The 288,358-nt window shown below is 36.3% G+C and overlaps 2 protein-coding genes across 2 annotated transcripts; both read left to right on the forward strand.

Moving 5' to 3' along the window:
- The first annotated feature begins 219,612 nt into the window (after positions 1 to 219,612).
- LOC129903882 (uncharacterized) lies at positions 219,613 to 220,607 on the forward strand. Its single transcript, XM_055979393.1, has one exon. The coding sequence runs from the start codon at positions 219,702 to 219,704 to the stop codon at positions 220,473 to 220,475; it is 774 nt and encodes a 257-aa protein (XP_055835368.1). The 5' UTR covers positions 219,613 to 219,701; the 3' UTR covers positions 220,476 to 220,607.
- Positions 220,608 to 258,676: 38,069 nt separating this feature from the next.
- LOC129903708 (uncharacterized) lies at positions 258,677 to 259,315 on the forward strand. Its single transcript, XM_055979253.1, has one exon. The coding sequence runs from the start codon at positions 258,677 to 258,679 to the stop codon at positions 259,313 to 259,315; it is 639 nt and encodes a 212-aa protein (XP_055835228.1).
- Positions 259,316 to 288,358: the final 29,043 nt, after the last annotated feature.

Here is a 288,358-nt window from a genome sequence, read left to right on the forward strand (position 1 = left end):
ACTAAATTTGGTGAAGTATCTCTATAATAGATAGAAACTTCACAATCTCTATAGACTCTCTTGGATAGAACAGACTCACCAATAGGAGTAAAAACTCTAAAGGTCTATAAAAGTCATTCTTGACGGATCCCAAAGTTTACAGTCATATAAGAAGCCAGAAAAGAAAAGTTACCCTCGAATAAAGTAATGTATGGATGTCATAGGAAATGAATTGAAGCAAACCAATGACATCATCTGGCAAGTTCTCTTGGTCTTGGTGACTAGCCAAAACATACAAATGGTTTCAACCTTCTCCTGCTACTGAATTAATACCTCTTTGGTTACCTCTACATTGTGGTGTTGTTGAAGGAGATTAGGCCTTGTTTACCCCTACTACCTTGCCTATTTGATGAGAAATCTCTCATAAAGTGAATAATCTAGCCATATTTGTAGCAACTACTAGTGTCATCAAGAGACTCTCCCAAGTGCTGCCTACTTGACTTCCCACAAGGAGGCTTGCATGAAGAACCTTGAGCCACACTACCTTGAGACTGAGAGCCTTGAGTTCTGAAGTTCTGATTACCCTAAAATCTATGGTCATCCTAGTTGTTCGATGCTGGTACACTAGCATATGATAGTGCATAGCAAAAACGCCTACTTTGAAAGAAATAAAGTGTCATGACCTGACCTAGGGCATAGTCATAACACAGTGATTAGTATCTCAAAAGAACCCCACCAAGCCTCTTAGCATAATATTAATGAGCATAAATAATGTAAATGAATTAAGTAAAGCTAAATAAAGAGACGAAAGAAAAATCTCAAATAGAACTGTCAGGACCTGACCCAGAGCCTAGTCATAACACAATAATCGAAATCCCGAAAGGCTCCAACCAAGACTTATGACATGTCATAAACATGCCTAAGGTAAATTAAAGAGGAAATAACATATGAAAGAGTCTAAATAATAAATCATAAAAGGGTAGTTTAACAAGACTACATAGACTCTACATCATTTGTCAAACAATGCCTCTACTAAATCAACAAGGGTGGGGAATAATACATGTCCTTATCTCACCCTCAACATGAATATAACAACGTATTTGAAAGAAAGAACCAATTCATCACTAGTCCCCGATAAATGAGGACTCACTAGAACTCTATGGGATGGAACATCAACTAGCAACATGTAGGATATGATCCTCAACCCCTACATTATGAGATAATATAGGCAACAATATGCTTTAGTACATTTGAATATATTAAGTATGTGGGCGTGACATGAAATATAAGTCATATGATGCAATGATCAATTAACATTCATGATAAAAAGAGATACGTAAAGTCACGAGAAAACCATAATAATCAAAGCATTAAATGATATAGTTGAGATCATAAAAGAACATAAAAAGAGTATACATATATGGTATAGAATCATAACCGACAATAAGATTATGTGAGTTATACCATAGAATCCCAAGTTTTCCCCATACAATGGAAGAAAGGGGAATCTTCTTGCCAAGGTAGAATTTGCCCCACCAGGCAGGTCATGTACATACTCTATATGTGGATCCACTAGATATGACAAAGGGAAATCCTACAGTGGAACGTAGTTATGAGAAAAGAGACTTTATAAAAGGACCCCGTAGGATGAGCCCCCACCTCAAGTCATCAATCAATGCTAAGTGAAATCCCACAAAATACATAACACAGTGATCATACTTAACATATATCATAAACTTCATAATTCATAGATTAGCTTATTTTCATGTCATACTTACAATATGAGTATAAGAATTTCAACATCACAATATTATACTTGCATAATTCATGACATTAGGTTCCTAGGTCACCAATAAAGCATCCTAAGTCACCTTTCTTCATAATTTGCATAAAATCCATATATTGAACATAATTGTAATCCATGATTATAATTCATACTTGAAATTAGAGTAAAACTATATCCATAGTAAATTTGAGTGAAAATCATGAGAATACTTTGAAATTATTGAACTTTATAATCATACTTCATGTAAATCATCATTGAAAATAGCTTCATGCATAGGAATTCATAATTGAACTTCAAATCATGCATTTAATGTAAAATTATACTTATAATGATCATTGATGACTATTAAAAATATAATTGAAATAGCCCAACACAATTCATTAAACTAGGGTTTAAAAATTATGGAAATTGAAGAGAATTTTGGGGAAAATCTTGGGACTCCATGAGTGAAAGGAACCGATGGATGAATCCCCACATACCTTGGTAAATTGACCTTGAAATTGAGAGGAGAATACTTGTTCTTGAATAAACCTTAACCAAAAACCTTGATGAAGAAGTTGATCTCTTGAGGGAACCTTGAGAGAGAACTCTTAAAGTTGTTTGAGGGTTAATGAAGGAAAATAATAGACTTAGGAGTATTCAGGATAATTACATAATAAATCTATTCTCAAAAATGTCCACATACGTTAATGAAAATGAAGGGAATAAATAAAATACCATTCATTAAACTGGAAACTAGATTGCACGGAGGACTCGCTAAGGTCCATGTAAGTCACCATAGTCTGTGGTGGTGATTGTGGTCAGTTCCTTTGAACCTTTGGGTAAAAAGGTCTTTAAATAGGGGTGGCACCACGGGACGCACCATGGTCTGTTAAGTGCACCATAGTGTGTGGTGGTATTCCATAGTAATTGACTTAGAGGAGAAATCTTGGAGTTGTAGGGTTGGGTTTTAGGACTTCCTCCACGGTGATCTTCACGGTTCGTGGAGTTTGTTACGATTCTTGAACTGTGGGCATGGTATAGGATCTGTAAGAGAGTCTGCTGGAGTGACTAACACAAAACTTACCACTGTCCGCGAAGAGCAACATAACTCGTGGTGGTGGGGAATGGTCCCTACCTTGGGAAAATCTTTTGAGGGACTTAGGAGAGAGGTCACCACGGAGGGCACTATATCTCGTGCTACTCACCATAGCCCGTGGTCCCTTTTCATGGTTCCTTCCCTATAGGAATAAGTTTCTGAACCACCACCACGGTGGCTCACCATGATCCATTTTTCATCTTTTCAAATTTATGGGGTCTTACAAGAACATAAGTCTCAAAATGATAAAGAAACAACATAGACTCTTTACTATCTAACATGCCTCTAATAATAGATGGGGGTGTGAGACAATATCCCCGCTTACTCAATAGAAAACAAAAGAGTAATGAATTACGAATGTCGATTGTGAAATAAATGTCATGTTCCCAAACAGTGAGGACTCACTTAAAACTATAGCCATTAGAGGTAAGAGGATGAATGTTATCAACGGTCCCTACATTATTATACAATGTAGGAAAAAATATGTGTTAGTACATGGAATGCACTAAGTATGTGAGAAGATGCATGAACGATAAACATAGGACATAATTAATATGAATCACGGGATGCAAGACCAATATCATTTAAAATATGAATAAGCCATCAAAACATTAAAACATTTATCTCGTTGGTCGATGCATCAAAATTTCATAATCATCATAAGAACTCATAACTCAACTAAAATTGCGTGGGATAGGAACATTAACCGACATATAAGTCCATGCGAGTGAATACGTGAAATCCGACGACTTCTGCATCTAGACAAGGGAGGCTACCTTGCCAAGACATACTCCATTAATAAGCCTTTCAACTTTGCAATGTGGATCCACTAGCTTTGACATGTTGGTAGATGTAAGCCTACACGGGCAATGTAGTTTGAGACTAAATGTTGCTACTAGGATTCCCTTGGGTAACTAACTACGTTACTGGACCAAATCCCACCTAAAAGTCTCTTGATGTTTAGTCATTATCCCAACTGAACTCATAAAATTGATCATATATATCATAGGGAAAGATAATAATAAGTATTAATCAATCTTTATAAGAAAACATAATAATAACTCATCTAACATCATCATAGTAACATTATTGGATTAGATCATCTATCATTTAACCCATTAAGTGTGAGTGTCGGCCTTTCATCATAACATATCTTTGATCATAAACATCTTTAGGGACTTAACTTGCCCTATCATTAAGTTTGCTTGAAAAATCATAGAATCATCATTTATAAACTTCTTTGCATAAAGCAACTTTAAACTCACTCATAAAGCTTTCATAGAATGTTACTTGTAAATCATGTTTCATATCGCATAAATCATACTTGAATTAAGCATATAACGTGGGTCATTGAAATTCAACTTGAAATCATGCAATATGATGTGAATTATGCATAATTAGGCTAATAACATTAAGGAAAACGGCATAAAGTCTCCCTTGAATTTATACCAAAAAGTCAGTTAGACACTTCAGCTACTTGGACGACCTATTACACACCTATACTATTCAAAAGTGTATTTATTTATCCCTTCCTACACCCAATTTCAAGCGCGTTTCAGTCACAATTTTCTAGTGCGTCAGTACCTTTATAAACTTGATTTATATTTTTTTGATTAAAATGGTCCTTTTTTACATCTAAACCCAATCTCTAAATTTCCAAATCTAATAACCCAATAAAAATTAATTGGGCTCAATGATGATCCATACATAGCAAAAGGAAAAATTGGCTCGATAAATATAAAATTGATCCAGCTAAACAACGATAACTAAACTAGAAGATTCAAGACAACCCATTAACAATGAAAGTCAAATCAACTGATATTTTATAAAGAGGTTGTTTAGACGGGGCTAAGAAGCTGAGAAAGAGAGTGCTTGGGTTCATAATTCATGCCAATGATGATGACAAGTGGGATGAAATCATAATGGGTAATAACTTTGGCTTTCTTTGCTTTCCATGTCTCCCACTCCTTCACAAACTTTCCCACAACCACCACTACTCTGTCGTCGCCATTCGCTGTAGCAGCTTTTTTGGTATTCTTCCATTTAGGTTTCAGCAAAATCTTAGAAGATATGTTTGCCTAGTTTCTTGCATTTTTTTGCAGAGATGAAGTGTTTATTAAAATTTTCCTACAATGGTAATTTCTTGGAAATTAATGTTATAGCCTACCCACCTTATCCAAATTTTCACCAAGAAAAAACTAAAGAACCTGATTATTCTTCAAAGAATAAATTTGAAGTCCCAAATTGAAATTCAAGCTCATTTCTTTTTAAGGGGAATCAAAGGTAACTTTTTATTCCTTTCTCTCTTATGTATGCAAGAGGAAGTGGAAAGATTTGAAATTTGGGATTAGAGCAAGAAGAAGCAATGTGAGTGAATTTGGGAAACATGAGGAAGTTGGTGCTATTATTATTGATAACACATGACATTGGGGGTTCATTTAATACGTGGCATTATTGAGGGCCGAGTGGCTCTCACTCTCTACATAATATTTGGGGTTGGGTGTAGAAAGGGGTAAATAAATACACTTTTGAGTTGTATAGGTGTGTAATAGATCGTTAAAGTGTGTAACTGACTTTTCAATACAACTTTAGGAGAGGGAGGAGGGAATTTATGCCTTTTCCCTAATATTAAATTATATCATAATTGAGAAGACCCATTGAAATTCATGCAATAGGGCTTTTAATTAAGGAAATAATAAAATAATTGAGAAGAAATATTTAGAAGTCCAAGGGTGAAAGGAACCCATGGAAGAAGTCCCACATACCTTGACCTTGATTAGCCCTAAATTGAAGAGAAGAAATCTTGACCTTGAAGAAAATCCCTTGAATTGCTTGAGGGAGAAGAAGACCTTGAGAGAAAACTTGGGAGAGAAGGTTTTATGATTTTGAGAATTATGGAGAGAATGACAGGGTTAGGGGAATTTAGGTTAGTTAATCTATATGAATCTAGTCCCAAAAACCATCCACATTTATTAATGAAATATGGGAAAAAGACTAGAATAACCCTCATTAAAACTAAAAACAAGGGATGCACGGAAGACCCACCACGGTTCATGAACTTCACCACGGCCCGTGGTGGTGACCACTGTCAATGCCTTGTCTTTGGGATAAAGAAAAATCTTTAAGACCTTCTTCACGGAGACCATGTGGTGGTTCGAACGTGGTCCCTTCCTTGGAATATTTTTCTTAGGGTCTGAAGGGAGGGGCCACCATAGAGGGAACCACGGCTCGTGGTGCTCACCATGGCCCATGGTCCCAGTCATGGACACTTCCTAGCAGGGTTTGAGGTTCTAAAACATCAGCAAGGTGGCATACCAAGGACCATGGTGATGAATATGGATCGTGATGGCATTCGTTCTCATCACCTAGTGCCAAAAACTGCATGTTTCTGGAAATTCATCTTTAGATCTTCATTTTCCAACTTTCTAACTATCGGGATCTTACAATATCTCCCACTTGGGAACATTCATCCTCAAATTAGAATCAATCTAGCATGAATGGAATAGAAAAGGAACATAACATCCAACCATGAATGTAAAACATCTCAATAATGCATAATACAAGAAATCTTTAATCTAAAGCTAAAACATGACTTTAAAACTCATTTCATGAACATGAATGCATATAAATCCATGATAACAATTGAAGCACATGATTTGGGCTGATTGAATCATCAAGGAACTAAATACCTCAACTACGAACTTAAGGGAAAGAGATGAGGATATCGGGACATCATATTGGCTTCAGCTTCCCATATAGCACTCTCAACTTCTTGGTTCCTCCATAATACTTTAACTAAAGATATTTCTTTGTTTCTCAACCTCTTAACTTGCCGGCCCAAGATCTCAACCGGAACGTCCATATATGAAATATTATCTTTAACTTCAATGCGTTCCAATGGCACAATGGATCTAGGATCACAAATAAACTTTCTCAACAAAGACACATGGAATATCGGATACACCAATGCCAACTCAGAAGTCAAACCTAACACATAAGACACCTTACCAGTCCACCTCAAGATCTGATATGGACCAATATAATAGGGACGTAGCTTTACTTTCTTATCAAAATGCATCACATCCTTCATGGGTGAACTTTTCAAGTAAACCCAATCATTAAACTCAAATTCTGGTTCTCTTTTTCTCACATTCGAATAGGACTTTTGTCGGCTCTGGGCCATTTTCAATCTTTCTCTAATATGTCTAATCTTCTACATAGCCTCAAATACCAACTCGGGTCCTATCAAAGCAACTTCTCCTACCTCAAACCAACCAATAGGGGATCTACACTACCTACCATACAAAGCCTCAAATAGAGCCATTTGAATGCTAGAGTGAAAGCTATTATTATAGGCAAATTCTATCAATGGAAAATGATCATCCCAATTTCCTTTATAATCAATAACACATGCTCTCAACATATCCTATAATGTCTGAATGGAAATCAGTTTTACCATCCTTCTATGGGTGAAAAGATTTACCAAGCTTCACTTGAGTACCAAGACGTATTTGGAATGATCTCCAAAACATAGATGTAAACTGAGTACTGTGATACGAGATGGTAGACAAGGGAACACGATGAATCGTAACTAACACTTGAGTATATAGTCTAGCATAATCCTCGGATGTATAAAAAGCCTTAATACGCATAAAATAAGCTAACTTAGTCATTTGGTCAATAATCAAATAAATATAGTCATGTTTTACGAGCACGAGGCAAACCAGTAATGAAGTCCATATTAAAGGCTTCCCACTTCCAAGTAGAAATCTCAATTTCTTAAGCCAAACCTCCCAGTTTTTGATGCTCAGCATTCACTTGTTATGAATTAGGATATTTAGCCATGAATTTTGCAATATCTCTTTTCATACCATTTCACCAGTACACTTCCCTCAAATCACAATACATCTTTATACAACTGGGATGTATAGAATACCATGAACTATGAGATCCGAAAAATATCATATCTTTTAAGCCATCAATATTCAAAACACACAATCGACCTTGATATCTCAAAACACCATCTCCTACTTGGGAGAATGACTTAATGTCTTTTTCGGCAACCGTTTTCTTCAATTCAACCAAAATAGGATCACTATCTTGTTTTGCCTTAAAATATGTCGTAAGAGATTATTCAGAACCATTTTTTACAATAACACCACAACTATCGAAATCAACCAATCAAACACCCAAATGGGCTAATCTATGCCCATCCCAAACTGTCTCTTTCTTCTCATCCTCCATATAAGCAATACTATTCATGTACAATCTACGAAGAATGTCTGCAACCATATATGCCTTACCTAGATGGTATAGCACACTCAGGTCATCATCCTTCAATAACTTAAGCCATCTACTTTGTCGAAGGTTCAAGTCATTTTTGAGTGAACACATATTGCAAACCTGTGTGATCGGAGAAACATCCATAAGGACACCATTGAGATAGTTCCTCCATAACTTTAATCCAAATACCACTGCCGCCAACTCCAAGTCATGAGTTGGGTATTTCTTCTCATATGCCTTGAGTTTTCTTAAAGCATAACATATCACTTTACAATTATGCGTTAAAATACAACCAAGGCCAACTCGTGAAGCATCATAATACACAATGAACCCATCGAAACCTTTTGGTAAAGTCAACATCATAGTGGAGGTAAGCCTATCCTTTAACTCTTTGAAGCTTTTCTCACATGCCTCAGATCAATGAAACTTCACCTTCTTTTGAGTCAAGTTAGTCAAGGGTGACGCAATGAAAGGCAAACCTATCATGACCTAACCTCATATGCCGTAATAGGTGCCCGAAATGGACACACGCGTGTACCCTTGACAACTATAAGTAAACACATTTCCTGTTCGACTCATTGTGTACCAATAGATAAGAAAACATACAAGCCAACAAGGCTGTTATAATATATAGGGTCATTCTATAATACACATACATGCGAGCCGACAAGGCTGTTACGATACAGAGAACGCCCAAATCATAAGTCATATATGCACAATGGTACATACACACATACACATCCCATATACAACCCACGTACCTATCCACAAAACTCTAAGAGTAAGAAAAGTAACATAAGGTGGGACAGGGCCCCCACCGTACCCATAAAAAAAAATATACATCAGGGTTTAGTACCAAATCTAGGCTCCATCACAAAGGAGCACCCCTGGACTGCTGGGTGGGACTCCCATGCTGACGGATCCCCAAACTGTGTATCTGTACCTGTGGGCATGAATGCAGCCCCCCCCCCCCCCCCCCCGAAGAAAGGTGGGTCAGTATGACATATGTACTGAGTGTGTAAAACATAATATAGCATAACTGGTAGAATATCTGAAATAGAGAAGCAGGGGATAAAATATCATATAAGAAACCTGTACCTGTACCCTGTGAATCATAAAACATGCATGCTCAGATTATATAATATAGCCAGCCCTTTTAGTGATCCGGTAAATTATACCTGTAGGACCATCATAGGCCCGATGCCATCATTACTTTATTACATCACATTATTATATATATATTTACATACCCAGACCTTTAGTGAGGGACTCGGTGAGTTTTTTAGGTCATTGCATTATCATGTCCTTGTATAATGTACCCGGCCCTTTAGTGAGGGACTAGATAGATAATGCAATAAACTGTGCATGTTTATATATCCAACCTAGGAATCAGTGATAGAAGGGTTACAGTATGCATGAGGAGAGTAGTAAGTAACCATATGTAATTTAAAACATTATCAGAGACCCGATAGTATAAGAGGATTAAGCTATCGTCTGAGGACCCGAGTAGTAGAGTCGTTATCTTGGCTGCCCTCTAAATGCCATTAGGGGCTATATTAATTAGCATCTCGGGGACCCTTGACACGTACCAAAGTAATGCTAACCTCTTAAGGACTCCAAAGTACTTCTTTTTATATAGGCCTTACAACTAGGAGCCCGTATATTCGTTAGTTCCTTAGCATATAGAAGGTTTAAGGATAGTACTTCAACTATTATCAAAGTTTGACATCCAGAGGTGAATAATAAACACTTAGGAATGGAATCACCTCAGCATTCATATCATCTTTTACTTATATCTAGGACATGCCAAATAAGAGAAGGGATAGGCTTTACATACCTCTTATGGATTGCTTTTAACCAGGTTTGCCTTGTCATCCTCCGAACCTATTGAACATGAAAGTAAATACAAATATAAACACTCAAATTTCCATAATCTTAAGTTACCTTCGAGTATCTATAAAACTCACTCCCTCGCTCGCCTTTCTCGACTAGTCCCTTAATTAATTACATAATTAATAGAATTTGGCAGTACCTCCCCTATAACTTGCCCTATCCGAACTTCAAATTACACCTTCAATTATTACATACAACCAACAACAACAAGAAGCAGCTACGCAACATAGAAGCACCATAATATGATGCAATATAAGTTCCAAACAATTCGCCCAAAACTACAATACCAAAAAAGGGTTTTTAATCTTTATTTCATAAAATTGTTAACTATACGAAGCGGAGGGTCGTGTGGATTCAAACAGAAGCAAACACACCCAATTTATACCATGTTCCATCCCTGAAACACACAACCACACACCTGCAGCCTCATACCACAAGCACAATACCTTGATTCGACTACAATTTAACTATAGCGACTCCAATTTAGTTTGTTTCGAACATCAAGCATACCTATGAAATCTTTATACTTCCAGCCACATAAAAGGAACATAATACCATCCATAAAAATCCCATAAATTACAAATTGAAAGGATAAACCTTACCTTACCCAAAATTGGCCAAAACTTGCCAAATTGCGCCTCGGAACTTCTCTAGCACTGAAATTGAGTGGGCTGTTTGTAGCTCTTCCTTGCTTCCACAAAATGGAATTTTATGTTATCAACCGCCTCTATATTCCCATAGGATAGATTAAATAATTAATTCACAGAACGAAATTGGAAACCTACCTTTTTCTCCCTCTTGGCCGACACTACTCTCTCTGAGCTTTAGGGTTTCTTTTTCTTTGCTTTGGCTGAAGTTTTTGGATGGAAAATGAATTATGAGTCACAAAACATGTATATATAACATGCCTAGGGAGGTGAAATGTTCATCCCATTAGGGTGACACATGTCCAGCCCTTATTGAGCCACCGTATCTATGCAACCAATTAGGGGCTGCCATATGGCTGTGGGGTCCACCCCCCAAGCAGGCAGGTGAGTCAGCTACTTACTTCATCTGCTTCCATGTGTCACTCCTTCCTTGTTTCCATGTGTAAATTTCTCCTCCTCCTCATGGGTTCGTAATCTCATCTTATTTTAAAAATCTATGTAATCCATGCTACGTAAGCTTGGTATGTACTCAAGTAGCTTAAGTATGCAAAACTTCTAAGTTAGTAGATTATGTAGGTAAGTCGAGTCCTACGACTCACTACTTGGCCTCCAACTCCTTCCGACTTCCCATGACCCTATTTCTAATCTTCCCTACTATGGGGTATCACATTCTCCCTTCCTTAGAGTTGTTTGATAGTGTCGTAGATTATGCGGCTCACATGATAACTTCTAAGAAACTTAAGGGATATTTCGAGATCAAGAGTGGGGGGTGTAACAAAACCTTTCACAAACCATCTATAATAACCGGCTAAGCCTCAGAAACTCCTAATATAAGAAGGAGTCAACGGTCTAAGCCAGTTCTTAACTTTTTTGGTCTTCTTTGGATCAACCATAATGCTTTCACCAGAGACGATGTGACCAAGGAAAGCAACTTACCTTAAAAAAATTCAAACTTACTAAACTTTGCATATAACTGACAGTCCTTGAGAACTTGCAACAAAATCCTCAAATATTCGACATACTTTTCCTCACTCTAAGAGTAGATCAAACTATCACCAGTGAATACAATAACGAACATATCCAAGTATTTCTTGAATATCCTGTTCCTCAAATCCATAAAAGATGCAGAGGCATTCGTTAGTCCAAAAGACATAACCAAAAATTCAAAGTGACCATACCGAGTTTTAAAAGTTATCTTCGGGATATCACATTCCGTTACTCAAAGTTGATGATAACCCGATCGAAGATCAATTTTTAAAAAGTAACTCACTCCTTGAAGTTGATCGAACAATTCATCAATCCTTAGAATGGAATACTTATTCTTAAATGTAACCTTATTTTGTTTGCCATTAATCAATACACATACGAAAAGAACCCTCCTTCTTTTAGATAAAGTGAAATAAATCACCCTATGGAGATATACTCGATCTAATGAAATACTTTTCTAGAAAATCCTTCAATTGATCCTTTAACTCTTTCAATTCTTTCGGGGTCATTTGATAAGTAGGAATAGAGATAGGCTGAGTATCAGGTAAAAGATTGATATTGAAGTCTATTTCCCTTGAGGGAGGAATACCTGGGAGATCATCAGGAAAAACTTTTGGAAACTCATTTACAACTGAAAATTACTTAAGAGTAGGAGTTTTGAACTTAGTATCTCTAACTCGAGCAAAATAATAGATACAACCTTTTCAAATCATTTTTAGAGCTTTAAGGCATGAGATGAATTGACCCTTAAACACAGAATTACTACCTTTCCATTCTAGGAATGGCTCAATAGGAAACTGAAACTTAACCACATGGGTTATACAACATATAGAGGCCTAACATGCATGAAGCCAATCCATACCGAGAATAACATCAAATAGGTCATATCAAGATCTACAAGATCTACATAGGTGACTTTATGAAAATTTAAAACTGGAAAATTTCTGTAAACACTTTTAGCCATAACTAAGTCACCAATTGGAGTATATATCGAAAAAGGCTCTGGAGAGATCTCGGGACTAATAATAAATCTTATAGAAAAATAAGGAGTAAGAAATGACAGAGTAGCACACAGATCTAGTAATTCATTAACATCAAAGTAGAATACTTTCAATATACCGATCACAACATCAGGGGAATTGTCTAACTCCTGACGACTTTCAACAAACTCTTTTGCATGATGACCCGAATTTCCACACTTGAAACAAACATCCAATACCACTAAGAACTCTCCCCTATGGTTTTTCCTATACTTCTTACATAGAGGAATGACTTGACCACCTGGATCTCCACCTTGTTCCTTAGGTTTGACACATTTTCCTTCTCAAATTTTGGAGCCGGTGTGTTTGAAGAACATTGGACTTGCCAAAAACGACCATTTCCACCACTAATTTGTTGTGAGAAAATCCACCTTCGTACCGATCCTTCTTGTACTCTCTTGCATTCCTCTTCTTCAATTTTCTCAATATAAGTCATGAGCCTAAAGATATCCATCTCCTTGATAAGTATAGTGGTTTGGCATTCCTTCATAACCAAGTCCGACACTCCTAAAATAAACTTACTCATTTGGACATGAGAGTCGGCTACCAAGGATGTAGCATAATTGGACAAATTTGTGAACATAAGGGCATACTCCCTCACACTCAAGATTTCTTTCTTGAGGTTGATGAATTCAACACCTTTGCCTTCCTCAACTCAAGTGGGAAGAAGTGATCAAGAAATACCGCTTTGAACTTTTCCCAACCTATAGGACCCTCTTCAACCCTTTTAGCTTTTTATTAGTTGTACCAAACTTGAGAGACACCTTTGAGTTGGTAGGCTTCCAATTCCTCCTTCTCCTTTGAAGCCACTCCCATAATATCAGCAATCTTATACAACTCATCAACAAAGTATTGGGGATCCTTATTAACCTTAGATCCATGAAACTCAGGACGGTTCATCCTAGTGAAGTCTCTAACCCTTGAAGGTGGAGTAGTCACAATTTATGGATCATCTACCCCTTAATTCATTGAGTAGTAAAAGCTTGGGCTAGAATTTCAAAAGTGGTTCAAAACTCTACATTAGTCACTTAATTATTCAAAGGATCATTCGGAGCTTGTTGCTCCTCGCCCTCAACATTCCTTCAGATGGGGTATATTTATGGAGGCATGATTTTAAAATCACAAAGAGATAGAGTTAAAGGAGGAAACCTTAGACTTAAAATCTATAGTATGATGAGATCATGAAAGAGTGAAGTATTTCCTAGAATATCTTATAGCCTCCTATTCATAAATGTGGAGAACTTTACACCGATGAACAAGACACCACTTGCCATGGCATGTTAGAATCCATTTGACACTTGAACCTTACGCTCTGATACCAAGTTTATCACAACCTGACCTAGGGCATAGTTTTAACATGGAGATAGAATCTTTACTATCTAACATGCCTCTAATACTAGATGGAGGCATGAGAAAATCTCCTCACCCAATAGACAGCATAAGAGTAATAAAGTATGACTGTCCAATGTGAAATAAGTGTGATGTTCTCGAATTGTGAGGACTCACCAATAAGAAGATAATAGCAAACTCTTGTAACGAGCATGAGGAGGATGAATGTGACCGTTGGAAAAGTATGTGTTAGTAAGTGGAATGCACTTAGTATGTGAGATGATGCATCAACAATAAACATAGGACATAATCAATATTAATCACGGGATACTAGACCAATATCTTTTAAAACATGAATAAACCATGAAAATATTAAAATATTTATCTTATTGGTCAATGCATCAAAATATCATAATCATCATAAGAACTTATAACTTAACTAAAATTGTGTGGGATAGGACCTTTAACCAATATATAAGATCATATAAACTAATACATGGAATCCAATGACTCCTTTATGAAGACGGGGGAGGCTACCTTGCCAGGGCATACTGTATTAATAAATCTTTCAACTTTGCTATGTGGATCCACTAGCTTCGCCATATTGGAATATGTAATCCTATATGGTAAATGTAGATTGGGACTAAAGGTTGCTACTTGGATTTTCTTGGGTAACTAACTGCATTACCAGATCGAACCCCACCTAAACGTCCTCGCAGTGCTTCATCATTATCCCAATGAAACTCATAAAGTTGATCATAAACATCACAGGGAATGATAATCATAATTATCAATCCATCTTTATAAGATAACATAACAATAAATCCTCTAACATCATCATAATAACATCGTAGGATTAACTTATCTATCATTTAACTCATGCAATATGGGTGTAGGCCTTCCATCATTACATATCTTTGACCATAAACATCTTTAGGGACTTAAATTGACCTATATTTAACTTTTCTTGGAAAATCATAGAATCATCATTCTTAAACTTCTTGGCATAAAGAAACTTTAAACTCATTTATAAATCTTTCGTAGAATGTAACTTCAAAATCATCATCATATCTCATAAATCATACTTGACACTAGCATATAGCATGGGTCATTGAATTCAACTTGAAATCATACAATATCATGTGAATTAGGTATAATTAGGCTAATAACATTTAATTATATCATAATGAAGAAAACCCAATAAAAATCATGCAATAGGGCGTTTAATTGAACAAATCATAAAATTTTTTTGAAGAAATCATTCGGATTCCATGGGTGAAAGAAATCCATTGATGAATTTCCACATACCTTGACCTTGATGATTCATAAATTGAAGAGAAAGAAAGCTTGACCTTGAAGAAAATTCCTTGAATTGCTTAAGGGAGAAGAAGACCTTGAGAAAAAACTTGGGAGAGAAAATTTTATGATTTTGGGAATTATGGAGAGAATGAGAGGGTTAAGGGAATTTAGGTAAGTTAATGTGTAAGAATCTAGTTTCAAAAACCATCCACATTCATTAATGAAATATAGGGAAAAGACTAGAATAACCCTCATTAAAACTAAAAATTAGGGTTGTACGGAGGACGCAACAAGGTCCATAAACTTCACCACGACCTATGGTGGTGCCTATGCTCAATTTCTTAGTCTTTGGCATAAAGGGAAATCTTCAGGACCTCCTTCACAGAGACCTTGATGGTTCATAAAGGTCACCACGACCCGTGGTGAGGGTCATAGTGAGGAACTTGATAGGAGGGTCTACAAGGGTGACCACCACAGTCCATGAAAGGCTATAAGGCCTGTGGTGGTTTTGACATGGTCTCTGCCTTGGAATGTTTTTTAGGGTCTCAGGGGAGGGGTCAACACAGAGGGCATGACGACTTTCCAACTACTAGAATCTTACAGAAAGGTTTCCATTACCTACTAGAATCTTACAAAAAAGTTGCCATCTATAGTCTAAATACCAGCATACCTTATTTTCTTATGGTGGTGGTCCTCCCTATCTTAATTCTTTTTCTCGTTAACCTATTAAGCATACAACTTAAGTCTGGAGGTGTCCATCTGAAATCAACAATGAAGCATAACTCTCTTTCTTCACATATTTTACCAAGCTAAAGACAACTTCCTCATCTTTGTTCTTACATCAGGGATCAATTCTGTAGTATACTTGTACAACTGGATGAATTTGAGGTTGTACTTTATCATAGTCAACCCCTCATTTTTCAAATTCATGAACTTCTCAACTTTTGCTTCTCTGAACTCACGGGAAAAGAAGTGGCCTAGGAATGTGCTTTCGAACTCATCCCAAATAGCTGGCTCAAAATCCCTGCCATAATTTTTCTCCCACTGATTGTACCAGATGTTTGCAACATCCTTCAGCTGATAGGGAAAAATCTGAACTCCCTCGATCTTAGTCGCATGAATAGCCTTAAAAATTTTCCACATCTCATCTATGAAGTTTTAGGGATCTATCTCAACCTTGAATCTAATGAAGACTGATGGGTTCATCCTCAGAAAGTCTCTAATCCTTGTAGTAATAGATGACTCTCGAAAACTAGAGCTAGAGACTGGAGTGCTTTGACTATAGGACTGGTCATCCTTACACTATGTGAGCATTATCATCGCTCCTCTATATTCAGCTTCAAAAGTGAGGGTAGGCTGAGCAGTATGTGGAACATCTTGTGCTCTATCATTATTCTCAGGCTCAGCTATTTCAACTTGATTTTTGGTTTGTATTCCGCATGGTGGTGGAATCTTATTATCAGTGATGTTTCTGTAGCTGAGAGTGTGTTTTGAAGGCTTTCTTTAAAAATGTGAAACACACGAATTAAAAGGAGAATTTATAAAGTTAAAACTCTATTGCACGATCTTGGAGTATGTGAGAAGTGTAATAATTCCTAAAGTCCTGTAGCCTTCCTATTATAGATGTGGCATGATTCACTCTATTAAATAGGAATCTACTAGACTCAGCTTCATATACATACTAGAACTCTTGAACTCTATGCTTTTATGGCAGGTTTTTCACGCCCGAGCTACAACTTAGACGACTAGAGGCAACTTTTAATAAGGGGTAAAATTTTCTTTTTCAACCTTTTCCAAACCAAAACCCTGGCATTTTGGGACAAAAATAAGTCCCTTATTAGTACCAACAACATTTTTCTCTCATTAACACTTAAATTATTTTGAGATCAAAGATTGGAGAAATGAAAAAGCTTTGCTACAAGCATTTCAACCAAGTTCTTCTAGTTACGCTTAGATAATTGAGTTTCTAGGCATCTAAGGCTAATCACAATGTAGGACTGAATTCTTCCTTCTGCCCTTCATCTTTGTTCAGTCAGTATAAGTTTGAGTTTGAATTTCAATAACGTTAGATTAAGTTTTTGAGTTAGTAAGGTAAGTTTTTTTGTGTTCCCTACATATATATTGATAATGAGATTATTCCCATGTGGTCAAGTTCTTAAAATTGTTTTTTATTTTTATATTCATATGAACTCTATTGAGTATTTGCATTATATATGTAAGACCCCAGAAGTTAGAAAGTCAGAAAACAAGCTTTGGTGGCCTCCGTGGTGTCCCCTTCCTTGAGATCCTCAAAAATATTTCCCAAATCATGGACCAAGCCTCCCCACCATGGGACATTTTTTCCTTCATGGACTATGGTGGGTTTCATGGTGGTCACTCCTGCGGACCCTCTTATAGGTCCTTCACCATGCTTGTGATTCATGAAATGTGATGACCTCCACAGACTGTGAAGGTCTTTGTGGAGGATGTTATGAAACTTTTCCCTGCAATCCCAAGATGTCAAGATCAAGTAAAGCACCATGGACACCACCACGGGCTGTGGTGAGCACCACGTACCATGATGGGCCCTGCGTGCAGTCCTACTTTTTAGTTAAATGAAGGGTTATTCGGTTATTCCCTATTCTTTTATTAATGTATGTGGAGGTTTTTTGGGATAGATTCATTATGTAATTATCCTAAATAATCTTAAGTCTAATATTTTCCCTCATAAACTCTAATATCACTTTTAAGACTTCACTCCCAAGGTTCCTCAAGAGATTTTCATCTTCCTCAAGCTTTGGCTATGGTTTCTTCAAGAACAAGCTACCTTTCTCAATTTCAAGCCCAAATTTATTCAAGGTATATGGGGATTGATCCATGGATTAATTTCACCCATGGAGTCCCAAGGTTTCTACTCAAAATCTCATTAATTTCAATAGGATTTGTAGCCTAGTTTGATGAATTGCATTAGGCTATTTCAATTATGTTTTATTTTGTTATCAACAATCATTATAAGTATGTTTCTACATAAATTTCATGATTTTAAGTTGAATTATTAATGTCCATGCATGAAGCTATTTGAATATTGAGTTACATGAAGTATGACTATGAATTTTAGTGATTTCAAAGTATTCCCATGGTTTTTTATTCAAATTGACTATGTATACGAGTTCTACTCTAAGTTCAAGTATGAATTATGATCATCATTTCAATTATGTTCAAGTTATGAATTTCATGTAGGTTATGAAGAAATATGACTTAGGATCCTTAATTTGTGACCTAGAAACCTAATGGCATAAATTATGCAAGTATGATATTATAATGTTGAAAGGCTTATACACACATTGTAAGTATGACATGAAAATAAGATAATCTATCAATTATAAAATTTATGAACAAGTTTATTATATATGTTAAGTATGATTATTATGTTATATATTATGTGGGATTTGACTTACCATCAAATGATGACTTGATATGGGGGCTCGAACTACGAGGTTTTTATATGAAGTCTCTTGTCTCATAACTACGTGCCACCGTAGGATTTCCCCTTGTCCTAGCTTGTCGATCAACATTGTAACATCCCTCAAAAAGGCCCACAAAATATCTTAAGAATGCCTAGGAAATAGGCCGCTAATGTAATGCATTATCCTTACACTTTTTGGAAAATCTGAGTTCGGAATATCGATCAGGGGTTCAAAACTTGTGGAAAAATGGTCTCGATGAATTTTTAGGACTCGTAGAGTGGAAGAAAGACTTTTGAAAAATCCACAAAATAGTGTGGTCTGCGATAGGACCGCGTCGCAAACCTGGGAAGGTCTTCTGGCCGAATTTAGTTTTTTTAAGAGGTGTTTTATACTTTTCCCAAATTATTAATTAATGAACCTAGACATTTTTAGGACCTAATTCAACTCTATAAATTTACCTAAACCTCTAATTCTATTCATTCTTCTACAATTTACCTATCAAATATTTCTCTTTCTATAAAAAGGCTCTCAAGGGTTTCCATTGAAGACTTCAAGAAAACTCACTCAATTTCTCCATCAAAACTCTCAAGTTCTTCCAAATTAAATTGTGTTCTCACTCAAGGTATGTGGGTATTGATTCATGGATGTTTTCATCCATGAAGCCCAATCAATTCTCAAGGTTTTTTATCAAATTAAAGTAGGTATTTTATGGGTATTGTGATCTCTATTCCAATTGCATGAATTTTGATTTAAAGTATGATCATGAGTCTATTTTGATATAAATAAATGGTTATTGATTTAAATTGAAGAGTTTTTCCATGAATTCTCCTATTTGATTTCTAGGGTTCATGGTGCAAATTATTAGTATTTTAATTATACTTCTAAATAATTTTATCTATATGAATTATGTATGGGCTGATATAAAGCTTATGGTCATGCATGTTTTCAAGTTAATTTCATTGTTTTTAAGTCAATTGATCATGCATTTATGTCATACCCTAATTTCAAGTTCAAGCTATGCTCATGAATTTTCAAAGTATGAATTATGACTATGTATTTCCATTATGATCATGAATTATAAGCATGTTTCAAGGTATGAATTGCATGCATGCTATGAAGTAAAATGACTTAGGGCCCTATGTGGTCACCTAAGGCCTAACGATATCGATTATGCAAATATAATTGTACTGATTGAAGGACAATTCTCACATTACAAGTATGTTATGATTATGAGCTACTCTATGATTTCAAGCCTATGATCATCAATATGATATATGATATTATGATTTTATGTTATGTATATATTCCGTGGGATTTGACTTAGCATGAATGTGGACTTGAGGTGGGGGCTCAAAGCAAGGGGTCCTTATATAAGGTCTCTTATCTCATAACTACTTGCCACCGTACGATTTCCTTTATGGCATGGCTAGTGGATCCACAAATAGTACATCTTCATGACTAGGAGTCTACCTTGGCAAAGTAGCCTCCCCCTTCTCAATGTGGGGATCATCGGATTCCATGTTATAGCTTGCATGGTCTTATTGTCGGTTATGGTTTCTATCCCACATATGTATGATTTCTTAAGTATGTTATGATTTTGAACTCATGCTTTTAAATACTTTGGTCAATATGATTTTCTCATGACTTTATGTATTCCATCTTATAATGTGATTTACTTGACCTTTGCATTCCATGATTTACGTTGTATGTTACGCCCTCATACTTAGTACATTCCAATGTACTAAAGCATTCTTTTTTCCTACATTGTCTTATAGTGTAGGGGTTGAGGTTAAAAATCCTTATTGTCCATGTAACTAGTAGTCGTTCCTATCCGAAGGTATTGTGGTGAGTCCTCATTGACCGGGGACTAGTTTCAAGATAGTTAGTGTTTTCTTTTTAAAAGACTTTTGTTTACATCGTAAATTGAGGGTGAGCTAGGAACATGTCTTAGCCTCTACCTATACTCATGTTTAGAGGCATCTAGTTGGATATATGTTTGGGTCTATGTTGTCATAAAATATTTTAAGATTTCTATTCATGGTTTAGACTCTCTTATGATGTTTCTGCTTTTATATTTAACTTATATATGCTTATGATATATACAAGAGGCTTGGTTGGAGCCCTTTGGGGTTTTGATCGTCATGTTACGACTAGGTCCTAGGTCGGGTCATGACACATATATAGCATATGTACATGACCCACCTAGCGGGGTAGAGTCTATCTTGATAAGTATATTCCCCTTTCTTTTATTGTATGGGGAGACATTAGGATTACATTTTATAGCTCGCATGGTCTTATTATCGGTTATGGCTCTATCCCACATATGTATACTTTCTTTATGTTATTTTATGATTCAACTTTCTCTCTTAAATGCTTTGATCATTATTGTTTCCCTATGAATTTACTTATCCTCTTTAACATGCACATTAATTGATCATTGTATCCTATGATTTATATTGCACGATATGCCCACATACTTAGTATACCGAAACATACTAACGCATATTGTTGCCCATATTATCTCATAATGTAGGGGTCGAGGATCATATTCTACCCATGCATGGCTAGTAGAGTTTCCATCTTGTGAAGATTTGTGAGACCTCATCTATCGAGGGCCATTCATGCATGTATTTCATTTCAAAGACTTTTGTTATAGTTTGTTGAGGGTGATCTAGGGACATGTCTTAGCCCCTGCCCTTCTTGAGTAGTAGAGGCAGATGTTGGACAAATGTTATGAAGTCTATGTAGCCAAGTTTACATCACTTTTATGGTTCATGATTTATACTCCTTCCTATATTATTTCCATTTTACTTTTTCTAATGCATGCTTATGATATATCAAGAGGCTTGGTTGGAGCCCTTCAAGGTTTTGATCGACGTGTTACGACTAGACTCTAGGTCCAATCGTGACAGTTTATTTATATGCATTATTTTGAGATAAAAGAATGATATATTTTATGTTTTAAATTGAGTAACAAGTTTGAGCATGAGTCAATTTTGAGATGTCTTTTATGCACTAATTTTGATCGTGATATTTATCAAGTTTACTGAGTTAGATTTTCTGCATCTATGTTGAGATTGGATTGAGAAATCAAAGCTATGTTTTCAAATGCATTCACTGAATTGAGAGTAACTATGTTTAAAGAGAAGTTATGAGTTGAGATTATTTGAGTTAAAGAGTAAAGCCCAATGAGACTAATTAGATAATATTTGATTACTTACACTCACTTGAGTTTATGAGCATAATAATATATTTTAGGAGTAGTATTGAGCATCGATTTGGGTGAAAATTTCAATAATTCAAACCCCATAAACTACATAGCTAGCATAAGATAAGAACATACTGTTGGTTAGTGCAACTCCTCACTTCAGTTCCTGATACATACTTTTATTGGATCTATGCGATGAGTTACGCCTGTTATCCTTGCAAGGTATTGGACGATTATGGCAATGATAGTTGTTCATTGTATCATCACGAGGCTCATAGTGATGGTTGTCGGTTAGAGAAATTTCACAAAGAAAAAAATACTATTTTTATGTTGACTTGCATTTTCTTACTTATATTTTGCAAAGCATTGTCCTATTCAAATACTTCATGCTTTACTGTGTTAAGATATTTGAGTATTCATTCTATTGAGTTATTTGAGTATTCTTGAGTAAGTTTCTCTTCAGCTATTTACATACCGTACATTTCATGTTTTGATGCAATTTGAAACTGCATAATTTTATAATGCAGATACAAGTCATAAATATCCTCAAAAGGTGCATCATTAAAGATCAGATTTCTTCTAGCTTTTGGTGAGACCTTATTGTATTTAAAGCAACTCTTGAGTCATTTATTTCATTCATTTATTATTAGTCTTTTGAGGTAGTCGTGGGCCTATCCCGGTACCTATTCAAAGTTAATTTAGAGTCTTCATAGACAAGACATAGATAGAGTTTTTAGTTCATTAGTTCTATTTTGGAGTTTATGTTTTCACCAATCTTTATTTATATATTTCAAAATTGAGACTTATTTACGAAGTTAAATTTTTATTATAGTATATGCCTATATGAGTTAGCTTTTTTACAAGTTAAGTCTTTCACTGAGTAGTTAGCTAGGCTTAGGGTTTTCTAGGGAACCATCAATGGTTTCCAAATGTCGATCATGCCTAGGGTATAGACTTATGGTGTGACAAACTTAATATCAAAGCAAGGTTTTCAGGATTACTAGGATGTCAATTCGCGTTCTCTGGGAAATATTTTTCTTTTGCATGAATAGGACAAGATCTCACCAAGGTGAGACACTCTGCCAAATAAATCCACTATCTAACAGATCTTGCAACTGCTCTTTTAACTCTTGCAACTTGGATTTGGGAGGAATATCTATTCTGAAATCCATCTCTCAGTCATGAGGGACTCAAGTAAATCATCAAGAAAGACTTCATAAAACTTACTCACGATTGGGACTGACCAAAGGGATGGAATCTCCGTAATATCATCTCTAACTCGAAAAATGTAGTAGATACACCACTTTTATACTAACTTTCTGGCCTTAAGGTATGAAATGAATCAATCCGTGGGCACTACTGGACTACCATTCCACTCTATGGCCGACTTATTTAGAAATTAAAACTTGACAACTTTAGTTCTACAATCTATTGAGGCATTAGAAGCATAAAGTTAGTCTATGCCTAGAATGACATCAAAGTCTACCATGTCTAACTCAACTAAGTTTGCTGATGTTTCTTTATGATAAATAGAAATCGTACAATCTCTATAGACTCTCTTGGATAGAATAGACTCACCAATAGGATTAAAAACACTGAAGAGCTATAAAACTCATTCGCGACGGATCCCAAACTTTACGATCACATAAGGAGCCATAAAATATAAGTTACCTATGACAACATCTTTCAAGTTCTCTTGGTCTTGGTGACTAGCGATTGAATACAAATAGTTTAAACCTTTTCCTCTACTACCTTGTTTATCTGATTAGAAATCTCTCCTAAAGTGACCTATATTGCCACACTTTTAGCAACCACTAATGGCATCATGAAGCTCTCCCAAGTGCAGCCTACCTCACTTGCAATAAGGAAGCTTGCGTGAAGAATCTTGAGCCACACTACCTTCAGACTAAGATTTTTGAGCGCTGAAGTTTTGATTACCCTAAGATCTCTGGTCATTCTAGTTGTTCGATGGTAATGCACTAGCATATGATGGTGCATAGACAGAAGACCTACCCTGAAAGAAAAAAAGGTTTCCATTACCACTCTTATGGTGGTTAATCTCATTACCAGCAGACCTTGCTTTCTTATGTTATTTCTCCTTCCTATATTTATTCTTTTTCTCCTTAACTTATTGAGCATACACCATAAGTCTAGAGGTGTCCATCTAAAATCAATAATGTAGCATGAAACTCCTTCATCACATAATTTACGAGTCTAGAGACAAACTTCCTCATATTTGTTCACACATCAGGGAACATCTATGGAGTATACATGGACAACTAGATCAACTTGATGTTGCACTTCATCATAGTCAACTCATTCCACTTTAAATTCATGAAGTCCTCAACTTTTGCTTCTATCAACTTGCGGGGAAAGAAGTGGTCTAGGAATGCACTATCGAACTTACCCCAAATAGCAGGGTCAACACACTTACCACAATTCTTCTCCTATTGATTGTACTTGATGTTATTAACATTGTTTAGTTGATAGGGAAATAGATCAACTCCCTCGATCTCTGTCGCTTGCATATCTTTAAGAATTTTTCATATCTCATCTATGAAGTTTTGGGGATCTTTCTCAACCTTGAATTAGATGAATATTGATAGGTTCATCTTTAGAAAGTCCCTAATACTTGTGGCAATAGATGGCTCTTAAGAACTAGAGCTAGGGACTGGAGTGCTTTGACGCTCGGACTTGGCAGCCGTCTACTGTGTGAGCATTGTCATCGCTCCACTAAATTCCTTCTCAAAAGTGATGGTAGGCAGAGCAGTTTGTGGAACCTCTTGTGTTCCATCATTATTCTCAAGATTAGCTACTTCGGCGCAATTTTTTGTTTGAATCTCATTGTCTCCGATGCTCCTCTGGTTGAGAGTACATTTTGAAGGCATGATTTAAAAATATAAAACACACAAATTAGAAGGAGATTTTATAAAGTTAAGCTCTATCACAGGAACTTGAAGTATGCGAGAAGTGTAATAATTCCTCAACTCATGTAGCCTTCCCAATATAGATGTGGTATGCTTCACTCTGATAAGGAGGACTCTACTAGACTTGGATTCATATAAATCTTAGAATTATTGAACTTTATGCTCTGATGCAAAATTTATCACACCCCGTGCTACACACTAGGCATGGTCAGCACTCAGAAACTATTATTGGTTCCTTAGCGAACCTTTGGACTGGCCAACAAAAGACTCAACTCAATAGAAATAATATTGTAATGGCTGTCTAAAATATAATCTCTAGAAATAGAAATAAACTCCAAACTCTATCTATTTCTAATCAATGAAGCCTCTAAATTGACTTTGAACAGGTACAGTGATAGGCCCACTACAACCTCAGAATACTAATAATAATGATTGAAATAAATGAAAAAAGATATACTTTGAATGCAATGAGGTCTCACCAAAAACTAGAAGGAAATGGATCATCAACGATGTGCCTGTTGAATATCTCTATCACCTGTATGATGCAACATCAAATTGCATCAGTACAAGGAATATACAACACATAAAATAGCAGAAAAAAACTTATTCAAGAATACTCTAATAACAAAAAAGGGAAGAATACTCAAAGAACTCAACTCAATAAATCATGAAATATATGAACAACACAATGCTTAAGGCAAATATAAATAATTAAATGAAAATAAAAAAATATTTACTCTTTATGAAATTTCTCTAACCAACAACCATCACTATGACCATCGTGGTGATACAACGAACTGTTGTCATTGCCACAACCATCCAATAACATTTTAGGATAAGAGACAAAACTCCTCTTATGGATCCAATAAAAGTCCATATAAGGGACTGAAGTAACTAATCGTCCGAACAACTGGCACAATCCTATCATATGCTGGCTCCATCTTTATAGAGTTTGAGTTGTTATCAACTTTTACCCAAATTGGTGTTCAATACTACTCCTAAAATATAGTTATGCTTATGAAATCGGGTGAGTGCAGTACTCAAAATATTATCATGTTAGTCTCAATGGACTTTACTCAATTAACTCAACTCTTAATAACTCATAAATTCTCTTTAAAATATATTTACTCCTCAACTTAGTGAATGCATAAAATATAACTCTAATTTCTCAACTCAATCTCAAAATAAATATTTAAATGCATTATTACTCAAACTCCTTTAAACCCGATAATGATCATGCTCAAAATCAGTGAATGAAATACTTCTCAAAACTCAAACTCATGCTCAACTCTTTATCAAACTAAGACATGAAATACATCATTCTGTTATCATAAAATAAGGTATAAATGTAAGCAATTTAGATACTCGAATAGGGTTCATGTAAAATCTAACATGAACAATAATTCAAAAACTTGAATTCATGGAGATGATCTCAATATTAATATATATGTAGGGAACTCAACAAAAAATCATATAAGTAACTCAAAAACTCAATATAATGGGATGTAAACTCAAACTCGAACTCATACTGAATGAACAAAGATGTACGGCATGAGGATGAACTCACTCAAATATTGTTATTAGCTTTACATACTTGGAAAATCGATGATCTAACCTAACTCGAAGTCTTAGTTGAAATACTTGATTTATAGCTTTTCTCATCACCAATCCTTTATCTCAAAATATCCTAAGTTCTAATGACATAAAAAGCACATTAGGTACTGATAAGGGACTTACTTTAGTCCCAAAATAATAAGATTTTGATTTAGGAAAGATGGGAAAAGACCATAATAAACCTTAATAAAACTACTAGTAGCCATCTACGGGTCCTTCCTGCGGAATTTAGAACATTCTATAGGCTATAGAGGCTATATTGTAGGAATTAGGGTTTGATGAATTGGGTATTTGGACTTATTTATAGCTTAAAACGCAAGAAATTAGTTTCCTCTTTGCCTTTGTTATGTCCAAAACTGACTTTAATGTGATTATTTATAGATGTAAGGAGTTGAGGATCATTCATGAGCTAAACACCGAAGAAAAGAGCTAAAAAGAACAAAATTAAGCAAAATGGAAGATGAAGCTTAGAAAGAGCTATCTACGAGTCGCCAAAGGTGTCAATAGCTTGCCAATCAAAGAAGAACTCAAGGCTAAAAGATTGAGCAGTTTGGTAAAGAAAATAGAATTCAGCAATTCGCTGAGTTGATATGTGCAAGTTGCATCGTGCTCTCTTAAAGCTAGGCAACTTGTAGATCAGTAAGGCGAGCTTGTCTGAGCTCACCGAAAAAATCAGAACTTCAGGGAAAGAAAGCGACTAAAGAAATATACAAGAGGTGAAAAGGGCGACTCACCGAACTGATCGGTGATAGAGATTGAGCTCGCCAAATTAGGGATCATGAACTCAAGGAGAAATGCTCTAGAAATCAAGGAAAAGAACTGAAAGGAAACTCACCGACCACTTTGGTGAGAGAGAGTAATATTACTGAAGTGGTCCTAAGAGACAAGAGTTTTTCACACATATAAATAGAGTTTTCAAAGGCAAATGGGGTACGTTTTTCACTGCAAAGACTCAAAGACAAGAACCTTGAAGTTATCTTGGGGTTTTGATTTTGTTTTTGAGATTATGGCTTTGGGATTTGGAATTCGTAATTCAAACTTTGCTGAATCAAATGGAGGATAATTAGTTTGGTAAAATTACTTTAATTTTTGTACTGTGTGGCTAAACCCTCTAACTTCTATGGGGAAGCTATTGAGTTAAATTGTTGCTCTAGTTTTGGGTTTTTGTTACATCTCATAAATTGTTAATTTGAAATGGGTTTGGCTAATTTGGTGTGGAAGAATTTATGAATTATGGTTGTAAGCATATTTTCTATTTTAGATCTTCATTATTATCTTGAAATTGTAATGTGAAATGACCAGATTATCAAATAGCCATTTATTCTTGTTTATCAATTGTAACCTCTCTCTTGAGAGGAGGTTTTATAAAAAATTGGGTTAGTTTCATTTGATCACATATTTATATTTGAAAGTACTAGCATGTATAGACGAATAGTGATTGATAGATTCTATCTCGTACTATTGATTAACCTTTGCCTATCCATTGAGGATTAATAATTCTGAGCTACACACTTACCCTTATTAGAACATCAGTTTTAACTTTGCACCTCCCCTAAAAGCCTTTGTTACCTTGTTACAACACAAATTGGTGTAATGGTGCTCTTAATAAATCTTGTTAATTCTTTAAAACTTTAACGAGGAATCTTATAAATTTAATTAATGTCAAAATTAACTTGTTTTTACTCTAAAAAAATCTATAACACGCTCTTACTTCTTGATCAAAGTCTATTCCTAACCATTCCTTATGTGATTCAACCCCTAACTTATAAGTTAGGTTTATATTGCTAATAATCGCCTACACTCTGAATCACAAAAAATATAGTTTGAGTTTTATCAGGTTCTACTAGGGGTTGGATTTTATAGGCTCCTCTCAAGTTTATCAAAGTTTTTACGGGTCATAAACCCTAGTTGTATGAACTTCTGCACATTCTAGTAGTTATTAGAATGTCACAATGGGTTCTATATGTGACTTTATGAGTTATAGGATTTTAGACCGTTTATAGGAGTGGATCATCAAATTGGGGTCTGAGGAATGTGTAACACCCTATACAACTCTAACTTAGATCATTCCTGAAGAACCATGCGAAAATAAGAACATAATCTTTCCAAGTGAGCCACGAGTAGTACCTACGATCTGTAGAAAGTATTTTCAGTCATAGATGTGACTCGTACACCCCCTCTATATTTACAATAAATTAGTTGTTGAGCACCATCCTATGATCCATTACTATGATCCGTCAAGTGACTTATGACTCGTAGGATTAACTGTGGACCCAAGTGTCATACTCCAATACCTACTGAAATGTGCACAGAGTCTCACAAGAGGGTCCTATGGCCCATAATATGTTCTACGGACCGTAGGATGGTTCATAGCATCAAGCCTAATTCCCTTAGTGAAACGCTCCGATAACTTTATACAATTCGTCAATGGTCTATGACCTATAGGTAGAGCTTGTAGACCCAACAACCTAAGCTCCAGTAGGTCTAATTTTAGACCACTAGTTTGTACGATCAGTCTTCTATGGCTCGTAGAAGTTTCTATAGTTCATAGGTTCACTCGTAGGAGACCCAAGGTAACTTTTAATGAGGGGTAAAATTTTATTTTTCCACCTTTCCAAACCAAAGCCCTGACATTTTGGGACAAAAATAAGTCTCTTATTAATACCCCATAATTCATTTCTCTCTTTAACACTTAAACTATTTTGAGAGCAAGGATTGGATAGAAGGAAAAGCTAGGATTCAAGTGTTTCAACCAATTTCTTCTAGTTACGCTTAGATAATTGAGTTTGTAGGTATGTAAGGTGAATCACAATGTTGTATTGAATTCTTGCTTGTGACCTACATATTCCTTCAATAAGTATGAGTTTGAGTTTGAGTTTCAATACCATTAGGTTAACTTTTTTAGTTAATTATGTCATCTTTTGTTGTGTTCCCTACATATCTATGGATAATGAGATTATTCCCATGATTTTGAGTTCTTAAAATTATTGTTCGTATTTGTATTCACATGAACTCTATTGAGTATTTTTATTATTTATTTATATGCATTATTTTTAGATAAAAGAATGATATATTTGTTGTTTTAAATTGAGTAAGGAGTTTGAGCATGAGTCGTGTTTGAGATGTCTGTACGCACTTATTTTGACCTTGATATTTATCATGTTTAATGAGTAGATTTTATACATTTGTGTTGAGATTGATTTGAGTAATCAAAGCTATATTTTCAAATGCATTTACTGAGTTAGAGTAACTATTTTAAAGAGAAATTATGAGTTTATATGAGTTGAGTTAAATTGAGTAATGTCCAATTAGACTAGTGAGATAACATTTGAGTACTTATACTCACTAGAGTTCATAAGCATAATAATATATTTTAGGAGTAGTTTTGAGCACCGATTTTGGGTGAAATTTAAATAACTCAAAACCCATACACTATATAGCCAGCATAGGATAAGAACATACCATTGGTTTGGGAAACTCCTCACTTCTGTTCCTGATACATATTTTTATTGGATCCATGAGATGTGTACGCCCCTTACCCTTGCAAGGTATTGGACGTCTGTGGCAATGACAACAGTTCGTTGTATCATCACGAGGCTTATAGAGATGGTTGTCGATTAGAGAACTCCCTAAAGAGAAAAGTACTATTTTTTTGCTGACTTGCATTTTCTTACTTATATTTTGCAAAGCATTGTCTTATTCATGTATTTCATTCTTTATTAAGTTGTGATATTTAAGTATTCATTCCATTAAGTTATTTGAGTATTCTTGAGTAAGTTTCTTTTCAGCTATTTGACATACCTTATATTTCATGTACTGATGCCTTTTGGCACTGGATCATTTTATAATGCAAATGTAGGAGATAAAGATTATCAAAAGACGTATCATTAAAGATCTGCTTGTTTCTCGCTTTTGGTGAGACATTTTTGCATTTGAAGGAACTCTTGAATCATTTATTATTAGTATTTTGAGGTAGTAGTGAACCTGTCCCATTACCTTTTCAAAGTCAATTTTTAGAGGCTTCATAGACTAAATACAAATAGAGTTTTTAGTTCATCAATTCTATTTTAGATTTTATGTTTTAACCAATCTTGATTTATATATTTTAGAGTTGAGAGTTATTTTAAGAAGTTAAATTGTTATTCTTGTATATGCCTATCTGAGATAGATTTTATTGCAAGTTAGGTCTTTCGCTGAGTAGTTAGTTAGGCTAAGGGTTTGATTGAGAACCATCAGTGGATTGTGAATTTCATTCACGCGACTTCTTAAACGTTCGCGAATGGAAAAGAGTTGCTTTAGGCACGGACCACAAACCCATTACACTCTCAGGCCATGATAAACTCAGTATCAAAGCAAGGTTTTCAAAATTCCAGTATGTCTATGAAGCCGATTTTAGTAGAATGTTCCTTACTGGTATGAAGCACACCACATCTATCACGGGAGTCTATGAGATTTTAGAAATTTTTCTCACTTCTTTCATACTCCATGTCATTCGATAGAGTTTAACTCTATAAAATATTCTTCTAATTCATACATTTCGCGTTTTCAGATCATGCCTTCAAAATACACTCCTAGTTAAATGAAATTGCCAATAACGAGATTTCACCACAATCTAGAATGCAGAATATAAATCAAACTAACGAAACTAAGCCTGAGAATGAGAATGGAACCCAAAAGCTTCCAAAAACTACTCATCATACCATGACTTCTGAGTTCGAGTTTAGAGGAACAATTTCCATGCTCACTTAATTAATAGCTGCTCAGTCAAGTCGACATAGTATTCCAATCCCTAGCTCTAGTTATCAAGGGCAGTCAGCTGCTACTAGGATTAGGGACTTTCTGAGGATGAACTTACCAATCTTCACTAGATCCATATTTGAGGAGGATACCCAGAATATCATCGATGAGATGTGGAAAATCCTCAAAGTTATGCAATTGACTAAAGTTAAGGGTGTTGACCTTTTTCCTTGCATAAAGATGTTTCAAATTTCTGGTACAATCAATGGTTGGATAGTCAAGGTGAGGATGATAAATGTTGTTTGAGATGAGTTCAAAAGAGTATTCCAAGACCATTTCTTTCCCCAAGAGACAAGGTAAGATAGGGTTGAGTAGTTTGTTAATTTTAAGCATAAGGGGTTGATTGTGAAAAAGTACAACCTCAAGTTAATCCAACTGTATAGGTATGCTCCGAAGATGATTCCTGATATGAGAACACATATGAGGAAGTTTTTCTATGGTTTGGGCAAGCATGTGAAGAAGGAGTGTCAGACTGTACTATAGATTTTAGACATGGATGCCTCTTAAATTATGGTGTATACTAAAAAAGTTGAGGAGAAAAAGAAGAAAGATATGGAGGAGCACCAACATCAGAAAGTGAGGCCAGTAGGTAACAAGACTAACCATCAGAAGAGTGGTAATGTAAATTTTTCTTTCTTTCAGAAGAGATCATCTAGTTATGTACCATCATCAATGAAAAACTAGTAGCAAAAAGTAGGAATGGATAGAGATCTCAGAGTAACCATAGCCTTAGAGCTCAAGGCTCTTAGTATCAAGGTAGTATGGCTCAAGGTTCTTCTTGTAAGGTGCCTTTTGGTAAGTGTGGTGAATTGCATTTAGGAGAGTGTCATGGTAGTACTAGTGGCTGCTTATAAGTTTGGTATGATGGGTCACATCATGAGAGACTGGCCATCAGAAAGGCAAGGTAAAGGGGGAAACAAGGCCCAATATTCTTGTAAGGCCCCGAAAGTTAAAAATTCGAAAGTTTGAAGTTCAAAGAGGAAACTAAGGAAAAATATGACTTAAGTGTCGCTGAGTATTATCGGGGACTCACCAAAGAGATTTCGAGACACGCCAAAGTAAGAAGGTGCTCACCTAAGTTCCCTGTGAACTTGACTAAGGAATAAAGGACTTATTGGAGAGAAGCGAGAAGGATTGGCGATGTATGTTCCCTTGCGAAGAAGTTTTGAGAAGTTAGCAGGGAAAGAAAAGATTGAGCATGGGAAAGGAAGCAAGATAGTGACTCATCGATAAGGTTGGCGAGCTAAGTCGATCTCGCTAAAAAATTCAGTAAAATTATCACTCATAAATAAGGCGAGTTTGTAAGGAGAGAAAGGAATGGAATCTCAATGTATGGTTCAGCGAGCCAAGTGTAACTAGCTAAATTATTCATAGTATTTTGATCAGACCGAGGGGAAGGTTGGAGATCTGGGTTTGAAAATCGGTGAATCACCAACTTGGAAGGTGAGTTTGACTTATATCATAAAAGGGTATCCATCTGTCATTTAATATGGGTAATTACATCCTTTTTGACTAGTTTAGTCCCTAAAACATGTTATTTCAGACTTATTTCTAAATCTATAACTACCCAAACTATTGAAATTCCCATTATTCTCCCCCAAGTCATTGAAACTAAAAATCCTCTCTGTAGAATTTAAGTATTTTTCTCCAAGGGATTCCTCTCAAGGTGAATTAGGGATATTCAAGCTTCAAGTCTCCTCTAAAAAATTTCAAGTCTATATTTTATGAAGGTATATTGGAAATTCATCCGGGGATCCTTTCTATCCATGGATTCCCAAAGGTTTTCTCCATTTTCAATCAATTTCAATTCAATAATTTTAGGGTTTCATGAGATTGCATTGGGTCAATTTAATTATGATTAAGTTTAATTTTAATGATTCAATTATGCATGTTTCAAGTTAAATTACTTGTTTTCAATTGAGTTTTAATGGACCCATGCATTATGTTAATTTCAAGGTGTGAACTTATGAAATTTTCATCATGGATTTATGAAGGATTTATGAATGATTGATGATGAGGAAGAATTATGATTTCAACTATTTTTTCAAGAAAGTATAAATAGTTGTGAAATATTTTCTCACACATTCATGTATGAAGTGAAAGGTTTTTCACCGACTTACGGATTCATAATGATGAAATGTTTTCTCATACTTTTATGATCACTGTTAATGAGCTACTCTTATGAAAATTTTGTGATGATTATTGATATTGATTATTTTCTTTCCTAATATTATTAATGAGTGTGATTTATGAATTTGTTTGGGATATTTACTAAGCATTGAGGGGACTTTGAGGTGGGGCTCGGTATGGAAGCTCAATAAGTAACCCAAGGGAGCATTAGTAACAACCTCTATTCCAAAACTATATTGCCCCTATAGGTTTGACTTTACGACCTAGCTAGTGGATCCACATAAAGATCATGATGTTAAACGATGTTCTTATAGAGTCTACCTTTGCAATTATCGTCTTTTTTTTTGGTGTGGAGTAACACAAATTCTATGTTATAGCTGGCATGGTTTTAAATGTAGGTTATTTCCTACAAACGAATTATGTTTTCTTCTTATGAGATCTTATGATGATTTCAAATGATGGATTCACCACAAGTTTTAAATTATTATTTCTAATCTTTTTCTTTTAAATGACTCTTTGACTTGCATCACATGTCTTATGCTCATAATGCTACCATGTTTACATTATGCATATTTCTCACATACATAGTATATTCCATACACTAACACAGATTTTTTGCCTACATTATATAATAAAGTAGGGATTGATGATCATCATGCTCATCCTCCTGCTCATCCCTATCTATTGAGTACTATTTTATTGTTGGTGAGTCCACATATTTTAAGAATGCAATACTTATTCTTCTCTCTCTATATTTCCATGAATTTTATTCTTCAGTTTTGGTGAGCTAGAAACTTATCCTACTCCCTATTTTATAGGAGTAGAGGCATGTTTAGATGATTTTGAGTATGTAGCTTCAACTATTTAGACATATTGTTTTGAGTTTTCTCCTTATTTGAGATTATATTTTTAGACTTATCTTCCATACAATGATCTTGTTGATGTCTTTCCTTAAATTATGTATGCTATGTATGCTAAGAGGCTTGGTTGGAGTCTCAATGGATTCAAGTCACCGTGTCACGTCTAGGTCTTAGTTTTGGTCTTGACAAACTTTGTATCAAAGCATAAGGTTTAAAGTGTCCTAGGGAGTCTAACATGCTGCGTCGAGTAGAGTCTTCTTAATAGGTGTGAAATGAGCCACATTTATGAATAAGAAGCTATGAGGTGTTTTAGGAAAACTTCACTTCTTTCATAACTCTTACATTGCGCAAAAGAGTTAAACTCTTAAGCTTTTCTGTCTAATGCATTCCCTTTGTGATTATAGAACTATGCCTCAACAAAGAGCTCCTATGAGAAGGAATGTTAAGGATGAGAAACAATCTCCAAATGACCCATTGAATAAATAAGTCTCTAATATGGAGTTTCGAGCCTCTTTTCGAGTACTTCCTCAAGATGTGGTGACCTAAGCCATCGGAGAGGTAGTTGCTCCCATGAACCCAAAGGTGGGAAAGATGACAACAAAGGTTTATGATTTCATTAGGATGAGTCCATCAGAGAATCATGGGCCAAACATGGATGAGGATCCATAAGAATTTATTGAAAGCATTCACAAGATTGTGGAGTTTATAGGTTAAGCCTAGTGAAGATGTAGGGGTTGGCCATATACAAATTAAAAAAGTTGCTAGAATTTGGTTTGATAAATGGAAATGGGAGCGATTTGGGAGAAGTAAGTCTTATTGCTTGGGAAGAGTTCAAAGAGTTGTTTCTTGACTATTTGTTTCCCCTTCAATTAAGGGAGGCTAAAATTTCAAGATTTCAATAACTTGAAGCAAGAGAATATGAGTGTGAGGAAGTATTCCCTCAAGTTCACACAATTGTAAAAGTATGCTCTATTTATGATTGTCAATCCTAGAGCTTGAATGTGCAAGTTTGTGTCGAGTTTATCGAACTTGGTGGTAAAAGAGTGTAAAACCACCATGATAATCAAGGAAATGGATATCTCAAAACTCATGACACTTTCCGAGAAAATTGAGGAGGAAAAGTTTAAAGATAGGTCTAGAAGGAAGTCTATGAGGACTCAAACCCATGGTAAAGAGTTTTCTCATAAAAAGTCTGAAAATGGTAGTCTCCCTCAATTTTGTAAAAAGTACTGTGGTTAAAAAATTTCAAACACTCTGGCTCTACAGTTCGACAAGGATTGGGTGCCTTACCCTAAATTTTAAGGAAGAGCTCCAAGTGGTTAAGTCAATCCAATGCAAAAAGTGTGGAAGGAATAATAGGGGAGAATGCTTGGCAATATAGGGTGTGTATTATAGGTTTACTATATCAAGTATTCATGTAAGAGAATGTAGAGTTTGTGGTTGAACTCAAACCTAGAGTCAGGATACAAGCCGACCAGTTCAGCTGTGTGCTACAATGGGTTTCAATGGCGACTAGCACAAAAACCAAGTCTATGCTTTTCAGACTAGGCAGGATTTTGAGGAGTCTCTAGATGTGGTTACCATTATGTTAAAAGTATGAGTTTGATGTTTATGCAGTATTAGATATGGGTGCTACTTTATCATTTAGTACAGCTTAACTTGCTATTAAATTTATTATTAGTCCCGAGATATACCTAAAGCTTTTTTCGTTCTATACTACTGTTGGTGATTTAGTTATGGCTAAAAGAGTGTATAGAGATTGTACATTTTTGGGTTTTTATAAAATCTCCTTAGTTGATCCTGTAGAACTTGATATGATTGATTTCAATGTTATCCTTATTATGGATTTGTCGCGACCCAAACTAGGGCCAAGCTGTGACATGATGATTAAAATCCCGAGGGACCCCAACCATGTCTCTTAGCATATCATTCATGAGTATACATAGGGTAAATTATGTAAATAAGCAAGATCAAAGATATGGAAGCGACATCTCAATAAAAACATGAGTCTCAAAACGGGAAAGCGAAATCATAGACTCTTACTGTCTAATGTTCCTTTACTACTAGATGGGAGCATAAGAAAATCTTCTAGCACACCCAATATAAAGGATCTAAATAATTCATAAGCTCATAAGAAGTAAATTGTCTTATCCTCAAAACATAAAGACTCACCAGCAACACAATAGTAAGAACTAGCCATGAGCAAGAGAAGGATGAATGTGATCATCAGATCCTATATTATGATACAATGTAGGCAAATAGTATGCATTAGTATATGGAATACACTAAGTATCCGAGAAGATACATGAAAACTCACATAGGCCATATAAATATGAATCATGGAATGCAAGACCAACATCTTTAAAACATGAAAAAAGTCATAAAAAAGTTAATACATTTATCTTGTTGGTCAATGCATCAAAAGTCTCATAATCATCATAAGAACTCATAGAATTACTTTAACTGTGTGGGATAGGACTTTTGACCTACATATAAGACCATGCGAGCTAAAACATGGAATATGATGACTCCCACATCGAGATGAGGGAGGCTACCTTGCCAGGGCATACTTTATTAATGAACTCTTTTAACTTTACTATGTAGATCCACTAGGTTTGCCATATTGGATTCTTTGAACCTACATACGCTACATAGTTTCGCACTAAAGGTGGCTACTAGTATTTACTTGGGTAGCCAAAATGGCATATCGGACTGAACCCTACCTTAAAGCCCTAATGGCATATCGGACTAAACCCTACCTTAAATTTCTCTTAGTGCATAGTCATTATCCCAACAAAAATTTCATGAAAATATAGTCATGAATATCGTTTGGAAAGATAATAAGTAATATCAATCCATCTTTATAAAGATAACATAAGAGTAGCTCATCTATCATCATCATAGTAAATTCATAAGAATAGCTCATTAACTTCGTTAATTCATGTAATGTGGATGTAGTCATTCCATCATTATGAATTTTTGCTAGTAAAATATCTTTAGGATCTTAATTTATCCTATCATTGGATTTCTATAAACATCATAGAATCATCACTCAAACCCCTTCATAGATCATTCATAAACCTTAAAGATCATTCATAAAGATTTCATTGAATATAATTAATTTTAAAAAATCACGATCATAACTAATAAATCATAATTGAAACTAGCATATAACATGGACAATTGAAATTCATCTTAAAATCATGGAATATGATGTGAACTATGCATAATTAGGGTAATAGCATTGAAATACATTATCATTAAAAAGACCCAATGAATATAATGAAATTAGGGGTTTTAGAACAAGAAATCATAAGAGTATTTGAGAAGAAATCTTTGGGATTCCATGGGTGAAAGGGCCCAAGGATGAATTTCCCACATATATTGAATCTTAGAAGCCCTAGATTGAAGAGAACTAAAGCTTAATATTAATGGAAACCCTTGAACTTGCTTGGGAAGAAGAAGGCTCTTGAGAGGGAATTTATGAGAGATGATATTTGTTTGGGAGTTACAGTGAGAATGAGAGAGTTGAGGGTACTTAGGTTAGGTAATAGGTAAGAATCTAGTCCTAAAAAATCATCAACATTCATTAATGAAATATAGGGAAAAACCAAAATACCCTTAATTTTTTTTTATTTTTATGGGAACAGACCCTACACGAGGCTCCCACCTCTCGTGCACAGTCAGGGGTTGAGCAACACCCCCAAGCCTTAACATAAATAATCAAAATAAAATACAAGGAGGGGGACATAAACCTTACCTCCGATCCTATGGTGGTTCATAAGTCGGCTAACCTATTAAGGTCGGCTAACTCATCCCCGATACAAAAAAGAGACTAACTATAACTAGAAAGCATTAAACCTGTGAGAGGACTCCTCTCGGTACAAATCAACTAAGAAAGCATAAATGAGGGAGACTCTACCCTTCCATGAGAATACAAGAAAGTAGCCTACACTAGTCCTATTCAATTATGCTACGACTCAGGCATAGCTACATTGAGAAAGAACAAGTATACGAACCTTCTATCTCGCATGGGTTGGGGAAATTCTTTTCATCTTTGCTCTTTTTAGACATGTCGTACCAAGTAGGTCCAAGAAAAGTTGCAGCAACAACAATCGTAGCTAAGGGGGATGAAATGATAGGAAGTAAATGTAGCCATAGCAGCCAGCTTGCTTGGGATTGTAGTTAAGGAAGCTGAGGGACAGAATAGGTGTAATATGCATTTTGTATGTGGTGCAGCCCTGACTTGAACAGCTGGTTGGATGGTTCCAGTGTTGTCTACTGATCCGGAGGGTACGTGCATATCCACAAATAAGCCAAGCAAGAGTTCTAATGCAGCCTTGGCTTAGATGTTTGACTGAAGGTGCCTTGGACTTTGGAAGGGGCCATTGTTGCTGTTCAATGTGCCTGCATAGCAGCAAGTAAACAAACAGAGAGTTGTGTTTGTTCGAGCTCCATCTTCTTGTCTTCTCATTAATGAGAGCAGTCAAGGAGTCCCAAAGGACTTGGATGAAAGGGGGCTGCTGCAGGTGTTGGATGAATACAGCAGGTATGCATGGATAGTTGGTGGGATTAGGAAAGGCAATACCCTTCATTTAAAACTGGGATTAGGCACTTAGACAGGACCTCAACATAGACCGTGATGGGCAATACAGTCTGTGGTCACCATCATGGTAAGGGAATTAAACTCTGGAAGAAAGAGTTGGCAAAGGGTTCCCCTCCACAAGACAACTGAGTTTGTGAAGGGCACTATGTTTCAAGGTGGGTGAAGCGTGGTGAGGACCTCATAAGGGCCTGCAGGAGGGTCCACCACTGAAGGCACCATTAATTTTGGGGCTCACTATTGCCCGTGGTAATCTATCATGGTCTCTACCCTACAAACCTGACTGTTAGGATCTCCACCACGACAGCTCACTATTGGCGATGGTCAATAATATGTCCTGTGATGGCCTTCATGGTCATCACCTGGTGCTAAAAGGATGAGTTATCTGGGAAATCATATTTTGATCCTCGTTTTGAGACATTATAACTTCTGGGGTCGTTTAAGATAAGCTTCATACATGCTATGCTATTATGTGTTGTTAAACACATTTGGTCAAGTTTCAGTTCCCAATAAGTCAATCATAGAATGGAAGGGTAGTAATTCTGTGTTTATAGGTTAATTCATCTCGTACCTTAAATCTTCGAAATGATTTCTAAGGGCTGCAGTTAATGTTTAGTACGGTTTAGGGATATAAATTCTGAAGCTCCTAATCTTGAGTCACTTTGGATTTTTAATAAGTTTCCGTAAGTTTTTCCCAATGATGTCTTAGGTATCCCTTCTAAAAAAAGATAGACTTCAGTATGTTTCTTCTTCCTGATATCCAACCTATCTCTATTTCTCCTTACCATATGGCACCAGTAAAACTCAAAGATTTTAAAGCACAGTTGAAAGATTTGTTGGACAAGGGTCTTGTAAGTTTGAGTATCTATCCATGGGGTGCTCCAGTTCTCTTTGTTATGAAGAATGATGGTTCTCTCCATATGTGTATTGATTACCAGAAAATAGACAAATAACTCTTAAGAATAAGTATATCATTCAAAGAATCGATGACTTGTTCGATCAACTTCAAGGTGCAAGCGATATTCCGAGGATGACCTTTATAACTTGATATGGCCACTCTAAATTCTTGGTTATATCTTTTGGACTAACGAATACTCCTATAACTTTTATGAATTTGATGAAAAAGGTGTTCAAAAAATATTTGGATATGTTTGTTATTATATTCATTGATGATATTTTGATCTATTTTCATAATGATAATGAGCATGCCAATCATTTGAAGATTGTCTTGCAAATTCAAAAAGATCATCAATTATTTGCTAAGTTCATCAAGTGTGAGTTGTTGTTGTGGTTCGGTTTCATTCCTTGGTCAAATTATTTCTAATGAAGGTATTATGATTGATCCTAAGAAAACCAAAGCGATAAAGAATTAGCCTAGAACTATGTCTTCTTCCGATATTCAAAGTTTTTTGGGATTAGCCAGTTATTGTAGATGGTTTGTTGAAGGATTGTCTTGCATTGTATCACCCTTAACTACTTTGATTAAGAAGAATATAAAATTCCAATGGTTTGAGGCATGTGAGAAAAACTTCTAAGAGTTGAAAGATAGACTTACTTCTACTCAAGTGTTCACTTTTCTGGAAGGGTTTGATAGTTTTATTATGTATTTTAATGCTTCAAAGGTTGTTCTTCATTGTGTTTTGATGCAATATAGTAAGCTAATAGATAATTCTTTTGTTTAAATTAAGGTGTATGAGAAGAACTATCAAACTATGATTTGAGTTGGCGGTGGTTGTATTTGCTCGGATGATTTGGAGATGCTCTCTCTGTGGTGTCCTTGTTGATGTATTCACCGACTATAAGAGTTTGAAATATTTGTTCAACTGAAAGGATTTAAACCTTTGACAAAGGAGATGGCTTGAGTTATTGAAGTATTATAACATGGGTGTGTTGTACCATGAGGGTAAAGAAAATGTGAATGCTAATGGTCTTAGTAGATTGTCCATGAATTTTATGGCCCATATTGACGACTAAAAGAAGGAATTAGTTTGTGATATTCATAGACTATTTTGTTTGGATATTTTATTGGTTGGTATCGAAGATGGGGATGTTGTTGTGCAAAATCATTCTGAATAATCTCTTATGGAGGAAGTTAAGGCAAAGAAAGAAAATGATCCCACTTTGGTTGAGTTGAAGAAGGTGGTTGCTGAAAAATCCATTGAGGCATTCTCCAAAGAGGAAAATAGTATGTGTTAGAGTGGGCAAAAAGTCTGAAATTAGTTAGGGTATGAACAAGTGGTCTCCTTATATGGACTTTTGCAATTCTCCCCTCTTGATATATGTTTTGGGGTTGAGTTAGGCCCATGTACCATATCTTTACATAGTATCAGAGCTAAGTCCATCCATGTTTGGGCTCCCAGTCCATGCTCCAATTGGTCCTGGGCATGAAGGGGGTGTTAGAGTGGGTAAAAACTCCATATTGGTTAGGGTATGGATTGGTAGTCTCCTTATATGGACTTTTGCAATCTTCTCCTCACGAGCTAACTTTTAGGGTTGAGTTAGGTCCAGGTGCCAAATTTTTACATTGTGCTTAGATATCAATTTCGATTATGTGTTTCCAATGTTTACATCTTGAGGAAAATGATATATTTTGAAACTCATAGTTCTCTGTATTCGTCAATGTTCCACAAAGATGTATAGAGATATGAGGGAAGCGTATTTGTGGAATGGCATGAAAAGGGATATTTCAAAATTTGTGGCTAAATATCCTATTTGTCAAAAAGTGAAGTTTTAGTATAGAATAACTAGGAGGTTGAACTCAAAACATTGACATTCCTACTTGGAAATGGGAAGGTTTGAATATAGACTTCATTACGGGTTTGCCTTGTGCTCATAGGAAACAAGATTCAATTTGGATTGTTGTTGACCAAATGACTAAGTCGATACATTTTCTTCCTATTAACATGTCGTATTTGATCAAGTATTATGCTAGACTTTATGTTCGTTAGTTAAAAAGACTTCATAGGCTTCCACTATCTATCATTTTGGACCAAGGTACTACATCTCAGTTTTAGAGGTTTTTCCAAAAGGGTCTTGGTACTCAAGTCAAGCTTAGTGCGACTTTTCACTCACAAATTAATGGTCAAGTCAAGCTTACTATTCAAATATTAGAAGACATGTTGAAAGCTTGTGTAATTAATTTCAAAGGTAATTAGGATGATCATTTTCCATTGATCGAGTTTTCATAAAATAATAGCTAACACTCGAGTATTCAAATGTCTCCATTTGAGGCTTTGTATGGTAGGAAATGTATATCTCCCATTGGTTGGTTTGATACTAATGAAACTTCCTTAATAGGACTCAAGATGGGGCATGAGGCTATGGAAAAGGTTAGATTCATTAGAGATAGATTGAAAACCACACAAAGATGACAAAAGTCTTATTCAGATATAAAAAGAAGGGAACTTGAGTTTGAGCTCAATAATAGGATGTACTTGAAAATCTCACCCATGAAGGGTGTGTTGATTTTTTTGTAAGAAATGGAAGCTTAGTCCCCGATAGTAGGCCCATATCAAATTTTGAGGTCAATTAGCAAGGTGGCATATGAGTAGGACTTACCTTCGTAGTTGGCATCATTGTATCAGGTGTTTAATAATTACTTATTGAAAAGTGTGTTGGTGATCCTAGCTCAATTGTGCCTTTGGATAGTGTGGGTGTGAAGGAGAGTTTATCCAATGAGGAGGATTCAATTGAGATTCTAGACCGGCAAGTTCGAAAATTGAGGACCAAAGAAGTTGCTTTTGTTATAGTGTTATTGAGGAACAAAGAGGTTTAAGGTTCTACATAGTAAATTAAAGCCAATATGATGTCGCATTATCCTCATCTCTTTCCTTCCATTCCTAGTTGAGGTATTGAGTTCCTTCATGATTCGATCTCATGAATTCCTAAGTTTTAGCTTTTCCATGCTTTTTCATATGCATGCATGTTCATGAAATGAGTTTTAAGAATCATGTTTTACCTTGGGATTGAATATTCCATATTTTGTGCATTTTACTATGTTATTGCATTCAAGTAAGGCTACTATGTCTCTTTTCCTACTATTTTCTTTCTAGTCAAGTCCCATTCGAGGATGAATGTTCCCAAGGGAGAGATATTGTAAGGCCTCAAAGTTGAAAAGTCAAAAGTTTAAAGTTGAAAGAGGAAACTAAGAGAAAATGGGAGTCATGGCTTGCCTATTTGCTTCGGTCACTCACCAAAGAGATTCGGTGAGATGCCAAAGTGACCTAGAGCTCACCTAAGTTCCCTGTGACCTGGAACCAGGAAGAAAGGACTTTCTAGTGAGAAGAAAGAAGGATTGGCTTGCTATATTTCCTCGCCAAAAAGTTTAGAGAAGTTTGCAGGGAAAGGATAAATTAGGTGAGGGAAAGGAAGCAAGTGTGTGACTTGCCCATAAAGTTTGTAAGCTAAGTCGAGTTCACTAAAAGGTTCAGAAAAATTATCACTCAGAAATAAGGTGAGTTTGTGAGGAGAGAAAGGAAAGGAGGCAAGCCGAATGGGCTGGCGAGCCAATTGTAATTCGCCAAATTGTTCAGAGGATTCAATAAGACTGAGGGAAAGGTTGGCGAGCTAGGCCAAGAGATCAACGACAACAAAGGGGTCTCTGTCAGTCATTTAATAATGGTAACTTCATCTTTTCCAACCCATTTAGTCCCTAAGCTATATAGTGTTTGACCTATTTCTAAATCTATAGCTACTTAATCCCTATGAATTCCCCCATTCTCTCCCAAGTCATTGAAACTAAAAATCCTCTCTCTTGAATTCATGTCTTCTTCTCCGTGGGATTCCTCTCAAGGTGAATTAGGGATATTCAAACTTTAGGTGTCCTCTTTCAAATTTCAAGGCTAGGTTTCATCAATGTATGTTGGGAATTTATCTATAGATCATTTCCATCCATGGAGTCCCAAAGTTTTTTTCCCTTTTAAATAAATTTCAATTCAATGATTTTAGGGTTTTCATGTGATTAGATTGGTTAATTCATATGATTACATTAGTTAATTCAATTATGGTTTATTTCAATACTAATGATTCAATTGTGCATGTTTCAAGTTAAATTGCATGTCTTTAATTAAGTTTTCAAGGGCCCCTACATTATGTTATTTTCAAGGTATGAATTAATTATATTATGATCATGGATTGATGATGGATTAATGAATGGCATATGGTGAGGCTTAATTATGATTTTAAGTACTTTTTCAAGAAAGTATAAATGATTGTGAAAGGTTTTCTTACACATTAATGTAAAAGGAGACACACTTTCTCACAAACTCATGGATTCATAAAGATGGAAGGTATTCTCATACTTTTATGAATCACTATATTAATGAGCTACTCTTATGATGATTTTATGATGATGATTGGTATTGATTATTTCCTTTCCTAATGTTACTATGGTTTTGGAATTTTATGGCGATATTGACTAAGCAGCCTGAGTACTTTGATGTGGGGCTTGGTCTAGAAGCTCACCAAGCAACCCAAGGGAGCCCTAGCAGCAACCTCTACTCCTAAACTGCGTTGCCTTTGTAGGTTTGTGTTTATGTCATAGCTAGTAGATTCATATGAAGCTTATGCTGTGAAATGATGTTCTCACATAGTCTACCTTGGCAAGTAGCCTCTTTCTTTTTGGTGTGGGAGTGACATCAAATTCCATGTTATAGCTAGCATATTCTTAAATGTTTGTTAAAGGTTATATCCCACCAATGAACTATATTTTCTTCGTATAAGCTCTTATGATCATTTCAAATGATGTATTGACCACATGTTTTGAATTACTATTTCTAATATAATTCTTTTAAATAATTGTTGGCCTTTCATCACATGTATTATGCCAATCATGCTACCATGTCTACATTATGCATATTTCTTATATACTTAGTACATTCTATGTACTAACGCATACTTTCTGCCTACATTGTATCATAATGAGGGCTCGATGATCATCACTCTTATCCTCCCGGTCGTGGCTAGCTATTGATTACTATTTCATTATTGGTGAGTCCTTATGTTTCAAGAATGCAACAATTATACTTTTCTCTATATTTCCATGACTTTTATTATCATGTTTGGTGCGCTAGAAACTTATCCTAAGCCACATCTAATAGAAGTAGAGGCATGTTTAGACGAGCTTGAGTATGTAGCTCCGACTATTCGAATATATCATTTTGAGTTTTCTCCCCATTTGAGATTCTATTTTGAGACTTATCTTCCACATTATGATCTTATTGATGTCTTTACTTATCTTATGTATGTGATGTAGGGTAAAAGTCTTTATTGGAGTCCTTCGAGATTCTAATATTTGTGTCACATCTAGGGCCTAGCTTGGATCATGACACTTCTTCAGTAGCCCCATCAGGTAAAGGTAATCAGAGAGGTACTAATTCGGGAGAAGGCGGACGTTCAAAACATCTGTATGCTATGGCTTGTAACACCTTGAATATTTTAAAACTAAGATTTGAACCATTGTTTCTAAGCGTATAGGGTCATACAGGGTGATTCTTAATTTACAAAGGATTTAAGGTAATTTCTTTAGTGTTAGTAATAGATTTGGAGATGAATTAAGTTCAGAAGAATCCTCTAGCACAAAGTTAAGTCAAAATCTTCCTTACACATTGAGTTTAGGTATATGATTTTACTTGGGTCAACTTCACTCAATAATATCTCCTAGAATATAAAGAGCTAGGTGACACATAACTGTAAATGTAAAGGACTATTAATCCTCTTTCCAACGCCACCAAGTTTGCCTCATTTGGAGTTTGGAGTAAAAGGTTATACCAGCTTCATTAAAGCTTTGTTAGACACGAAAACCTTCATGGACTCCTATACAACCAGTGAAAGTCTTCACGGACCATATAGCCTTCCATTAAGGACTTGCTGCCTAATTTTTTAGACACATTTTACAGGTCTTTCTGGGTTATTTTGGTCCTTTACAAAGATTTTTAACCCTATTCTAAGTCATTTTTGGGTATTTTAAAGGACTATATAATTCAACTAACTAGTTTTCCTATCATAATAATTAATCTAAATGCCCTTCCCTGGACCCTGTGCATAGCGGGAGCTTAAGTGCATCGGGCTGCCCTTTTTTTTAATAATTAATCTAAATATTTCAGTCTCAAGAAACTCTCTCAAAACACACCTAGGGTTTCTGTTCTCCAACAAGGATCCAAAAGCTTTCAAGTCAAAAAAATTCAAGAATCAAAAGAAACTTTCTATCCAAGGTTTTCCCAAGGTCTTCTACTCAAATCAAACTAGGATTCAAAGAAATCAAGTCATCTTTCAATTTCAAGTCAATAATTCATTAAGTTATGTGGGAATTTCATCCACCGATCCTTTCCATCCATGGAGTCCTAAGGATTGTTTCCCTTTTTCTATCAATTTCAATTCAATTTTTCTAGAGTTTTGATTATTTAGCATTGGTTTCATTTAGTTATGCTTTTACTCATCTTCAATGATCTCATTATGCATGAATTGATGTTAATATCATGTTTTGAAGACTTCTTTTTACACGAACCCCTGCATTATATCTATTTTTTAAGTACGAGCTATGATTTGAGATTGTGCATGGATTATAAATTTATGAACTATGATTTAAGGATGCTTCTAGATAAAGTATAACTATGAATTTTACGCAAAGTTTATCATATTCTTCATGCTTTGGGTAAGTATCTTTATGAATATGCTATGATTTCATGCTATGTTGAAGGAGCTTCTCTTTTAATTTTTAATTATTTATGAACTTGGTATTACTAGACTTTTACCGTCTTCAAAGGTTATATAAAATATGTATGATATTCCGTTTAGATTTGACCTAGCATCAAGTGGAACTTAGGATAAAGGCACACTGGTTAGTAGAGGTGGAGTTCTTTAGAAGTAATCCCATTGTCTCATAACTATTTGTCACCATAGGAGAAAGAATCACCCATAAGTATAGGCTTGATTACTTAGAAAGGTATACGCTTGATTCCTTAATAGCTTAGTTGATCCACTTAGGCGATACAAAGTTTGTCATGACCCATGTCTGTTCATCAAAGAGATAGATATTTCAAGGTTGATGGCACATGCCAAACAAATAGAGAAACATAAGCTTAAGTAGAGTGCTAGGGAGACTAGGACTAGGGAGACGCCTTGGTCTACTTCTTCGGGTTTCCCGAATCAACAAGGTACTTTGTCTTATCTTAGTGGCGGTCAATGTTACAACATGTTTTATGCTCTTCATCATCGAAAGATAGGGAGGGATCCCTTAATATGGGCACTGGTATGCTATTGATCTTTCAGGTTTGATGTTATTTGTAGTATGGTTAAGTTCCATTTAAGATGAAATATTAGTTGCTCATGTATATTCTTCCAAATTCATGTGTCTTATATATTCTCATACTTTCATATGCATACATGTTCATTAAATGAGTTTAAAGTGATATTTTAGCTTTGGGTTAATTAATCCATGGCTTTATGCATTTTTGATATGTGTTGCCTTCATGATTCGGTTGATAGAACTCCTCCCTTTTCTATTCATGCTAGTATGTGTGTCATTTCAGGACGAATGTTCCCAATGGGGAGATATTATAACACCATGAGAATTTCTAAGTTAAGAGCCAAACCATTCTTCATACCCATATAGGGTTGTATCAGGTGATTTTTAATTGTGAACAAGATTTAAGGTAAATTTGTTAGTGTGGAATAGATTTGGAGATGAATTAAGGTTACAAGAATCCTCTAGGACAAAGTTAAGTTGAAAGCTTCCTTACCAATTGAGTTTCGATGTAATATTTTACTTTGGTCAACTTCAAAGAATCATATATCCTTGAATATAAGGAATTGTGTGATCTAGAAGATCTCAAATTAAAGGTCTATGAATCATCTTTCCAACTCTACCAAGTTTTTCTCATTGGATTTCTCAGTAAAAGATTATGCTCATTTTAGTGAAGCTCTGTCAGGCAGGAAAACCTTCACGGACACCTATATGCCCAGTGCAAGTCTTCACGGACCGTATAGCCTTCCATGAAGGGCTTACTGCCAAATTTTTAATACACACCTTCCAGGGTTATTTTGGTCTTCCAAAGATTTTTAACCCTATTCTAAGTCTATATTAGGTTTTTTAAATGAGTAAATTATTCAACTAACTAGTTTTGCGCTCATAATTATCAATCTAAACATCCTAGTATGAAGAAACTCTCTAAAAAATCACCTATGGTTCCTCCATCAATAACCCTAAATCTTTCAAGTAAAAAAAATTGAAGAATCAGAAGAAACTTTCTATGCAAGGTTTTCCCAAGGTCTTCTTCTCAATCAAGCTAGGGTTTGAAGAAATCAAGTCACTTTTTCAATTTCATGGTTGTAATTCATTGAGGTATGTGGGAATTTCATTCACGGATCCTTTCCATTCATGAAGTCCCAAGGATTTCTCCCTTTTCTATCAATTTCCATTCAATTATTCTAGGGTTTTGATTTTTTAGCATTGGGTTCATTCAATTATCCTTTTACTCATCTTCAATGTTCTTACTATGGATGTATTGAGGATAATTTCATGTTTTCAAGATATTCTTTTACATGAACCCATGTATTATAACTATTTTATGATTATGAGATATGATTTGAGTTTATGCATACATCATAAACTTATGAACTATAATTTACGGATGCTTCTAAATGAAGTATAACTATGAATTTTATGCAAAGCTTAGCATGATCTTGATGATGTAGATAAGTATCTTTATGAATATTTTATGATGCCATGCTATAATGAAGGAGTTATTATTATTATATTTAGTTATTTATGATGAACTTTGGTATTACTAAATTTTTACCATCTTCAACGCTTTTAATATATTACATATGATATTTCATAGAGAGCTTACCAAGAATCACGTAGACCTTGGAAAAAGGCTCACCCATTAGTAGGGTTGGAGTTCCTTAGAAGCAATGTCATTTTCCCATAACTACGTGCCACCATAGGAGAAAGGATCACCTGTTAGCAGAGTCTTGATTCCTTAGAAATGGTTAACCGATAGTTGAAGCTTGATTCCTTAATAGCTTAGTGGATCCACTTAGGTGATATTGTAGTTTTTTCCTTCGAGTGTATGGACCCTCTTTTTTCGGTGAGCGAGGAAAACACTAGACTCCTGACTTATGTCGATTAATGGTATCTCTTACAAAGACTTATGACTTTCACTATGACTTACGATTCTCTCATTATGTTACATTTTCACTTATGATGATTGACCATGTATTATGTTTCCCATGATGTTTTAAGGTTTCTAACTATGTTTAGTGTCACGCCCCGGGAGGGTACCATAGATGTAACCAACACTCAGAAACCATTTCTGGCTCCCAAACGAACCACATAGCCTGATCACACATTCGTTCACTCATTCATTCAGCGGAAATGTTTAAAAATAAAGAATAATTTAGCGGACAACTCAAATCACCCATCCAACTCAAAGAATAAAGGTCATGGGCCGACAGATCAACTAAAATATTTGTCATTTAAAAATCGTTTGACAAGAATAACTCAAGGATAGAAATACTCGATCGACTCATCACTATCTATTCTATGAAGCATCTATCGCTACTATCTAATTGGTGCCAATGACATGTTCATGGCTACCTCAAATCAAAATGAAAAGGGCTAACTCGATGCAAGAATACACAGACGGTGTCCTCCGAATATAGGGGAGGACTCACCAATACGCTGAGTACGAATAGATCCCCAATGATGCTCCTATTAACAATCTCTTAAACCTGTCTCTGCATCATGAAATGATGCAGGTCCAAATAGATGTCAGTACGTGGAATGAAACATACCTCGAGGAAGAATAACATCGGTCCACATATCTCAAATCAGAAAGATAAGAGAGACTCAAATAAGGCATCATAAATCTAAAGTAAGGATACAGTTTAGACAGAGACCAATCATATACCATACAATCCAATCCAATTATGTATAATACAGTTCAATCAAATCATTTACAATTCGATCCCTTTCAATCATGTATAATCCGATTATATACACTCAACTCAACAATCAACTCAATAATCAAATCCAATCTAGTCACATACCATTCTATTCAATCCAATCACAATTTATCTAATCCAATCTTACCATATACAATCAACTCAGCATTCAACTCAACAATCAGCTCAAAGGACTCAACTCAGTAAATATGCAAATTAAATTATACAATGTTTTACAATTCAACTCAAAGGACTCAACTCAATAAATATGTAACAACTCACTCAAGTGTCCTAAGTCTAACAAGAAATAGTTTAGACAGGACTAACTCATAAGCATATAGCAACTCACTCAAATGCCCTAAGTCTAACAGAAAATAGTTTAGACAGTACCAACTCGTAAACCACTCAACTCAATTGACTCGGAGCACTATCAAGACCTAAATGGGAGTTTCTCTTATCTAACAACCATCACCTATGAGCCAGTGATAGTACAACAATCAGACGTTTTTTCCACGTCCGTCCACAGCATGCAAGGGAATGAACGCCTCCCTAATCATGGATACCATCGATTAGTCAAGACCTATCATTTTAGGACAATAAAAATGGGAAACATCTGACTTTAACCGTTCAATCCCACGGGAAGCATCCGACTTTAACGGTTCCATCCCTACCTACGTTGGCGGCGTAGTTTCTGGGGTTCGAGTATGGACTATAATCTCCAAAGCTTCGGTGCTCGATACTCCTCCCATGACTCCATGCTCATAAGACTTCCTCCAATCATCTCAAACAAGCCCTTACGACTAGTTTCATGTGGAACATTATCACCTCATCAACTCTGTTCTCATTTCAACTCAAATAAGTCATAATAGCAAGTCTCATTGGACTCTTTTCAAAACTCAACTCAAATCATCAAACTCTTCTCTTTAAAACTTGTACAATCTCAACTCGATGAATGCAGAAAATATTATGTACATTAAAACATAATTTCAACCCCTCAACTCAAACTCAAAATAGATACTTTAATGTAAAAATACTCAACTTATTTAAAGGCTCCTCATACTCAACTCATGCTTAAACTCTTTTTAAATCATAGATGAAAAAAATCATTTCTTAAACTCAAAAATAGTGTATAAATAGTTTATACAAAAATGCTCACAAATCATTTATTTAAAACTCCTTCTTAAACAATCATTTATTTCCAAAATACTCATAAGAATCCCACTAACTCTGATTATGCAAATCACACATCACATAATCACATTAGACTCTAATACGCTCCATCACATAACATCCTCATCAATATACCTCTTCATCAATCATTCTACACATATTAAATAAGCATCATTCACGTCATCACTCACATCGTCATCAAAACATCATCATCATCATATATTATCATTTACATCATTATCAAACATTATCATCACATCATTATCAAGTATCATCATCATATCAATCATTAAACATCTACTCCAAAATCCTTATTTTTGTTCTATGTTCATTTTATAGAAGCAAACAGACATTCTTGACTAACCAATTCATTCTTTTCATTCCAATCAATACATATATACACACAACTATCCATCTCAACCTCAAGACATTTATGACAAGAAATCTCATCTCGGGTTCATGTGAATGAAACATGAACCCATACTCTCAACAAAACTCAACTCAAGAATATCGTCAATACCTATAAATCTATATACAAAGATACATATGTAGTTAATAATATGAAAAATAACTATTTAGTAACTCAAGTCATTTAAAATCATCAATCAACCATTTGTAACTAAAAACATTCCATAGTTTAGGGAAAACTTTCAAGAAAACCTTTCTAGGAGGTGCAACTCTTTCACAACTCCTAACCAACACATCTATGGGCATATAGAAAAACTCAATCCATATTTTAGGTTAGACTTACATACCTTGTGAAGACTTTGAAGAGACCTAGTTGTTTGGTCTTCAATGGGAGGCTTGAATCCTTGAAACTCTTGAAGGCACCTTTTGTTGGAGATGGATTTAAGAAAGAAGAAGAAGAAGAGAGGGAAAATCTCTAGGGCTTTTTAGAGAGAGAGAAAAGCTGAAAATAATGGTCCAAAATGCTCAAGGATGGTGTATATATAATTTGGAAAAAGTCCAAGTTACCCCTCTTCAGAAATCTGAAAAATTGGGCAAAAACCTTGCTGGCACTATAGTGGCGCGTCGCGCCTCTACAGCGCCAAGCAAAAATAGGCTTAAAACCCTGCACATGTAATAGTGGCGCGTCGCGCCAAGCCCCAAACTACTAAGGCTATTTTCTGGCGCTATAGTGCATGGGGCGCCACTGGAGCGCCAAGCCTAAATTTCGCCCAGGCCTGACATTCCTGCAGTACCAGTCTATAGTAAAATGACCATAACTTTTGACTCCAAACTCCAAAATTGCAATACCAGTGGCGTAGGAAAGAAGAATCGAAGAAATTTAATTTGGTAGGTCGTGGACCACCCAATTCATTATATCCTAGGAGATATGATCATGTGAAGTTGACCCTTATACTAACTCATCCGAAAACTTAATCGATTGGTGTTCTTTGGACTCGACTTGGTGTTAGAGATCTCTTATATCCCCTAAACACATCTAACATACTTCAAATACTTAGGAATTAATCCTAACTCATGTGTAGAATTACAAGTCCTCTCGTCCGAGTCTACCCACACGTGAAGAAATGTTCGAGTCTTTGTGAAAAAAATTTCGGGGTGTCACATTATCTCCCCCTTGGGATCATTCATCCTCGAATGATGAGTAAACCAATGGTGGACTCGAGGCACGAATAAAAATCAAAACTCAATCGAATCAACCAATCGAGAAATTTAGACAATTGGCTATTCAAACTCAAGAATAGACAAATCATTTCAACTCAGGAATAGGGACATCACCTTCATCATTCTCATCATTTGGCACGAATAGAACATCAAAACTCCATCAACCAAATCATTCAAACATCTACATCCTCAACCGTCGAATTCCAATTCACGAGCGACATTCCCAATCCTCTTGACCATTTCATGAGGTCAATATATCGGTGTCCAAACTTCCCCTCCTTTCCAAGCCTCATAACACCCTTCACGTACCTCCAATCTTTCCCCAGATGCAATCATTAGCCTACTACCATCACTCTCACAGTGACAATCATTCACTCAAGCTTATCACTCTAACTACCTCACTCATATCTAAGAGTTCTTGAGATTAGTTTAACACTTATACCCTCATCATTGTATGAGCTCTTTCCCAAAGATACACTAACATCTCTTACCTATCTATTGGTCATCACAAGGTCTCATCTCACTCCTCCTCTACACATTTATCCTCAACTAGACAAGTACAACACAACTATCATACTCGGGAAGCACTCACCCTCTCTCATCTACTCTCACTCAACTCCGTCTACTATCATCTTGGCCAACTCATCACTATCGGAAGCTCAAGACTTACTTTGGCTCATTACCCCATCATCTCCCCCTTAGCTTAAAAGCATCAACTAAAGGACACTAACTAGTCACTCAAAGCGACTCACAAATTTAGAACCTCATTCAAATCTATATTGTTTCATATACACCTCTTAAGCCTCGTCTTACTATGTGACTTAGACTCAATTCACTATTTACATCTGAGGGTCACATAGCCCCTTCATTCATAACACACTCTCCTCGCAAGTTAATATCTTAATCTGTCGCATACGTCATGTCAAGCCTACTAAATAAAATCTTAAAACTAGAACTATCACAATCATTTATTACACCTCATTACTCACCCTATAGATACTCCACTCTAGTTGTAGGCCTCAATCAACCACCATTCTTACTACTTCAGTTCTACTCTTCTAACTCCCTCTTCCTACCTCTACATTCATTCTACCAACCATAGCTCACTATACCTCAAACCACATTCCCTTGAATGGTAAGACTTGTCACTCAAATACGTAACTTCCCCCTCGAAGGTGACATTCGAATCAAGATGTAGGGATAAGATTCTAAGGTACATCTCACTCTGACTCAACGCATGATCCATACGAATGAGAGTACATCCTTCCAGATCAATATAGTTAAGCATAGTAATCGGCTCCTCTCAAGCCTTGTGCCGTCTCTTCCCTTCCTCAAGACTTTATCTTAACTCATCAACAAGAATCTCATATCTACCGTTTCAACTACCTTGAGTATGAGGGGTAGTCAAATGGATTTGAGCAACGCACGTATTAGAAGGGAACATTCATAGAGTTAAACTCTATCGCACGAACTCAAAATATGAAAGAAGGGAAATATATTCTTAATGTCTTATAGCCTCCTGATTATAAGTGAGGTGCATAACACACCCATAAGCAAGACTCTATTAGACACGGCTTCATAGACTCCCTAGGAAACTTGAACTCTGTGCTCTGATACCATATTTGTCATGTCCCGAGAGGGTACCCTAGACATAACCGGCACTCAGAAACCATTTCTGGCTCCCAAGCGAACCACATATCCTGATCACACATCCGTTCACTCATTTATTCAGCGGAAAGTTTAAAAATAAAGAATAATTTAGCGGGCAACTCTAATCACCCATCCAACTCAAAGAATAAAGGTCATGGGCCGATAGATCAACTAAAATATTTCTCATTTAAAAATAGTTTGACAAGAATAACTCAAGGATAGAAATACTGGATCGACTCATCACTATCTAGTCTATGAAGCCTCTATCGCTACTATTTAATTTGTGCCAATGATATGTTCATGGCTATCTCAAATCAAAATGAAAAGGGCTAACTCAATGCAAGAATACACAGATGGTGTCCTCCGAATATAGGAGAGGACTCACCAATACGCTGAGTGCGAATAGATCCTATATAATGCTCCTATTGACGATCTCTTAAACCTGTCTCTGTATCGTGAAATGATGCCGGTCCAAATGGACGTCAGTACGTGAAATGTACGAGTATGTAATATGGTAGAATGAAACATACCTCGAGGAAGAATAACATCGGTGTACATATCTCAAATCAGAAAGATAAGAGAGACTCAAATAAGGCATCGTAAATCTAAAGTAAGGATACAGTTTAGACAGAAACCAATCATACACCATATAATCCAATCCAATTATGTATAATACAGTTCAATCAAATCATTTACAATTCGATCCCTTTCAATAATGTACAATCCGATTATATACACTCAACTAAACAATTAACTCAATAATCAAATCCAATCTAGTTACATACAATTCTATTCAATCCAATCACAATTCATCTAATCCAATCCGACCATATATAATCAACTCGACATTCAACTCAACAATCAGCTCAAAGGACTTAACTCAGTAAATATGCAAAATAAATTATGCAATGTTTTACAATTCAACTCAAAGGACTCAACTCAATAAATATGTAACAACTCACTCAAGTGTCCTAAGTCTAACAAGAAATAGTTTAGACAGAACTAACTCATAAGCATATAGCAACTAACTCAAATGCCCTAAGTGTAACAAACAATAGTTTAGACAGGACCAACTCATAAAACACTCAACTCAATTGACTCGGAGCACTATCAAGACCTAAATGGGAGTTTCTCTTATCTGACAACCATCACCTATGAGCCGGTGATAGTACAACAATCAGACATTATTTCTACGTCCGTCCATACCATGCAAGGGCATGAACACCTCTCTAATCATGGATACCATCGATTAGTCAAGTTCTATCATTTTAGGACAATAAAAATGGGAAACATCTGACTTTAACAGTTCGATCCCTCGGGAAGCATCCAACTTTAACTGTTCCATCCCTACCTACGTTGGAGGCGTAGTTTCTGGGGTTCGAGTATGGACTATACTCTCACCCGCTTCGGTGCTCGATACTCCTCCCATGACTCCATGCTCATAAGACTCCCTCCAATCATCTCAAACAAGCCCTCACGGCTAGTTTCATGTGGAACATTACCACCTCATCAACTCTGTTCTCATTTCAACTCAAATAAGTCATAATGGCAAGTCTCATTGGACTCTTTTCAAAACTCAACTCAAATCATCAAACTCTTCTCTTTAAAACTTGTACAATCTCAACTCGATGAATGTAGAAAATATTATGTACATTAAAACATAATTTCAACCCCTCAACTCAAACTCAAAATAGATACTTTAATGTAAAAATACTCAACTCATTTAATGGCTCCTTATACTCAACTCATGATTAAACTCTTTTTAAATCATAGATGAAAATAATCATTTCTTAAACTCAAAAATAGTGTATAAATAGTTTATACAAAAATGCTCACAAATCATTTATTGATAACTCCTTCTCAAAAGATCCTTTATTTCCAAAATACTCATAAGACTCCAACCAACTCAAATTATGCAAATCACATATCACATAATCACATTAGACTCCAATCCGCTCCAGCATATAACATCCTCATTAATATACCTCTTTATCAATCATTCTACACATATTAAATAAGCACTATTTACGTTATCACTCATATCGTCATCAAAACATCATCATCACATCATCATCATATATTATTATATACATCATCATCAAACATTATCATCACATCATTGTCAAGTATCATCATCACATCAATCATTAAACATCTACTCCAAAATCCTTATTTTTGTCCTATGTTCATTTTATAGAAGCAAACAGATATTCTTTACTAACCAATTCATTATTTTCATTCCAATCAATACATATATACACACAACTATCCATCTCAACCTCAAGACATTTATGACAAGAAATCTCATCTTGGGATCATGTGAATGAAACATGAACCCATACTCTCAACAAAACTCAACTCAAGAATATCGTCAATACCTATAAATCTATATACAAATATCATTTGTAGTTAATAATATAAAAAATAACTATTTAGTAACTCAAGTCATTTAAAATCATCAATCAACCATTTGTATCTAAAAACATTCAATAGTTTAGGGAAAACTTTCAAGAAAACCTTTCTAGGAGGTGCAACTCTTTCACAACTCCTAACCAACACATCTATAGGCATATGGAAGAATTCAATGGAAGGCTTGAATACCTGAAACTCTTGAAGGCACCTTTTGTTGGAGATGGATTTGAAGAAGAAGAAGCAGAAGAAGAACAAGAATATAGGGAAAATCTCTAGGGATTTTTAGAGAGAGAGAAAAGCTAAAAATAATGATCCAAAATGCTCAAGGATGGTGTATATATAATTTGGAAAAAGGCCAAGTTGCCCCTCTTCAAAAATCTGAAAAATTGGGCAAAAACCTTGCTGGCGCTATAGTGGCGAGTCGCGCAACTACAGCGCCAAGCCAAAATAGGCTTAAAACCCTGCACATCTAATAGTGGCGCATTGCGCCAAGCCGTAAACTATTGAGGCTATTTTCTGGCGCTATAGTGGCGTGGGGCACCACTGGAGCGCCAAGCCTAAATTTCGCCTAGTCCTAAAATTCCTGCAGTACCAGTCTGTAGTAAAATGGCCATAACTTTTGACCCCGAACTCCAAAAATTGCAATCTTGGTGGAGTTGGAAAGAAGACTCGAACACCTTTAATTTGGAGATATGCTCGTTTGAAATTGACCCTTATACTAACTCGTCCAAAAACTTAATCGATTAGAGTTCTTTGGAATCGACTTGGTGTTAGAGATCCCTTATAACCCCTAAACACATCTAACACACTTCAAATACTTAGGAATTAATCTTAACTCATGTGTAGAATTACAAGTCCTCCGGTCCGAGTCTACCCACACATGAAGAAATGTTCGAGTCTTTGTGAAAAAATTTCCGGGGTGTCACATTTAGCTTGGTCATTGCATTATCATTATATACGACATGTATTTCATATTCTCCATACATAGTACATTCTCTCTACCAATGAATACTTTTGCCAACATTGTCTCACAATGTAAGATTCAACTTTCATCCTCCTGCACGTGGCTGGTTGATAATCTGATCAAAGATAGCTTTTGGTGAGTCCTTATTATTCGAGGGAGAACTCATCATATTATTTCCCTATTTTCAGACTTATTCTCTTTCATTATGTTTGGTGTTCTAGGAGCTTGTCATATGCCCCATCTAAATTTAATAGAGGAATGTATAGACTATATGAGTATGTTTATGTCATTTGGTCTTTATATTTGTGTTACTCTATTATCGATATTTATTATTTTGAGACTTTTCTGCATTTTAAGTTATATTCAATTTCATGCTTCAAATTTCCATGCTTTGTATTCTAAGAGCCTTGGTTGAAGTCATTCGGGATTCAAATCATCTTGTCACACCTAAGGCCTTGAGTGGGTCGTGACATGACTAGTCGCAAAGACCAATAGAAATCATCAGATGTTGTTAGTTGTATGCTTCAAGTCCTTTCTTATGTTATTTATGCTTTACTCTATCTAGATGAAACTTTATCTTTTGTTACCCTTTATGCGGTTGTTAAGTTTGGGATCCATCCTGAATACCTTTTAGATACTTTTTGGTATTTCTACTCCTATTAGTGAGTCTATTCTAGTCAAGAGTGTCTATCAAGATTATACATTTTCTATCTACCATCAAGATACTTCAGTAGACTTTATTGAGTTAGACATGGTAGACTTCGATGTCGTTCTTGGAATGGACTAGCTTTATGTTTTTTTATGCCTCAAATTATTTTTGTACTAAAGTTGTCAAATTTCAGTTCTCGAATGAACTAGTCATTGAGTGGAGGGGGAGTCCAGTAGTGACTAAAGGACGATTTATTCATAGCCTAAGTCTAGAAATTTAATTTCTAAGGGGTGTATCTACCTCATTATTCGACTGAGAGATGATAATGTGGAGGCACCATCCCTTTGGTCAGTTTCCGTCATAAATGAGTTTCATGAAGTCTTTCCTGAGAATTTTCCTAGAGTCCATCCCAATAGGGAGATAGACATTGAAATAGATGTTATTCCCTATACACAACACATTTCTATTCCGCCATAAAGAATGGCTCCATCTGAGAAAAAAGAGTTAAAAGAGAAATTAAACGATCTTCTAGATAAGGGATTCATTAGGTCGAGTGTCTCACCTTGGGGTGCTCCTGTCCTATTCATGCGGAAGAAAGATAGCTCCCTTAGAAATGTGTATTGACTACCGTCAGTTGAAGAAGATCACTATAAAGAATAAGTCATCTCTTTTGAGAATCGATAGATTATTTGACCAACTTCTTGGTGCCACTTGTTTCGCTATGATATACCTTAGATTATGCTATCATCACTTGAAAATGAGAGAAAGTTATATTCCGAACACAACCTTCAAAACCAGTTATAGTCACTATGAGTTTCTTGTCATGTCTTTTGGTTTGACTAACACTCTTATAACATTCTTGGATATAAGGAATATAGTATTCAAGCAATATCTAGACATATTAGTAATGATGTTTCTTGATAACATCCTAATATATTCTAGAAATGAGGAGGACCATGCAAAGCATCTCAAAATTCTTCACCAAACACTTAAGGACTAGGATTTGTATGCTAAATTTTCTATGTGTGAGTTCTGGTTTACATCTGTGGCATTGTTAGGCCTTATTATTGCTAGTGATGGTATTTGAGTAGATTCACAAAAAATTAAGGCAGTAAAGAATTTCCCAGACCCATATCCCCAACTAACATAAGAAGTTTGTTGGGTTTGAATGGCTACTACATAAGGTTTATTGATGGATTCTCATCCATATAGTGTCCATTGACTAATTTTACTCCAAAGAAGACTAACTTCAATGGTCAAATGCTTGTAAAAAATGTTTTCAAGAGTTGAAAACTAGATTGAGTACTGCTCCCGTTTTGTTCCTACCCGAGGGAACAAATGGTTTTATAGTCTAATATGATGCATCTAAAGTTGGAATAGATTTTGTATTGATGTAGAGGTAGAGTCAGAACTTATTCTTCCAGGCAACTTAAGACTCATGAGATGAATTAACTGATGTATGAACTAGAGTTGGCAGCAGTAGTAATTGCTCTCAAGATATGGTATCACTATACTTATAGCATGCATGTGGATGTGTTCACCGATCACAAGAGCTTACAATATGTGTTTAACCAAAAAGAGTTAAACCTAAGGCAGAGGAGATTGCTTGATTGGTCAAGGATTATGACATGAGCATTCTCTACCACCTCTATAAAGCTAATTTTTATATTGATGCTCTTAGCAGGTTATTCCTTGGAGTACTGGTCTTATTGGGGAGGATAAGGAGTTGGCTAAGGAAGTGGATATACTAGCATGCTTTAGAGTTATCATTATAGACTTATATAAGGGGGGTATCATTATCTAGAATAGGGCTATGTCTTCACTAGTTGCGGTAGTAAAGGAAAAGTAAGACCAAGTCTGTATTCTACATCAGTTGAAGGAAGATGTTCACAAATAGAAAGTGATGGATTTTGCCAAAGGGGGTGATGGATTGTTAAGGTATCAAAGTAGACTAGATGGAGTGTTGTGGTATAAAAGTAGACTATGTGGTTTGCATGTTGATGGTATCCAAGATAGAATCATGGAAGCCGCCCATAGCTCCAGATATTTGATTGATCCTGGCTCAACCAATATATACCATGACTTGAGAGAATTCTATTAGTGGATTGAAATGAATTCAGATGTAATATATTTTGTTTGTAAGTCCTCGAATTTCTAATAGGTCAAATTTGAAAATCAAAGGCCTTGAGGTATAGCTCAGAATATAGAGTTGCAAGAGTGGAAATGGAAGATGATCAATATGTATTTCATTACATATTTATAGTGATCCTGCATACAACATAACTTGATTTGGGTAATTGTAGATAGGATGACCAAATTAGCCCACTTCTTGCTTGTTAAGACTACATATTAGACTGAGGATTATGCTAGGTTTTACAATTAAGGGATAGCCTGATGTCGTTGAGTTCTATTTTCTATCATATAAAATAAAGGTGCTTAATTTACTAGCCAATTTTGGAAATCATTTCAGAGATGATTGGGTTCAAAGGTAAATTTTATCACCGCTTTCCATCCGCAAACATATGGTCATGATGAACATACAATTCAAACTCTTATGACATAATAAGATCTTGTGTTATTGATTTCAAATGTAATTGGGATGATTACTTGCCTTTTATTGAGTTTGAATATAATAATAGCTATCACTCAGATATCTAAATGACTCCTTATGAGGCTTTTATAGGAGCGATGTAGATCACAAATTTTTTAGTTCGAAGTTGGTGAAGTTGAGTAGGTAGGGACAAACTTGGTTTATCAAGCTATTGAGAAAGTTAAAATTATCCAACAGAGGTAGAAAACTCTGCAAAGTCTTCAAAACTCCTACACTGATGTTAGGAAGAGAGACCTAGAGTTCATGGTGAATGATTTATTTTTTCTGAAAGTTTCACCTATGAACGGTGTTGTGAGCCTTGGGAAGAAAGGGAAGCTTAGTCCCTGCTATATTATTAAGAGAGTTGGGCATGTCACTTATTAGTTAGATATACAATCATAGTTATCATCCATTCATCTAGTGATTCTTATTTCCATACTTAAGAAGTGGTTGGGAGATCCTTCACTAATTTTTTCTAGAGAAAACATTGGTGTGAAAGATAGCTTGTCCTATGAGGAGATTCCTGGACAAATTCTTGATCATCAAGTTTGCGAATTGAGGACCAAAGAGGTCACTTCAGTCAAAGTTTTGTGAATAAATCAGTTTCGAGTGGTTATTCTTACCCCTGAGTTTAGTGCATTCTTGAGTATTCGAGTGGTTATTCTTGAATTTGAGTTTTGAGTTCTTGCATTACATTCATGCATTGAGTAAATTCTTGACATGGTCATAATTTAAGGGCAAATGATCTCAAGTTTGAAATATTGTAACACCCCGTACCACTCTAACTCAGATCAATCACAAGGAACCATTAGAAAATGAGAACATAAACTACCCTGATAAGCCATGAGTAGCACCTATGATCTGTATAAATTACTATGAGTCATAGGAGTTACTTGTAGACCCCCTACATATCAAAAATGGAGTTGTTGAGCACCATCATGCGATTAATTTGTACGGCTTATCAAATGAATTACGGCCCCTAGGGGTCTACCATATATCCAAGTGTCAAATTTTAAGAGATACTACAATATGCACTAAGTCCTACAAAATGGTCCTACGACCCATAATAAGTTCTACGAATTGTAGGGATGGTCTATAGTCCCCAAGACTAATTTTCTCCTTGAAACCCTATGACCACCTTGTACGATCCATTGAAAGGTATACGACCCATAGTTAGGGCTCGTAGACCCAACAACCCATGTTCTAATAGTTTCTATTTCTGACCACTAGTTCCTAAGACTGATCTTCAATGGTCCATAGAAGTTTTTACAGTACATAGGTTTACCCGTAGGTGTAATACCCCAAAAGGCAAAAATTAAAAATGAAGGAAAAACTTTTGAGAGTGCGCTGGAGTCGAGTTCTATGACTTAATCTACGTGTCATAGAAACTCCTACAATTTATAGTAGTGACTCGTAGGACGTATGTAGTGGTTGAAAAATTATAAAGTAAAGGGACTAATCCATGAGTCAACACGACTTGTAGAAGATAAAATGACTCATAGAAATGACTTGTCAAGAAACTTCAGAGACCCAAATTTGCAAGTGGTTCAAACCCTACATAACCACTCGAGTCTACTACTTGTAAGAAGGAGTCGTAGAGAAAGTTCAGAGACTCAGTATTTAGGGTTTCTTAAACCCTATAGAATAAGTCCCAACTATGAATCATACAAGAGTCTACTACTCATAGAGACGAGTCATAGTAAAAGTCCTGAGGGCCAGTTCTTAGGATTTTCTCAAACCCTACAGAATGAGGCGCTTCTATGAATAATAGAAGAGTCTACAACTCGTAGAGACAAGTTGTAGTAAAAGTCATGAGGGCCAAGTTTCAGGGTTTTCTAAAACCTTGTAGGATGAGACATTTCTAGGACTTGTCGACCCTTTAACGAATTGTATGAACCATTCATAGAACCTGTCTAATAAGATTTTAAGAAGGGCATTTTAGTCCTTTCTCATATTTTATTATCAAAGTATGATCATTTTAGACTGAATTTACCCTATCTAATGATCGTAAACCTCCCCAAATCTCTCATTCTTACCTTCGCTTCAATATTCTAAAACCCTCCTCTCCCAAAAGCTCTTCTCAAAGGTCTTCTTTATCACAAGTAAATTTCTAGGTCTTGCTCAAGAAAGATAAAGTCTCCTGTTCCAATTTTAAGTTCAAGTTCATCAATGTATGTGGGTCTTTATTCATGGATTTTTCCACTGATGAAGCCCAAGTATTTTCTAACCTAGTAGCTAAATTCCAATTGTGAATTTTATGGGTTATCATATCATGATTCCAAATACATATATTTTTGATTATTTGAAGTTTATTTACCTATCTTAACCTATATTGGCTCTTAATTTCACCGAATTATTGATTTATCAAGGATCTTTATATGAAGAAATGAAAGGGTTTTAAAGTGAATTGGTGGGTTGTTTCAAGTATGTTTTAAATTGGTATATTCCATTACCTGTATGCATGCAAGTATAGATTTTAGGGATTTGAACGATAAACAAAATATAACCCATCTAGTTTTACTAGGTTTTTAATGAAGTTTGACTTGAATGCTTTTGATCCCAAATGAATATTTATGAAAGTAATATCTATGATCAAAAGGGAGTCTTATGAAATAAAATATTGATGAAATGATATAAATAATGGATTCTTATGCAATAAGGACAATTCTTGCATATTTGAATGAATAAACATTTTAAGGAGTTATTTTACCAAATGATGATTTAATGTCTTAAACTATATATATGCTTATGTTACCATGATATATTATTTTGTGGGATTTCACTAAGCACCAAATGGGGCATTGAGGTGGGATTTGGTAAGGGAATTCTAGTAGTAACCCCTTGTCTTATTAAATATGTGACAACATAGAAGCCCTTGTAGCTTTTAGGCCAGTGGATCCACGTATAGGCAGCTAAAGTTAATATTAAAGAACTGAATGAAGTTTTATGGAGTTCTACCCATCAAGTAGTCTCCCCGTGCCAACGTAGGGGGATTATGTTGGATTATGTAGTCATCATCCCAGAAATGAAGGTTTCCAATGCTATATACCTGTTATTTCATGCATACATCAACTCATGTACTTTAACTTATAATTCTTTAATATGTTTCAATGTGTATTGTAACTTATAATTTTTTAGTGTGTTTCAATGTGTATTTCATGCCCACATACTTAATACATTCAAAGTACTAACACATACTCTTTTGCCTACATGATATCACAATGTAGGGACCGATGTTCCTCCTCATTCTCCTATGCATGGCTAGTAGAGATCGTTGAAGGCTACTATTGGGTGAGTTCCCTTATTTCCAGAATGATAATCCATTATGTTTTTAGCTTATGATATGTCTGAACCTTTAGACATGTATTTGATATTTAATTTTAGTTTGTTGAGGGTGAGCTAGGGACATGTATTAATCTCCGCCAAATCTATTAGTAGAGGTATGTTTTGACACAAATGTATTATGATATAAGGTTGATAATGACACTTTTTCTATGATGTTCCCTTTGGTCCCATTTTCCCCTTGTTATTTCTGCTTATTTTTCATCGTCATTACTTATGAAGGATAAATGAATGCTAAGAGGCTTGGTTGAGGTACCTCTAAGTTTATCATTCACCGTGTCACGTCTAGGCCCTAGACTTGTGTCATGACAAACTTGGTATCACAGCCTCCATTTTTGAATTTTCCTCTGAGTCCAACATACTGCGTCAAATAGGATCTTATTTATGGTTGTGAAGTGTACCACAATTATAAATAGGAGATTATGAGATGTTTAGGAAAGGTTTCTCTTCTTTAATGATTCATTTCATGCCATATAGTTATCCTAAGACTTCCTCTAACTAACAAATCATTTTATGCCCTCTAGATTATGCCTCCAAAAAGGGTACCTTCACCTAGAGTAAGGTTTGACGATGAGGACCAAGCTCTCCCGATCCTCGATGCTCCACATCCTGAGGAAGGAGTTACACATGTGGAGTTCCACAACACCATCACCTTATTGGCCCAAGCTATAGCGAACCTAGCTAATCAGTGCATGGATCCTCCTCCTCCTCTAGTGCCTAGTCTGAATTCTATGATTTGGGTCTTTAAGAGAATGAACCCACTCAAATTTAATGGTTCCAAGGTAGATAAGTATCTTATGGAGTTTATTAAGGAAGTTTATTGATTCGTGGTTATCATGGAAGTTCTTTCAAATGAAAAGGTCGAGCAGGTGGCCTATCAACTTTAGGTCATAGCAAGGGTTTTTTATGAGCAATGGGTTGTTGAGAGGGGTGAGGATATGACTCATAAAATATACAGAACAAATTGAGGAAGAGAAGTTGAGTGAAAGGCTAAGAGGGTTCAAGAAGGCTAGGGTTGATAGTGGAGGGTTTAATCACCAAAGGTCCGGTTATAGTGGTGGTGGAAAGGGCCAAAGTGGGCAATAATTTTTGGGGAAAGGTTCCACTAATACTCCTAATCGAAGGGTGTTAATCGATGCATCCATAAGAGAATGTGGGTTCTCAAGCTCTCCCTATTGGCAAGAAGTGTGGGAAGACTCAGAAAGTAGAATGCTTAGCCAACTACATTGCATTCTTTAAGTGTGGTAAATCATGTCACCAAGATAGAGATTATAGAGGTGCTGGTGGTAGGCTACAGGGTGAAGTAACTCATGGTCAACAATCTTAAGGGAGTGTCCAATGCACCAACCTATTTTATGCCTTGTATGGGAGACAAGAAGTTGAGGAAGCAACTGATGTTGTTATCAATATCTTAAAGGTCTTTTATTTTGATGTATGTGCCTTATTATATGCGGGTGCCATTTTTTTGTTTCTTACTCCATTTTTTGATAATAGGTTTGATGTGTTACTCCAAACATAATTAGAACCCTACTTGGTGTCTACCCTTGTTAGTGAGTCAATGGTTACTAGAAAGGTCTATAAGAGTTGTCTCGTGTCTACCTTGCACAAAGTTATTCCTTGTGACCTCATTGATCTTGACATGGTAGATTTTGATGTTATTCTTAGGATGGATTGGTTGCGTGTGTCGTATGCTTTTATAGATTGTAGAACTCATAGAGTCAAGTTTCAATTCCCAAGTAAGCCTATTCTTGAATGGGAGGATAATTATTCGGTAGTTAAGGGTAGGTTCATTTCTTGTCTTAAATCTCAAATGTTGATTGCTAAGGGTTGCATTTACCACATTGTAAGGGTTAGGAATGTTGATTCCGAAGGTCAATTTCTTGAGTAGGTTTCCATGGTTAATGAGTTTCTCGATGTCTTTCCCTATGGTTCCCCAGTGTCCTTCCCGAAAGGAAAGTTGATTTCAGTATCGATCTTCTCACCGATACCAAACCTATCTCTATTTCTCCATACGGAATGGCCCCAGTAGAATTAATGAAGTTAAAGGAACAATTAAAGGACTTGTGGAAAATGGATTCTTATGGCCAAACAATTCACCATTGGGTGCTCCCATGTTATTTGTGAGAAAAAAGTATGGGCCACTTCATATGTGTATAGACTACCATCAATTGAATAAGGTGACTTTTAAAAACAAATATCTAATCCCTAGGATAGATGACTTATTTGATCAATTGTAAGGGGCAAGTCATTTCTCAAAAATTAATCTCCGGTCCAGCTATCACCAATAAAGAGTAAGAGAGTGTAACATTCCCAAAACATTATTTCAAAAAAGGTATGGTCACTTTGAGTTCATGGTGAAGTTGTTTGGGTAGAAGAATACATCGATGATGTTTATGGATTTAATAAATAGTGTGTTCAAACCCTAACTTGATACATTTGTAGTGGTCTTGATTGATGATACTTTGATTTACTCTCTAGGTGAAGAATAACATAAGAATCACTTGACATCGGTGCTTCAAACATTGAGGGATAGGCAATTGTTTGCCAAGTTTAGAAAATGTTAATTTTTGTTAAAGGAGGTTGCGTTCCTTGGTCACATAGTTTCCGATAATGGGATCAAGGTTGATCCTATGTAAATAAAGGCGGTGAAAAATTGGCCTAGACCATTATTTCTTTCAGACATTGGGAGCTTTTTAGGTGTAGCTGGGTATTATAGATGGTTCATCGAAGGGTTCTCTTCTATCTCATCTCCTACGATGAAATTGACCCAAAAAAGGCAAAGTTCCTATGGACAGACGAGTGTGAGAGGTGTTTCCAAACCTTGATGGATTGACTTCCCTCCGCTCCTTTTTTGACTCTACAAGAAGGATTAAAAGGGTTTGTGGTGTATTGTAATTCTTCAAGGGTTGGTTTAGGTTATTAATTGATTAAAACAATAAGGTTATAGCTTATGCTTTTACACAATTAAAGGTCCGCCAGCATAACTACCCTACCCATGACCTTGAGCTAGCACCTGTTGTCTTTGTTTTAAAGATTTTACAGCATTACTTATATAGAGTACATATGGATTTGTTTATCGATCAAAAAAGTCTCCAATATGTGTTAACTCAAAGGGAACTTAATCTAAGGAAAATGAGGTGGCTTGAACTCCTAAAGGACTATGACATGAGTGTGCATTATTATTTGGGTAAAGCCAATGTTGTTATTGATGCACTTAATTAAATTTCTATTGGTACTGTGGCTCATGTTGATGTAGGAAAGAGAGAGTTGGTAAGGGATGTTTAGCACTTCGCTAGATTGGTGGTAATGTTGAGTGATTCCGAGGATGGTGGTGTGTAAGCACAAAATGGTCTAAATTATCTTTGATAGTAGATGTTAAGTCAAAGTAAGATCTTGACCCAAAATTGGTGGTGTTAAAGAAGTTGGTGAAACAAAAGAAAGTAGAAGTCTTTTCACAAGGGGGAGATGAGTTACTTCACTACCAAGGTTGGCTATGTGTTCTGGATGTGACTGACCTAAGGGGTTTAATATTGAAGGAGACTCATAATTCTTCATACTCTATTCATCCTGTTTCAACTAAAATATACCAAGAATTAAAGGGAGATCTATTGGTGGGGTGGAATAAAAAAGGACATAGCAAGGTTTCTAGCCGAATGCCCAAATTGTCAATAAGTCAAGGACGAACACCAAAGGTTGGGTGGACTAGTGCAAGACATTTAAATCCCCACTTAGAAGTGGGAAGATATGAAAATGGACTTGATAGTGGGTTTGCCTCATACTCAAAAACATCACAACTCAATTTGGGTGATTGTTGATAGAATAGTTAAGTCAACCCACTTACTACCATTGAAGAATTCTTATGGCCCTGAGGATTATGCTATGTTGTATATTTGGGAATTGGTAAGGTTGCATGTTGTGCCTTTGTCAATCATTTTAGAGCATGGTACCAAATTTAGTTCTCATTTTTGGAAATCATTCCAAATGTTACTTGGTACCAAAGTGAAAGTACGTACCCCATTCCATCCTTAAAATTATGGGCAAGCGATACAGACAATTCAAACACTAGAGGGTATGTTAAGAGCTTATGTGTTGTAGTTCAAAAGGAATTAGGATAACCACCTACCACTTATTGAGTTTGCTTACAATAATAACTATCACTCAAGTTTGGAGATTGCATTGTTTGAGGCATTCTATAGGAGGCAGTGTAGGTCTCCAACTAGTTGGTTAAAGGTTGATGAGATGACCGTGTTGGGTCCAAATTTAGTTCTTGATTCTTTTGAGGAGGTGAAAGTCATATGAGGGAGGTTCAAGATGGATCAAAGTTTCCAAAATCCTATTCCGACATTAGGAGACGAGATCTTGAGTTTAGTGTAGGTGATTTGGTATACTTAAAGATTTCACCCATGATGATTGTAGTTCGATTTGGTAAAATGGGAAATTTGAACCTTAGTTATGTGGGGTCTTATAGGATCTTGAGCTGGATTGGCAAGGTTGAATATGAGTTGGAATTTCCATTGGAAAGGGCTATAGTTCATCCGATATTCCATGTATCTATTTTGAGAAAGTGTATGGGTGATCCAAGATCCATTGTTCCTTTGGAAGTACTGAATGTCAAAACAATGTGACCTATGAAGAGGTCCCAATTGAAATTTTGGACTAGCAAGTCAAGAGATTGAGGAAAAAGGAAATTACATCCATCAAAGTCCTTTGGTGGAATCAACAAGTCGAAAGTGCTACATGGGAAGAAGAAGCGGAAATAAACAACCGATACGCTCATATTTTTAATTGTACACAAGCCTAAGGTACTAAGTTATTCAAGCTCAAATTGTTCAAGAATCCTACATTTTAGTTTTCCTATGTTTCTTATGAATGCATATTCATAAGTTGATTTTTAAAGTCACGTTTTATGAAAAGTATGAGAATCTCTTGGTTTATGCATTTTATGTGTCATTACATTTATGTTGGTTGGCTAGTCCTCATTCCATGTCTTTTATATACTAGCTGAATCTCATTCGGGGACGAATGTTCCCAAGGGGGAGATATTGTAAGGCCATGGAAGTCGAAAAGTTGAAAAAAAGAAAAACCTTTTGAGAGTGGGTTGGATTTGAGTTCTACGACTCAACATATGAGTCGTAAAAACTCCTACAGGTTGTAGAAGTGACTCTTCAAACTTATGTAGGGGCTGGAAATTTATTAACTGCAGGGACGCATCCAGAGTCATGATTATGACTTGTTAAAGATAAAACGAGTTATAGAAATAAATCGTCAAGAAACTTTAGAGACTAAGATTTACAGGTTGTTCAAACCCTACAGAACGACCTGAGTCTATTACTCATAATAAAGTCAACGACCTGTAACAATGTGTTGAAGAGAATGTTCGAGACTCAAACATCAGGGTTTCTCAAACATAAGACCCCAAAAAATTGGAAAGTCCTAAACTAAGGAACAAAGGAGGAAATCTCAGAAAGTTACAGAAATACGCACCAGGAGTTGACCACAGAATCCTATACGAGCTGTGGTAAGTACCACGAACCATAGCGAGCAACCTTGGTAAAGATTTAGAGAGTCATACTTGTATGAAAGGAACAACAATGGAGGATCATAGACTGTGGTGAATATCACAGGCCGTAAATCCTTCTGTGGTTACCCCTCCCCTATGTCCTAGGAAAACTTCCCAAGGCAAGGATCACGGACGACCACCATAGATCATGGAGCCCTACACAGACCAGGGTGTATTTCCATGATGGTCACTCTGTAGGTCTTTTGCAGGACCTCTACAACGTCCGTGTTTCACGAACCATGATGCTCTAAACAAACCGTTAAGGTCTTCCCTGAAGAGTGCTTTACCCATGCTGCAATCTGCCGCAGAATTGCCTTTTCCTGCCTGTATCTCGACTTATGGGAAACTTCAAAGACCTACCCAGTAGACTCCCAAAAATATATTTCCAAGTCAAATACCATGGGATCCCACCATAGGCCATGGTGAGCACCATGTACCATGAAGGGTCCCTGTAAAGCCAGTTCCGGTCATATTTTCAAAAGGGACATTTTGGTCTATTCCTAACTTTTAGTTCAAAGTGGAGTCATTTTGAGGGCATAATTCACCCCTCTAAAGACCCTAAACCCTCCAAAATCCTCATTCTTCACACTTATATTAAAGATACACAAATCCTCTCTTCTGTAATTCTCCCAAGAGTTTCAAACCAAGCTAGGGTTTCATCTCAAGGCATCTTCAAGTCTCTTTTCCCCAAAGTATATGTGTTTCATCCATGGGGTCTTACACCCATGGAGCCCAAATGTTTTCTCACTTTAGTATTTGAAATTCAAAATGATGAAATCTTATGGGCTTTTGCATGATGATCCCAAATAAATAGTTTATTGGTTATTTGAAGTTTAGTTACCTAAATCGATATGTATTGACTCTCAATTTCATCAAATGAGTAATTTATCAAGGCTCTTATATGATTAATTGAGAGTAGCTTTAAAGTGTAAATGGTCAGTTGTTTTAAGATGCTTTAATTAATGTATTTCCATCTCTCTCATGCATGCAAGTACCGTTTAAAAAATTATTTGAAGGATATGTCAAATGAACCCACCTAGTTTTCTCAATTTGAAATAAAGTTGAATTGAAAGCTATAACTCTAAATGAAAGTTTATGAAGCAAAATATTATGTTTAAGGGAGTCATATGAAATGATGGAATGATGATGAAATGGCTTCTTAGACAAAGAAATTATTCAATGTGGAAGGAAATTCTCACATAGTTGAATCAAATGAAATATTTTAATGAGCTATTCCACCAAATGATAATTTGATGTTTAAATTTATATAAATGATTATGTTATTATGATATCTAAATTTATTCTGTGGGATTGACCTAGCACCGAATATAGCATGTAGATGGGGACTCGACCTAAGGGGTCCTTAAGTGAAGTCTCATATTGCATTAACTATACACCAACATAGGAGCCCTTGTATGCTATTTAGGATAGTGGGTCCACGATTAGCCATTAAAAATAAGGTTAAAAAATGATTAAAGTTGACGGAGTCTTACCAGGCAAGTAGTCTCCCCGTACCGACGTAGGTGGTTATGTTGAATTCTATGTAATAGCTCGCATGATCATAAATATCGGTTATGATCATCTTCCCATAAAATGAATGTTTTAAAGTTTCATATGATGAGTTCTTATGCATACATTCACCTATGCATATTTCTTATAAAAATGTCTTAATGTTCTTTGCTATATGACATGCTCACATATTTAGTACATTCAAAGTATTACACATACTTTTGCCTACATGATATCACCATGTAGGGACTGGTGTTGCTCTACACTCTCCTCCCCATGGCTAAGTTCGACCATTGAAGAGCACTACAATTTGGTGAGTTCCCATATTGTGGGAACAATAATCCTATCTTTCTAGCTTATGCTATGTATAGACAATTGAGTTACTTTTGATACTTTTAAATTATATCTTGAGGGTGAGACAACGACATATCTTAGCCCTCGCCAAGTCTTTAAAGTAGTAGGCATGGTTAGACAAAATGTATGATGGTCAAATTACTTGACTCTTATTCTATGTTCAATCTCTTAGTCCCATTATCACTTACATTTCCACTCTTTTTTTACTATTATTATCGATGAAAAGCTTAGTGAATGCTAAGAGGCTTGGATAAGGTATCTCCTGCTGCTTTATTCATTGTATCACGTCTAGGTGCTAGGTTTGGGTCATGAAAAACTTGGTATCAAAGCCTGAGGTTTTGAAATAATCCTCAGAGTCTAACATATCATATCAAATAGGGTCTTGTTCATGGTTGTGATGTGAGCCACAACTATGAATAGGATACTATGGGACATTTAGGAAAGTTTTCACTTTTTTCAAATTCATGTCGTGCCCTGAAGCTTACTAAGTCTTCAACTAACTAACCAACCATTTTATGTTCTCCATATAATGCCTCAAGGAAGAACACTACCTAGAGCAATATTTGATGATGAGGACAAAGCTCCTCCGATTCGTGATGTCCCACATCATGAGGAAGGGGTAACCCTTGAGGAATTCTAGAATATCATCACGTTATTTTCTTAAGCCGTTGCCAACCAAATGATGAACCTACCCTAGTTTGATAGTTCTAAATTAAATGAAGACTATATAGAGTTCATCGATAAGGTGTACCAGATTATGGCTATCATAGGTGTGCCTACAAATGAGAAGGCCGAGCTAGTGGCCTATCAACTCAAAGGTGTGGCACGATTTTGGTACGAACAATGGGTTGTTGAGAGGGATGAATAAATGGGGCTGATAGGATAGGAAGATTTCAAAAGAGCCTTTCTAGACAGCTTCTTTCCATTACAACTATAGGAGGATAAAGTACAAATCAACCTTCATCAAGATAGTATGAGTGTGAGAAAGTATGCCCTTAAATTTACTAAGTTGTTTAAGCATGCTCCCTTCATTATCTCCGACCCCCAGGCAAGGATGAGCATGTTCATTTCTCATGTCTCTAACTTGGTGTACAAAGAATGCAAAATGGCCATGTTGGTCAAAGAGATGGACATCTCCCAATTAATGACATATTCACTACAAATATAAGAAGAGAAGTTGAGGGAGAGGTCAATAAGGTTTAATAAGGCTAAAGTCGATAGTGAAGGGTTTAACCCTCAAAGGTCCGGTTATTGTAACAATGGCAAGGACCAAGGAAGGAAACCGTTTGTGGGACAAGGTTCCATTGATACTCCTCCTCTAAGGTTCAACAAGAAAAGGGGTGCTAACCCAATGGTCCCAAGATAAAATGTGGGTGCTTAAGCTTTCTCCACTTGCAAAAGGTGTGGGAGAACTCACAAAGGGTAATGCTTGGTCAGCTCCAATGCATTCTTCAAATATGAAAGCCGGGCTATCATGCTCGGGATTGTAGAGGTTGTAGAGGTGGTAAGACTCAAGGCCAAATTTCTCATAGTCCACAAACTCAAGGAGGTGGACAACACACCAACCGTTTCTACGCTTTGCATGAGATGCAAGAGGTTGAGGAAGCCCAAAATGTTGTTACCTATCTGTTAAAGGTCTTTACTTTTGATGTGTATGCATTGTTATATCCGGGTGCAAATTTGTTGTTTGTTACTCCATTCTTAGCTAATAGGTTTGAGTATTGCCCAAAATGTTAGTAAATCCTTATTTAGTGTCTACCCGCATTGGTGAGTCAGTTGTTGCTAGAAAGGTCTATAAGGGTTGTTCCATGTCTATCTTGTATAAATTTGCTCTTTGTGATCTCATAGAGTTTGATATGATGGATTTTGACGTTACACTTAGGATGGATTGGTTATATGCATCTTATTCCTCCATATATTATAGGATCGTCGAGTCAAGTTTTAATTCCCAAATGATTCTATCCTTGAATGAGAGGGTCATGATTGGGTAGTGAAGGGTAGGTTCATCTCTTGTCTTAAGGCCCGAAAGTTTATTTCTAAGTGTTGCCTCAACCAAATTGTAAGGGTTAGAATGTCGACTCCAAAAGTACTCCTTCTTTGTCGGTCCTCATAGTTAATGAGTTTCCCAATGTCTTTCTCGATAACCTTTCATAGTACCCTTCCAAAAGGAAAGTTGATTTTGGTATTGATATCCCCCGCGATACCTAACCTATCTCTATTCCTCCTTACCAAATGGCCCCAGTGGAATTCAAAAAGTTGAAGGAACAATTAAAGGACTTGTTAGAAAAGGAGTTCATAAGGCCAAGTATTTTAGCATAGGGTGCTCCCGTGCATAGGGTGCTCCTGTGCTATTTGTAAGAAAGACGGATGGGTCACTTCGAATGTACATATACTACCTTCAATTGAACAAATTGACCATTAATAACAAGTACCTAATCCCTAGAATAGATTATTTGTTTGATTAATTGTAATGGGCAAGTCACTTCTTCAAGATCGATCATTGGTCCGGCTATCACCAACTTAGGGTGAGGGAGTGTGACATTCCCAAGACTGTATTTCAAATAAGGTATGGCCACTTTGAGTTTGTAGTGATGATTTTTTGTTTGACAAATGCACTGGCATTATTTATAGACCTAATGAATAGGTTGTCCAAACCCTATCTTTCTACTTTTGTTGTGGTCTTCATTAATGACATTGTGATTTACTCTTGGGGTTACGAAGAACATAAGAATCACTTGAAGGTTGTACTTCAAATGTTGAGGGATAAGCAATTGTTTGCATAATTTATTAAGTGCAAATTTTGGTTGAAACAGGTGGCTATTCTTTGTCACATAGTGTCTGGTGATGGGATCAAGGTTGATCCTAAGAAAATAGAGGCAGTCAAGAATTGGTATTATAGATGGTTCATTGAATGTTTCTCTTTAATCTCATCTCCTATGAAGAAATTGACCCAAAAGAAGGCAAAATTCATATGGGCAAATGAATGTGAAAAGAGTTTCCAAACATTGAAAGATCGACTTAACTCCTCTCCTATTTTGACTTTACCGGAAGGATTAGAAGGGTTTGTAGTTTATTTTGATGCTTCAAATATTGGTTTGGGTTATTTCTTTATGCAAAATGGCAAGGTTATAGCCTATGATTCTAGGTAATTGAAAGTTTATGAATGTAACTATCCTACCCATGATCTTGAGTTAGCGGACATTATTTTTTTTCTAAAGATTTGGCGGCATTACCTCTATGGGGTACATGTGGATGTATATAGCAATCATAAAAGTCTCCAATATGTGTTCACCTAAAAGCACCTTAATTTAAGGAAAGAGAGGTGGCTAGAGCTCCTCAAAGACTATGACATAAATGTGCATTATGATTCGGGTAAATACAATGTGGTTCCTGATGCATTTAGTAGAGTTTATATAGGGAGTGTGGCTCATGCGAATGAAGGGAAGAGAGAGATGGTTAAAGATGTTCACCAGTTGGCTAGATTGGGGGTGAAGTTGAGTGGTACCGATGATGGTGGTATGGTTGTTCATAACGGGTCAAAATCCTCTTTGGTGGTCAATGTTAAGTCAAAAAAAGACCTTGACCTAACATTTGTGGAGTTAAAGAAGTCGGTGAAGGAAAACAAAGTGTAGGTCTTTTCACAAGGGGGAGATGGGGTACTATATTACCAAGGTCGGTTATGTGTATTGGATGTGGATGGCCTAAGGAGTTTAATTTCATAAGAGGCTAATATTCTTCATACTCCATTCATCCCAGTTCGATGAAAAACTATCGAGACTTAAAAGAGTTGTATTGGTCTGGTGGCTTGAAAAGGGACATAGCAAGGTTCATGTCTGAATGTCCAAATTACTAACAAGTGAAGAGCGAACATCAAAGGCCGGGTGGCCTAGCACAAAATATTAAATACCTCTTGGAAGTGGGAAGATGTGAATATGGATTTTATAGTGGGTTTGCCTCATAATCGGAAATGTCAAGATTCTATTTGGATAATTATCGATAGAATGACTAAGTCAGCTCACTTCCTACAGTTCAAGACCTCTTATAGTCCCGAAGATTATGTTAAGTAGTATATTCGGGAATTGGTGAGGTGGCATGGGGTGCCATTGTCAATTATTTCTAATCATGGTACCTAATTAACTTCTTACTTTTGGAAATCATTTCAAAGGGGCCTCAGTATTAAAGTAAATTTAAGTACCTCATTTCATCCTCAAACTGATGGGCAAGCCAAAAAGACAATTCTAACACTAGAGGATATGTTAAGAGCTTGTGTGTTAGAGTTCAAAAGGAGTTGGGATGATCATCTACCGCTCATTCAGTTTGCCTATAATAATAGCTTCCACTCAAGTATTAAGATGGTGCCGTTTGAGGCTTTGTATGTGAGATGATGTAGGTCACTGGTTGGTTTGTTCGAAGTAGGTGAGATAAAATTGTTGGGCCCTAATCTGGTTCTTAATGTTTTAGAGAAGGTGATAGTCATTAGAGAAAGGTTGAAGATGACTTAAAGTCATCAAAAGTCCTATTCCGATACTAGAAGAAGGGACCTTGAGTATAATGTGAATGATTGGGTGTAGTTGAAGGTTTCACCCATGAAGGGTGTGGTTCGGTTTGGTAAGAAAGGGAAATTCAAAACTAGGTATGTAGGGCTTTATAGAATATTGAGACGTGTTGGCAAAGTTGCCTATGAGTTGAAATTTCCTATGGAAATGGCCATGGTTCATCCGGTGTTCTACGTGTCTATGTTGATAAAATATGTTGGTGATCCTAGTTTCATTGTTCCTTTGGAAATAGTGAATGTTGAAGAAAACTTGACCTATAAAGAGGTTCTGGTTGAAATTTTGTATCGGCAGGTCAACAGATTGAGGGAAAAAGAAGTTGCATTCAGTTAAAATCCTTTAGAGGAATCAACAAGTCGAAAGTCCTACATGGGAAGTGAAAATGGATATAATGAAATGATACCCTGATCTCTTTCATTCTATTCAAGCCTAAGGTATTAAGTTATTATTGCTTAAGTTTTTAAGATTCCTATGATTCAGTTTTCTAAAGTTTTCATATGCGTGCATAATCATGAAGTTGAGTTTTAAAGTTATATTTTATGCTAAAGTTTAAAGATCTCATGTTTGAGGCATTTCAAGTGACAATGCATTCATGTTAGACTGTTAGTCCTCGTGCCTTGTAATTTTTTATGCTAATGATTCTCATTCACGGACGAATATTCCCAATGGGAAGATATTTTAAGACCCCAAAATTTCAAAAAGTCCTAAACTAAGGAACAAAGGAGGAAATGTGAGATAGTTGCAGAAACTAGAACTAGGAGTTGACCACTGAAGCCATCACGGGATGTGGTAAGCACCACAAATCGTGATAAAGATTCAGAGAGTCAGACTTGCAGTGAAGGAACTATAATGGAGGACCATAGACTTTAGTGAATTCCATGACTTCTGGCGAATTCCACAGTCCCCTAAGCCCCAGGAAAACTTTGCAAGGAAAGGGCCGCGGATGACAACCGTAGATCGTAGAGCCCTCCACGGACCATGGTGAGTTTCGTTGGTTGTCACACTGCAGGTCTTATGCAGGACCTGCACCATATCTGTGTTTCATGGGCCATGTTGCTCTAAAAGAACCGTTAATGTTTTCCATGAAAAAACTTCAGAGATCTACCCTACAGACTCCCAAAACATTTTTCCAAGTCAAAAGCCATAGGACCCCACCACGATCCATGGTGAGCACCACAGATCATGAAGGGTCCCTATGAAGCTAGTTCTGGTTAGATTTTAAAAGGTGGAATTTTGGCCTTTTCTTGCTTCAAATTCAAAGTTGAGTCATTTTGAGGGAAGAATTATCCCCTCTAAAGACCCTAAACTCTCCAAGACTCTTATTATTCAAATTTATACTCAAGACACACAAATCCTCTCTTCTCAAATTCTCCCAAGAGTTTCAAACAAAGCTATGGTTCGTCTCAAGGAATCTTCAACTCTCCTTTCCTTCTCAATCTTTTCATTAGGGATTTTGTTTCCCCAAGGTATGTGGGTTTCATCCATAGGGTCTTCCACCCATGGAGCCCAAATATTTTCTCAAATTAGTATTTTAAATTTAAAATGATAAAATCTTGTAGGCTTTAACATGATTATCCCAAATACATAGTTTATTTGGGATTTAAATTTTATTTACGTAAATAGATATGTATTGACTCTCAATTTCATCAAATGAATGATTTATCAAGGATCTTATATGAATACTTGAGAGTAGATTTAAAGTTAAATGGTGGATTGTTTTAATATGCTTTAATATATGCATTTCCATCTCCCTCATGCATGCAAGTACTTTTTAAAAAGCTATTTGAAGGTTATGTCAAATGAACCCACCTAGTTTTCTTATGTTGTAATGAAGTTGAATTGAAGGCTTTGACTCCAAATAAAAGTTTATGAAGCAAATGTTTATGTTTAAGGGAGTCTTATTAATTAATGTAATGATGATGAAAGGACTTCTTAGCCAAGAAATGATTCAATGTGGAAGGACAATTATTACATTTTCGAATCAAATGAAATATTCTAATTAACTATTCCACCGAATTATGATTTGATGTTTAAACTTATATAAAATCTTGTGTTATTATGATATCTAAATTTATTCCGTGGGATTTACCTAGCACCGAATGTAGCAGGTAGATGGAGATTCAACCTAAAATGTTTTTAATTAAAGTCTCCTGTTGCATTAACTATACGCCAATATATGAGCCCTTGTAGGCTATTTAGACTAGTGGATCCACGATTAGCCATTAAAAAGAAGGTTAGAGAAATGATTAAAGTTGACGGAGTCCTACCCAGCAAGTAGTCAACACGTGTCGACGTAGAGGGTTATGCTGGATTTCAAATAATAGCTAGCATGGTCTTAAATGTCGGTAACAGTCATCTTCCCATAAAATGAATGTTTTAAGGTTTTATATGATGATTTCTCATGCATGCATTCACTTATACATATTGCTTATAAATGTATTAATGTTCTGTTCTGTTTGGCATCCTTACATATTAAATAAATTTAAAGTACTAACACATATTATTGCCTACCTAATATCACCATGTAGGGACCAACATTGGTCCACACTTTCCTCTCCATGGGTAAATTCGATCGTTAAAGCCCACTACTATTTGGTGAGTTACCATATTTTGGGAACAACACTCCTATATTTCTAAATTATGTTATGGATAGACTAAGTTTCAAGTTAGGCCTTACTTCAGTCTGGTCTCCTCTCCCAGGTCTCAGCATTGTGTTACTTTGGGTAGTTTTTACTTATATCTTGAGGTTGAGACAGGGACATGTCTTAGCCCCCGCCAAGTCTTTAAAGTAGAAGGCATTGTTGGAAAAATGTATGATGCTCAAATGACTTGACTCTTATTCTATGTCGAATCTCTTAGTTCCATTATCCCTTATATTTTCAGTCATTGTTTATTATCATTATCGATGAAAAGCTTATTGAATGCTAAGAGGCTTGGATGAGGTACCTCTGGGTGCTTTATTCACTGTGCCACGTTTAGTCCCTAGGCTTGGGTCATGACATAAACCCTGTAGGACGATTCTTTTCTATGAATCATAAAAGAGTGTACTACTCATAGAGACAAGTCGTAGTAAAAGTCCTGGGAGCTAGTTCCACGGATTTCTCAAATCCTGCAACACAAGTCCCTTTTATGAATCATAGAGTTTATGCATTTATCTTGAGATTGAGTTAAGAAATCGAAGCTATATTTTCAATCGCATTCACTAAGTTGAGAGTATAACTATTTTAAACAAAAGTTATGAGTTGAGATTAGTTTAGTTAAATTGAGTTAATTCCAATTAGAATAATGAGATAATATTTGAGTACTTACACTCACTTGAGTACCTGAGCATAATAATATATTTTGAGAGTAGTATTCAGCACCAATTTGGAAAAGAGTTTAAATAACTCAAATCTCATAAACTACATAGTTAGCGTAGGATAGAATTGTACCGATAGTTCTTCTCACTTCAGATTATGATACAGACTTTTATTGGATCCATGATATGTGTTCCATTTCTTAACCTGGCAAGGTATTAGATATCTGTCGCTATGACAACAGTTCATTGTATCATCACAAGGCTTTTTGTTATGTTTGTTGGTTTGAGAAACTCCTCCAAGAGAAAAATATTATTTTTATACAGAGTCATATTTTCTTACTTATATTTTGCAGATATTGTCCTATTCATATATTGCATGTTTTATTGTGTTAAGATATTTGAGTACTCATTCCATTGAGTTATTTGATTATTCTTGAGTAAGTTTCTTTTTTAGCTATTTTACATACCGTACATTTCATATACTGATGTCATTCGATGATGCATAGTTTTATGATGTAGCTACAGGTGATAGAGATCCTCAACAATTGCATCACTGAAGATCAAATTTCTTCCAACTTTTGGTGAGACCTTCTTCCATTCAGAGGAACTCTTGAGTCATTTCTTTCAGTCATGTAATATTATTCTTTTGAGGCAGCCATAGGCCTATCCCGATACCTATTCCGAGTTAGTTTAGAGGCTTCATAGACAAGATACTGATAGTGTTAGGAGTTCATTCAGTTCTATTTCAGATTTTATATTTTAAACCAATCTTTATCTATATATTTGAGAATTGAGACTTATTTTGGGAAGTTAAATTATTATTCTAGTATATGCCCTTTTTTTTAAGGGAATAGACCCTACATGAGGCTCCCACCTCTCGTGCACAGTCAGGGGTTGAGCATCACCCCCAAGCCTTATCATAAATAACAAAAAGAAAAATATAAGGTTGGGGACATTAACCTTACCTCCGCTCTTAGGCTGGTTCATAAGTCGGCTAACCTACTAAGGTCAACTGATTCATCCCCAAATACCAAAAAGGACTATCTAGAAACTGGAAAGCAATAAACCTATGGGAGGACTCCTCCCGGTACTAGTCGAATAAGAAAGCATAAATGAGGGAGACTCTCCCCTTCCATGAGAAAAAAGAGAGCAACCTACACTAGTCTTATTCAACTACGCTACGTATCATACATAGCTAAATTGAAGAAGAACAAGTATACGAAATTTCTATGTCGCATGGGGTGAGAAAATTCTTTTCATCTTTGCCCTTTTTAGTCTTGTCGTACCAAGTAAGTACAAATGGAAGGATGTATCAACATCAAGATCATGATTATAAGGGCTAAGGAGGATGAAAAAAAGGGGAAAATATAGTATTGTAGTAGGCCGCAACTGGAGTTGTTGTTGAGGATGATGTTGGGTTGAATTGTTGTAAGTTGCAGCTTGTATGTGATGCAGCTGTGGCTTGAACTGCTGCTTGAAGGTTCAACTGATGATGCTTTGCACCTTGGAGGGTGCTTATGTGCCTGCACACAAACAAATAAGCAAGTAAATAGCTCCAAGTAGCTTGGATGCAAGAGGGCTGCTTCTGCCCATCCAAGTGCAACAATGCACTTTGTAATCCCTGCGCAAGAGGCTCAGTAGTGTGCATAATCTTGAGAGCTTCCAGGTTGGTGTACTCTAATGTTGCAGTGATTGAAGTAGCCAGCTGGAAATGTAATGAAGCTCTAGATGGTTTCTTTGATACTTGTTTGCATTGTAGGAAGTCTAAAGGAGGCTTCAACTTCAAAGAGATGTTGCCTTTCTTTAGTGTGCCTGCACATAACAACTTAACAAGAAACAAATAAACAATAAAGATGCTCCAAGAGTGCTTAAAAGTGTTACAGCTATCTAGTATATCATGCTTGTGCAAGCTGTAGTATCCTGCAATAGACAGGCATGTTGATTTATGCTGCAGTTCTGCAAGCTCTTGGGAAAAAGAAGATGATGAGAGACTAGTGGTAGGTTTTTGTAGGTCTCTGATGTTCCTATACAAGATGCAACAACCAATAGAGAGGAGGGGCTGCAGCTGTGTGATTATACCTGCAGGGCAGAAAACAAAAGGAGGGGGGAGCTTATTCTAATTCTAGATGCAAGATTAGAGTTTATGAGACTAGAGGAGCAAGAACTAAGGGAGACTCTCCCTTTTACAGTGGCCCTAACTATGAATTCTTCAAAGACAATATAACTATGAAGTAGATATATTTAGGTTAAAGAATAAGTTAGTGCACTAGAAAGTACTGCAGGGGAGAAGTCAGGGTGGCTCTTGATCCTCTTGGTTCTTCTTCTCCTGAAGTTAGCCATGCCCAGTTTTTCCATTCCCATATGAGCTTTGGCTTCTTTAGGGAGGTCTTGCTTGGTCAAGAAGAGTTCAGGAGAAGTGCATTTGTGGCTATGTTTATACAAGGAATTAGCTGTGTAGTTGGCTTCTCTGAAGATGTGGTTGCAGCTAAAATCTTAGAATTGGATGATGATGTTCTTTAAGCTGTTCAGCTGATCCTTGATGGGCCAAAGGGGTTTTTCTTCTTGTTGCAGCCACTTGCTAAGAAGCTGAGAATGTACCTCCAAGTTTACCTGTGAGTATACCAAGTTGAAGGCACCAAGAGAGACCAAAGATGGCAGCCTTAATCTCTGCTTGATTGTTAGTTCCCACACCCAGGAAGGTTTTATAGGAAAAAGTGAGATCACCATGAGCATTTCTAAGGAGGCCCCTTCTACCAATGTTGCTAGGGTTGCCAAAGGCACTGCCATCAGTGTTAAGCTTTACCTTGGGAGCAGCTGGTTTAAGACAACATGTAAGGGTTACTTTGGTATCATGAAAGCACTGCTCAACCAAAAGGACCATGTCCTTCCAGTTATTAGGCCAGACCATATAAGGAAAAGCTGTGGTGAGAAGGTTGTAGGTGTGTTTGAAGATGGAGAACTTGACTCTAGTGAGATTAGACTGTTTCCCACCATATTTGGAAGCACATCTATTCTTCCATAGATTCCAATAAATGAAGATAGAAGTTGCATGGAGAATGAGTTTGTGGGCCTCATTCTTATGCTTTGAAGTCCACCATCTCATTAGCAGGTTTCTAAGGGGAGTGTAATCAGTATTAATGCCCAAAGAGTCGGAAAATAATCTCCATACATTATGAGCAAAGGCTCTTGCAACAAAGGTATGATCAATGGTGTCCTGGCTAGGTTTATAACAACAATAACATTGAGAGGGAGCTCTTCCAAAGCTGATAAGCTTTTCATTGGTAGGTAATTTCCCTCTAATGGTTCTCGAGACCAAGAAGGAGCATTTGAAAGGAATACACTTGTGCCAAGAACATGAGTTCAACATAGTCTTTGTCCTCTTATCTCTGATGATCTCCCATGCAGAGGAGCAACTGAACTCCTCATTGGCATTAGGGATCCTGTAAGACATGTCCTGATGGAGGGGGTGGTAGCTGAACTGAGTTGCTAAAATATTAGGGACAAATTGAGGAGGGGCTTCTTGGATGATGAGATCCACATTCTATTGGCCATTGGTTAGGAAAGCTAAAACTTGGGTGTTGTTAAGCCTACAGTTATTAGCAGAAAAATATGCTAAGGGCCCAACACCTAGCAAATTGTCCCACCAGAAAAGGCAAGAGCCAGACTTGATTTGCCACTGAATGAGAGGCTCAATGTTGTGCTTGTTGTTCGTCAGATACTTCCAAGTTAGGGACTGACCAGTGTGCCATTTTTTGGAGATGATGTTGTCCCTTTGACAGTATTTGGATTATGAGTGGCATAGTCCATATTGAGATGGTTTCTGAAGTACTACAGCTGAGTGTTATCAGAGAAAGGTAGTATATGCCCATTTAAGTTAACTTTTATTGCAAGTTAAGTCTTCCACTAACTAGTTAGCCAAACAAAGGGTTCTCTTTGACACCAGCAATGGTTTTAGAGTGCTGGCCATGCCTAGGATGTATAGTTAGGGAGTTACACTACTTTAGGGTCACTTCTATGCACCCTTTCCACGGTCCTAAGAAACCTTACGTAGAAAGAGCTACTAGACAGTGAACTTTCACAAGTTTCTCTGCCTCTCAAAATTAATCTAAGTTAGAATAGTATAGGGTGTTAGACCCACATACCTTGATCATTCCTAGTTTGAAATTGGAAGAGGATACTTGGAACATGAAGAACCCTAATTCACCTTAAGGGAATCCTCGAAGAAGAAGACTTGAGATATTTGGGGTTTTTGAGTGAATGAGTGAAAATAAGAGAAACTTTATGTATAAAATAAATTATAAAGCTTAGAATAGGTTAGAAAAACATAGTTTAGGAATTAAAAGATTAGGAAAAGACTAAAATATACCTAGAAAAAATAAAAGGCAGGGGTGACCTTCAAAAGCATCTACCGTGGGTATATGATACAATGGACCATCCTGGTTATCCTCAGATCACATCCCTGAGACCCAATTTCTTTTCACTTTCCACAAACCACTTCCTACAGTCCATCTGTGTTTCCATGAGCCGTAGGCCATCTTTTCCTATCAAAGCCTTAAACATAACTCTTTGAACCTCATCTATGATTTCACCCTGTGACCTATATCTCCTACCACAACCTGTCTTGTAGGCTCATACAACATCTTCTAAGACTTGACATTTTCACAATTTTTAGGGCTCTCCCATGACTCCTACATATAGGCCGTAGGACTTTGTACGGTCCACAAGTGGCTTTGTGGAACATTCACTAACAAATTTTCTGCAACTTTCCTTTGAAATCAAACTTTCCAACTTTTAATATGTTAAAATATATATTTTAACATAATTCACACCCTATGTGATGTCATTTAACATGAAACATGAGTACATGTATTGACACTCTAGGACACTTCCTTTTTATTGAGTTATTTTTGGTGTTTAGAGCTTTCCTATAGAAACTCCAAGTCATTTATGACTTGTTGGAACTAATAGTTTGATCATGTCGTTGTTTGTTTAGTTTTTATGTGAGTTTTCCTATTTTAGTTCTTTGAAACTTGAACGGTTGACTTTGGCTAAAGAATCATGAAGACAAACTATGAATTCAATTCTAATGGTTATGTTAGCTCAAGAAAGTCCAGTTTGTTCTAGTTGGACCTTTAGCTCGGGACCCAAGGCTCTCATACACATTTAGAGAAACCATGTGGCTTATGGTTAAAATAGTGCCTTGGATATGGGCCCACTTTTTATAAAGATGACCTCTATTGGAAGTTTCAACATATCTGTTGAGCTTTGAATGTCGAATTTAGTAGGGTATTATAGTTTATTTTTATGCATGGCATTTTAAACGGACCCCGAGCACCATATTGGAGAATTTTCTAACTTGATAATCTAGTTGATGCAATAGCATCTAGTGTACCCCAATTACTTCTTCACATTTTCAGGCTTGAAGTCGCATTTGCAGAGACCAATAAGTTTGGTCATTATGTTTGTGGGCCCTGAGTCGTATTTGCGGAGGTTAAGGTAACTGACCCTCCGAATTTGTAAGCTTGGAGATGCATTCACAAAGCTATGGGAGCCAAACTCTTCGTGTTTAGGGATTGGGTCCCGCATTTGCAAAGTTCATTTGACTGGACTTTTTATTAAAGACCACTTTCGAAAATTAGTTCATTCTCCCAACTTCAAACTTTGATATTTTGAGTTTTAGAGCTCTGATTGAGCTAGGTTTTGACTCTATTTTCTAGGAATTATTGGGACTTTGTATTGGGAGCTTTGGGATACCATTATGGCTCATATTGAAGGTGCTTTCTAGTTCTCAAGACCTCTTCTTTTCCTTCAATGATGAATTCTTAAATTTTGAATAGATGATCTTTTTGTGTTGTTGGAAGCTCAGAATTGTTCCTATTTTAGGGGCACAAGTTCCTTGAGCTAATTGGGACCTTTTGACTAAGTCAATTTCAAGATTTCTAGCATGGTTCCACAATGCCATTTTTGACTCATTTTTGTGACCATCTTTAATTATGGAGATTTAGGAGTCAAAACATCCATATTAATGTTGTAATCAATTATTTGATAGAGTGATAATAATTAGAGGTAGCTAGGAAGGGGAAAGCTACAGTAAAGTGGTTTTGGAGGGCGCATGATAAACTTTGAGGTAGCCTATGACTAACCAGTCTTTAGATTGACCTTGTGTAAGAAATTCATGTTGAATAGCTAGCTATCGGTTGGGTTTCTAGCTAATATCATGTTTAGATGATAGAATGCATGCCTTTGCCATATTTTTTGATAATTTTTGGAGATTGAGCATGCCTACTTTGGTTGTATGGCTTGTATCATGTCTTATTTATCTTTATTTTTGTTTTTGTTGACATGTAGCTTATGCTTGGACATTAGGCATAGGCTAGATATTACCTTAGACTTGAGAATTGGAGTAGTTTTGCAATAAAATTCTCCAATATCGCTCTGGACAGCTTAGTTCCTTATAGACCATTTGGCGGACATAGGTCTGATAGTATGAATCCTTAGCTACGCAACAACTCAGCTCTTCTGATCTTTCATTCATAACTTCCCTTATGCTTCGGACCTAGAGTGTTTTCTTTGCTATTTTGGGTATTTCATATCAGGTCTTGGGTTTTTGAACTGTAGTGGATCCCTAGTGACTCTAAAGGTGGTTTCTCTATATGTTACATTTCTACTTGAAGAAGAGCGTGATATTTTGAGACACTCAGAGTAGTTTAGCCATAGTTCGAGGCCATGAAATACTACCATTAGCCACAATTTTAGTTGGGCACACTTCTATTAGTAATGTTAGAGTCCTAATATGTTGATTCTATTGGGTTCTTTGGGGTGCGTTCACCATGTTCGAGACTGGGCTCGACTCAGTTTGTTTTGTTATTTATTAATCTTGCCTAGTAATATCTTTAGCTCTTTAAGTTACTCATCAAGCTTATGAAGGTCCATTCGGGTTATTTACTTTCAAATTTCACAAGAGTGTATCTTCTAGACTTATCGGGGTCCATTTTTGTTGTAGATAGTTCCTTTATTTTGTTACTCCATTCTTTCTAGATTGATGATCTATACAGTTAGACTTCTGTTATCGCTTTGTTCTTATGACCTCTTGTTGTTGTTGTTTACTTTCTCTCTTTTCATATTGTTCATACTTCTCAAGCTTAGTTGGCCAATGATGCCTACTTGATACATGTTGTTTTGGTACTCATACTATATTCTTCATCTATTTTATTGATGCTAATCCGAGCGCCAGTAAACATCAGTGATAAATCCTTATGAGACTTAGGGAATTTGAGGTGAATGGGGTAAGTTTGAACGATTTGGGTAGTTATAGGTCTTAGGATTTACTATAAAATGACCTTTTACTCATTGAAAGAGTAGAAAATATTCAAAATGACCCTGAGAATTAAATTGATAGCAGTTTTTATGGATGCCCTTTATGATCCATTGAACTCTATATAGACTATTCTCATGGAAGTCAATGAGAAAAAACTACTTTCTGAAGTTCCTCTCTATGGTTACCTCTACGGGCCATAGAAACTTCTAAGGTAAGTAGACTGCACTTACACTATATAAATTTCAAACACAACCCTATGAACTTCTATCTACAGGCACTCTTACTGATCGTAGGATCTTATACGGTCCATAGGTAGGCTCATACAATGACTCTCGAAACTCTATTTTTTTCCAATGCTCAAGACCCTTTCTATGAGGCCATTCTATATATCGTAGGACCTTATACGGCCCATAGTTTGTCTCTTCTAAAGAATTAGTGCCCAAACTCTTTCCTACGTTTCAAATCCTTATTTCCACGATTGGTTCCTATGATTTGTTCAACCTTCTATGGTTCGTACAAAGGCTAATGGAGCCAGTGCACTAGCACTTTTTTGAGTTATTTCTTTTTATTTTGACTTTCCAACTTTTGGGGTATTACAATATCTCCCCCTTGAGAATATTCGTCCTCGAATGAGACTCAAGATAGCATGAATAGAGTATGATAAGAGATCTAACAACCCAACACGAGTGCAAGACACATCAAAATGCATTAAACTAGGAGTAATCAACCACAAGCTAAAATATGACTTTAAAAATTAATTTTATGAACATGCATGCATTTGGAAACATGAGAATAAGTGAAGCGCATGAATTCGAATGTGTAAGCATGAGAAACTAATAGCTCAAGTTGAAATAGAAGCAGAGGTAAAGAAATGATGATAACGGGATATCATATCTGCTTTGGCCTCCCATATAGCACCCTCAACTTGTTAAGTCTCCAAACAACTTTAACAGAAGAAACTTCTTTATTTCTCAACTTTTAGACTTGATGATCAAGTATCTCAAATGGAACTTTTTCATAAGATAGACTTTCTTTCACACCAATATTCTACAATGGAACAATTGATGTAGGATCACCAATATACTTTTTCAACAAAGAAACATGAAACACTGGATGCACCAATGCCAATTTCAAAGGAAAATCCAACTCAGAAGCCACCTTACCAAAATGCCTCAAGATATGATATGGGTAACAGGGATTAAGCTTCCCTTTATTACTAAAATGTATCACACCCTTCATAGGTAGGATTTTAAGTAAACCCAATCCTTAACTTCAAACTCAAGCTCTATTCATCTCATATCCGAATAGGAATTTTAGCGGCTTTGGGTAGTCCTTAACCTCTGTCTAATGGGTCTAACTTTCTCTTTATGTTCATGAACAGATTCGGTCTCTATCAAAGCAATCCCTCTAATATCAAACCATCCAATAAGGGATCTACACCTCCTATTATAGATATCCTCAAACGGATCCATTTGAATGCTCGAATGGTAGCTATTATTATAGAAAAGTTTAATCAATGGCAAAGCCAATCACACAAGCTCTCAACATATCCTCTAAAGGCTTAATAGTTTTCTCGGCTTGACCATCTATCTATTGGTGAAAAGTTGTATCAAACTTAACTTGTGTACCAAGACCCTTTTGAAACAACCTCGGTCCGAAATGATAGACAATGGTACAGCATGCAACTTAACCAACTCTCAAATGTAAAGCCTAACATAATCCTCGATTGAATATGAAGTATTTACAGGAAGAAAATGCACCGACTTAGTCATTCAATCTATACAACCCAAATCAAATCATGTAGATGACGTGTACAAGGTAAATTCATAATGTCGTCCTTATTCAAGTATTCCCACTTCTAAGTAGGAATTTCAATGTCATGAGCCAAAAATCAATTTTTTTATACTCAACTTTCACTTATTGGAAATTCGGACATTTAACAACAAATTTGTTAATATTCTTCTTCATTCTATTCCACCGATAAACTTCTATCAAATCATGATACATCTTGGTGGATATCGAGAACTGAGCTTTTGATAAAATTTGTTGCCTCAAACCATCAACATATAGAACACATAGACAACCTTGATAATGAAGCACACCATCTCCCCTTGGGAGAAATCCTCAATGGTTTCTTCTAAAAATGCTCTCTTCAATTCAACCAACTTCGGATCTCTATCTTGATTTGCCTTCACTTCCAACACAAGATATGATTCTGAGCCATTTTGCACAATAACACTACTATCCACAGAATCAACCGAACAAACACCCAAACAAGGTAGTATTTGCACATCACGAACCAACTCTCTTTTCTCATCCTCAACATGGGTTTATCTGCAATCTACTAAGTGCGTCGGCAACAATATTCACCTTATCTGGTTGGAAAAGAAACACATATCATAATCCTTCAATAGTTCAAGCCACCTCCATTATTGAAGATTCAAATCCTTTTTCTTAAACTTATATTGCAAACTCTTATGATCGGTGAACACATCCATATGAAAAAAAATAGACATAGTGTCTCCATATCTTCAAAGAAATCACCATCACTGCTATTTCAAAATCACTAGTCAGATAATTTTCTTCAAGAATATTAAGTTTCCTAGAAGCATAAGATATCACTTTAACATTTTGCATCAACACATAAAAAAGGAATGATCCCCAAGGCATCACAATACCCCCAATAAAACCATTAGATCCTTTCAATAAAGTCAAAACTTGGATGGAAGTAAGTCAATCATTCAATTCTTTGAAACTTTTCCCATGCTTTAGACCATTGAAATTTCACTTTCTTCAGTGTCAAAGTATTCAAGGGAGAAGCAATAGAGAAAAATCCTTCCACAGACCGTCTAATAGTAACCGGCTAAGTCCAAGAAACTCTAAGTATCTAATGGAGAAAAAGGTCCAGGACAATTCTTAACCACTTCAGTCTTCTTAAGATCAATTCTAATATGATCACCAGAAATAATATGGCCAAGGAGCGCGACCAACCTCAACTAAAACACACACTTGCAAAACTTAGAAAACAATTGACGATCCTTGAGAACTTGCAAAACAATCCTTAAATGATCCATGTGGTCATTCTCACTACGAGAATATAACAAAATATCATAAATAAACACAATAATGAACATATCTAAATATTGCTTGAAAACCCTATTCATCAAATCCATAGAAGTTGCAAGAGCATTCATTAGTCCAAATGACATATCAAAAAATTCATAGTGACCATGCCAAATTTTGAAGACCGTCTTCAAAATGTCACATTGTCCAACTCTAAACTGATGATAATCTGATCGAAGATCAATCTTTCAAAAGTAGATAGCACCTTGAAACTGTATCAATATCTAGGATATTGATACATAATCCGATAGTTAATGCATTTTTGGAGAGAAACATCCTTCATTCGAATAAAGAAAATTGTAGTATCCCATAGAGAGGAGCTCGGTCCGATTAAACCCTCATCCAAGATATCCTTCAATTGATCTTTCGAATCGTTAAGTTTTGATAGAGCCATTCTATAATGAGGAATAGAGATAGGTTGTGTATCACGAAGAAGGTCAATACCAAAGTCGATTTCCCTTTCAAAAGGAATACCAGGAAGATCATCAGGAAACACTTCTAGAAACTCATTCAGAATAGGAACTTACCAAGAGAAGGGGTTTTAAAATTCATATCTCTAATCCACACTAGATGATAGATACAATCTTTAGAAATTTTATTTCAATATTAAAGGCGAAAGATAAACTAACCTTTAAATTATAAATTACTACCCTTCAGTTCTAGGACTGGTTTATTCAGAAACTTAAACATAACTACCAGTGTTCTATAGTCAATAGAGTCATAACAAGAATGAAGCCAATCCATACAAAAAACAACATCAAAGCGGGTCATATTTAACTCTAATAAATCAATTGAGGTGATTTTATGAAAAATTGAAATCGTGCAATTTATGTAAACCTATTTACCTAAGTCTGAATCACTGATGATTTTGACATAGATATCAAACTTCATAGAAATATAAGAATTCATGAAAGAAATATTTTTTCGAGGATTTGGAAAAGCATAAAAATCAAACTAAAAGACTTGTAACATACATGTGACCACATTCGGTCAATCCTCATAATTTTGTTAATTCTGAAGAGCATAAAACTTTTTCTAATACAGATAACCACTAGAACGAGATAAAGTTCCCTGTAGAGTCGGGTGACCTAAAAAAGTAGTTAGAGTCTGATGACGACCATCTCTACCCTTACTAGCCACCGTAAGGAAATCTCTCACCTTATCACCTGTCTAACCACAACCATAACATGTATTGAAACCAGTTAAGAAACCTCTTTAATGATTTCTCCCACACTTATTACATGGACGGATAATATAATGACATGGAGTACCTTCTTGAGGCTTAGGGTTAGACACTTATTCCTTGGTGAGTTTCTGACCTGAAGCAATAGATGAATTCTAAACAAAGAACTTTTGTCGAAATTATGAGCGACGACAATTATTTTAAGACTCCATAAGTTGGAAAACTAAAAAAAGGAGAAACTTTTTAGAAACAACACTAGTGTAGACCCTACTAGCCTACCTACGGTTTATAAGAGGTCTTACGAGCCATAGGAGGCCACTCGTAGGTGGCCCAGATCATGTTGGAAACTTGGTTATGTATAGGCTTGACCTACATAGAGGTCCTACAGACCGTATGAAGTCCTACAACCTATAAAAACGGGTCGTATAAGGTTCATGAAAGTTGGGGAAATTATGAGTTTTGGAGCTTTTTCTACGAACATGCAGGAGGATTCGTAGGTTGATGAACAACCCGTATGATCGACTCATAGGTTGAGGTTAAAAAACTCAGGTTATCAGGATTTTGGGATATTTCCAAGATGACCCGTGGTTGGTCTCATAGGTGGGGTCCTATGTACATGGATTTTCTCTAAGTTTTGAGTTTTTTATATGTTCTGAACATTTCCCTAAGGGTGTATAGATACATTGAACAAAAATCCAGGAAATACTACAATACCTCTCATTAAATACCATAGGCAGACCCTAGGAATGGATTTCTATGAGTTATAACAAGTTCTATGACTTGTAGACTTGACTCATGCTGTTGAGTTTGAAAAACCCTAAGAACAGAGTCTTTCATCCTCACATATGACTCATTTCTATGAATCGTAAAAAGGATTACAAGTTGTAGACTTAATTCATCCTAAAGGGTCTGAAAAATCTTCAAACCTAAGATTTTTCTAAATTTTTAACATTTCTTTACGAGGCTTGTCTACGACTCATCACACCCTCTATGAGTCATAAATTGACTCATAGACTTAACTCTTCACTTATTCCATTTTCCAACCTCAGCGTCAGTTCAATGAGCCAGTCCTACAACTCGTAGAAGTACCTACGACTCTTCGGCCAGCTCATAGACCTTAAGTTTGTCCATACTTCCTGATGTTTTCTTTTATTTCGACTTTCCAACTTCTGGGTCTTGCAATATCTCCCCTTTATGGATATTTTGTCACGACACAACTCTATAGGCTATGAATGGTTCCTGAGTTGGGCACCCATATGTACCCTTAGCCCCACTGAGCGTGTTACTAGAATAGACAAAAGTAGGAGTCAAAAAGGGGTCGCTAGAGAGCGCATAAGAACATATATAGCATAAGAGGGCTGTTAAGGCCATCATAGAATACAAAGCCCAAAACATATATACTTAAAGCACATCACAAGTGTACAGACCTCTACAGAATGATAGCCTTGTCCTATGATAGGACAGGGCCCCTTCATACCCTTAACCAACATGTACAAATGTACAATAGAAATATTAGTACCAAAATAGGGCTCCAGACAAAGAAGCACTGCCAACGAATGGGGTGGATATCCTAGGCGAGCAGACCATCAAATAGAGTGTCTATACCTGTAGGCATATAATGCATCCCCCGAAGAAATGAGGTCAGTATGGATAATGTACCGAGTATGTAATGCATGGACTGTAATAAGTAAAGCCATTACCAGAACAAAAGGTGCAAAAATGAGCAAAATATCTAGAATACCAACATGCTTTTCATAACCACAGATAATGTATGCAGAAAATAGATGCCATATTTGGCCCCATTATGGGACTCGGTGAACAAATCGTGGTCGCCGCCCCGTCACTAGTGCCACAGCACATCATAACTTTAGAGTAGGGAATATCTTCATAACAGATTAGATCATATCAGATGGTCATATCAGATCATATCATATCATATGTGTACATGGAACATCATAACTCTATAAATCCCTTGTATAAGTCATACCTTCCCCCTCACGTCGGGGCACAACGAACAATGCAAAGAAGTACGCATGATAAAAAATCATGGCCCAAGCTCAGTGAAAGAAACATTGAGGCATCCACGAGTAGAGTAGTAAGAAAATAAATGTAATATAAAATATAAAACATTTCCATAGACTCGATAGCGTAACTCCAATGCCAAGTCATATAAGAGAAATTGAGTGATAATCATAGTGCATGTCTTTCAGATGTCACGATGGTCTATATCAAAATAGTCTTTCTGAAATTATTTCCATATTTCAAAATATATTATGGGGCTCAATGGAATAATTAAAATAAGTTATCATTCAAACTCAAGACAAGATTCATATCAAGTACATTTTGAAAGTCACTATGGATTACATAAAAATGGAACTTCTAGAATTTTATACTCGTATCAAAGCGTAATAAAATGTCCTTTGGAAATCAAGAAATTGGCCATCCTAGTGGCTCTAGGAATAGGAACTTCCTTGGAACCATAAAAAAATTCATATATTTGTTTCATAAATACCACGCCAAAAGAAAGATTAGCTTTTCACACTTATGTCAAAACATGCCAATAGAAAGAGTAAGCTTTAAATACTTATGCCAAAAATATGCCAAAAGGAGGAAACGTTGGCTTTACATACCTCTTACGGATTACTCTTAAGAAGCTCGCCTCATCGTCTCTTGAACCTATTTAACATGAAAGTAATTCTAATGTTAGTGACCTTCAACTTTCCAGCTTGAAATTCTACCACCAATTACCCATAGGAACCAATTTCTTATCCATTCCCTTAGACTAGTTCATTACTAGTTCTGAAGTTAGCAAAAATCGGGCAGCATCTCCCCTATAACTTGTCCTATCCAAACTTCCATTTTAACCTCCAAACCTTAGAAGCCAACAAAAAACTATCAGCAGCATATATACAAGTAAACCACTTCAACATTACACAACACAAACTCCGAACAACTCACTTAAAACTACAATACCAAAATAGGGTTTTTAATCTCTATTTTGTAAAACCTTTAACCACACGAACTGAGGTGTCATGTGTCTGAAACTAGCAGAATATATAGTAATTTTTAGTCATGTTCCATCCCTACAATACTACAAAACAACGCCCAACACAACACCACAATAACAACGACTCGAGCCAAACTTTAACCCAATAAAATCACGTCAAACCAGCCCCAACATGACCTTCAATGTTCTTTAGTTGTAACTTGTATATTTTCATGTTTCCAATCCTTATTTATACCTTCATAACATGTACAAACCCTTACCAAAATGTGGAAGAAGAGAGACAATCCATACCTTGCTAGAACTTGCTAAAACTTGTCTCGGAAGTTCTCTTAACATGCTAAAATTTGATGGGATGTTCGCGTCCCTTTGTCGCTGCCCCAAATAGTAATTTTATGTTGTTAAACACCTTCATGTAGCCATGGGATAACTTAAATAATTAATTCACGGAACAAAAGTCGGCGGCTTACCTCAAATTGGCCGAATCCGTGGTTGCCTTCTTTCTCTCTCACGTTTTTCTCTCTTTTTTTTGGCTAAGGAAGCTGAAAATGAGATATTCTTCAGCATAACATACATATATACACCTTCTTAGGAGGTGACATGTGGAAGCTCCCTAGAAGTGACACGTGGCACCCCCTAGGGTTCTACCTCATCTATGCGACCACTCATATGTTGCAATATGGCGGTGTGGGGTCCACCCCAATCAGATGAGTCACCTAATTGGTCCATGTATGTGCATCACCTACTTATTCCAAGTAGGTGCATCACTAACTTGCTTCCAAGTAGGTGCTACGCCTTCTTCCTCATCTTTCGTGCGTTTGTGATCTCTTCCTACTTTAAAAACCTATATAATACTTGCTACGTAAGCTTGACACGCCCTCTAATAGCTTAAGTTTGTAAGACATCCAAGTTGGTAGCTTACACAAGCAAGTGAGTCCCATGACTTGTTATTTTGGCCCCCAACTCATTTCAAATCCTTATAGCCCTATTTCCAACCTTCACTCTTATGGGGCATCACGTCCTCCTTTCCTTAGAGTTATTTGATAACATTATAAATAATCTTGGTCATGTGGAAACTTTTAAGAAGTTTAAGAAAGCTTTTTGACGTATAAAAGTACGGGGCATAACATATTCGTCCTTGAATGAGATTCAACTATCATGTAGATGACACGGAAAGAGGACTAGAAACCTATCATGCATATAATGACACATTAAAGAGCTTAGAACATGACATTTTCAAACTTTAACATAAAACGTGACTTTAAAATCAATCTTCATAAATATGCATGCATATGAAAGACATAGAAAGAACTGAATCGTAGGAATTTAGATGACTTGTGTAGGAGTGACTTAGTACCTTAATCTTTAATGGAAGGAAAGAGGTAAGCATATCTCTTTATCATGTCTGCTTCTGCTTCCTATGTAGCACTCTCTACTAGTTTATTTCTCCATAATATATTGATTGATCCAACCTCTTTATTTCTTAACCTATTCACTTGTCGGTAGAGGATTTCCACCGAAAACTCTTTATCAGTCAAGTTCTTTTCAAAAATCACATCTTCCAATGGGAAAATATAATTTGGATCACCAACAAACTTCCCCAACATTGACACATGAAACACCAGATGAACCATAGCCAACGTAAATAAGAAATCTAACTTATATTCCACCTTACCAATACTCTTCAATATCTTATAGGGTCCAATATACCTAGGACTCAACTTCCCTTTCTTATCATAATGCATAACACCTTTCATGGGTTAAACCTTCAAATAGACCTAATAATCGACACCAAACTCAAGCTCTCTTCTCCTAATGTATGAGTAGGACTTTTGATGACTTTGAGCTATTTTCAACCTCTCTCTTATGAGTATCACCTTTTCCATAGCATACAATACCAAGTTGTGACCAATCAATGCCATTTTACCTTCTTCAAACCATCCCACCAGGGACCTACACCTTCTCCTATACAAAGATTCAAAAGGGGCCATATGGATGCTAGAGTGATAACTATTGTTGTACGCAAACTCAATTAATGGTAGATGCTCGTCCCAACTTCCTTTAAATCAATGACACATGCCCTCAACTTATCCTATAAATTTTAAATCTTTTTTCAGCTTGGCCATCCGTTTGAGGATGAAAATGGGTACTTAACTTGACTTTTGTATGAGGACCCCTTTGAAATGACTTTTAAAAATGTGAAGTGAATTGAGTACATCGATTCGATATAAGAGGCAAGGAAACACCATAAAGCTTTACCAACTCACCAATATAAAACTTATCATAGGCTTCGACACTATAAGAAATCTTAACCGCTAGAAAATATGCCGACTTAGTCATATGATCCACTACAATATAAATAGAGTCATGTTTCCTTATAGTACGAGCCATTCCTGTCACAAAATCTATATTCACATCTTCCCACTTCAGAGTTGGAATCTCAATATCTTGATCTAAACCTCTCAATTCTTGATGCTAAACTTTCACTTTTTGAAAATTTGGGAACTTAGCCATGAACTCCGGTATGCCCTTCTTCATGTCATTCCACCAATACACTTCCCTCAAATCCTGATACATCTTAGTGGATTCCAAATAAATTGAATACCACAAACTTTGGGCATCATCCAATATCAATTCCCTTAAACCATCATCATTGGATACATACAACCGACCTTGATAACGAAGCACACCATATCCCCCTTGGGAGAAAGCCTTAATTTATTTTTCAACAATCGATTTTTTCAATTCAACCAATATCGAATCCTTATCTTGTTTAGCCTTTGCATCCGCCACAAGAGTCGATTTTGAACTTTTTTGAACAAGGATACCCCCATCATTGGAAGAAACCAAACGAACACCTAAATGGGCCAAGCTTAACTAACTCTTTCTTCCCCTATTCAACATGGGCAGTCTACTAAGTGCATCGACAACCACATTGACTTTACCCGGATGGTATAGTACACTCATATCGTAGTCCTTCAACAATTCAAGATATCTTCTTTGTCAAAGGTTCAAGTTCTTTTTCTTAAAAACATATTGCAAACACTTATGATTAGTGAACACATCCACATGAACACCATACAGATAATGTCTTCAAATTTTCAAAGCAAAAACAACCGTCGTTAATTCCAAGTCATGAGTCAGATAGTTCCTTTCATGTACCTGAAGTGACTTAGAAGCATAGGATATCACCTTAGCATGTTGCATTAACAAACAACCAAATCCTATACTAGAGGCATAACAATACACAATAAAACTGTTGAACCCTTCTAATAGAGTGAAAGTAGGAACGGTAGTAAGATGTTCTTTTAATTCTTGGAAACTCTTCTATCAAGCTTTCAACCATTCTAACTTCACTTTCTTTTGAGTGAATTTGGTCAAAGGCAAAGAAATTGATGAAAAATATTCCACGATCATTCTGTAATAACCGACTAAACCCAAGAAACTCCTAATATCCGAAAGAGACAAAGTTTTAGGCCAATTCTTAACTGCCTCGTTTTTCTTAGGATTAACCGTAGTCCCTTCATCGGAAACAATGTTACCAAGAAAAGCAGCCGATCTCAAAAACAATTTACACTTTCTAAACTTGGAAAACAATTGAAGATCTGTAAGTACATGCAACACTATCCTCAGTTGATCGACATGCTCCTCCTCACTCTAAGAGTAAACTAAATACTATCAATAAAAACAATCATGAATATGTATAAGTATTGCTTGAACTCCTTATTCATCAAGTCCATAAAGGATGCAGGGGCATTGGTTAGTCTAAAGGACATAACTAGAAATTAAAAATTCTCATACCTTGTTTGAAATGTTGTCTTGGGAATATCACATCCCCTCACAATTAGTATGTGATAATTGAAATGGAGATCAATCTTAGAGAAGTAAATTGCATCTTAAAATAGGTTGGGTGTTGGGAAGAAGGTCTATGCCAAAGTAAATTTCCCTTTTTAGAGGAACACCGGGTAGATCATTGGAAAACACATCTAGAAACTCATTAAGAATAGGGACCGACTTTATTGGGGGGCTTCATAATTTGTATCCCTAACCCATACAAGATGATAGATATAACCTTTGGAAATTATTTTCCGAGCTTTAAGTCACGAGATGAATTGACCCTTAAACATGAAATTACTACCCTTCAATTCTAGGATCAGCTCATTAGGAAATTGAAACCTAACCATATGGATTCTACAATCAATAGAAGAATATCATGTATATAGTCAATCCATGCAAAGTGAACTTGAGTGTTTCAAATGTGACTTCTTCAATATCTCGGCTTTTTCTTTGTTTCCTTTTGAAAGGAAACCCAATAAAATAATCATGTTCATAGTAGAGTTTGAGAGTGAATTAATTTAATATAGATCACTTCTTAGAATATTTGTGCATGATAATAGCTAATCAACATGATTAGACACTTTCAGGTCTTGAAAGTAGAGCTTGAAGATGAAGTTGAGAATAAAAGTGAAGAAAATACACTGTATGGAAGTGTGTCGACATCACAGACTTAATTGTGGGACTTAGAATTTATTTTGCTCAATAGGAGAGAATGTGCTAGGTACACGTCGCAGACTTGGTTGAGGATAGAAGAAACTTTGCTGCTCCAGGTCAACATCGTAGACATGGTTGAGGATAGAAGAATTTTTGCCTGATGAAAAAAAATGTAAAATTACACTAGGAAAAAATGTTTTTGCGTAGCGGACTTCAATACAGTGATGGAAACTTCACATTTTTTGAGGATATAAATAGCATACTTATATTTTTTATTAAATATTCAATTTTATTTCAAATTTTGATGAAGGAAGACGAAAGGAGAACTTTCCTAGGATTTTATTTCTTCTTCTTTTCTTTTGAAAGTAAGTTTTTATGCCATTAATTATTCTCGAATTATGTTCAACATTATGTGTGTCTAAAATTCCTTGTACTAGGGTTGTAGCCACAAGATGAAGGTTTTAATATAATTTACTTTGGTTAAAAATGGTGTCTTTCATATAATTACTCTTATATTCTCACTCATACTATTTTAATGCTTGATCAACATTAGAATAAATTAGTTGTCTACCCGGAACTAGAGAGATGGAAAGGAGATAGAATACTAGAATATAAGGAGCATATTTTTTTAATAATTGGCTAGGATAATTCGTATATAGGATGTCCATTAGACATACCTATACACCATGCTTGGTTACTAGACATGATGATAGTATTAATGCATCTGTGTTTGTTCATGCCTATCCCTGCTCAATAATGTAGTGAGATTGTCAACATAGGTAGGCAATCAGAGGTCTAGACACCATGATTGGAAAATCAACCCTATAAATCAGTAATTGAAAGACCCCTCAGATGCCAAAGTAAAGTATATTACAACTTAAATCGACAAATGCTTCAACCTTAGAATTATTTATTTATTTGAATACAATTTACTAAAATTTATGAGTTGTTTCTTAATAGTGTTTTTAATAATTTAGTCATAGACGTAATTGAAATGAACTATTTGCAGCACATACGGATGATTTAGTTCATTGAAAATTTTACACAAGCCTAATTACAGTCCTTTCAATTCGACAATCTAATCCTAAAAAGAGCCATTATATTACTTGTGAGACCGCATACACTTGTGTGTCTTTGGTGGCAACAAGTTTTTGGCGCCATTGCCGGGGACTTTAAATTTGGTAGTTGCTTATTTTCAAAGTTTCTTAGCTGTTTATGTTAGTGTTAACAACTTGATCTTAGCTATGATTTCTTACATGTATCTTCAAAAAGGCACACTCGATAGATGAGGGAATATTATAGAGATTCTAACTAAGCCTGAGAGATTCTTACATCAATATGGGAGCACAGCAGAAGCTCTATATCCAGTACCACGGGTCAATCTGGAGAATAATAACAAAGTGTTGATAAAAGTTCTTGCAAATATGGCAGCTAGAATAGTACGTGATGTGGTAGTCCCACTTATAGCAAATGTCACTTTTATCATTCAGAAACCACTAGCTAGAGGTAGATTTGAATTGAAGCAGAACATGGTTGTCACGACCCAACTCCGTAGGCCGTGATGGATGCCTAAACTGAACACATGCGTGTACACTTGCCAATTATAAGTAAACCCATTTCCTGTTTGACTCTTAGTGTACCAATAGATAAGAAAACATACTAGATGACAAGGCTATCGTAGTGTAATAATATTACAACACGCCATATAGGTATAACTGGAATAACTTACAAATGACCCACATACATATATCTACAGACCTCTAAGAATAGCAACCATATCATATGGCGAAATAGGCCCCTGTCGTACCCCTGAATAAGAAAATATATACATCCAATACTAAGTACCAAAAACTCAGCTCTGGTACAATGGAGCTTCTTCCAAATTAGCTGAGCGGAATCCTAAGCTGACGGACTCCCAAAACCTGTGTCTGTACCTACAGGGCATGAACACAGCCCCTCAAATAAAGGGGGGTCAGTACGACATATGTACTGAGTATGTAAAGTATAAATATCATAAGGAAATTACAGTTACCATACGGGTACAAGGGACAAGTATAAAATTTAAAAGAGTATTCTACTTGCACCTTATAAAATAAGGTCATATATACCATTATCACATACCGTATCTGGCTAGCTTGTGGACTCGGTGTAACAAATGCATCATTTTATCATCGTAGGCATATGCATACTATTAGCGCTGTGTAACATACAACCCAATCCATATATATATATATATATCAGGTTAGTGCCAAGAAGCGTTCAGCCTGATCCATACATATAATACGTTAGTGCAAAGGACCGTACAACCCGATCTCTATACATATAATACGTTAGTGCCGAGGAACATATGATCCAATCCCTATACATATAATACGTTAGTGCCTTGGAATGTATGGCCTTATCCCTATATAATATATTAATATATATAGTTGCACGTAAACCTTGGTAATATATGAGGCATCTCCCGAATATCATTATAAGATATGTCAAAGAGCCTCTAGGTATAGGATCTTACACATCCAATCATCACTCAGTATGCGGAAGGATCGAGGGTCATAGTTTAACTACTTCAAGGTATTTATCATTTAAAAGAGAGTAAAATTCATGAGTCACACACGGAACTTATAAATGGAACTATCTCTAGCTCATATCATACATCGTTTCACTTACATTAAGCCATTTTAAGAAAAGAAAGGGATAGGCTTCACGTATATACTTTTCATCACATAAGAGGCTTACAAGACAATAACTTAGCTATCGCAGGAGTTCTAATATCAATAAGTGAATAATATTGATGAACCATACTCGGGTTTCTATGAATGGAATTACCCCTACATTTTACATACACATAACTTATGGCTAAGACATGCCAAAAGAAAAGACAGATAGTTTTACATACCTCTTACGGGTTACTCCTTGTCACGTTCGTCTCATTGTCCTTTGAACTTATTTAATATGAAATCAATATGACTATAAACAACCCTTGACCTTTTAGCATCTTAAGTTGCATACGACAAGCGTAACACCTTACTCAACTATAATTTAACTATAACGACTTCAATTTAGATTATTTCCAATATCAAGCATCTTTATGAGATTTTCATATTTCCAACCACAAAAAATACATGTAATACACTTCATAATAACACCATAACCTCCAATTTGAAAGGGAAACCCTTACCTTACCTGAAATTGGCTAAAATTTGTCAAAACATGCCTTAGAAGTTCTTTGACGTGCTGAAACTTTAGCGGACTGTTAGTATCCTTTGGGTGCTTCTCCAACCATAAATTTATAATATAAATACCCTCATATAATCATGGTATACCCTAGATAATTAATACATGGAATGAAATCAGAAGACTCACCTTCCAAGGATAAACCCGTAGCCCTCTCTCTTTGGCTCTCTAGGTTTTTCTTTTCATGTTTCTAAGTGTAGGGATGAAGAAATAACTCCTTAGTTATCATAATATACATATATACATCTTCACTTGATCGAGGAACACCTTAGATAAATAATTCACGCAGAAAAATTGGAAACTTACCCTTTCTTTTCCTTTGCTGTCGTAGCTACTCTCTCTCAGGCTTTAGGTTTCCTTTCCATTCTTTGTTCAAGTTTTTGCTGAAAAATGACTTAATAGTCATCCAAAACCACATATATACACCTCCTTAAGAGGTGACACATGTCATCCCCATAGGGTGACACATATCCAGTCCCTATTGGGCCGCGTATCCATGTCATGCCTCTTAAGAGGCCATATGTCCTTGGTGGGGCCCACCCCCAAGAATGTGGTTCACCTACTTGACCCCAAGAAGGTGGGTCACCTATTTCCATATGTCACTTTCCCAAGCTTCCACGTGGCACCTCTTCTTGCTGCCACGTGTCATTCTCCCCTCTTCCGTATGGGTTCGTAATCTTGTCTTATTTTAAAACCCGATGTAACCCTTACTACGTAAGCTTGGTATGTACTCAAGTAGCTCAAGTGTGTAAAACTTCCTAGTTGGTAGCTTACGTAGATAAGTCGAGTCCTACAACTCATTACTTAGCCTACAACTCTTTTCGACTTCTCATGACCCTATTTCCAACCTTCCCTACTATGGGGTATCACCTTCTCCCTTCCTTAGAGTTGTTTGATAGTTTAGTAGATTATCTGACTCACATGATAACTTCTAAGAAGCTTAAGAGACATTCTGAGCTTAAGAGTGTAGGTGTAACAATGGTGCAACTTTTGCACACATTCAGAACTTGCTAGAGATTAGTGACACGTACATGCCAACTGGGGTATCTCTTGATTATGTGAGACTGGCATAATTTGCCTTTTCTCTATTAAGGGAAGCTAGGAGGTGGTTGAAGTTGGAACCACCTAATTCTATTACTTTGTAGAATGATTTTCCTCGAAAGTTTCTAATAAAATTTTTTCCTTCGGGGAAGACAACAAAGCTAAAAGAATTAAACTTAAGCTTTAAATAGAAATTTGCCAAAACTGTGTACCAAGTCTGGGACAGGTTCAAATCTCTACCAATTACTTGTCCTCACCATAATCAAACTAACAAGGTATTGTTACATTTCTATATTGAAGGGTTGGAACCCAACACCAAAATTATTTTTGATTCTATTACAGGTGGATAACCATTAGAGAAAACATATAATTAACTCCATACATTGCTCAACCACATAACTCGTGAAAATCTTGAGTGGAATGGAGGAAAATCTAGGATTGTTGTCCAAAAATAGGCAGGTATGCTTGAAGTTGATATTGTGACAGCCTTAACAACACAGATTGCACAAATACATAATATGATGTCTGCGCACTTTAACAACTTGGCATTGAGATATCAAATGGCTCCAGTAAATGTGGTTCAACAACATTAAATGTAGTGTGAAATGTGTGGCAGCAGTGAACATATGTAAAATATTTTGGTGCAAATCCCGAATTTGTAAATTTAGTAGGGAACGCATAAAGGGGTAGAGGCCAGAAAAACTATGAAAACACTTAAAACCCAGTTGGAGGAACTATCAAAACTTCTCTTGGGGTGAAAACCAACAAAATCAGCACCAGGGACAAGTATCATATAGATAACAAAGAGTTGGACAACACTAAAATCAACAAGGCTAAAGTAGCCAACAAACAAGTAGTATAGGAAATATGAGTGTGGAGGACATGCTTTAGAAGCTCATGGTTGAAAAAGCTAAGTTGGCAGCTGATATGCCTCAATATTATATCATAATTCAACATTTTGAGAAGCAGGTGGGACAGTTAGTCGGTGCTCAAAATTCTTGCCTGCAGGGTGGTTTACTAGGTTACACTAATCTGAGCCCCAAGAAGGTAAATGATGTTAGAAGCTAAAGTGGACGCCCACTAGGTTAGTTAGTGCTATAAAGAAAAGGTAGTGAAGGTAAAGGTAAAGAAGCAGATGTTGAATTTGCTGAGCCTAGCTTACCAAGAAAGGAACTGGAACCAAAGATAAAACAACCTCTCCCATTCCCACAAAAATTTAAAAAGAACAATGAGGAAGAGTGTTTTGAAAAATTCATAGATATGCTTAAACAGGTATAAATTAAATTGTCTTTTATTGATGTGTTGTAGGGTATCCCATAAAATGTAATGTATGTCAAAGACATTGTGGCCAACAAGAGCAAGTTAGCTAAATTTGAGATGGTAGAACTCACTGAAGAGTGTAGTTCAAGAATTTTGAATAAAGTAAAGCTCCCAGCTAAGTAGAAGGATCCAGGTAGTTTCACAATAAAGGTAACCATTGGTAAGGGCAACAATTTAAGAGGTCTCTGTGATGTAGGTGCAAGTATAAACTTGATGTCTAGATCTATGCTTAAGAAATTAGGCTTGGGAAAACCTAAACCAACTACCATTTTCTCACAATTAGTTGATCGTTCTGTAGCTAGACCTGATGGTATTATTAAGGATATGTTAGTTTTTGTGATATACCTTATCTTTCCTGTTGATTTTGTTGTATTAGATTTTGATCCTGATATAGATGTTCTTTTCATCTTGGGACGTCTGTTCCTGGCAATAGGGGATGCACTTATTCATGTACCTATATGTATACTAACGATGAAGGAACACAATAAAATAGAAGTGTTTGATGTGTATCAAGAACTAAAGTTACATGTGGTTTATGAAGAGTTGTCTGCGATAACTGTCATTGATGAGGAAGTAGAGACCTAATGTATATTAGCAAAAGATCCTTTAGAGAGAGTTTATGTGGGACAAGAATTTGAGGGTGATATTAAAGCCAAAGAGCTATCTAGTGTACTAGATATTCCAAATGTCCATATATTGAAAAAAAATACAACTTCTTAAACAAAGAATTGGGCCCATCACCTAAGTTATCTCTAGAAGAAGCTCCTAACTTGAAGTTGAAGAAGCTTCCATCCCACCTTGGGTATACTTTTCTTGGTGTCAATAATATTTACCTATAATTCTTTTTTCATCTTTGTCTAATATGTAGGTCACAGAAGAACATATAGTTTTAAAAAGGTACAAGAAGGCAATCAGATAGCAGATGGCTGATCTCCATGGTATATCCCAGCTTTGTACATGCATAGGATCTTCATGGAAGGAAATAAGGCGAGCACAGACACAATGCGAGTTGAACCTTGTCATAAAAGAGGTAGTGAAAGAAGAGATAATCAAGTGGCTAAATGCATATACCCAATCTCATATAGTAAGTGGGTTAGCCGTGTCTAGTGTGTGCCTAACAATGGGGGATAACTTTAGTAAATAATGTGAAAAATGAGTTATTCCCCCTAGAACAATGACTAAATGACGTATATGCATAAACTACAGGAATTGAATGATGCCACAAGGAAAGATCACTACTCAGTGCCATTTATTGATCAAATCCTAGATATATTGGTATGACAGTACTATCGCTTCCTGGATGGGTACTCAACCTATAACCAGATTACCATTATACTGGAGGATCAGGAAAAGACAATTTTTACATGTCATTTGGTCTATACAATGCTCCCGCCACTTTTTAGAGATGCGTCATGTCTATGTTCCATGATATGGTGGAAGATTTTTTAGAACTATTTATGGAGGACTTCTCTATCTTTAAAGAGTCTTTTGATCTGTGTTTGAATAATCTAAAGAAGGTACCAAAGTGGGAAAATGTCATTTCTTGGTAAAGGAGGGGATTTTGGTAGGTCACAAAGTGCCTATAGATGGTTTAGAGGTAGAAAGAGCTAAAATTGAAATGATAGAAAAGCTACCACCCCTAATCTCAGTGTAAGGTATTCGCAATTTGCTAAGGCATGTTGGGTTCTATCAGCGGTTCATCAAAGATTTTTTGAAGATTGCCAATCTATGTGCAGCTTGCTGGAAAAGGAGGTAAAATTTGTTTTCAATGATAAGTGCTTGTAGGCTTTTGAACTGTTGAAGAAGAGGCTGACTAAAGCTCCAATCCAGATACTCCAGAAAGGGGGTTTCCCTTTGAGATAATATGTGATGCAAGCAATCTAGTAGTGGGAGGTTTTCTAGGATAATAGAGGGAGAAGATCTTTAACTCTATCTATTATGCCACCAAGACTCTTGACTCAACTCAAGCAAATTACACTGTTATAAAGAAGGAGTTGTTTGCATTGTTCTACCTATTCGATAAATATTTCTCTTACCTGGTAGGTACAAAAGTGATTGTTTATACTGACCATGCAGCTCTTAGGTACTTTTTCAACAAAAAGAATGCAAAACCCAGACTAATTAGTTAAATCCTACTACTTCAAAAAAATTAATATAGAGATCAACGATAGGAAAGGATGCAAAAATCAAATAGCAGATCACCTATCTAGATTAATGGATTCATCACATGTGAGTGTATAAAGTTTGATAATGGAAGAATTCCTAGATGAGCAGATGTTGGCAACGGAAGTCACTGAACTTCCATGTTATGCTGATATTGTGAATTACATAGTGAGTCGAATATTTTCTTTAAATATAAACTCCAAGAAAAAGAAGAGGTTGATGTACGAGGCAAAATTCTGTGTGGGATAAACCTTACCTGTTCAAATAGGGCATTGATAGAATTATGAGAAGATGTGTGCCTGAATCTAAGGTGAACCAAGTTCTACAAAGTTGCCATTCATCTATTTACAGAGGACACCATGAAGGAGAACACACAGCTCACAAGGTATTGCAATCTGGTTTTGTTTGGCCTAATTTATTTAAAGATGTTGCAGGTTTTGTCAAAAGTTGTGACCAATGCCAATGGATGGGCACCATAACTAGAAGGCATGAGATGCCATTAAATAATATCTTGTAGGTGGGAATCTTTGATGTGTGGGGAATAGACTTCATGCGTCCCTTACCACCATCATATAGGAATCAATACATATTGGTGGCAGTGGATTATAGTTCTAAATGGGTTGAGGCCATTCCCTTGCCAACAAATGACTCGAAAGTGGTAAGTCGCTTTCTCAAGAAGCTCATGTTCACAAGGTTTGGCACTCAAAGAGGCATCATTAGTCATAGAGGTAAGCATTTTATAAATAAAATGATAACGAATCTTTTGGCTAAGTTTGGTGTCAGGCACAATGTGGCTATAACATATCATCCCCTAGACTAGTGAGCAAGTTGAAGTATGTAATCACAAGATAAAGTAAATCCTTCAGAAGACCATGAATGGTGACGGAATGAAAAAGACATATATGGTACAATAGTAACACAAGGAAAGAATGGGCAATCAATCTAGATGAAGTGCTCTAGGCCTACTATACTACATACAAAACAACAATCGATACTTCACCGTACCATTTGGTGTTCGAAAAAGCATGTCACCTTTCAATAGAGCTAGAACACAAAGCATATTAGGCCATTGAAAAGCTAAACTTAGACTTAGAGCTAGCAGGCAGGAAGCGCATGGATCAACTTCATGAATTGGAAGAATTAAGTTCTACGCCTATGAGATGCTAAATTGTACCAGGAGAAGACGAAGATATGGCATGACAAGCACATTGCCGCTCACACATTCAATCCAAGACAGAAGGTATACTCTTTAATTCTCATTTTCCTCTCTTTCTAGATAAGCTCAGATCTAAATGGAGTGGGCCCTTTGAGGTGGTACGAATGTCGACACATGGAGCCATGGAACTATGGGATCGCACCAAATCGACTATGTTTATGGTGGATGGCCAATGATTTAAGCACTATTTTGGATAAGATCTAGATTGTGAAGAGAAAAGATTGAGCTCGGGAATAAGTAGAGCCAGAGCTAAGTCATGCCGCAATAATGAATTAGGCACTACGCGGGAGGCAACCCATGAGGTAGTGTAAGAATTGTCAATTGTAGGTTATATGTTGATTTTTCAAGGTTGTGAACTTTCATTTTGTTTTATTATATAATTAGAATAGTATGTTTTGTACACGAAAAACAAAATTAAAAAATAAGGAATGGGGACAATCAATAAATAGGAGAGTCCACAATGTCTCTATGTTGCAGACCTAGTCCCTCCACGTACAATTTTTTCCCATGTATGTTTTCGCAAACTTTTGATGGAATTCTGCTCCAAGGAAAGTGTGCGCCATAGCTTACTTAGATAATTCTTGTGTTATTTTATTTTTATGAATTTTTGGCAGGTTAACAGGAGAGTCTGCAACGTCCTTGAGTAACTTTTTGGGCATGTGTAATTAAAAGATGGGGTTTTACCCTTTTTAAACCTTTTAACCCGACCCCATTCCCTTTTAACCCTAAAAATTCCCCAGAAACTTTATTTTCCATCCCCTTACTCAATCTAAACTCTCCCCACTCTAAAAAAAAACTTCAGCAAAATTTACGACGCCTTTCAAACGCAAGCAAGTTTCATAGTAACTTTTCTTCTTCAACACCACAAGGCATGCATTCTTGCATTATTTTTACGATATGGGTTAAATTTTACATGGGTAAGTTCATGGGTTTCAAATTTTGTCATTCATAATATTGATTCTTGCTTTATTTTTGGATTCCACTTGTTGTGGGTATGAAAATTGTGATGTGAACTTGATTATTGTGGGTAAATTTTTATGGGTTAAAGTTCTTGAAATAAAATTCTAGTTTTTGATATTGTGGGGAGTTGATAATGTTGTTTGTTAATGATCATGTTGTTACACCCCATACTTTTAAACTCGGAATGTCTCTTAAGTTCCTTAGACATTATCATGTAAGCCGGATAAGCTACGACACTATCGAATGACACTAAGGAGGGGAGAATGTGATACCCCATAGTACAGAAGGTTGGAAATAGAGTCATAAGAATCCGGAAGGAATCAGAGGCCAAGTAATGAGTCGTAGGACTTGATTTACCTACATAAGAAAATAATTTAGAAGTATTACATACTTGAGATACTTAAGAACACACCAAGCTTATGTATCAAGGATTACATAGGATCTTAAAATAGGACCAGATTACGAACCCATGAGGAAAGGGAAAAGATAACACGTGGCAGCCAATAAAGGAGTAACACATGGCAGCACCTCAAGCAAGTAGGTTACCCACCTTCTTGGGGTCAAGTAGGTGACCCACCTGCTTGGGGTCTAGTAGGTGACCCACCTTCTTAGGGGGAGGTGGGCCCCACTGCCATATGGAAGTCCCGCTTTGACTGCATGGATACGGTGGACCAATAGGGGTTGGACACATGTCCCCCTTAGGGGCTGACACGTTTCACCTCCTAGGACCATCTATGTATGTATAATATGTGAATAATCTTCAGTTCTTGATCCAAAAAACTTCAGCCAACAAAGAAAACAAAAACCCTAACGTGGAGAGAAAGTAGCGATGGCTTGGACAAAAGAATAAGGTAAGTCCCGATTTTGTTTCTTAAATTCTTTATATAGCGCATACCACGATGATATGTAGGTATTAGTAGTATAAAATCATGTCTTGGTGCAGCACAAATCGTACAGCAAGCAGTCACGGCGTTTAAATTGCGTTAGAGAAGTTCCGAGGCGCAATTTTAGCGAGTTTTGGCCAATTTCAGGAAAGGTAAGGTCTGTCCTTACAATTTGAATCTTATGGTATTGTTATGGGGTGTATTAAAAATCTTTTATGTGTCTGTAAGTGTACGAACTTCATAGAAATGCTCGACGTTAGAAACAATTTAAATTGAAGTCGTCGTAGCTACATTAAAGTCGAATAGTGCGTTGTGTTGTGGTGCTGCATCTTATGGTTGTGTGGTGGTGTGTTTCAGGGCCTAAAAGTATTCTAAAAGAGGTGTGGAGGCTTCTGTTGCATCCACATGACCTCTCATTTCATATAGTTAAAGGTTTTGCAAAACAAAAACCAGAAACCTTATTTTGATATCATAGTTTCGAGCGAGTCGTTTGGAGTTTATGTTGTATATTATTGATGTGAATTGCTTAAAAAAATGAAGCAGGTGATTGTTGTTGTTTTTATTTAGGTTTTAGGAGTGTAATTTGAAATTTAGATACGGAATATCATAGGGGAGATGCTGCCCGATTTTCGTTAACTCTTTAACTAGTTAAGGAACTAGTCGAGAAGGTGAGCGAGCGAATGAGTTCTATAAATACTCATGTGTAACCTAAGGTGATGTAAATACAAGGGTTGTTAATATTCGTATTACTTCCATATTAAATAGGTTTGGAGGACGACGACGTGAACGTGATTAAGAGAAGTCCGTAAAAGTTATGTAAAGCCTGTCTCTCTTTTCTTTTGGGCATGTCTTAGATTTAAGTGACAAATGATATGTGTATAAAGCCTGGGTTAATTCTATTCATGAGCTCTGAACATGATTCATGATTCATAATTTGTGTTCTCCTCTGAATGTTAAGACTCTTAAAGTAGTTAGGCTCTCATTCCTCAAGTCTTCTATATGCTGAAAAGTAGTGTATATAAAGCTAACGTTTTCCTTCTTTTGGCATGTCTTCAAGTTAAATAGTGAATGATATGAGCTTGAGGATAAATCTACTCATAAATACCAAGTGTAATTCACAGTTCTTATGTACTCCTTGATGAAAGCACTCTTATAGTAATCAAACTAGGGCTTCTCAAGCCTTCCGTACGTTAGAAAGGTATGAGTATGTGAAGCTACCCTTTCTTCTCTTTTGGCATGACTTACATGTAATTATTAGGTATAGGAAATTGGGAGTTATTCCACTCTTAATACTCTGAGTGTGAGTTAAGGCTCTCGTTCACTTCCTACTGATTAGAACTCCCGTAATAAGTTGAGTCATTACTTTTCAAGTCTTCTGGGTGATATAAAGTGGTATATGTAAAGCTTGTCTTTTCCTACATCTAGACAGACTGAACTATAGGTACTACAGAACATGGATTTGGAGATAGCTCGATTTATAGATTCTGGATGTAACACATGACCTGTACCCACTTTTGAATGATAAGGGCCTTGAAGTAGTTGAACTACGACCGTTGAACCTCTTACAGGTTGAATAGTGTTGGGATGTGTAAACTCCTATATCTAGGGGCTCTTGAACGTACTTTATGGTGATATCTAAGTGATATTTGATACGTAATAGAGTTTTACGTGCACGTATATACATTATGATATATATGGATCGGTCCAAATGTACCTCGGCATATTTTGCTATGTAAGGATCAGGCCATACATTCCACAGCATGTTGTGCTATTTACGGATCGAGCCATCGTACCTCGACATTGTTACACGATATATGGATCGGGCCATCATACCTCGGCATTGTTACACGATATATAGATTAGGACATCATTCCTCAGCATTATTATACCATATACAAATCGGGCCGTCATTTCTCGGCATTATTATAAGATATGTGGATTGGGCCATCGTTCCTCGGTATGTACTTTGTATATACATGGGTAGGGCTATACGTTCCATAGCGCTAATGGTATGTATGTTCTTATGATAAAAAAAATGATCTAGTTATTACACAAGTCCTCAAATGGGCGGGATATAGTACGTGATGATAGCATCAATGCCTTTATTTCATAAGATATAGGTACGGTAGATGGCTAAATGTTATACTTGCCCCCTATATCCTTATTTCAGTTATTGTCTCAGTTATGACGTTTTATGCACCATATCTGTCGATAGGAGGCTACAAGACATTTGGGATGTTACTTTCCTTCATACCTAAGATCGTGCGATAGAGCTGAGTCATAGGGAATGAAATTCCTCTTACTAACATGTGATTTCAACAGAAGGACAACATCGATAAAAGAAGTGACTGACGATATTGGAAGTTACAAGGCACGCAGGTAAGCAAAGGCATGAAGGACCTATGCCAGTTAAGGTTTTGCAATACAATTGACATATAAAGTTGAAAAATAAAAGGAAAAGTATACAGGAAAGTGCAACAGGTGCAGTTCAAGTAGACATACGTGGTAAGTCCATTTTCATACTGCTAATTATGGGCGACCTGTGTAGCTGCAATATGAGATGATATGACTATATATATGTGTGTGCCCTGTGAGGCACTGTTGGCATTTTTTGCGTGCAGGTGTTGAGATAGTAAAAAATACAGAAGAAACTCTGCCAAAATTTTCCTAGAAATAAGAAGAGAATAAGGTATAGGGTTGTAGTATGTCTTGGCAAGTCGTGCCCACAATAATGATGCAATTTGATTAATCCACGCATATGGATGACCTCGAGAAATAAGTTAATTGCTGAATTGATGGCAATAGAAACTAGGAGGTCGATACTGCTTTAGTGGAACAAAGTTGGAAAAGACGTATAAGACAAATAAGATGATTTATGGAAGATTGATAGATCTGGATAAAATGATATGTTAAGGCATCGCTTGAATTGATACATAGGATAAACTATGATGAGTTATAGTTGAAAGAAGTAACAGTATGATTAAGACAAGAGTGCTAGGGAAAAGGAATTGTGATGGAAGTGAAGTGTTAATAAGATAGCTTGTGAGATATTAAGGATAAGACTAGCTCAGAAGGGTAATTAACCCATAGTAAGAATTGTGAAGAAGGTCAAGTAGTGTTATACTATGGGACTGAATGAAAATAAGATACCATGTGAATATAACGAAGGTCGATATGAGAATAAGTAAAGCTTAGTAAGTAAGTTCTAACATAGGCACCCAAGATAGACATACGTAACTGAATATGAGGATGGAACGAAAGGAGAATGTATAGTCATAGATTTAAAGGGGTAGTACAACAACACGGTGTCGAGGTAAACCTAGTATTGGGGAAAGCTCGATATGTTGTAGAGAAAGTAAGCATCGGGTGCATAACAAGGATGAAGGTTCATGAGGCATAAAGAAGTATTGTGTATACATGACTCGAGTACTAACACTAAGACTGGATCGGCACCTCATGATTATGTTAAGATGTCATACATGGGAACCAAAGGTATGAGTGATATAAAAGAAAGCATAGATATGGTGCAGTATACCAATGGTGTAGGAAAAGAATCATACGCATTGGAAAATTGGAAATAAGGGAGTAAGGTAGAACACAAACAGATAGGGACATGGGTACACCCTAAAGGGGAGAAGTAGCTTCAAGTGAGATCCCATACTGGCATGTGTTAACAGGATTTAAAAGTCAACAATGAACGGATAAATGCCATGGCACCAAAGATAGTGTTGAGAATTACTAGTAAGGACCTTGAATAGTATAATATCAAAGGCTGCATATAAAGGGGATGAATACAACAAGGGAATCACATTGAGAACTTAAAGATATTGTAAAGGATAGCCAAGCTACACTTGACTAAAGGTCAGGATATTGGTAAAAGAGTTACTGGGCACTGACATTGAAAGATACAAGTAGCCAAAGAGAAGGGATACAAAAGCCTCTCCGATATTGGAATATGAGAAGACTTAAGAGTGAGTGAAGAAAGCGAAATAGGTATGAAAAAATGGGCTAGTATAGCGACGCTAAGGAATTTTTTGGACTGCTCTAAGCAACTACACATGTTTGTACAAAGATTATGATATGATATGTGATAAAAGAACTAAAGGGAAGATCTAAGTAAAAGTGCAGTATAATATGCCTAAAGTGTTACAAGCTAGATTAAGAGGGATTGTACAATAGACTTAAATAGAACTGAGCGTCAGAGGCTCAACAACCTATTACGGAGGATGGAAACCACGACTCGGAAATGGAAAGCGGTTAATATGGATTATAGTATAGGTTGACCTTCCATTCTAAGGAATTATGAATTCATATGGGTTATGGTAAATAGGCTGATAGAATCAACCCAATCCCTTCCAGTTAAGAAGGCATATTCAGCTGAGGGTTATGCGAGATGACATAGAAAGGAAATAATAAGATATTATAGAGTTCCCACACGTATTATCTCAGACAGGGAAATTCAAGTTACAGCTAACCACTGGAGATCATTTCAGAAAGGATTGGGAACATAGGTGTCACGACCTAACCTCGTACGCTATGACGAATGCCCTAATTGGACACATACGTGTACCCCTGCCTTCCACACAAAACCCGTCTCCTATTTATACTTAAAATGCACTAACAGGTAAGAAAATATACAAGCCGACAAAGCTATTATAACGTATAGGGTCATTATATAGTACACATATACACGAGCCGACAAGGCTACCACGATATAGGGAATGTGCCAATTCATAAGTCATATCAGCACAGCTATATATACACGTATCTACAACTCATATATTACTAATATACAACTCATATACAGCTTATATACACACAAACCACATACATACAACCCACATTCGTATCCAAACACCTCTAAGAGTAAGAAGAATAGTAACATAAGGCGGGATAGGGCCCCCGCCATACCCGTGAACAAAACAAATATATACATTAAGGTTTAGTACCCAAAATCGGGCTCTAGCACAATGGAGCACCTCTGGACTGCTGAGTGGGACTCCTATGCTGGTGGATCCCCAAACTGTGAACCTGTACATGTGAGCATGAATGCACCCCCCGAAGAAAGAAGGTCAGTATGACATAGGTACTGAGTATGTAAAACATAATATAGCATAGCATAACTAGGAGCATATCTGAAACAGAGAAGCAGGGAATAAAATATCAAATCAAAAACTTGTACCTAGGGAAGTAAAATCATGCATGCTCAATTTTTACAATATAGCCGGCCCTATCAAGGATCCAGTGAATCATATCTATAGAACCGTCACCTACTTATTACAACACATTATTACATCATCACATATATACATACGTACCCGGCCCTCCAGTGAGGGTACAATGAACAATGTAGTGGATTATGCACGATTACTATTTTCGGCCCCGGGGTCGATGAAAGAAGTGTTACAGTATGCACGAGTAGAGTAGTGAGAAACAAAACATAATTTAAATCATTATCTGAGACTCAATGAAGTCATCAAGTAAATCGTCACTTAGAAGTAATTGAAGTACCTACTTGGTGTCACAGAGGACTGTATGGAGCATCAGGAAACATATACATATGTCAAAATGTTACCAAACAGCTTATAGGATCCAGACGTCTGTCCTCGTGGAGCCCTTAAGGATAGAGGCCTATACCTCCAGTTACTATTTAACATATCGAAGACTCGAAGATAGTAGCTTAGTAATTTAAAGTTTAACATTCAAAAGTTAGTGAGGGTCCTGAAGTCATATTCAAAATCTGGGAATAGAATTACCCCCAAGTCTCATATCATATCCTGCTTACATCTAAGACATGTCAAAAGAAAGAGAAAATATAGGCTTTACATACCTCTTACAGGTTACCTTTTGTCCCGGTCATCTTGTTGTCCTTTGAACCTATGTAACATGAAATAAATATGAGTATCAATATCCTTATACTTTCCATCATCTTATACTACCTACGAGTATTCATAGAATTCATTTCCTCGCTCATCTTCTCGACTAGTTCTTTAACTAGTTAAAGAGTTAACGGTAATCAGGCAGCATCTCCCCTATAATGTGCCCTATCCGAATCCCCAATTATTTCCTTAATACCTATAGAAAACCAACAACAAAACCATAAGCACATATATATGTATAACATGGTAACATTACACAATATAAACTCCAAACGACTCGCTCGAAACTACGACGCCAAAATAAGGTTTCTAGTTTCCAATTTGCAAAACCTTTAACCGTACAAAGAGGGGGTCGTGTGGATTCCAAAATAAGATCTCCCAAATATTTTAGGACACATTTAGACCCTGCAACACACACCACACCACCAGCAGCAGCCTCCACACACACAACACCTTATTGCGATTATAATTTAACTATGACGACTTCAATTTTCATTATTTCTTTCCATGAGCATCTCCATGACTTTTTTTATACTTCCAGCAGTATAAAAGGTAAATAATACACTCCATAAAAACCCCATAAAGTCCATATTTAAAGGAAAAACCTTACCTTACCCGAAATTGGCCAAAACTAGCAAATATTGCGCCTCGGAAACCTTTTTAGCATGCTGGATGTTGTGGACTATTTGTAGCTCGTTATATAACAGTAGGATACCTTAAATAATTAATTTACGGAGCAAAATTGGAACGTACCTATTTTTCTCTCCTAGCCATCCTCTTTTTCTCTCTAGACTTAGGGTTAGTTCTTTTTTTTGTTTGCTGCAGATTTAATGAATAAAAGCTGAAGTATATGCTACATATACATACATATATGTGGTCTTAGGGGGTGACACATGTCATCCCCTAAGGGGTTCACATGTCCAGCCGATATTGGGTAACCACATCCATGCATTGAAGGAGGGGCTGCCATGTGGCAGTGGGTCACCTACTTGACCCCAAGCAGGTGGGTCACCTACTTGCTTGAGGTGATGCCACGTGTCACTCCCTCATTGGCTGCCATGAGTCTTTTGTTTTCTCTTCCTCATGGGATCGTAATCTCGTCTTATTTTAAGAGCCTATGTAATCCATGCTATGCAAGCTTGGTATGTACTCAAATAGCTTAGGTATGTAAGACTTCTAAGTTAGGAGCTTAAGTAGGTATGTAATCCATGCTATGAAAGCTTGGTATGTACTCATTATTTGGCCTCCAATTCCTTCTGGATCCTTATGACTCTATTTCCAACCTTCTCTACTACGGGGTATCATATTCTCCCTTCCTTAGAGTCGTTTGATGGTGTCGTAGCTTATCCGGCTATCATGATAATATCTAAGGAACTTAAGAGAAATTCTAAGTTTAAAAGTGTGAGGTGTAACATCCTCCCCCCTTTTAGAACATTCGTCCCCGAATGTTACATAAAACCTCCCTTAAAAGTTCATATAGATTGTAAGGAGGTTTCTTTCTATTGCGTTAACACATATTTTCATCCAAATAATTAATATACAAGTTCCAGGAGTTGGGATTACATGTAGATACCGAAAACAAGTACTGATACTTGTGTCTCATGTCCTCTTGAGCTTTCCAGGTTATTTCTTCACGATTCCTATTTCGCTACAACACCTTGACCGAAGCTATGTCCTTAGTTCGCAGTCTTCTAATTCGTCGATCCAGGATGGCGATAGGTTGCTCTTCATAGGCTAATTCCTTTGTGACCTAGATATCATAAACAAGATGTACCTGGGATGGATCACCCATACACTTACGAAGCATTGACATGTGGAAAACTAGATGTATGGCTTCTAGGTCCGTTGGTAAGTTTAGTTCGTAAGTCACTTTTCCTATTCGACGAAAGATAAGGTAAGGGCCAATATATCTCGGGCACAACTCTCCTTTCTTATCGAACCTCATTACCCCTTTTATGGGCGACACTTTTAAGAACACCCAATCACCTACTTGAAATTCCAAAGCTCAACGTTGATTGTCTGCATATGACTTTTGTCGACTCGGGGCAGCTAATAACCTCTCTTGAATAAGCTTCACCTTTTATACCACCTATATCGGGGCCTATTAGTTGCGCTTTACTAACACCAAACCAACCAATTGGTTACCCACACTATCTGCCATACCAAATCTCATATAGGGCCATCTGGATACTAGAATGATAGTTAATATTATAAGTACTCCTGACAGGTGGTACCCAACTTTCCAAGTTACCTTTGGGGCAAACTGCATAGGCCCGCAACATATCGTCTACCATTTAGCTAGTTGACCTAGTCTGTCCATCAGTCTAAGGGTAACATAGTGTACGAAGGCTTATCTGTCCTCTCCATTTCATCATGGACTGACCTTCGGTCATTAACTATAACTTGGGATCCTTCATCTAAGATGGTAGATATGGGGACTTCATAAGGTCCTACCCCCTTTACCCTATAATTACACACCTTCTCGGCTGAGTAGGTAGCATTTGATTATAGGATCCTTCATCTAAGATGGTAGCCCAGACTCACTGTTTTGGGTTAAAAGTGGTGAATGAAGCAGACAAGAATTGGTATAAGAGGCATACAAAGTGTCGGTATATCTCAGATATGCCACTAGATGATGATAGCTTGACCAAGGAGTTCCCACAGATTATGCAAAGACTGATGGAGCTCAACATAAGCTTGTTATTTGCCGACCCAAAGCCATGAAACTTGCATATGCTAAGGGGGTTCTACGCGAACTTCCTACTGGATACTCGTACTCATTATGTCACGATATGGGAGTGGAAGTTCTGTTATCTCCTATGGTCATTAATGAAATATTGGGAACTCCAGAATTGTCTCTTGCTACATTGACAAATTTAAATATTCGATCGTCATACCAGGATATTCGTCATAGTTCATATAGGCCTTGTTCAATCGTTAAGTGGGTCCTGAATGGGAACAGGGGCTACGATCTATCATATCTTTATGCCTATTTAAGTAGAGAAGCTCGAGAGTGGGTAAAGATTTTTATGTATAACCTTATCCCTAGGCTACACTACACAGAACTTACTAGGGACAGAGTTTATTTAGTGTATGCCCTTATGAAAGGTGTGGAGATTAATGTGGGAGCAGTCATCATGTTTACTATTAGAAAGCTCAGAGTCCATCGAGGCAGGGGCTATGCCTTTGGAGGCTTTATCACGCAGATATGTCATAGGGACAAGGTCCCTAAGGACCCTTTTGATTATATGGCCCCTCTAACTTCAGAGGCTTTTGATGTGACCAAGTTAAAAGGATCAGACACCACTTTTGGACCCCCTTCACATCCTTCGAGCGAGCGAAGCAAAATGAGATTATCATGGCCCGCATGTTTGGCCTAGAGAATCTACAACACCTGATAGGCTACCGCCCATAGACAATAGAGGAATTGCATGAAATGGAGAACCAATACCCACTCAATGTGCATGCTCAAGTTATACTAGGCCTCGATCCCTATTTTTATGAGCCTACTTATAATGATTTCCCCACTTATGAGGATAACAAGAAGGTCGGTTCAGATGTTAAGTCAAATTTCGAGGCTGAGGAGTTTCCACCATTGGCTATTGAAGATTTGGCTATTGTAGGAGAGATGAATGAGTAGAAAGGGTAGTCTCCTACCTCACTTATTTTGGATATTTATAGTTTATGACACTGGGGGCAGTGTCAATTCTTTAATTGAGTGGTGGGGGATTGAGTGTTTACTTCTGTATATATATTTGCTATTTTGTTGGAACTATTTTAGTTGTTTATCTAGGTTGAACTGTTTGAGATGTTTTATCATGTGTTTCACTACATTTGTTTTTAGTTCTTTGTCCGTGGATAGTCCCCTTGAATCATACAAAAAAATTATTTTATTTATATATAATATTTTCTTTCTTTTTCTTCATTATGGTAATGTGTATGTAAGGTGTTTTGCTAGACTGCTGATTGCATAAATAGCTAATGCATGGTTTGAAAATCACGTAATCAAAGAGCACTAATTGAATTGAGACACTTACAACTCTTTTGTTAGACTTTGTATATATAAACTTAATTATTGAATTCTTGTGAATGTTGGGTTGAAATTTTATAAGAGTTGTCATTCTTCAATTGAGAATTGGTAGGTGTGTGTGAGGTTGATTATGTAGTCCTTGTTACTCTTGATTGCTAGAACTTGTCTAGTGCATTTGTGTAGTGAAAATAGAGGAAGTTCAGAGTTAGAAAAGGATCTAGGAATTTAATAGGTAGTCTCAATTCAAAACTACTATTTGTAAAAACCACCATGATGTAAAGTCATAGTTACCCCATTTGAGCCTTTGAATTGATTCTTTGGTAGCCTTATTTGAAGCCTATTCTCATTTTTTTCTTAGACCATAATTTTAATCCAAAAAGTCCAAGAACTTTAGGAAACAATAATTAAAGAAATGGGGAGGTCACAACCTTGCGTTACCAAATAATAAGCCATTGGTGCATGAAAAATAAACTCTTGTGTTGGAGAAATAAAGAAGAAAAGTATTTTAGGTGTAAAAATAAATCCAACTATAATGTGGTTGAGCAAGAAAAAACAACTAGAATAAAAATAAAGGAGTGAGGTTTAGAAAGAATGATGTGATAAGAATGAGGTTGTGAAGAACTCACATGGAACGTATAAATGTAGTGTATTAAAAGGGCTTGGGAACTTAGGCATTATGCATGTACAAAATAGTACCTACTCGTCCTCTAGCCTATATTGAAACCTGAAAAATTCCTAAGTGATTCTTACATGTTAGCTACCTAATATGAGTTGCATATTACACTAAGGGCTAGCCTATGGTTTATCTCGAGTAACTTATGATTTCGATTGAGAGAGTGAATGAATTTGTCTCAATACCCATTGTTATTGGAATTAAATGTAACTGTGAGAGTATATGAGTAATTCTTTCTTGGTAAGAGCACATGTTTAGTACAAGAATGGCAATCCTATAAGAGTTTTGATTTAACATTTTATGTGAGTTTTCTTTAGAGTCAATTCTTGATGTTAGTTTGTTTTGGGTCAGTCGGTTTCTTAAATAAGGTAAACATGCTATGAAAGGAAGCTATTTGTGAAACCACTATGGTTTGGTAGGACTGCTTTACATATATGGTGTTTGTTATTGCGTGCTTGGAATTAGGAGCTTGATCAAGGACGAATAAATCTATAAGTGTGGGGCTGTGATCTTCAGTGCATTTATGTATCCAATAGCGAAAATAACCCTTGTTCATAGTAGAGTTTGAGAGTAAATTCCTATAATTTAGATCACTTCTTAGAACATTTGCATTTGATTATAGTTAACCAACATGATTAGACACTTTCAAGGCTTAATGAGGAAGAATGGACCTGTAAAAGATGTTTGGATTGAAAGTGGAGCTCAAAGATGAAGTTAGAAAAAAAATTAAAGAAAATGCATTGTGTGGGAGTGTGTTCTCCTCGCGCATTTGTCTTCAGGAATATAATTGTGGGACGTGGAATTTATTTTGCTCAATAGGAGAGTAAGAGCCATGTCCATATCGTGGACTTGGTTGATGATAAAAGAAATTTTACCTCATGAAAGAAATGTAAAATTACACTAGGGAGAAACACCTTTGTGTCGCAGACTTCAATACAGTGATGGAAGCTTTGCATTTTTTGAGGTATTAAAAAGCATACTTATGTTTTTAATTAAACATTTAGTTTTTATTTCAAGTATTGAAGAAGGAAGATGAAAGGAAAAGATTACTAGGGTTTTATTTCCTTATTTGTTTCATTGGAAAGTAATTTTTTGTGCCATTAATTATGTCTTGGTTATGTTCAGCATAGTGAGTGGCTGAAATCCATTGCTCTAGGGTTGTAGCCACAAGATAAAGGTTTTAATATAATTTTCTTTGGTTAAAATGGTGTATTTCATACAATTACTCTTATATTATTATTTATACTATTTTAATGCCTAATCACCCTTAGAATAAATTAGTTGTCTACCCGAAACTCGAGAGACAGAAAGGAGAGAGAATACTAAAATATAAGGAGCATGTTTGTTCTATAATTTCCAAGGATAATTCGTGTATAGGATGACCATGACATAAACCTATACACCATGCTTGGTTATTAGATAGGATGATAGGATTAATGCATTTGTGTTGGTTCATTCCTATCCCCACTCAACGATATAGTTAGGCTGTCCAAATAGGTAGGAAATTAGTTGTCGAGAGACCATGATTGTAAAATCAACCCTGTAATTTAGTAATTAAGATACCCATTTGATGCCAAAGTAAAGTGTATTAGACCTGAAATCTAAAAATGCTACAACCCTAGAATTCTTTATTAATTTGATTACAACTTACTATAATTTCTGAGTCATTTTTTATTGATGTTTTTAATAATTTATTCGTAGATATAATTGAAATCAACTCTTTGCAACACACATGAATAATTTAGTTGATTGAAAATCTTACACAAGCCTAATTAATGTCCTTTGGGTTCGACAATCCGATTCAGATAAGAGACACTATATTGCTTGTGTGATCGTGAACACTTGCTTGTGATTTGGTGGAAACACCAAGGATAACATCAAAATCGGTTATATCAAGTTCAACTAGATCACATGTAACATTCCTCAACATGCTTGCAAGTGCCTTAAGAATGCCTTGGGAATAGGCCTCTCATGTAATGCATTATCCTTTATATTTTTTGATAAATTCGAGTCCAAAATATTAATCAAGGGGTCAAAACCTGCGAAAAACTGATCTCGGTGGATTTTTAGGACCTATATATAGAAAGTTAGATTTTTCAAGAAACAGGGCAAAACTGTGAAGTGAGCGGCATTTCTGTGTCGCGGACTTGCTCCCATTCAGTAAAGTTTTTCCATGAGTCAAAATATTGCCAAAATCTCATTCACTCAAAATTGGCCTATCAGGAAACACCTTCACATCGCGGACCTGGACCAATGTTTATGTCCGAATTAAGTTTTTAAGTAAGGGCACTTTAGACTTTTCCCTAATTGTTCGATAATGAACCTGGACCTTTTTAGGACCTAATTCTACTCTATAACTACCATAAACCTCAAATTCTATTCATTTTTCTACAATTCACCTACTCAAATATTTTTCTCTCTACAAAAGACTCTCAAGGACTCCATTGAAGACTTCAAATAAATTCACTCAAGCTCTCCATCAAAACTCTCAAGTTCTTCCAAATTATTTGGTCTTCTCATTTAAGGTATGTGAGTATTGATTTATGGATTATTTCATCCATGAAGCCCAATCAAACTCTCAAGTTTTCTATTAAATTAAAGTATGGTATTTTATGTATTTTATGATCCATATTCCAGTTGCATTAATTATGATTCAAATTATGATACAAACCTATTTTAATGAAAATGATGGTTATTTTATTGAATTGAAGAGTTTTTTCAGGAATTCTCCTACATTAATCTCTAGGGTTCATGATATTAATCATGGGTATTTTTTATTATACTTTTGACTGGTATTATCTTTATGAATTATGTATGGAATGATAGAAAGTATATGATCATGCATGTTTTAAAGTAAATTTCATTATTTTCAAGTCAATTGATCATGCATTCATGTTTTTCCCAAATTTCCAAGTATGAATTATAATTATATATTTCAATTATGATCATAGACTATAGGCATGTTTTAAATTATGATTTTTATGCAAATTATGGAAAAGGTGACTTACGGCCCAATGTGGTGCCTTAAGGCCTAATGATATGAACTAGGTATATATGATTTGTAATGTGGAACAATACCTTCATTGCTCTTATATTATGAAAATGAGCTACTCTATGATTTCAAAACTATGATCATGACTATGATGTATGTCATTGTGATTTATATGCTATGTATGCATTCCGTGGGATTTGACTTAGCACCGAGTGGATTTGAGTTGGGTTCCCTACCAAAAGCCATTGTATCAACCTCATGTCTCTTAAACTACATGCCACCGTAGTTTGCCTTCATGGCCTAGCTATTGGATCCACATATAGTGTATGTATGACTCGCCCAGTAGGGTAAAGTCTACCTTCTCAAGTAGATTCCCCTTTTCTTTGTTGTGTGGGGAGACAACAGAATTCTATGTTATAGCTCGCATAGTCTTATTATTGGTTATGGTTCCTATCCCACATATGCATAATCTCTTATGTATGTCTTAATTTAAATTATGCTTTTTAAATGCTTTGGCCATTATGATTTTCTCATGACATTACTTATATCATCTTCTCATGTGTTTTACTTGACCATTGCATCCCATGATTTATGTTGCATATCATGCCTTCATACTTAGTATATTTCAATGTACTAAAGCATACTTTTTGCTTATATTGTCTCATAATGTAGGAGTTGAGGTTGAAGATCATATTCAACCACGTGGCTAGTTAACCTTTCCTATGCATCGGTATTTATGGTGAGTCCTTATTTATTAGGAACTAGTCATCAAGTTGGTTATTATTTCCAAAGGACTTTTTATGTTTCATATTGAGGGTGATATAGGGACATGTCTTAGCCCCTCCCATGTTCATGAGTAGAGGCATCTAGTTGGACAAATATTTTGAGTCTCTGTTGTCTGGTGACATTCTTCATTCACTATTCATAGTTTAGACTCTCTTATGATATTTCCACATTTATTTTACCTTATGTATGCTTATGATATGTACAAGAGGCTTGGTTGGAGCCCTATGGGATTTCGACCATCGTGTTATGACTAGGACCTAGGTCGGATCGTGACAAACTTGGTATCAAAATACAAGGTTTTCAAGTGCCTACGGAGTCCAATATGCCGCGTCAACAAATTTTAGGAATTCTCAGTTATTTCATTATCTATATCGTGCTATAGAGTTTACCATAAGACTTCTTTTCCCTGACGTTCTTTCTTTGTAATTTTCAGAAGAATAGCTCCAAGAAGACCACCATTTCAAAGGGGAAATAATAATAATGAAGCCTGAGTTCCCCCGGCTCCTCAAGACAATGGTCCTCTATCAGACCAAGTGACTAATGTGGAGTTCTGAATGACAATTACTATGCTAGCCCAAGTGGTGACCAACCAAGGGATTTCGGCTCCTATTAATATTCCTACTCTGACCTCAAGACTGAGGGACTTTGCACGAATGAATGATCTGGAGTTTCATGTCTCAAAAGTTGATGAGAATCCTCAAGAGTTCAATGATGAGGTCTACAAGATAGTGAGAATTATGGGGATTATTTTGGTAGAAAAACCAGAGGTTGCATCTTACCAACTTAAAGGTGTTGCTCAAGTTTGATATACTTAATGGAAGATAGAGAGGGTGGATGAATGTCCTATTGAATGGGAAGCTTTCAAACTTGCTTTCCTTGATCACTTTTTCCTTCTTGAGTTAAGGGAGGCTAAAGTATTGGAGTTCATAAATCTTTGACAAGGAAATATGGGGATGAGGGACTATTCCTTTATATTTACTAAGCTATCCAAGTATGCTCCTTCATTTTTTGTCGATCCACATTCCTAAATAAGTCAATTTATATCGAGGGTGTTCAACTTGGTTTCTAAGGAATGTCGTACCACTATGCTTTTTAAGGAGATGGACATATCTCAGGTCATGACTTTTGCTGAACAAATTAAAGGAGAAAAGCTCAAGGAGATAAGGATGAGGGATTCTAAGAGGGCCCGTTATGAAGTGGGTTCTCCAATGCTAGGACCGGTGAGTAGAGAAGGCTATCAACAAGGCCAAATCTTGGGAAAGAAGTTTGCTAAGGATAGATTTCCATTCCTTAATGCTCAAGGAGGAGGAGGTGTGAATGCTAGTATCCCTTTTTTTCCTAAGTGTGCAAAGTGTGGAAATAATTGTAGAGGGAAATATTTAATGGGAATGGGTGCTTGTTATGGATATGGCAAGATGGTCCATAAGCAATCTGAGTGCCCTTATGTTGCCAATAAGGGTGGAGAAGGTCGTCCTCTAGTAAGCCAAGTGAAACAAGACACCTAAGCTCAACCTAAGTGTGGCCAACGCAAGGACCTTTTCTATGCTTTTTATGGTAGGCAAGAGGTTGATGAGACTCCCGATGTAGTCACGAGTATGTTACGAGTCTTTAACTTTGATGTTTAGAAATTACTTGATCCGGGTGCCAACTTGTCTTTTGTTACTCCTTACATTTGTATGAGATTTAAAATATGCCCTAAAATGTTATTAGAACCTTTTTTTGATTTATACTCACATTGGTGACTCGGTATTAGCCAAGAGAGATTATAGAAATTGTCTCATATGGGTCTTACACAGAGTTATTCTACGTGATCTTGTTAAACGTGACATCATTCTTGGTATGGATTGGTTACATACCGCTTATGCATCTATATATTATTGGACTCGTATGGTTAAGTTTCACTTTCCTAATGAGCTTATTCTTTAATGGAAGGGTAATGATTTGGTGGTTAAGGGCTGATTCATTTCATCTATTAAGGCCCGAAAAATAATTTTCAAAGGGTGCATTTATCATATTGTGTGAGTTAGGGACATCGAATCCAAAACTCCTACTCTTTAATCGGTCCTTATAGTTAATTACTTTTTCGATGTGTTTCTCAATGGTTTTCCTGGTATTCCTCGCAAAAGGAAAATTGACTTTGGCTTTGATCTCCTTCTCGATGTCCAACCTATTTCTATTCCTCCTTACCTATAGCTCTGACAAAACTTAAAGAGTTGAAAGAACAATTGAAGGATTTGTTGGATAAGGGTTTTACAAGATCGAGTATTTCACCATAGGGGGCTCCTATGTTATTTGTTAGGAAGAAAGATGGGTCACTCCGAATGTGTATAGACTACCAAAAATTAAATAAGGTCACCATAAAGAATAAGTAGCCAATTCCAAGGATATATGACTTGTTTGATCAATTACAAGGAGCAAGCTACTTTTCTAAGATTGACCTCCATTCCTGTTATCATCAAGTGAGGTTAAGGGAGTGTGATATTCCTAAAATAGCTTTTCAAAAAAGGTATGGTCATTTTGAATTTGTAGTAATGTCATTTTGTTTGACTAATGCTCCCGCTATATTCATGGATTTGATGAATCATATATTCAATCCATACTTGGACATATTTTTAGTGGTGTTCATTGATGACATCTTGATTTATTCTTGAAATGAGGAAGATCATAGGGTTCACTTGAGGATAGTGTTGCAAAATTTAAGAGAGAAGCAGTTATTTGCTAAATTTAGTAAGTGCGAGTTTTGGCTAAGGAATTTGCATTTCTTGTCCATGTGGTGTTCGGTGATGGGATTAAAGTAGATCAAAAGAAAATGGAGGCGGTTAATAATTGGCCTAGACCATTATCTCCTCAGACATTAGAAGCTTTTTTAGGCTTAGCCGGATACTACAGAAGGTTTGTTGAAGGATTTTCATCTATTGATTCGCCTTTAACTAAGTTGACACAAAAGAAGGTAAAATTTCAATGATCGAATGAATGTGAGAAAAGTTTCCAAATATTGATGGATCATCTCACATCGGCTCTTATTTTGACCTTACTTGAAGGTTTGGATGGGCTTGTTATTTATTTTTATTTTTCACGTGATGGTTTCAGTTGTGTCTTGATGCAACAGGGTAAGGTTATAGCCTATGCCTCTAGGCAACTTAATGTGCATGAAAGGAACTATCCAACCCATAATCTTGAACTTGCGGCGGTTGTGTTTGCTTTAAAATTTTGATGCCACTATATTTATGGGGTGCTTGTTGATGTTTTTACCGACCACAAAAGCTTTCAATATGTGTTTATCAAAGGGGCATGAGCTTCAGGCAAATGAGGTAGATTGATGTCCTAAAAGACTATGACATAAGCGTATTGTACCATCAAAGTAAGGCAAATATTTTAGTTGATGCTCTTAGTCGGTTGTATATGGATAGTGTTGCACATGTTGAGAAAGGTAAGAGGGAATTGTTTAAAGAGGTCCATATATTGGTATGTTTAGATGTGTGTTTGGTTGATTCCAATGATGGAGGCATTCTTATACATAATAGTTTGGAATCGTCTCTTGCAGTAGACGTTAAGGACAAACAAGACAATGATTCGATTTTGATTAAATTGAAGAAGTTGGTTGCCAAAAAGGCCGTGGACACTTTCTCCCTAGGCATATATGGGGTATTACGTTACCAAGGTCATTCGTATGTTCCAAATGTTGATGGATTAAGAGAGTTCATATTGAATGAGGCCCATAGTTCTCAGTATTCAATTCATCCGGGATCCACCAAGATGCATTGTGATTTGAGGGAAGTGTATTGGTGGAATGGCATGAACAAGGACATAACAGAGTTTGTGGCTAAGTTTCCTAATTGTCCATAAGTTAAAGTGGAACATCAAAGGCCAGGAGGTCTAGCTAAAGAAATTGAAATCCCTACTTGGAAGTGGGAAGATGTGAATATGGACTGTTTCACAGGTTTGCCTCTTACTAAAAGACAATGTGATTCTACTTGGGTCATTAAGGACTAAATTCCTAAATCGACACATTTCCTACCGGTCAAGACTTCTTATGGTGTCGAAAACTATTTTAAGTTTTACATTCGTGAACTTGTGAAACTTTATGGTGTTCCTTTATTGATTATATTTGATAGAGGTGCTCAATTCAATTTACATTTTTGGAAGTCATTTCAGAAAGGTCTTGGTACTAGATTCAAGTAAGTAACACTTTCCATCCTCAAACCGATGGACAAGCCAAAAGAACGATTCAAACTTTGGAGGATATGTTAAGAGCATGTGTGATTGATCTTAAAGGGAGTTGGGATCATCATTTGCCATTGATTCAGTTTGCCTAAAATAATAGTTATCACTCTAGCATCAAAATGGCTCCTTTTGAAGATTTGCATGGGAGAAGATGTAGGTCTCCGGTGGGGTGGTTTGAAGTAGGTAAGATGGCTTTGATTGGTCCAGATTTGGTAGTTGATGCAATGGAGAAAGTAAGGCTCATAAGAGAAGGGATTAAAGACGGCTAAAAGTCATCAAAAGTCCTATTCGGATACGAGGAGGAGAGATCTTGAATTTGATTTGGATGATATGGTGTATTTGAAGATTTCACCTATGAAAGGAGTAATGCGGTTTGGTAAGAAAGTAAAGTTGAGTCCTAGATATATAAGATTCTATAAAATGTTAAAGTGTATTTGGTTAGACTTTCCACTTGAGTTGGCTTTGGTTCATCCAATATTTTTAATGTGTCAATGTTGAGAAAGTTTGTGGGTGATTCAAATTCTAATGTGCAAATTTATAATGTGATTATTAAAGAGAATTTGAATTATGAGGAGATCCCAATTGAGATTTTAGATCGACAAGTGAAGAGGTTAAGAAATAAAGATATTGTGTCCGTCAAGGTGTTATGGAGGAATCAAGACGTAGGAAGCGGAATCAGACATGATGAGGTATTATTCGTATCTCTTTCCTTCCACCCAAGCCTAAAGGTACTACATTGTTCATGATCAAATAGATTAAACTTCTTCATTTCAGTTCCATATGTCATCCGTATGCATGAATGATTCATGAAAATGATTTTTTCTCAAAGTCTATGTCTTATGTTAGGTATGAAGTTTACATGTTCTATGCATTTTTCAATATGTCCACATGTTAATGTTGGGTTGCTAGTCTTTTTTTCATGTCCTTCCTATATTAGTTGAATCTTATTCAAGGACAAATGTTCCCAACGGGGAGATATTGTTACATTCCTCAAAATGCTCACAAGTGCCTTAAGAATATTTTGGGAATATGCCTCTCACGTAATACATTATCCTTAATAGTTTTGGCAAATCCGAGTCTGAAATATTGATCAGGGGGTCAAAACCTATAGGGAAATGATCTCGGTGGATTTTTAGGACCCGTATATCGAAAGATAGATTTTTATAGAAACTATGCAAAATAGTGAAGTGCGCAGCATCTTCACATCGCAAACTTGCTACCATTCAATGAAGTTTTTCTTTGAGTCAAATACTGGCCAAAATCTCATTCCCTCAAAATTGGCCTATCAGGGAACTCTGCCTCATCGCGGACCAGGGCCATGGTTTTTGTCCGAATTAAGTTTTTAAGTAAGGGCTCTTTAGACTTTTTCTTAATTGTTAGAGAATGAACCTGAATGTTTTGAGGACCTAATTCTACTCTATAAACTACCATAAACCTCAAGTTCTATTCATTCTTCTACAATTCACCTACTTAAATATTTTTCTCTACAAAAGACTTTCAAGGACTCTATTGAAGACTTAAAAGAAATTCACTCAACCTGTCCATCAAAACTCTCAAGTTCTTCCAAATTATTCGGTCTTCTCACTTAAGGTATGTGGGTATTGATTCATGGATTCTTTCATCCATGAAGCCCAATCTAATTCTCAAGTTTTCTATCAAATTAAAATATGGTATTTTATGATTTTTATGATCTATATTTCAATTGCATGAATTATTATAATTATGAGCCTATTTTAATGAAAATAGATGGTTATTGCATTGCGTTGAAGAGTTTTCCATAAATTCTCTTATATTAATCTCTACGGTTCATAATATTAATGAGGGGTATTTTCAATTACACTTCTGAATAATATTATCTTTATGATTATGCATAGGGTGATAGAAAGTATATGATCATGCATGTTTTCAAGTCAATTTCATAATTTTCAAGTCAATTGATCATGCATTCATGTTTTACCCAAATTTCTAAGTATGAATTATGATTATGTATTTCTATTATAATCATAGACTATAAGATTGTTTCAAAATATGCTTTTAATGCAAATTATGGAAAAGGTGAATTAGGGCTCAATGTGGTGCCTTAAGGCCTAATAATATGAACTATGTATGTATGATTTGTAATGTGGAAGGACAATACCCACATTGTACTTATGTTATGAAAATGAGCTACTCTACGATTTTAAACCTATGATCATGACTATGATGTATGTCATTATGATTTTTTTCCTATGTATGTATTCCGTGGGATGACTTAGCACCGAGTCGATTTGAGGTAGGGTCCCTACAAAAAACCCTAGTAGCAATCTGATGTCTCTTAAATTGTGTGCCATCGTAGGTTGCCTTCATGGCGTAACTATTGGATCCACATATAGCGTATGTATGACCCACCTAGCGGGGTAGAGTCTACCTTGGCAAGTAGATTCCCCTTTTCTTAATTGTATAGGGACACAACAGGATTCCATGTTATAGCTCACATTTTATTGTCGATTATGGTTCCTATCCCACATATGTATGACCTCTTATGTATGTCATGATTTAAATTATGCTTTTTGATGCTTTGATCATTATGATATTCTCATGACTTTACTTATCTTATCTTATCATTTATTTTACTTGACAATTGCATCCCATGATTTACGTTGTATTTCATGCCTCATACTTAGAATATTCCAATGTACTAATGCATACATTTTACCTACATTGTCTCATAATGTTGGTGTGAGGTTGAAGATCATATTCATCAATTTGGCTAGTTAAACTTTCTTATCCGGCGGTGTTTGTCGTGAGTCCTCATTTATCGGAACCTAGGCATTGAGTTGGTTACTATTTTCAAAGACATTTGTTATGTTTCATATTGAGGGTGAGGTTGGGCCATGTCTTAGCCCTCACCCATGTTCATGAGTAGAGGCATCTAGTTGGACAAATATTTTGACTCTATGTTGTCAGGTGACATTCTTCATTCGCTGTTCATGGTTCAGACTCTCTTATGATGTTTTCTCTTTTACTTTACCTTATGTATGCTTATTATATGTACAAGAGTCTTGGTTGGAGCCCTTCGGGATTTCAACCGCTGTGTTATGACTAGGCCCTAGGTTGGAATGTGACATCACATGAAGTAACTTTGTGAAATAACAAAATTGGACAACTTCTATAGTCTCTTTTATCCATAACTAACTCACCTACGGGAATATAAACAGAAAACGGTTCCAACAATATTTCAGGGCTTACATCAAATTCATAGGACTACCAAATGATAAATTTTCACACGGATCAATTAAGGTATAAACATCATAGTGAAATACCCGCAACATACCGGTAATAATATCAAGAGTCTCCTCCTCCTCTTGCCTAGCATGTAGAGCATAAAACTAATTATTGTTTTGACCACCCTTTGGTTGAGCTTGGGAACCTTATTTCACTTGGTCTCTAAGAGCAACTTATCCTCGAGGACGACCTTATTTAACTCTACACTCCTTAGCATGGTGACCTATCTTGCCACACCTATAGCACATATTTAATCCCGACAGACACTCTCCTTTATGATTATTTCCAGACTTCTTGCATGAGGGGATAACTTGGCCAATTGGTACTCCTCCTTTAGGCTTAGGGTTATCCACCATTTCCTTGTCAAACCTTGGAGTAGGAGCATGGGTAGAACCTTGACCGGAATACCTTTGGTGAAATGGATGACACCCACCACTTCTAGACCTAGCATGAGATATATCACCACCAACGGTCCTTGCCCTTTTGGACTCTCTAGTTCTCTCCCTTAGCTTCTCATCCTGTATTTTCTCCACATGGATCAGGAGTCTAGAGATATCCATTTCCCAAATAAACATGGTCGTCTTAAATTGCTTAGACACTAAATTTGATACACCTAAAACAAACTTGATCAAATGAGCTATCGGGTCAGCAACCATAAATGGGGCATACTTTGACAATTGGGTGAACTTGAGGGAATACTAGCTCACACTCATACTCCCTTGCCTGAAGTTAACAAACTCTTGTATTGGTATCCCTCAAATCCAATGAGAAAAGCATTAAATAAATACTCCTTTGAATTCTTCCTAAGTAATAGGATCTGCCTCTCTAAGCGTCTCACTCTTCAATTGATCAAACCAAATCCTAGCAATACCTTTCAATTGAAAAGTAGACAATTCCTCCATCTCAACCAGGCTAACCCCCATTATTTCAACGATCTTGTGAATATTTTCAACAAACTCTTGTGGGTCTTCATCCACCTTAGAACCCCAAAACTTTGGAGGATTCATCCTTATAAAGTCACAAATCCTTGTTGCCACCGTACCCACATTTGGGTTCATGGGAGCCACCACCTCACGATTGGCTTGTGCCTTCATGGCTTGATCAAACACTTAGAAAGCCATTCAAAACTCGGCATGTGAGACTTTCTGCTCCTCCTTAACAATCCTTTGTATAGGAACTCCTCCTGGAGGAATTTTTTGAAAATCGCAAAGAACAATCATTAGAAGGAAAAAACTTAGAGTACCAATCTATAGCATGATATAGATCATGAAAGAAGTGTGATTTTCCTAACAAGTTTCATATCCTCAAATCCATAGATTTGGTGCGCTTCACACCAATGAAAAAGACTCTACTTGGCATGGCTTGTTAGACTCCCTAGGTTACTCATAAATCTTGTGCTCCGATACCAAATTTGTCACACCCCAAGCTAGACCCTCGGAGTGACACGGTGATCGAAAACCCCTAAGGATCCCAACCAAGCCTCTTATCATGCATTGCATTCATTAAAAAAATAAACATAATGAATCAAGAGGAATACCAACTCATAACTATGAAAGTCTAAGAATAGAAAGGAACTCAAAACATATGTCGAAAGCAGACTACGTCAACTTCTATGTGTAAACAGGCCTCTTTAATTAGATGAGGGCTTAGGACAAGTTTCTATCTCACCCTAACATAAGAAAGTCACAAATACAATGTGAAAGAACATCTCGTCCTCGGTAAATAAGGACTCACTAAACAACTCTAGAAGTAGAAAACTCTAGCCACGAATAGGATGATTAGAGTGGTCATCCATCCCTACATTATGAGATAATGTAGCCAAAAGTATCCGTTAGTACAAAAAAGGTACTATGTGAGATATGCATGACAAATGAAATAAGGCATGAGCAATATATACATAGGATGCATAACCAATGAGGTGAACATAGATAATACTTAAAAGCATTTGAAATCACATGCAAACTTGTGGTTAATGCATCATAATACTTCATAATAAAACTTTCATTATTCTTATAACTTGTGTGGGATAAGACCTTTAACCAACATCTAAGACTATGCGAGCAAATACATGGAATCCGATATAACTCCCACATCGAGAAGATAGAGGCTACTTGCCAAATTAGTATCCATGAGAACATCTTTAATATCATAAGATATATGTGGATCCACTAGCTAGGCCTATGGGGGCAATGTAATTTGGGACTTTAGGTTGCAACTAGGATTCCCTTGGGTAACAAACCTTTGGTTACTAGACTGAATTCCACCTAAAAGTCCTCTCGGTGCTTAGCCAATATTAAAATAGAATTCATTAAAACATAATCAATAACATCATCATGAAACTAGTAATAAGAGTAGCTTATTAACTTAGTAATTCATAAAAATCGATAAACTTTTGTGAGAATTGTCCTTATAATCCTTTAATCATGATTGTCTGAGAATTGTACTTATCATACCATAATAACTTCTTCAATCATCATTGAGACATAATTATAACTTTCATCAATCATTCATAAGTCTCAAACTTCTTTCATAAAAGTTTTCTTTTAAAAATCATTGAACTTCGTGATCATAATTCATTGAAATCATCATTGAAACTAGATTTATACATTGTAATTTGTAAAATAACTTGAATTCATTCAATTACTATAGAATTATGCTTGTAATAATCATTGAAGATTATTGAAACTAAAAGGATCTTTTGAGAAAAATTAAAAAAAAATTGAAATAGCTCAATGTAATAACATCAATCTAGGGTTAGAATGCAATTGAAACTAAAAGGATCTTTTGAGAAAAACCTTAGGACTCTATTGGTAAGAAGAACCAATGGATCAAACCCCACATACCTTGATGAATCTTTCTTTGAATTTTGAGGAAGAGACTTGTGTTCTTGAAATCTTAACTTGAATTGTAAGAGAGCGCCTTGAGAGAATTTCTTTGATTGCCTTAGGGAACTTTATAGAATGAATTAGAATAGGAGGGGATATTGAGGGGATGAGGGATTTATAGGTTCTAACCATTGACCTAAAGGCATCTAGATACATTAAACCAAAAGCAGGAAAAGACTATAATACCCCTCATTAAATCCGATAGGCAAACCCTACTTATAGGTTTCAATGAGTGTAGCAAGTTCTACGACTCATAGACTTGACTCATCCTATTAGTTCTAAGAACTGAATCTCTGATCTTCACCTACGACTCGTTTCTATGAGTCGTAAAAAGAATTATGGGTCGTACACCCAATTTGTCTTTTAGGGTCTAAGAAATCCGCAAACCTAAGATTTTACTTAGTATCTGGTCTTTTCTTACGAGTCTTCTCTATGACTCTTCATGCCCTCTATAAGTCGTACCTTGAACCATAGACTTACCTCCTTACTTAGTCTATTTCTCAACCTCATTGTTAGTTCTATGAGCCACTCCTACATCTCGTAGAAGTACCTAATTCGTAGGTCAACTGTAGACCTTGAGTCAGTCCACACTTCCTGAAGTTTTCTTTCATTTTAACTTTCTAACTTTTGGGGTCTTCAATATCTCCCCCTTGGGGATATTCATCCTCGAATGAGATTCAACTATCATGGAGAGGAAATGGAAGTGAATTATTTATCCAAAATAAATATAATAACACATTAAAAAGAATAGAACATGAGATTTTCAAACATTAACATAAAACATGACTTTAAAATCAATCTTCATGAACATGCATGCATATGAAAGACATAGGAAGAATTGAATCGTAGGAATTTAGAAGACTTGAGTAGGAGATACCTAATACCTTAAACTTTAGTGGAAAGATAGAGGTACGTATATCACTTTATCACGTCCACTTCAGCTTCCAATGTAGCACTCTCTACTTGTTGGTTTCTAGACAATACCTTGACGAACTCAACCTTTTTGTTTCTTAACCTTTTCACTTATCGGTCTAGAATTTCCACCAGAACATGCTCATAGTTCAAGTACTCTTCAACACTCACATCTTCCAATGGCACAATAGAATTTGGATCACCCACAAACTTCCTCAACATCGACAGATGAAACACCAGATGAGCCATAGCCAACTCAAATGGCAAATCTAACTCAAGAACCACCTTACCAATATGCTTCAATATCTTATAGGGTACAAAATACCTAGGACTAAACTTCCCCTTATTACCAAAATGCATAACACCCTTCATGGGAGAAACCTTCATATAGACCTAATCATCCACATCAAACTCAAGCTCTCTTATCCTAATGTTCGAGTAGGACTTTTTATGACTTTGAGCTATTTTCAACCTCTGTCTTATGAGTCTCACCTTTTCCATAGCATACAATACCATGTTGGTACCAATCAATTCAATTTCACCTACTTCAAACCATCCCACTTGGGACCTATACCTTCTACTACACAAAGCTTCAAAAAGGGCCATATGGCATCTAGAGTGATAACTATTGTTGTAGGAAAACTCAATTAATGGTAGATGCTCATCCCAAATTCCTTTGAAATCAATGACGCATGCCCTCAACATATCCTCTAAAGTTTGAATCATTGTTTCATCTTGGCCATTGATAAGAGGATAAAAAGCACTACTTAACTTGACTTCCAAGGCCATTTGGAAAGACTTCCAAAAATATGAAGTAAATTAAGTACTTTGATTCGATATAATAGACATGGGAACACCATGAAGCTTTACAAACTCACGAATATATACTTTAGCATTTTCTTCGGCACTATAAGAAGTCTTAACTGCTAGAAAATATGCTGACATAGTGATTCGGTCAACTGCAACCCAAATAGAGTCATCTTGTTTTCTAGTTTGAGGCAAACCCATCACGAAGTCCATATTCACATCTTCCCACTTAAAAGTAGGAATCTCAATGTCTTGAGCTAAATCTCCTAGTTTTTTATGCTTAAATAACACTTATTGACAATTTGGGCACTTAGCCATGAACTCTGCTATGTCCTTCTACATTCCATTCCACCAATACATTTCCCATAAATAACAACACATCTTGGTGGAACCCGAATGAATCCAATACCATGAAAATGGGCCTTATCCAATATCAATTCTCTTAGACCATCAACATTGGGTACACACAACCGACCTTGATAACAAAGCACACCATCTCCCCCTTGAGAGAAAACCTTAATGTCTTTTTCGACAACCAAATTATTCAATTCAACTAATACCAAATCGTTATCTTGTTTAGTCTAAGAATCCACCACAAGAGGAGATTTTGAACTATTTTGAACAAGGATATCCCCATCATTGGAATCAACCAAACGAACACCTAAACGGGTAAATCTATGTACATACTTAACAAACTCTTTCTTTCCCTCTTCAACATGGACAATCTACTCAGTGCATTGGCAGACACATTAGCTTTACTTGGATGGTACAATACACTCATATCGTAGTCTTTCAATAATTCAAGCCATCTTCTTTGTTGAAAGTTTCAAACTCTTTTGCTAAAACACATATTGCAAACTCTTATGATTCGTTAACATATCCACATGAATACCATAAAGATAGTGTCTCCAAATCATCAAAGCCAACATAACTACCACTACTTCCATGTCATGATCCAGATAGTTCCTTTCATTAACCTTAAGTTGCCCACAAGCATAGTCTATCACCTTACCAAGAGGCATCAATAAACAACCAAGTCCTATCATTGAGGCATCATAATACATAATAAAACTTTTGGACCCTTTCGATAGAGTAAAAATATGAGAGGTAGTAAGACAATCTTTCAACTCTTGGAAACTATTCTCACAAGCTTCCGACCATTGGAACTTTACTTTCTTTTGAGTGAACTTTGTCAAAGGCGAAGAAATTGATGAAAAACCTTCCACTAACCTTCTATAGTAACAAGCTAAATCAAAGAAACTCCTAATATCTGAAGGAGATAAAGGTCTAGGCCAATTCTTAACCGCCTTAATTTTCTTAGGATCAACCAAAACCCCTTCACCCAACACAATGTGACCAAGAAAAGCAACTGATCTCAATAGAAATTCACACTTTCTAAACATGGCAAATAATTGATGATCTCTAAGTTCTTGCAACCATTATCCTCAATTGATCGGCATGCTTCTCCTCACTCCATGAGTAAGAAAAAATATCATCAATAAACACAATCACGAACATGCCTAAGTATTGCTTGAACACCCTATTCATCTAGTCCCTACAGGCCACGAGGGCATTGGTTAATCCAAAAGACATAACTAGAAATTCAAAATGCCCATACCTTGTTCGAAATGCCATCTTTACAATATAACATTCCCTCACCCTTAGTTTTTTATAACCAAAATGAAGCTCAATCTTAGAGAAGTAACTTTTCCCTTGTAATTGGTCAAACAAATCATCTATCCTTAGAATTGGATACTTATTATTTATGGTCACTTATTCAATGGTCAGTTGTCAATACACATACAAAGTGAACTATCCTTCTTTCTAACAAACAAAATAGGAGCACCCCATGGGGATATGCTTCAGCTAATAAATCCTTGTCCAACAAATCCTTCAGTTGATCCTTAAACTCTTTTAATTCCACTGGATCCATTCAATAAGGAGGGATAGAAATAGGTTGGATGTCAGGAAGAAGGTTTATGCCAAAGTCAATTTCCTTTTTGGAAGGAACAGCAGGTAGATCCTTGGGAAACACATCTGAAAACTCATTAACAACAGGTATCAGCTCTACAATGTGGCCTTCAGAATTCATATCCCTAACTCATACAATATGGTAGATACAACCTTTGGAAAAATGTTTTTAATCTTTAAGGAATGATATGAATTGACTCTTAATCATAGAATTACTAGTCTTCCATTCTAAGATCGTCTCATTAAGAAATTGAAACCTAACCACACGAGATCTAAAATTAATAGAAGCATAATATTAGTCAATCCATGCCAAGGATAACATCAAAATCGGTCATATCAAGTTCAAATATTTCACTTGAAGTAACTTTATGAAAAACCTAAACTAGATAACTTATATATACGCTTTTAGCCACAACCAACTCTTCTAAGGTAGTATAAACTGAAAAAGGCTCCAACAACATTATTGGATAATATCAAATCACATAGCCATAGAAGGAGTAACAAAGGAAAAATTTACACCCGAATCAAGTAATACATAATCATCATAGTGAAAGACCAGCAACATACTGATAACAACATCAGGAGTCTCCTCCACCTCTGGCCAAGCAAAAAGTGCATAAAAGCGATTATTGTGTTGACCACCTTATGGTTGAGCTTGGGTACCTTGTTACACTTGCCCTCAAAGAGAAACTTGGCCTTAAGGATGAACTACTTCAACTCTACACTTTGTACCACGGTAACCTATCTTTCCACACCTATATCACAAATTCAATCCCGCTAGACATTCTCCTTTGTGATTATTCCCACACTTCTTGCATGCGAGGATAACTTGGTCATTTGGGACTCTTCCTTGAGGCTTAGGGTTAGCTAAATTAAGGACGCCCACCACTTTCGAACCTAGAATGGGAAGAATCACCACTGTCGATCCTTTCCTTTTTGGAATCTCTAGCTCTCTCCCTTAGCTTTTCATCTTTTATTTTCTTTGCATGGGTCATAATTCTAGAGATATCAATTTCTCAAATTAACATGGCCATCTTTCACTCCTTAGATACCAAATTTGACACACCCAAAATGAACATTCTCATACGAGCTCTCGGGTCAACAACAATAAATGGGACATACTTTGATAATTGGATGAACTTGAAGGAATACTCCCTCACACTCATACTCCCTTACTTGAGGTTAATGAACTCTTGTATCTTGGTCTCCGTCAACTCTAATGGGAAAAGTTTACAAAAAACACTTTTTTTTATTCTTCCCAAGTCACGGGATCTGCCTCTCTAGGCCTCTCACTCTTCTATTGATCAAACTAAATCCAAGCAACACCTTTCAATTTATAAATAGCTAATTTCTCCCTCTGAAGTAGGATAACCCTATTATTTTAATGAGAACACTATGAACAAACTCTTGTGGGTCCTCATCCTCTTTACAACCCCAATACTCTGAAAGATTTATCCTCATAAAGTCATGAACCCTTATTTCCATTGTACCCATATTTGGGTTCACAAAAGCCACCACATCATAATTTCCCTTTGCCATCACGGCTTGAGAAAGCACTTGGAAAGCTGCTCGAAACTTAGCATGCAAGACTTGTTTATTCAAGGGATCATATGGAGTTTGTTTCTCTACATCAACATTCCTTTGTATGGGAGCTCTTCGTAGAGGCTCTTTTCAAAAATCACAAAAAACAATCGTTAGAAGGAAAATACTTAGATTACCACTCTATCGCATGACATAGTTCATGAAAGAAATAAGATTTTCCTAAGATATCTCATAGCCTCCAATCCATAAATGTGGTGCGCTTCACACAGATAAACAAGACTCTACTGATGCAGCATTTTAGACTCCCTAGGACAATCCTAAACCTTGTGCTCTGATACCAAGTTTGTCATACTCCAAGCTAGACCCTAGGAGTGAGACGGCGATATAAAACCCAAAGGATCCCAATAGAGCCTCTTAGCATATCTTGCATTCATAAAGATAAATAAATATAATAAATCAAGCAGAACACAGACTCATAGCCATGAAAGTCTTAGAATAGAAAAGAATTAAATACATATGTCAAAAGTAGACTAGGTTAACTTCTAAGTCTAAACATATCTCCATAACTAGATGTGGGCTTAGGACAAGCTCATTGCTCACTCTAACATAAGAGTGTCACAAATACAATGTGAAAGAAAGTCTTATCCTCAGTAAATGAGGACTTACCAAACAACTTTAGAAGTATCAATATCTAGCCACGAATAGGTTGAGTAGCATGATCGTTCATCCCTACATTATGAGACAATATAGGTAAACATATGTATTAGTACATAGAAGGTGCTAAGTATATGAGATATGAATGAGAAACGAAATAAGGCATAAGCAATATGTACATAGGATTCAAGACCAATGAGATGGACATATATCAGATTTAAGAGCATTTGGAATCACATGAAAACTTATGGTCAATGGATCATAGTACTACATAATAAAACTTTTATCATTCTTTTAACTTGTGTGATATAATACCTTTAACTAACATATAAGACCATGCGAGCTACTACATAGAATATAATGTAACTCCCACATTGAGAAGAGAGAGGCTACTTGATAAGGTAGACTCCGTGAGAACATCTTTAACATCAAGAGTTATATGTAGATCTACTAGTTTGGACATAAAGGCAACCTACAAGGGCAACGTAGTTTGGGAGTTTAGGTTGCTACTAGGATTCCCTTAGGTAACAAACTTATGGTTACCGGACCAAACCCCAACTAAAAGTCCTCTCAGTGCATATTCAATATCCCAACAGAATTTGTTAAAACATAATCAATAATATCATCATGAAACTAGTAATAAGAGTATCTCATTAACTTAGTGATTTACAAGAATACATAAACTTTGGTGAGAATTGTCCTTATCACCCTTTAATCATGATTATATGTGAATTGCACTTATCACACCATAATAACTTCTTGAATCATCATTGAAACATTATTATAAGTTTATAAATCATTCATACATCTCAAATAACTTTCATAAAATATTTCTTTTGAAAATTATTGAACTTCATGATCATAATCTATTGAAATCATCATGGAAACTAGCTTTATGCATGGACATTTGTAAAAAAACTTGAATTTATCAAATTAATATAGAATCATACTTGTAATAATCATTGAAGATAAGTAAAAACATAATTGAAATACCCCAATGAAATAACATCAATCTAGGGTTAGAATGCAATTGATATCGGAAGGATCTTTTAGAAAAAAACTTTGGGACTCTATGGGTGAGAGGTGCACATGGATAAAATCCCACTTACCTTGATGAATCTATCTTTGAATTTGTAATAAGAGACTAGTGTTCTTGAAACCTAACTTTAATTGTAAAAGATAACCTAGAGAGAATTGTTGTGATTGCCTTAGGGAATTTTAGAGAATGAATTAGAATAGCAGGGGATTCTGAAGGGTTAAGGGATTTATTGATTGTGAACATTGCCCTAAAGGTGTCTAGATACATTGAACCAAAATCAGGAGAAAAACACAATACCCCTCATTAAATCCCATAGGCAGACTCTACGAATGGGTCTCTATGAGTCTTAACAAGTTCTACGACTCGTAGACTTGACTCATCCTGTTGGTTCTGAAAAACCCTAAGAACTAAGTCTCTAATCGTCAACTATGACTCATTTCTATGAGACTTAAAAAGAATTATGGATCATAGACCCAATTCGTCCTACATGGTTGGAGAAACCTACAAACCTGTGACATTCTTGAGTTTCTGAAGTTTCTTTATGAGTGTTGACTAAGAATCATCACGCTCTCTATGAGTCGTAACTTGACATGTAGTCTTACCTCCTCACATATTCCAATTCCAAACCTCAGTGTCCATTCTATGATCCAGTCCTACGAATCTTCAAATTACCTATGATTTGTAGGTCAACTCGTAAACCTTGAGTCAATTCGTACTTCCTGAATTTTTTTTTCATTTTGACTTTCCAACTTTCGGGTTCTTAAATAATTCCAGGGTTTTGACCAAATTGTATATGGATCAACTCAATTATAATTTATTTTAATTATAATAGTTTATTCTTACATTATTTAAGTTAAATTGTATATTTTCAATAAGCTTTTCAATGACCCATGTGTTATACCATGAATTTTATGTTTCAAGCTATGAATTTATGATCAAAGAATTATGAATGATTTATTAATGATTATGAAAGTTATATATTAAGATTTCAAGTACAAAACCATTAATTGTGAAAGTCTTTCTCACAATATGTAAACTGTGAATATTTGGATGCTTAGAAAGGTAATTATCCACAAGATTTAGTTATGATCATGGTTTTCAAGGAGCTATTCTTACGTTATACTTTCATGATATTGGATTAGTTTATTTATCTTTCCTAATGACTATGTTTTATGTATTTCATTAGGATTAAATTAGCACCAAGCGAAGTTTATGGTGGGATCCACGAGGGAACCCTAGTAGGAACCATTAGTTCCTAAACTACATACCACTATAGGATTTTCCTTTATTACATAGCTAGTGGATCTATTTATAGCTCATGTTATGTTATATTTATGATATGGAGTCAATCTTTCCAAATATCCTTTCTCTTCTCAGTGTGGGGTTTACATCGGATTCTATTATATAGCTCACATGGTCTTACATATCGGCTAAGGTTAATATCCCACATATGTATATGCTATGTTTATAAGCTTATGTTGATAATTCTATGATGCACTGACCACATGATTATGATCTTAATTGCTTTCAAGTTTTACTCATGTTTTTAAGATACTGGTCATGCATCACATGTTCATATTAATTATGCCATATTATCATTGTTCATTCATGCTTCTCATATACATAGTGCATTTCATGTACTAACGCATACTTTTTCCTGCATTATATTATAATATAGGTTCAGATGATTATCGGACACACTCCATTCATGGATAGATGTTGAGCTTAATTTCCATTCATGGTGAGTCCTTATGTTTTGAGGACAAAACATTTATATTTTTTCATTGTTACTTATGACATTATTTATTAACTTGGTGAGCTAGGAACATGTCATAGGCCCTATTTATAGTACTAGTAGAGGCATGCTAGATGTTATAAAGTCTATGTTGTTTTCTTTCTATAAGAGTTTTGATGTATTGTATATTTACGATACTTTTGATGCTCAAAATGGTGAATTAGCATGCATTGCGAGCATGTTTTTATAGATATGATGTGTGGTTTGTTTTTTTGCAGGAAAAGTAAGTCGCGCACGAGTTTAGAAAATTTTGTAGTTGAGAGATGTTATTTTTCTTAAGACTGAGGACTACTAACTCCACATGGACTGTAGTATTTTGCATGGACTATGATGGCTATCGTAATGTTGACCATGTAGAGAGGTTGGTTCTGAAATTTTGTCTAACTATAACTCAATGGAACCCTTCACGGGCCGTGAAGACCACTAAAGACCGTGATATTGGATCGTGAAGGTAGGCCAAGAAAGATTTGGGAATATTACAGATTGCAGTACAGGCTGCAGTCAGTACCACGAGGCATGATTCTTTCCCATGAAGATAGGTGGTGCAGCCAAGTTTAATACCACGGAAGTAGGACCATGGTTTGTTAAGTCCAGTATGGACCATAGTACTAGCTGTGAATTGTGTTAACTGAAGTTTTCCTAGTTGGTTCGGGAATAGGTTTTATACTTTTATAAATACCTAAATTTATTATAGTTTTAGGGTTATCCAGTATTATTATATTTTTGGTCCATATTGTGAACAACATTGGAAAACATATTCTACTACTTCTTGAGATTGATTCTTGAAATATAATTTTGGTTTTCATTATCTATTTGTGGTTTGTATGTATGATTCAAGGTTTACTTCTTCATTCGCGTAATTGATGAATTCTAAACAAATTCCTATTCCTTTACTTACACTTATGTGTATAAACCCATAACTGGGGTGGTGAGAACTATGACAGCATAACGAAGTAGGCAAACATGTAAAGTGATTATCGTGATTTATCTTGCATGTATAGTGATTTCCTTCATATAAAAGTCTTTCTTAATGAGTATACACATTGGTAACCTTCTCATATTCATTTCTTTCCCAAGAGGGAGGTAGTAATTCAAAAAAGATTATTATAGTAGTAATTCAAAAGAACAAAACCCAGTCTAAGTTACTTGAGTCTGGGAGGGGATAGTACTCTGAGATCTAGATTGAGGTTAAGTAAAGAACACATTCTGAGAGTAAGAAGGACTGGGAGGAGAATTACATGCTACATAACTCGCTATATTTTTTATGCAACTCATTGAAATGTTATCACTAACACGATTAATCTGCTGAGTTAAACATCATAGGGAACACAATCCTAGCTAAATTCTGGTATTTTTCACAACCTATTCATTAGTTACATTGCTATTGCATGATTAAGTGTTACTAAATTAATCAACAAAACCCCCATTTAACTTTATGCACTTTTGTTTTTGGGAAGTAGACACTACAATTGAAAAGTGCTTGCTAATAGACTTATTTCAGCCTATTCCCTATGGGATCGACCTCGACTCTTAGTTGGGTAAATATATTGTGAAGTCTCATCTATATTTCATTCGAGAGGTATATTTGAATGTTATCATGTTTGAGTTTGATTCCTCTTTTATCAAGACACTTATGTTTAGACCTTTATTCTGCATTTATGATGTTTCTTACTATGTCGTGATTACCTTATGTATGCTCATGAGTGATATGATGAGAGGCTTGGTTAGAGTCTCTCGGGCTTCTAATTATCATGTCACTCCTAGGGCCTAGCTTTGGTTGTGATTAACTTGGTATTAGAGCCAGGTTTAAAGTCTCCTAGGGAGTCTAACATGCCTCATTAAGTAGTGTCTTATTCATTGGTGTGAAGCGCACAACATCTATGAATAGGAGGCTATGAGGCATTTAGAAAACTTCACTTCTTTGATCACTCTTATGTCATACTATAGAATTGAACTTTAAGGCTTTTTCTTCTAATGTTTCTCTTTATAATTACGGAATCATCCATCCAAGAAGAATTCCCACAAGAAGGAATGTCAACAAGGAAGAAAAAGCTCCACAAGTTCCAAATGACCCCTTCAATAAGCAAGTCTCTCATGTGGAGTTTTGGGCCGTATTTCAAGTGCTCTCCCAAGTCATAGCCGCTCAAGCTAAGAGAAATGTGGTAGCCCTCGAGAATCTACATATGTGTACGATGGCAAGCCAAGTTCGTTATTTCACTCATATGAACCTCCCGAATTTCATCATTCTAAGGAGGAGGATGATCCATAAGAATTCGTTGAGGGCACTGCTAAGACCATGGATATCATGGGAATTAGTCCGGTTGAAAAAGCAGACTTAGCAGCATACCAACTCAAGGTTGTTGCACAAATTTGGTATGATCAACGGAAGGATGAGATAGGTAGATATGATTGTCCTATTTATTGGGAGGAATTTAAGAGTGCTTTCTTTGACTGGTTCTTTCCCTTAGATTTAAGGGAGGCTAAGGTGTAAGAATTCATAAATTTGCAACAAGGTAATAAAATTGTGAGGGAATATGCCCTCTAGTTCACTAAGTTGTCGAAGTATGCTCCATTTATGGTTGCCAATCCAAGAGCTCATATGACCAAGTTTGTTTTGGGTTGTCTCATTTGGTTGTCAAGAAATGTAGAACCAATATGCTTATCAAGGAGATGGACATGTCTAGGATTATGAAACATTCTGGAAAAAAGTAGAGGAGGATAAGTTTAAGGAATGGTATAGAAGGGATTCCAAGAGGGCCTGAACAAATAGTTGTGGATTTTCACATGGTAAGTCCAAAAATGGTGATTGTCCTCAATTTTGCCAAAAGTACTCCAGCTAAAATTCTTTTAACACTCCAGCTCCAAAGTTCAACAATGATAGGGTTTCTAACCCTAAGCCTCAAGAAGGATATCTAAGTGGTCAACATATTCCCCCATTCAAGAGGTGTGGAAAGAATGTCACAACCGAAGATAGGCTCTAGGTGTGACATAGTGATCTAAATCCCAAAAGACTCTAATGTTACACCCTGTGTTATTCTAGCCTAGATGGAGTGTGAGAACCACATGGAATGTTGAGAAAAATAAACTGATCAGTGGACTACAAGTATCCTATATGACACATAGAGAGTTCTACGAGTCATAGAGATGACTCATAGACCCTTCAAGAACTTAGTGAAACTTTGGGTTATGAGAATCCTTCCTACGATTGCTATTACAATTCGTAAAGGTTCCTAGGAGTCATAGAAATGACTCATAAAATACTTGAAACTTAGGTAAATTTCATAAATTGAATGTCACTTTTATGAGTGGAGTCGACAACTTGTCAAAGAATTTATGATTTATAAGAACAACTCGTAAGAAAGGTTTAGAGATTCAGTTTTTCAGATTTTCAAAGACCTGTAGGATGAGTCATTTCTATGAATCATTGAGTTTTTTATAACTCGAAGACACTGATTTGTAGACCCCTTACCTTTTCAAGACTAGGTTTATGACTAGTCTTCTATGGCTTGTAGAAGTTTCTACGAGTCGTAGGACTAACTTGTAGATGACCAGCGTTGATTTTTATGAATGGTATTCGTCTCTTTTTCCACCCTTTTCAAGTAAAAACCTCGACCATTTGGGACTATTTCGAGTCCCTTAATAGTACCATATATGCCAAAAACACTCATTAATAATTAAACTATTTTGAGAGGAAAGATTAGAGGAGAGAAGGAAGGCTAGGGTTCAAGGTCTTCAAGAGACTATTCTTGGAATTCCATGTTTGTAAGGTTAAACTAAAATATGGACTTTGTTCCTCCATGTTCCCAAGATTGGGATAGGGTGATTGTGAATGGATTGAGTCCCCACTAATGGTTTACTTCAGAATTTCTTTTCAAACATTTACACGTTTTACTGATTATTGATGAACTCATGCTTTACTACGAATGAGTTCTCTAAAAAAATTACTTGAACTAGTTGTTTCATAAACCCTAATAGCATATTGATAGATATTTGAATGTACATGTTTAAGGATTGAGTCTAGAGCCTTTAATTTGTGCATACATATTTATGGTTGAGATGTGAGCATAATGATAGTGTTGATGAACTTGATAGTCCTATATATTTTCATATTTGAACCCAAGTGAATGTTCTCAACTGAATTTTATCAAAAATGATAGTCCAAACTTCTCTTAAAATGGTTGGAAATAATTGGGAAATTGATTGGTTGAAAGGATTGATTTGATAGAACTGATAAACCGATAAGAGTCCATTTGAGACATTTTTGATTTGGACTGATTGTATTATGAGTGCTGAGTCTTGGAAGGAGTATCGAGCATTGAATTAGGAAAGAGTAAGTAAAAACTTTAACCCAATAATCATGTTGCCAAACATCAGAGAAGACTAAACCATTGAATCAGATGTTTCCTAAATTACTATCCTGACATGATAGGACTTAATTGGTTTTGAATCCATCATTGGTTGATTCTTTATTTCCCTAGAAAGGTATCAAACGATTGTGGCAACAACGTCGGCTTGTTGTACTATCACTAGCCCATAAGTGATGGTTGTCGGAAACTTCCATATAGGTCTTGATATGATTGTATATGTAAGCAAGCAAAGATAAGTGGTAGCTAAGCGAGAGTGCTTGCGGTGATGAAGAATCTTTTTATTAGACCAAACAAACAGAGGAACCGCTATTCCTCACTGCGGTATTTTCTTTTTTGGTCTTTATTGATTTATATACTCATCATCATCCCGCCGCTCCTACCAATGCTTACTTACAACTAAGCAAAAAAAAGGGTTCTAAATAAGAAGCCCTTTGAATTGATTGGATTGGACTGGATATGATTGTATATGACTGGTCTCTGTCTAAATCTTATTCTTGTTTAGACTAAGGACATCTTGATTCAGTAGTTTACCTTCCCGATTTAATATCTCTGAGTTAATTTGATTCTACCTTGATGAATGTTTCATTCTGCTATATTAAATACTACATTCCATGTATTGAGGTCCATTTAGACCTGCATCATGAAATGCACTATTGAAGATTTTTTCACTTTCCAGCTAATTGGTGAGTCCTCCCCTACATCTGGAGGATCCATATATTTTAATATTACTTAAAGACTCCTTCTATTTTTATTTAATGTAGCCATGAACCTGTAATTGGCACAACTTAGATAGTGATAGAGGCTTCATAGATTTTATTATTGATGATGTAATTTGTATTATCTTTGACTAGATTTATTCATACTAATTTTGTTGATCGGATTTGATAGATGGTTGGCCTTTGGTCTTACCTTATGAGTCATTTCCTTGATTATCTATGTCTTTTGCTGATAGAATATGATTGAATGAATATGTGAACTGTACAACTGGTTTGCTTGGGGATTAGCAATAGAATCTGAGTGTTGGTCATGCCTTGGGTATCCTCTCGAGGCATGAAAAATTTGGTATCAAAGCATAGAGTTCAAGAGTCCTAGGGATTCTATGAAGTCATGTCTAGTAGAGTCTTGCTTATGGGTGTGTCTTGCACCGTATTTATAATCACTAGGCTATAGGACATTACGAAATTGTTTCACTTCTTCATTCTCGTATTTGATGCTAAACAGTTTAACTCTAAAATTTCCTTCCTAATTCATGCGTTACACGTTTGAAGATAATGCCTCCTAAACATACCATCACTTAGAGAAATACTGCTAACATGAAGGTCCCATAGACTCAGATACCCCCACAATCTGGAGGTAGGAGTATGGGTCCACGTACAAGGTCTACTAAGAGCCCACTACTACTCCAGCCCCTACTCGAAAGCTAAATTCAGAGATATGGGACCAGAGGGGTAACCAGAGTTCATTGGCTCCTAGCTCTAGCTCTCAAAAGTCATCATCTTCGGTGAGGATCCAATACTTCTTGAGGATGAACCCACTAGTTTTCATGGGTTCTAAGGCTGAGGAGGATCCCCAAAATATCATCGATGAAATGTGAAAAATACAAAAGGAAATGTTTACCACTGAGATTGAGGGGGTTGTGTTAGTTTCCTATCAGCACAAGGATGTCTCTAATATATAGTATAACTAGTGGGAAGAAGGTAGAGGTAAGGATGCTAAGCCCGCTATTTGGGATGAGTTCGAGGGAGCATTCCTTGATAACTTCTTTCCTAGAGAATTGAGGGATGTGAAGGTTGAAGAGTTTCTGAATTTAATACAAGAAGGATTGATAGTGAAGGAGTATGGCCTTAAATTTATCTAGATTTCTAGATATGCTCCATAGATAGTCCCAGATATGCAGTCTAAGATGAGATAGTTTGTCTCCAGATTGAGCAAGAAGGCAAAATTAGTTAGGCATGAAAATGAGCGGCAAGTGCGCCAAGATCCATTAGCGGCATTAGCGGCAAGTGCACCTACACCGCATAATAGGAATGATCAGCAGGGAAAGAGATAATATAGTTCAAGAGCCCAAGGTTTTCAATTACAGGCTGGTGTGGCTCAAGGTTCAAAGGGAAAGCCACCTTATGGCAAGTGCGCCAAGCTCTATCTGGGAGAGTGCAGAGAAGAAAGGAATGAATGTTATAAATTTTACCAAGTGGTCCATTTTTAGAATGTGTAACATCCCTAAAAAATGCCCACAAAATACCTTAAGAATGCCTTGGAAATAGGATGTTAATGTAACGCATTATCCTTAGACTTTTTAGAAAATACGAGTTTGAAATATCGATCAGGGGGTCAAAACCTGTGGGAAAATGGTCTCATTAGATATTTAGGACTAGTAGATCAAAAGAAAGATAGTGTGGTCCGCGACAGGACCGCGTCGCAGACCTGGAAAACAATTCTGGCCGAACTGAGTTTTTTTAAGGGGCATTTGAGACTTTTCCCAAATTATTAGTTAATGAACCTAGACGTTTTTAGGACCTATTTTAACTCTATAAATTAACCTAAACCTCTAATTTTATTCATTCTTCTACAATTCATCTATCAAATATTTCTCTCTCTACAAAAAGGCTCTCAACGGTTTCCATTGAAGACTTCAACCAAATTCACTCAATTTCTCCATCAAAACTCTCAATTTCTTCCAAATTATTTATGTTCTCACTCAAGGTATGTGGTTATTGATTCATGGATTCCTTCATCCATGAAGCCCAATCAATTTCTCAAGGTTTTCTATCAAATTAAATTATAGTATTTTATGGGTTTTGTGATATCTATTCCAATTGCATGAATTTTGATTTAAAATAGGATCATGAGTCTATTTTGATATAATTTTATGGTTATTGAATTAAATTGAAGAGTTTTTCCATGAATTCTCCAATTTAATTTCTAGGGTTCATGGTGCAAATTATGAGTATTTTCAATTATACTTCCCAATGATATTATCTATATGAATTATGTATGGGATGATATAAAGCTTATGATAATGCATGTTTTCAAGTAAATTTCATGATTTTTAAGTCAATTGATCATGCATTCATGTCATACCATAATTTCAAGTTCAAACTATGGTCATGAATTTTCAAAGTATGAATTATGAATATGTATTCCCATTATGATCATTAATTTTAAGTATGTTTCAAGGTATGAATTGCATGCAAGATATGAAGTAAGGTGACTTAGGGCCCTATGTGGTGATCTATGGCCTAACAATATGAATTATGCAAATATGATTATAATGAAAAAAGGACAATTCTCACATTACAAGTATGTTATGAAAATAAGCTACTCTATGATTTCAAGCCTATGATCATGACTATGATATTATGATTTTTATGCTATGTATGTATTCAATGGGATTTGACTTAGCAACGAATGTGCACTTGAGGTGGGGGCTCAAAGCAAGAGGTCCTTATATAAAGTCTCTTGTCTCATAACTACATGCCACCGTAGGATTGCCTTTATGGCCTAGCTAGTGGATCTACAAAGAGCATATGGTCATGATTAGGAGTCTACCTTGGCAAAGTAGCCTCCCCCTTCTCGATGTAGGGATCATCGGATTCCATGTTATAGATCGCATGTTCTTATTGTCGGTTATGGTTCCTATCCCATACATGTATGATTTCTTAAGTATGTTATGATTTTGAACTTATGCTTTTAAATGCTTTGGTCGATATGATTTTCTTTTGACTTTACGTATTCCATCTTATCATGTGATTTACTTGACCTTTGCATTCCATGATTTATGTTGCATCTCACGCCCTCATACTTAGTACATTCCAACGCACTAGTACATATTTTTTATCTACATTGTCACATAATGTAGGGGTTGAGGTTGAAGATCCTTATCGTCCAGGTAACTAGTAGGCGTTCCTATCCGAAGGTGTTGTGGTGAGTCCTCATTGACTGGGGACTAGTTTCAAGTTTGTTATTATTTTCTTTTTAAAAGACTTTTGTTTACATTGTAAATTGAGGGTGAGCTAGGGACATGTCTTAGCCCCCTCTCATGCTCATGGTTAGAGGCATCTAGTTGGACATATGTTTGAGTCTATGTTGTCATAAAACCTTTTTAGATTTCTATTCATGGTTTAGACTCTCTTATGATATTTTCTCTTTTATATTTTACCTTATGTATGCTTATGATATTTACAAGAGGCTTGGTTGGAGCTCTTCAGGGTTTCGATCACCGTATTACGACTAGGCCTTAGGTCGGGTTGTGACAAAACTTAGTATCAGAGCACAAGGTTTTTTTTTGTCAAGTGTCCTAGGTTGTCTAACATGACATATCAAGCAAAGTCTTATTCATGAGTGTGAAGCGTGCCACACTTATGAGTAGGAGGCTATGAAGCATTTAGGAATTCTCACTTCTTTCATGATCCATGTCATGGTATAGAGTTTACGTTAAGACTTTTTCTCCCTAATACTCTTTCTTTGTGACTTTCAGAAAAATAGCTCCAAAAAGACCACCATTTCCAAGGGCAGAGAATGTTAATAAAGCCCAAGCTCCCCTGGCTCCTCAAGATAATGGTCCTATACCGGATCAAGCGACTAATGCAGAGTTTCGAACTGCTATCACTTTGCTAGCCAGAGTAGTGACCAACTAAGGTATCATGGATCCTCCGAATATTCGTACTCTATCCTCAAGAGTAAGGGACTTTGCACGAATGAATCCTTCAGAATTTTATGTCTCAAAAGTCTATGAGAATCCTCAAGAGTTTATTGATAAGGTCTACAAGATAGTGAGTATTATGGGGGTGACTTCGGAAGAAAAAGCGGAGTTGGCGGCTTACTAACTCAAAGGTGTTGCTCAACTATGGTACACTCAATGGAAGTTGGAGAGGGTGGATGAAGGTCCTATCGAATAGGATACTTTCAAACTTGCTTTCCTTGATCACGTTTTCCCTGTTGAGTTAAGGGAGGCAAAAGTGTTGGAGTTCATAAATCTTCGACAAGGCAATATGGGGATTAGGGACTATGCCCTCAAGTTTACTAAGCTATCCAAGTATGCTCCTTCAATAGTTGCCAATCCATGTACCCAAATGAGTAAACTTATATCGGGGGTGTCCGACTTTGTTTCTAAGGAATGTCGCACCGTTATGCTTGTTAAGAAGATGGACATATCTCTGCTCATGACTTTTGCCAAACAAATTGAAAGGTAAAATCTCAAAAAAATGAGGAAGAGAGATTCTAATAGGGCCCAATATGAAGGTGGGTTCTCTAATGCTAGGACCATTTGTAGAAGTGGATGCTCTCATCAAGGCCAAAGCTCGGGGAAGAAGTTTCCTAAGGATAGGGTGTGATACCCTAAAGCTCAAGGTGAAGGATGTGCAAATGCTAGTAACCCTTCTATTCCAAAGTGTGTAAAGTGTGGAAAGCATCACAGAGGAAGGTGCTTAATGGGAACAGATGCTTGCTATATATGTGGTAAGATGGGCCATAAGCAATACAAGTGCCCTCTTGTAGCCAAAAAGTGTAGAGATGGCCATCCTATAGGAGGCCAAGTGAAATAAGGCGCCCAAGCTCAACCTAAGGGTGGCCAACACAACAACCGATTCTATGCTCTTTATGCGAAGAAAGAGGTTGATAAGGCTCCCAATATGGTTGTCAAAAAATCCGTTGAGGCTTTCTCCCTAGGAGAAGATGGGGTACTACATTTCCAAGGTCGGTTGTGTGTTCCAAATATTGATGGAATAAGAGAATTGATATTGAATGAGGCCCATAGTTATCGATATTCAATTCATTCGGGATCTACCAAGATGTATCGTGACTTAAGGGAAGTGTATTGGTGGAATGGAATGAAGAAGGACATAGTGAAGTTCGTGGCTAAGTGTCCTAATTGCCAACAAGTGAAAGTTGAACATCAAAGGCCGAGAGGTTTAGCTCAAGAAATTAAAATTCCTACATGGAAGTGGAAAGATGTGAACATGGACTTTATCATGGGTTTTCCTCATACTAAAAGACAACACGACTCTATTTGGGTCATTGTGGACCGAATGACCAAATCAGAGCATTTTCTATCGGTCAAAACTTCTTATGGTGTCGAGGACTATGCTAAGTTGTACATTCGTGAACTTGTGAAACTTCATGGTGTTCCTTTGTCGATTATATCGGATAGAGGTACTGAATTTAGTTCACATTTTTGGAAGTCATTTCAAAAGGGTCTTGGCACTAAAGTCAAGCTAAGAACTGCTTTTCATCCTCAAACCGATAAGCAAGCCGAGAGAACAATTCAAACATTGGAGGATATGTTCAGGTCATATGTGATTGACTTTAAAGGAAGTTGGATGACCATTTACCATTGATTGAGCTCGCTTACAATAATAGTTATCACTCTAGCATCCAAATAGTTCCTTTTGAATCCTTGTACGAGAGAAGATATAGGTCTCCAGTGGGGGGTTTGATGTTGGTGAGATGGCATTGATTGGTCCAGATTTGGTAATTATTGCAATGGAGAAAGTAATTCTCATAAGAGAAAGATTGAAAATGGCTCAAAGTTATCAAAAGTCCTATTCGGACACTAGGAGGAGAGAGCTTGAATTTGATGTGCATGATATGATATATTTGAAGAATTTACCTATAAAGGGGGTAATGTGGTTTGGTAAGAAAGGGAAGTTGAGCCCTAGATATATAAGACCGTATAGAATATTAAAGTGCATTGGCAAGGTAGCATATGAGTTAGAATTGCCACTTGAGTTGTCTTTGATTCATCCGGTATTTCATATGTCGATGTTGAGGAAGTTTGTGGGTGATCCAAATTCAATTGTACCAAGGGAGAACGTGAGTATTGAAGAGAATTTGACTTATAAGGAGGTCCCAATTGAGATTTTAGACCGTCAAGTGAAGAGGCTGAGAATTAAAGATGCTGTGTCTGTCAAAGTGTTGTGGAGAAATCACAAGTAGAGAGTGCTATGTCGTAAGCGTAATCGTACATGATGAAGAGATATCCTTATATCTTTTCTTTCACTCAAGCCTAAAGGTATTAAGTTTCTCATAATCAAATCAATTAAACTTCTACGCTTCAATTCCATATGTCATTCATATGCATGCAAGATTCATGAAAATGATATCTTTCAAGGACTCTGTTTTAATTTAAGTACGAAGTTTATACGTTCTATGTATTTTTAAAAGTGTCCTCTTGTCCATGCTGGGTTTCTAAATTATTTTTTTTCATGTATTTCCTGTATAAGTTGAATCTCATTTGATGAAGAATGTTCCCAAGGGGGAGATATTATAACATTCCTCAAAAATGCCTACAAAATACCTTAAGAATGCCTTGGAAATAGGCCGATCATGTAACGCATTATCCTTAGATGTTTTAGAAAATCCGAGTTCAGAATATCGATCAGGGGGTCAAAACCTATAGAAAAATGATCTCAGTGGATATTTAGAACCCATAGATCGAAAGAAAGATTTTTGAAAAATCTACAAAATAGTGTGATCCGTGATAGGACCGCGTCGCAGACCTGGGAAGCAATTCTGGCCGAACTGAGTTTTTTTAAGGGGCATTTGAGACTTTTCCCAAATTATTAGTTAATGAACCTAGACGTTTTTAGGACCTATTTTAACTCTATAAATTAACCTAAACCTCTAATTTTATTCATTCTTCTACAATTCATCTATCAAATATTTCTCTCTCTACAAAAAGGCTCTCAAGGGTTTCCATTGAAGACTTCAACCAAATTCACTCAATTTCTCCATCAAAACTCTCAATTTCTTCCAAATTATTTGTGTTATTACTCAAGGTATGTGGTTATTGATTCATGGATTCCTTCATCCATGAAGCTCAATCAGTTTCTCAAGGATTTCTATCAAATTAAATTATAGTATTTTATGGGTTTTGTGATCTCTATTCCAATTGCATGAATTTTGATTTAAAATAGGATCATGAGTCTATTTTGATATAATTTTATGGTTATTGAATTAAATTGAAGAGTTTTTCCATGAATTCTCCTATTTAATTTCTAGGGTTCATGGTGCAAATTATGAGTATTTTCAATTATACTTCCCAATGATATTATCTATATGAATTATGTATGGGATGATATAAAGCTTATGATCCTGCATGTTTTCAAGTAAATTTCATGATTTTTAAGTCAATTGATCATGCATTCATGTCATACCATAATTTCAAGTTCAAACTATGGTCATGAATTTTCAAAGTATGAATTATTACTATGTATTCCCATTATGATCATGAATTATAAGTATGTTTCAAGGTATGAATTGCATGCAAGCTATGTAGTAAGGTGACTTAGGGCCCTATGTGGTGACCTAAGGCCTAACGATATGAATTATGCAAATATGATTGTAATGATGAAAGGACAAATTCTCACATTACAAGTATGTTATGAAAATGAGCTACTCTACGATTTCAAGCCTATGATCATTACTATGATATTATAATTTTTATGTTATGTATGTATTCCATAGGATTTGACTTAGCACCGAAAGTGGACTTGAGGTGGGGGCTCAAAGCAAGGGGTCCTTATATAAAATCTTTAGTCTCATAACTATGTCCCACCATAGGATTGCCTTTATGGCCTAGCTAGTGGATCCACAAATAGCACATGTTCATGATTAGTAGTGTACCTTGGCAAAGTAGCCTCCCCCTTCTCGATGTGGGGATCATCGGATTCTATGTTATAGCTAACATGATCTTATTGTTTGTTATGGTTCCTATCTCAGATATGTATGATTTCTTAAGTATGTTATGATTTTGAACTTATACTTTTAAATGTTTTGGTCAATATGATTTTCTTATGACTTTACGTATTCCATCTTATCATGTGATTTACTTGACCTTTACATTCCATTATTTATGTTGCATGTCACACCCTCATATTTATTACATTCCAATGTACTAATGCATACTTTTTGTCTACATTATCTCATAATGTAGGGGTTGAAGTTGAATATCCTTATTGTCTACGTAACTATAGGCGTTCCTATCCGAAGGTGTTGTGGTTAGTCCTCATTAACCGGGGACTAGTTTTAAGTTGGTTACTGTTTTCTTTTTAAAAGAGTTATATTTACATCGTAAATTGAGGATGAGTTAGGGACATGTCTTAGCCCCCGCCTATACTCATGTTTAGAGGCATCTAGTTGGACATATGTTTGAGTCTATATTATCATAAAACATTTTCAGATTTCTATTCATGGTTTAGACTCTCTTATGATGTTTCTGCTTTTATATTTTACCTTATGTATTCTTATGATTTGAACAAGAGGCTTGGTTAGAGCCCTTCAGGATTGCGATTGTCGTGTTACGACTAGGCCCTAGTTTGGGTCATGATAGAATGACTGTCCGACATAGGGAAACAAAGCCCAATCTTCTACCATGGCACCCATGGCTAGAGGTAATCAGAGACATAGTACCTCAGGTACACGCAGAGGTACAAACCATCTATATGCCATAGGTAGTCGCCAAGATCAAGAGAACTCCCAGACTTTGTTATGGGTATGATCCGAGTGTTTACTCTTGATTGTTATATTTTTATGGATCTAGGTGCCATGTTACATTTGGATCTCCTTATGTGGCTAGTAGATTTGATAGAATTTCTGAGTGTTGTCTTGAGTGTTTTAGTGTATCTAATCTTGTTGGTTCATCTATCTTAGCTGAGAGGGTCTATAAAGATTGTGATATGTCTATCTATTACAAGAATACCATGGTTGACTTAGTTTAGTTTGACATGGTTGATTTTGATGTGATTATTGGAATGGAATGGCTATATGCTTGTTATGCCTTTGTTGATAGTAGGACTCAGATTGTTAAGTTCATTTTCTCGAATGAACCTATCTTAGATTGGACGGATAGTGTTGTTGTGACTAAGGATAAATTTATTTTCTATCTTTGGGCTAGAAAGTTAATCTCTAAAGGTTTTATCTATCACATTGTCAGAGTGAAAGATGATATGTTGAGCCCCCTACTCGTGATTCAGTCCCGATTGTAAGTTAATTTCTTGAAGTATTTCTTGAGGATCTACGTAGAGTCCCTCTTGATAGAGTGATTGACTTTGGAATTAATGCCTTCCTGATATGCATCCTATCTATATTCCGCAATATAGAATAGCTCACCTGAGTTGAAAGAATTGAAAGAATAGCCAAAAGATCTCCTAGATAAGGGATTCATTAGAGCGAGTGTCTCACCTTGGGTCACTTTTGTGTATTCTTGTGAAAGAAAGATGGGTCATTGGGATTGTGCATTAACTATTGTCAACTAAATAAGGTCACTATAAATAAAAAGTATCTCCTACCCAGAATAGATGATCTGTTTGACTAGTTTCACCGTGCTACTTATTTTTCAAAGATAGACCTCAGATCAGGCTACCACCACTTGTAAGTGAGAGAATATGACATCCCAAAAAATGCTTTCTAGACCTAGTATGGTCACTTTGAGTTTCTTGTGATGTCCTTTGGTTTGACCAATATTCCTGCAATATTTATGAATTTGATTAATAGAGTGTTCAAATAGTATTTGGATATGTTTTTGATTGTATTTATAGATGATATATTGATCTATTCGAGGAGTGAGGAGGAGAATGCTTATCATCTTAGAATTATTCTATAGATTCTCAAGGATAGGGAGTTATATGCTAAGTTTTCAAAGTGTGCATTCTTGCTTGCTTTTGTGGCAATCCTAAGCCATGTTGTATCCGACGAGGGTATACGAGTTGATTCGCAAAAGATGTAGCAGTTAAGAACTGGCCAAGGCCTACATTCCCAACTAACATAAGAAGTTTCTAGGGTTTGGCCGACTACTAACATAAATTTGTTGGAGGTTTCTCATTCATATCTTCACTATTGACTAAGCTAAATCAAACAAAGCTAAATTTCAATGGTCAGATGCTAGTGTTATCCCTACCCGAGGGAAAGGATGATTTTGTTATCAATTATGATGCATCCAGAGTCGGATTGGTTTGTATGTTAATATAGAAGGGCAAGGTTATTTTTCATAATATTCTAGGAAGCTTAAGTTTCATGAGAGAAACTATCTGACTCATATAATTGAGATGGCAGTCGTAGTATTCTCTTTCAAGATTTCATATCACTATCATTGCGGCATGCATATTTATATGTTCACTGACCATAAGAGCCTTCAATATGTGTTTACTAAGAAGGAGAAGAACTTAAGTTAGAGTAGATGGCTAGAGTTGCTCAAAGATTATGATATGAGCATTCTCTACTACCCAGGTAAAGCTAATGTTGTTGCTGATGCTCTTACCAGGTTATCTACGAGTAGCACTGCCCATGTAGAAGAAGGGAAGAAAGAATTGGCTAAAGAGGTGCATAGGATTGCATATTTGGGAGTTCAACTTATGGACTCTAGTGAGGGTGGTACTATCATTCGTAGTGAGGCTGAATCATCTCTAGTTGATGTGAAAGAAAAGCAAGATCCAAATCCCATTCTCCACCAACTGAAAGACAATGTTCTCAAGCAGAAGGTAATGGATTTTTCCAAAGAGGGAGGTATTAGAGGAGATTGTGCGTACCAAGCTATGATGGTATTCAAGAGAGGATAATGGTAGATGCATATAACTCCAAATACTTCATCTATCCAGGTTCTACAAAGATGTACCATAGAGTAGAATGAAGAGTAATATAGTAGAATATGTATCCATGTGCCAGAATTGCCAACAAGTAAAAGTTGAGCACGAAACTCCTTGTGGAGTGGCTAAGAATATAGAAATTCCATAAAGGAAGTAGGAGATGATCAACATGAACTTCATAATAGACTTACCGTGATCCCGCACACAGTATGATTCTATTTTAGTGATTGTGGATAGGATGATCAAATAAGCCCATTTCTTGTCGGTTAAGACTAAGACACCAAAGAGGATTATGCCAAACAGTACCTTCAAGAGATTGTTAGACTACATGGAGTTTCTTTGTCTATCATCGCAGATAGGGGAGCTCACTTTACTGTATAGTTTAGGAAGTTCTTCTAGAAAGGTTTGGGTTCAAAAGTGAACCTTAGCACTGCTTTTCATCCGCAAACAAATGACTAAGAAGGGTGTATGATGTAGAATTTAGAGGATATGTTGAGAAAGGTAATTGAGATGGTCATCTACCACTTATTGAGTTTTTGTACAACAATAGCTTCCATTCAAGCATTCAAATGGCTCCTTATGAAGCTCTGTATGGGAGAAGATGTAGAGCACGAATTAGGTGATTTGAAGTTGGTGAATATGAGTTTATTGGACCAGACATGGTTTACCAAGCTATGGAAAAATATCAAGATTATCCAAGAAAGATAAAGAGTTTCTCAGAGTCGCCAGAAATCATACACTAATATTAGGAGGAGAGATTTGTAGTTCGAAGTACATCAATTAGTATACTTGAAGGTTTCACCTATGAAGAGTGTAATGAGATTTTTACATAAAGGGAATCTCAACCCCAACTTTATTGTTCCTTATCAAATTGTGAAGAGGATTTGAAATGTGGCTTATGAATTGGAGTTGGCATCAGAATTAATAATTATTCATCCCGTGTTTTACATCTCTATTCTTAAGAAGTGTTTAAGAGAACCTTCATTTGTTGTACTGACTAAGAGCATCTAGGTAAAAGAGAGTTTAAGTTATGAAGAGATTCCTGTTCAGATTCTTGATCAGCAAGTTCGTAAATTGAGAACCAAGGAGGTAGCATCCGTCAAAGTTTTATGAAGTAATCAATTTGTTAAAGGGGCTACATGAGAAGCTGAAGATTATATGAAAGCTAGATACCCCCATCTATTTGTTCCTCCAAATGTTGATATTGAGGGGAATGTTCCTTCCTCTTATCCTTTAATTGATGTTTATTCTGAGTTTAAGTATTTGATTCGTATTCTTAAATCCGAGTAGTGATTGTTTGATTTATTGAGTATTTGAGTTTTAATCGTATTTGTGCCCTGAGTAAACCCTTAGATTGGTCTTCATTTGAGGACGAATGATCTCAAGGGGGGAGATATTGCATCACCCTGTGTTATTCTAGCCTAGACGGAGTGTGAGAACCATGAGGAAAGTTGAGAAAAATAAATTGATCAATGTACCATAAGTGTCCTCTATGTCCCGTTGAAAGTTTTACGAGTCGTAGGGATGACTCGAATAACCTTACAGTACTTGGTGAAATTTTGGGTTATGAAAAGCCTTTCTACGAATGACATTATGATTCTTAAAGGTTTCTACGAGTCGTAGAGACGACTCGTAGTACACTTGACACTTAGACAAATTACAAAACATGAATGTCACTACTAAAAGTGGAGTCGACGACTCGCCAAAGAGTCTAGGAGTCAGAAGAACGACTGTAGGAATAGCTCAGAGACTCGATTTTCTTAGATTTTCAAAGAAATGCAGGACGAGTCTTGTCTATGACTCATCGAGTTTTTTATGACTCGTAGAAACTGAGTCGTAGACCCCTTACCTTTTCCAGCCCAGGTTTACGACTAGTCCTCTACCACCCATAGAAGTTTCTACGAGTTATAGAACTAACCCGTAAACGGCCAAAATCAATTTTTTTGAAGGGTATTCGTGTCTTTTCCCACCTTTGTCAAGTCAAAACCTTGATATCTTGGGACTATTTTGAGTCCCTTAATAGTACCATATACACCAAAATCTCTTATTAACACTTAAACTATTTTGAGAACAAGGATTGGAGGAGAGAAGGAAGGTTAGAGTTCAAGGTCTTCAAGTGAGGTATTCTATATTCGATTGTTCTTCAAATTCCAGGAAATTAAGGCTGAACTAAAACATGAAATTTGTTCCTCCATGTGACCAATTTTGATAGGTTGATTGTGATTGGACTAGGTCCCTATTAATGTGTTTCTTGAAAATTTGTTTTCTAATATTTACATATTTTACTGATTATTGATAAATTCATGTTTTTCTATGAATGAGTTCTTTGAAAAAATGATTTTAAATACTTGTTTCATTAACCCTAATAGCATATTAATGAATATTGAATGTACATGTTTAAGGATTGAGTCGCCCTGAATTTTTGAATGCATGATTGTGATTGAGATGTTAGCATCATGATAGTGTTGATGAACTTGATAGTCCTTTACATTTTCATAATTGAACCCAAGAGAATGGTCTCAACCGAATGTTGTCATAAATGATTGTCCAAACTTCCCTTAAATAAATTATTAGGAAATTGATTGGTTGAAAAGATTGATTTAATAGAATATATGAACCAATAAGAGTCCATTTAAGGAATTATTGGTTTGATTTGATTGTCTTTTGATCTTTGAGTCTTGAGAGGAGTATCGAGCACCAAATTGGGTAAGAGTAAGTAATAACTCAATCTCAATAACTACGTCACCAAATATAGGAGAGGATTGAACCGTTTAGTTGGATGTTTCTTAAATTATTATCCTAATATGATAGGAATTGATTGGTTTTGGATCCATGATTAGTTGATTCATTCTTACCCTGGAAATGTATCGAACGAATGTGGTGACAATGCCAGCTTGTTTTACTATCACTGGCTAATAAGTGATGGTTGTCGGATATGAAAAACATACATATTGGACTTGATAGTCCTCTAATTAGATTGGATAAGATTGTATATGATTGGTCTCTATCTAAATATTATTCTTGTTTAGACTTAGGACATCTTGATTGAATTGTCTACCTTCCCGATTTGAGATCTCAGAATTGATTTGATTCTACATTGATGTATGTTTCATTCTTGTATATTACATACTCGTACATTCAATATATTGACATCTATTTAGATCTGAATTGTTTCATGATGCAGACATAGGTTCTAGATATCATCAACAAGCGAACCGTTGAAGATCTATTCGCTTTCTAGCTTATTGGTGAGTCCCCCCTTATATTTAGTGGATCCATATGTTTTATTCTTACTTAAAGACTAGTCTTTCTAAATTTTTTTTAGGTAGCCATGAACCTATCATTGGAACCACTTAGAGAGTGACCTTGGGTTCATAGACTAGATTGTTGATGATGTGATTTGTATTGTCTTTGACTAGTTTCATTTATACTAGTTTGGTTGATTGGATTTGACAGAGGGTTGGCCTTTGGTCTACACTTGTGAGTAATTTTCTTGATGAGTTAAGTGTTCTGCTGATAGAATTTTATTGAATGAATGTGTGAATAGGCCAAGTGGTTTGCTTGGGGATTAGCAATAGTCTTTGAGTGTCGGCCATGCCTAGGATACCCTCTTAGGGAGTAACATCCAACCAAGCCTCTTAGAATATCATTCATGAGCATAAATAAGGTAAATAAAAGAATAAGACTTAAACATAGAAATAGAAATAAATTCCCAACATGAATTGTCTCAATAATGGAGAATAAGTTTCAAACTCTAAAAAAAAGACAACATAGACTCCCTGACGTCCAGTATGCCTCTACAAGTCTATATTAGGGTATAAGACAAGCTTCTAGCTAATCCAATATAAAATACGAAAAGTCATGAGAAGCAATGAAAACATAATGTTTTGTCCTCCAATCATGAGTACTCACCAACAATAGGAGTAAGTAATCTCAACTCTAGCCACGGGTAGGATGTGCGTGATCGTCGGACCCTATAATATGATACAATGTAGGCAAAAAGTATGCATTAGTACATGATATGCACTAAATATGTGAGATGATATATACATGAACAATGAAAATATGACATAATAAATATGAGCATGGGATGCGTGATCAATATCTTAGAATATGAGTAAAACCTAGAAAAAATTTAAACATCATAATCATATGGTCAATGCATTAAAACATCATTATGAGAACTTCTACCTTTACATATACCTTTTTATGGGATAGGATCATACGAAGAAAGGGGAGGCTATTTTCCAAGGTAGACTCCGTGATGGGACCTTTTCGTAACATTGAGTTATTTATGAATCCACTAGCTAGGTTAGCACAATAAACCTACACAGGCTACACAGTTAGGGACTAAAGGTCGCTACTAGGATTCCCTAGGGTCGCTACATGGCTACCATGATGAACCTCACCTTAAATTCCTCTTGGTACTTAGTGATTATCCCAATGAAAGTCATAAATCATAGTCATTAACATTATTAGGAAACGGTATAATAGATACCATTCAAACATTATAAAATAATCATAGTAGTAGCTCATTCATCATCTTTATCATGATTTTGTGAGAAAAAACCTTTACAAACTTTATAATTTTCCTAAAACATCATTAGAACATCATATTTCATCATCATTCATTAATTTCATGAGTTATTCATAAGCCTTGATAAACATTTATAAATCATTTATAGAAATTCCTTTATAAATGATGATGATAAATCCTTGAAAACATACTTGAAAATAGCATATAGCATGGGTCAATGAAAATCAACTTGAAATCATGTAAGATAAGGTGAATTCTACATAATTCAATCAATAACAATAAATTATAGATAATTAAGAAGGCCCAATGCAATTCCATGAAAACCTAGGGCTTACAAGAAGAATTCATAAAGAGAATTTGAGAAAAAACTTGGGTCGCCATGGATGGAAGGATCCATGGATGAATTCCCACATACCTTAGACTTTAGACTCCCTAAATTGCACTTTAATTAGAGAGTTGAGCTTGAAACCCATGGAATTTGCTTTGAGGAAGAAGAGGAACCTCGGGAAAGAACTTTATATAGAGGATTTTGTGATTTGGATGAAAGGGTGAGAATGAGAGAGTTAGGAGGGTTTAGGGTAGTTAATAGAATAGGATTTAACCCAAAATTTATCCAAACACATTAAAGAAATAATAGAAAAAAGGCCAAAACACCCCTTGAAATTAACCGAATCAGGCAACTTAGTAAAAGGGAACCAAGGCCCATGAAGCTCACCACGGGTCGTGATCCTGAGAGTGAGTTTGACTTGGGGGAGGGTGCCACCACAGGGGACACCACAGTCCATCAAGGGCTCCATAGACCATGGACCTGGTTGTGGTCCTTGCTTAATCTCAAGGATCTTTATGGTTTAACTCCACAGAAGGGTCTACGGTCTGTGGTGCTCACCACAAGCCAAAGTCCCTCTCATCGCCCTCCCTCTTTTTCCAAATTTTTCCAAGGCTCTACCACGATCCCCTTGACGGGCCATGGTAAGGTTCCCGCCTTGTGAACATGGCCTGTGGTGGGCATCTTGTGCAACATTTCTGAGATTTTCATTTTAAACTCTATTTTTTGACTTTTCAACTTCTTAGGTATTATAATATCTCCTTCTTGGAAATATTCGTCCTCGAACGGGACTCGAACAAGCTTGAATTGGAAAGATATCAATAATGTACAAAACCATGGAGTACTCAATACCAAGCTAAAACATAAATTAAAAACTCAATTCATGAACATGAATGTGTATGAAAACACGAGAATAACTGAAACACATGGATTCGACTTAATAGGTCATGAAAGATATCAATACCTCAACTAGGAATGGGCAGAAATAAGGATATCGCGACATCATATCAGCTTCTGCTTCCCATGTAGTACATTCAACCTCTTGGTTCCTCCATACCACCTTAACGGAAGCAATTACCTTGTTTATCAACCTTCTAACTTGCTGATCTAGAATCTTAACCGGAAGCTCCTCATATGATAGACTCACTTTAACACCAATGTTGTTCAAAGGCACAATAGAGCTAGGATCAACAACAAACTTCCCCAACAAAGACACATGGAACACCGAATGCATTGATGCCAACTCAGAAGGCAAATCCTACTCATATGCCACCGTGCCAAAACCACCTCAAAATTTTATATGGATCCACCTATTGGGGACTAAACTTCTCCTTTTTTTGAAAATGCATCAAACCCTTCATGGGTGAAATTTTCAAGTAAAAACAATCATTTACTTCAAACTCAAGTTCATTTCTTCTCATATCTCAATAGGACTTTTGTAGACTCTAGGCAGTATTCAATATTTCTCTAATCAATCTAACATTTTCCATAGCCTCATGCACCATTGTGGGACCTATCAAGGAAACTTCACCAACATCAAACCAACAAATAGGAGACCTACATCTCCTACCATATAAGGCCTCAAATGGAGCCATCTAACTGTTGGAATGGTCATTATTATTATAAGTAAACTCTATCAATGGCAAGAGATCATCCCAATTACCTTTGAAATCAATAATACATGATCTCAACATGTCCTCCGAGGTCTAAATTGTATGCTTGGATTGTCCATTTGTTTGAGGGTGAAATATTGTGCTAAGATTAATTTGAGTACCAAGACCCTTTTGGAAAGATCTCTAAAACTGAAATGTAAACTGAGCACTGTCATGACCTGAACTAGAGCCTAGTCATGACACAGCAATCGGGAATCCAAAGAAACTCAATCAAGACTCTTAGTATACATGCATTCATAAGGTAAGGTAAAACAAATTAAAAAAAAGTGGAAGAAGAATCTAAAACATGGAAGTCTAAAAATGTAAATGAAATCTCAAGTCATATGTCCAAACAGACTATATCAACTCTATGTCTAAACATGACTCTATCATACTGACATAGGTAGGGGCAAAGACCTAGGCACTAGCTCCCCAAACAAGAAAAAAAGAACGTCTCAAAATAACAATAGAGTCTAGAAGGCCACAAAAATATAAAAGCTTGATAGGTAGTCCCCGAAGCATGAGGACTTACCGAATCAACTGAATAATTCTTCTATCTAGCCACGAGAGTGTGTAGGGTGATCATCGAGCCATAAATTATAACATAATTTAGGCAAATAAAAGTATGTGTTAGTACTTTGAATGTGCTAAGTCTATGAGAAATGTAATACATGACATAAAAGCAATGAAATATTATTAAGGCTAGAACATATGACAACTAGACCATTTACACGTATAAGTGAAGCATGAGTAAGTCTAATGTCATTTGAAACCATAATGCAACCTTATGAAGAGAACTTGTACAATGCATGGATAGTCATGAGTTATAACGAGGAATCATAAAAGAGCTTGCAAGTGGATAAGTAGTAGTAACAACCTTAAATCATATTGAAATTCATAAAACCATGGGTGGGAAAACATATTTTACTTTGTGAGAGACATATTAGCTATAGCAAGAAATATCTTAAACATTAAAAGAGATACTTTGTACCTTTGTGAGAGAAACGGTTAACCGACATAAACTATGTGAGCTATAACATAGTCCCAATATTTACCCATACATCGGAGAAAAGAGGGAGACTACTTGTCAAGGTAGACTCATATATCCCTACGTGGATCCACTAAGCTACATGAAGGATCGAGCCTCAACTACGGGTGACCCTTAAGAAATCGCGCCTCTACTACGGGCGATCCGTTATCCTATGATGGCATGTAGTTATGGCAAAATGGGATCTTACTACAGGTCTTTTACCTCAACTACGGAGAGAATGCCTATCCCAAGATCCACTTGGTGCTAGGTAATCTCTTAACAGAAGAGACAAATCATAAGACATAAAGTCAATTATTATGAAGGAGGGGCCATATCTACTACTCGTCCACCATTCATAAAGCATAATCATAGAATAACTCCTTAATCTTATCTCATGTAATGCGAGTATAGACCTTTCATCATTATATATCTTTATTCATAAGATATCTTTAGGGCCTTAACTCACTCTATTATTAATTGCTTAAAACATCATTCATAACAGCATAAAGCATCTTTAAACTCATTCATAGACCTTATCAAACATTCGTAAACCCTTCGTTGGACATAACATGAAATTTGAGCTCATAGCTTATACTTGTAAATTTGGGTAAAACATGCATACAGGATCAAATAACTTGAAAATCATGAAATTTTAGTAAAAATGTGCATGACAATATAGTTTGTATCAACCCACACATAGTTCATGAAGATGACATTAATTTAAAGAAATGTTGAATTTACCTATAATCTATATCATAACCCTAACAATCAATGTAGGATATTTATAGAAAATTATTAAAATCATCATTTATAATATTCACCAATCTTCCATAAGTCTCAAACATTATTTATAAAAGCCTTCATTGAAAAATCCTTTGAAACTAATCATAGCTCATGAAAATCAACAATTAAAATAGGATTATGCATGGAAACTTATAAAATAAGTTGAAATTACTCAATTAAGGTAGAATCATGCTTATAATAATTATTGAAGTCAAGTAAAAATGTAATTGAAACTGTACATTGCAAAATCATCAATCTAGGGTTAAAGAATAATTAAAATTGAAAATATCTTTTGAGGAAAACCTTGGGACTCCATGGATGAAAGGAACCCATGGATCAATTGCCACATACCTTGGGTGGATTTCTTGATTGAAGATTGAAAATTAATGGAAGAATTGTAAACCCTAGGTGATCCTTCAATGAATTCTTGTAGGAGAAGAAGAGAGCCTTGAGAAGATTTTATGAGACAATACTAGTTAGAGGAATGATATATTCCTTCAAAACACCCAAACATGACATAGGATAGGGTTAAAAGGCTTGGGAAAGGACCAAAATAGATTTATAAATCATGCATCAATTTTCTGAGAAAATGACTTCTACGACTTGTAGAAAACTCTATGAGTCGTAGAGTCGAATCGTAATCTTTATGTGATTTGGCAGTCTTTAGTAAACCTATCATAACGATTTACTCCCAACTCCAAATGAATTAAACTTGGTGTTGTTAGAAAGTAGACTCAAAGACCTTTAATTTTATAAGTTATTGGATACCTAATTATTTATATTGTAGGAGATATGATTATTTGAAGTTGACCTAAGTAAAATCTTTTACCGAAACTCAATCGGTAAGGAAGCTTTCAACTCGTCTTTGTGCTAGAGGATTCTTGTGACCTTAAAACATCTCTAAATCTATTCCCACACTTAAGAATCGACTTAAACAACTATACACAATTAGTAATCACCCTTTATGACCCTACGGATGGCTTCTACGACTCGTCATTTTATTCTACGATTTGTCTGTATGAGTCGTCAAAGTAGTGCACCAAAATCGTAGGCTATTGGAATGAAACTTGGTCCTTATGAATCATGTCTACAAGTCATCAACACTTACACGAGTCATACAAATTACTCATCGAACCTTCCCATACATACCCAAAGTATAGAATTTAAGACCCCCTTCAATGAGTACATTTTACGACTCGTAACTCATCCTACGACTCTTCCTATTGAGTCATTTCAAAAGTACTGAGGCTTGTCAATATCATAAAATCAAAGATCAACTCTATGACTCACTCTATGAGTCATGACCATTCCTACAAGTCGTCAACTTGACTCATATATAAAGTTACAAACTTGGTCAATTTTCCAACCTCAATATCATTCCTACGAGCCATTCCTACGACCCGTAGGGGTCCCTATGACTAGTAGGCCAAGTCATAAACTCTGGAACAGTCCCTTTTATTGGAATTTTCTTTAATTTTGACTTTTCAACTCTCAAGGACTTACAAGTAACTAGGTCTTAAATGATAGATAGTGGAACACCATAAAACTTGACCATCTCTACTGAATAGGAAGTCTTAGCAGGAAGAAAATAAGCCGACTTATTCATTCAATCAACAACCTCCCAAATAGAATCATGCTACCTACGGGTACGAGGCAAATTTGTAATGAAGTTCATATTCAAAGCTTCTCACTTCCAAGTATGAATCTAAATATCTTGAGCTAAACCTCCTTATTTTTTATGCTCAACCTTCACTTATTGATAATTTGGATATTTAGCCACAAACTCTGCAATATCCCTTTTCATGACTTTCCATCAATACACTTAGCTTAAAGCTTGATACATCTTCGTGGAACTAGGGGAAATAGAATACCTTGAGCTATGGGCTCTAGGAAATACCATTTCTCTCAGCCATCAATATTGGGAATACACAATCGGCATTGATACCTCAATACATCATATCCTCTTTACAAGAAAGCATTAATAGCTTTATCATCAACCGCTTTCTTCAACTCATGCAAAGTAGGATTATTATCTTGCATGGCCTTATCATCTGCCACAAAAGATGATTAAGCACTATTTGGAATATTGACACCACCATCCTCGGAATTAGCCAATCAAATACCCAAATAGGCTAGTCTATGAACATCAAAAACTAAATCCTTCTTTGCATCATCAACATAGGCAATACTATTCATGGACAATCTACTAAAAGCATCGGTAATCATATTCGGTTTACCCAGATGGTATAACACACTTATATTGTAGTCCTTCAAAAACTCAAGCCATTCCCTTATCGAAGGATCAAGTCTTTTTGGATAAAGACATATTGCAAAAACTTATGCTCATTGAACACATCAATAGAGACACCATAGAGGTAGTTTCTCCAAATCTTCAAAGAAAATAACACCGTCGTTGACTACTACTCAAGAGTCAGATAATTCTTTTCATGTACCGTGAGTTTTCAAGAAGCATCATCTATCACCTTACCATTTTGCATTAAAACACAACCAAGACCAACCTTTGAAGAATTACAATAAATGATAAACCAATTGGACCCTTTCGGTAAAGTCAAAATCGAAGCAGAAGTAACCCTATATTTTGACTATTGGAAACCTTTCTCACATGCTTCCAGCCCATGGGACTTCACTCTCCTTTAGGTTAATGTAGTAAAAGAAATAGAAATAAATAAAACTCCTTGCCTAACCAATGTGTTCGCTGATCCTTAATGTCTTTAAGTACCGCTGGGGTCATTCGATATGGAGGAATAGAGATAGATTGGGTATTGGGGAGTTTCCTTTAGAGAGGGATACTTGGAAGATCATCAGGGAAACCTCCGAAAACTCAGTAACAAACAAAACTAACTCAAGAGTATGAGCTTCAGAATTTGTATCCCTAATCTGGACTAAATGATAGATGCAATCCTTAGAAATTATTTTTTGAGCTTTAAGGCATGAGATGAATTTACTCTTAAACACGAACTTACTACCTTTCCATTCTAAGACTAGCTTATTAGAAAACTGAAACTTGACTACACGTGTTGTATAATGTATAGCAGCATAAGATGAACGCAACCAATCCATACTGAGAATAACATCAAAATCAATCATATCAAGCTTTACAAGTTCATCTAAGGTGACTTTATAAAATTGAGATGCGAAAATCTCGATAGGCTCTTTTAAGGCTCTTTTAGCCATAACTGACTCACCAACTGAAGTATAAACTAACATCAAATTTCATAGAAAGATAGGGATTAACAAATGATAGAGTATCACCTGGATTTAACAATGTATAAACATCAAACTCAAAGACTATTAACATATCAGATGAAGTACCCTACTAGGTCGGGCAATCTGATGGAGCACTAGGCTGAACCTATTGGCGAATCTCCCTTCCTTTCCTAGAAGCCACTGGACAGCCCCTCCTCTTTGTCCACTCTTACCAGAACCATAATAACTTTTTGTACAATCCAAGCACTTGCCTAAATGATTTTTACTGCACTAGTAGCACAAGTGGTAGGATCTTTCCATTCCATCACTCTTCCTCGATTATGAATCAGATGATTCCCCCTTTGATATCTTCTAACGGTTAAAGTCATTACCTTTCCTAACACCCTTTTTTCACCCATTTCCTTTTCTTAACACTCGTATTCATAGGAATCACCCTTTGCTGATTTAATTGAGCATTCATAGCTTGAGCCAATAACAAGATGGCACAACACAACTCTCACTATATATGTCAACAATTGAAGGTGGATTCAATGGAGCAGAAAGGTTACCATATTGATGAATCTTCTAACTGCTCTTTTCTTGAAGAGACATATTTTGAAATGCATAGGACATTTAGAAGGAATCCCTGTATAGTTCATCTCTATCACATGATAAGATTATGAAAGAAGTGATATTTTTCTTAAGATGCCTCATAGCCTCCTATTCATAAATGTGATAGGCTTCGCATCAATAAATAAGATTCTACTTGATGTGGCATGTAAGAATTCCTAGGACACTTAAAACTTTGAGCTCTAATACTATATTTGTCACATCTCAAGCTAAGACCTAGGTGTGATATAGTAATCCAAATATCAAAGGACTCTAACCAAGCCTTTTAGTATATCATTCATGAGCATACATAAGGTAAAAAAAGCTATAAGACTTAAATATAGAAGCAGAAATAAAGTATCAATAAGAATAGTCTCAATAAAGAAGAATAAGTCTCAAACTTGAAAATAAAAGACAACATAAATTCGGTAACATCCAACATGCCTCTACTAGTCTTGATGGGGGAATAAGAAAATGTACTAGCTCACCTAATATAAAAGATGAAAAGTCATGGGAAGTAATGAAAAGATAATGTCTTTTCCTCGAATCATGATGACTCACCAACAATAGGAGTAAGTAAGCTCAACTCTAGCCATGAGTAGGATGTGCATGATCGTGAAACCCTACATTATGATACATATAGGCAAAAAGTATGCATTATTACATGGAATACACTAATTATGTGAGAAGTATGTATGAATAATGAAAATATGATGCAATCAATATGAGTATGGGATGTGTGACCAATATCTTAAAATATGAGTAAAATTTTGAAAATATTTAAACATCATGATCATGTGGTCAATGCATCAAAATATCATTATGAGAATTTATACCTTTACATATACCTTTGTATGTGATAGGAAATTTAACAAACATATAAGACCATGCGAGCTATAACATAGAATTTGATGTACTCTCACACCAAGAAGGTGGAGGCTACTTGTCAAAGTAGACTCCATGATGGGACATTTTCTTAACATTGAGCTATTTGTGGATCAATTAGCTAGGCCATATTGGAATAATAAACTTATGTGACCAACGTTGTTAGGGAGTAAACCTTGAGTTTTCTAGAAGCATAGTCTATCACCCTACAATTTTGCATCAAAACACAACCAAGACCAGCCTTTCAAGCATCACAATAAATAATAAATTATTGGACCATTCAGGTAAAGTTAACACAAAAGCGGAAGTAAGCATATTTTTCAACTATTGGAAACCCTTCTCTCATGCTTCCAGCCCTTGGGACTTCACTCTCCTTTAGGTCAATGCTGTAAAAGTCAGAGCAATAAATAAAAATCCTTGTCCAACCATTTCGTTCACTTATCCTTAAATTCTTTAAGTCCCACTGGGTCTATTCGATAAGGAGGAATAGAGATAGGTAGGGTAATAGGGAGTTCCCTTTCAAGAGGAATACCTAGGAAATCACCAAGGAAAACTTCTGGAAGCTCATTAACAAAAGAAATTGACTCAAGAGTAAGTGCTTCAGAAATTGTATCTCTAAGCCATACTAGATGATAGATGCACACCTTAGAAGTCATTTTCCATTCTTTAAGGCATGAGATGAATTAAACTTTAAAAATGGAATTGCTACATTTCAATTCTAGGATTGGCTCATTAGGAAAATCAAACTTAACAACATGGGTTCCATAGTATATAGAGGCGTAACATTCATGAAGCCAATGAATACCGAGAATAATATCAAAATTGATCATATCAAACTCTACAAGATTGAGTAAGGCGATTTTATGAAAAATTGAAACCAAAAACTTTCTATAGACTCTTTAGCCACAACTAAATCACCAACAGAAGTATAGACCAAAAGAGGTTCTAACAAGATCTCAAGACTAACAATGAATTTCATAGAAATATAAGGAGTAACAAATGATAGAGTAGCACCCAAATCTAACATTGCATAAACATCAAATTGGAAGAATTTCCATATATCATTCACCACATCGGGCGAATCCTCTAACTATTGACGAGTATAAAGGGCATAAAACCTATTTCGGTATTGGACACCACCCAAAGTAGTACCACACTAATCGAGACATTCTGTGGCCCATGTTAAACATGGGGTCTAGCATCACTTCTACAATCCTTTGCTTCTTGATGATCCTGATTTCCACACCTATAGTATGCATCTGATCCCGCTAAGAATTCTCCCTTGTGGTTCCTTCAACACTTTTTGATGGAGGAATGACTTGGCCATTCGTAGCTCCTCCTTGAACCTTAGGTTTTTGCACCCTATCTTTATCAAACATAGGTATCGGAGTTTTTGAAAAATTTTGGCCAAAATACTTTTTGCAAAATTGAGGACGGCCACCATTTTCAAACTTACCATATGAGAAATTACAACTATCGGTTTAAGCCCTCTTGGACTCCCTTCTAGACCCTTCCTTTATCTTTTCCTCCTCTATTTGTTTGTCATGTGGCATAAGACTAAAAATCTCCATCTCCTTTATAAGCATTGCGGTTATACATTCTTTGACCATCAAATTAGACACACCCAAAACAAACTTTCTCATACTATCCCTTGTATCTGTAATAAAAAATAGAGCATACTTTGACAACTTAGTGGAACTTGAGGGAATACTCTCTCACGCTCTTATTACCTTGCTCAAATTGATGAACTCTTTGATGTTTGCCTCCCTTATCTTAAGAGGAAAGAAACGGTAAATGAACACTTCCTTGAACTCTCCCCAAATAATAGGATCCACTTCTCTAGCCTGTTCAATTTTCCATTGGTCAAACCAAATCCTAGAAACTCCCTTCAACTTGTTAGTGGCCAATTCTACCATCTCTACCATACTCACCCACATAATCTCTATGATCTTGAGAATGGTTTCAATAAACTCCTATGGATCCTCATCCCCACCATTAACCCATGAAATTTTGGGGGACTCATCCTCATGAAATCATGAACACTTGTTGCCGCTATACCCATATTTAGATTCACGGGAGCCACTATCTCTCAATTGGCTTAAACTACTACAACTTTAGCAATGACTTGAAATGCGGCCTGCAACTCTAAATTAGGGACTTGCTCATACAAAGGGTCATTTAGATCTTGTTTCTCCTCATTATTATTCCTTTAGATGGGGATTCTTCGTGGAGGAATATTTATGTAATTGTAAAAAGAAAGCGTTATAGAAGAAACCTCAGAGTTTGATCATGAAAGAAGTGATTCTTTTCCTAAGATGCCTCATAGCCTCTTGTTCAAAGATGTGGTGCGCTTTAAACCTTGTGCTCTGATACCAAGTTTGTCACAACCTCAGATAGGCCCTAGGTGACACGACAATCAGATTCTTGGAGGACTCCAACCAAGCTTCTTAGCATACATCAATGAGCATACATAAGGTAACTGAAGTAACTAAATAAGATCAAAGATACAGAAGCATAGTATCAAATAGAGAATAAGTCTCAAAATGAGAAACAACAACATAGAATCTTTACTATTTAATATACCTCTAAAAACTCGATGAAGGCATAAGACAAGCTCCTATCGCACCCATATGGACAAATAAGAGAAATGAACTAAGATTGTCTGATATGAAACAAATGTCATGTCCCCAAACTATGAGGACTCACTAATAAAAGTTAATAGCAAACTCTAGCCACAAGCAAAAGGAGGATGAACGTGATCATCAGTCACTACAATATGATACAATATAGGCAAAAAGTATGCGTTAGTACATGAAATGCACTAAATATGTGGGAATATGTATGAAAAATAAATATAGGACATAATCAATATCTTTAAAATGTGAGTAACGTCGTGAAAACTTTAAAACATGTATCTCATTGGTCAATGCATCAAAAGAATCTCATAACTCAACTGGAATTGTTTGGGATTGGGCCTTTAACCGACATATAAGACTATACGAGCTAATATACGAAATCCGATAACTCCTGAATTAAGACAAGGGAGGCTACCTTTCTCAGGCATACACCATTAATTAACTCTTTTAAATTTTCTATTTGGATTCACTAGCTTTGCCATATTGGTATCTTTGTACCTAAGCGGGCAATGTAGTTTGGGACTAAAGGTTGCTACTAGGATTTTCTTGGATAGCTAAATGTGTTACCAGACCAAAACCTACCTAAAATTTCTATTGGTGCTTAGTCATTATTCCAATGGAACTTATAAAACTTGATCATAAACATCATAGGGAAAGATAATAATAAATATTCATCCAACTTTATAAAACTTCATAAGAATAGATCATCTAGCATCATCATAAAAAATCATAGGATTATCTCATCTATTATATAACTCATACAATGTGGTTGTAGGACTTCCATCATTATATATCTTTGATCATAAACATCTTTTGGGACTTAAATTTCCCTATTTTTAACTTTGTTTGAAGCATCATATCATATCTCATAAATCATACTTGAAATTAGCATATGTCATGGATCATTAAAATTCAACTTGAAATCATGTAATATGATGTGAATTATTCATAATTAGGCTAATAGAATTGGAGAATATCATAATTGAGAAGACGCAATGAAAATCATGCAATTAGGGCTTTTAATTAAAGAAATCATAAGAGAATTGAGAAGAGATCTTTGGGGTTCTATGAGTGAAAGTAACCCAAAGATAAAGTCACACATACCTTGAACTTGGTGAGCCCTAAATCCTATGAGAATGAAAGTTTGACCTTGAAGAAAATCCCTTGAATTTCATCTGGAAGAAGAAGACCTTAGAAAAAGAACTAGGTAGACAAGGTTTTGTGATTTGGGAATTATGTTGATAATAGGAGGGTTAGAAAACTTTAGGGTAGTTAATAGGTAGGAATCTTGTCCCAAAAACTATCCATATTCACTAATAAAAGTATAGAGAATGACCAAAATATTCTTTATGAAAATTGAATCTAGAACCCTAAATGGGAAATCACTGCGGACTATGGTGGACAATACAGTCCGTGGTCCCTTACGTGATGAGGGACTTAGGATTTTCTGAAAGGGGGTGTTTGGAGGTTTCCTACCACGGTCCATGATGGTCTTCCGTGGTCGTAGACTTTAACTTGAAATTTTGGGGGTTTGCAGGAAAGTTTTAGGACTTCCTCCACAGAGACCATCAAGGTCTGTGGATGTCACTATAGTGCATGACCCAAGGTCATGGTGTAGTGCCTTCATGAGGGGTTTTCTACGGAGGCCATTATGGTCTATGGACCACACCATGAATCGAGGTGTCCTGTTGTGGTCCTCACCTCAAGAAACATTTTGGCTTAGCAGGGACCACAGTAGCCTTTCACGGCCCGTGGTCCTCTTCATAGTTTATATAGGGTCTAATGAAGGCCACCTGGGCCCCAAAAGCTGAGTTTTCTAGAATTTCATCTTTTGTTCCTAATATGCTGACATTCCAATTTTTGGGATCTTACATGAATAAAATAATAAGACTTAAATATTATGGCCGAATTAAAATCTCATCAAGAGTACTCTTAAGAACAGGGGATTAGTCTCAAACTCGAAAGAAAAGACAATATATACTCCATGATATCCAGCATGCCTCTACTAGTCTAGATGGGGGCCTAAGACAAGCTCCTAGCTCACCCAATATAGAAGATGAAAATTCATGACCACATAAGGAAAAGTAAACATTCACATCCTCAAAACATGAGTATTCACCACAAATAAGAATAGTAATAAGATCTAGCCACCAACAGGAGGATGAGCGTGATCGTCAGACCCTACATTATGATACAATGCCGACAAAAGTATGTGTGTAGTACATAAAATACACCAAGTATGTGGGAAGTATGCCTGAACATAGAACATAATCAATATAAACAAGGGATGCATGGCCAACATCTTAAAACATAAGTAAAACCTTAAAAACATTTAAAGATCATAATCATGTGGTCAATGCATCAAAAAACCATCATGAGAACTTATACTTTGGTGTGGGAAAGGACCTTATCCGACATATAAGACCATGCGATATATAACATGGAATCTGATGTACTCCCACACCGTGAAGGGGGAGGCTACTTACCAAGGTAGACTCCATGATGGGACATTTATTTAACATTGAGGTATTTTGTGGATCCACTAGCTACGCCATAGTGGAATAACAAACCTACTCAGGAAACGTAGTCAGGGACTAAAGGTTAATTCTAGGATTACCTTGGGTAGCTACTTGGCTACCAGACCGAACCACACCTTAAAGTTCTCTCAGTGCTTAGTTATTATCCCAACAAAAATCAAACATTATAGCCATTACCACCATTAGAGAAGGCTATAAATCATAGGTGTAGCTCATTTATCATCTTTATTATGAGTTGGTGGGAAAAAAAACATCACAACCCTTATACTTTACTTGAAACATCATAGTTCATCATCATTCATTACTCTTCATAAATCATTCATAAGACTTGATAATCATTCATAGTTCATTCATAGAAATTCTTTATAAATTATGATCATATAGCCTTGAAAACATACTTGAAAATAATATATAGAATGGGTCAATGAAAATCAAGTTGAAATCATGCAATGTAATGTTAATTATGCATAATTATAACAATAATAATGAAATAAACCATAATTGAGAAGAGTCAATGCATTATCATGGAAAATTAGTGCTTAGAAGAAGAATTCAAAAATGGGATTTGGATAAAGCCTTGGGACTCTATAGATTAAAGGATCCATGGATGAATTCCCACATACCTTAATCACCTTGAAGCCCTAATGCAATGAATTGGAGACTTGACCTTGATTTCTCTTGGAATATGCTTAAGGAAGAAGAAGACCCCTGAGAGACAAGATTTTAGGATTTGGGTGTTAGGGTGAGAATGAGAGAGTTAGGAGGGTTTAGTATGGTTAATAGAATAGTATTTAACACAAAAACTCTCCAAATATGATAATGAATCAATAGGTAATAGACCAAAACACCCCCTAAACTTGATTGAAATGGGCACCTATATGGAAGACCACCATGGCCTATGAATCTCACCATGATTCATGGTGAGGGTCGTAGTAATGAGGGTGATTTTGATTTGGGAGAGGGTTCCACGACATAGGGAACAATAGTCTGTCAAGGGCTCCATGGACCGTGGACCCTATCGTGGTCCTGACTTAGCTTTATAGGTCTTGGGTTAACTCCATGCAAAGGACTACAGTCTGTGTTTCTTACCATGAGTCGTGGTCCTTCTCATGAACTCACCCCCTTCTCTTTCTACTTATATAGTCCCTCCCTATGGTTCGTGAAGATGAGTATGGCCCATGATAGGTCTTGTGGTCCTTATCTAGTTTAGATTTTCTGTGATTTCCATCTTAAACTGCATTTTTCGACTTTCCAACTTTTGGGAACTTATAGTGACACAATCATTGGACTTAGATCCTGGTGCCCTAAACTTGATTTACAGTCTGAACTTTCATATTGGGGCACTAGCATATAATGGGGCTAAAGATGAAAACTTTTGATGAAATTGAGAGTGATTGCCACTACCCAATTTCTGTTGACAGCAGTCTTCATTGCCTATCTTAGCCCTCTTACTCTCTCTCTCTCTCTCTCCTTCTTTAACTTTATCTTCCTCGATCTACTGGTTGTGATTCATCACTTAGGAGATGTCCATCTCCTTAATTGACATACAAGTCTTGCACTTTTTCTACAATGGTCTTAGAAACACTAGAAATAAACTTACTCATATTCTCTCTTGAGTCAACCACCATTGATGGAGCATACTCAAAGAGATGAGTAAGCTTAAGATAATACTCCTTCATATTCATATCACCCATCTTGAAATTGATAAATATGTGGACTTTAACTTCCCTTAGCTCAGGCAGAAATAACCTATCCAAATATGTTGTCACAAACTCATCCAAGTCTACGGAACATGCATCAACAGCCCTATCATCCTTCCACTGTTTGAACCAAGTATGAGTCACTCCTTTCAACTAATAAGTGTCTAATTCTGCACTCTCGACTTGGGTGACACCCTTAACCTTCTAAATATCATATATGAACTCGTACGGATCCTTTCTACCCTAGAACTATTGAATTCAGGAGGGTTTATTCGAGTGAATTTTGGACCCTTATTGCTATCATATTCCTATTCAGGATGATTAGAGAAATAACTTATTGAATTACCTGAGTGGTCATGTCTTGAGCTAGCACTTGGAAAGAATCCCTGAACTAGATATGAGAGACTTATATGTAAGAGGTTCTGCTAGAACTCTGTTTCTTGTTTGTTCCTAATTAAGTTTTTGTTACTCCTTTTGGAATCTCTTTTAAGAGGCATGATTTCTAATGGGTAAAGCACGAGTTAGAAGGAGGCTAAATAGTGTTCACACTCTATCATATAATAAGCACATGAAATAAGGGAAACATTTCCTAAAATATTTTATAGCCCCTTATTCATAAATATGGAATGCTTCACACCCATGAATAAGAGTCTACTTAACCCAACTTTCAGTACCCTAGGACACTTTAAACATGATTCTCTGATACTATTGTCATGACCCGAGACTACTCCCAGTCATAACACAGTGCTTAGAGCCACAACTCACCCCAAGCTAACATATGGTCTATTATTACACTAAAAAGTATATAAATAATAACTAAAAAATAATTGATGCGGAAGATGAATCTGAAAGGTGTAGTCATTCCAAAATACTAAACAGATAAGTGGAAAATATCTGAATGAAATATAAAGTGGTAACTACCATATTATTGTTGAAAACCTCTACTAAGATGAGTTTCTATAACAAGCCCCCAGCTAACTCTAATTGTTTGAAAATTAAGAAACTAAATAACTAAAATAGACATAAGGGTTGTCGTCAAAATATGGGAAATCTTAATAGTGCTACTAAGCCGATTAGAAATCCTACTAAATATGAGCTTGATGTTGAGAATTTGAACCTATATTATCAAATAATATAGTACATGACGGTATATGATCAGTCTGTGAATTTAGTAATTATGCAAGATATGCACTAAAATTCTAATAAACTTAACATGAAAATCTAAGATGTTGAACTAAATATGAAACTGAAGTATATTAACTGATGCAATGACCAATGAAATCAATATGTAATTGATAAATACTAAACTAAAATAACTAAATATAAGGTCAAAGCAATAATTTAAGACTGAACTGTGGGAGATACTAATAACTGACATACTCTATTTGAGTTAAACAGACTTCAACTTGTACCCTGCTGGAAGGGAAGTTCGTACCTTGCCAAGGATACAAAACTAGCTGATGTGGATCTACTAAATTGAGGTCCAAAAAGACTAGGGTGTCAAGCATGGTCTGACGAGTGACCTCTTTAAACCTATGGAGTCATGTAATTTTGTGACTTAGATTGCTACTAAATCTCTTAGCCTAACTGACAGGTGATTCTCTATCCCTGCATTTGCTTGGTGCTAAGTAATACTCCCAAGTGAATTTATACTGATAAACTGAATAATACTTATCTAAGATAGATTGATAGACACCTTATCTAAAAGCATCTTTAAAAATGTGGAACTAAAAGAATGAATTTACAACTAATTTTGACAATTTCTATATTCTGATTGGATTGTTCAATTCAATCAATATAAGTTCAAAATCTTGAGTTTTTCCTAGTCCGAGCGATAATAAAAATACCAATATAGATATACTGAATATACAAAAAAACATGTATTAATAGATTATCCATAGGGATGGAGTGTAATTGTAAGACCCCGTAAGTCAGAAAGTAGGAACCAAGGATAAAATTCTCAAATCTTGAACTGAACCCAAATTTATAACTATATCTATGAGTCGTAGAAGTCGTGGAGGGATTCATTATTGTTAGTCATGACAAACATTAAGGGGAGGTCTTACGACTCACAGTTATGACCCCGTTCTCACCCAGACGACCCATAGACACAGATCGTAGGAAGACTTCCGAGCTAAGTTTTAAGGGTCCCTCGAGGTCAAGTCTACGACATGATAGGATGACCCATAAGAACTATTATAAGTCATAGAAATGACTCATAACTAAATTCCTGAGACTCTCAAATTTGTAGGTTTTTAGGAGCTATAGGACGAGCCAACAGGAGAAACCGTAGACAAGATGACGGGCCATAAACCTTACCGGTTCCAAAACTATAGAGACTCAAATTTCAGACCTTTTGTTAGACCTGGAGGATGAGTTGTTTAAAATGACTCATCGTTACTAAGACGACCCATAGAAAGGGATCAGTAGGGTCAACTTTCATATTTTAATGAAGGGCAGTTGTGGTATTTCCCATGTTCTGTTTAATAAACCTAGACACTTTTATAGCCAGGTTAAAAGTCTATAAATATTCAATTCTTCAAATTCTCATCCTATTCAATTCATTCTCCTGAAATTTTCTAGGGAAAGAACAAAGTCTCTCAAGGTTTCCTCTCCAAGATAAAGCTAGGGTTTCCAGATTTCTACAAGGTTTCTTCTTCAATTCTTAGTGAATTTTAGCAAGGTATATGGGGATTGATTCATAGGGTCTTTTTACCCATGAAGTCCCAAAGATTTCTCAAGTTTTCCTTCAATTTTCAATTGATTATGAACCCTAGTTTTGATAAATTTCATATGGCTGGTCTGATTTTGTTTTTATGTTATCAATGATCTTTATATGCATGTTCTTATATGAATTGCATGATTTCAAGTAGAATTATAGATGCCCATGCATAAAGCTATATTTTCAAGCTATGATTATGAAGTTAAGATGATGTTATGAGTTGATATTGAGTTAAATGATTTTCAATGAAATTTTTATATGAGTTAAAGTTGAGATTTATGATTCTAAAGTTAAAGTTATGATGATGATCAAAGTTAAGACCAAAAGATGTTTTAAAGATGGTGACAAGGACAATTCTCATCAAATTAATAGATTCTTATAAATCACCATGTAGATGAGCTACTCCTAATATGTTTTAAAGATAGATTGATAGGTAGTGACTATCTTTCCCTATGTGATCATGTTTATGAGTTTTCATTGGGATATTGCCTTGATAAAGCAGTTAGTTACCCAAAGGAATCTTAGTAGAAACCTAAAGTCCCAAACTAGGTTGCTCACGTAGGTTGCCTTCATGGCCTAGCTAGTGGATCCACATAGCCTAGTTGAATAGTTACTTTTGAAGTATGCCCTGGCAAGGTAGCCTACCCTATTTGGATGCAAGAGTCATCAGCCTGTCTCGATGCAGGAGTCATCAGATTCTATGTTATAGCTCTTATTGTCTTAGTTGCCGGTTAAAGGTTAAAGGTCCAATCCCATAAAAGTTAGAGTTAAGTATGAGATGTCAAGTTATGATTTTATGATAAAGTTGTTGTGATATGCATTGACCATTAGTTTCTTATGTTTTAAATTGATTTTAAGCTATACTCAAATTCATTATGACTGGTCGTGCATCTTATGTCATATTTATTAAGTTTTTTTACTTATTCATGCATACCTCACATACTTAGTACATTCAAACGTACTAACGCATATTTTGGCTACATTGTATCATAATATAGGGAGGATGACACTCACGATCATCCTACTCGTGGTTAGATATTTCTTTAGATTTCAAAGACATTGGTGAATCCTTATTCTATCAAAGACAAGACTTTTATTCATGTTAGTATTGTTTTTCAACTTCTTCTATACTTGGAGTGAGTTAGGATCTTATCCTAAAACCCGTCAAAGAATTGACTAGAGGTATGTTTAGACGATACTCATTGGTGTAGTCCGGATTGGACGTTTATAGTGTTGATTTCCCATAGTCCTATTCCCCACTTAATAATTTCTTCCACTTATCTTTATATTTTTCTTTACCTTATGTATGCGCTGTATGCTGAGATGACTTATGGTTGGGGTCCCTCACATCCCGATTGCTATGTTACGACTATGCCCTAGGTCGGTTCATGACAAATTTGGTATCAGAGAACTAGGTTTAGAAGATTCTTAGGGAGTCTAACATGTCGCGTTAAGTAGAGTCTTATTCATTGGTGTGAAGCATGCCACATACATGAATAGAAGGCTACAAAACGTCTTAGGAGAAGTCTTACTTCTTTCATGATCTATGTCATACGGTAGAGTGGTTAAGTCTTTTCCCTCTAATGCTTGTTCTTTGAAATTTTAAGAATATGCCTCCATGAATATACCACACTAGAAGGACGTTGTTGAAGAGGAGCAACAAGATCCGAATGATCTTTTGAATGATTAAATTTTAAATGCCAAGTTCTGAGCAGTTTTTCAAGTACTTGATCAAGTTGTTATGACTTAAGTAAATCGTGAGGTGGTTGGTCTCATGAATTTTAATGCTAGTATGATCTCAAGAAGAGTTTACGATTTCATGAGGATGAATCCTCTAGAGTTTTAGGGTTCTAAAGTTGATAATGATCCCCAAGAGTTTGTCGATAGAATCCATAAGATTGTTGAGATCATGGGAATTAGCCTAGTTAAAAGGGTGGAGTTGGCTACGTACCAATTGATGGGAGGTTCTCAAATTTGTTTTGATCAATAAAAAGGTGAGAAGCCTATAGAGGAGGCTCCTGTGACTTGGGAGGAGTTCAAAGGGGTGTTTCTTGATCTCTTTTTCCTACTAGAGTTGAGGGGGGCCAAGGTGCAAGAGTTTATCAACCTTAAGAAAGGAGGTATAAGTATGAGGGAGTATGCCCTCAAGTTTTGTCAATTGTCAAAATATGCTCTATTTATGGTTGCCAACTCAAGAGTATGTATGAGCAAGTTCATATCGGGTGTGTCGGACATGGTTGCAATGGAATGCAAAATGGCGATATTGATTCAGAGATAGATATTTCTACATTCATGACCTATGTGAAGCAATTAGAAAGTGAGAAGCTAAAGGTGATGAATAAGGAGTCTAAGAGGCTAAGGACCGATGATAGTGAATTCTCTCATGTTAAGTCCGAAAGTGGTGGATGTTCTCATTTTTGCAAAAAGTCCATCGGCCAAGGGTCTTCTAATGCAACTACTCTAAGGTTTGACAAAGATAGGGTTCCCAACCCTGAACCTCAAGGAGGTGCTCCTATAGGCCAAGTTACTCCCACATGCAAGAATTGTGGTAGGAACCATAACGTTGTATTGGTGGAATAACATGAAGAAGGAAATATCGGAGTTTGTAGCTACGTGTCCAAATTGCCAACAAGTTAAAGTTGAGCATCAGAGATCGAGAGGTCTAGCCCAACAAATTGAGATTCCTACTTGGAAGTGGGAAGATGTGAATATGGACTTTATAGCGGGTTTGCCTCATACTAAGAAGAAACATGATTCCATTTGGGTTGTTCTAGATCGAATGACCAAGTTAGCTCATTTTCTACTAGATAAGACGTCCTATGGTGCCAAAAATTAAGATAAGTTTTATGTTTGTGAGTTAGTACGAGTACATGGTATTTCCTTGTCCATTTTATCGAATCGAGGTACACAATTCACTTCACATTTTTGGAAGTAGTTTCAAAAGGGTCTCGATACAAAGGTTAAGTTAAGTATCGCTTTTCATCCTCAGATCGATGGTAAAGATGAAAGAACGATCCAAACTTAAGAGGATATGTTAAGGGCGTGTTTTATTGATTTTAAAGGAACTTTGGATGAACATTTTCCATTGATTGAGTTTTCCTATTATAATAGTTATCACTCTAGCATCTAAATAGCTCATTTCGAAGCATTGTATGGGAGAAGATGTAGATCTCTGGTAGGATGGTTTAAAGTTGGTGAGATGGCCTTGATTGGTCCTTATTTGGTTATCGAAGGTATGGAAAAGGAAAGACTCATAAGGGAGAGGTTGAATACGGCTCAAAGTCATCAAAAGTCCTATTATGATGTTAGGAAAAGAGAGCTTGAATTTGAAGTGGATAATTAGGTCTATTTTAAGGTTTCACCCATGAAGGGTGTAATGCATTTTGGAAAGAAAGGGAAATTGAGTCCTAGATACGTTAGACCTTACAGGATATTGAGATGTGTTGGCAAAGCGGCTTATGAGTTAGATTTGCCATTTGAGTTAGCTATGGTTCACTCGGTGTTTCATGTGTCTATTTTGAAGAAGTTCCTGGGTGATCCAAACTCCATTGTCCCTTGAAAGATGTAAGTGTTGAAGAAAATTTGACTTATGAGGAAGTTTTGGTGGAAATATTAGATCGGCAAGTTAAGAAATTAAGAAACAAAGAAGTTGTGTCCGTCAAAGTGTTATGAAAGAATCAACAAGTAGAAAGTGCTATTTGGGAGGCTGAGGGGGATATGATTAGACGATACCCATACCTTTTTCCCTCTACTCAAGCCTAAAGTAGTAAGTTGATCCTATGCAAGATAATTGAACTCTTACTTATTCAGTTTCTCTGATGCTATTCATATGCATGCATGTTCATGAAAAAGTTTATTTTTAAGTCGTGATTTTATGTTAAGTTAAAGTTTTCATGTTCCACGCATTATAAGATGTCAGCATGTTTATGTTGGTTTGCTAGTCCTCATTTTATGTCCTTCCTATGATAAGTTAATCTCATTCGACGACAAATATTTCTAGGGGGGATATATAGTAAGACCCTTCAAGCTGGAAAGTTGGAACCAAGGAGAAAATTCTAAAATATTGAATTGAACCCAAATTTATGAGTGTCTCTACGAGCTGTCGAAGTTTACACGAGCCATAGAAATAAGTCATAGAGGGATTCTTTATTGTTAGTCATGACCAATCTTAAAAGGAGGCCCTACAACTCATTATTACGACCTTTTCTCACCCTGACAACCCGTAGACACATCTTATAGAAAGACTTTTTTTTTAAGGGAACAGACCCTACACGAGGCTCCCACCTCTCGTGCACAGTCAGGGGTTGAGCATCACCCCCAAGCCTTAACATAAATAAACAAAGTAAAATATACAAGGAGGGGGACATAAACCTTACCTCCGATCCTATGGTGGTTCATAAGTCGGCTAACCTATTAAGGTCAGCTAACTCATCCTCGATACAAAAAAGAGACTAACTATAACTAGAAAGCAGTAAACCTATGAGAGGACTCCTCCCAGTACAAATCGACTAAGAAAGCATAAATGAGGGATACTCTCCCTGTTCATGAGAAAAAAGGAAAGTAACCTACACTAGTCCTATTCAACTTGCTACGTACCAGACATAGCTCCATTGAAACAGAAAAAGTATATGAAACTTCTATCTCGCATGAGATGGGAAACTTCTTTTCATCTTTGCTCTTTTTAGTCTTGTCGTACCAAGTAAATCCAGGTGAAGTGTGCCATTGTATCAGTATCATGATTATCAGCTAAGGAGGCTGCATGGGGGTCCAAGTATATGGTTGTTGCAGGTATTGAAGAATGTTGGAGTGTGCTGGAGAGGCCCTAGTAAGCCATGCTCTAGTGTCCATTCGTTTACAACTATGTGGACCTGCACCAACAAGTAGCCAAGGAAGCAAACAAACATGGTTGTTGCAGTCCTGTATCCAGCTCCTTGCTGCCTCTCTAGCTGCAGTGATAATATGCTTGTTGTTGCAGGTTAGGTTCAGTAGTAGATCCCTCTTTTGGATGATGGTCAAGTCCTTGGGATACCTGCACAGGCAAACAAAACTAGAAAAATATACAAACAAACAAATCTGGAGGCTGCTGTACCAGGTACTAGTGAATTATAGTTACTCATTGTGGGCTGCATATAGGTGGTACAGAGGGTGGGTGATGATGGCTGCAGATGCCCTGAGAAACCAAGCATTCTCAACATTGAAGTTGTAGCTGGTGTGCAAGAAGGTTGTTGCAAGTGTTGAGACAGGGGACTTGGTATGGATTAAGAGTTGATGTGATGATCCAATTAAGCCAAGCAGCTGTCTCCCTTCGTGTGAGTTTGTGTGCAGCTCCTTGTTGCTTCCATTGTGCTTAGGCTACTTTTTTGTGTCAGTTACACAAGAAGGGAGGTCCTTTATTGTGATCAGTTTCAACTTCTTGGAGTACCTGCACAGACAAACAAAACCAACAAACCACACAACCAAAGAAATTTGCAAGCTACTGTAACCAGTACTATTAACTTATATTTGTTCCTTGTGTGCTATAGGTTGGTGGAGTTGTTGCTGGGGTGTGTTGATATTAGAGAATGTGGATGGAAAGCTGAGTGTGCTTCTCCATAGAAGCCCCAGGTTACTGCAGCCCTTATAGCAGTTCCAAAGAGGGTCTGCATAAAGGGAAAAAGGCAATGTCCAAAAGGATGAAGAAGAACAAAGCCAAAAGCTGGATTGGATGTTATGGGATTGCTTCTATGGAGTCCTGGTGAGCAGCTCCAACTTTTTCTAATGGAATATCTCCCCAGTTGTTGATGTACCTAAACAAAAACAATCAAACAAAGACAAGCAACTAAACAAACACAAAAACCAGGAGGTAATTGCAATTCTGCACAGTCCTTGTGTAGGCCTCTTAGTGAAGGTATTTGTTTTGGTGGTTGTATCTATGATGTCCTCTATGTAGGTGTTGATAAAACATGTTGATGAATCCATCCTAACATCTTCAGCTACACAACAAATAAGAACCAGCAAAAAAGGATTTGCACAAGGAGCTGCTGCAGGTGTTGAGCTATTAGAGAAGGCATAGATGGAATAGTGATTAGGAGAGGAGGTCCAGTTATGCCCAGCTACTGTCTCCCTTCTTTTGGGAATCTTTGAAACTGCATAAAGACGCACCAAAGAAACAAACAAATGGGGAGAATGGATAAGTTGCTGAAGGTTTGTGTGCAGCTACAAGTTTCTTTCATAGTAGGAGAGGTTAAGGAACTTGTTGGAGCATGCTTCACAGAAAAGAAGGCCCTTTCTTGTGATCTAGTTCAGGTTGTTTATGTGTGGCTCCCCAGTAGTTATTGCATCTAAACAAAAACAATCAAAGGAATACAGACAACTAAACAAGCACCAAAAACAAGAGGGGTCTCCATTTCTGCACAATCCTTTTATTTCAGTCATGGAGAGTCTTGTATTAGTGGTGTCCTCTATGTATTTGTTGTTAAAGCATGTTGGTGTATATCTCCAAAAACCTGCAACTACACAGCAAATAACCAAAGATAAGCAAAGACCTGTACAGGCTAACAGAAAAGAAAGGATCTCAAAGTGAATTTTGGAGCCTGTTAGCATTTTCAAGGTCACTCGACTAACGTCTCCACTTATCCGTTTGAGCTGAAACTTCATGAGGTATGCACATATAACCTTTTCTTTAGCCTTGCAAGATTTGAAGGCTTTTTGCCCAAGTTGGAGCTTCCAAATAGCAAATTTCTCTCTCTTTAGGCTTAAGACAGCTGATTGTGTCCCATGTGTGACCAGCCTGGGCTTCTAATCAAGATTCCTATACCTGTTAAGCCAAGAAGGAAGAGAAGACAAAATATAAACTACTCTACTCCTTACCTCTAAAGTTAGACTGGTTATTCTAAGAAAATAATAAAGATAGTAATAAGGAAAGGAGATTTTCCTTTTGCCAGGAGTTCTAACTGTGAGATCTTCAAGGTATCTATAGCTATGCATAGACAAAACCATGTTGAAGTTTGAGTTAGAACCAAAAATGGAATGAGTTAGGGAGGTTTCTTGATTCTTCTGAGTTTCTTTCTTCTGAAAAAAGGCATTTCCAGCTTGTCCATCTCAAGGTATGCCTTAGCTTGTTTGGGGAGATCATGCATAGTGAAATAGAGTTTAGGAGATTTGCATTTGTGGCTGTGTTTGGATAAGACATCAGCTGTGTAGTTTGCTTCTCTAAGGATGTGTTTACAGCTGAAAGTTTGGAATTGGTTGATGAAGTTGTTTAAATTGTCCAGCAGCTCCTTTATTGACCAAGGGGGTTTTGCTTCTTATTGTAACCACCTTATTAGGAGTTGAGAATCTACCTCTAACTCTACCTGTAAATAACTAAGATGAATACACCAAGATAGACTAAAGATAGCAGCCCTGATTTCTGCTTGGTTGTTAGTTCCTTCCCCCAATGGAACTGCATAGGCAAAGATAAGGTCACTATGAGTATTTCTAAGTATTCCTCCTCTACCAATGTTGCCTGGGTTGTTAAGGGCACTACCATCTGTATTTAGCTTTACCATGTGATCACCTGGTTTGATCCAGCATACAGGGGTAATTTTGGTATCATGGTAGCATTGTTCCACTAAAATGACTAGGTCCTTCCAGTTATTTGGCTATTCAATATAAGGAAAAGTTGTGATGAGCAGGTTAGAGATGCCTTTGTAGACAGAAAATTTGACTCTTGAAAGGATAGATTTCTTCCCACCATATTTGGAAGCACATCTATTCTTCCATAAGTTCCAACAAATGAAGATAGGGATTGCTTGTAACAGGAGTTTATGTGCTTCATTCTTGTATTTAGATGTCCACCATCTCATAAGCATATTTCTAAGAGGTGTGTAATCCTTTTTTATGCCCAAAGAATCAGCAAACACCCTCCAAGTATTCTTGGCAAAGGTTCCTGCAACAAAGGTGTGATCAATGGTGTCTTGGCCAGGTCTATCACAACAATAGCACTGAGAGGGGGCTTTGCCAAAGCTGGTTATTTTCTCATTGGTAGGTAATTTCCTTCTAAGATCTCTCTAAACAAGAAAGGAGCATTTGAAAGGTATTAGTTGGTGCCAAGTACATGCATTCAGCATAGTATTTGTCCTCTTGTCTCTAATGAGCTCCTAGGCAAAAGAACAACTGAACTCCCCATTGGTATTAGGAATCCAGCATGGATGGTCCTGTTTGAGGGGATGGTAGCTGAATTGAGTTGCTAAAATATTAGGAACAAATTGAGGAGGGGCTTTTTGGATAATGAGATCAACATTCCATTGGCCATTAGTTAGAAAAGCTGAACCTTGGGTGTGGTTAAACCTACAGCTGTTAGCAGAAAAGTGAGCTAAAGGGCCAACACCTAGCCAGTTGTCCCACCAAAAAAGGCAAGAGCCAAACTTAATTTGCCACTGAATGTGAGGCTCAATGTTGTGTTTGTTGTTCATGAGGTGCTTCCAAATTAAGGACTGACCAGTGTCCCACTTTGTTGTAATAATATTGGCCCTCTAACAGTATTTGGATTTAAGGAATTCTCCCCATAAGGTGTTCTTGGTTCTAAGGGTCCACCACTGCTTGTATTGAAAAGATTTAACCACATCAGTGATTTGTCTAAACCCTATGCCCCCTTCATCATAAGGATATCTAAGGTTCTTCCATGAGGACCAGTGGTACTTCCTCTTGTCATTTTTCCATCCCCAGAAGAAGTTAGCAGTGATGCTCTGAATCTGCTTGATGATGGTTGAGGGAGGGATGCTGGCTGAAAGTAAATGTATTGGCATGGCTTGAATAACATGCTTCACAAGAATAGCTCTACCCCCATAACTCAGGATTTTAGCATGCCAACCAGTGATCCTGCTTACAACTTTTGCAATAAGATCAGAGTAGTAAATAACTCTTTGCCTACCAATATAAATATGACATCCCAAGTATGTTATAGGACTACTCTTTTGGTTGAAACCAGTGATACTCTTGATTCTCAGTACAGTAGACTTGAAAGCATTGGAGGGAACCATGAAATGACTTTTTTGCTTGTTAATCAATTGTCCAGAAACTCTTTCATAGGTAGTTAATATTTCCATAATGAGAGCTAAGGTGTGCCTTCTTCCAGAAGTAAAGATGATGATATCATCTGCAAAACTCAGATGATTGATCTGAGGTCCCTTTTTGCCATAAAGAAACCATGGAATTGGGGATGCTGATGAAGATTATTCAGTAGTCTGGACAGCACTTCAGCACCTAGGACAAATAAAGCAGGGGAAAGAGGATCACCTTGTTTGAGACCCCTTGTGGAGTAAAAAAAACCATGTCTTGAACCATTGACTATAACAGAGTACCAGTTATCAGCCATGATTCTCCAAACCATGTCAATGAAAGTTTCTTTAAACCCCATTTTTCTCATCACAAGACAAGTGTAATTCTAAGAGACCCTATCATAAGCCTTGGTCATTCCAAGTTTTATCACAACATTGCCTCCAACATTTGGTTTTTTGATCTAGTGGATTATTTCCTGGGCAAGCATTATATTTTGAGAGATGTTTCTATTCTTGACAAAGCCAGATTGGTTCAAGGAAATGAGGTTGGGGAGAATAGGAGCAAGTCTTAGGTAGAGGAGTTTGGAAATGATTTTGTTAGTGAAGTTGCTAAGGCTTATGGGTCTGAACTCAGAGATTTTTGTAGGATGATTTACTTTTGGGAGTAGACCCAAACAAGTATGGGTGAAATATTTAGGCATAGTTTGTCCACAAAAGAAGGATGTGATTACTTTTAGAAGGTCTTCTTTGATGATGTCCCAGCACACCCAAAAGAAAGTTTCATTCATCCCATCAGGGCCAGCAGCAGAGTGAGGATTCATAGTAAAAACAGCAGTTTTCACTTCTTCCATAGTAGGCATGGCTTGTAAATCATCATTGTCTTTGTCAGTCACCATTGTAGGGATGTAATGGAGTGTCTGCTGTTGGATGTGCTCCTCCTTTCCAGTAAAAATTTGTTGGAAATATTCACAAGAAGCATCAGCTATCTCTTTATCACCTTGCACCCAAGAGCCTTCTTCATTTTGGATCCTGTGGATGTAAAGCTTTCTTCTCCTGCCTTTGATGAGAGCATGAAAGTAGCTAGAATTCCTGTCACCTTTTTGAACCAGTGAAGTTGAGACTTTTGTCTGAGGATAGAAACCTCCATCTTCATGTATCTAATGTACTCAGCATTGATAGCATGTAGTTGAGACCTATTTTTATTAGTGTTTATACTGATCAAATTCTCTTCAGCTTGTCTAGCCTTCTCCTCATATTCTTTGACTTTAGCATAGATGTCTCCAAATTAATTTCTTGACCAGCAACTAAGAGTAGCAGTAAGTCTTTTTATTTTCTGATGAAAACTCCATATTGGATTTCCATTAGAAGGTCTGCTCCAGCAATTCTTGACAGTATCCATGAAAGAAGGTTGCTCAGGCCAGCAGTTCAGGAATTTGAAATACTTGATGGGGTTGTGTTGTTGGTCAATCATTTCTAATAGCAAGGGGCAGTGATCAGAACCCACAGAAGGAAGATGAGTAATGCTGGTATGGGGCATGGTCTCTAGCCAGTTATCATTAACCATCCCTCTATCAAGTCTCTTCCAAATTCTAAAGTTGATACCCCTCAGGTTGGACCAGGTGTATTTCTGACCTAAGAAACCAAGGTCTTGAAGACCTGAGGCCTCAATAATGCTAATGAACTCAAAACTCTTTCTCATATTATAGGGGACACCCCCTAATTTTTCTTCAGGGTCTACAATAACATTAAAGTCTCCTATAGTGCACCATGGATTGGATGTAGTAGACTGCTGTAGAAGGCTATCCCATAAAGGTCTTCTGAGATGATCTTTACATTTAGCATAGACAAAGGTAGTGATGAATTGATTTGGGATCAAGGCATGATTGAACTCACAAGTGATTAGTTGCTCATCATTCTCCAAAATCTTGCAATTCACATCTTTGGTCCAGAAAATCCAACTCTTACCATTGGGATTATGGATGGCATGGTCCATATTGAGCTGGTTTCTGAAGTATTGTGACTGAGAGTTATCAGAAAAAGGTTCCATTAGAGCTATAAGAGAAATTTGATAGATATTTTTGAGAAGTTTTATTCTATCCATGGCTCCTTGGGTATTAATACCCCTTACATTCCAGCTAAGGGTACTAATCATTGAGAAATTCTTGAAGTATGGGACCTGGTACTTGGTCTGCCTGTGGGGGAAGTTTTGGTCCTATGTATCCCTCAAGGAGATAGACCCTGTGAACTAGCCACCTATTGGATGTCTTCCTCATATATATTCTCAGACTTATAGAAAGACTTCAGAGCCAAGTTTTAAGGGTCTCTCGAGGTCAAGTCTATGACTTGACAAAATGACCCATAAGAACTGTTACGAGTTATAGAAATAACTCGTAACCAAAGTCCTAAGACTCTCAAATTTGTAGGTTTTCGGGACTCCAGTATGAGCCTAAAAGAAGAAACGTAGACAAGATGATGGGTCGTAAACCTTACCCATTCCAAAACTGCAAAAACTCGAATTTCAGACCTTTTCTCATTCCTGCAGGAAGAGACATTTAAAATGACTCATCGTTACTAAGACGACCCATAGAAAGGGATCCATAGGGTGAACTTTTATATTTTAATGCAGGAAAATTGTGTCTTATTTTAAAGTTCGGTTCAATGAATCTAGACACTTTTATGGCCAAGTTCAAAGTCTATAAATATTCAATTCTTCAAATTCCCCTCCTATTCAATTCTTTCTTCTAAAATTTTATAAGGAAGAACAAATTCTCTTAAGGTTTCCTCTTCAAGCTAAAGCTAGGGTTTCCATATTTCTACAATGTTTCTTATTCAATTTTTAATGAATTCTAGAAAGGTATGTGGGGATTGATTCATGGGATCTTTTCACCCATGAAGTCCCAAAGATTCCTCAAGTTTTCATTCAATGTTCAATTAATTATGAACCCTAGTTTTGATGAATTGCATTGGGCTGGTTTGATTTCATTTTTAAAATGTTATCAATGATCTTTATATGCATGTTCTCATATGAATTGCATGATTTCAAGTAGAATTATAGATGCCCATGCATAAAGCTATATTTTCAAGCTATGATTATGAAGTTAAGATGATGTTATGAGTTGATATTGAGTTAAATGATTTTCAATGAAATTTTTATATGAGTTAAAGTTGAGATTTATGATTCTAAAGTTAAAGTTATGATGATGATCAAAGTTAAGACCAACAGATGTTTTAAAGATGGTGACAAGGACAATTCTCATCAAATTAATAGATTCTTATAAATCACCATGTAAATGAGCTATTCCTATTATGTTTTAAAGATAGATTGATAGGCAGTGACTATCTTTCCCTACTATGTTGTGATCATGTTTATGAGTTTTCATTGGGATATTGCATTGATAAAGCAGTTAGTTACCCAAAGGAATCTTAGTAGAAACCTAAAGTCCCAAACTAGGTTGCTCACGTAGGTTGCCTTCATGGCCTAGCTAGTGGATCCACATAGCCCAGTTGAATAGTTACTTTTGAAGTATGCCCTGGCAAGGTAGCCTACCCTATTTAGATGCAAGATTCTTCAGCCTGTCTCAATGCAGGAGTCATCAGATTCCATGTTATAGCTCTCATTGTCTTAGTTGCCGGTTAAAGGTTAAAGGTCCAATCCCATAAAAGTTAGAGTTAAGTATGAGATGTCAAGTTATGATTTTATGATAAAGTTGTTATGATACGCATTGACCATGAGTTTCTTATGTTTCAAATTGATTTTAAGGTATAGTCAAATTCATTATGACTGGTCGTGCATCTTATGTCATATTTATTAAGTTTTTTTACTTATTCATGCATACCTCACATACTTAGTACATTCAAACGTACTAACGCATATTTTGGCTACATTGTATCATAATGTAGGAAGGATGACACTCACGATCATCCTACTCATGGTTAGATATTTCTTTAGATTTCAAAGACATTGGTGAATCCTCATTCTATCAAAGACAAGACTTTTATTCATGTTAGTATTGTTTTTCAACTTCTTCTATACTTAGAGTGAGTTAGGATCTTATCCTAAAACCCATCAAAGAATTGACTAGAGGTATGTTTAGACGATACTCATTGGTGTAGTCTGGATTGGACGTTTATAGTATTGATTTCCCATAGTCCCATTCCCCACTTAATAATTTCTTCCACTTATCTTTATATTTTTCTTTACCTTATGTATGCGCTGTATGCTGAGATGGCTTATGGTTAGGGTCCCTCGCATCCCAATCGCTATGTTACGACTATTCCCTAGGTCGGTTCATGACAAATTTGGTATCAGAGAACTAGGTTTAGAAGATTCCTAGGGAGTCTAACATGCCGCGTTAAGTAGAGTCTTATTCATTGGTGTGAAGCATGCCACATACATGAATAGAAGGCTACAAAACGTCTTAGGAGAAGTCTTACTTCTTTCATGATCTATGTCATACGGTAGAGTGGTTAAGTCTTTTCCCTCTAATGCTTGTTCTTTGAAATTTTAAGAATATGCCTCCATGAATATACTACACTAGAAGGACGTTGTTGAAGAGGAGCAACAAGATCCGAATGATCTTTTGAATGATTAAATTTTAAATGCCAAGTTCTGAGCAGTTTTTCAAGTACTTGATCAAGTTGTTATGACTTAAGTAAATCGTGAGGTGGTTGCTCTCATGAATTTTAATGCTAGTATGATGTCAAGAAGAGTTTACGATTTCATGAGGATGAATCCTCTAGAGTTTTAGGGTTCTAAAGTTGATGATGATCCCCAAGAGTTTGTCGATAGAATCCATAAGATTATTGAGATCATGGGAATTAGCCTAGTTGAAAGGGTGGAGTTGGCTACGTACCAATTGATGGGAGGTTCTCAACTTTGGTTTGATCAATAAAAAGGTGAGAAGCCTATAGAGGAGGCTCCTATGACTTGGGAGGAGTTCAAAGGGGTGTTTCTTGATCTCTTTTGCCTACTAGAGTTGAGGGGGGCCAAGGTGCAAGAGTTTATCAACCTTAAGAAAGGAGGTATGAGTATGAGGGAGTATGCCCTCAAGTTTTGTCAATTGTCAAAATATGCTCTATTTATGGTTGCCAACTCAAGAGCACGTATGAGCAAGTTCATATCGGGTGTGTCGGACATGGTTGCAATGGAATGCAAAATGGAGATATTGATTCAGAGATAGATATATCTACATTCATGACCTATGTGGAGCAATTAGAAAGTGAGAATCTAAAGGTGAAGAATAAGGAGTCTAAGAGGCTAAGGACCGATGATAGTGAATTCTCTCATGTTATATCCGAAAGTGGTGGACGTTCTCATTTTTGCAAAAAGTCCTTCGGCCAAGGGTCTTCTAATTCAACTACTCTAAGGTTTGACAAAGGTAGGATTCCCAACCCTAAACCTCAAGGAGGTGCTCCTATAGGCCAAGTTACTCCCACATGCAAGAATTGTGGTAGGAACCACAAGGGTGAATGACTAGCCTGGTTGAATGTGTTCTACCGGTATGGTAAGCCGAGTAATCTTGCTAAGGAATGCAAGGTCAAAGATGGTCTTCCTCAAGTCTAAGTTGCTTAAGGTTTCCATGGGAAACCAAAGGGTGGTCAATGCAATAATAGGTTCTATGCCCTCCATGGTAGGCAAGAGATGGAGGAGACTTCTAATATTGTTACTGGTATGTTATAGGTCTTTCACTATGATATTTATGCTTTGCTTGATCCGGGTGAAAATTTATCTTTTATTTCCCATCATGTGGCCATGAGGTTTGATGTTAGTTCCAAGATATTTTTAGAGCCTTTCTCCATTTATACTCTCGTAGGTTAGTCGATTCTGACTAAAAGTGTCTATAGAAGTTGTCCGATTACAATTTTCCATAAAGTTACACTTTGTAACCTACTTGAGCTTGAGATGACCGATTTTGATATTATCTTTGATATGGATTGGCTATATATATGTTATTATTTTATTGATTATAGAACCCGAGTAGTTAAGTTCCAATTTTCAAATGAACCGATCCTAGAATGAAAGGGTAGAAATTTTAGGTTTAAAGGTCAATTCATTTCGTGCCTTAAATCTCGAAAGATGATTTCCAAGGATTGTATTTATCATCTTATGAGGGTTAGGGATGAAAGTTTTGAAGCCCAAACCTAAAGTCGCTCTTCATTGTAAATGAGTTTTCCGATGTGTTTCCCGATGATTTACCCGGTGTCCCTCCCGAAAGTGAGATTAATTTTGGTATAGACATTCTTTAGGATAATCAACATATTTCTATTCCTCCTTACCGGATGGCTTCAGCGAAATTAAAGGAGTTGAAGGATAAATTGAAGGACTTGTTAGATAAGAGGTTCGTTAGGCCAAGTATTTCTCCATGGGGTTCTACTGTATTCTTTATTAGAAAGAAGGATGGTCACTATGTATGTGTATTGATTATTGGAAATTGAGTAAGGTAACCATCAAGAATAAGTATCCAATTCCGAGAATAGATGACCTGTTTGATCAATTGCAAGAGGAAAGTTACTTCTCCAAAATAGACCTTTGTTCCAATTATCACCAATTGAGGGTGAGGGAGTGTGACATTCCCAAAATGACATTTTAAATAAGGTATGGCCATTATGAGTTTCTAGTTATGTTTTTTGGTTTGACCAATGCTCTCGTAGATTTCATGGACTTAATGAATAGGGTGTTCAAGCAATATCTAGATATGTTTGTGATTGTATTCGTTGATAATATTTTGGTTTACTCTTGGAATGAAGAAGAGCATTCTAATCACTTGAGGATTGTGTTGCAAACTCTAAGAGACAAGAACCTATTTTCAAAGTTCAACAAATGTGATTTTTTGTTAAGGGAGGTGGCTTTCCTTGGTCAGATTGTGTCCAGTGAAGGGATTATGGTTGATCTTAAGAAAACCAAAGTGGGTAAGAACTGGCCTAGACCATTATCTCCTTCGGACATTAGGAGTTTCTTGGGCCTAGCCAAATACTATAGGAGATTTATGGAAGGATTTTCATCGATCTCGTCACCTTTGACCAAGTTGACTGAAAAGAAGGTGAAGTTTCAATTGTCGGAAGCATGTGAAAAGAGATTTCAAGAATTGAAGGATCGTCTTACTACCACTCCTATCTTGACCTTTCCAGAAGGGTTCGATGGTTTCATGGTATATTGTGATGCCTCAAGGTTTGGTCTTGGTTATGTATTGATGCAACATAGTAAGATAATAGCCTATGCTTCTAGGGAACTTAAGGTGCATGAACGGAACTATCCAACCCATGATCTCGAACTAGTGGTGGCTGTGTTTTCTTTGAAGATTTGGAGAAACTACCTTTATGGTGTCCATGTAGATATGTTTATCAATCATAAGAGTTTACAATATGTGTTTAATCAAAATGACTTGAACCTTTGGCAAAGGAGATGGCTTGAGTTGTTAAAAGATTGTTATATGAGTGTGTTGTATCATCCGACAAGGCAAATATGGTTGCCGATACGCTAAGTAGATTGTCCATGAGTAGTGTGGTACATGTTGAAGAAGATAAGAAAGAATTGATTAATGATTTTCATAGGTTGGCACGTTTAGGGATGTGTTTGGTTGATTCCAATGATAGAGGTATTCTTGTTCATAATGGTTTGAAATCGTCTCTTGTAAAGGATGTCAAGGCCAAGCAAGACCAAGATCCAATATTAGTTGAGTTAAAAAAGTTGGCTGCCGAAAAGCCATTGATGTTTTATGCCAATTGGGAGATGGTGTTCTACATTACCAAGGTAATTTGTGTATACCTAACATTGATGGACTGAGAGAGTTGATACTGAATGAGGCCCATAGTTTCCAATACTCGATTCATCTAGGTTCCACCAATATGTATCATGACTTGAGAGAAGTGTATTGGTGGAATAACATGAAGAAGGAAATATCGGAGTTTGTAGCTACGTGTCGAAATTGCCAACAAGTTAAAGTTGAGTATCAAAGATCGGGAGGTCTAGCCCAAGAAATTGAGATTCCTACTTGGAAGTGGGAAGATGTGAATATGGACTTCATAGCGGGTTTGCCTCGTACTAAGAAGAAACATGATTCCATTTGGGTTATTCTAGATCGAATGACCAAGTCAGCTCATTTTCTACTAGATAAGACGTCCTATGGTGCCAAAAATTATGAGAAGTTTTATGTTTGTGAGTAAGTACGAGTACATGGTATTTCCTTGTCCATTTTATCGGATCGAGGTACACAATTCACTTCACATTTTTGGAAGTAGTTTCAAAAGGGTCTCGATACAAAGGTTAAGTTAAGTATCGCTTTTCATCCTCAGATCGATGGTAAAGATGAAAGAACGATCCAAACTTAAGAGGATATGTTAAGGGCATGTTTTATTGATTTTAAAGGAACTTTGGATGAACATTTTCCATTGATTGAGTTTTCCTATTATAATAGTTATCACTCTAGCATCTAAATAGCTCCTTTCGAAGCATTGTATGGGAGAAGATGTAGATCTCTGGTAGGATGGTTTAAAGTTGGTGAGATGGCCTTGATTGGTCCTTATTTGGTTATCGAAGGTATGGAAAAGGAAAGACTCATAAGGGAGAGGTTGAATACGGCTCAAAGTCATCAAAAGTCCTATTATGATGTTAGGAAAAGAGAGCTTGAATTTGAAGTGGATAATTAGGTCTATTTTAAGGTTTCACCCATGAAGGGTGTAATGCATTTTGGAAAGAAAGGGAAATTGAGTCCTAGATACGTTAGACCTTACAGGATATTGAGATGTGTTGGCAAAGCGGCTTATGAGTTAGATTTGCCATTTGAGTTAGCTATGGTTCACTCGGTGTTTCATGTGTCTATTTTGAAGAAGTTCCTGGGTGATCCAAACTCCATTGTCCCTTGAAAGATGTAAGTGTTGAAGAAAATTTGACTTATGAGGAAGTTTCGGTGGAAATATTGGATCGGCAAGTTAAGAAATTAAAAAACAAAGAAGTTGTGTCCGTCAAAGTGTTATGGAGGAATCAACAAGTAGAAAGTGCTATTTGGGAGGCTGAGGCGGATATGATTAGACGATACCCATACCTCTTTCCCTCTACTCAAGCCTAAAGTAGTAAGTTGATCCTATTCAAGATAATTGAACTCTTACTTATTCAGTTCCTCTGATGTTATTCATATGCATGCATGTTCATGAAAAAGTTTATTTTTAAGTCGTGATTTAATGTTAAGTTAAAGTTTTCATGTTCCACGCATTATAAGATGTCAGCATGTTTATGTTGGTTTGCTAGTCCTCTTTCTATGTCCTTCCTATGATAAGTTAATCTCATTTGACGACAAATATTTCTAGGGGAGATATATAGTAAGACCCTTCAAGCTAGAAAGTTGGAACCAAGGAGAAAATTCTAAAATCTTGAATTGAACCCAAATTTATGACTGTCTCTACGAGCAGTTGAAGTTTACACGACCCATAGAAATAAGTCATAGAGGGATTCTTTATTGTTAGTCATGACCAATCTTAAAGGGAGGCCCTACAACTCATTATTACGACTCGTTCTCACCCAGACAACCCATAGACACATCTTATAGAAAGACTTCAGAGCCAAGTTTTAAGGGTCTCTCGAGGTCAAGTCTATGACTTGACAAAATAACCCATAAGAACTATTACGAGTTGTAGAAATAACTCGTAACCAAAGTCCTGAGACTCTCAAATTTATAGGTTTTCGGGACTCCAGTACGAGCCTAAAGGAAGAAACGTAGACAAGATGATGGGTCGTAAACCTTACCCATTCCAAAACTTCAAAAACTCGAATTTCAGACCTTTTCTCATTCCTGCAGGAAGAGACATTTAAAATGACTCATCGTTACTAAGACGACCCATAGAAAGGGATCCATAGGGTGAACTTTTATATTTTAATGCAGGAAAATTGTGTCTTATTTTAAAGTTCGGTTCAATGAATCTAGACACTTTTATGGCCAAGTTCAAGTCTATAAATATTCAATTCTTCAAATTCCCCTCCTATTCAATTCTTTCTTCTAAAATTTTATAAGGAAAGAACAAATTCTCTTAAGGTTTCCTCTTCAAGCTAAAGCTAGGGTTTCCATATTTCTACAATGTTTCTTATTCAATTTTTAATGAATTCTAGAAAGGTATGTGGGGATTGATTCATGGGATCTTTTCACCCATGAAGTCCCAAAGATTCCTCAAGTTTTCATTCAATGTTCAATTAATTATGAACCCTAGTTTTGATGAATTGCATTGGGCTGGTTTGATTTCATTTTTAAAATGTTATCAATGATCTTTATATGCATGTTCTCATATGAATTGCATGATTTCAAGTAGAATTATAGATGCCCATGCATAAAGCTATATTTTCAAGCTATGATTATGAAGTTAACATGATGTTATGAGTTGATATTGAGTTAAATGATTTTCAATGAAATTTTTATATGAGTTAAAGTTGAGATTTATGATTCTAAAGTTAAAGTTATGATGATGATCAAAGTTAAGACCAAAAGATGTTTTAAAGATGGTGACAAGGACAATTCTCATCAAATTAATAGATTCTTATAAATCACCATGTAGATGAGCTATTCCTAATATGTTTTAAAGATAGATTGATAGGCAGTTACTATCTTTTCCAACTATGTTATGATCATGTTTATAAGTTTCCATTGTGATATTATCTAAGCACCGGGAGGGATTTTAGGTAGGGTTCATTCTGGTAATGCAGTTAGTTACCCAAGGGTATCCTAGTAGCAACCTAAAGTCCCAAACTACATTGCCCATGTAGGTTGCCTTCATGGCCTAGATAGTGGATCTATATAGCCCTGCTGAATAGTTACTTTTGGAGTATGCCCTGGCAAGGTAGCCTCCCCTATTTCGATACAGGAGTTATTATCCTATCTTGATATAGAGTTATCCGATTCCATGTAATAGATCGCATGGTTTTAGTTGTAGGTTAAAATTCCTATACCACATAAGGTGGAGTTAAGTATCAGATGTCAATTTATGAGTTTATGATGAAGATCTTATGATATGCATTGGCCATGAGTTTCTTATGTTTTAAGTTGCATTTAAGCTATACTCAAGTCCATTGTGATTGGTCATACATCTTATGGCATATTGATTACGCTCTTTTACTTATTCATGCATACCTCACATACTTAGTACATTCAAATGTACTAACGCATATTTTGCCTACACTGTCTTATAATGTAGGGATGGATGATACTCACGATCATCCTACTCGTGTCTAGAGATTTTTTTAGATTTCAAAGACGTTGGTGATTCCTCATTTTACCGAGGATAGGACTTTTATTCATATAACTATCATTTTTGACTTTCTTCTATTGTTAGGTTGAGTTAGGAGCTTGTCCTAAGCCCCCATCAAAGAATAGACTAGAGACATGTTTAGACGATACTCATTGGTGTAGTCCGGATTGAACGTTTATAGAGTTGACTTCTCTTAGTCCCATTCCCTGCTTAATGATTACTTCCGCTCATCTTTATATTATTATTTACCTTATATATTAGATGTATGCTAATATGGCTTATGGTTGGAGTCCTTCGTATCTTAATCGTTGTGTTACGACTAGGCCCTAGGTCAGGTCGTGACAGTAATATAATATAATTCATGACTTTCATATGTGTCACTACCCAAGTTAGTCCCAAGGCATGATACAACGATCGAAATCCTGAAGGACTCCAAATAAGCCTTTATATCATACATAATCCCTCATAAGGTATTTAAAATCAACAAAGTTAAATTATGAAAGCGGAAGTAAAGTCTCAATAGGAATATCTCAATAAATGAGAAACAACATCAAAGAATACGCCAACATTGACTCCATGAACATCTAACATGTCTCTGCTAACTAGATGGGGGCGTAAGACAAGATCCTATCTCACCCAATATAGCCTATTAAAGGATGATATAAACTAATAAGAATGTAAAGTGTCATATCCTCGGAACATGAGGACTCAGCACAAGTACAAATATAGTAAGCTCTAGCTATAAATGAAACGATGAGGGTAATCGTCAAACCCTACATTATGATATAATATAGGAAAAAAGTATGCATTAGTACATGGAATGCACTAAGTATGTGAGAAGTATGCATGAACAATGAATATAGGACATAAGAAATATGAATTAAGGGATACAGTACAAGACCAATATCTTAAAGTTTGAGTAAAACCGTGAAAACATTAAAACATTACACTTATTGGTCAATGCATCAAAAATCATCATCATGAGAACTTTATAACTTTTCTTTAAATGGTGTGGGATAGGACCTTAACCTACACTTAAAACCATGCGTTCTATTATATGGAATCCGATGATCCCCACATCGACAAGGGGGTGGCTACCTTGCTAGGGCATACTCCTCCATGGTACTTTATTTAACTTTGCTATTTGTGGATCCACTAGCTTCGTCATATTTTCATCTTTTAAACATATACGGGAAAAGTAGCTAGGGACTAAAGGTTGGTACTAGGATTCCCTTGGGTATCCACAATGGCTATCGGACTGAACCCTACCGTAAAGTCTTCTCGCTTCTAAGTCTTTATCCCAACAGAAATTTCATGACCAATGATCATTAACATAATTAAGAAAGATAATAATAAGTATCAATCCATCTTTATAAAAATAACATAAGAATAGCTCATCTATCATCATCATATTAATATAATAGGAATAGATCATTAACTTAATTAATTCATAAGAATCCATGAGTTATTGAGAGTTGTCCTTATCATAACTTTAATTTGATTGTGCAAGAATTATCCTTATTGCACCATGTGTTATTTGTTTATAGCATCATTGAAACATCATTCATAAAGTTTTCATTGAAATAAGTTGAAAATCATGATCATAACTCATAAATCCTACTCGAAACTAGAATATAGCATAGGTCTTTGACATTCATCTTGAAATCTTAAAATCATGCAATTTAATGTGATTTATGCATAATTAGGTTAATAACATTGAAATATATCAAAATTAATAAGACATAATGCAACTCATGAAATTAGGGCTTATTAAACGAAGAAATCATAAGAGATTTGAGAAGAAATCTTTGGAATTCAATGGGTGAAAGGCCCCAAGTATGAATTTCTACATACCTTGACCTTTTAAAAGTCCTAAATTGTAGAGAATTGAAGCTTGACCTTGAATAAATCCTTAGAGTTATCTTGAGGAAGAAAGAGACATGGAGAGAACACTTTTAGAGAGAAGATTTTGCTTAAGAGTGTTAGGGTGAGAATGGGAGGGTTAGGAGGGCTTAGGTAGTTAACAGGTTAGAATAAACTCCTAAAAATCATCTACATTCATTAATAAAAAAATAAGGAATGAACAAAATAACCCCAACTTAAAACTGAAACTGCAGCTGCATGGGGGACCCACTAAGGTCCGTGAACCTCCCCATTGCTCATGGTGGTGATCGTGGTCTTTGACTTGGATTTTGGGACAAGTTGGATTTGAAAATAGTTTCTCTACGGAGACTACTACAGTCCTTGGAGGGCACTATGGGTATTGAACCTCTTACGTGGTAGGGACTCCTCAGGATTATTGAGGGGTTAGACCACGGGATTCCACCACAGCTTATGGTGCCTCCCACAGTATGTGAACCCTCTCATTGTCCTTCACTTCTAAGTGACCATTTCCAGGTCTAGATAAAATGATCCTTCCATGTCCAATGGACATCTTCATAGCCCATGAAAAACATCATGAAGCCCACCTGGTGCCAAAAACTAGGATTTTTTGGAAAAACTTCCTTTAAACCTAGTTTTCCGACTTTCCAACTTTCAGAGTCTTACAATATGAACCTGACATTCTGTGAAATCATTAACTAAAGAAAGAAGTTCTCTTTGAGATTCAATGGATGAAAGAATATCCATTGATGAAATCACACATACTTGGAAAGAAAACACATGATGGAATTCTTGAACTGAAGCTTGAAGATGAAGAACTCTAATTTCTTGTTTGAGAGAACTTAGAGCATATTGTCTGTTAATTTTAAATGTGAGTAAGGGAGTTTTATTTGATTGAATTCTCCTAAACATCAATTAGGATAGGAAAAAATGTCGTGGTTTAGGAGTTGAAAGATTTTAAAATGACCAAAACAACACTAACTAAAAACTATCAGAACAAACCACAAAGGCCGTATACGATCTGTAGATCCCATCCGTGAAATCCATTAAATGTTCCAATCTCTAAATTTCAATCTATGAGACCAATCTAAGGTATGTAGTTCTATCTATGGCCCATAGACTGAATTCATGAAAGTGAAATAGTAGAAACAATAACTTATGACCCGTGGTTTGAGTTAGTGAAACTCAAGTTAAAACTCATGAGATAAATCACATAAATATCACATCAAACTCTTATGTTGTCATAACCCTAAAACAAGGGAAATTAGTGACTTATGTTCATATTAACAATTATACGAATACTAATAATCATGTAAATGTCTAATACTAAATAAATAGAAGAGTGGAAAAAGTCTTAGAAAGATTATCCAAGCCCACAAAGGATTTGGTAAAATTTGGACTCTGGCTAATCTTGGGGGCGTAGCATTACCCATCGCACAATAGGTGATACATTGGATCATCCATCGAGGTGATCACTTACACAATTTCACCCTTCATTCCCATACATCTGAATGAGGTAACTATATCTTCTTCTCAAGGAGAGCTCATGCCAACAAGTTCTTTGCACAATTCAAACTTGTCCCTTATTACCATTTTGGTCAGCATATTTGCAAGATTCTTATTTGTAGATATCTTTTCAACCTGCATAGATTCATTTTCTATCTTTTCTCGAATCCAGTGATATCTCACATCTATGTGTTTCTTCCTTGCATGGTACATAAAGTTCTTGCTCAAGTATATTGTCTTTTACTATCACAATAAGCGACATACTCCTTTTGATGCAAGTCAAGTTCTTGAAGAAATTGCTTGATCCCTATCATCTCTTTGCCATCTTCAGTAGCCGCAATATAATCAGCTTCAGTTTTAGACAGTGTAACACACTTCTACAACTTTGACTTTCATAATATAGCTTCCCCTGAAAAAGTAAATAAATACCTAATAGTGGATTTATGTTATCAAGGTCACCTCTCATATTAGCATCTGTATATCCCTTCAATATTGGATTTGATCCTCCAAAACACAATTATTTATTTGAGCTTCCTCTAAGATACTTGAGCATCGACTTTACAGCTTCTCAATGTTATTTTCCTGAATTGTTAAGAAACCTGCTGACAAAACCAACTGTATGAGCAATATCAGGTCTAGTGCATACCATTGCATTCATTAGACTTCTGACGGTGGAAGAATATGGAACTTTTGTCATGCATTGTTTTTCCTTAGGAAATTTCACCAACTCCTAAGTGTGGTTCTCATGCAAAGATTTTATCTCATCTTACATTGCTTCAATCCATTGATCCTTGTGCTCATCCTCTATAGCCTCCTCATAACACTCAGGTCCACCCCCGTCAGTGAGTAGCACATATTCATTAGGTGAATAACAAGAGGAAGGAATACATTGTCTTGTGGACCTCCTAAGAGGAATATTTGATTTTTCCACAAATTCATGAGTAGGAGCATCATCAATAACAACATCATTGTTATCATCAATATAAATATGTTGATCTAGGACTTCATTCTGAGCATCACCATGATCATAAGGCCTATCAACATCATGCACACTTGTATAAGGGACTTGATTAAGATGGACGACGTCATCAGAACATTGAAGATTCTAGCTTTTCCACTTTATCAATATCTTCAATGATTTGATTTTCCATGAAGACAATATCACGGCTTCTCACAAGCTTCTTTTCAATTGGATCATATATCCTATAACCAAATTCATCAAGGCCATATCCAAAAAAGATGCACTGGCTTATCTTGGCATCTAACTTTGACTTTTCATCTTTCGGCACATGTACAAAGGCTTTGCAACCAAATACTTTCAAATGTCCATAGAAAACATCCTTTTCATACCAAACTCTATTTAGAATATTACTTTGCAAAACAACAGAAGGAGATTCGTTAATAACATGTGCAGCAGCTAATAAGGAGTTTGGTAACTTTGCTTTAGAAAGAAAACATCTAACTCTTTCCATCAAGGTCATATTCATCCTCCCAACCAACCCATTTAGATGAGGAGTCTTAAAAGGAGTCTTCTGATGTCTAATACCTTGATGCTTGCTATATTCGTCAAATGATCGACAATGTTTACCACCATTATCAGTACGAATAAATTTCAGTTTCCTTCTAGTTTGCTTTTCAACTAAAGCTTGAAACATCTTAAAGACACCTAACACTTGGTATTTAGTATTCAAGAGATAGACCCCTGATTGATATTTTAAACTCGGATTCGCCAAAAAGATTAAGGATAATGCATTACATGAGCGGCCTATTCCCAAGGCATTTTTAAGGCACTTGTGAGTATTTTGAGGGATGTTACAATATCTCCCCTTGATAACATTCATCCCCGAATAAGATTCAACTAATATAGGAAGGACCTGGAAAAAGGACCAACAACACATCATGAATATAAGGTCACTTCGAAAAATTCATAGAACATGTAAACTTCATACTTAACATAAAACATAGTCCTTGAAAAAAATCATTTTTATAAATCATGCATGCATATGAATGAGGTATGGAACTGAAACGTAGGAGTTTAATCGATTTGATCATGAACAACTTAGTACCTTTAGGCTTGAGTGGAAACAAAGAGATACGAATAACGCTTTATCATGTCCGATTTCGCTTCCCATGTAGCACTCTCTACTTATTGATTCCTCCATAATATTTTTGATGGATGCAACATCTTTATTTCTTAGCCTCTTGACTTGTCGGTCTAAAATCTCAATCGAGACCTCTTCATAAGGGAAATCCTCTTCAATACTCATCTTCTCCATTGGTACAATAGAATTTGGATCACCCACAAACTTTCTCAACATTGACACATGAAATACCGGATGAACCAAAGACAACTTAAATGGCAAGTCTAAGTCATATTCCATTTTGTCAATATACCTTAGGATCCTACACCTCTATAGGAAAATTTATCCCAAGAGCACTACTCCTTACTACCCATTTTCAACAATCCTCAAAACCTAATAAAGAAACACACAATGCATCGTACATTCACCCATATGCCATCAACACTATATTCAAGCCTAGTTCTATAACAACTCTAATACACTCAGTTGAAACCCTTAACAACAAGTCATCAATAGACTACTACAATCATTCACATATCTACAACCACACATTCAAGCCTACCATTCTAACCACTTTATATCTCCCTTGAAGTAAACATCACTTAATAATTTTCTTATCTACCCTAGAATCTCTATATCCTCGTTGGTATTTATTCCTACCAAAGGTCACACCAATATACTCTTACCTGTATATTGTTCATCATAATATCCATCTAGCTCTTCCTCCAAGTCTATAACCTTAAATGGGATAAGCATGCCACAGTTTATCAAAACATGGAATGGCCACTGTCTCTCTATCTATCATGACCCCAAACTAGAGCCTTAAGACAAGAACTAAAGCTACCCTTAAATACTGAATCATGACCCTTCCACTATACAATAGACTCATTTGGGAATTGAAACTTGACTCTATGAGTTCTACCATCTATAGAAGCACAAGATTTATGTAATCAATCCATTCTAATCATTACCATCTCAAAAAAGGGGAATTTACACTTACTGAATGAAGCACCACGCAAATTTTAGGGACCCATAGAAGGGTAGGGTTGAGATCACTGACGACTATCCTTATCATTCTTAGAAACCTATGGACAATGCCTCAACTTATGATCCTTCGCACCACAACCAAAACATATACCCGAACTGGCTAAACAATCTCCCGAATGGTACCTTTCACACCTTTTACAGGTAAGAAGAGCTTAACTACTATAATTATCACCTTGATATCCTTGGTTAGGCACCCTATCCTTGTGATACTTAGGAACTAAAGTGTTATCAAAAGATGATCCATTCTCATTCTGGGCCTTCTTAGTCATCCAAGAACCTCCTTACGTATTTCCTTATCAATTTGCTCGGCATAAGTCATGAGTCTAGAGATATAAATTTCCTTTATTAATATGTCCATCTTACATTCTTTAATAATCAAATTTGAAACCCCTGATATAAACTTAGTCATTCGGGCTTGAGGGTCGGACACCAAAGTCGGAGCATACTTGGACAACTTCATGAAGTTGAGGTCATACTCCCTCACACTCATACTCCCTTGCTTCAACTTGATAAATTCCATCACCTTCGCCTCCCTCAACTATAAGGGAAAGAAAAGGTCAAGAAAAGAAACTTTAAAATCCTCCCAACCTATAGGTCCTCTTTTAACCCTTTCGGCCTTCTATTGGTCAAACCACACTCGAACGACAACCCTAAGTTGGTAAGCCTCCATCTCCACCTTCTCTTCCGAAGATATCACCATAATATCCATAATCTTATATACCTCATAAACAAAGTCTTGGGGATCCTCATCGCCTTTCGAACCATGGAACTCGAGAGGGTTCATCCTTGTAAAGTCTCTAACTCTTGACGCCGGTGTGATCACATTTAGAGGAGCCATTACTCCTTGGTTGGTCACTATGTGAGCTAGCATAGTGATAGCGTTCCAAAACTCCTCATTAGTTACTTGATCGGAAAAAGGACCATTAGCTTGAGGGATTTGTCTTTTCGGAGGCATGTTCTAAAAAATCGCAAAGAACAATTGTTAGAAAGGAAGGTGTTAGAGTACCACTCTATCGCAAGACATGGATCATGAAAGAAGTGAGAATTTCCTAAGACGCCTTATAGAATTCTACTCATAAGTGTGGCGCGATTCATACTCATGAATAATACTCTACTTGACACGACATGTTGGACACCCTAGGATACTTGAAAAACCTTATGCTCTGATACCAAGTTTTTCATGATCCGACCTAGGGCCTAGTCGTAACACAGCCATCAAAACCCCGAAGGGATACAACCAAGCCTCTTGTACATATCATAAGCATACATAAGGTAAAGAAAAAGCGGAAGCATCATAAGAGAGAATAAACCATAAATAGAAATTAAGGAATGTCATATGACAACATAGACTCGAAACATTTGTCCAACTAGATGCCTCTATTCATGAACATGGGTAGGGGCTAAGACATGTCCCTAGCTCACCTCAATATGAAATATAACAAAATTCTTTGGAAACAGTAACTAACTCAACAACTAGTCCCCGATAAATGAGAACTCACCATAAATACTGCTGAATAGGGAAGCTTAACTAGCCACGTATATAAGTATGATCTTCAACCCCAATGCCTACATTATGAGATAATTTAGGCAAAAGTATGCATTAGTACATTGGAATGTACTACATATGAGAGCGTGACATGCAACGTAAATCATGGAATGCAAAGGTCAAGTAAAACACATGCTAAGATGGGACAAGTAAAGTCATGAGAAAATCATATTGACCAATGTTTTTTAAAAGCATAACTTCAAAATCATAACATACTTAACAGATCTTACATATGTGGGATAGGAATCATAAGCGATAATAAGACCATGCGAGCTATAACATGGAATACCATTGTCTACCCATACAATGTAGAAAGGGGAAATCTACTTGCCAAGGTAGACTCTACCCCGCTAGGCGGGTCATACATATGCTATATATGGATCCAATAGCTAGGACATGAATGAAACCTACGGTGACACGTAGTTTATGAGACATGAGGTTACAACTAGGGCTTTTAGTAAGACCCCCACCTCAAGTCCACTCATTGCTAAGTCAAATCCCACGGAATACATACATAACATAAAATCATAATTTCATATATCATAGTCATGATCATAGGTTTGAAATCATAGAGTAGCTCATTTTCATAACATTCTTGTAATGTGAGAATTGCCCTTTCAACATTACAATCATATTTGCATAATTCATATTGTTAGGCCTTAAGGCACCACATTGGGCCCTAAGTCACCTTTCCATAATTTGTATAAAAATCATCATTCAAAATATACTTATAGTCCATAATCATAATTGAAATATATAATCATAATTTATACTTGGAAATTCATGATCGTAGCTTATACTTTAAATTAGGGTAAGACATGAATGTATAATCTATTGACTTGAAAATTATGAAACTGACTTGAAAACATGCATGATCATAAACTTTATATCAGCCCATACATAATTCATGTAGATAATATCATTAGGAAGTATAATTGAAAATACTCATATTTTACATCATGAACCCTAGAAATCAAAATAGGAGAATTCGTGGGAAAACTATTCAATTTAATGCAATAACCATAAATTTATATAAAAATAGACTAATGATCATACTTTAAATCATAATTCACGCAATAGGAAAAGAGATCATAAAACCCATAAAATACCATACTTTAATTTGATAGAAAATGTTGAGAAATTGATTGGGATTCATGGATGGAAGGATCCATGAATCAATACCCACATACCTTAAGTGAGAACACCAAATAATTTGAAAGAACTTGAGAGTTTTGATAAAGAGCTTGAGTGAATTTACTTGAAGTCTTCAATGGAGACCTTGAGAGTCTTTTGTAGAGAGAAAATTTTTTGAGTAGGTGAATTGTAGAAGAATGAATAGAATTAGAGGTTTAGGTCAATTTATAGAGTTGAATTAGGTCCTAAAAATATCTAGGGTCATTAGCTAACAATTAGGGAAAAGTCTAAAGTACCCTTGCTAAAAACTAACTTCGGCCAAAAAAATCATCGCTAGGTCCGCGACGCGGAGGTGAGCAAGTTCGCGACGCGGACTTGTCGAGCACCATACTATTTTACGTAATTTCTTCGAAAAATCTATCTTTCAATCTACAGGTCCTAAAAATCCACCGAAACTATTTTCCTGCAGGTTTTGACCCACTGATCAATATTCTGAACTCGAATTCGCCAAAAAATTAAGGATAATACATTACATGAGCGGCCTATTCCCAAGGCATTCTTAAGTCACTTGTGAGTATTTTGAGGAATGTTACAACTACGATATTTGTTACCACGAGCCACAACCAAAGAACCCTTAATGAGTTTCTACTTTCCACCGCCATTGGTACTAACATATCCTTACTCATCCAGAACACCAACAGAAATTAGATGAAAACGAACATCAGATGCCTGTTTTATATTTTTCAAAATTAGTTTAGTTCTAACACTAGTTTCCAAACAGATTATACCAACACCAACCACTCTAGTTATAGTCTTATTATCCATACTCAAGGTTCCAAAGTCACCAAGAATATAAAAAGAGAAAATATCCTTCTTTGATGTCACATGAGATGCGACACCAGTGTCCATAACCCAGATTGACTCATCACAAGAAATATTTATCATGTTTGCATCAAGAACGGTAACAACATCTTCGGTGGGGACGATGGATAGACAATTTTCATTGCCATCCGCTTTATTATCCTCTCTATCTTTGTTCTTCTTCTTCAATTTTAGGCAGAACTTCTTTGTGTGCCCTTTCATGCCACAATTATAGCACTCAATATATTTAAGCCTGCCTCTTGATTTTCTTCTATTACGTTCTCTATTCTGAGAACCACGACTCTTGTTTCTCCCCTGGAGCCAGTTACCAGGATATCCGACGAAGAAGAACCTTGAGATTTTCTTCTCATCTCTTCATTCAAAATACTACTTTTGATGGAATCCATAGAGATCACACCATCCAGAGCAGAATTTGATAATGAAGTTCTACATGTTTTCCAAGAGTCTGGTAGGGAAACAAGTTGAAGCAAGCCTTGAATTTATTCATCAAATTTAATGCCCATAGCAGATAACTGGTTCATGATTCTATGAAAATTATTCAGGTGATATGTCATCGGAGAACCATTATGATACTTTAAACTTAGCATCTATTTTATCAAGAATATTTTTTTGTTCCCATTTTTACGAGAATACAAGCTTTCAAGATGCTCCCATAAGGTACGAGCATGTTTCTCTCCAGAGATATAGTTCAACACATTACCATCAACTCATTGCCTAATAAATTCACAAGCTTGTCTATGCAATAAATTTCACTCTTCATTTGTCTTATTTTCAGGCTTTACAGTGGTAAAGACTGGTTGAAAAAAATTCTTGACATAAAGCAGATTTTCTATTTTTCCCTTCCAAATAGCATAATTAATACCATTAAAAGTAACAATTCTATTTGTGTTGGCTTCCATCATTTTTCCCAAAAATATATAGCTATTGCAAGTAAAAGTAAATCTTTTCTAATGTGGAAGTTCAGACTGTACTGCAATCACAGAGAATACTTAGATAAAATCTTGCTCTTATACCAGTTTGTTGGGAAAATATAGACTAACACAAAAATATATATGGTAAAAATAATAGAAATAAAATGAGAAAATAGTGACACCAAGAATTTACGTGAAAAACCTTTTAAATAAGAAAAAAAATACGGGCTAAGAGGAGGAACTGATATCACTATAGTAAAGAATTTTACACTAGGTAGTACCAAGTACAATACTCAAAAAGACTACCATACACTCAAAAGGAATAACACTCCTTTGGTTTTCTACCTTACTAAAATAACACTCACACTCTTTTTTTCCACAAACTATTTTTTTATAGTCTATGATATACCTCACTTTGAATTATAATATTTTTTCTCTCTATCTTGGTGTGGTTTACAAATGAGAAACAGTTCCCTATTTATAAGAAGAGAAAAAATCTCCCTATGTCACAGATGACATAAGCAAATGTACAAAATTCAAACTTTTAATGTGAACAGATCTTTTTGGCCAGTTAAACAAAGGTGTGTGAAGATATCATTTGGACGGTTGCCAATTTCAACAAAGGTGTGGGCAAATATTTTTGGCCGGTTGACCACATCTCCAAGACATGATAATTTTTACCAAAACAATAAAACATCTTCCATAAACTCATGGACTGGACCTTTCATTGTGTGCATTTGGGAACAACATGTCTATCCAATGTACCATCCTAATTCCTTTATTTCAATATTGGCGAAACTCATCGGTAGCCCCCTAAAGTTGGCACCAACTTTCACTTAGACACTTCAATTAGGCTTTGTTCATTTTAGATACTTCACGTAAGGCTCTGATGTGTCATTTTGACACTTTTTTGACAATCACCAAAATATATTAAGTGTGTGTAATGCACTCGTCTGACGTGTCAAAAGTATCGAATTAAATAAAGATACGTGGCATATATATATATATATATATATATATATATATATCAAAAATAATTATCAAATAATGACTTTTGAATAGAAAAAAATGACCAATAATTTGATGACACATGACATTTTTTTATCCAAATAATAATTTTTCTTAAAAATAAAAATTAACAACTATTAACCCCCAACCCCACACCTTATCTTCCAACACCACCCACCCCTATTTTTAAACTAGATTACAACTTTACCAGCATTGTTTATTTTCTCTCTATACTGATCGATAATTTTTCCAACTTCCTTCATATGTCGAAGCATGAAATATGATGAGAGTATGCAGAAATAATTTCTTCTAGTCATTTTTTGATTAGTCACCCGTAAGGATTTTCAAATTTGATCAAGCTTGTCTTTATTTCCAAATGCACCATAGAGAATAAAATCCGACAAACCTCCATTTTTTTCGGCAATATTAATACATATCTAAAATTACTCACTAATTATTTTTATCTCAAACAACTCTTCAGTAGTAGAAGGGAATTTAATCTAAAAATATAAATCAAATTGGGTCAAAAAAATCCGACGAACCTCCATTTTTCCGGCAAGACTAATACAAATCTAAAATTATTTTCTTTGAAATTATTAAAGAATTCAAACCTTAAACAACCCCATTGAAAGCCTACACTACGAGTATGAATCATTTCTGTCGAAAACTAATTGTACTTGTCGCTTTGGTCTTTATTTTCCAACTTGTTTTTTTACCCAGATTACCAATTCAATCAATTGTAGTTGCGAATTCTCTCTTTGCATTATAGTCAACTCTTTTGATGATGATGATAATACTTTCGTTTTCTATGTTACTATTGATGTTACTAGAAGAACCAAGAAAATAAACTGCTATGGTAAAAAGTCGATCTGATCTTTGATGTTCAAATCCTCGAGTTTTTCTACTTATGGCTGTCTGGGTCCTCTTTATGAGTTTTGGGCAAAATGGTGTTGAAGAAAATGGAGAAAGATTGTGTTTTGTACAAGGAATTTGAACCATAGTGTTATTGCAGAAGAAGAACAACAAATGAAGAACAAGAATGCTAAAAATGAAGAAGAAGAACAAAAAAAAAACGCTCTTCACGCGCTTAAAATGGGTGCAGCACACGCAATGTGCCAAGTCAGCACAAAGTGTCAAAATGACACATGGGAACCTTACTTGAGGTGTCTAAAACGAACAAAGCCTAGTTGAGGTATCTAAGTGAAAATTGATGCCAACTTTAGGAGACCACTGATGGGTTCGCCTTTCAATATTCCTATATAATTGACTCCAAAGTTAAATATATACAAAAGGTCATATGGATACAATTTACTTGGAGATCTTACTTATGCTTCAGCTTTGAGGATGAAATCTCGTTTTACTCTTGTTAGCTGTTAGTCATGATCATATATAGTTGACATCGATAAGCAAGATCTTATCCTAATCTGTGTGATGTCAAACCATAATGTACTAAAGTAATTAATTTTGTTATCTAGTGGAGTAATGTAATAAAGGTATATATAGTTGTGGACCTTAGGTTTTTAATTGTTTTCTTTTTTCACATTTACGTGAAAAAAGGTAATCACCATAGTAAATGACAGGCGACTTACTCCATACAAAATCTTCATAGTATGATGACATTTTTCAGTCTTTCTCCACATTGTCATTCCATTAAATTAAATTTAATTAGTAATGAATCCACTACGACGCGTTAATAACAACTTTTTCTCTGGACAAAAGACACCACCTTCTTATTTAACATTTTTTTAAAGAGGTTAATGTTAAATATTTCCCTAACCGACAAACATATGATGCCAAATTAGGTTATTATAATACCAACAAAAAGAAGATATGACCCCATGCCTCACTTCCCATATCAAATTTCATAGACAACTTTTCACATGCCAAGAAGAAACTTATTGCTTTTGTTGGCCATGTTTGGTTATTAACATAACAAAATAGATTAAATTCGGAGTGTTATAAGACAATGAGGGCCCATGATAGTTAGATTCTCCTAGAAGTCCCATCAATTAGGAGCATCATCTTTACATAATTGAACAAATAAATGAATAATACAAATCACAAAGATTTATTTTCAGCTCAAATACTCAAACCAACGTTGATAATGAAGTCTTGAAAGTGACATTTTATATTAAATATACATGTTTAATTAACCCATATTTTCTACGCAATTAAACTATCAAAATACCATTTAAATACACAGGTGGACGTCATTTATATTTAACATTTCAACTGAACTAAGTAGTTTTAACCTGCGGAATACAAATCGACCACTTTATGTGATAGAACACTAAAATTTCAACATGTTAAATTCTAAACTTCATTATTTCAAAAGTAAAATATATTTAGTGCTAATTAGTTGCAAGAGTCTTATGGTCCTACCTTATCGAATTTAAATTTAAATCCATCTTCTTATAAACTTTTGAATAATTCTAGAGTTTCAGCAACAAATGCAGTGTATTACATATCATTTTACTTGTGGAAAATTAAATAGAAAAGCATAAATACTAGTATAGCATAGTCATAGTCAAAAGAATTTATTAATAATGGCAATGGGCACATCCCCAATTCATTTCAAATATCACCTGCATCTGTCAATTGCATTAAGAACATTTTAAAAGCTGATGCATCACAAAGGTATTCACAAAAGTAAACTATTACTGTAGAAATTTTAGTACTACAAAGTTCTTTATTCTATGATATCAAATATTAAAAAATGGTAATATTTGCTAATTATTTTATGCGTATTTAATCAGGAGTAGTGTCGGAAAGCGTTAAAGCTTAATAAAATCCTAAGCTAAATCCATATATTTAACTCCTAAGCAAAGCTAATTGGCACTAAGCATAAAGCAATTAGTTCCTTTATTCAGGTTGTTTACTAAGTTAGTTATAGTAATCATGGTGTTTAGTTAAAGGTGTTTCATGGAGAAAGTGGTAAGAATGTTATTACCAAAATTTAGACAAGTTGGTGGAATTTACTTTTAAATTAAATAAAAAAAGAAAGAGTAGTATAACATAAAGGAGTAGAAAGTCCACCACATGTATATGCTTTATAATCACTTTTTTTTTTCACTTTCCAGTCTGGTACCTGCATTGCCATTCAATTTTTTGGGATTTGCGTTGTCATTGGCTAACTCAGAATTTTGACTAAGAAAGTTTAAATCTGAAAAAATAGATACATAAATTAGTCGAAGGGGGTTCGACATCTACTATATACATATACATAAAAAATTATTTTAATCAACAATCACTTTACAACCATAACCTCTAGTAATAGTCGTTGCTAGCTATTTCAACTTTTTTTCCAAAGAAGTTCTGTTCTTGGCTAACTGATTTGGATCTAACTCCAGATCAGAGGCTTATGTTAGTTTGGCAGCAGCATACACTAGTCTGTAATAGATTTTTAGCCTGCTCATTTTGCTCTCCTAGGACTCCAGTCACCTAACTGAAGATTTGTGTTTATTGATACTTCTTCTTTCGTTTTCTTTTTCTTTCCTTTTGCTTGTTTTCCAACGAATACCTCCAAATCTGTTCAGATTTAGCCTAGATCTATTGATTTCCGACGTCGTCTCGCGGTTTCCCATTTTCCGGCGTAAACAGTGTTTCTGGCGTAAACAGTGTTTCTGGCGTGAACAGTGTTTCCGGTGTGAATAATATTTCCGGTGTGAATCAGGTTCTTTTCAACTGGAGTTGGTACCTCCAGTTTACCTATATTTTTGTTCACACACTTATCGTTGCATTTTGCTAACTTTAGATTTTTGAATAATTTATTAATTCATACGTATTTTCGTGGCTTTAGATAGTGATGGTAGACTAAGGTCATGTTCTCATTCAGGGACGGGAACGAGGGTAAGGAGGGGTAAGTGGGTTAAAGGAGTGTCTAGACTGAGAGTTGGTTCTTGGAACATTGGAACGTTAACGGGCAAATCCATAGAGCTAGTTAAGATTCTAAAAAAGATAAAGATTAATATAGCTTGTGTCCAAGAGACCAAATGGGTAGGTTCTAAAGCTAGGGAGGTAGACGGGTATAAGCTTTGGTTTTCAGGTAGATCGAAATATACGAATGGGGTAGGCATTTTAGTAGACAATAATCTAAGGGATCAGGTAGTAGAGGTTAGGAGAGTCAACGATAGGATGATGTCGATTAAGGTGGTCGTTGAAGGGAGCACATTCAACATTATTAGTGCTTATGCGCCACAAGCAGGCTTAAGAGAGGAGGATAAGAGGCGCTTTTGGGAGGATTTGGACGAGTTAGTGGGAGGTATACCACCTACTGAGAAGCTTTTCGTGGGAGGAGATTTCAATGGGCACATCGGGTCTATTTCAGGAGGGTATGATGATGTGCATGGAGGCTTTGGCTACGGGGTCAGAAATGGAGGAGGCATTTCACTTTTGGAATTCGCAAGAGCTTTTGGGTTGGCCATAGCCAATTTGAGTTTCCCAAAGAAGGAAGACCACTTGGTAACATTCCATAGTTCGGTGGCTAAGACTCAGATAGAATTTTTACTCCTGAGGAAGGTCGATAGAGGTCTGTGCAAAGACTGTAAGGTCATTCCGATAGACAACCTTACAACCCGACATAAGCTTTTGGTGATGGATTTAGGGATCAAGATGATGAGGAATAAGAGGGTCCGGGATGATCGATCTAGGATCCGATGGAGGAGTTTGACCACTGCAAATGCCCTGAAGATGGGAGAGAAGTTGAAGGTCATGGGGGCTTGGGATAGTAATGGGGATGCGACCAGTATGTGGGATAGGACGGCTAGTTGTATTAGGACTGTGGCAAGGGAAGTGTTGGGAGTCTCGACTGGTAGTCATAGTCGGCATCGAGAAGACTGGTGGTGGAATAGAGAAGTGCAAGAAAAGGTGGAAACAAAGAAGATGGCGTACGCAAAGTTAATAGAAAGCACAGATGAGGTAGAGAAGTGGACGAATAGGGAACTTTATAAGATAGCGAGAAAAGAGGCGAAGTCGGCGGTTTCGATGGCAAAAACAACAGCTTTTGAATGCCTTTATGCTGAACTAGAAGAGAAAGGTGGGGATAGAAAATTGTTCAGGTTAGCCAGGGCGCGGGAGAGAAGGGCACGCGATGTGGACCAAGTGAAGTGCATTAAGGACGAGCATGGAAAAGTATTGGTAGACGAGACCCTCATTAAACAGAGATGGCAGTCCTATTTCCATAAACTCTTGAATAAGGAAGGGGACAGAGACTTTGTGTTGGGAGATTTAGAACATACAGAGAGACGTCGCGATTTTGGGTATTGCAGGAGTATTAAGGTCGAGGAGGTTAAGAGTTTCATTCGTAGGATGCACTGGGAAAGAGCAACCGGACCTGACGAGATTCTTGGAGAATTTTGGAAGAGCACGAGCTCGATAGGTTTGGAGTGGTTGACTAGGTTATTTAATGTCATCTTTAAAACGACAACGATGCCCAAAGAATGGAGGTCGAACGTAATGATCCCTCTATACAAAAACAAAGGGGATATCCAGATTTACAACAACTATAGAGGTATTAAGCTACTAAGACATACTATGAAACTGTGGGAAAGAGTGGTAGAGATGAGGGTGAGGAGAGACGTGTCTATTTCAGAGAACCAGTTTGGATTTATGCCAGGACGCTCAACTACAGAAGCCATCCATCTTATGAGGAGACTGGTGGAGCAGCATAGGGAGAGGAAGAGGGACTTGCATATGGTATTCATCGACCTAGAAAAGGCTTATGATAAAGTTCCAAGAGAAATACTATGGACATGTTTGGAGGCTAAAGGTGTACCTGTGGCATACATTAGGGTGATCAAGGACATGTACGAGGGAGCGAAAACCAGGGTAAGGACAGTAGGAGGGGACTCAGAGCACTTTCCAGTGGTGATGGGGTTGCATCAAGGATCAACTCTTAGTCCTTTTTTATTTGCCTTGGTGATAGATGGATTGACGCGACAAATTTAAGATGCGGTGCCATGGTGTATGCTTTTCGCGGATGACATAGTCCTGATCGATGAGACTCGCCGTGGAGTTAACGCTAAGCTGGAGGATTGGAGACATATCTTGGAGTCTAAAGGGTTTAAGTTGAGTAGGACAAAGACAGAGTACTTAGAGTGCAAGTTCAGTAAGACACCTCAGGAGGTTGGCGTTGAAGTTAGGCTTGGTGCTCAGGCCATCCAAAAGAGAAGTAGTTGCAAGTATCTTGGGTCTATCATACAAGGCAGCGGGGAGATTGACGATGATGTCACACATCGTATTGGGGTAGGGTGGATGAAATGGAGGCTCGCTTCCGGAGTGCTATGTGACAAGAATGTGCCACCAAAACTTAAGGGCAAGTTCTACAAAGTGGTGGTTAGACCGGCTATGCTGTATGGGGCGGAGTGTTGGCCAGTTAAGACTTCTCACATTCAAAAGATGAAAGTTGCTGAGATGAGAATGCTGAGATGGATGTGTGGGCACACTAGGAGCGACAGGATTAGAAATGAGGCTATTCGGGACAAGGTAGGAGTGGCCTCAGTAGAAGACAAGATGCGGGAAATGCGACTGAGATGGTATGGACATGTGAAGAGGAGAGACACAGATGCCCCAGTGCGGAGGTGTGAGAGGCTGGCCATGGATGGTTACAGAAGAAGTAGGGGTAGGCCAAAGAAGTATTGGGGAGAGGTGATTAGACAGGACATGGCGCGGTTACATCTTACGGAGGACATGAACTTAGATAGGAGGGTGTGGAGGACCCACATTAGGGTAGAAGGCTAGTTCATTGTCTCGTTATTCTTCTCTATTCATAGGCGTAGTAGCGCATTACGATCTCTTGCGCTTTGACTTCTGATTTATGTTATTTTGTTATTATTTATTACTTTCTATGCTTTGATTACTCTATTTTACCTGTGACGCTTTCATTAGTTATTTAATCGTTATTTGTTATTTTTATTTATTTATTTGTATTTATTTGTTATCTATTCGTTATTTGTTTGTTGTTTTTCTGATAAAGCTTTTAAGTTCCTATTCTTATCTAACATTTTTTATGCTTTTACTGAGCCGAGGGTCTCCAGGAAATAGCCGTTCTACCTTGGTAGAAGTAAGGTCTGCGTACATTCTACCCTCTCCAGACCCCATGTTGTGGGATTTCACTGGGTGGTTGTTGTTGTTGTATATATATACAATATAATTTTCTGTCGAAAGAGGTTCGGATGAACCCCTGACCATAAGGTGGTTTCATCATTGCGTGCTGCATAGGCTTCATTCGGAAAAGCGCTCACCACCAATTACATTTATGCTTTATAATCTCTTGCGCTCCCTATGGTTCCTCTTTACCTAAGTATATATGAAACTGACCAAAAAAAACCTAAAAAGGATCAAAAGAAGCATGGCGGGATGACTTTCTTTGTCTCTTTTTTAAATCATTTCTTAAAAGACACGAAACATGATATGATATAATGTATACGAATCAAATTCAGTTTCGTTAATCAATTTTGAGTTGAATCTCATGCCGATTATCCTCAATTAAATATTATATGCCACAAGCTTCCAAGTTAATTGCGTTGGTCAACAATCGCATTGGACGTTTAGTTTGTTTAAATTAAGAGTGTGTTTGGTATGGGGAGAAATATTTTTCAGAATTTTTTTTTCAATTTCGATATGATTGATTGATCAAATCATTTAGAAAACAATTTCCTTAAAAATAAAAATATAAAAATGACTTTCCTCAGAAAGTAGCAAAACAAAGTTCATAATTAAGTAGTATTCTACTCTTATCCATCCTCTCAGCATGCCCTGACCTCACATAGCTCCCACCTTCACCACTCCTAGCCCTAGTCCTAATTCCTATCCCCAACACCCATGGTGGTTGTCCATATTATGTATAAAAAAAATTGAAATAATATTTTTCGCTTACTTATCAAATATTTGAAAATGAGTAAGAAATCTTTTATTCTTTAGAAAAATATCATTTTTCTTCGTAACAAACATACCCTAATTAATTCACGTTTTTGAGAGCAAAACTTCATCTTCATGACCGTACATCTCTTATGATAACTTTAACATAGTAGTAAATAGTCATGATCAGTAAGATTTTCACTTCGCTCGTAAGCAGAAATGACACCAAGGAAGAAGAATCACTTATATATTACTCCTTCCGTCTCATATTACTTGTCCATTTTCACCTTAACACACTTCATCAAAAATCATAAATAAGAAAGACACTTTAAGTAATTTACCCATTAACTCTTTTTGATACATTTTATATTTATGTGTCTTCTCCATCAATATTAAGATTAAAGTTTTTTGGAACTTTACAATACTTATACTTTTAGAAAGAAATTAATTTAAAGGAAAATGGGCACAATTACATTAATTTTCTCTTTATTTTGTAAATAGACATGCAATTAGTGATATATAATTTTAGTAACGTGATCAAACAATATGGAACTAGGTAGTACTTGTAGATAAATTAAGAGTTCCTCCGGCCCATATTAATTGGCAATCTTACTAAAAATACGTATACATGTCCCAAATTACTTGACCCCTCATTAATAAATCAAAGATAAAACTAATCAATTTTTTTTCATTTTACACCTACAATTAATACTCTTTAGAAGCCTAAATAAATAAAGAAACAATGTTTTTTCAAGAGTTCATTAATTATTTTGTATCTATATCGATTCATATGCCTATTCTATTAAGCATATTTTTTATAAATTATATTGAAGTCCATCAATATGAATAAAATGATAAATTAGTAAAATTGAACATCTTACTTATGATTTTTTAAACATCGTATAAAATAAAAAGTGGTCAACTAAATATGGGAGGGAGGAAATAATTATATATTACAATTTTCTTGTTTGTTGTAGTTCTAATTTAATACTACTATCTACTTCAAAAATAGAAAATCTAAAAGGTTCACTTACCCTAAAATTCCAGGACAAATTATAAATAACAAAAAGAGAGAAGAGAGTACTTGTCACTCCACTACAGTTTTTATTAGTAACTTATGTGACAATATTAAAAAAGAAGTAAAATAACTAAAATAAAATGGAAAGAGTACTAAATTGAAGCCTACCTCCTTGGCTCCAAGCACACAGTTCAAGCACACACATCATTCATGAGTTATAAGCTTATAACCTCTTATTCTACATAGTAAAATGTTGGTTCATCAAAGGAACAAAAAATAGATCATAGAATATTAAGGTATAATTACGTAAAAAACGTAATGAGTTTACCATTCTAAATTTTAAAACTAGTTAGGCCATGACTTATGTTATAACTCTTCTATTATGGGGTGTCTTCTCTCTTCTCTTGTGCACTTGAGTAAAGGTATTAAATGAGCGGGTTGATTGAATTTGAATAGGTTACATTGGATTGGATTAATAAATGGGTGGATTATTTATTCATCAAAAAGCTACTTGTATTGAAATGAATTAAATTGTGGATCATAATGTTAGAGTATATTATTTATACACACGAAAACATACCACAAGATCACAAAATAACATAATAACTAAATAATGTAACTTTATTCAGTTGAGAAGAACAACTAACTTATTGCTCAACACCGAAGGATCTAGAATTGCTACTTTCTGTTGCCTCCTATTTTCTTGATTAACTTTTTTAATCGAAACTTGTGTGGAAAAGTAAGTATTTATTTTTGAAAAAGAGTGATCTTCTTTCCTCAACATGCTCTTTTATACACCCACAACTTGGTGTAAAAGAATCAGCCATTAGAGCTATTCAATAGGGCAATTCAAGCGGTTAATAAAAGACCATAAATGTCCAACTTCATCTTTAATTGTGAACATTAATTTATAACTTATATAAACCGATAATTTTAATCTTTCCTGTACGATTTAAATAACTCCATAGACAAAATCGTTTACTATCTAAGCAATGGACTCATATATAAACATATTGATCTATTTAACTAAAGACTTTAGAGAATAAATTAATAAAATAAATGTCTTTGAAATGAATTAATTAAATTACCATAACTCAGTCACATGGTTAATAGTATATCCCAACAATCTTCCACTTAGACTTATAACCACGCATTCACAACTTTAACACTTATTTATTCAACATGCTTATCCAAAATCTTCTGAGGTGAGCCTTTGTTAAACGGGTCTACCAAATTATTCTTCGACTCAATCTTCAAAACTCTCACATCACCCCTTTGAGTTATATCACGAATCAAGTGATATTTTCTCTCAATGTGCTTACTCCTTTTATGGATTCTTGGTTCTTTCAAGTTAGCAATGGCACCACTATTATCACAATAAAGTGTGATTGGTGCTTCAATCGAAGGGACAAGTCCAATTTCTTTTGAAAGTTTCTGATCCAAACAGTCTCCTTAGCCGCCTCAGAGGCAGCTACATATTCAACTTCCATTGTGGAATAGCAACACATGAATGTGTGATACTCCTCCAAATTATAACTCCACTTGCCAGAGTAAATGAATATCCTGAGGTATATTTCCTCGAGTCTCTATCCGACTAAAAATGTGAATCTGTGTACCCAATAAGTATAAGATTACCCGGATGGAAAACAAGCATGTAATCCCTAGTTCTTTTCAAGTACTTGATTATATGCTTAACTGACATCCAATGTTCTTATTCAGGATTAGACTAAAATCTGATAGCCTTTCCTACACCAAAGCAGATATCCGATCTAGTGCACAACATTGCATACATGAGACTCTCTACCGGAGAAGCATAAGGGACTGTCTTCATTCTCACTATCTCATCGGTCGTTCTTGGTGATTGATCCTTAGATAAAGTAATTTCATGTCTAAAAGGAAGAAATCCCTTTTTGGAATTTTACATAATAAACTTTGCAAGACTATTGTCAATGTAAAGTGCTTGAGACAAGACTAATATCCTTTGTTTGCAATCTCGCATGAGCTTGATCCCAAGGATATGAGCCACTTCTCCCAAGTTTTTCATATCAAAACATGATGACAAACACTCCTTAATGGAATTCAAGATGCTCATATTATTTTCTATGAGCAAAATGTCATCTATGTATTGAATCAAAAATGCTACTTTGTCTCCCTCTCGTTGTCAAAACAAATATTCTATGCTTTCGATGCATATTTCAATCCATAAATGGATATCTTAAGTTTATAAAACATGTGTTCATTGCCACTTTCCTTGAAACCTTTTGATTGTGCCATATAAATGCACTCATCAAAACTTTTATTTAAAATAATTGGCTTGACATCCATTTATCAAATCTTATAATTATAATGAGTAGCAATGGATAAGATAATCATAATGGATTTAATCATGGCTACCTGGGAAAATGTTTCCTCATAATTAATTTCTTCTTTTTGAGTAAACCTTTTCGGAACAAGCCTAACTTAAAGTTCTCACTTTCCATCCACACCTCTCTTTTTCTTGTAGATCCACTTACATACAATAGGTTTAACACATAGAGGTGGTTCTACAAGATCCCAAACTTAATTTGAGTACATAAACTCTATTTCAGATTTCATAGCAACAATCAATCTTTCAACATCTTTATCATGTAGTGCTTCGACGTAATTTACTGGTTCTCTACTAGGCTCTTCAGGGATTCTATCATATGATTCTCTCAAGAGCGTAAATTGTTCATATTTTCTATTAACTCTCCCACTACGAAAACTAACTAGTACAGAATTTTCTAGGTTGCTCGATATTACTCCAACTACTTTGTGGTAGCGAGATGTCTTGAGTTTGCTCTTGATCAATCTTTTGTGCAACCTCTTGCATAGTGACATTTCTTTCACTATGTAGACGCAATGGTATGTCAATAATTATTTTAAAAACATATTCTGATTTATATATATATATATATATATATATATATATATATGGGGTTAATAAAATAATTCTGCTCTGAAAACTTGGGATTTGTTGAAACAAGTACCTTTTGTACCACCTTTAGTGCCTTTTGGATATCAAATGCACACTTCGGTTCTAGGTTCCAACTTATCAGTTTTTCTTTTTAGAACATGTGCTGGACAACCCCAAGCTCGATATATGTCATAGATTAGGCTTGTACCCATTCCACAATTTGGATGGGGTTAAAGAAATAGATTTTGAGAGAACCAAATTTAAAATATAATTTACAGTTTTTAAATCATACCCCCAGAAAATTAAAAAGGCAAATCTGAATAACTCAACATTGATCAAACTATTTCTAAAAGAGTTCTGTTTCTTCGATCTGCCACGCCATTGTGCTATGGTGTTCCTGAGATAGAATATTGAGATGTAATTTTTGATTCTAATAAGCACTTAATGAATTCCGCAGTAAGGTATTCACCACCATGACATTATCATAATGTTTGGCTATATTACCATGTCACTTTTTCATCTCTATCTTAAATTCTTTGAATTTTTCAAAGCATTCATACGTACAGCGCAATAAATAAATATAACCATATTTTGAGCAATCACCTGTGAAAAACATAAAATATTCAAAATTACCTCTTGCTTGTATATTCATAAGACCACACAAATCTAAATGAATTAATTCTAACTTATTACTGGCTCTATTTCCTTTGGAAGGAAAAGGTATCTTTATCATTTGACCTTCTAAACAAAATTCGAAGGTTGATAGTGCCTCCACTTTCAATAAACTCAAAGGTCTATCAAAAACCAATCATGAAATTTTATTTATGAGAAATATCAACGTAAGTGCCATAATTAAGTTTGACTCAATTCAGAAATACATTTTTTTAATGAGAAATATCAATGTTATTTAATTCGATTTGTTGTAGCATATTATTGGAGATTTCAAATACAAACATATTATGTATCTTGGGAGCACTATGGATGAAATGTTTGATGTACCGTGAATTTATGATACTTGTAATGCTTAAAACATAAGAAATTACATGTCTTTTAAGCATTTTCTTATTAAATTTGATGTTGTTTATGTTTATTTTGTAGGAAAATAGGTTGTTGCTTTAAAAGAGGATAACACAATAAAACTGAATGATTGACTGGTGAAGTGTGACTTCTATGAGGCCAACCTATGAGTCATAGAAAATTATACGAGCAGTAGGTAGCAGTCGTAGAAGCAGTGGTAAGGATTGAAGTCAAGTCCAAAAGTTATGAAGAACTCTACGAGCCATAGAAGATTCTACGACTCGTAGGACAAACTTTGACCAGCGATTGGAGTTAAAAAGGACTTGGCCTATGACGGAGTCTACGAGTCGTAGAAGATGTTGTGAGCCATAGAAAGTCACCCATAGGATGAAGTTGATGACTGACTTGAATTTGTGTTACTAGCTAGATCTATGACTTTTATAAATGATTACGGTCCATTGGAATGAGTCGTAGAACCTTATTCGACCTAAATATCTTAATTTTTCTAGTTTTGGTTTAATTAGGATTAGTTGTGTATAAATAGATTTCTTAGATTTTTTATTATATTATGAATGTTTTTGGGTTTGAGATTAAGGCGTAAACTACTTTTAGCTTTAATTCTTGAATTTGTGAATTTTTGCTATTGACGTTTACTTTTCAATTCAATTGAAGACTTTGAATTTCCATACTCTTTATTGTAAGTACATGAATTATTTAAACTACATTATTATAAATTGTGATTACGTTATTATGAGTAGCTAAATCCACCAGTAGGATTGTGGAAATCATGAATAATTAACAATTTAGAACTAATAAAATGTTATTCTTGAGTAGTGTTCATACACATACTTATCTTCCTTTCGTTCAGATTACTTTTTAATGATGGCCCACATTAAAACTTGTCTTATCATTAATTGTTGGATCAAAGAGGTAACATATGAGAAAATGAATTAACAACGAGATTTGAGGCTATCTACCCTCATTTAATAACTTAAACGGATAAAAGGATAACTAATCTCGGATCACTGGTAAGGGTTAGTAAAGTATACACCTTTAGACAGATCAAGTTTTGTGGTGATATTTATTTATTTGTCGGATTAAGGACCTAGGTGAAAGTAACTTACTGATTCTGCATGTAACAAGCTAGAAAAAGATTACTACTAAAAATGTAAGATCCCAAAAATTTGGAAAGCCCCAAAGTAAGGAACAAAGAGTGAAACTAAAGAAAAATGGCACCAGGTGTCGACCACGAAAGGCCATCACGGGCCATGGTAAGCACCACGGACTGTGGTGAACAACCATGATGGAGATTTAGACTCAGACCTGCAGGAATAGGACCACGATGAGGAACCATGGACCGTGGTGAGTACCACAAACTGGGAAGCCCTCCATGGAGACCCCTCTCCAAATCCCTCAGAAAACATTCAAAGGAAAGGACCACGAACGACCACCATGGGCCATGGATCTCTTTACAGACCATGATGTATTTTCGTGGTGGTCACTCTATATGCCTCTGGTAGGACCTACAACATAGCCACGTTTCACGGGCCATGATGCCCTTAATGGACCATGAAGTTCATCCGTAAATAAAGTTCAGAGACCTACCCTGCAGACTTCCAAAATATATTTCCCAAGTACTTTAGCACAGGACCCCACCACAGTTCATGGTGGGGTCCACAGAATATGAAAGGTCTCTGTGAAGCTAGTCCAGCTAGATTTTAAAAATGGACATTTTGGTCTTTTCCTGCGTTTTAACACAAAATGAGGTCATTTTGATGGAAGATTTCACCTATCTAAAATACCCTAAGTCTTTGTACACTCATTCACTCTCACTCATATTCTAAGAACTCAAACCCTAACCTCCCAAGTGCTCTCAAGGTCTTCCTCCATCTTCAAGAAAGGTTCTAGGGTTTCAGTCCAAGAAGATCAAGCCTTCATTTTTTTTCAAGTTTTGCATTAAGTAATTATTTCTCCAAGGTATGTGGATCTCATTCAGGGGTTCTTTAACCCATGGAGCCCAAATATTTTCTCCATTAGACATTTCAATTTTAAATTATGAAATCTTATGGATTTTTATATGGTGATTTCAAATGCATAGATTATTGTCTATTTGAAGCATATTTACCAATATATATATATTGATTCTCAATTTTATAAAATAGATGATTTATCAATGTTCTTATATGAAGGCATGAAATTAGCTTTAAAATATATTAGTGGGTTGTTTTAGGATATTTCAATTGATGAATTTCCATCACTCTCATGAATGCTAGCATTGTTTTAAATTCATTTGGAGGTGGAAAGAAATGAACCCACCTTGTTTCATTATGTTGAAATGAAGTTAAATTGAAAGCTTTGACTCCAAAATTAAGATTTGTATGAAGGAAAATGTTTATGTTTAAAGGAAATCATATGAAATGAAAGAATGATTGAATGATGATGAAATGGCTTCTTAGCCAAAGAATAAATTCTATGGGAAAGGACAATTCTCATTTATTTGAATCAAATGAAAGGTTTTAATGAGATATTCCACTGAATGATTTGATGTCTAAAGTTATATGAATGTTTATGTTATTATGATATTTAAATGATATTACGTGGGATTAACCTAGCACCAAATGTAGCATGTAGATTGGGACTCAACCTAAGGGTTCCTTATGTAAAGTCCCATGTTACATTAACTATGTGCAAACATAGGAGCCCTTGAATGCTATGAAGGCATGAAAGTAGCTTTAAAGTATATTGGTGGGTTGTTTTAAGATGTTTCAATTGATGCATTTCCATCACTCTCATGAATTCTAGCATTGTTTTAAATTTATTTGAAGGTTGAAAGAAATGAACCCACCTAGTTTCATTATGTTGAAAAGAAGTTGAATTGAAAGCTTTGACTCCAAAATGAAGGTTTGTATGAAATAAAATGTTTATGTTTAAATGGAGTCTTATGAAATGAAAGAATGATTGAATGATGATGAAAGGACTTCTTAGACAAAGAATTAATTCTATGTGAAAAGGTAATTCTCACATATTTCAAACAAATGATAGATTTTAATGAGATATTCCACTAAATGATGATTTGATGTCTAAATTTATATGAATGTTTATGTTATTATGATATTTAAATGATATTTCGTGGAATTGAACTAGTACTGAATGTAGCATGTAGATGGGGGACTAGACCTAAGGGGTCCTTAAGTAATGTCTCATGTTACATTAACTATGTGCCAACATAGGAGCCCTTGAAGGCTATTCAGGCTAGTGGATCGACGAATAGACTTTAAAGTTAAAGTTAAAGAAATAATTAAAGTTAATGGAGTTCTACCCGACAAATCGTCCCCCCGTGCCAATATAGAGGGTTATGTTGGATTCTATGTAATAGCTCGCATAGTCTTAAATGTTGATTACAGTTATCTCCCTACAAAATAAATGTTGTAATGTTATATATGATGATTTCTCATGCATGCATTAATTCACTTACGTACTTTGCTTATAAATGCCTTTAACATTTTTCATTACATTGCATTGTTCACATACTTAGTACATTCAAAGTACTAACGCATACTCTTTGCCTACATGATATCACCTTATAGGGACCGGCGTTGCCCTACACTCTCCTCCATGTGGCTAGTGATTACGTTGAAGGCTACATAATTGATGAGTTCCCATGTTTCAGGAACGACATACCTTTTCATTTTCTTACTTATGACATGTATAGACTTATGGTCACTTTTTGGTACTTTTGACATTACATTTGAGGGTGAGCTAGAGACATGTCTAAGCCCCAGCCAAGTCTAAAAAAATTAAAGGTATTGTTGGACGAATAGACAACGTGTGATGTTTAAGTTTGACTTTTGACTTCTATCTCAAATGCTTAATTTCCCTTAGTCCCATAATCCTTTTTTTCCATTTACTTATTGAAAGTCATTACCTATGAAAAGCTTAATGAATGTTAAGCATCTTGGGTGAGGTACCTCCGGGTGTCTCATTCGCCGTATTACGTCTAGACCCTAGGCTTGGATCGTGATAAAAAAGGTTCTACATAGTTATGAATTTGTGGGGAACATACACACCCTAGTTTCATATGTTATTAAATTAAATTATATTAAACTTTTACTTTGTTACTTGATATTTGTGATTGAATCAATTAGTTATTTTTATATAAAATCCCCCCCTTTAAGGAAATAATCCGATTATGAGCACAAATAACAAATATTTAACCTAAGTCTAAACCATATTCCTCGTGGGATTGACCCTAACCTTTGATAGGTTCTATATTTTATCAATGAACACTTTATACTTCTCTAGGGAGGTGTAATTTGGGCGTATCAAATTTTGGTACTATTACTAAGGAATAAGGCCTTTAGATTAGATTAATTGTTATTATTTAATTTGTAGTCATTATTTCCTGATTTTACTTTTTTTTTCTTTTTGTTTGTGCTGAAACGAGTTTGAATTCTAGGTCATTCCAAATATAAGGAGACAATGCATTCCTCTAATTATAATTAACCTCGAAATTCAGAGATTAATAAGATGAATGGTGAAGAACGATGGACACGAAACTGAAGTAGAAGTCGCATAACGACTCAGAATGCGAGGAGTAAATGAACATCAAAACCCTCCTCAATATCCATCATAGAAAGTTTTCAATAACTAATTGATAGTGAGAGAACGTCCACCTAGAAAACAACTTGAATTCGACATATAGAATAATTATAGGGTCAACTATGACACAATCAAAACTACTAGTTCCATTGTGTTACCATCATTACCTCCTGGTACGAAGTTCAATGTTTTGAGTGACCTAATTCAAATACTTCATAGTCAAGAAATTTTTGGTGGACTTCCGTTCGAGGATCCATACACCCATCTTAGTAATGTGGTGTATATTTGCAAAAATAGTGTATATAATCTAGACTTGACCATGGACGTCATTGGACTATGAGTGTTCCCATTATCACATAATAGTGATGTGATGACTTAGTTGACTGAGCTTTCATATAACTCTGTCACTACTTGGCAGCTATTACATGGAGATTTTATTAAGAAATAAGTCTCATTGTCGAAGAAACTGAAGCTAAAGAATACGATCAACAAATCTCGACAGATGCCTGGAGAGTCGATTAGTGTTGTATGGGAACGATTCATTATGTATCTAAGAAGTGTGCCAAATTATAGAATTTCTGATGAGTCACTTCTTTAGATATTCTATTAAGAACTTGATGACAATGGGAAAGTTGTGGATGACACCATCAATGGTGAAGCATTCATGGCTAACACTTTTGAGGAAGCCGCAAAGAAAATTGACCATTTTGCTAAAACAAACAAAGCATGGAGAACAAGGGATATCGAGACTTTGAGGATCACCTTTGTGGTTGGCACTAATCAGAATTGAACATTAGCAAATGAAGAAGTGTTGCAAGAGCAACTAGGAGATTTCTGTACTAATACCAAAGCTTCCAATCAGGATTCTTGGTGCCAAGGTCAAGGAAATCAAGGTCAGAACTATACATATTCAATAGGGAAGGCTATTACAACCGCAACAACAACTATAATCATGAGGGGAACTACAACTATGAGATAAACTACAATCAGAATAAATACAATAATCGAAACCACGGTCAAGATAGAGAAGGTGATTGCAGAAGTTGAGATAACAACAATAGTGGTGCATACATACCACCTAAAAATTAAGATGGGGGTTATGGAATTGGAAGGATTGAGGATATGATGTCAAAAATAATGAAAATGTTTGCCTCTACTGAGGAGATATGAGCTTGACTTTAACTGGAAGAGCAAAGAATAAATCACCTACTTGACTAGTAGGAGCAGCGAATAAAGATAGACTTCAACATGCGAGGAAGTTTTGTTCTCTTAATGAGAAAGGCAGACACAAATGTTGAAAGAACATTTATTTAACTAAGCTTTCTTACTTTGAACTTTCATTAGAGGTCTATCCTATATCTAGTAATCTCTAACACTATTAGTGCTTTATGTTGTCTGTGGGAAGGCAATGGATGAGAAAGAAAGTAGCAGAATGTTCTTTTGGGAATGAATCAGAACATAGAGTCACATGTTACATCTATCAAGCTTATTGAGAAATAATTTGGTCAGATTTCCTTGCCTTAGAATCCATGTCAGAAAAGAACTTTCCCAAAATCCTAAGAACAATATGCAATGCTTGGTTGTAACCACCCAAAGTGGTACTCAAATGGTGGATCCACCAATGCTAGTAATTGAGGATGGTGCAGATGACTCTGATTAGACTGGCTATGAGAAAGCTAGAAAATCCAACAAGAAAGTAGAGGGTGAGAAACTGAGCATTAAATAACCTGTGAAGGGAGATGAAAAGCCTGATGGAGAGGTTGACAATCAAAAACATGCTAAAGAAAATGCGGGAAAAGTATGAAGATGAAAAGTATCTCAAATTCATCTTCATATTAAAGTAAATTTCTGTAAGTGTTCCTCTAATTAAAGCAATGGAGAAAATGCTTGGGCATGTAAAGTTTATGAAGGATCTTGTTACAAAGAAGAGAACTGTGATTTCAAACCAATCGAGAACTTGCATCATTATAGTGCAATAGCTACTCGCTCACTTGTGTAGGAACAGGAGGATCCTAGAGCGTTCACCATTCCATGTACTATTGGGGCATTCAACTTCACCAAAGGTTTGTATGACTATAGTGCTAGCATTAATTTGATGTCACTAGCAATCTTTTGAAAACTAACCTTAGGAGCCCCCAAACCGACGTCAATGCATATCCTGATGGCAAATAGTACTGTGAAAAAGAGCGTGAGCTATTTTATAATGTTTTAGTCAAGACGAATCATTCATATTCCCTACGTACTTCATCATTCTTAATTTTAAGGTAGATTTTGAGGTTCCTATTATTCTGGGAAGACTATTTTTAGCCACGAGACATGCTTTGGTAGATATAGAGTCTGGTCAAATAAAGTTCCAACTGAATAATGAAGAAGTGGTTTTCAATGTATGTCGAGCAATGAAATGTAATAATTATTTTCTAGTGGTTTCTGTGATCGATCTTGTTAATAAAATGCAGCCTGAGATACCAATTGAGGAGAGATTGGGTGTTAACATATTAGCTATTATCATCATATATTTCTACGGAGATCTCATTGAGGTATACGAGGAGATGGTTGGTGCACTTGGTGGCCTTGGAAAATACAACTTTGCTCCAAAGAGACTTGACTTAGATCTAAACAATATAGCAACCCTCTTGTAAAACCATCTATTGACGAACCTCAGACTTTAGAGCTCAACGCTCTCTCTTCTCACTTATAATATGCATTATTAGGACTTGAAAACATTTTGTTGGTCCTTATAGCTACTGATCTTAACCAAAAGCAAGTGGAAGCTTTGACTTCTATCTTGAGGCACTTCAAACAAGAAATTGGGTGGTCTATAGCTGACATCATAAGCGTCCCACTAGGCATATATTCTCACAAAACCCAACTCATGCCAGATTGCACACTGATCATTGAGCACCAAAGGCAACTTAATCCACCTATGCAAGAGGTAGTCAAGAAGGAGATTATCAAGTCCTTAGATATTGGAGTATATTACTCGGTTGCTAATAATAAATGGGTAAGTCATGTCTAATGTTAGCCAAAAAAAGTGGTATTATTGTGATGCCAAACCCAAAGAATGAGCTCATTCCGATGAGGCCTGTCACTTGTTGGAGAGTATGTATGGATTATCACAAGTTGAATGCATGGACAAAAAAAGATCACTTCCTAGTATTGTTCATGGACCAAATGCTAGACCGTCTTGCTAGCAAAGGATGGTACTATTTTCTTAATGTTTATTCGTTCTACAATCTGATTTCAATTGGACCCAAAGACTAGATAAAACAACTATCACTTTCCTGTATGGGATATTCACCTTCAAAAAATTATCATTCGTATTGTGTAATGTATGGGCGACCTTTCAATATTGTATGATGTTCATATTTTTAGACATGGTAGAGGACACAATCAAAGTCTTCATGGATGATTTTTCTATAGTTTGTGACTCATTTGATGGTTGATTGTCTTATCTTAGTGACGTACTCAAAAGGTGTGAAGAATAAAGTCTTATACTAAATTGGGAGAAATGTCATATCATAGTGAAAGAGGGGATATGCTGGGATATAAGAGCTCAAAAAAAGGCATTGATGTGGATCGTGGAAAGATTGAGGTAATTGAAAAGTTCCCCCCTCCTATCTCTATCAAAAGTATTAGAAGCTTCTTGGGAGATGCTAGATTTTATTGCCATTTCATTAAAGATTTCTCCAAAATAGCTTATCCATTATGCAAACTACTCGAGAAAAAGATGGATTATTTTTTTGACGAAGCTTGTCTAAAGGCATTTGAAGAATTGAAACAGAAGCTGATTATGACACCTATCAACATTACACCTAATTGGGAATAATTATTCCAAGTTTTGTGTTATGCAAGTGGTGTAGCACTTGGGGTAGTACTAGGACAAATGCTTGAGAAGATTTTGCATCCTATCTACTGTGCTAGTAAAGCCTTCAATATTTCTCAAAGGAACTACACGGTATCCAAACAATAGTTGTTTCCATACTATTTACTTTCGAAAAGTTTAGATTCTACTTACTTTATACCAAAGTCATCGTACAAACTGATCATGTTGAATTGAGATACCTCATGGAAAAGAAAGATGCTACACCAAGACTGATTCATTGGGTTCTACTTTTGCAAGAATTTAACTTTGAAGAAATATCAAAAAGGGATCGAAAATCAAGTTGCCGATCATTTATCTAGACTTAATGAAGAGGCAATGTTGATGATAGAAGAAGGAGTTGAAATACATGACACTTCTCTTGATAACTAATGTTACATCTCGCACTTTTGCGCATTCAAAAAGAAAAAAAATTAACTTGCTGGGAATGGGGTTATGATTTATTTTATGTAATAACGGTGTGATGTTTAGGGAAAATTGATGTGGAAATATGGAGGAAGGCCGAGGGAAAAAAATTAGGAATCTTGAAAATTTGTTTTGTGAATTACAAAAGAAAGATGCATGATTATTTGGGCTCAAAAAAGATAATAATAATAAGAGAAGTTGAGGCCCAAAGCAAGGGTTGGACCAAGCCCATGGAAATTAATCTTATGTAGCAAATTAATTAAGAAGGCCCATTACCCATATATCTTCTATATAAATATATCATCTGGTTACTAGAAACTTCAAGAAAGCAAAGTCATCAAAACAAAAGAGAGAGTGAGAGCAAAAAGGCCTCTTGGCCGAACTTGACGAAAAAAGGGAAACAATTTCTAAGTTCTTCAACTTTGATCCAAAAATCTCTTTCTTCTCAAATTCTTGTTAAGTTCAAGGTCCTCTTCAATGTTGTATAATTGAGTAAGCGAGAAAACTACGTTTGTGGCAAGTGGAAATTTGAAGAAAAAGATAAGAATTCTATCTTTTATGTTATGGAAGAAGTGTATGTGTTGTAAGTGTTAGAATTAAATGAAAATCATGAAATTGTGATATATGTATATGTGTGTGACCATATGGGTATGCAAGTGTGTGGAACCATATGGTCTGAGTGTGAGGAGAAGAGGAATTGAATTTTATTTAGCTTGTTAGTTGCATCGTTATGGAGATTATGGTGTAATTCAAAGTTTAATGATTCAAGATGGCCTTGAAATTGGTTATAAGTTGTTATAGGGGATTATTTGATTTTAGTATAGTTTTTATGCAATTATGAAAGTAGAATTCTAATATGGGATTTATTTTTATTTTTAATGAATTGGGAAGAAGACAATGCGACTTGGTAGCTTCGTTGCGTTCGTAGAAGTTTTGGGTGGATTATGGTTTTGGTGGAATTTTTGTATATTGTGGGGAATAATTTGAATCACTTTTGAATTGTTTCTAAGTGATCTTGAGTTAGTGAATGGATATGAAATGTCGATATTAGTTGAAGGTGTGAAGTTGGAGTAGAATTTATTGCCTTATGTAACAAAAAAAATAGAAGAAGAAAGACTATTAGTGTAAGTTAGTTTTGTAGTAGCTGTTGATGTCGTCGGCATGCTTTTGGGTATTGTTGTTGATATTCTGGCCGATTTAAATTCTCGGGGATGTTGAACTTATAGGGGATATGCTACCCAAATTTTTGTAGGCAGTAAGGGGTTAAAAATTGAACTCTTAAAGATATATAACTTACATTTGGTAATTGTGACCATTTGTAGATTTTGGAGGAAACGGGATTTGAGTTTGAGTGAGCATAAGAAGCGGATAAGATATGTAAAGTTCTCCCTTTCCTTCTTTTGGCATATCCTAAGTGTATTAAGTTGTAATTTGAGCCTTGGGGAAAATTCTGTCCATGGAAATCCGAATTTAAATTTTCTACAAATCCATTCAATAAAAATTGAATTTAAAACTCATGTATATTGAAGAGAAATGTGCAAACATCCGTAACTTCTACTTATGAGATCGGATCATCCTACAACCTTGATAGATGAATCAGTAGAGCCAAATGTTTGAAATTCATGTATGCCACCTCGGCTTGGCCGGAGGTGGACCCACTAACTCCGAAACTTGCCTAGTTTATCCTATTTAGTTTATTCTCGTATGACATAAAGGAATAACTTTTGTCTATGATTTTCCCTACTAAAGAATAATTTCCTAATCGTTCACTTATATTCTAATACCCATTTTGGGGCTGCAAATATGATTTTAGAAATGATATCACGGGACAGCCCTTGTGTCCCTTAGTCGTTCGATTGGTTCTACTTAACTTGTTGTCATATGATTATCTTGAGTCTCCAGAAATGCTTTATATACATGTGTTGTATTAGTTTCTCCCTACTCCACTCGTGCATACTATTATGATATTATTTATCGGAACCCAAGCTGGCTTTGTAATCATATGCCCTATAATATACTTGGTAATATAATGTGTTACGGGTCCCGAGACCTTGCCATAGGGTCGGGTACCATCTATGGTGTCATGATGTGATATGGCATATGATATGTTCTGATGATATGGCATGCTGTGATGATATGATGTGTTTGGGGTTTGTACGGGTACATGAAACCTTCTGGAGTATGATGTATTATGGTACAAGCGTTAGGGTGGTGACCACATTCCTGAGCTTATGCATGATTTTTATTTGTATTATGTACATATATTTTCAGTACAGATTTTGATGTCCTGGTTTGGTATGAGCTCCTTGTACCTTTCCTTTAGTTACAGTTTATATTCTTTACACTTGTGCTTTGCATATTCAGTACATATTTCGTACTGACCCCTTTTCTTCGGGGGCTGCGTTTCATAACTGCAGGTACAGACATTCATGATCCATTAGTGTAGGCTACATACCTTTTGCTACCACAGAGTTCTCCTTTGACTCGGAGCCCGCACTTTGGTATATGGCTTTCCTATGTACATGCTCCTGTATATTTGACCATTTGGGTATGGCGGGGCCCTATCCCGTCATATATTTCTGCTATGTTCTATAGAGACTTGTAGACATAGGTGTGGGTTGTGGGTCACGTATGTTCTTCTATTTATGACTTGTGTCTTAATGTTGTCCCTTCCGTTATAATGGCAAAAATGGCCCATATGTTTGTATATATGCACATATCCGGCGATGCTCATTCTGCTGCCTCTTTTAGTTTGATATGTTAATTTCTGCATGCGCGACTACTTAAATTAATGATTGCCTATTGTTCTAAGTAAAACAAATATTAAATTTGAATTATTCTATAATATGATGATTTGGTATATAAGTTCATTTGGGTGTCCAAATAGGGGACCAGTCGCGGCCCACGAGGCTGGGTCATGATAAAATTAATATCAGAGCAGTTTATCCTTGGAATGCCTATAGGTCATATCTCGTATAGTCTTGTTTATCAGTGTGTTGTGCACCACATGTATAAACAGGAGGCTATAGGACATTTAGGGTGTTACTTTTCTTTAAATCTTAGATCGTGCGATAGAGCTGTTTTATTAGGATAACTCTTTTTTGATCGGCTGTTGTATTTTTTAGTGATGCCTCCGAAGAAGGTGACAATGGTCTAGAAGGATAAAACAATGGTAGGAGAGACTATTCGGATGTCGAGAGTTACCCAGGATCTTACTCAGAGTATGCCTGATGTTATGCCCCAGTCAGAGGGTTCTCCTACACCACAACCAGAGTAGCCTAGAGTAGCTCCCTCATTAGCTTCAGAGGCTCCAGCGCCCGAGCCTCCGCCTCCTCAGCCTAGGGTGGAGAATAAGGTATTGAGAAAGGCTGTGCAGTTGCTGACGATGATAGTAGTGGGTCAGGCTTGAAGACGCGGGTTGAGAGGTAATGATGATGACAGATGTGATAGTTTGAGGGTCCATGATTTCCTGACATGTAACCCCCCAGAGTTTTTTAGGTCTAAGCCTGAGGAGGACCCCCAGGATTTTATTCGATAGATGCAGCACTCATTGAGACTGGTCAGGGCTTCTAAAACTGAGTTTGTTGAGATAGCTTCACACAGGTTACAGCATGTTGCGATTAATTGGTACAATCCTGGGAGATATCCCGGGGTGAGGGTGCTCCCCCAACTGTATGGGATGAGTTTGTAACTACCTTCCTCAGCCACTTTTTGCCCAGAGCTACGATGGGCGAGGGTTGATAGATTTTTACAGTTGAAGCAGCGAGGTAGGAGTGTTCGAGAGTACAGCTTGGAGTTTGACTCTCATAGCTGATATGGAGGATAAGATGTATCGGTACATGGTAGGTTTGGATCGTTATTTGGTTGATAGTTGTATGACGATGGCATCTCAGGTTGGCATGGACATTGGCCGACTACAGGCCTACGCACAGGGGATGGAGGACCGGCACAAGAGGGATCACTCTGGTAGGGATCGTGATAGGAGGCCGCCCAAGAGGACTAGATTAGTAGGGTATTCTAGAGATTTTCAAGGAGGGCAGCTTCAGCAGCAGTCTAGTAGATATCTTCCTCTATTAGGCTGGGGTACGCAGTCCGCCCACAAACGACTTGATAGTGCGGGGTCATATGGAGCCAGCCAGAGTTTTAGAGCATCAGGTTCGCAGACGAGCAGAGGTTCTGGTCAGTCCAGGCCCCCTATTCCCCGGTGTTCTTATTATGGGAGATCACATCTCGGGGAGTGTTACCGAGCTATAGGAGCATGTTTTTCTTGCGGCCTTCAAGGCCATATCATGCGAGATTATCCATTGGTAAGCGGTTCAGGTGGCGCAGTTCAGCCGATAGGATCACATGCTGGTTTATCATCGACTCCTCTAGCTGTACGTCCTGTGGGATGAGGTGTGCCGACATCGGAAGGCCGCGGTCAAAGACGTGGCGGGGTTTCTTATTTTAGTGATCCTTCGAACAACATATATGCATTGGCTAGCCGCCAGGATTAGGAGGTGTCACCAAATATTGTCATAGGTACATTATTGGTTTTCTCTCGATCTGTATATACATTGATTGATCTAGGATCTACTTTATCATATATCTCTCTGCTCGTTGCTAGTAGAATTAGGATAACTCCCGAATCTATAGAGCCATTTGAAGTAGCTACACTAGTTGGGGATTTTATTGTAGCCAGGCAAGTATATAAGGATTATTTTATGATTATATGTGATCGTTGCACTAAAGCTGATTTGGTGGAATTAGATATGATAGAATTTGATTTTATTATGAGTATGGACTGGTTAGCTTCATGTTATGCTAATGTTGACTATCAGAAAAAAGGGTGCTGATGATCCACCATATCTGTGGGAGAGGCGGTGGAGGAATTAGAGGATTAGTTCCAGAAATCATAAATAAGCTGGCTGGCACATCTTGTTTGGGCTACTGGATTTATGTTCTTAATTTCTTGGCGTGGATATTGGCAGGAATTGATTAAAACTTTAGTTCGATTTCAGTTTCCAGGGGAAACAGTGGTAGAGTGGACAGGGAGTCCAGAATCACCGAGGGGTATGTTTATTTCATACCTCAAGGCTAAAAAAATAATTCAATAAGGCTATATCTATCACCTAGTTTGTGTACACGATACTAAAGCTGAGATACCTGCTCTTCCACCAGTTTTGGTAGTTAATGAATTCCAGATGTATTTTCGGATGAGCTTCTAGGTCTTCCCCCTGAACAGGAGGTAGAGTTAATGATAGATTTGCTGTTGGATACTCAACCTATATCCATCCCTCCATATGGAATGGCGCCAGCGAAATTAAAAGAATTAAAGGAGCAGTTGAAAGACTTATTAGACAAAGGCTTCATTAGGCCCAGCACATCGCCTTGGGGAGCGCCGGTATTATTTATAAGAAAGAAAGATAGGTCACTGCGGATGTGTATTGACTACAGGCAATTAAATAAGGTGACTATAAAAAATAAATATCCCCTCCCCCGGATTGATGATTTATTTGATCAGTTGTAGGGTACCAAATATTTTTTAAAGATTGATTTACATTCGGGCTACCATCAAGTATGGGTACGAGAGGCAGATATTCTGAAGATTGCTTTCAGGACCCGATATGGGTATTATAAATTCAGGGTGATGTTTTTTGGGCTGACTAATGCTCCAGCGGTGTTTATGGATTGATGAATTGGGTATTTCTGCCGTACTTTGACATGTTCGTGATTGTATTTACTAATGACATTTTAGTTTATTCACAATCAGTAGAAGAACATTCTGATCATCTAAGAACAGTACTTGGCATACTTTGGCAATAAAAATTATATGTTAAATTCTCCAAATGTGAATTCTGGTTAACCTCCAAGGCATTCCTAGGGCATATTATTGGAGAGATGGCATTTAGGTCGATACATAGAAGATTGAGGCTGTACAGAATTGGCCCAGGCCTACCATACTGATAGAGGTATGCAGTTTTTTGGGGTTAGCCGAGTACTATAGAAGATTTGTAGAGAATTGTTCTTCGATTGCAGCACCTTTAACAAAGCTAACTCAGAAGGCAGCAAAATTTCATTGGACTGACGCTTGTGAACGCAACTTTCGGTTGCTGAAGGAAAAGTTAATTACAGCTCTAGTTTTAAATCTTCCAAAGGGGTCAAATGGGTACGTCATTTATTGTGATACTTCTGGTATTGGGATAGGTTGTGTGTTAATGCAGCACGGTCGAGTCATAGCTTATGCTTCTCGGTAGCTTAGACTGCATGAGGGAAATTATCCCACTCATGATTTAGAATTAGCCGTGGTGATTCATGTCTTGAAGATGTGGCGGCATTACTTATATGGGGTCCACATTGATATTTATATGGACCAAAAGAGCCTCCAGTATATTTTTAAGCAAAATGAGCTAAATTTGCAGTACAGAAGATGGCTTGAATTATTGAAAGATTATGATATTGATATTTTGTATCATTCGGGGAAAACCAATAAGGTAGCTGATGCACTTAGCCATAAGTCCATGGAAAGTTTGAATGATGTGCCACCAGATAAGAAAGAATTGGTTCATGAGATTCATCAGTTAGCCAGTCTAGGAGTTCATTTGGCCAACTCTAAAGATACCGGGATTTCTATCCGAGATGTTGCTGAATCATCACTTATAGAAGAGGTAAAACGACATCAGTTCGAGGATCCCAATATGTTACAATACAAGGATGTGGCTATTAACAAGGAAAGGACTCAATTCAAAATTTCGTCTGATGGGGTATTATTATGTGAAGGCAAGATATGTGTATCGGACGTTGCAGGGCTGTGGCAGTAAATTATGGGTGAGGCACATAATGCTTCGTATTCTGTTCATCCTAGATCTACTAAAATATATCATGACCTCAAATGTTTGTATTGGTGGGACGGGATAAAAAGAGACATTGTAGAGTTTGTTAGTCAGTATCCTAATTGTCAGTAAGTTAAGATCGAGCATTAAAAGCCCGCTGGATTACTGCAGAAAATGGAAATTCCCCCTTGGAAGTAGGAAAGAATTAATATGGATTTCGTTACAGAATTACCACGTACCCCACATAGGTATGATTCTATTTGGGTTATTATTGATAGATTGACGAAATCAACTCATTTTCTTCCTGTCAGGACTACATATTCGACTAGGGATTATGCTAGATTGTATATTAAGGAGATAGTAAGACTGCATGGGGTTCCTATATCTATTATAACCGACAGAGGTGCCTAGTTTACGGCTAACTTCTAAAGGTCATTCCAAGAAGGATTAGGGACTCAAGTGAGCCTTAGCACCGCGTTTCATCCTCAATCTGATGGACAGGCCGAGTGTACTATTCATATACTGGAAGATATATTGCGGGCCTATCTAATTGATTTCAGAGGTAGCTGGGATGATTATTTTCCACTTATTGTATTTGCTTATAATAACAGCTACCATTCCAGTATTCAGATGGCACCGTATGAAGCCCTGTATGGTAGGAGGTGCAGATCCCTAATTGGTTAGTTTGACATGGGCGGGACTAAATTAATTAGGCTAAATGTGGTACAACAAGCAGTTGATAAAGTGAAGCTTATTCGGGAGCGGTTAGTGGCCACCCAGAGTCGATAGAAATCATATGTAGATAAGAGATGTTAACCACTAGAGTTTCAGATTAGCGATTGGGTATTTCTGAAGGTGTCGCCTATGAAGGGTGTGATGAGGTTCCGCAAAAAGGGTAAGCTTAGTCCACGGTTTATCGGACCTTATCAGATTACCCAGAGGATAGGCAAAGTCGCCTATAAGCTAGACTTACCTTCCGATCTAGAGGCAGTGAACCCGACATTTTATGTGTCTATGCTTCGTAAGTGTGTTGGTGATCCCTCTAGATTATTCCCTATAGAAGATGTACAGATAATGGAGGAGCTATCTTACGAAGAACAGCCCGTAGCCATTTTAGATCGGTAAGTGAGAAGGTTGCCCACCAAAGATGTATCTTTTGTTAACGTTTAGTGGCGAAACAATAACCGAGAAGAGATGACCTGGGAGGCAGAAGGCGAGATGAAGAAGAAGTAGCCTCACTTATTCCTTATGCCATCAAGTAACTTAAATTTCGTAATTGATTATATTAATTAGTAATTAATTATGTATGCCTCCCATATAAAGAATCTAACCCATAAGGCTAATTTAACATTCGGGGACAAATGTTCTAAAGGGGGGAGGATGTTACATCTCACACTTTTGCACATTTGGAAAGAAAAAAAATGACTTGCTAGGAATGGATTTATGATTTATTTTATGTAATAACGGTGTGATGTTTAGGGAAAATTGATGTGGAAATATGGAGGAAGGCCGAGGGAAAAAAATTAGGAATCTTGAAAATTTGTTTTGTGAATTACAAAAGAAAGATGCATGATTATTTGGGCTCAAAAAAGATAATAATAATAAGAGAAGTTGAGGCCCAAAGCAAGGGTTGGACCAAGCCCATGGAAATTAATCTTATGTAGCAAATTAATTAAGAAGGCCCATTACCCATATATCTTCTATATAAATATATCATCTAGTTACTAGAAACTTCAAGAAAGCAAAGTCATCAAAACAAAAGAGAGAGTGAGAGCAAAAAGGCCTCTTGGCCGAACTTGACGAAAAAAGGGAAACAATTTCTAAGTTCTTCAACTTTGATCCAAAAATCTCTTTCTTCTCAAATTCTTGTTAAGTTCAAGGTCCTCTTCAATGTTGTATAATTGAGTAAGCGAGAAAACTACGTTTGTGGCAAGTGGAAATTTGAAGAAAAAGGTAAGAATTCTATCTTTTATGTTATGGAAGAAGTGTATGTGTTGTAAGTGTTAGAATTAAATGAAAATCATGAAATTGTGATATATGTATATGTGTGTGACCGTATGGGTATGCAAGTGTGTGGAACCATGTGGTGTGAGTGTGAGGAGAAGAGGAATTGAATTTTATTTAGCTTGTTAGTTGCATCGTTATGGCGATTATGGTGTAATTAAAAGTTTAATGATTCAAGACGGCCTTGAAATTGGTTATAAGTTGTTATAGGGGATTATGTGATTTTAGTATATTTTTATGCAATTATGGAAGTAGAATTCTAATATGGGAATTATTGTTATTCTTAATGAATTGGGAAAAAGACAATGCGACTTGGTACCTTCGTTGCGTTCGTAGAAGTTTTTGGTGGATTATGGTTTTGGTGGAATTTTTGTATATTGTGTGGAATAATTTGATTCACTTTCAAATTGTGTCTAAGTGGTTTTGAGTTAGTGAATGAATATGAAATATCGATATTAGTTGAAGGTGTAAAGTTGGAGTAGAATTTATTGCCTTATGTAACAAAAAAAAGAGAAGAAGAAAGACTATTAGTGTAAATTATGTTTTGTAGTAGTTGTTGATGTTGTCAGCATGCTTGTGGGTGTTGTTGTTGATATTCTGGCTGAGTTAAATTCTCGGGGATGTTGAACTTATAGGGGAGATGCTGCCCAAATTTTTGTAGGCAAGTAAGGGGTTAAAAATTGAACTCTTAAAGGTATATAACTTACATTTGGAAACTGTGACCATTTGTAGATTTTGGAAGAAATGGGATTTGAGATTTAGTGAGCGTAAGAAGCGGATAAAGTATGTAAAGTTCTCCCTTTCCTTCTTTTGGCATATACTAAGTGTAGTAAGTTGTAATTTGAGCCTCGGAGAAAATTCTGTCCATGGAAATCCGAATTTAAATTTCCTACAAATCCATTCAGTGAAATTGAATTTAAAACTCATGTATATTGAAGAGAAATATGCAAACATCCGTAACTTCTACTTATGAGATCGGATCATCCTACAACCTTGATAGATGATTCCGTACAGCCAAAATTTTGAAATTCATGAACGCCACCTCGGCTTGGCCGGAGGTGGACCCACTAACTCCGAAACTCGCCTAGTTTGTCCTATCTAGTTTATTCTCGTATGACATGATGGAATAACTTTTATCTATGATTTTCCCTACTAAAGAAGAATGTCCTAATCGTTCTCTTATATTCTAATACCTATTTTGGGGCAGCAAATATGATTTTAGAAATGCTATCATGGGGCAGCCCCTGTGTCCCTTAGCCGTTCGATTGGTTCTACTTAACTTGTTGTCATATGATTATATCGAGTCTCCAGAAATGCTTTATATACATGTGCTGCGTTAGTTTCTCACTACTCCGCTCGTGCATACTATTATGATCTCATTTACCGGAACCTGGGCCAACTTCGTAATCGTATGCCATATAATATACTCGGCAGTATGTTGTATTATGGGTCCCGATACCTCGCCATAGGGATGGGTACCATCTATGGTGTCATGATGTCATATGGCATATGATATATTCTGATGATATGGCATGCTGTGATGATATGATGTCTTTAGGGTTTGTATGAGGACTTGAAACCTTTCGGAGTATGATGTGTTGTGGTACCAACATCGGGGTGGTGACCACATTCTTGAGCCTTATGCATGATTTTTATTTGTATTATGTACATATGTTTTCAATACAAATTTTGATGTCCTGGTTTGGTATGAGCTCCTTGTACCTTTCCTTTCGGTTATAGTTTATATTCTTTATACTTGTGCTTTGCATATTCAGTACACATTTCATACTGACCCCCTTTCTTCAGGAGCTAGGTTTTATGCCTACAAGTACAGACGTTCGTGATCCATCAGTATAGGCTACACACCTTCTGCTACCACAGAGTACTCCTTTGACTCGGAGTCCGCACTTTGGTATATGGCTTTCCTATGTACATGCTCCTATATATTTTACCATTTGGGTATGGCGGGCCCCTGTCCCATCATATATTTCTTCTATGTTCTGTAGAAACCTGTAGACATAGGTGTGGGTCGTGGGTCGCGTATGTTCATCTGTTTATGACTTGTGTCTTAATGAGGTCCCTTCCGTTATAAAGGCCAAAATGGCCCATATGTTTATATATATGCACATATCCGGTGATGCGCATTCCGCCGCCTCTTTGGTTTGATATGTTAATTTCTGCATGCGTGACTACTTAAATTAATGATTGCCTACTGTTCTAAGTGAAACAAATATTAAATTTGAATTATTCTATAATATGACAATTTGGTATATAAGTTCATTTGGGTGTCCAAATAGGGCACCAGTCGCGGACCATGGGGCTGGGTCGTGACAACTAATTCCATGATTTGACAATGTTTCTAATTACTTTGTGAGCGATGTAGTGCCTTTCGACTTGAATGTTCACCAACGTCGTAAGTTCATGTCTGATGTGATGAAGTTTTTCTAGCAAGAGCCATACTTATTCCATGTTTGTGTTGATGGGATTATTCATTATTGCGTACCTGAGGTCGAAATGATGAGTATTTTAGAGGCATGTCCTTAGTCACTTGTTGGAGGTCATCAAAGTGGTATCCAGACAATCAATTAGATTTTACAATATAGGTACTACATGCTTTCAATTCATCAAGATGCTCATGATTTTGCGAAGTGTTGTGATCATTTTCAAAGACAAAGAGGTATTTCATGGAAACATTAAATCCCACTCACTCATATTCTAGTCATTAAACAGTTTGGTATGTGAGGAGTTGACTTTATAGGACTGTTTCTGAGTTTGAATGGGATGAAGTATATATTTGTTGTGGTTGACTATGTGCCTAAATAGGTAAAAGTTTATCGCACTTCCCAAAAGTGAAGAAAAGAGTTTCACTGCCTTCCTCAAGTGAAATATATGGTATAGATTTAAAACGCTAAGGATAATAATCAGTGATGGAGGTTACCACTTTTGCAATCATTTGTTCAAAATGTTGCTCAAGAAATATGGGGTTTGACATAGTGTAGCAACTCCTTATCATCCACAAACTAGTGGGCAAGTCAAAGTCTCCAATCGTGAAATCAAGGAAATACTTGAAAAGACAGTGAACCCAAATAGAACTGATTGGTTGAGAAAGCTTGATGACGCTTTTTGGGAATATCACACTACATTAGAAACTCCCATAGGTACGTCACCTTATCAACTTGTGTTTGGGAAGTCATTCCATCTATCCATAGAGTTGGAGCATATATCCATGTGGACATTAAAGAAGTTGAAATTAGATAGAGATGCCACATCAAAGCAAAGAATAAATCAAATCAACGAGTTTGATGAGTTTCACCTAAACATATATGAAAGTTCAGCCTTGTACAATAATAGAATAAAAAGGTATCATAACCAAAAGATCAAAAAGCAAGCATTTTCTTCTAGAGATTTGGTCCTTCTCTTCAATTCAAAGATGCATTTATTTGTTAGGAAGCTCAAGTCAAAGTGGGTAAGACCTTCTGAGTGATTCAAGTCTTCCCACATGGTGCAGTTGAATTAGAAAAGAAAGATGGAATGAAATTCAAAGTGAATAGACAAAGGATCAAAGAATATATAGGCACCCAGTATGAGATAAAAGTTGTGGAAGAATGGGCGCTTGGTAAAGTCGGAGTAACCAAGCAACATGCGTCATGCCGGCAACCTAAGATATTTTTTTAATTATATTTTAATGTAATTTTTCATTTTTTGACTTGGTTTTAAGGATAACATAGGGTCCGTATCAAAATAAAGAAAAGAAAAGGACTAAAGGTAGGCAACATATGTTTACGTGACTATGTATCGGAGATAAATACTAGAAGTTTTAAAGGGAAGATGGCCCTATAGGCTGCTTCTATAGGCCATAGAGTTTTCTATGATTCGTAGACATAGTCTGTAGAAGCCAACCACACATAAATGCAGAAACTTGAAGTCTACGAGTGTACTTTATGGATTGTAGAAAGTTCTATGGTCCATAGACTAAACTCATAGACCCCAGGTATGTTTTCTAAATTTTTTCCTAAGTGTTCAGAGATTTTACTAAACCTACCTAAGGATTGTAGGATTTTCTACAGTCAATAGACGAGCCTTGTAAAAGCTTAATACATTTAAAGTCACAAATAAACCAACCCTCGATAAAGGAAATAAAAGCCCCAATTATTTGATTTTTTCCCACTCTTAGTTAATTCCTTAACAAGCTCAAATGATCAAAGTAAATGCGCCAGCTCACAACTATATTCCCAACCACCATCTCTATTTTTTTTTTAAATTGAGAACTCACAAGCCCAGAACCAAGAGTTAGTGCACCAAATTGAAAAGGAATTCATGAGGCATTGGTAGAACTCATACTCATAAGCTCCAAACAAACGCCAGGTAAGGATCTCATCCAATATATTGGAAATGAGAATTTGAGTGTGAAAAACCTAACCTAGGAGTGTTCTGAAATTGACTTGGGAAATTAGGTAATAATTTGGGTAAAAATGATTGTGGGTTGTGAGTATTTGGGCATAGCATTGTAAAATAAATGTTGGGACTATTGAAATTATAAAATTGAGTCTTGGAAGCTCTGAATATTAGTTATTAAACTTGGGTTCATTCCTACAAAGGTTTTCTACATATCGTAGGTTCCCCTACGGTCAAACATATAGCCTTCGTATGTTAACCCCAAAGTTCAGTAAGTGACCTTTATGATTTCTTGTAATGAACCTTCAGGTAATTTTCATCCTTTTTGATCTTTTCAGCCTTTAGAGCTTTTTTGTAGTGACCTCAAGCCATTTATGACTTGCTGGCACTGACAGCTCGGTCGCTTGGTCTTTCGTTTGAGTTTTATGCCCATTTCCCTGTTTTGAAACTCGTGGAGTTTAAATGGGTGACTTTGGTCAAGACTAGAAAAACAACCTCAGAATATAATTCTGCTGGTTCTATCAGCTCCGAAATGACCAAATTTGGCTAATAGCATAACCAGCACGAGCATCGGGGCAATTGATGCGAGTTTGGGGCCACTTGGTGATTTAGTCTTTGAAATTTAGCCTAAGATTGATCTTGGTAAACATTCTTGGTAAATGCGCTCGGATTGAAATTTTGTCTATGTGGTTAACTTTGAAATATCGACTTTAGTATTAAATGACCTTTTGTTGATCTCCCGATGCTTCTGGTATCACTCCGAGCCCTTTTATGAATTTTAGCTGTGCCATTGAGTTTGAAACATCAAATTTAGTGGGGTAGCATATTCCACTTGCGCGCACGAGGTTCTTGTAAGGCCCCGTTAGAAAATATCGAACGAAGAAATATTTTCAAGGGAATTGGAAATGGACCCAAGTCCATGAGTCAGTCTATGACTTTTTGAAGTTATTATGGGTTGTAAAGTAGACCCGTAGAGGTAAAGTGAAGAATTGGAAATTTGACTAAGGCAAAAGTGGAGTTAACGAGTCATTTGATGACTCGTAATGCAAATGACGACTCGTAGGAACAAGTAATTGTGGAAAGGTTTGATGACCTGAAGGTATCACCCTCAGAATCTACTCTATGACTCAACAGGACCAGTCATAGAGGATATCAGGACTCGTCAAAACAAGTCAGAAAAAAACTTCAGAGACCTTCAACTTGCAGATTTCTCAGGCCTGCAAGACAAGTCACTTTGATAACTCATAGTTTGAGAATGAGTCGCAGAAATGACTCATATAGAAAAATCAAACACTTGTTTTTTTAGGTCTTTCTCAGGGCCTGGAGGACAATTCATTCCTACAACTTGTCACTGCTTCTAGGAATCATAGAACTAGATCGTAAAGGTGCCCGATACGGAATTTAATGAGAGGTAGTTTTGTATTTTCCCTACATTCTACTAATGTATGTTAACATTTTTAATGAATAGATTCATTACGAATTATATCCTAAATACACCTAAAACTCTTTTATTTACTCAAACAAATTCTAGACTTCTATCCCAAGGTTTCTCAAGAATTCATCAAGCTTTGATCAGGGTTTTTTCAGGATCAAATCTCCTTTCTCAAATTCAAGTCCAATTTCAATCAAGGTATGTGTGGATTGTTCATGATTCCCTTCCACTCATAGATTCTAAGGTTTTTTTTTGAAATCTCATAAAATCTCAATACTTTTAAACTTCAATTTTTATGAATTGTGTTGGGCTATTTCAATTTCATTTTTAATCATTACTGATGATTATTATAAGCATGTTTCTACATAAATTAGACGATTTCAAGATGAATTATAAATGTCCATGCATGAAGCTATTTTCTATGATAAATTATATGAAATATGATTATGGAGTTCAATGTTTTTAAGGTATTCTCATGATTTTCAATCAAATTGATTAGGTATATGAGTTTTACTCTAATTTTAAGTATGAATTATGATCATGAATTACAAGTACATTCAACTTATATTTTTCATGCAAGTATGAAGGTAGGGGACTTAGGGCACTATATGGTGACCTAGGACCATATGATATGAATTATACAAGTATGATGTGTAACGATGAAAGGTTAATTCTCACATTGCCACTATGTTATGAAATGATCTATTCTATGAATTATGATGTTTATGAACATGTCATGATATATGCTAAGTGTGTTTACTCTATTATGTATTTCGTGGGATTTGACTTAGCACCGAGTGGACTTGAGGTGGGGGCCCTACCAAAAGCCTTAGTAGCAGTCTCATGTCTCTTAAACTATGTGCAAACATAGGTTGCCTTATTTCTTAGCTAGTGAATCCATATATAGCATATGTACATGACCCTCCTAGTGGGGTAGAGCCTACCATGACAAGTAGATTCCCTTTTTCTTCATTGTATGAGGAGACAACAGGATTCCATGTTATATCTCGTATGGACTTATTTTCGGTTATGGTTCCTATCTCACATATGTATATTATTATTATGTTATTTTTCAATCTTCAACTAAGACTTTTAAATGCTTTATCATTAGGGTATTCCTTGTGACTTTACTTATCCTCTTTACTATGTATGCTCTTGATCATTGCATCTTATGATTTATATTATATGTCATGCCCACATACTTAGTATATTCAAACATACTAATGCATATTATTTCCTACATTGTCTCATAATGTAGGGATTGGGGTTGAGGATCATATCCATTCATGTGGATAGTAGAGCTTTCTTATAAGTCGAGTTGTGGTGAGTCCTCATCTATCAAGGACTAGTTATGAGATGTTGTTTTCTTCTTTTAAAGAAATTGATTTCTTTTATGTTGAGGGTGAGCTAGTGACATGTCTTAGCCCCACCCATGTTCATTATTAGAGGCATTAGTTGGATAAATGGCTGAGTGTATGTTGTCAAGTTACATTCTTTATTTATGATTCATGTTTTAGATTCTCTTATATATTTCTGCATTTACTCTACCTTATGTATGCTTTATGATATATCAACAGGCTAGGTTGGAGCCCTTTGGGGTTTCTATCATTGTGTTACGACTAAGCCCTAGGTCGGGTTATGATAGTTTCGAACAAATTCCTAGCACCCCATCGGAGTTGCAAAAGTTTCCAGAACTAGCTGAAGTGCATTAGCTGGTGGAGAACCATTTTGGTCTTTGTGTTTGCGCCACCTAGAACGCATTCGCAGTAGCCATGATCCTTCGTCTCCACATTCGCGGGCATGAGGCCGTAGTCATGAAGGCCTAATAGATTGGCCTCCACGTTCGCGAGGTCCCTTCTTGCAGAGCTTTGGAGGCTAAGCATCCATATTCATAGACTTTTTCCTCCGCGTTCGTGGAGAGCATTTTACTGGTCTTATAATTAAGACCAGTGATGCAAACCAGCCCTGAACCCATTCCCTTTTCTTCCATTTTGGGAGCTAGGGAGCTCTATTTGGGGCGATTCCAAATGTATTGGGTTCTTGGGAGTCATGTGTATATGTTGTCATGTTCAGGAAAGCGTGAAAGGTGACATTTTGAGGTATAATCTACCCCATAGAACCTAACTTAATTCTAACCCTTGAAGTGAGAGTAGTCATAATTTGAGGATTATCATCTCCTCGATTCACTTGAGCAGTGATAGAGGGTTTTGGATTTTGGGAGTTATGTTGAGAATGAGAGGGTTAGAAGTATTTAGGGTAGTTAATAGGTAATAATCTAGTCCCCAAAATTGTCCATATTCATTAATAAAGTAGTATAGGTAATGACCAAAATAACCTTCATTAAAACTTAATCTGAAACCCAAAATGGGCTATCACCATGACTCGTGAAAGACAATACAAGTCGTGGTCCCCATTATGAAGCAAGACTTGACTTTTGAAAAGGGGTAGCCCATCGCTGGACCCACCATAGTCCATGAAAGGTAATACAACCAGTGGTGGTTGGGCGTATCCTTGCCTTGGAATAATTTCTGAGGGTCTCAGGGGAGGGGTTATCATGGAGGGAACCACAGCTCGTGGTTCTCACCATGGCCTATGGTCCCTACCATGGACCTTTCCCTATAGAGTTTAAGTTTAAAAATCTCCACCACAGTGGCACACCATCAATTGTGGTGGTGAATACGACTCGTGATAGCCTTTGTTGTCATCATTTGGTGCCAAAAGCTGCATTTTGCTGGAAATTCATTTTTTGATCCTCGTCTTACAAAAGTTTTACAAGCCTCAATGTTGTGCCAGAAATTCATGATATCTTCCATCGGTATTGATGTGACTTGATGGCAAGCCCTTTGGGAAAATATAACCCGATGATGGTCTAGAATTTTATGCTTCATATGTGGCCATGACCAAAAACAAAACACCAGCCAAATCTAAAGAATCGAAGTAGCTCCCACTTTTGACCACATTGTCCAGGAAATCTCAAATGATCTTTCACGTGGAATGGTCTGATGGGTCTTTTACGATTCATATTTTCAATAGTCTGCCTTGACAGATGAGTTTGAACATCGGATGAAAATTTTCTGAGATCAAAATGTAATGAGACACCTAACACTACGAAGGTAGTTGATGCAATGGATTGCTGGCCCCATTGCCGAGCATGGTATAGCCACCGATTTAATATCACAATTTTTTCTGCAAAAATTAGTTTCTAAAACCCCAAGAGGCGATCTAGGGAAATTTCCATTGATTTTCCATGGATTTCCACGCATAAGGTAAGGTTTTTACTTCCTAGATTCATACTTTGATTCCTAGAAACTAGAGGTATGGGTGATAATCATTGGGGGAGGGTTTGAACTAAACATCTATGGTAGGAAATAGCCCTAGGATAAGGTTAGGATCATGGGTTTTGCATAAGGAGTAAAATTATGTTACATTTCTTGATAGTTAGGCCATTGTATTGATCCTTAATATGTATTTAATGTTTTGTAGAATAAAAACGAGAAGAACAAACCTGAAAAGGGAAAGTTCTTGCATTGTAAGTTGTGAAAGCTTGAATTTGAGGTAGGTGATGGTCCAGTTTCCCATATGAGTTTCATATACTTGTTAAATTACTTTATGATATGCATGTGTGTATATGAATAGGGAAATATGCTAGATTATGGCTGACATGATCACTTGTTGGCTTATTATTATGACGAACCTATTCTTGGTGGTATAAATGTTGTAAACATTAAATGTTCTTGTGAGTGTGATATCTTTGGATTGGGTATCACCTTCCGATATATAATTTGGATCAGGTGTCATATTCTGACATGTATTTGGATCAGGTGTCATGTTCTGACATATACTTGGATTAGGTATCACATTCCGACACAAAGTTGATTGTTTATAGGTCCCTTGAGAGGACCCTTGTGTGAAATTATCGCTTGTGGAAGACATTAAGTAGTGATATTGAGATGTGGTTGGCTTATTCTATACATGGATATGCCTATTGTATTGAATTCACTTGTCTATGATCCACTTACTAGCTAACCACATGATCTTACCAGTACACCATTGTTTTTATATACTGATATTACTCTTGCTCTATTTTTTTTAGTATAGGGCATATTCAGCCGACTGCGGAGAGACCTCGGTTAGAAGATTAATCTTGTTCGAGTTCAAGGGTGAGCTGTTTGTTTCAAGCTGCCATGGACTCTTCCATGTTCTAGTCCCTTTTCCAGGACTAAGACTTTAGACATTGTTTTATTATTATGTTTTCTTATGGGAGTGTTTCCTCTCCTTTTCAAAAATTATTAGTGTTTTGGTACAGACGACTTTCAGTTTCCTAGGGTGTTTTCGCACTTCTTGATATTTGATTTTTTTGCTGAGTTTATGGGGATTCTATCATTATTCTAGATTATATCATGCTTTTGCATATCTAAGCTTGTGTATAGATTTTGATTTTTATTATTTGGCTATTAGAATGGTTCTCTCATTGGAGAGTTAGAGTTGTTACTAGTCACGGCGGGTTGGGGCCATGACATAATTAGTATCAGAGCCTATGTTCATTGATCTCATCATACCAAAATGAGTCGATTAGAGTCTTGTGGAATGGTACAAAGACGTCTGTACTTTTCTTCAAGAGGCTACAGGATATTTAGAAAAGTTTCACTTTTTTTCTTCCTTCATGTAATAACTTTATTCCAATTGGTATCTGGTGATACAAATGGGTTTTTAATCATTTTTACTCTCTTATCTGTAGATGGTTAACACACGTTACAATGGTTTTAGGACAGTAGCTCCAGTTAAGCCCAAAGAAGAGCCAGCTATTTGAGGGCATGGCAGAGAGAGAGGCAGGAGAGATAGGAAAGGCAGGGGTAGAGGGAGGGCAACACCTTCTAGAGTAGAGGTCTCTATTAAGGAGGCATTGGCAGGTGAGGCCTCTCCGGCTCCCTAGAATGAGTTTGAGAGGGAGGTAGAGGCTGAAGAGGAACAAAAGAAGGCAAAACAAGAGGAGGGCACCCAAACTGAGGTTGTTGTTATCCTCTCTCGGGATCAAATCTTGGCCCAATAGATCATGGCATTCCTAAGTGGGCTAGCTGGCACTGACGTTATTCCCACCATGCCCGTAGCAACAGCTCATGTTGACCATCCATTTTCTACTATAATTCATCTAACAGATGAAGTGGTAGGCACAAATACATTCTTTAGTCCACTAATGGGTCCTGTGATAACTGGTACTAAGCATGACATGCTAACCAAATTTCTCAAGCTTAAACCTCTAGTTTTCCATGGTACTGAAAATAAGGATGCCTACGAGTTTATTCTTGAATCCTATGATAGGCTACACAAGCTGGGCATAGTGTATCAGTGTGGAGTGGAGTTTATGACTTTCTATCTGTAAGGAGAGGCAAAGTAGTGGAGGAGGGACAATATGGAGTGTCGTTCACTTGTGTTACCCCCACTCACTTGGGCTCTATTCCATGCTATATTTTAGAGAAGTATGTGCCCCGCACCTTGAGGGACAAGAAGAAGGAAAAGTTTATGGCCCTACTTATGAGGCCAAATTTCATGCATTATCTAGGTACGCTACTCAACTGGTCACCATTGAGGAGGAGAGGATCAGGTTGTTCGTGAAGAGGTTGAACCCTAAATTATAGGTACTTTCTTTTCATATGACTTTGTTTGACAGTAGCTTCAACAAGGTCACAAATTTTATTAAGAATTTTGATGGTATGAAGAAGGATGTGCAAACAACGCTTTGGCTAAAAGGCCCAATAGTATAGTAACTTCTAGGGGTCTTATTTAGTAGGGTCAGGCAGGCCGGTAATTGTTGCCCGGCTACTTTAGTCAGCACTATCGGCTTCCACTAGTAGTTTTTAAGTACTCTACAGCAGCATCAGGCCCATGGGGGCTAGGGAGCATCATTTCTAGGTAGCCTCTCATCTTTTAATTATGGTTGTTTTAACTATGGAGAGCTGGGCCATATACGGAGGGAGTGCCTTCACCCCTGCGGGATAGTTTTAGCACCCTAATAGGACTGAGCAGTGGTCCCAATAGCTGGAGGGAACAATTTTAGAGAACGTCCATAAAGTGGGCAAGGAGGAAATTTGAGAGAGAGTGGGGGCCAGAGCAGTAGTAGTGTAGGTCAGAGAGCAGTCCAGTCAGGCAGGGAGGTAGCCCGTCAAGATAACTGGGCTCAGTTTTATGCATTCCCAAGCAAGACTGAGGCATAGGCATCTGACGTAGTTATCATAGGCACTATTTTTGTCTATAATCAGATGGCTACTATTTTATTTGATCTGGGTTCCACTTATTCCTATGGGTCTGTAAGATATATTTGGGTTTTAAGGCATTATGTGATATATTTGATGCCTTTATTCATTTTTCTACCCCTATTGAAGAGTTAGTCATAGTCACCCATGTGTATCATTCTTGTTCTGTTGTGTTTATGGGATACCATACTTGGGTTGACTTAGTGATCCTAGACATGACAGATTTTGATGTGATCTAAGGCATGACTTGGTTGTCTCCCTACTTTTTTGTACTTAATTGCAATGCAAGGACTATGGCTCTAGAGATCCCAGGGAAGGAAAGGTTAGAGTCGAAAGGGGTGTGCAAGCCTAAGATAGCTAAGGCCATATTCTTTCTCCAAGCTATAAAAATGGTAGGGCAGGGTTTTTTAGCCTATTTTTCCCATATTTGGAATGTGGAGGTAGAGTCTCCTTCTATAGAGTCTATTCTAGTAGTATGTGAATTTCTGAAGGTTTTTCCTTCAGACTTGCCTAGTATGGCTCTTGACCGAGACATAGATTTCTGTATTGATTTAGAGTCGGGTACTCATCCAATTTCCATTTCTCCCAACCGAATGGCTCCGGAAGAGTTGAGAGAGATTAAGGCTCAGGTTCAAGAGCTTCTTGATAAGAGGTTCATTCGTCCTAGTGCTTCCCCTTGGGGTGCTCCAGTGTTGTTTGTCAAGAAAAAGAATAGTAGTATGATAATGTGCATTGACTACTGATATTTGAATAAGGTCACCATCAGAAATAAATACCATTTGCCTCGTATTGATGACCTATTTGACCAGGTACAAGGTGCTTCAGTCTTCTTAAAGATTGATCTCAGATCTAGGTATCATCATTTTAAAATTAGACTTGAGGATGTGCCCAAAACAACTTTTAAGACCAGGTACGTGCACTATGAATATTTAGTAATGTCCTTTGGGTTGACCAATGCACCTACAACCTTCATGACTTTGATGAATTGAGTGTTCAAATCATTCTTGGATTTGTTTGTGATAGTGTTTATAGAGGTGTATTCAAAGAGTAAACAACAATATACAGATAATCTTCGAATTACCATTCGAGTCAACTGACAAGTGTGAAGAGAGCTTCCAAAAGATCAAAACTATCATATGTTTCACGATAATTGAATGAGCATGGGAGGAACTACCCGACTCATGACTTGGAGTTGGCAGTGGTAATGTTTTCACCAAAAATTTGGAGACATTATTTGTACAGTGTCATGTGTGAGGGTTTTACTAATCACCACAGCTTACAGCACATGTTCATCTAGAAGGACTTGATTCTAAGACAGCAAAGATGGATGGAATTTCTTAAGGACTATGATGTCACTATCTAGTACCATCCAAGAAAGGATAATGTGGTAGCAGATGCCTTAAGCCGAAAGCCGGTGAGCATGGGCAGTTTAGCTTGTTAGATACCCTTAAGCAGCCAATGGCTAGAGAAATTCAGGCCTTGGAGGCCAGATTCATGAGGCTAGGCATCTTAGAGAAAAGTAGGATAGTGGACGGAGTTGATCTAAGGCCCACTTTCATAGAAAAGATGAAGACCAAGCAGTTTAAGGATGCATAGAGGTGGGTAATTCTCCAGAATCAACACTAGATACAGGTGGGGTGTTTCATTTTATTGGAAGGGTTTGTGTTCTCCGGGTAGATGGACTAATTCAAAAGATCCTGTTTGAATCTCATGGTTCACGATACTCTATTCACCCTAGAGTGACTAAGATGTATCAAGACTTAAAACGGTAATATTGGTGGTCAGGTATGAAGAAAGACATAGCTGAATATGTAGCCAAGTGTCAGAACTTCCAATAAGTGAAGTATGAGCACCAAACATGTGCAGGTTTGTTGCAAAGAATGCACATTCCTAAATGGAAGTGGGAGAGAATAGCCATGGATTTCGTAGTGGGAATTCCTAAGACTTTGGAAAAGCATGACCTTATTTTGGTGGTGGTTAATAGGTTAACGAAGTAAGCATACTTCATTTTGGTTAGAGTGGATTACAATGCACAAACGTTGTCCAGAATTTATGTGAAGGAGATAGTAAGGCTGCACGAGGTTCCCTTTCTATCATTTCAGATGGTGGTACGCAGTTCACTTCTAAATTTTGGGTTAAGTGGCATGAAGAGTTGGGTCCTCAACTCACTATCATCACAACTTTCAATCCACAAATAGACGACAGTCAGAAAGGACTATCCAAGTGCTCGAAGATATGTTGAGGGCATATGTGATAGACTTTGGGGGACATTAGGACAAGTTCTTTCCCTTATGTGAGTTCTTGTACAACAATATCTACCACACTAGTATTGATATGGCACCATTCGAAGCCCTTTATGGGATGGGATTTAGGTCTCCCATAGGGTGGTTTGAAGCTAGGGAAGTAGAGCCATTGGGGGTTTACTTAGGAAGGGATGCTCAAGATAAGGTAAGAAGCATCCAAGCTAAGCTTCTAGTGGTTCAAAGTCGTCAGAAGGAGTATGTTGATCACAAGGTGAGGGATATGACATTTGAGGCTGGTGAGCAAGCACTTCTAAAAGTATCACCCATTAAAGGGGTGATGAGGTTTGGCAAGAAGGGCAAACTTAGCCCTCACTATATTGGTCCTTCTAAAATTCTTGACTGTATGGTGTACAGGGTTGTCTTACCACCTAGCTTGTCTAGGGTACACCCGTTTTTCCATGTGTCTATGTTGAAAAAGTACCATGGGGATGGGGACTACATTATTAAATGGGACTTAATATTATTAGACAAGAAACTTCAGTATGAGGAAGAGCCAATTGCAATTCTTGATTATGATGTTCAGAAATTGAGGACTAAGGAGATCAATATGGTTAAAGTTCAATGGAAACATCATTCGATAGAGGAATCTACATCGGAGACTAAGAAATACATGCGAGATAAGTATTCTCAATTGTTCGACAAAACAGGAACTACTCTATCTTTACTTTAGCCCTATTTTCCCTAGTTAGTCACTCGGGGACTAGGGATGGGTAAATTGGCATCTATTATAATGACTTGTTCCCATTATTAGGGATAGGAAAATGGGGAAAGATTTCAAGCTAGAAAAGTTTGGGTAGTAACTTAGAAAAAATTGAGCCTAGGCCAAACTTGGATGAATTCTGAGTTAGGTAAAGTCTAGGGTGATCACGTTAATGATGGCAGGTCAAATATATAATTTTATTAGACAAGCTGATATCCAAGATGATACGAAGAATTTACGGCTTCGCAGAATCGCGTTTGGTCAAGTAAAACTCTTGGAATCAAATTTGGCGTGATCGGTATAATTTTAATGCATCTTTAAAAGAAGTGTGTTGAGAAATGAGGGCTTGGAGCACAAGCTCTGAGCTCACTATTTATCCCACTAGAGTGGGATTATTTCAACTAGAGTGGGGATGCCAAAGCGGGACAGTCGCGACTTTAGTTGTGAAAAAGACCAGAAATTGTCTTTTCTACAACAATCAGTTTCTAAAACCCCAAGATGCGACTAGGGAAATTTCCATTGATTGTCCATGGATTATCATGCTTAAGGTAAGGTTTTTACTTTCTTTATTCATATTTTGATTCCTAGAAACTAGAAGTATGGGTGATAATCATTGGGGGGAGGGGGGGGGGGTTTGAACTGAAAATTTATGGTGGGAAATAGCCATAGGGTAAGCTTAGGATCATGGTTTATGCCTAGGGAGTAAAATTATGTTACATTTCCTTATAGTTAGGCCATTGTATTGATCATTGATATGTATTTAATATTTTCTAGATCAAGAACAAGAAGAACAAACCTGAAAAAGGAAGGCTCTTGCATTGTAAGGTTATGAAAGCTAGAATTTGAGGTAGGTGGTGGTCTAGTTTCCCATATGAGTTTCATATACTTGTTAAATTGCTTCATGATATGCATGTGTGTATCTGAATAGGGAAATATGCTAGATTATGGGTGAAATAATCACTTGTTGGCCTGTTATTATGATGAACCTATTTTTGGTGGTATAAATCTTGTAAACATTGAATGTTCTTGTGATTGTGATATCTTTGGATCGGGTGTCACGTTTCGACATATAATATGGATTAGGTTTCACATTTCGACATGTATTTGGATTGGGTGTCACTTTTCAATACATACTTGAATCGGGTGTCACATTCCAAGACAAAGTTGATTGTTTGTAGGTCCCTTGAGAGGACCCTTGTGTGAAATTGTAGCTTGTGGAAGACATTGAGTAATGATATTGAGATGTGGTTGATTTATTTTATATATGTATATGCCTATTGTATTGAATTTACTTGTCTATGATCCGATTACTGGCAAACTGCGTGATCCTACTAATACACCATTATTTTTGTGTACTGCTACTACTCTTGCTCTGCCTTTTTGTTGAGTACAGGCATATTCAGCTGACTGTGGAGAGACCCCGGTTAGAAGATTAAGCTTGTTCGTGTTCAAGGGTGAGTTGTTTGTTTCAAGCTGTCACGGACTCTTCCATGTTCTAGTCCCTTTTCCAGGACTAAGACTTTAGACACTGTTTTATTATTATGTTTTCTTATGGGAGTGTTTTCCTTTTCATACATTGTTAGAGTTTTGGTACCGACGACTTTATATTTGATCTTTTTAGCTAGGGTGTTTCCAAACTTCTTGATATTTGATCTTTTTTACTGAGTTTATGGGGACTCGGTCATTATTCTATTTTTATATTCTTCTTCCGCATATCTAAGCTTTTGTACATATTTCAATATTTATTATTGGGCTGTTAGAATGGTTCTCCCACTGGACAGTTTGAGTGGGTGCCATTCACGGCAGGTTGGGGTCGTGACATCAATAGTGCAATTCAAGAAGGAAATAAAAGACAATAAATGGCCATTTAAAATTTAAAACGTTTTTTCCTTAATCACCAAAATGTTTTTGCTTTTAATACCATTTAAAAGTTTGAATTTTTTTTAAAATATTATATCATAAGATCCATGAATATTTTACCTTTTCAAAGATACGATTAATTAGTCAGGCATAGTAGAGACAACAAATTTGTTTAACATAGCCTTCCAACTATGACAATAATTCGCAGAAGAATGAATTAACCATATAGTAATAAATTATAAATTATTTCACTAAAAATCTATAATTGTACTCCTCGATTTTGAAATCCACCATGACATATTATTTAACTCCCGTGTTTGAATTAACGTCATCAACCAATTAAATCAAATTTTCTAAAAATTTAATTTATTGACTAAATTATCCTTTATTATTATACTTAAATCTTTTCATGTGTCGGATAAAAATCCACCTGCAGGGTTTCACGTGAAAACTTATAAGCAACCACAAAGGGGTGTCTTCCATCTCAAGACCGAGAGATGGTTCTATCAACTAATTATTATTTCACTAACATAATTTGTTATTATCCAATCTATTAGAGATTTATTGACACATTAAAAAAGTCTCCCCTTTTAATAGATTAATATAATAAATCAAATTACATAGATCATAATAATTATATCAAGATTAAGAGTATAAGTACATGTAATGGACTAGAATCTAAATAAATATCTCAATTTGGTGTGTTCAAATTCATACTAAATATACTAGAACAATAATTTAGGGTTACCATTCCCATAATTAAGATCAAATTATATTTAATCTTGTGCTATAATCATCAAGATGTTTGTCCAATTTCATCTTTAATTTTGAACATTTAACTTATAACTTATATAAACCGATAATTTTAATCTTCTGTGTACGAGTTAAAAAACTCCATACACAAAATCGTCTACTATATAAGTAATGGACTCACATATAAACATAATGATCTATTTAAATAAAGACTTTATTATAATAAATAAAATAAATAAATATCTTTACATGGGATTAATTAAAATACTATAATTCAACCACATGGTTAATAGTATATCCCAACACATAATTTAACCCGTCTAATTTTTATGAAGTCTTTAATTGCTTTATTTGTTCTTTTATAAATTCTTAGTACGTAATAGTTTTTTTTAATTATTATGGCTAGATATAACATATAAAATAAAATAAAAGAAAATCATGAGCCACTTGGGCTACATATATTCAATTTACAATTTATTAAAATATGTTGAGCTAATAAATAGACGGATCAATAACCCGTCCAAACTTGAACGAGTTGGATTTAATTTTTCCACACCTACACGTTAATGTGCTTCTAAATCTCCCCATTCGCCAGCATAACCAGAGTACGATCGAACAAAAAATGGTAATAAAGTAGTGTTTCAAGATATAAATGTGGTGGAAACTATCAAGACCAATCAAATGTCCTAAATCAGACACTTGGACCATGACAGACACCCGATGAGCCACTAGGCATAAAGAAAATCATCTAATCTTTCGAGAAAAGAATAGAATATATCACCTAAGTATACAACAACAACAACAAACCTAGTATAGTCCCACCATGTGGGGTCTGGAGAGGGTACAGTATATGTAGACCTAACCTCCACTTTGAAAGGTAGGGCGGATGTTTCTAAAAGACCCTCGACTCAAGAGAGGAAAACAAGATAAAAAGTCAGATAGGGACAAGCATATTGAAAATAAGATGAAAACAAGGAATAGCAAAAGTGATAAAGTCATGGTAGAATAGTACGGAAAGAAAGAGGCATTAAATATTATAAATAAATAAGATAATCAAAGTACAACGGCCCCACACCTATAAACAACAATACAACACATAAATCCAATGGCAATAAACAATGAGCAGAAATACAACTACTATGGTGTAAGGATAAGTCACCTAGCCTTTTATCTTAGTATGAGTCCTCCACAAAAGAAATTAAAGTGCGCTAATGCGCCTACTACTAGGGAAGAATAATGAGACTATGCACTATCCTTCTACCCTAATATGGGTCATCCACACCCTCCTATCTAAGGTCATGTCCCTGTCTAATCACTCTCCCCAATATTTCTTTGGTCTACCCCTACCTCTTCTGAAACCATCCATGGCCAACCTCTCACACCTCCTCACTGGGGCATCTATGTCTCTCCTCTTCACATGCCTAAACCATCTTAGTCACATTTCCTGCATCTTATCTTCCACCGAGGCCACTCCTACCTTATCTTGAATGGCCTCATTTCTTATCCTGTCGCTACTGGTATGACAAAACATCCATCTCAACATTCTCATCTTGGATACTTTCATCTATTGAACGTGAGAGACCTTAACTAGACAACACTCTGCCTCATATACCATAGCCGGTATAACCATCACTTTGTAGAACTTGCCCTTAAGTTGTGGTGACACCTTCTTGTCACATAGCACACTGGAAGTGAGCCTCCATTTCATCTACCCTACCTCAATATGATGTGTGACATCGTCATCAATCTCCCCACTACCTTACATAATAGACCCCAGGTACTTGAAAGTACTTTTCTTTTGGATGGCCTGGTCACCAAGCCTAACTTCCGCGCCAGCCTCCTAAGGTGTCTCACTGAACTTGCACTCTAAGTACTCTGTCTTGGTCCTACTCAGCTTAAACTCTTTAGACTCTAAGGTATGTCTCCAATCCTCCAGCTTAGCATTAACTCTGCTACAAGTCACATCGATCAGGACTATGTCATCCACAAAAAGCATACACCATGGCACCTCACCTTAAATTTGTCGCATTAATACATCCATCACCAAGGAAAATGAAAACGGACTAAGGGCTGATCCTTGATGAAACCCCATCATAACTGGGAAGTGCTCTGAATCCCCTCCTACTATCCTTACCCTAGTTTTATTACCCTCATACATATCCTTAATCACCCTAATGTACACCACAAGTACACCTTTAGCCTTCAAACATCTCCATAGTATCTCTTATGGAACTTTATCGTAAGCCTTTTTTAGGTCGATGAATACCATATGCAAGTTTCTCTTTCTCTCCCTATACTGCTCCACCAGTCTCCTCATAAGATAGATGGCTTCGGTTGTTGAGCATTCTGGCATAAATCTAAACTGGTTCTATAAAAAAGACACGCCTCTCCTAACCCTCATCTCCATCGCTCTTTCCCATACTTTCATATTATAGTTTAGAAGCTTGATACCTCTATAGTTGTTACAGCTCTGGATATCCCCCTTATTTTTGTATATAGGGATCATTACGCTTGACCTCCATTCTTTAGGCATTGTTGTTTTCCTAAAGACATTAAATAACCTAGTCAGCCACTCCAAACCTATTGAGCTCGTGCTCTTCCAAAATTCTCCAGGAATTTCGTTAGATCTGGTCACTCTTCCCTAGTGTATCCTATGTATTGAACCCTTAATCTCTTCGACCAAAATACTCCTGCAACACCCAAAATCGTGAAGCCTCCCTGTATGTTCCAAATCTCCCAACATAATCTCTTTATCCCCTTCTTCGTTCAAGAGTTTATAAAAGTACGACACCATCTCTGTTTAATGAGGGTCTCCTCTACCAATACTTTTTCATGCTCTTCCTTAATGCATTTCACTTGATCCACATCGCGTGCCCTTTGCTCCTGCACCCTGGCTAGCTTGAATAATTTCCTATCCCCGCTTTTCTCTTCTAGTTTAGCATAAAGGCATTCAAAAGCTGCCATTTTTTCCGTCGAAACCGCCGACTTTACCTCCTTCCTTGCTATGTTATAAATTTCACTATTCGTCCACTTCTCCATCTCATCCTTGCTTTCTATTAGCTTCGCATACACTATTTGTTTTGCTTCCACCTTCCTTTACACTTCTCCATTCCAGCACAAGTCCCCTCGATGCCGGCCATGGCTACCTGTCGAGACTCCCAACACTTCCCTTGATACAACCCTAATACAACTAGCCGTCCTATCCCACAGAGTGTTTGCATTCCCACTACTATCCCAGGCCCCCATATCCTTTAATTTTTCTCCCATCTCAAACTCCCTTATCTGATCCTAGGTGGGTCATCTCTGACCTTCTTCTTCCTCATCATCTTGATCCCTAAATCCATAACCAAGAGCTTATGTCGGGTCGTAAGGTTGTCGATCGAGGTGACCTTATAGTCATTGCATAGACCTTTATCATCCTTCCTATAGAATAAAAAATCTATCTTAGTCTTAGCCACCATACTCCGAAAGTGATAATCCTTCAAGCTAATAAATTTAGTTTGTTCAAGAGTTCAATCTTCATAAAATGATATTTTTTAAAAAATTTAAAATATGTGAATTTCTAAAAGATTTGGGGAATGATGGACAATGGAGAACAAACGAATCAAGGTTCTGCATCTTGATTGAACCCAAGTTGGGCTTCAAAAATTGACTACAAACATTCATTAATTTTTTAATTATCAAATATAAGTGAAATTAAAATAACTTCTTTTCAATTGACAGGGCTGAAATTTAATTTGTGTTATAAGTCTATGATAATGTCTTTATTAGGAAGAAATAATTTAGGAATGGCTAATGGCACAAGTATGAAATTTAGGCAATCATCAAAAGGTTCAATATTGTAATTTCTTTTTTAATCCTGAGTTATGTTGCTCAATACCTTTTGAAATTAAAAAGTTGGGGGAAAGGGGTGTGTCTAATAACCCTCCAGGTTATTTTCATATTTTCCAATCTTTTTAGAATTTAGAACCTTCTATAACAACCCCAAGTCATTTATGACTTGCAAGCACTAACAGTTTGGTCACCTGATCGTTCTTATGGGTTTTATGCTCGATTCCCTATTTTGGAGCTCTTGGAGTTTGAACGGTTGACTTTGGTCAAAAATCCAGGAAAATCAACCTCAAAATAAAATTTTGATAGTTCCATCAGTTCTGGAACGGAAAAATTAGGTGAGTAACATGGACGTCATGAGTATCGAGGCAATTAGTGCGAGTTTAAGGCCATTTAGAGCTTTGGTTTTTGAAATTTGGCCTAAGGTTGACTTCAGTCAACATTCTTGGAAAATACGCTCATATTGAAATTTTGTCAGTGCGGTTAGCTCCAAAATATAAAGTTTGGTCTAGAACAACCTTTCATTTGTGTCCCAATCTTTTCGATCTCATTTTGAGCCTCCTTGTAAAACTTAAAAAAAATGCTTGGATATGGGACCCATATTTTATCAAGATGACCTCGGATGGAAATTTTGACTGTGTCATTAAGTTTGGAATGTCGAATTTGGTGAGGTAGCATAGTCTATTTGCATGCAAGAGATTTCGAGGGAATTCCTAGCACCCCACCAGAGTTGGGAAAGTTGCCAAACCAGTTGATGTGCATCAGCTGGTGCAAACCCATTTTGGTCTTCGTGTACGCGCCAAAAGGTCATGTTTACGGAAGCCAAGGTCCTTGGCCTCCATGTTAGATGGCATGGGGCCACGTTCACGAAGGCCTAACAGATTGGCCTCCACATTCGCGAGGCCCATGCCACGCTCGTGGAGTATAGGAGGCTTAGCCTCCGCGATCGCGGACCTCTTTCTCTGCGTTCACGGAGAATGATTCACTGGTCTTTTAATTAAGACTAGTGACGCAAACCTAGCCATTTCCCCTTTGTCATTCTTTGATTTTGGGAGATAAGGAGCTTTATTTTCGACGATTCCAAGTGCTTTGGGTTCGTGGAAATCATGGCTTCATCTTGGTATGATCGGGGAAGCGTGCATGGTATCAAATTGAGGTAATTTCTGCCCCAAAGTGGCTATCCAAGCTTAGTTTAGGGCTTTAATGGTGTTTTTAATTATTGGGATGATTTAGGTCATTTTGAGCATCGATTTGTGCCCCAATTTGGGGTATAAGCTAAATAATACAGTTAGAACATTTTCACAAAGTCATTTTTGGGATTACCATCGCAGGTCCCACAATCTCATTTTAGACCCAATTTTGGGTCCGTCTCTAAAAAATGCGACTTTTATGTCAAAATGTTAGTATTAACGAGGTGATCAACATTTTGATAGTGTGGAGGCATTGGGAGTCGATTTTGGAGAGAAAAGCTATCAAAAAGTGGACTTGGATCACGCGTGTTTGGCTTTGAGGTAGCTACGATCTCCTTTCTTTTGATTTAGCTTCATGAGGTATTATTTATTATAAATTACTTGTGGTTTACATTGTATGTGGTGGGTTAGGTTTGATTCCTAGATTTTTTGTTCCTTGTCCCGGTGTGATCCTTTGGCTAGGTTGCCTTTATGATATTTCCAGTCTAGTTGGTAAGATTGTTGATGATGCCTTAGCTTGACGTTGATTAGCCTATTTGAGGTGAGTTATTCTATGTTTATGATGGTTGGCAGATTTGTGGCTTAGACTTTAGATGTGATTTGATCCTTAGTTGTTGTAGCCGTTGTTGGCAGGAGTTTATGAGACTTAGTGTTCTTCATTATTGTAGTACACTAATGTTAGAGCCCTATTCTAGTGCTTCTTACCCAGTTAGGCTTGTAAATTACTGTCGTAACCCATTTCTTGATTAATAGCTAGAATTTCTTATGCTTTCTTATTGTCGTTTGGCGAGGCTAGCTGTGGTTGTATTTTCAGGGATGTATTCCCAGTTAGGTCTAGAGGTTTTGATTGACTAGCTGAGCATCGTTTCCTCACTTTCCTCCTCCTTGTTACCCATTTAGGGTTGAGTTCCCTTTTGGGACTTGTTGTTGAGTTAGAGGAGTATATTTGAGACATGGGCCTTGGTTAGAGGTCGGTTGCATGTGTTAGTCCTGTTTCTATGATCTAGAGGGTAAGGTGCTTGTGGAGTCATTATAGTATGTGATTGTATATGTTGTTTGGGTGTTGGTGATGGCATGCATTGCATTGAATCATTATTTTTCTCGCGGGTGTAGTCGACCCTAGTGCACGCATTGGTTCTTGGCATTGATTTCAAAAAGTTGGGTCATAACCCAAACTATTTTATATTGATCTTTCTGAAATATTACTATGATTTTCAGTGGACTGGAGGCATCGAGGATGAGCTGGTCTTATTATATTGATCAAGGCATTGAGGATGCGCTCATTTTATGATATTGACCCGATTGTAGATATTTTTGACCCTTTTTATACTGATTTGACTTTTATACCCAGTTACCGTGATGGAGTAGACTTTGATGATCGAATATAAATATTGATATCTATATATTATATAAGACCTGGATTAGGATTAGGCAGGTATATAGAGGCATTCCTGAGCCCCCCATTATAATTAGAGAGGCGTATTGGTCCTACTTCCTGGTCGGGACTGGAAGTGAGTTTATATATCTTGGTATGAGGAAATTGGCATTGATGGTACTACTGGTTTTATTGCATGACTCTCATTCATATATGCATTGTCTATCACCAGCATAGATGTTTGTACCTGTTGGTAGTATATGATGTCATGCGGATTTACCTATTTTTGAGTGAACTTCCTAGGTACACAGGGGCTCGGGAAGTATTGTCTTACTATTTGCAAACTTGTGGAGGTATAAAGGGTGGTCTCTTGTTTGAAGGTAGTTATTGTCCTTGTTCTTACTTATCTGACTTGTTGTGTAGGGATTTAGTTGATACAATCTTTTCAGCGTTTATGTGATATTTGTGTTTACTTTGGTTAGTAGGTTGACACTTAGTGGTTCCCACTTTCATAGTGTTTTATCGTGTTTAGGTCTTGGGTTGGCGCCACCAGGTACGTCCTTGGTTTCCTTACTTGTTCCCTATCTCTCTCTTTCATATATATGATGCTTCTTATTGCAGTTTTCCATATTATTCTTGTTAGTTACTTATGATACATATTCCTTGATTACATATTCTTTATATTTGCTTTATCTTTGGAGCTCAATCGGTCGATGCCTACTGAGGGCCACTAGTTGGTACTCATACTACACTTCTACACCCTATGGATCATAGTATGGGTTTTCACTACTAATTTGGATATCGCGTGGAGCTACTCTTGGATTTTAGAAACTTGGGTGAGATCTTGGCTTTCAGAGTTGCATATCTCCTTCTATTTTGGGCTTGGACTAGTCTTTATTTTGCATTCGGAGATAGTGTGTATTACTATTACTATTATTGTATCTGAATAAACCTTGCACTCTGTTATTTAGTTTAGTTTCTGACTATGGACTAAAAGCAGGTTTTGGGAGTTATCTTGTTGTATCGGTATTTTTCTTCTTTGATTATTATTATTCTTTGATTATTATTATTATTATTATTATTATTATTATCGTTATTATTGTTATTATTATTGTTGTTATTATTATTGTTATTGTTATTATTGTTGTTATTATTATTGTTATTATTATTGTTATTATTATTGTTATTATTGTTATAGTTATTGTTATTGTTGTTGTTGTTGTTGTTGTTGTTGTTGTTGTTATTATTATTATTATTATTATTATTATTATTGTTGTTATTATTGTTATTATTATTATTATTGTTATTATTGTTGTTATTATTGTTGTTATTATTGTTGTTATTATTATTATGATTGATATTATTATTGTTATTATTGTTGTTATTATTATTATTATTGTTATTGTTATTATTATTATTATTGTTATTATTATTATTAATATTATTATTATTCAATATTTAAACACAAAGTTTAACTTTGAAAAAACACCTACAAAGACAGAAATAGAAAAGTTAGTAAAAATAATTATAGAGAAACCTAAAGAATTAGACGTAAAAATACCCAATTAGTAATAAAAATCACAGAACAAATAGAAAATATAACTACAGAAATTAAAGACTTAAAATAAATAATAAACAGACTTGAAATAATCTCTCTTTCATTAGCAAAAAAGCCATAAATTATAAGAAAGCTTTAGAAACTTCAAGTAGATATCACCAGGATCAAGTAGGTTTTTCAGCACATATTCCTACTAGTATATCAGATAAAATAATAGTAAAACAAACTAATACGATAATAGCCTTGTTAATAAAATTAAACAACAAAGTAGATAAGTTAATTAAAGAAAAAACAACCCGAAACGCAAATACCTATTATTGTTATTATTATTATTATTGTTGTTGTTGTTGTTGTTTTGTTGTTGTTGTTGTTATAATAATAATAATAATCATAATAATAATAATAATAATAATAATAATAATAATAATAATAATAATAATAATAATAATAATAAAATTCAAAGATAACACTATACCTATAAGACTATTGGTTGAACCAAAAGGAAATAGTGATATGTTAGAAATACTGCTAGGAACCACTTTCCTAGATAGTATAAAATCATGTGATATACTTGATCATGGTATCAAAATTACTTACGACGATAAGATAATTTTCATATCAAAATGACAAGTCCATATAGTATCTATATACCAATAGAAATAACTTATAAAGATTACAAAGCAGAATATTTTGTTGCCTATATAGATAACGAATCAGGAATATGTTGTTGTAGACCAGAAGTATTCCCCAAAGAATACCATCAAGAATTACCCATTACTAAGGGAAAAAATATATCTAATAATATCGTAACAATGTCTAAAGGCATTGCTCAACCGATTATACTACAAGGATATTTTCTAATAAAATATCCTCTATTTTATTTCCATAATACCAGACAAGATGTTCTAGTAGGAAACAACTTTTTAGAAATATTTCATACTGTTTTATATAATAGAGTTTTATTTCAAATAAAATTCAAAAATCCTTGCCAACATATTATTGTGGTAAAAAAATTTAAAACTGCTTACTCCAAAAGATTACCTATTCACTTTAAACCCCGCACAGCCCAGCGTGGTGATATAGGATATTAAGATAAACCATTTTTTCCAAAAAGTACTCTTTTACTTCAATACGATACGGATTGGGACAACCCTCAAATAATAAATCAACAATCTAATAACTTGTTAGAATATCAAATAACTTTTAATAAATTAGAAGAAAGTTTAGACATGATTAAACAAAAGCTAGAACAATATTTTTCAGAAAATCCTTTAGAATTTTGGGATAAAAATAAGATAGAAGCCAAGTTAGAAATGAAAGATAAAGATAAAGTTATTAGAGTAAAACCAATGAGATACAACCCCGATGACCAAGAAGAATTTCAAAGACAGATTAAGGAATTATTAAGTTTTAGATTAATAAGACCTAGTAACTCCCCTTATAGTTCACCAGCCTTTATAGTAAGAAACCATGCAGAGATAGTACGAAATAAACCAAGGATGGTTGTTAATTATAAAAAAATTTAAATGATAATACTATATTTGATGGATATTTCCTACCACATAAAGAAAGCCTAATTAATAGAACTACTAACAAAAAGATATTTTCTAAGTTTGATTGTAAAAGGGGATTTTGGCAAATAAAAACGAATAAAGATAGTATTCATTATATTGTATTTTTCACCCCGCAAGGGCAATATGAATGGTTAGTTATGCCATTTGGATTAAAAAATGCCCCACAGATATTTCAAAGAAAAATACATAATATCTTTAAAGATTATGACTATATATTTGTCTATGTTGATGATATTTTAATTTTGTCTGATAGCCTTGAAGAACACCTGATACACCTAAATAAATTTACTAACTTATGCTTAGAAAATAGATTAGCACTTTCTAAAAAGAAAGCAATCTTATTAAAAAATAAGATAGAATTTTTAGGAATGATAATTGATGGAAACGGTATAAAATTACAAAGCCATATCGTCGAAAAGATATCTATTTTTTCAGATCAATTAGTCGATAAAAATCAAGTACAACGCTTTTTTGGAATACTTAACTTTGCTTCAGATTATATTCAGAATTTGGCTGAACTAAGAAAGCCATTTCAAGAATTATTAAAAAAGGATAAGAGCTTTGAATTTAATGAAGTCTTAATGAAAAAAGTAAAAGATATTAAAATTATTTATAAAAATTTACCAAAATTACAATTACCAAAAGATAGTGATGATTTAATTTTAGAAACAAACGCTTCAGAACATTGTTGGAGCGGTGTACTAAAAAAGTTAGATTATGATTCTAATAAAAATAAGATTGGAGAAAGTCTATGTCGATAGTGCTCTGGAATATTGCTACCTAAAAGATTTACCCTCAGAACAGATAATACCCAGGTAAAAGCCTTTGTTCACAACAATCTTCCGTCTAAACTGGAATATAAACGATTTATCAGATGGCAAATGCTTTTGTCTGAATATTCTTTTGATATTTAAATTATTCGCTCTAATAAAAATCTTGCAGCAGATTTCCTCACAAGAGATGGACAATGATATTAAGCAACAAATAAAAATACATCTAGAAGATATCAATAAATGCTTTGACGATATTCAGACTACCGTCTCAGATATTATCGAAATTGCCAATTTCAACTGTGACCCCAAGATTGCTGATAAATTAATTAGCTTATGTGCAAAGATAACGTCCAAAGTCGAGCAATATGGAGATAATTACAATATGATCAACGGCCTGATCAAAATTAAAAAAATCTTATAATACTACTGCTACTAATGATAAATATGTACAAATGTCTTTTAGGTCTCAAAAGCCTTCAAAAGAAATATCGATTGGATCCATTGAAGAAAGATTAAATGCACTACAACCCCAGGTTGAAGGACAAGAAATGATAATGAGATATTTATTTTCTCTCAAAAATACGCCTATAAGATATGTTGATTTTGGAGAAATTTATCTTTGAATTAATTATTTGTAAGATTCTTCTCCTCAAGAAATTAGATATTGGTTTGATTTTGGAGAAATCAATTCAATATACCTAACTATTCCTGATTTTACCGAAATTGATAGACTTCCTAGATGGATAAAAAATGGTGTTTGTGATTGTTACCTAAACAATTCCACTATCACCCCAAAAGATACACTAGTTCTTAATTTTTTCTCAGCAGGACCAGATTATTTTAAAGAAGAAAGATACCCAGCTTATCATTTAATCCAGTTGGGAATCTCAATCGATTTTTATATGTCACGACCCAAAATGGTCCATGAGTGGCACCCACACTTAACCTCCTGGGTGAGAGAACCAACGATACAAACCCCAACTAATAACAATAACGCGGAAGCTCAAATAAATACGTTTTTCCCAAAATCTGAAAGTCATCACATGAAGGACATTTAAATTCTAAAACTAAGTCTTGAATTATCAAACAAAAAATAAATAACATAACGTATCCGAAAACTAAGGACACCATGTCATGACAAGAGATCTCATCGCCAGCTAGAAGGATAGCTCACCCTGAAATCTTATGAACTGGAGACTGACTAGAGCTGAGGTCGAGTCGAAGTCGGTGGAACACTCGCTACACCCCACAAAATAAAACAAGAAAATATACAAGTAAGGGTCAGTACAGGACAACATGTACTGAGTAGGTATCATCGGCCGACTCAAAATAGGAATCAATATGCAATAAGTAATAGCGGAAAATCAACCGTAACACTTAACAGGTGGCAACCAATAAGATCAAGATCAAGTGACAACACAATGAACAATTTCATAACCAATCAACAATATTAAGATCACACATGAGGACTCAAGCCTCCATATCACACCCTTTTGGAAAATGAGTTATTGGAGATTGGGTAGTATTAAGTCATTTTAATTTATTTTCCTTTAATATTACCGTGCCGGAACGTGACACCCGATCCAAATATACCATGTCGGAGCGTGACACCCGATCCAAATATATCGTGTTGGAACGTGACACCCAATCCAAATATACCGTGTCGGAACGTGACACCCGATCTAAATATACCGTGTCGGAACGTGACACCCGATCCAAATATAATTAATTTATCATTCTTCATGATTATATTCCACTTCATTAACAATATTTCATCAAGCCTTCTTTATTCAAGGCACCATTTTTGATAGGGCAAGTTCAAGATTATGGATTTCATGGCCTCGGAATTTCAGACCAATCACAACAACATATCAACCATCCAAACGAAAATAATTAAATGCATAGTAAACTTTACACATTACTCAATGAATATCAATCACTATTAAGAGTCTATCTATGATATAGAATAAAAACCATAACCTACCTCAACCGAAGAACCGAAGTAAAACAAGCTAATCCCCCAATGTCTTTCCTTTCTTCAATGCCTCACGTTTTCAATCTATCAAGTATACAATAGTCGTAAGCAAACGAGTCCGTAGATGCCCATATTACTATATGTCTAGTCTAGATCCAAAACTTACCAATTTCTATAATCAATTTCTTAAATCTCAAGCCTAGGGTTAAGTCTTAACTTCTACAATTAACATAATTCTAATGGTATTCATACAATACAATACTCTAATGTTTAATTATATATATATAATGATAGTATCAAAACTTGAATCATACTATGATAGTTATATTTATTATAGGAAGATTTCAAAATCAAAATTAATTTACGCAAATCAGTACTTAAACACAACAATAAATATTTACTGGTGAATTATTTTTTTTATGCAGAATGTCAATTGTATGTCTATTCCATAATATAAAACTCCTTCAAATGATTGGACCAATCATTAGCCCTAATTAACCACTAAGTTTTGTAAAAACAATACAAACAGAAACAATACTTGCCCCTTCAATTTGTAAGGCTAATATTGCAGCAAATTTAAAATTCTCTGCTTCCCCCACCAATATAAAATAATAGTTTATACATATTAGAAATCACCACATAAACTGGAGTATCTTTTACCTGGACCACAAAACTTTCTCCTCAATGTATCAAGTTCGCCGCAAGGTTAGTTTCTCCCTTCTTTCTTTTCTTTTCTAAAACCCTTATGTATTGAAGTGATAAAATATATTAACTTATTTTAATGAATATAGAATAAGTGGTATAGGGTATTAAATATATTATTACTTTAGCCCATTAACTAAATAGGTTATCTAAATTCATCCCTTAATTAAATAACCATAGTTATGGAAAAGTCCAAAATACTCAATTAAAAATTTACGGGATGAGTCTTTTGTGAACTAAGAATCCCTAATACTCAAAACGACCTAATGGGTCATTACAACAGATACCAATTTACCTACCGTTCGTCCTCGAACAGTCAAAAGAAGAGTGAGGATAGAAAATGGTACTTGACTCGACGAACAAATGTGGATATCTTTCATGCATATCCGTCTCAATCTCCCAAGTGGACTCCTCAATCGGACGATTCTTCCACTGGACTTTTACAGACGCAACTTCCCTTGATCTAAACTTGTGAACCTCCCTATCAAGAATAGCCACAAGCTCCTCCTCATAAGACAAATTCTCATCAAGCAAGACCGAATCCCAGTGAATAATATAGTTTCCATCACCATGATATTTCTTTAGCATAGACACATGAAACACTGGGTGCACCCCAGACAAACCTGGAGGTAAAGCCAATTCATAGGCCACCTCCCCAACACGCTTAAGAACTTCAAATGGCCCAATATACCTCGGACTGAGCTTACCTCGCTTACCGAATCTCACCACACCCTTCATGGGTGAAACCTTTAACAACACTTGCTCTCCCTCCATAAACTCCATGTCCCTGACCTTTCGGTCTACATACTCTTTCTGCCTGCTTTGAGCTGCTAGAAGCTTCTCCTGAATAAATTTCACCTTCTCTAGTGATTCCCTCAAAAGATCAGTTCCCCAAGGTCTCACCTCAAATGCATCAAACCAACCAATAGGAGACCTACATCTCCTCCCAAACAATGCGTCAAATGGAGCCATATCAATACTCGAGTGATAGCTATTATTATATGAAAACTCTGCCAGGGGTAGAAACTGATCCTAATGACCACCAAAATCTATCATGCATGCACGAAGCATATCCTTTAGCACTTGAATTGTCCTCTCAGACTGCCCATCGGTCTGAGGGTGAAATGCAGTACTAAGATCCAATCTAGTACCTAACTCAGCATGCAAGATTCTCCAAAAGTTAGAAGTAAATTGCGTACCTCTATCTGATATGATAGAAATCGGAAATCCATGTAATCGAACAATCTCGCGAATATAGAGTTTGGCTAACTTTTCTACATCATAAGTCACCTTGACTGGAATGAAGTGAGCAGACTTAGTTAACCTGTCAACAATCACCCATATAGAATCAAACATACCCAATGTCTTTGGAAGTCCGACCACAAAATCCATTGCAATCCTTTCCCACTTCCATTCAAGAATAGGCATTCTTTGAAGTGTCCTTCCAGGCCTTTGGTGTTCATATTTTACCTGCTGACAATTTGGACAATGGGCAACAAAATCAGCAATATCACGCTTCATTCTGCTCCACCAATAATGTTATCTCAGATCGCGATACATCTTGGTTGCACCAGCATGTATAGAGTACCTCAAACTATGAGCCTCTACAAGAATAGTCTGGATCAAAGTATCAATACGGGGCACACATACTCGCCCTTTAATCCTCAAGACGCCTTCCCCATCTATCATAGCCTCTTTGGCCTCTCCCTGCAAGACCATATCACAAATCTGGCTCAGCTTCTCATCATCAAACTGCTTTTCTTTAATCTTGTCAAGGAAAGAAGATCTTGCCTCCACACAGGCCAAAAATCCTCCTTTCTCCGTTACTTCTAGCCTCATAAAGTCATTAGCCAGAGTTTGAACCTCTCTAGCCAATGGGCCATGGGAAACCTGCAAATGATCTAAACTTCACATGCTCCCTGCTTTTTTGCTCAAGGCATCGGCCACTACATTAGCTTTTCCGGGGTGATAAAGAATAGTGATATCATAGTCCTTTAACAATTCCATCCACCTCCTTTGCCTCAAATTCAAGTCTCTCTGAGTGAACACATATTGTAAGCTGTGATGATTTGTATACACTTCACACTTCACCCCATATAGATAATGTCTCCACTGCTTCAGTGCAAATACAACCGTAGCTAACTCCAAATCATGACTGGGGTAATTACTCTCATGCACCTTTAATTTCCTTGAAGCATAAGAAATTACCTTCTTCTCCTGCATTAGAACTGCACCTAAACCAGAATATGATGCATCACAATAAATAATGAAATTCTTACTTTCTACTGGTAGGGCAAGAATCGGTGCAGTAGTCAATAAGGTCTTGAGTTTCAGAAAACTCTCTTCACACTCATCTGACCACACGAATGGAACTTTCTGCTTGGTCAGATTTGTCAGCTGGGAAGCAATAGAAGCAAATCCCTTGATAAACCGGTGATAGTAGCTAGCCAAACCAATAAAGCTCCTTACTTTTGAGACATTAGTGGGCCTTGCCCAACTCTTCACTGCTTCAATCTTCTGGGGATCCACCATCACTCCATATTTAGAAACGACGTGCCCTAAGAAAGACACTGAATCATGCCAGAACTCACACTTGGAGAATTTGGCATATAGCTTTTTTTTCCCTTAACAATCCCAGAATAATCCTCAGATGCTCTTCATGTTCTTCTCTGCTCTTTGAGTAAATCAATACATCATAAATAAAGATAATAACAAAGAGATCTAAATATGGCTTAAAGATTCCATTCATCAGACTCATGAAAGCAGTAGGCGCATTTGTAAGCCCAAAAGACATTACCAAGAATTCATAGTGACCATACCTGGTTTAGAAAGCCGTCTTCGGTACATTTGCTGCCCGTATTTTCAGCTGATGGTAACCAGACCTCAAATCAATTTTTGAGAAAACACAAGCACCCTCCAACTGATCGAATAAGTCATCAATGCGAGGAAGGGGATACCTATTTTTAATAGTCACCTTATTCAGCTGCCTGTAGTCTATACACATACGAAGGCTACCATCCTTCTTCTTTACAAATAATACTAGAGCACCCCAAGGAGAGACACTCGGTCTAATAAAACCTTTACCCAACAACTCTTGAAGTTGGGCCTTCAACTCCCTCAACTCAGCTGGGGCCATTCTATAAGGTGGAATAGAAATAGGGCGAGTACCGGGCTCCAGATCAATACAAAAATCTATATCCCTATCAGGTGGCATACCAGGTAAGTCCGCAGGGAAAACATCCATAAACTCACGCACTATCGAAATATACTCAATTGATGGCACTCCAGAATTATCATCCCTGAGATGTGCTAGAAAGGCTAAACAACCCTTACTCACCAACCTTTTAGCACGAAGAAAAGAGAGAATCCGAACTGGGGTGGAAAGATAGTCACCCTCCCACACCAACTGATCCATCCTAGGCTTGGCTAATGTCACAGTCTTACCATTGCAGTCTAAGATAGCAAAATTTGGAGAGAGCCAAGTCATACCCAAGATTACATCAAAGTCAACGATCTCCAGAATAATCAAATCTACATAAGTTCTGCTCCCCAAAAATGTCACAAGACAAGACCTATAAATTTTCTCAGCTAGCACAGACTCACCAACAGGTGTAGAAACACGAATAGGCATGTCAAGTAAGTCACAATATAAATCAATTCCATCAGCAAATACGGATGATACATAAGAAAATGTAGATCCAGGATCAAACAATATGAAAGCCAAGCTATCGCAGACCAGAAGAGTACATGTAATAACAGCATCGGATGTCTGTGCCTCTGACCTCCTAGGGAAAGCATAACAATGGGCTCTATCGCCTGTCTGACCATTTCCCTTGCTGGGTTGTACTCCAGTAGTTCCAACCTGCCTACCACCCTGGCCGGACTGGCGACCACAACGACCTTGGCCACCACATCCTCCAGAATGATGGCCCCTACTATAGCCGTCGCCTCCACCTCTAACTGCTGGGACTTTATAACCTTGATCATGCCAAGCCTGACTCTGCCTTGGATAATATTTTCTGATATGTCCAGGCTTACCACATCCGTAACAAGTCTTAGGGTCAAAAGTGGGTCTTTGTGAAGATGAAGAAGACTGAAGATAACCCCCAAAGTTAGAAAAAGGCTGACTAGTCTTTAACAGACCTCCATCTGAAACCTGCAATGAAGACTGAATAGGACGGGTTGAATAATCTCCAGAACTCTGCCCTTTGGAGTAAGAACCACTAAACTCACCTCCTTTACGAAACTTCTTGAATGTTGTCTCTTTAGTGAAGTTATCTGGCTTCACTCCCTCCACCTCTATCACAAAATCAACCACTTCTTAAAAGGATTTTGCTGAAGCAGCAACCTGTAAAGCTAGAATCCATAAATCTGACCTTAATCCCTTCACAAAGCGGCGAATCCTCTCTTCTGGACTGAAGCAAAGCTGAGTAGCATATCTGGTAAGGCATAAATCTTGGCCTCATAAGCGAAAACAGACATCCTCCCCTGCTCTATATTCAGGAACTCGTCTCTCCTTTTGTCCCTCAAGGTTCGGGGAATATACTTCTCCATAAAATAGTCAGAAAAGGTTGCCTAGGTCATAGGTGGTGCCTCTACTGGTCGACACTCCACGTGAGACCGCCACCACATTTTGGCGTCTCCTTGAAATTGGTATATCACAAACTCAACACCAAATCGCTCTACTATATCCATTTTATGATGCAGCTCATGACAATCAATAAGGAAATCATAGGCATCCTCAGATTCAGTACCCCTAAAGACTGGGGGTTTCAACTTCAAGAACTTAACAAAGAGATCATGCTGGTCACTAGTCATTACTGACCCTGTAGTCAACCGAGGAAACATGGTTGCTCCCAAGGAAGCAGTCATGCTGGGAGCCACAATAGCTGCATGTTGAACTCTTGGCATATGAGGTGCTGGAGGAGCTTGTCCCTGATCGGATAACCCACTGAGATAGGTGAGAACCTAGTGGATCATCTCTGGAGTAGGCTGGGGTGGTGCTTCTCTCTCAGGAACCTACTCATTCTCTACCTCAACATCATCTCTAGCTACCTCATCAGCCGGTGGAGGGGTCGCTGCTCTTTCCCTGGCTAGCCCAGCTGCCTGGACCCTGCCCCTTATAGGCTTTCTCCCGCGACCTCTACCGCGGCCTCTCGTTGCTACTCTTCCTCTGCCTACATCCCCAAAAGCTGGCTTAGGTGCTATTGTTGCTCTAGTTCTAACCATCTGCGAAAGTCAAATGAAGGAGTGTCACATACCAATTTGTATCACCTAGATACCAATTGGATTCAAGTAATAGCACGAAAGAAAGAATGAATGGAGTTTCCTAAAGTCCCGTAGCCTCTCAAAGAAAAGTAAAGGCGTCCCCGTACCGTTCCGCAAGACTCTACTAGACCTGTCCTTGTGTAATGAGATCAATGAACCTAAAGCTTTGATGCCAAGTTTGTCACGACCCTAAATGGTCCATGAGTGGCACCCACACTTAACCTCCTGGGTGAGAGAACCAACGATACAAACCCCAACTAATAACAATAATGTGAAATCTCAAATAAATACCTTTTCCCCAAAATTTGAAAGTCATCACATGAAGGACATTTAAATTCTAAAACTAAGTCTTGAATTATCAAACACCAAATAAATAACATAACGTATCCGAAAACTAAGGACACTATGCCATGACAAGAGATCCCATCGCCAGCTAGAAGGATAGCTCACCCTGAAATCTTATGAACTGGAGACTGACTAGAGCTGAGGTCGAGTCGAAGTCGGTGGAACACTCGCTACACCCCACAAAATAAAATAAGAAAATATACAAGTAAGGGTCAGTACAGGACAACATGTACTGAGTAGGTATCATCGGCCGACTCAAAATAGGAATCAATATGCAATAAGTAATAGCGGAAAATCAACCGTAACACTTAACAGGTGGCAACCAATAAGATCAAGATCAAGTGACAACACAATGAACAATTTCATAACCAATCAACAATATTAAGATCACACATGAGGACTCAAGCCTCCATATCACACCCTTTTGGAAAATGAGTTATTGGAGATTGGGTAGTATTAAGTCATTTTAATTTATTTTCCTTTAATATTACCGTGCCGGAACGTAACACCCGATCCAAATATACCATGTCGGAGTGTGACACCCGATCCAAATATATCGTGTTGGAACGTGACACCCAATCCAAATATACCGTGTCGGAACGTGACACCCGATCTAAATATACCGTGTCGGAACGTGACACCCAATCCAAATATAATTAATTTATCATTCTTCATGATTATATTCCACTTCATTAACAATATTTCATCAAGCCTTCTTTATTCAAGGCACCATTTTTTATAGGGCAAGTTCAAGATTATGGATTTTATGGCCTCGGGATTTCAGACCAATCACAACAACATATCAACCATCCAAACCACAACAATTAAATGCGTAGTAAACTTTACACATTACTCAATGAATATCAATCACTATTAAGAGTCTATCTATGATATAGAATAAAAACCATAACCTACCTCAACCGAAGAACCGAAGTAAAACAAGCTAATCCCCCAATGTCTTTCCTTTCTTCAATGCCTCACGTTTTCAATCTATCAAGTATACAATAGTCGTAAGCAAATGAGTCCGTAGATGCCCATATTACTATATGTCTAGTCTAGATCCAAAACTTACCAATTTCTATAATCAATTTCTTAAATCTCAAGGAGACAATTTCTAAACAGAGAAGGCATCGACTCTTGAAGCCTCTCTCTTTGTAAAATATCCCCAATTACCAGATATGAATAATAACTAAAAAGTTTGTGAGTATTTTCTGGAGCGAAATTTTATTATTTATGTTATAATTACTTTTCTTTTATAAAAAAATAGTCTCCCCTTCCATATCACTCTTACTCCTTAGAGTAGAAAACGAACTAAGATTATGCTAAGTTATACTGAAGGAACGTCAGAGAAGTTACCTGCTTTTCAGGTTGGGATTGTAATAGCCGGTAAAAGTCTCGACGGATACCCGGTGTAATTTTGGTCAAAACGGGATAGGTATGAAAGTGTATTGGACCTTTATCTTTTTATTCAAGTTAAGATATTATGCTGTTATAATATAATGTTACTCTGGAAAATTACTCTAATTCAAAAAATTATGTTAATTTTAAACATAACATATTCCTCCTCAGGAGGCTTTATTTTACTATTTAAATAAGATGATAATGTTATTAGATATAAAAATATACCTACCTGGATACTTAACTTATCGAACCAATGATTTTTTGGACCCACTCTCCCCATTAGTATCAGAGTCATGATAGATATTAAAGACGTAGAGGTAGATATTACTCAAAACATATCCATGTATGTCACGACCCAAAATGGGCCATGAGTGGCACCCACACTTAACCTCCTAGGTGGGAGAACCAACTATACAAACCCTAACTGATAAATATGAAAATAATGCGGAAGCTCAAATAAATACATTTTTCCTAAAACCTGAAAGTCATCACATCAAGGACATATAATTCTAAAATACTAAGTCTAGAATGTCAAACACTAAAATAAAATAAGTGACATAGTTCATTTCCGAACACTAAGGACCTCATGTCATAACTAAGAGAATTCATCACTTGCTAGAAGGATAGCTCACCCTTAAATCCAATGAACTTGAGACGGATTAGAGCTGAGGTCGAGTCGAAGCCGATATAGGACTCGCTGCACTCTACAAAAATAAAACAAAGAAAGATACAAGTAGGGGTCAGTACAAGGCAACAAGTACTAAGTAGGTATTATCGGCCAACTCAAAATAGAAATCAATATACATAAAATAATAGTGGGAAATCAACCATAACACTTAACATTTGGCAACCAATAAACAATTATATAACCAGTCAATAATATCAAGATCACACATGAGGACTCAAGCCTCCACATCACACTCCTTTGAAAAAATGTGTTTTGGGAGATTGGGTAGTATTAAGTCATTTTAATTTATTTTCCTTTAATATTACTATGCCGGAATGTGACACCTAATCCAAATATACCATGTCAGAATGTGACACCCGATCCAAATATACCGTGTAGGAATGTGACACTCGATTCAAATATACTATGTCGGAACGTGACACCCCATCCAGATATAATTATTTTATCATTCTTTATTATTATATTCCACTTTATTAATAATATTTCATCAAGCCTTCTATATTCAAGACACCATTTTTAATAGGGCAAGTTCAAGATTATGGATTTCACGGTCTCCGGATTTTAGACCAATCACAACAACATATCAACCATCCAAACCACAACAATTAAATGTGTAGTAAACTTCACACATTACTCAATGAATATCAATGACTATTAAAAGTCTATCTATGATATAGAATAAAAATCATAGCCTACCTCAACCGAAGAACCGAAGTAAAGCAAGCTAATCCACCAATGTCTTTCCTTTCTTCAATGCCTCAAACCAATTTCAATCTATCAAATATATAATATTTATAAGTAAACTAATCCATAAACACCAATATTATATATATGTTTAACCTAGAACCAATAACTCACCCAATTCTATAAACACGTTCCTAATCTTGATGCCACTTAACATGTAAACTCCCATATTTTCTGAATTTTAAAACAAGGGTTAAACCTTAATTAAATTGAATAATCACTTTAAAACTTGAGCCTTTCGTAACGCTTCCGAACGATCAAAATCTGTTCAAATACATAATCTTCATAAGAATACGAATTCAATGACACCCATATTGCTATATTTATTTTCGAATAAAAAATTGGGTCAAAAAGTCATCCCGAGTCATTGAAATCAAATCTGAAATTTTCTTTCCGATTATGTTCGCTCATGATAAAATAAACTCACATGTCAAATTTCAACTAAAACGGATCGTTATTGGACCCCCAAATCAAGATTTTATGTGAAGAACCCTAGGGTCATACTTTTTTATTTCAGCGTTATTTCTCTATCAATATACCCTTAAAATATATTCATAATCACATAAAAACTTAATGGAAAGAATGAGAATAATTACCTTGACGCTTTGGAATGAAAATTTCTATTTTTCTCTTCTCCTTTATTTATCTTTTCGCCTTTCTTTTCTTTCTTCCTCTGTATTTGTTTTCCCCAGCTTCTGCTTCTGTTCGTCGTCGTTGTTCTCTTTTTCTTTTCTTTTTTTTCTCAAACTAATTATGTATAAAAATTTATAAGCCCTATCCTTTTCCTTTAATAATTGGTATAGAGTATTAATTAAATTAACACTTTAACCCACTAATTAAATAAATTATCGAAGTTTTCCCCTCAACTAAATAACCGTAATTATTGAAAAGTCCAAAATACCTAATTAAAAATTTACGGGATGAGTCTTTTATGAACTAAAAATTCCTAATACTCAAAACGACCTAATGGGTCGTTACAACAGATACCAATTTACCCACCGTTCGTCACCGAACGGTCAAAAGAAGAGCGAGGGTTGAAAAGGGTACCTGACTCGACGAATAAATGTGGATATGTTTCATGTATATCAGTCTCAATCTCCCAAGTGGACTCCTCAACCGGGCGATTCCTCCACTGGACCTTTACAGACGCAATCTCCATTGACCTCAACTTGCGGACCTCCCTATCAAGAATAGCTACAGGCTCCTCCTCGTAAGACAATTTCTCATCAAGCAAGACTGAATTTCAGCGAATAATATAGTTGTCATCACCATGATATTTTTTTAGCATATACACATGAAACACTGGGTGTTTTTGGACAAACTCAGAGGTAAAGCCAATTCATAGGCCACCTCTCCAACATGCTTAAGGACTTCAAATGGCCCAATATACCATGGACTGAGCATACCTCACTTACCGAATCTCACAACACCCTTCATGGGTGAAACCTTCAACAACACTTGTTCTCCCTCCATAAACTTCATGTCCCTGACCTTTCTGTCTGCATATTCTTTCTGCCAGCTCTGAGCTGCTAGAAGCTTCTCCTAAATGAATTTCACCCTCTCTAATGATTCCCTCAAAATATTAGTTCCCCAAGGTCTTACCTCAAACATATCAAACTAACCAATAGGAGACCTACATATCCTCCCATACAATGCCTCAAATGGAGCCATATCAATACACGAGTGATAACTATTATTATACGAAAACTCTGCCAAGGGTAGGAACTGATCCTAATGACCACCAAAATCTATTACGCATGCACGAAGCATATCCTCCAGCACTTGAATTGTCCTCTCGGACTGCCCATCAATCTGAGGGTGAAATGCAGTACTAAGATCCAATCTAGTACCTAACTCAGCATGCAAGGTCCTCTAAAAGTTAGAAGTAAATTGTATACCTCTATCTGATATGATAGAAATTGGAACTCCATGTAATCGAATAATTTCACGGATATAGAGTTTGGCTAACTTCTCTGCATCATAAGTCACCTTGACTGGAATGAAGTGAGTAGACTTAGTTAACCGGTCAACAATCACCCATATCGAATCAAACTTACCCAATGTCTTTGGAAGGCCGACCACAAAATTCATTGCAATCCTTTCCCACTTCCATTAAGGAATGGGCATTCTTTGAAGTTTCCCTCCAGGCATTTGGTGCTCATATTTTACCTGTTGACAATTTGGATAATGGGCAAAAAATCAACAATGTCACACTTTATTCTGCTCCACCAATAATGTTGTTTTAGATCGCGATACATCTTGGTTGCACTAGGATGTATAGAGTACCTCGAATTGTGAGCCTCTACAAGAATAGTCTGAATCAAATTATCAATACGAGGTACACATACCCACCCCTTAATCCTCAAGACGCCTTCCTCATCGATCACGGCCTCTTTGACCTCTCCCTACAAAACCATATCACGTATCTGGCTCAGCTTTTCATCCTCAAATTGCTTTTCTTTAATCTTGTCAAGGAAAGAAGATCTTACCTCCACACAGGCCAAGAATTATCCTTTCTCAGTTACTTCCAGCCACATAAAGTCATTAGTCAGAGATTGAACCTCTCTAGCCAATGGACATTTGAAAACCTGCAAATGAGCTAAACTTTCCATGCTCCCTTCTTTTCTGTTCAAGGCATCAGCCACTACATTAGCTTTTCCTGGATGATAAAGAATAGTAATATCATAGTCCTTTAGAAATTCCATCCACCTATTCTGCCTCAAATTCAAGTCTCTCAGAGTGATCACATGTTGTAAGCTACGATGATCTGTATACACTTCACACTTTACCCCATATAGATAATGTCTCCACTATTTCAATGCAAATACAACCGCAACTAACTCTAAATCGTGAGTGGGGTAATTATGTTCATACACCTTCAATTGCCTTGAAGCATAGGTAATTACATTCTTCTCCTGCATTAGCACTTAACCTAAACCAGAATATGATGCATCACAATAAATAATGAAATTCTTACCTTCTACTGGCAAGGCAAGAATCGGTGCAGTAATCAATAAAGTCTTGAGTTTTAGAAAACTCTCTTCATAGTCTCCCACCACATAAATGGAACTTTTTGCTTAGTCAGATTGGTCAGCTGGGAACCAATGGAAGAAAATCCCTTGACGAACCGGCAGTAGTAGCTAGCCAAACCAATAAAGCTCCTTACCTCTGAGACATTAGTGGGTCTTGCCCAACTTTTCACTACTTTAATTTTCTGGGGATCCACCATCACTCCATCCTTAGAATGCACGTGCCCTAAGAAAGACACTGAATCAAGACAAAACTCATACTTGGAGAATTTGGCATATCTCCTTTTCTCCCTTAACAATCCCAAAACAATCCTCAGATGCTCTTCATGTTCTTTTCTGCTCTTTGAGTAGATCAATATATCATCAATAAAAACAATAACAAAGAGATCTAAATATGGTTTAAAGATTCCATTCATCAGACTCATGAAAGCAGCAGGTGCATTTGTAAGCCCAAAGACATTACCAAAAATTCATAGTGTCCATACCTGGTACAAAATGGAGTTTTTGGTACATCTGTTGCCCGTATTTTGAACTGATGATAACCTGACCTCAAATCAATTTTTGAGAAAACACAAGAACCCTCTGATCGAATAGGTCATCAATGCGAGGAAGAAGATACCTATTTTTAATAGTCACCTTGTTCAGCTGCCTGTAGTCTATGCACATACGAAGGCTACCATCCTTCTTCTTTACAAATAAAACTAGAGAACCCTAAGGAGAGGCACTCAGTCTAATAAAACCTTTACCCAACAACTTATTAAGTTGGGCCTTCCCTCCCTTAACTCAGCCTGGGCCATTCTATAAGGTGGAATGGAAAAAAGGCGAGTGCTGGGCTCCAGATCGATACAAAAATCTATATCCCTATCAGGTGCATACCAGGTAAATCTGCGGGGAAAACATCCACAAACTCATGCACTATCGAAATAGACTCAATCGATGGCACTCCAGAACTATTATCCCTGACATGTGCTAGGAAGGCTAAACAACCCTTACTTACCAACCTCTTAGAATGAAGAAAAGAGATAATCTGTCCTGGAGCAAGAAGATAGTCACTCTCCCATACCAATTGATCCATCTCAGGCTTGGCTAATGTCACAGTCTTAGCATTGCAATCTAAGATAGCAAAATTTGGAGAGAGCCAAGTCATACCCAAGATTACATCAAAGTCAACCATCTCCAGAATAATCAAATCTACATAAATTCTGCTCTCCATAAAAGTCACAAGGCAAGACCTATACAATTTCTCAACTAGCACAGACTTACAAACAGTAATAGAAACACAAATAGGCATGTTAAGTAAGTCACAATGTAAATCGAGTCCATCAGCAAATGCGGACAATACATAAGAAAATGTGGATCCAAGATCAAATAATACGAAAGCCAAGTTATCGCAGACCAAAAGAGTACATGTGATAATAGCATCGATTGTCTCTGCCTCTGACCTCCTGGGGAAAGCATAACAATGGGCTCTGTTGTGAAGCTATCTGGCTTCACCCCCTCCACCTCTATCACAAAATCAACCACTTCCAAAGGTCTAACCCAATTTTATAGCACGTTCTTACTAAAATCTTCGATTACCTTTACCCAAGTTTACTTGTTGGGTCTTCTTGTACCCACAATCTTATTATTCCTATATCGATCCACTCTCTTAGAGCTTACGATAAAGTCACCAATCCTTATTTAGAATGTTTGAAATATACTCAACAACCTAAACGCATTAATCGTATCTAAGATATACCCCTAGAAAATATTATACCTATCGAGAAGACCGTACCCCAAATGACCCGCACATTCCTACCTATTGAATAAGTACAAAACATTACCAAATTCAACCCATTTTGTCTCTATCCCAAGCGATATATATTTTTTCGTAGGTCAGGTCGATAGCAGAAGTAACACAATCCATAATCTAACTAAGTAAGCATCGATATCATTATAGTAGTCATA

The sequence above is a fragment of the Solanum dulcamara genome, chromosome 9 (assembly GCF_947179165.1).
Source record: "Solanum dulcamara chromosome 9, daSolDulc1.2, whole genome shotgun sequence".
Classification (NCBI taxonomy): domain Eukaryota; kingdom Viridiplantae; phylum Streptophyta; class Magnoliopsida; order Solanales; family Solanaceae; genus Solanum; species Solanum dulcamara.

Coding starts and splice junctions, on each gene's coding strand:
- LOC129903882 (XM_055979393.1), top strand. CDS start 219,702: ATGCTTTTCGCGGATGACATAGTCCTGATCGATGAGACTCGCCGTGGA.
- LOC129903708 (XM_055979253.1), top strand. CDS start 258,677: ATGGCACCATTCGAAGCCCTTTATGGGATGGGATTTAGGTCTCCCATA.